The sequence below is a fragment of the Strix uralensis genome, chromosome 18 (assembly GCF_047716275.1).
Source record: "Strix uralensis isolate ZFMK-TIS-50842 chromosome 18, bStrUra1, whole genome shotgun sequence".
NCBI classification, from domain to species: Eukaryota; Metazoa; Chordata; class Aves; order Strigiformes; family Strigidae; genus Strix; species Strix uralensis.
In genome coordinates, this window is record NC_133989.1 from 9523600 (window position 1) to 9811155 (window position 287556).

Here is a 287556-nt window from a genome sequence, read left to right on the forward strand (position 1 = left end):
CGCGCTGCCCCGCGCGGGGGGGTCCTGCCCGCGGGGTCCCGCCCTGCGTCCTGCCCTGCGGGGACAGGCCGTCAGCCGCCATGGCCCAGCGCCTCCTTCCGCAGCCATTGCTGCCTGCTGGCCTGTCCCTCGGCCGTCATCACCCAGCCACTCCTTGTCCCTCAGCCATTGCTGCCTGCTGTCCTGTCCTTCAGCCACCATCACCCAGCCACTCCTTGTCCCTCAGCCATTGCTGCCTGGTGTCATGTCCCTCAGGGCTGCGATCACCCAGCGGCTCTTTGTCCCTCAGTCGCCATGGCCTTGCACCTTGTCCTTCAGTTGCCACTGTCTGGTGGCTCCTTCTGCTTCAGCTGCCATTGCCCAGCAGCTCCTTGTCCCACAGCTGCAGTCACCCAGTAGCTACTTGTCCCTCAGTCGTTACCTGGCAGCTCTTTCCCTGACACTATTGCCTGGCTCATTTTCCCTCAGCTGCCATCACCCAGCAGCTTCTCGTCCCTCAGCTGTCATTGCCTGGTGGCTCCTTGTCCCTCAGCTGCCATCAGTGAAGCTCAAAAGTAACCCCTTGTGCTTAAACAGAGACTGAGGTCATGGTGGCACAGGGTTATTGTTTCAAAGATTGTGCTGGAAACCTGTGTATAATGACTGCAAAAGTGTGCTGAAGCATCACATCAAAATATTCTGTGGTGCCTAAAAGCAGGAAATGGATCCTCAATTTTTAAATAAGATATGCTCAACCTGCAGCTCCCCTAACCCTTTGCGGCTGGCTGAGCAGAGCTGGGTAAGTTCACAGCTGATCCGCAGTCGGCTCCCACTGCTCAACCGCAGACTGAGAACCTAGCCTTGGAACAAAAAGAAAGCATCAAATCAGCATTTGTCCGGTTACCATCAAGCTGAATCAGAAAGCCATTGCCTCAAAACCAGTGTCAAAATGCTCTTGAATTAAAATATTGTCGAGCTGTCAGCCTTACCTGGTGTAAGTTTCAAATGCTCTCTGGCACAGGCTGCTGCTGTGACTTGGGTCTCTAAGCTCTCCTATGCATCAGTTCTTACCTGGAAAATGGGGCTAATTAGCACCTCCCAGTTTACAAAGCCAGTCATGGACATATATACATGAGCCTGTGAAAGTCTGAGATGCTGGGATGCTGAACACTATGGAAACAAATGGTATAACAGTATCACATGCATTTCTGTTCAGTTCTAGTTTGACTTCCTCAGGAAAAAAAAAGGGGTTGTGCAAACAGACATATTGGTTTGTATACCTCAGGTCATTCTGAAGGCCCTTTAGAATATCAGCTGTGCACTTTAATCAAAATGAAATTGTAGATTTATGGCCCAGACACACTGACGCTCATGTGATCTGTTTACATGAGAATGAAAGCCATTCAAATAGGTATGAACATGTGTGAGTTTTAAAAAACAGTGAGGTTTGGGCAGCAGCTGTTTTTGAGTCACAGGCAGGGCAGAGCTGAAGAACATCTGGTTTCCTGTAGTGAAACTGAACCCACACCTCCTTCTCTGCTCTCACCTTCTGATGTGGTTTTCTAGTGACCTACTTAGATAGTCTTACTACAGTTATAACCAAATTTTTTTTTTTTTCCACACTGGCTAATTTCTGACAATCTGCAGTTTGCTAATCCCCATCCGCTTCAACTCATTCTCTCCATCCCAGTAGTGTTTGGGACAGTTTCGAGTGCATGACTTCAGTTTAGGCACATGTGATGTAGCAGACTTAAAGCTCACTGGTGCCAGTGAAGAATGAGGATGGCACTTTGCAAGGTGATGCAAGCTGATTTCCAGAGGTGATGTGCACATCTTACTCCATTTGGAAACTGGGGGGACTGTGGTCCTCCAACACATCAGAAGCTCAGGTGCTTCTGCTGTTTGATCTCAGTTTTCATGATGCTCTGGAGTGGAGATTATGAACAACACTTCATCCATAAATAATGAAGCTTGATCCAGAATGCATTACACTTAAGCTGATGAAACAGGATATTTCCTTGTGAATGCTGTATTCCTTTTTTGTGCATAAATTAAAATTCAAAGTTTGCCAAGCCTTGGCCAGTTTCAGTATTAGTGAAGTTCTCCCAATGTGCTGTGTCAAAGCTCCAGAGGGGTATGGAGGGTCTCTCCAGTATGAACAGAAACTGGTGCAGGTCACTCTAGGTGACTGGAAGTAACTGGTCGCTAAAAGGGAGGTTGTCAGTGTTTCTGTAAAAAGAGATTGGTCTTCTGCAAATTTGCATGTTTTTAGCTCGTAATAACTTTGGGGGTTTTTCTTTTGCTTTTCTGGGAAGCCCAGTGAAAATGCAAGAAATCAAATTGAAAGGGATTGAGGGAGAACAAGTGGGAATGTGGCAGAGGAGGACAGTGGGAGCCACGTGCATTTCACCTCTGTGCAGTATGGCTCATGCTCTGGGTCACACAACAGGAAGAAGCGCCCCTGCTGTGCAGCCCAGTCCTCGTTGCCCAGTCCTTATCCTGTCCACCTAGAAATCAGAGAAAAAGTCCTTGAAAGGCACCTCTGGAGAGCTCTGGTCCAACCTCCTGCTCAAAGCAGGGCCAACTTCAAAGTTAGAGGAGGTTGCTCAGGGCCTTGTCCAGAGAAATTTTGAAAATCTCTAAGGATGGAGAGTCCCCAGCTGCTCTGGCAGACCTGTTCCTGTGCTGTACCACTATCAGGGTGAAGAACTTTTTCCCCATTGTGCAGCTGGAAGCCCCCTTTTTGCACTTCATAACTGGTGTCTCTTTTGTTGTGCAGCTCTGACAGGAGTCTGTTCCTCCTCCCTGTAGCCCCCTTCCTCCATATCTTATCACTGTGCCTATGCTGCTCTGAATTAAAAGGAGTAGCTGCATCCATCTGCAAGGACAAAGTTTCTTAAAAGCGAATCAGCAAATGGTAGAAGATGTAGAGCCATTGCAGCAGTGTTGGTCAGGAAAAAGGGCATGGCTAGAGCCCCGTGTAATCTTCACCTGTTGCAATGGGCTCTTGCAGTTGTCACCAGAGCGATGTTCAGTTCTGTACCACGCTGGTGAAGAATAAAGAAAATCTTGAAACTATCTTTTCTAGTCACTCAAGTTTTGCTTGGCATGAAGAGTAGGTCATCTGGCCTAAGAACGAAGCCCAGAAATTTTAGCTGTTTTGCTTTCTCTTTGCTTTTTTCTTTGCTTTTGTTTTGTTTTGGGGTTTTTTGGTTTTGGCCTTGGCCTCATTTTTTCGGTTGTTTTTGTTGCTTAAATCTTTCAACTGGCATGATCAGGAAACTCCACACTTGTTTTCTTTTACTGGCCTTGTAGCTGTCATGTGCTTTTAATCATGAGAGATTGATGTATAAAAGAGATAACTGCAGATGTAACTCCAGGATTTGAGCTGACCTTCTCCTCACTGTGCCTGCTGGCCCTAGCCAAAGGAGAACCACAGATGGGTATTGGGGGCCATGGGAAGGGTTCAGGAAGGGATGTGGAAGGAAGGAGGATTGAGCCAGGAAAGTAGAGGCCTGGGAACCTAGAGAAACAGAAACCCAGGACTGAACCTCACAAAAGCCAGGATCTGAAGGGGAAAAAAAAGAAAAAAGGGAAAAGGTAGAAGGAGGACAAGGATCCCGAGGACCCCGGTAGGAATGAGGAGCATCAGAGCAGCTGGAGGCATCAAGGGCTGCTGTGTCAAGTGACTGCATGAAGCCCCAGGTACCAGGAGGTGCAGTTGGTCAGCTACTGTGAATTGTCACATTTCCACTGAAATGAAGTGTGATCCCTCAGAGCAGTGTGCCATGGGTGAAGTAACCACAGGTGATATCAAATGATAATGTCTAAAATGTTCTGTATGAAGAGATGGTGATTTACATGCCTCATCTCTGACTCATCAGCAGGAAATGCCACTGCTTGCTTGTCTTGTTGTTGCCACTGACAAGGGTTAAGTTAGACTTCCTACCACTGAGGTAACTACTGAACCAAACACGGGTCTAGAGTTGCTGTACAGATGGTTTTCCAAGGACTTGGTTGCAACAGAAAGTAATCATTTTGGCAGGAGGCCTTTCAGCCTGCTTCTCACTTGTGGTTTTCTGATGCACAGCTACTGAGCATCTGTTGATTAATGTGTGCACTGAATGTTGCTTTTAATAGATCCCAGGAATTTCACAGTTGTTTAAGCTCATCTAAGATGATGTGGCTGTAGGTAACATAGTGTTTAGTTTTAATTCTTAAATTATACAGAGCAGTCTAAATAGATAGCTATGTGGAACACAGAGGGCAGGCACAGATGAGTAAGTGACCAGCTGTAACCTTGTGCTGGAAATGTAGGGGAAGGCACTAATTTACAGGCACAGGATTGTGTTCTCTCATCTAAGTGGAGGCTGTCGGCTCTAAAGAGCAAGGGCATGCCAGGTTTACTCTAGGGAGTTCGTTTAGCAGTTACAGCAGTCTTTGGCCTTGGAGAGATCTGGGTTAGCCTTTTACATTATCTACAAGCACGGTGATCTCAGGTGCATTGAGTCACCTTTGATTCAAGTCTTTCTGAAATAGAGAGCACTGAACTTCCTCCTGCAGCGCTGTGTAGACAGTGGGAGGAGGCTGCCAGGTAGTGTAGGGAAGGTGGAAGTGCTCCACCTAGATTTACTGTAGAACTGTCCTGCAAGTATTTAAGTACACCAATCACCTTCATAGCTTGGCTTTATAGTAAATATAAAATATTTCTTGGGGTTCAGCTCTAAGCTCACCTGAAGCCAGATTCTGATTCTGGCATGGAATATCGTATGGGCCAAACAACAAGATGAGCCCGGGATTTCAAAGACATAAGGCAAAATCAGCAATATCAACAATACAAAAATCAGCAGTGGCCTTAAAATGTCAGCATCTGTAGGCTGTGTGTGAGGAAATGCCTACGGCTACAGCACTGAAGTGACAACAGGACACTTACTGCTTACTAAAGACCTGCCTTTTGGGGGCTTCATCATCCCCAGGATCATCTCCATCACAGCTCCTGAAGATGTTGGCAGGCTGAGATGTGAATGCTGGGGAGCTGCATTGGCCTGAAAACAACCTCCCTGCAAAAGCATCGTCTCCTACTCTCTTCTCTCCATTTTCCTACACTTCATTATGAGACTGAGAAAGAGAGAACCGAGGGTACTTTAAAAGGAAGGATGAACAGTCTTTGTTCTCAAACTCAGGACATTTATTTATTATACAGGCAAAGGTTAAGCGTGCTGCTAAGAAGGTAAGGAGAGAGTCAGCCATGCAATTTGCTTGCTTTATTGCTTTTGGGCAGATGGGAAGGATTCTCTTAGGCTGACTGATGAAATGCTGAAAATTGTTTTAAACCCTTCACTATATAGATTTAGTTTTATATCTTCTTAATGTGTCTTAGTATATATAGCGTTTTATTCTCTTGTTCTCTAGATATATGCAGTAGGCACGTGCCTGTGTGCATACATACACACACTTATATGTATAAATATAAACAAATATATATAGAGGCAAATTCCAGGCACGAGTTCTCAGCAGATAATGTCTCTCCTGTTGCTTTGGTATTTGTTGTTTGAAACTATTGGATGCTTGGTTTGTTTGTTTTCATTTCATATTTTGTCTGTTTTTGACATGCTAAATCTGGCATTTATCCGGGAGGAAGCAGTGACAGAGGGAAACACATCACATGGCCATAGTCAGTGCCCAGCGAGATGTGCTGCTGTAGCCAGTCACCAAAGGATGTGATCTATCTGAAATGCAAACAGATGGGATCAGCCTTTGGAAACTGGGACCCAAAGGGCACCGGAGGGGATGGTCCCAAGGACACTGACATGTCACCTGCTGGCACTGCTTGTCAAGTAGCTGAATACATGGGCTGAGGAGACTGAACTCCTCCCTTGCCACTGTCGCCGTGTAAGGAATACCTTGTTGAGAAGTGACAGCTGACTTCTCCAGCCCTGTTTGCCCTTAAGGGAAATTCAGCCCTTCTGACCTCATTTCCTCATTTTTGGCACCAGATCCTTGTTCATGCTGGCTTGTGCCCTGCCACACACCAACAACCACTTTGCTGGGTAGACAGACAGAGGACAGTCCCCATCCACAGAGCTTGCCAGCTTCCCAACAGACAGGCTCTGCTGGGTGAGTGGTTCAAACACTGTCATGTGGGGCCAGGAGGGGCTACACCAGATACAGGACATAGAGGAATTGTCCTCTCTCGGTTTTGCTTTTAAACAGTGAATTTTTTTTGACTGAGAACTCATGTGTTTCAGAGCTGGTGCTATGCTTGTGCGCTGTGACTCATCCGAGTCTGCTCTCACAGCAGTGTGTGATGGGCCTTCTGTCTCAAGACGTGACTCTCCCAGCGTGAATGGGTTATGCTTAGTGACAGGCTTCGGCAGGAGGCAGTTGCTATTTCACAGATGCCTAAACTGAGGCACATGGAGGCTGGAGAAATGGCCCTGAAATGGACAGCAAGTCAACAGATAAGCTGGAAGCACATCTCACAGGGTTCTCTGCCACCTGCTCTCTGACCAACACTTTATCTTGAGACCCACAAAGACTAGCGAAATCTGCTCCCACTTTTTCACCCTAATCTCCCAGTAAACAGGTTTCTGTTTGTTTACTGGCACAGGCAGCTTTCACTTACACCACTTATCTGACCTTTCCGACCACTCCAAGCAATGAGCTGACCACACCACAGGCTGGAGCCCAGCATGATGCAGCTCCATGGTCGTGTCTTCTGCCAGGCCCAGGGATGCAGCCACGCTGCATCAGGCCAGCAGGTCCTGCAGGCCCGGGGTCTTCTTCCCAGCAGTGGCCTCTGAATGCTTCTGCATGCTCAGAAAATGAGGTGAAAAGGCAGTGATGACAAAGTACTGCCCTTTTCCATTTCTTCCTGAATGTTTTCCTCAAGTCAATCTAGTTTCTACTTTAAAGGGCTGTTTGATGCTTAGTTTCAAACAAGCATTCCAAGTTCAAGCCTCCTGCACCCTGCCATGGGTGTGATTTCTGGAGTATATCTATATATTTGGTGCTTGCATATCCATTCCAGAATTTGATGGCACTTGCGTGTGTGTGTGTGTAGAGGGAATGACAGGGAAAGAAGATGCCAGCAGTAGAAACCATCATTTGTAAATTAAGAAAAACAAACAAAATAACCAAGAATGGAAAAATCAATTATGGTCAGGCTAGAATTAGAATTTTAAAAACCAACATATCCCCCCCCACCCCCCCCCCCCTTACAAAAAGCCAGCAGAGGCCATAAGCAGATGCCTCAAGAGACAAAGAGCAGGGCAAGCAGATGCAGTCTTGCTCCTGACAGCCTCTCCAGATACTCTTCAGTATATTTGAAATCATGGAAACTTACAGTATCTGCACCTTTCTCAGGTAGCCAGTCCCCTGTTTGCATTGGGCTGTGAGCACAGCCACCTTCTTTTCTGTTCTGGACCTGTCACCAGCTTCCTTGGATGCAGGTCCATGCGCTGGGGGGGACCATGAGTGTTGTGTCCACCTTCGCCCTCGGTGGCCAGGAGGCAGCTGCTTCCCGGACAGAAGCCATTCATCACCAGGGAGGTGAAACCCAAATACCAGCTGCAGGAAGCTTGGCCTTGCCTGTCCCCTGCATTCCTCCCTCCCGCAGGAGTCCTTCACTGCCTGCCCCTCTGCCGGGGCTTGTTTTTAATGCTGAATACCTTTTTGTTGAGGGCAGTGTTAAGGTATTCTCTGGATTACATTCTTGTTGGTATATAAATTAAAAGTTCTTCCTCCTTCCTTATTACAGATTATCCTGGAAGCCCTTCTGTCAGTGGGAATTAACAAATCCTTGTGACAACTCTGATAAACAGGGTGTTTTGTTAGCTGGATTAGTTACTGGTACCAGCCCCAAATGAGTGCAAGTATCCGTTGTACTGGTGAGAAGCATCTGCTGTGACATGTCTGCAAACAAATGGCAATGGGAAAAGAGAACAACTGTACAAACAACTGCATTTCTCGCTCACGGCAGTAGCCTGGAGCTGCTGGGCACTCCCAGGACTTGTCACCTCACGCTCACATGAGCAGCCTGCTCTCGAGCTGGCTCCAAAACCTGCCAGCCCTTGCAGGAGCAGGGCCCTTCCAAGAAGGATGCCAGTCTTCTCTGCCTTTTGCCGGTAATGGGATGGCACAGCAAAGGCAGTTGGGACACAGGAAAGCACCTGGGGTGGGCACGCCACAGTGTGACTTAATGACAGTGTGCACACAGATTTCCCACCAGCTGGGTCTTTGTAGCCTCCAGCCAGCTTCTGTCAGTAGCCCTGATGATGCAGCCAGAGAGAGATCTCTGCCCAGTGCTGTTTAGCAGATCATTGGGAATCCAAGTAGTAGGACCTATTTTTTTTGGTTGGCTCCATTACCCTGCCCATGGTGCCTCTGCTGGGAGAGAGAAGTTTCACAGCTGAAATGATGCAGGCATCCAGTTCAGTATCCAGCAAAGTGATAACAAAGAGAAAAATAATAATCTGCATGTGCTGACTCCTGCTCTGGGCAGTAGGCCACACCTTCTCTCACGTCCCCTTTCCATCAAAGGCGGTGGTTTTTATAGGCATTCCTCTGAAGTGTCTTCCTAGAAGAAAGTTCTGTTTCTCCCGTTATCTCTGTAATCCCTCATCAGGACAGCAATTGCTTTGTTGATAAAACACAGCTCCTGTTCACACCTACTCCACAAATCACTTGTGACACACAACGTGCAGGCACCATATTATAGAGAGGGGCATCCCTTCCCATAGCCCTGTGCCCTGGATAGAGCAACATTGCTCCTGCAGCCTGGAGCAGAGATAAAGCGAGAAGTACAAACTTAAGAGAGGTAAAGTGAAAAAGCAACAGTAGCAAAGATTTAACGCTGGCAAGAACGGTAACTATCTCATAGGAAAGAAGAGATATATAACAAAAGAAACAGAAAGGATGAATGGAAGGAAGCTGATCTAGCTGTGGTGGGCTGGTAGGCACCCACCCAGTTGCTTGCTCCCCTCCAGTGAGATGGGGGAGAGAATTGGAAGGGCAAAAGTGAGAAAAAACGAGTGAGTTGAGATAAAGAGAGTTTAATAAGTGAAGCAAAACTGCACAAGGAAGAAAAGCAAAATAAGGAATTCATTCACTGCTTCCCATTAGCAGGCAGGTGTTCAGCTGTTCCTAGAGAAGCACATAGGGGTTATGTGAGAAGACAAACGCCATAACCTCAAGCATCCCCCTTTCCTCCTTCTGTCCTTGAGCTTTTATTGCTGAGCATGACATCCTATAGCCTGGAATGTCCTTTTGGTCACTGCGGGTCCGCTGTTCTGGCTGTGTGTCCACCCCCACCAGCTTCTCACCCCTCCAGCCTCCTCGCTGTGGGGGCAGAGTGGGAAAAAGAAAAGGCCTTGATGCTGTGCCAGCCCTGCTCAGCAGTAGGTAAAACACTGGGGTGTTATCAACACTGGTTTAGTCACAAATCCAAAACACAGCACCCGACCAGCAACTCTGAAGAAACTCCACTCTGCCCCAGCCAGACCCAGTCCAGCAGCTTTGGATGAGGAGAGCCTGGTGAAAAAAGATCAAGAGCCAAGGGCAAGGGAATTATTTATTTCCTTGGCAAGGCCATTCTCCTTGGATTCTCCTCTCTTTTCAGGAAGACAACAGCTTTGGCAGCCTCCTTTCACCCCTGCAATGACTCTTCTGATAGATCCAGCTGCTCTTTCTCTCTGCCACATTCAGCCAGCTGTGACACACAGATTGAGGTGGGTGCCTTGCCCACTGCCATAGTGCTGCTCCCCATGTCGCTCCCCAGCTGTGGGGCAAGATGAAGCTGCAACCCAGCAGCTCTCCCTGCTCAGAAAGCCAAGGGAAAGTCCAAGAGTCAGACCTTCGGCTGATACTCACTCCAGTTAATTTCAGGGACACTGCCAGCAAAATGGTTGCATGGTCTCAGAGTTTTGACTGGGATGTATAACATCTCATCCCTCCGTTGCAGCGAAGCGGTACTGGCTCAGTGCTATTCTAAACCTAGAAATCTGCAACGCTAGTGAAAATGTTAACAAAAAGCTGTTTGTTTAGTTTAAAATACCGTTACAAACTAAACAGCTTAAATCCAGGTTGTGTACAATGAACTGCATGCTGTAATTTTTTTTTTTTTTCTTGGTTTATCTGAGAAAAATATGCCCATGGCAAAGCCAAGCCTGGTTTGTTGTTGTAACTAGGCACCATTCTTAGCAAACTCTCCTGCTAGCTGCAGTCAGCTGTTGTGAATGATTAATGGAGGTTGCATAAGATGAGAAACTCTGTGAACCTGGCTGAAACCAGCTGTCATGCTGGTAATGCAAGGAGTACCTCTCTTCCCTGTGAATCATGAGGTGGTGATTTTTTGGGGACACAGAGCAGTTAGGGCCAGCAGACCCATTAGGCCATCGTGGCTGGCCACCTCTGTTTCACAGGCCATGTAGTATCATCTGTAAAACCCTGTAATGAACCCCATAGCTTGTGTTTCAGGAAAGCAGGATGTGTGGCTGACAAATTCCACAGAATTACACTGCTTTAACTGGGTGACATCAAGAAATAAAGAAACTATCACTTCTACTTTTCCTCTTACAAAATTAAGCCTGACTTTTAATTGGAGTATTTCTGGCTGCAGTTATGTGATGTAGTCGCTCAAGTTATTCATAACAAGCAAATATGGGCCCTGGTGTCTTGATTAAATTCCAGTTTAGATTATTGTATTCTGCTTTGCTACGTTTCTGTACTAGCTAGTGATGCTCTGCCTTTCCTGCCCTGCCCTGTGTTCCAGGGTCCTTCTGCACTGTCAGCTACAGACCCTGGCGTGGGCTTGGGCTGAGATCTTGAGCTCCCCGGAGGAAATATCAGAGCAGGCTCAGCCTGATTGTGGATCACAGCCCTTGTTCCTGTTGTTCAGATGGATACACAGCACACACACAGAGCCACATGTGCAAAACCAAACCCAAATTTGGCTGGCAGCAAAAATGGTGCCATGTCGCAGTATCCAGGTTGGCACAAACAACCCCATCACACCAGAAACGTGGTGTCCATCAGGAAATGCTCTGCCTCTTTTAAGGTCCACTCTGAGACAACTGACATCTTTCCCTGTGGGTGAACAGGACTGCTGCTGTCCTGTGTGTGGGACCAGGGCTGGTGCCTGTCTTTGTGACTTTCCTGGGCAGATGGTTTGTACACGGTCAGCAAATCCATCGCGCTCAAAAGGTGCTGATCCATCACACACACGTATGCAGCTGCACAGCACCTCCACAACAAATCTGATGCTTCCAGAAGGTGTTGGTCTTGCAGCGTATTCACTGTGTGATGGACAGAAAAACGCTGTACTTCTTCCTGATTTTTGCTGTGCGTGGCAGCACAGCTGGGGCTGCCATACAGTGCTGCCAACCAGCCTGCAAATCCCAGACTGCTGTAAATAGCTCTTCTCTCCAGGTACAATGTCTAGGCTGAAAAAGAGCATGTATCTAGGGAAATGCAGGCAGGCAGCAAGCTCGCCTAGGGATGGCTGCAGTTCCGAAATAAGTCACTTCCAGGTGCCTTAGGATCCCTTGCACTGAGGGCATTAAATCAATACCTATTTCACTCCTATAGGCAGGGTCCTGCTTATGTCAACAGCTGGTGCTTCAAAGCATTAAATAAGAACAAAAATGAACTGCCCTGTAGAGTGAGATATGCGGTGGAGTAAAGATCTATTTAGACCCGATTGTTGTGACTGATGATGTGTAAACCTCTGAGTCCCCTTGAGAGATACTTTGCCCTTGAATTCTGTGAAGAAAGAAGGACAAGAGATTTGTGCCTCGCACCTCCTGGTGGAGGTCATCAGAGGGATGACTGGTGAGCGTTTTCCAGAACCAGTACTGCGAAGATGGCGTGTGAGCGGTGGTGTGGGTGCTGCATTGTGCAGGTGTGTGACCTGCCCTTGGTGGCAGTTCAGCTCTTTGACACTGGCCCTGTACTGTTGAAATTGCTCATTTACTTTCTTTTGCTCAGCAAGTCAAGCCAATAACCTGGGAACAGACAGTGCCGAGCCCTCGCCCTTGCTTCATCCTGGACTTCTGCTAGCAGCGTTGGTCGTAGAGCCCTGAATGCCGACAGCCTGGGGCAGTCTATGTTTATAGTTTGCAACCCCACATTCAGAGTCCTGCTCTTTTAGCTGTTACGTATAATCCTCCATTCAAGCCAACTGGCCTTGAGTTTCACTTTCTGCTCCATGCTGGGGAATTTTTGGTTGTTAATTTTTCAGAGGCACCCAGTGAAGCTGAGTAATGTGGGGAAGCAACTTCAGACTGCCTGAGTATAGAGGAAGTTACACATTTGGCATTCGAGAAAATGTATGCAAATAGCTTTTCCAAGGCGTTCTCATCACCATCCACGTTGAAAGCAATTAAACCTCCCTCAGAGTGACACTTCCATGCAAAAAACATTATACAGCACGTCGCCAAACTTCAACACAGCCAAATAAATCATTGGAGGCAATGATTCTGGGCTCTGAACTGTTGTTCTCCAGATGAGGTATAAATCAGTTGCAGCAGAGGAGCAGCAGCTGGTTTTAGAGCTGGCTCTTTAGCTTGACTTCACCTTTCTGCTCTCAGTTGTGCTGGCTCCTGCAAAGATTTCAGTCACATATTTATAGAACGACAGCACGAGTCCCACTGCAAACAGGAACAAAATCAAGCATGAAAGGAAATCATTAGGATTTCCTCAGAATAAAATAAATATAGCGAAGGTGCAAATGCTCCTTCAGGGAAAAATAAAAGCATATGGCACAAATGGTGCCAGTGCCAAAAGCAGGTGGTAATTAAGCCTAGAGGAGAGGGAACCCAAAAGGGCGGTGTTGATGGTTCTAGCAGATCGCTCTCATGGGCTGAGCTGCTTCCTAAGCCTTGATTCAGCACATGACTAAGCCCTGCTGAAGTCGGTGACTTTTAAGCAAGTATTTGAGTGCTCTGTTGAACTGCAAGTTACCGGGCGGGTAAAAGGAGCATGGCTGAAACGGACACCCCTCTCATCCGGCGCCATCACCAGCATGCAGCCCGACAGGCAGTGTGTCGATGTTATCTGGCTTATGTCAGCACCACTTCAGTGCTCTACACAGGAGGAAAACATCCAGCATATGGTCCTGCCTGGTACCCACCCCGCCGCAGCTGGCAGCTCCCACAGAGCTGTGCAGTGGCCGTGACCAGGAGCTCTTCTGCGGCTGCATTACAGCTCATCACAGCAAACATCTAGCCAGGCAGTCACTGCTTGGGGATCGCTGCAGGAGCCAGCAGCACGTGGGCAAGCGTGGGACAGCAGGACCAGCTTTCCAGCCCTGTGGTTTTCATGGGGACATGAGTGACATGGGGACCTGGAAAACAAATGCCCAAGCTCCTGTTGGCTGTGGAGGGCAAAGCAAGCCTCCCCTCCACTCACCAGAGCAAGATGAGCAGGAGTCACTTTGTGCAATGTTCACCCTGCTGCTTCTGAGCGACAAACCTCAAAACAGAGCCCAACCTTGCTATGATTTTAAGAGAAATGAAAGGCTGCACATGTTTTAAGAAAGTCCTACAAGCCCTTTCCTTGTACATCAAAGGGGCAATGCCTGGGTGGTCAAGAGGTTCAGGTCTTTGCCTTTCTAATTAAATATTTATTCCAGTTAATCAAAATCCAAGATGGGAAGAAGGTTAAGATGTCTGAAAGCCTTTATACTTTACTCCAGCAAAATATCCAAATATATTCACAGAATTAATTAGGATTCAGCTGTGTGGCTGGCAGTGCAAGGCGGTGTCCAGAATGGAGCTGTTTCGTAGGGTCATCTGGGTAGTTTGGCACTGGTCAGTGATGGAGTGGAAATGGTTAAAATCCTCTTGGTTGTAGCTGTTGAAGCTAAATGGGCATGTTTTGCTGCACAGCAGGAAAATTTATATTCTGTATTTGAAACACCATATTTAATGTAGCTGTGGAAGGTTCTTATTCACCACACAACTGTCTTCCCCACTTGGGAATCCAATTAAGCTGTTGGCCTTTGTGAATTAATTTTGCATTATGTAATTATGAGTTAATAGAAAGCAATTTCCTCGGAAATGTTCTTTTCTTCCTGGTTGTCCGTGTCCCCAGATTTCTGGAAAGCAGTCACATTTCTACATGGTGTGAAGTCCTGAAGTCTTTGTTACAGGTGGCTTCAATAGAGGCAGAATTTCATCCCACTTTTTTGCCTCCGCTGTTAGTTCTGAAATCCAGCTGCGTGTCTGAATAGTCCAGATGTTTCTTTTCCATCCCTGTCACCTGGCAGGAGTTAGGCAGGGTTTCACTTCTGCCTGCACTGCCCTTTCATCTGGTTTTGCCCGAAGTCCTTGCAATCCCTCGCAGACCAGGGGGGAGCAGCACTCTTCCACACCATCCACGAACAAGGCTGGGCCCAATGGAGAATTTCCTGGCATCCCCATCTTGACCTCCTGGTGTGCTGAAAACGGCCTGTTTATTTTCTGACTCTCAGACAGTTTGGGCCGTTTGGCAGTGTTTTAGCCCAGCCATCGTCATAGCTTTTTAAGAGGGACTTTGTTAAGTGATATTTTAAAATCTGGATGAATTACTTACAGTAAATGACACAATAATTTTGTCTCTTGTCTGCTGAAGTTTCCTTCCTTGGGAAATTTTGGAAAGTACAGCCTGATGTATTCCCTTGACAGAATATTTAGATCTCAAAGGCATTTTATGAGTCTCTGCGCAAGTCCACTTTGACTGGGATAGATCATCAGCCTTCAGAAGTGGGCTGACGCAAACAGAGGCAGTGAAATCAATTGAATCTTTGCAAAATGCCGTGACAAGCTTAATATTTTAGCCTATTTTTCTGGTGACAGCCACCTTCCCAGTGAACATGGAGCTCTGCAAAACCATTTCTGTCGTTATTGCCTTCTTCTGGGAGCTATGACACATGTGTTGACTGTGGTAGAATGAGCCATCCCTATGGTTAGGCACGTGTATGGGTGCTATTAAGATCAGAGCCCTAACAGCCTTGTTAGAAAGCATAGTGGGTGGCATAATCTGGGAACTGGTCTACAGCAATCCTGCTTGCAAAGAGCACCTTGCAGCAGTCAGTGGAGTTTTTCCGTCTTAATAAACAAATATCTGCCTTTGGTTTCCTTTCTGTTGCTGCCAACACATCAATGTGAGAGAAAATAGCAGTGCCCGTGGGTGGCAGTGGTCTAATACCCAGCTGAAAATGCCAGGGCCACTTAGGTGTGCTCTTATTGCCAAATTAAGTACACACCCTGTTGTGTCTTTCTGAAAACCTGCTGCATCAATAATTATGTCTATGATCTGGCACACAGCAAACGATACGCTGAGTGAGTATTTATTGCATACGCTGTGGGTGTACATGTAGAAAATATTTACATTCTTACATGCATGCATCCTCTGTGTCCTGCTCCTGCTCAAAGCCGGTGATGACACTCTGTTGGCTTTAAATGGAGCTGGAGCAAGCCCCATGTTGCAAAGAGACTTTTAGTAAAAAAGGGAGCATGTTGCTTTTGCAAAGCTGAGAGCTGGTCAGCATCCAGTCCACCCCAAGTCTCCATCTCTCTCTGAGTGACACAGCTCAGGTTCCCATTTTGCTCACAAACCATCTGGCAGCAGAAACTCCAGGGAAGATCCAAAGCAAACAGCACTGCTGAGCAGCTGGAGGGCTGACATAGTGCGATTGCTGACTGTCCTCACCTTTATAAATGGAGGCATTTTCCTAATCACAGGATGGAGTCTATTCTGGAAAGTCTCTACCATTGGGGCTGAAGGTGCCAGAAGCTCCAGAGACCGTGACAAAGACTGCAAAACACTAGTGAGGACTGTGACATCCTTGCTACAATCTGTCCTTCGCTGAAGTGGCAGAACATTATCCTCCCAGATTAGGTAGTCCATGTCAAGCCTCTGCGTAAAGTGACAATAGGAGATGTGCAGTCAGAGCAGAGCAGTCCTTTAATGACCATTTCAAACCCCAAAACTGAGGATTATGTTCCCCACAGCGGCCCTTTTACCTGGCTGCCTGCTCCAGGGTCAGCTCCTGCATTAGGCTCTGTTGCTAACCCTGCCGGGCAGCACTCCCCGGCCCTGCCAGCTCCCCGCTGGCCCTTGGGGGCACGTGGCACTGCCCGTCCAAGGTCCGAAACCTCAGGGCACCTCCTGGGCAGGTGGATTTGCTCCTTGCAGGGTGTGAGGCAGCCCCTGGCCGTCCTCTCCTGCGGCAGCTCCAACACTTTCACAGCTGGGTGCAGGATCTGGCCTGCCAGATGTCTGCCCAGCCTGGCCGTGCCAGTGTTCATCAGGATTGAGCAATGATAGCTGCCAGGTTGGTCTCCCACACACAGCACTTGAGCAACTGTGTTGGTGCCACTGTGAAGACGCAGCTCCAACCTCTCCAGACTGCACGTGGGGCAATAGTGTCCGTTCCCTCCCTCCAAGTGCCGTGCTCATGCTGGGGCACCCCTGAGCCATCAAAACAGAGCTCTCCCTCCAGTGTTGCAGAATGCCTTTTATGTGGAGACATGCTCTAAGGGTGCAGCTACATCTTTTCGTGAGTGTAGGTGCACTGGCAGGACCTGTCCCTCCATTCCTGCTCATGGCCACGCACCAACAGACCTTACCTTCCCTTTCAGGCTGCTGGCAAAGCTGTTCACACAAGCCCTCCTTAAAGTCTCTCAGGCACCATCAGTATTTTAAACTCTGCAGAAAGTGCGCCTTTGCTTATCCACCCCAGGCCAGGAGGGCTGGAGTAGCTGGTGCAGGCTGGAGCACAGCAGGTGGAGGAAGGTGACCTGGCAGAGCCAGGACTCCCCGGGCATGAGCCACCCATGTGCTCCCTGCAACAGCCCTGCTTGGAAGTGCTCCCACCCTTATGTCCTAACCTGGCCCTATGGAATGATCCCAGACTTTTAAACCTCTCTTCCTGTTTCATTTTGTTTTATTTTATTGGAAGAGGGCGAAGGGAGGGAGAATGGCTTTGGCTGGTGTTTCTAATCCCTTAGCTGGGCTGCAGCAGAGAGGCGGGGCAGGGAAAAGAGGGAAAGACAGCAAGCAAAAAAAAAAAAAGGGGGAAAGTGAAGTGGGTTGACTGGGGCTGAGCTGAGCCCTGGGAGAGAGGGAGAGGAGAGGTGAGTCAGAGCCAGGGCAGCAGGGCAGGCATGCCCCGGCGTGGCTCCAGGGCTTCCCTGACTTCACTCTGTGACAGTCCCCATTGTGGCAGCCCGGGCCTGGGAGCAAGTTTCTGGGTGGCTCCTCCAGCAATGTCACTGCTAATTAAATATGTTCAAAAGGTTAGATTACTGCTTGCGACGATGTCTCACCTTTGACCATGTCTGCATCAAACAAATCATAAACCAAGCAAGAAATCTTCTTGGGTTTCCTTGCCCAAGGCATCCTTTCGGGAGTTGGATAAAAGCTATTTTGCAAACAGCAAATCCAGCCACCACTCGGCCATGCAGTTCTGCTGGAGTATTGTGGGCTCCCAGAAATTAATAGGGCTCAGGATTTAATTTATTTCAATGAAGGTGGCGGTGGAGTGGCGATCCTGGAAAATGAGTATCAGTTTCCTTGTTCCTGAAGTTAATGCAGCTCATGCAGCCCCTCCAGGGAAATCCCTGCTTTCCTCCTCAGCCTCCTGGCTCTTGAGTATTCTCTGTCCTTGAGATTTTTCTGCACCTTGGCACATTAAGAAAATTAATGCCTTACCTTTTAAAGAGAGATTTCTACTTTTCTGCTAATCCCTCTCTTTTTTACTTTATCTTCATTTTTATCTCCTCCCTCCCCTGAGAATCTGTGTGTCTATCAGGAGTGTGTTTGTCTCCCCTTTGTTGAACGTGGGAACTGTTTTCTTTATTTGCCCTTACTGCGTCCAGGCTGGAAGCGGGGCTAATCCTTCCCGGGATTACTGTGATACACAGCTGTACCTGGAGAATCCTTTATCCCAGTGTCTGGCCCTGGGCTGATGTGGGGCCAGCACTGGGCTTCCCAAAGCCCACAGCCAGGCAGTCACCATCTGGCTGGGTCAGAAGTTAGGATTGAGCAATGCCTTGTTCCCTGCCAGGAAGAGGCTCACCCCTGGGGTGCGGAGCACATCCTGGCAGATGGTCTGTCCCCATATCCCACCCCATGGCCCATTGTTCCTGGAGGTGCTGCTGCCTTTGCTGCCCACCCTTAGGTGAAGGCAGTCGGCCCCTGCCTGGTCCACAGCCCAGCTGCCCACTGAGCCTGGAGCCCACACTTGGTTTTCTCAGCTCTATCTGTTGGCAAAATAAGGAATTACCTCTCCCTCCAGCCTCCCTCGAGGCTGGGTTGCACAGATCTTGCAATCATAAATGAGGCAAAAAACACAGCTCCATGGGCTGGACTGGGCCCCATCTGCTCTGCAGCTACTTCTCCTGGCTCCCCTGATGGGGATGGCGTTTCTCCCATTTTTTAATTTCCAGGCATCTCCATATCTCCTTCCAACTCCTCCCACACACAACGGAGGACCTGCCCACCAACATGTGCAAAACTACTTAATTACTCTTTAACTGACTGGGCTGCTGATTGCTGTTAGTGATGATTATTGCATTGACCGTGATGACTTCGCCCCCTCTTTGCTTCCGCCCATCTGTGCCCATCACCTCCTCCCAGGCTGCGCCTCCTCCTGTGCAGTATCTGGGGGGCACCCAGCACTCATCCACACAGGCCCCTGCTGCCCCCGGGGGCAGGGGGGGTCAGCCCTTGCTCTCCTGGTGCTGGGTGTCCCAGGTTCATTACCAGGTGTCCCCGGGCCATGGCCAGGTGCCCTGAGCCATTGCTGGGCGTCCCTGGGCTATTGCTGGGTGTCCCAGGACCATCAGTGGTCCCCCAGGACCATGGCCGGGTGTCCTAATGTCACTGTTGCGTGTCCCAGGACCATTGCTGGTGGTCTCAGGACCATTGGAGGGTGTCCCAGGACCATGGCTCAGTGTCCCGGGGCCACTGCCCAGTGTCTCGGGGCCACGAGGGGTGCCCAGGTCCACGGCCGAGCGTCCCGGGGCCACTGCCCGATGTCCCGGGGCCACCAGCGGTGCCCAGGTCCACCAGCCGGGCCGCGGGGCCGCGGGAACGGGGCGGTCTCCGCCGAGGATCCCTGGGTGCTGCGGCGGCCGGAGTTTGCCGCCGGTCCCCGCCCGCGCGCCCGCCCCGCGCCTCCCGCCCCGCCCCGCCCCGCCGCGGCTCATTCATGCGGCGGCGCTGGGCGCGGGCGGCGGCTCGGAGCGGCCCCGGCGCGGCGCCTTCCGCCGGGCCTCGGCGCATGTGAGCGGCGGCAGCGGCGGCGGCAGCAGCGGCAGGGCGGCGGCGGATCGGCCATGCGGTGGCCCCGCGGCCCCCGCGGCGCCTGGCGGCTGCTGCCCCGGCGGTCGCTGCTGGCCGCGCTTTTCCTCTTCTCGCTCTCCTCCTCCTTCCTCTACTTCGTCTATGTGGCGCCGGGCATCGGTAAGCGGCGGGCCGAGGCCCGGGGCGGGGGCACGTCGTCTCCCGCTGGAAACGCTGAGTAATCCGGGCCCGGGGTGGCGGGGGGGGCCGCGGCATCCCCGGTGGCCGCTGCCCGGAGAGGGGGGCGGCCCGGGCCCGGCGCGCCCGGCTGCCGGGGCCCGGCGCTGGGCAGCCTCCCGCGGAGCTGGGGAGAGCCGCTGCGGGGGGGGGCTTCCCCCGGGTGGAGGGGGGTGCTCGGTGCCCACTCGCGCCCCTCAGGGCGGGCACACGCGGGGGTGCCGGTCCCCGCTGCGTGGAGGGGCCGCGGGAGGTGCCGGCCGCGCTCCCCGTGGGGCTTCCCCGGGCTGGCGGGGCCGAGCGGAGCCGCGTCCAGAGGCGAGCAGGGGGGCAGCGAGCCTGGTTCCTGCCTGCCGGAGAGTTTGTTTTGAAGAAGTGGAGTGTTGTCCAAGTGTTCGTGGTCTAAACTCGCTCTCTGGCGGAAATCCTACTCCTTTTGTCAAGTGGGAAGATGAGAAGTGTGTATTTTAGAAGGAGAGCGTACTCGTGCCTGTCTTCTTTTCCATAGTGTGCTTCACGGGGGACTGGAGTAGCCGTGTGCCAGCTTGGCTAGCACCTAGCGCTGGTGCCAGTGGGGCTGTGCGCCCATCTCCCGTGAGATACGGGAAGACTTGTGCCTCGGAAAGCAGCTGTTGTCTTCATACGGTGTATCTCATTTCTGCAAGGAGCCAAGTCTGGCGGTTTGGCCTTCAACCGAACTTTGGCAACAATTTATTTCTATAAAAACAACCCTTTCAAAGGAAATCTTGCAAATGGGAGTTTCTCCTTGAAATGTCATTGTTGTTGCTCATGCCATTCCTAGCTTGGACATCGCAAGGAGACCTTTGTGTGGTTTTCAGGGTGACTTCTGCAGGTTTTTATTTACAGATGATGTCCCTTGGCTGCCAGTGGGCTTCAGGAGCCTTTCCTGGGGCAAGCAGGGGTTGCTTGGTGTGTGAAGCCCTGCTCGTGGGGCTCGTGTCCTGAGCACAGCCCGAGTAAGGCTGAGCACCCTGGGCGTCCCTGTGGTGGCCCAGGGCTTTGCTGTCCCCATGGGCAGGCCACCAAGCTCCTGGTTGCTGTCCTGCAGGCTGGCCTCGGAGCTGCCGAGCCGCTCTCTTGTGTCCGTTGGAGGACAGTTTCACACTGGTGCTAATGGGTAGCGCAGCCGCCGTCTGCTCCCTCTACAAACACAGCCTGACTCGTCCTGTTTATGTGCTGCCGTGGGGCTGGGAAGTTGTGTTATCAGATGCATCCTGTAGCCCTTTGCAGGGCAGGCGCAGGAGATGTCCTCTTCAGGAGCTGCAGTTTGACCATGGACAGGCTTCCCTGGGCCCAGGGGGCATAGCTGTACAGTTACAGAAGGATGCTTCTCTTATATATAAGGATGGTTTTGTTTCTTTTTTAGAATTGTCTAATTCATTCTGTGCTGCTACTGTGTGGTCACCAGTCCTAGAGGTGCTGGAGATGCTGTAGGGTATAAAATGCTGTTTAAAACCAGCTCTGTGCCCAGAGGCCTTTCCCTGCGTGGACCTTGGATAACACGGTCACATCCTGCCCTGTGTTCTTGCTGTCTGTGATGCTGGAAGAGGCAGAGAGATGGAGGTGAAGGTGGTCCCTGTTCCTACCCGCCCGTGGATGTCAGTGACGTTCTGAGTCATCTCCCCATCAGGTGACAGAAGATCTGCTTCCTTTTTTTTTTTTTTTTTTTCCTCTCCCTCTTTCAGCCAAAAATGTTCTGTCATGAAAACCCAGCCCAGTATTCCTGGGGTGGCTGGGCTTATCCTCCCGGCACTTGGAGGGAGTTTGTTTTTAGGCCAGAGTGGTAAGGAGAAGCTTGGAAGAAAAGTGAGATAAGACACGAGCAGAGCTGGGGATTTTAATAAATCAACTACGTGGTGTGTGATGGAGAGATGCTGGCAGTGGGGTGTGCTGGGTGCCTTTGGCCAGGCCACCGCTGCCTTGTGGGGTAGGCCTGGGCTGGTTTTCTCTGGTCACTGAAGGGACTGAAGAAGCCTCTGCCCTAAAACTGTCCCTTGCAGGATGTGTTGGGGAAGTGGCTGAAGAAGGACTTGCAGCTCATCAGCTAAACCGTGGGCAGAGGAATGATTAATCCATTCCTTGATCGTACCTCAATTAAAAAGAAAAAATCCAAATAAACGGGACCTGAAGCTACAAGCGAGCTTGAACCAGCTGAAGCCTGTGCCTGGAAGGGCTTTCGTCTGCTCCGTGCCACAGGCTGCTGGGAAGGGTCTGCTGCAGCAAATCTCTGCTCGTGGGGGTCAGCGACCGGCGGTGCCAGGGCTGGAGCCAGCCTGCCCTGCCTGGGCAGTGTCAGCCCCTCTGGGCGGGAACGGCCCTGCGATGGGATGGCAGTGAGGATCCGGGCATCCCTGTGGCAGGGTGTGCTGTCACCGTGGCAGAGGGTAGAGCTGGGCCGAGCCTGTCCCTGAGCCCCTTGGTTTGACGGGGGGGGAATGAAATTCATTGGCGTTGCTGAGGCTTGTTGTGTTTGAGCAGTTGTACGCCAGTGCCAGGAGAAAACTGGGACAGTTGCACTTCTGGGTGCTGTCTCAGCGCATTGGCGTGGAGCTGGCACGCTTGCTGGCTCCCTTGCTGGCTGGAAAAGCTGGAAAACTGCTCCTGGTGCCCTTTGGGGATGGGGAAGGGGAGCCCAGCTTGGGCTGTGGGTTGCCTACCCAGGGTTGCTTGTTGCCCAGCTGGCAGTTGCGTTTGGCTCCTTGCAAACCAGGTAATGCCATAATGCCAGCGTGCCCTTGGTCTGCTCGAGACGGAAATGCAGGAAGAAATTAATGTTTACTGTCAGCAAATCGCCACGCTTGGTACCCACAGGGAGCCCAGAGCTTTTGGGACTTATGTTTGCATTGTGCCTTGGTTTATGTGATGCCTGGGGTAGCTCCATATTTCTGTCCGTCACCAAGGTTTCCTCCTATGGAACTGAAATTTTCTTGTGGCCTCAAATTTGTGCAGAGTGATCCAATGTAAACAGCCAGTGCCGCCTCCTTCCCAGCGGTCGCATCCAATACCCATGTGTCCTCCCCACACACCACCTTAACAATTTACATCCCTGGGCTCCCACAGCCACCTTGGAAAGTAAATTACCAGGGACCCAGCTGATGGCACAAATACAGCAGCCTCCCCTTTTATTCCATGCTGTTCCCTGGCGCTCGCTCGCTTTTGTCCCTGCCTGGCTGGGGTGATTATGTGGGTCTGTCTCATCGTGGCCATTGTGCGCTGGATGAGGCGGCCGATTGTTCTGCTCTGCGGTGAGCTGGGGCCGAGGCACGGCGGGGCTGGTGGAGATGCAGCGGCTGGAGGCTCCAGGAGATGCTCTTGTATCTGCACAGGTCCCTGCTGCCTGCCAGGGAGGCCCTGCAAGGCAGCAGGTACGAGGTGATGCTTGTACGGGTGGGGAGGTCGCTTTTGCTCACTGCCTTGCTCGGAGCTCTTGTGAGCAGCGGCAGCAGGGTAAAGGGCTGCGAGACAGACTGCTTTAATTATGTGCTGTCGCACTGGCCTCATCTTTGGAATAAGCAGATTGGCATGGGGTGAACTGTTTTGTCTTGCTCTGGAATCCAGCGTGCACCTTGACAGGTTTTTTTTGCAAGGCACATTTCTGGCACTGAGGCTCTTGCCCTTCCGGGACAACCACCCTGCATGCCTTTTCCAGAGAGAATGTGCAGAAATGGGCTTGCCAGAGTTACTCTGTCCATGTCTGGATCCTGGTGTTGGAGCATGGGTCCTCCAAGGAGCTAAGCTATAGTCCCTGAAAAGGTCTTGTCTTGCTGGTTTTGTGCTCTTTTAACAGGGCCTGGGAAATCAAGGGAATTCCTTCCTGCAACTGAAAACAGTAATGCTTTTACAAGCTGCTTGCGCTGCAAGTTGCTGTTTCATCTTGATAACTCCAGCTACAGCAGTAGGAATTTCTCAGACCTTGGACTTGGTCCTTGTGCAGAGGGTGGTTGCTGCATGGCTGGTAGGAGGAAGGTCAGGGGCCTTCCCTGGTGCTTGGGTAGTGGCTCTTGGCTTTTTCCCTTGTTGTGTCTCTAGATGTTGGAGACGTTTATTTTATTTTTTTAAACTTTACTTTGCACAGGAGTCTTGTTTGGATCAGGTGTAGGAAAATAATGCAGAGAATTTAAATTATTGGGTGAGAGATTGTTACCTTTGTGAGACAGCTGTAATTCGCTTTGGCTTTACTTCCTCAAAACTTATCAGGAATTGTTCCCGACTGGTCGTACAGGGTATGAGGTAGCAGCATTAGCCCTGAATTACATTTATGGTGCGAGATCTTTGATTTTGATAGGCAGGAGTGCTTTGAAACGCTGTTCCTTCATGCTGCGTTCTGGTGGACAGCAGAGCAGTACTGTGGAGACCAGCAGCTTCCTCTGTACAGCTCGTTTGCTGCTTTGGTCCTTTGCAAGAATATTATATGGCTGAATGTGGCTTATCCAGCATGGTTATTTAATGCACCAGCCTGGCAAATATTAGCACAGAGGATTTCCATGGGTGAAAATGGCAAAATATTTCACTACCACTGGCTTGCCCCAGATTGAGGGGACCATGGTACTATGGGAAGTGGTTGAGTTGCCCTTGGTGGTGAGGATCAGAGGAAAAGTGGTGGCTCTGGTCCTGTGAAGGGGGATGGCACTATGGGGACACGGAGCTGGGGCTGGTGAGTCCAGGTGAGGCAAGTGGGGGAGTGGGTAGCTGCTGCTTTTGTCTTCTGTGTAATTCTCAGGGGGATGTCAGCAGGAGGAGCCTGGTTAGACTCAGCAGCTGGCAGAGAGGAAGGCTGAAGGGGGATTGACAGCGCAGAGTCCGGAGCGAGGGGCAGGGGACGCCGGCTGTGGCAGGGTGCTGGTGCCCAGCTCATCCGAGCAGCATGCTGGTGGGCCGCAGTGGCCTTGGCTCGGCCAGGCAGAGGCTGGGTTCAGGTGCCCTTTTGAGTTTGCTGGTGGCTTGCTGGGTGACTGGGCGCTGCCTGAGCAGGGACAGAAGGTGAAGGTACAGCTTGGAATAATGAAATGAGAATTGTGCTGTTGTAGCCCTGGCTTCCATCTTCTAGGCCTTCCCTCTGCGGTGTAAGGGAGTGTGGTATCTTACTGTGAAACAGAGGCCACGCTGCCCTTCTTCACCCTCCTCTCCCTGAAAGATCAGTATTTCACAACCTAAGGAAGGAACAGCCCGGTTTCACAGCATATCCCACTGAGGTTTTTGCAGTCATTGGATCTGACAGTGACTGGGGGTAGTAAGAAATCCTTGAGTGCTCCTTGATACGAGAACTTGAGCTTAGGATCTCCTGTGCTGCGTGTGGAAGGAGTCTGGTGGCAGCTGTGGGAAGTAGCTCCTTTGGTAGCATCGCTTTCTTCCAGCACTGAGTTGCCTAAAAGGCACATGCAGGCAGGAGAGCGGCTGCAGTCCAGCTTGCCGAGAGCTGCTCCTGTGCCAATGCATCCAAGGCACTGGTGGTGCAGAGCATTGGTTGGAGACCACCTTTTGGTCAAGGCTAACAAATGACAAGGTTTCTTTGAGGGCAGGTGAATTACTAGGTTTTTCTTTGCCTGTAAGCACCCGTGTTGTCTGTCAGGCACATCTGGTTTGGGTTATTTTGCTGGTGGCTCGCTGGGTGTTGCAACTGCAGAGAGTATGTGAAGAGTTCATGCTTCATCCATCTATCTCTGGAGGTCTGGCTTGTGGAAGCTGATCAGCAGCCACAAAAGCTTCCATGTACTGGCTCATTCCTGCAAATTAAATGCTTCAAAACTTCAGTGATCTGCAGCAGACCAAACCTTAAAGCAAAACTATTAGTGCTGTCAGCCTAGACTTCCAGGAGACCTGATCTTCATGGGATTGGGAAGCTGTGGAAGGCCAGGGCTTCACCAGGCGCTTGGTCACTTCAGGTGGTTGCTGGCTCTGCTGAAGATAAGGGCTCTGACACTGCTGCTCTGTTTCCTAAGCTGATTGTCTGCCTCTTTTCCAGGTGGACTCATTAATTGCATTAACTCAGGCAGCATCTGCTCTGCAGGGTACGATGAACACCCTGGGGACCACTGCAGGGAATGGAGATGAGCAATGTGGAGAGCTGTATGTTTGCACTTGTTCCTATTTGAATGCTGTTAACTGTTGGTGGATTTTAATATCCAAGCAGTGCATGGAGTCTTTAAATGCTTAATTTTATTGAAAATTCTGGGGAACCTCACAAGGGTGGCACGGGTGACCCTCAGCCAGTGGTGCTGGCTGGGGCTGATGTGCTGTCGGCTGTGTAAGGCTCTGCAGGGCCCTGTGCTCTGCCTGTGACAGCACTAAGGGATAAATTGTCTGGAAGAGAAACTAATACACAGCTATACAGAGTAAGAAAATCTTTCCTGAACAGCTTTATTTTTAAAGCATCATTGTTACAATAAAAGGTGTGTTTACTTTGACAAAACCTTTGCTGGGTTATTTTAGTAAAGTTTATTTTCATGTTGGCTTTTCCTTCTCCTTTGCACTTGGACTGTTCTGACCATGGTTTTATCTGACAGCATTTTGAACACTTGGTGTGTTAGGATGGTTAACGTGCGTTTGAAGGTTTTCTAACACCTGCTCTAAATACTGTGGGTATTAGTCCTATTTTGAGAGATGGAGCAGAAAATGTGTAGTGGACTGTGCTGCTGAAATGCAAAAAAACCCCAAATCAAAAATTTTTGAGAGGTATTTGCGGGTGTGTTTTTTGGAGAACATGAAACTGAGACCATTAAAACACCAGGGCTTTTAGCATTACTCCAGAGCTGCTATTTTGAAAGGAAAGGTAGATCAAAAAGCTGATGTCAGTACCTGGCAGGAAAACTGCTCCTGGCCATTCTCATCTGCTACTTGGAAGGGTCCCAGGGGTGATGAAGGGACAGCATGTGTAACCCCCGTCCTGGTGGGAAGTGTCCTCGTGGGTGCAGCTATGGTGTGGAGTGTGACAGGTAGGGCAGTGATGCCCTTTTTCCATTACAAAAGGAATTTTGTGAGCTGGCTGGTCTTGCTCAAACTGAAAGTGAAGGAGCAGGCTGTTGTGCCCAGGAGGCAGGCAGGTTTGGGGGATCCGTTGTGCTCTGTAGTGACTGTATTTTGTATAAAGCCACAAGCTTTAGTTCACCTTACTTGACACCTTATTTTTCCAAGGCATGTAAATATTTCTTCAGGGGTGCAAGAAGCTCAGTTTGATCTCCTACCTCACTCCTGGCTACACGAGGGAGGCGAAGGGGGGTTAGTGCTTGCTTGGACTAGGCTTTAGCTGAAAGCACGTGGCCACATTGCGTATAACTTCGTCAAGCTCATTTTTCTAGGTTTTTGGTTTTGAGGTGTGAAACCAATGCGCCCTTCCCTTTGCAAGCTTGTGGTTGTGTGTGGCATCCCCAGGCTGGCACAAGCCCCTCCAGAGCCCTTGCCCCACATGTGGGTCTCGTCCCGGGGCCCCTCTGAAGAGCTGTCAGGGTGCTGGCCAGCCTCCCTTGCAGCAGAGGGGACCCCAGCCAGGGTATCCATCCCTGTCCCCCTGTCTCTTGCTGTAGGGAAGAGGCTGCTTCCAGCGGATGTGGGTTCAAATAGCACCATGGGCTTTTTCCCTGGGTTGTACCTCAGTTTCCCTGCTTGGTGGGAGCTTGCTGTGTTAGAAAACAGCTCTTTTCCTGCCCTGATGAGCGGGCGCGTGTCTGTGCGATGCTTTCTTGGGCTGCATGCTCCAAGCCTGCTGCGTGTGGGATGGTGCCTGCAAAGCTGTTCCCTCCCTGTGCCTTTCTAATCTGAAAGGTAAAGGTTGGGAAATATTTCTGTATGGAGGATGCTGCTGCACACGTAATGGAAGAAAGCAAATACAGGCAACAAGCCCTGTCGCACAGCTGCAGGTTGCACTATGGTATAAGCAGTCTTCAGCTAGTGTTTGTTTGCATATCTAGGGAGTTTTATGGCAAAATAATTGATTGGTTTTACTTGAATGCTATCGCCATACAAACAATCAGAGGAACCTCTTGAATCCTGGCACTGTGTTAGCCACCTCCTCTGCTTTGGAGAGGCTGGGGACCAAGCTGGGCTGAAACTTTAAATATGCTGATACGCTGCCAAAAGGCTCCTGTGCAGGAATCAGAGGGTTACCCTGCAATGAGGAGGACAAGCTGGCGGAGGTCTGTGTGATGCCTGTGATAGGGGAGCATGTGCTCTTAATTTATGGTGTCTCCCCTCAGCAGCAGGTTGGGAGAGGCTGTCTTGAGCAAGGATTTTGGATGGAAAGTGGTGAAGAGGCTACGTGAATGCTAATGTTTATAAAGTGCCTCTAAAAAAAAAAATATGTACAAAGCAAAAAGAGTAAAAGAGGAAAGCAAACACTGCAGTGCACCAGTCAAGTGCGAACTGATTTTTTTTTTTTTTTTTTTTTTCCCCCTCACCTACCTGGCAGGAGAAGGAAAGCATTTCAGTCCCTCTTGTACCCTCTGCGTCAGTGGGCACGCTGGCAGGAGGCTGCAGGCTGTGGTGCAGGAACCTTGGGTGCGTTGTGCAACGGCTGCTCTTGCTAAAATACCCAGGAGCGTGGCCAGGGCTCTGCTGGGGCAGGGCTGGGGGGCTGCGTGGGCTGGGAAGCAAAGGGGAAGCTGCTGGCAGTCGGCAAGTGATGCACAGACCACAGGTAAGCAGACTGGCTGAAATGGCTGTATTCCACGGCAGGAATGCCCAGAGCTGTGGTAGCTTGAAACTTGGGCCACGCCCAAGGCCTCTGGTGTTTTCTGCACTAGGGCTGCAGCGATCTGCTTCGAGGGAGAAAATAGTGGATATTAAGTTCCTATCAGCAAACATGGGATTCTCTTGGAGCTGGGGACCCCACGGAGGGGCACAGGGTGGCCCCTGGCCGCAGCAGCCCTGCGAGCACAGCAGCTCCCCAGGAGTGTGACATGCTTCCACACATGCAGCTTGCTCTTACTCTGCAGTCATATTTTTTTTCCCTTCAGTGTTTTTCCAACTCATGTCTTGCTGCCAGAGTCCATATTAATAATGCATGACTTTTTTTTTTTTTTATGGTGCTTCCTTCCCAGCGTCCCTTTCAGCTGCTGAGTCAGAGAAGATTGTTATAGCAGCAACCTCTGAAGCGGTGAAATGCCCCTGCAATGCTCAACTGCTGTCATTGATCATCCCGGCTCCTCTGCGGGCAGCCCTTTCCCTTGCCCGGCTCTGGGTGAGGATACCAGTGCCAAAAGGCTGATTCCTGCTATGCCAGCTGGTGACTGGTGAGATCTGCTCTGCTGAGCCTTCCTGGCTAGTATTTGATTAAAGCAGATATCACCTCTGTTGGCTGCTTTTTTTGGTTTTGAAATCCTGTGAAGTTTTTTTTTCCTCATCTGCCTGAGACTGTGCTTTGGGATTGTGCCAAGACCTTTTTTTTTTTCTCCTTACTAATTCTTAAATCAATTTTTTTCATCCTCCCTTCACTCCCAACCCCCCCCCTCGATCTGTGCCTGGGCTTTTTAAGGTAATTGAGATTACAGAAGCCACATAATGTGTTAACATGGTTAAATTAACTTAAAATCCTTCCAGTGACTGTTGAAACGTGCCTGGCTGCTGCAGGAAGTCTTGAAGCTGCTAATTCAGCACGAAGCAGAGATTTGCAGGGCTCCTGCCTCTGGGCTGGGATCAGCTCCCAGGGGGGGTCACCTTCCTGCAGAGCTGGTCCCCACCTGCAGGGTCCAAAACCCAGAGGGAAATGGGGACCAGTAGTGCTTTTCAGGGAATTTGTCTTCTAGTGACTCAAATACTAAATATACTGTAATCTCGGGAGCGGATCTCTCCTGTCCCACATCCTAGTGTGATTTTCTGTTTGGGTGGAAACGGCTGCAGGGGGGATTGCTGGTGGGGAGTGGGGTCATGCTGACTTCTGCCCCAGGCTGGGAAAGAGCATCCTCGGGGCTGGGAAACAGCATCCTCATAGTCTTCCCCAACTCAGTATTCTGCCTCTGCACTTTGAAAGACTCACCTTATAGAGTTATCCCAGAGCCAAGCAGAAGAGAAGCGGGGCTTGCCTGGGAAGGAGGGTTTCTTTTTGCCAGACTTCCCAAACGGCCCTGTTCTGCTGTGTCCCACTGTTGGGGATGGCACCAGCATGTGTGCACCCACACTGGCGTCTGTGCTGGGAGGTGCAGAGGAGTGGAGCATGGCAGCCTGGGACCCGGAGGGAAGTGGTGCAGTTCTTCCTTGTCACAGCCGGCGAGAGCTGACCAGAGCAGCCAGACAGCGATGCCGCCCTTGGGAGCGGGGTGTGCGTGCGAGGGACCCTGGCTGCACACCTCCATCTTGCCCCAAGCCAGGCTCTTGCCTGTCCAGCAGCAGGGACAGTTGCCCTTGTCGTGGCGTGCTTCCCACTTGGCACCCAGGCCTTCCTGCCAAGGCTCTACAAATGCTGTGCTACTGATTCATTCCTGCCGAGGAAGGGGAAACACGACCGATGTGGTATGAAATGCCCACAAAGCTGCAGCACATCCTTTTTCTGTGCCGCAGCCTGGCTCCCTCGCTCAGGGTCAATGATTTCTCTTGCTGTGCGTTTTTTGAGGGCTTTGCTGGCTGTCAGGTGCCCGCTGCCCTGGCTGCAGGGCAAGCCTGGAGGGACCATCCCTGTGCCCTCCAACAGGGAGGGGGCAAGCTCTTTCTGTGGGTGGCTTTTGCATGTTACAGGGGGAAGCTTTGCAGAAGGATCCCACGAACTTGTGTACCTTGAATCTGTATGGGCTTGCTGTGGTGGTGGTGGCCAGTGGTGTGCCTTCTTGCTGCCCCAGTGCTTCTGCCTGCCTGAGCCAAGCCCTTGAGGGGCACCTTCACGTAGCAGGCAGCCCTGCTTGCCTGGCAGCGAAATGCAATGCCACCCACAACTAGTGAGACGAGTGACTTGCTTCTCAGCTAACAAGATTTAGGTGGATTATGCTATGTATTTAATCAAGGGCTAAGCTCATTGCCTTATTTGAAATGGATCAAAGCCCTTGAAAATGCCAGCCTGGAGTCCAGCTACTGAATGAGAATATTCAACTGTGTTTCTGTGCGGCAAGACTTGCTTTCGAAGAAGCTGGGTAGTTCAGCAGGCAGGTTTCAGACCGTAGCAGTGCCCAAATGCAAAACCAGTCTGAAGCGATGGGGAGGTAGGAGCATGCAAATGTTGTTAGTCATTCAGCATCCCAGAGGATTTGGGGGGAAAAAGGCTTCCTTTTCTAGCTTTCTCTTTGAAACCATGTTTTCAGATATATAAAGCTCTGTGCTGGCTGGTAAGGGAGATGCTCTGGTATTTGGCAGTCAGGCTTCCACCTTCTAGAAAAGCAGCTGTGACTTTTGTGTGAGCTTGTGTGGCTCTGCAGATTCTCCAGTCCTTTCACAGGGAGCCCTGCACACCCCTGCAGTAGCCACCAGCTGCGTTGGAGCTCGCAAGGGTCTCCTCTCCGCTTGTCTTGGTCCCCACAGCAGCGTTGCCCAGGGACCCTGTGGGACTTCGGCTGTGGCAGCAGAGGTGCTCGTGCTGGTTGCAGAGAGATAAAGCAGACGATGCTCCTTGCCGCTCTTTTAGCATAGAGGCACTTGCTCCTTGTGCTGTGTGGTGGGAGCCCGCGTCTTGCACCAGGAGCAGCTCTCCCCATTTCCCAGGGTAGCAGGTTGCTGGCCATGGGGCTCCCACTCAGCTTGGCATGGGCAGGAGCTGCCCTGCCTGCAGCTTGTCCCGGCACAGAGCAAAGGGGTGCCTGGCCCCTGCCTGCACCCCGGCCTGGCCCAAGGAGTGGTGCACGGGGCGGGAGGGGGCCGGGTGGTGGTAGAGGCAGCAGCAGACCTGTGTGCAAGTTTGCTTCTGCGTGTGTGCTGAGGTGGGCAGAAGGAAGTGTTGCTATAAGCAGATATTGAGGCCAGTTTAAAATGACCTTCCAGTGAAGAGCGGTTGGACTTGCCAGGGTGTGCCTGGAGTGGAAGGGCAGGGGCATCCAAGGTGCATGGCTAGCTCTTTCTTGCAAGATAAGGGTTTTTTGCCATGAGAGGTGTGTTGGTGCTTGCAGGTGCCCTGTCCCCATGCCCATGGTCAGCATGCTGCGAGCACACCCTGTGCCGCTTCACCTGCATGCCGTGAGCTGTCCCAACTTAGCTGAGCAAGCTGTTGAAAACACGCCAGCGGTTCAAATCACCTTTCCTCTTTCTTAAAAAGAGAAGTTTATTCCAGTAACCACCTTCCATCTCGCTGCCATTTGACATAAGGAGGGCAGCTGCAGCTCGCAGCTCTTCCGCTCCGTGAATGTGATTGTCGGCATTGCCTGCAGAACAGAAAATACCCCAACCAAATGGCTTGTCTGGAGGAGTCTGTGCTGGAGGTGACTTCTGCTTTGAGGTGAACCAACCTGTGCAGTTCTCACGCAGCAGCAGGTGCCGGTGCTCCCCACAGTGTCGCTGCTCCTTCCCCCTTGCTTAAAGCAGAGTTGGGGCTCTGTAAACTTCTCTCCCCTCTGATTCTTGGACCTCCTCGTGTTTTTGCCTCGCTGTATGATGCAGCAAAGATAATGTTGGAGTAAATACAGGGAGATAAATTCAGCTGTGTCCCACCTGTGCCACAGGCATGGAGTCGCCAGCTGTCCCATCTCTCCTGGACATTGGCCTGAGCCTTTGTGTGAGGCTGGCGAGCTTCTCGTGTGGCTGACAGGTGGGTGCAGAGTGTTCCTGTGTTTCATTTATTACTAATCAAACCTGCAGACGAGGCTTTGCCTCAGTTCTCCTCCAGCCCAAACCCATTGTGCATCTTCCTGCCCTAACTTGCATTTGTAATTACAGGAAAGGATTGGTCAAGCATCCTTCTGTGTTTCAGAGGCCTTAGCAGGCTTGCTGGCTTGCAGTCATCCTGTCAGCGCTGGCTTCCTGGTGTCTTGTGTTGTATCAAAGGGTCTTGAGGTTTCTAGGCTGCAGCGGTGGGGTGTCTGCTGGTACCTGGCCCTGTTCAGCAGCTCCAGGGCTGTTTGTTCTGTGCAGAGTTGGGAAGAGCCATAGGGTGGGAGCAGATGAAGGGAGCTTGCTGGGAAGGCCGCCCAGCTTCAGGGTGCTCTAGTTTAACCCTGCTTTCACCTAATTAAAAAAGAAAAAACGCCAGTCAACATAGTAATTGTCTCATTTGCTGCTGCGCTGCAGAAAGCTGATAGCGAAGCGGGGCTCGCAGTGGGTGCTGACACCAACCCTTTCCCCCCATGCTGCCCTCCCCCAGCTGCCGTCCCCTGCTCAGCCTCGGGCTGCAGCTGTGATGTCCCTGGGCTCTGCCGAGGACACAGGAGATTCCTGGTTGCGGCCAGGGCTCTCGGTGTCACTTACGTTTGATGGGTACCAAAACCCCATGGGTGGAAGTTTCCACGTGAGGCTTGTGTCCTTCTATCCTGGTGTATCAGTGGGCTTCTGGAGTTGGGGTTGGGGGGGTGTGTCCCCTGCCAGCTCGGTTCCCAAGCCTGCAAAAGCGCTAAAAACCAGCTTTGATGGAAGAGGACTCTGCTACAGTCAGGGAAAGGCTGTACTTGCAGAATAGCAACCTCTATTAAATTTCTCTGCTGTCTCCCACCTTTGTATGTGGGGCACTGCATCTGCACCTATCTCAGGAGTGGGTCAAAAATCCCCAAATTGCAGGGTGCTGCTGAAGAGCACTGCCAAGGGCTTGGCTGTGTGGAGGATGGGGGGAGCAGAGGAGGATGGTGTTTAGCAGTAATTCCTTGGAGAAGCAAACGGGACATGGACAAATGGTGTATCTAGAGTGGATAAACTGGTGTAATATAAAATCTCATTATCCATGTGAAGGGGAAGGCTGGTGCCTTGGTGAGGAGGAGGGTGGGCTGGTGCTATGCTTGGTGGGTTGGAGGGGCCGGTGTGGGCAGAGTCTGTGGGATGCCAGCCATGATCAGCTCCTTCCCTGTGGCCTCAGGGCTGCCTTGGCCTGGAGGAGTCCTGACCAGCTGCTTCACTGTGCCCTCCCAAACCTGGGAGTGTCTGCAGTAGTCAACCCTGCCTGTCTGAGGTGAGAGGATATTTGCAGAGGGAGAGAAGAAGGTTGTTAAGCCCTTGATGAAGCTGCCTTTGCTTCCAGCTGTCCTGTGTGGAGTCTGCCTGTGCCTGCCAAGGTGATGCCTGTGCCTGGCCCCGAGACAGCTATGGAGCTGTTCTGGTGCATCTTTGAGATGCACATTGAGATACGTTGTGTTTTGGTACGTTTTTTTAGGATGCAAAGGAAACATCCCATCCCCAAGACTTCAGAGCACACTTGATGCACTTGCAAGTTTAACTTCCCAGTAGTGACTTAGTAGCCAGCGGGAGTGAGGGCCAGGAAGACTCTTAAATGGGAGCTGGGTGCGAGAGGGAACAGAAATTGGAAGCTGGTACCTCTGGGCTCTGTGTATGGTCACAGGGAGTTGCTTGGGTAAGGGGCAGGGCAGGAAAGCCCATGACAGGATCACCACAGCTTCAGGTGAGTGCAGGGGCTTCCCCCTCAGTGTCTGAGACTGAAAGCCCAGGGCAGGCAGATGCCATAGGGACTGGCACTGCCTCAGTGCAGGGGGTGGCCAGGGTTTGCATTTAGTTGTCATATTTCTGAGCCATCCCACCCTCCCTCCCCATTTGCAGGCTGAGCATCCCCTTCAGCTGTGGTGTCTCTCCACTGGGATTTGGTCATGCAGGAGGGTGCCAGCATGCTCCCAGCTTTTCCGGAGCCCACCCTTGTGCTGCAGTGACAAAGCACCAAGCTGCTCCCCAGCTCTCGCTCTGTCTTGCTCTTGCCCACCTGAGTCCTGTGTGCAGGCTGTGGTAGGGGCTGGAGCAGCCTCTGGGTGCTGTGTGCCCACTCCAGCCCCTGTGGATGGGCTATCGGAGCCACTGCGTCCAAACCCAGCTCCTGAACCGAAACCGAGGGACATGCCCACCTCTTAGAAATTAATTCACCTCCTCGTTGGCCAAGTGCCACCTCCTTATCCCAAGGAGTTTGTGCAGTCGGCAAGCTGGGGCAGTGCAGCCGAGCAGGGGAGACGTGTCCCACGCGGGGCTGGGGAGGGCTGTTCAACCCAGGGAGTGCTGGCCTCCCATTCCCAGCGTGTTTATCTTTTCCAAGGTAGCCGGATGTCTGACTCCTGTTTGCAGAGCTTGACTCTTGGGCACAGGCAGGCTGGAATTGATTAGGCTTTTTTTTTTTTTCTACCCCCTGCCCTGTTGCTCATATCATTGAGCGAGTGGTCAGATCCTTTGGTAAACACACAACTCTCTTTAAGAAACTTCAGCTGCTGCTGTGTGTGAGGAGCTAAAGGTGTTTCTGTGTGGGAGTGGGATGAAGGGAGGGGGTGTTTGCTGTTCCCTGGTATGCCCCCACATGTGCTTGTCCCTCTTCACAGCTGCAAGGAGGGGTGATATGGAAGAACTTTGGCTTGGAAGTCTCCAAGGAATTGCAGAGCCACCATGTAGATGAGGGCTGGTGGCTCGGGGCAGGAGAAGGCAGCAACAGCTGCCTTCTGCCTGCACTGGGACAGGCAGGGCACCACGTGCCCCGTGCTGCTGGGAGGCTGTGAGTAGCCAGGCTTGGTGCCTGGAGCCCTGCAACCTGCTCACAGGCAACCGGTATTGCTGAACTTGTGTTGAGTTTTTCCCCTGTTTGTATAAACCCAACAAAACCTGGTGGGATGGGAGTCTGGAGGCCACCAACTTCCTGTCACTTGCAGTCAGCGATGTCCCCATCACCCCATGGTGGATCCTGAACCCTGGTTACAGCTTCAGCCTGCGGACGCTCTTATCCCTGAGCCTGAGCTCGCTCACTTAATAGCCTTGTTTCTGCTTATCTAGGATTAATATGTAACTTAATGGTAGTGCATTAGGCACAATTCTGCAAGTGGGGTGCTTGTGGTAAAGGGCGGTGTGAATCTGGTTTCTGATGCCAGGGCACTTTATTCCCCCCTTCCTATGATAAGGTTTAGGGTTTTCTTATGCCTGGCGCCAGGACGGCAGCACTGTTAGTAAATGTTTGCCATGGCTGGGCAGGAGGGACGAGTCAGCAGAGGGAGGGAGAGGAGGGTGATCCTGGGGGGAAGCCACAGGGCATGGCACATCCCTGTCCTGCTCTCCTGGGAGAGGGGGCTGGCATGTGCCGAGCCCCGGCGTCTGGTCCCAAGGTGCATGGCAGAGGTCTGCGGTGTGGAGTGATGGAGTGACGGGTTTTTCCATTTTCCCCTCTTCAAGGCATCCCAAACAGGCTCTCGTGCCATTGCTTTCCTGCTGACGCACAGGAAGGCATCATGCAGGCTGTGATTTGATGTGTAGTCTCTTAGTTAAGTGCTAAATAAGTTCATAGATAGAGGGATGAATTATTTCCAATGAAGTCATTCCCTACTCTGATAATGGAATTGGTTAATGTATTTACAGCAGCTGTATTACGAGTTTGCTTGTCAGGCGGAAGAAAACCATATAAAAAAATGTTAAGTATTTCAAGGCTACATAGCTAATAAATATCTTAGGACGTCAGAGTTCTTACAAAATCCCATAGGTAATGGTCTGTGTGTTGGAACTTCAAAGTTGCATCCTCTCTCTGATAGCTTTTTTTTTTTGTTCTGTAAAAACACAGCAGCTGTACTGACTGTTTGCAGTACAGTCTTTAATTATTGCAGACAAGAACAACTGTGTAATCTTACTGTGGAGGCCAAGCTGCTGTGGATCGTAATGGCACTGTATGGTGAAAGTAGCCTTGGCAGAGAGCTCCAGGCTGCTGCCTTTTAAAATCTCTGACAACAATAATCCCACGTGATTGAAGAATTTCAGCTTGGAGAATTTTTTTAGGAGTTGAAAGGGCTGACGGGCTCTTCAGCGGACGAGCCAGGCTGATGCATAGTGTGGAGGTGGGGCTGTGGCAGTGCTCCTTCCCTGGCTGCTGAAAGGGCTGGTTTCCCAGGACCTGGCAAAGTATGGAAAAGAGACCACAACAGGGACAGTCTTGGGGTATTGCTACAGAAGGATCGCTCCTTAGATGCAGGCTCCACAGTGCAAATCATGCTTGCTGCAAAGCAGCCTTTATACTTTCAGGGCTGAAGCAATTGCAGCATACTTTATTTTCACTAGCAGGTACTGACCACAATATTACGGTGTGAGCTCCTGGCTCTAGGCTTTTTAGCCCCAGCAAGGAGTTGAAACACCCATTGTCCAGTAAGATGGAAGCCTGTGGCTTTCGGTGGTGGACAGTGCCGGCTGATGAGAGCAGTCATCGTGGTGCTTGGGTGTCGCTACGGTTGGTGCCTTAGTATGGGCTGAGGGTTGCGCTCACTCTGCGACCTGCCTTGCACCTCCCATGGGGTGGCTTGTGGTGTGTCCCCACCGGCGCACCCTGCCCTGCCGAGGTCGGGGACACGAAGCAGCCAGCGGCTTGGCCTAGGCAAGTGCACGGCTGGGACAAAAATTTCTACCTTGGGTTTTGCGATTCCGATGGCAAGAAGCGGGTCCGCTGGGACGCGTGCGTCATGGGCAAACAAGACAGGGAGCAGGACTTTCCTCGTGGTAATCTTTTTTTTTTGAGAGACAAAGATGATGTAAATAGGAACTGGACTATGCTTTAGCCATAAATGGCAGTGGACATTGTGCTGTGGGTCTTGCTGAATGGAGCGAAGAACGAATGCTGTAACCACAAATCCTGTGCCTGCATTTAAGCATGACAGCTGGAAGGGCATATTGTTTCATGTGTGTTAACTGGGATGGTCTAGCCTGGTCTAAGAGGCAAACCGCTGACCAGAAACAACATCTCAGACCCCCGGCTTTGGAACAGCTCAGTTGCAGCAAACATGAGGCTGTACATGTGATAACCCTTTTTGTTCAGCCATGCTGAACTTGTAAAACATGCTTGAAAAATCAGGTCTCTGTCTGGTTTTGGGGAATATCCTAAACAACAATCCCATTCTCTTTTCCTCTATCAAAGTCAGGGTGTTAAAACTTCAGACTGTGCAGTTTGTACTGTGTGAACTGAGTCAGTAAATCCGTAACTCCGTTAAGTTGTTTTTATCTTGACAATTTTATGCTCTCCGATGGGTATAGTAAATCTCCTAATTTGGAAGACTAACAAGTCAGTGATTTCAAAATCTATTTAAATGGTGTGTGATGTATATGGAAATTTTACATCCAAATACAGCCTGTCGTCTATTCTCTGCCGTGGTCTGGCTGTATTCTAGATTGCTTCAAGTGGTGAAGGACAGCCCTATGAAAGCTCCCTATTGAATGTATTTCCTGAACAGAACCATCCTACTTCCCCTTTTTCCTGCATGTCCTAAGGCTGAGGATTTCCTTTCTATCTTGTGATTCCCATGACCTGGGAGATGAGGAGTTGTCCTGAGCCACCTATATCCTTTTCTGGCCTCCTGCTTCAGGGGCAGCTCTGGGAAGCATCTGCCTGCTCTTCCTTTGCCTTGCTTGCCCAAGTGTTCACTTAATTCTTTTTTTTTTTTTTTTTTTTTTTTTTTTTTTTACCCAAAGCTCTCCCTCCGTTTCCTCATCTTGATCCTACGTGAGCATCGGGCTCAGGCGTCAGGATTCCTGCTGTATCGAGATGGTGTCCAGGACGCAGGAATTTCCACCACTTTGTCTCCTAATGAACCTAAGGAACAAATGCTGAACTGTAAATGTTTGCTGTCGGTAGCCAGCAGCAGCCTGCCAGTGCTGCCAGCCCGAGAGGTTAGCAACCATTTCACTCTGCCTGCTGAAGAGCCTTTTATTGCGCATTTAACTGTGCGGTGCCCACAAGTGCCCAGTGAGTGCTGTGCTTTTATGCTCTGTGTGCGGAGAAATCTGCTGGCAGCTGATGCTCTCTTTCTCCTTGGAATTGTTTGCTCTGACCCTGGCGAAGGGAGGCAAGATGGGGAGGACAGGCTGGCTGTAGATGGGGAGCGTTGCCCATCGCCGCAGAGGAGGGATGGAAAATAAACAGGAGATGCAGTCATGTGCAATTGCATCTCCTGAACCGCAATTAAAGTAGGAGAGTCCGAATCTCGCTAGGAAGGGTAATATTTAACTTGGGCAAATGCTTGTTATGCTCTGTGCTCTCGCCTGCACATGTCGCTACGCCCTTCTTCGCAAAGAGGGATTGCAGTGGAGCCCGGGAGTTGAGCTGCCTTGGGATTTGCAAAGCCCTGTGTGATCTTACAGCCGTCCTCAACATTACTGCCCTGGCGCACGGGTAAACTGTGTCCTCTGGTTTCTCCACCCGCAGCATCGCCTGCCTGGAGCCGGGTACGGTGCATGATGGTGCTGGGGAGCTGGGTACCATGCACGGCGGTGCTGGGCTGCCCTGGGGCTGGGACTGTGCCTGGGTGACCTGGAGCTCAGTCCCACCGCCAGCCCTGGCTGCTGCCGAGGTGCAGGGCTCCTTCCATGGGTGGTTTGGTGCTGCAAATGCTTCATGAGTTCCCTTGACCTTCTGAGTTTTCCCGTGTGTGCAGAGTATGTCGTGCTCCTCTTGCTGTCCTAAGATCTGTGTGATGTTCTTCCAAGTGAGTTGCACAAACACCAGCTCAGCCAGCTGTGGGATTGCAACTGAAAGTTGCCATCCTAAATGTGTATATTAAAAAATTTAGGGACTATCAGAATAATCTCAATTTTCTTACCCCTTGCCTCCCCAGGGTCATTTTTCTCTAAGACAGTTCAGATGCAAATTCCCCATATTCAGGTTTTGGTCGCGCATCGCTGCAGTCCTCTGTCTTCCCCACTTGCTTCATGCACGTGCAGGCTGCAAACTTGCCAATTTTGGGGATGGTGGTTTGTAATTACCAGCTCAGTGCTGCTGCTGCTGCACTGTTAATTCTTAGACCACTTAACATATCAAATTATTCCTTCCTGTGCTATTTATAGGCGAAGGGCTAAGTAACAGTCATGGCATTAATATTAAATTCCCTAAAACTAATAGGAATCTCTTATTTAATTGTTCTGGCACTCTGTACGTCTGGGGAATACGGTGCCACTGGAAGGCTAATAGACACAGAGATCTCATGGTGTATTAGCAATGGGATGCTGCTAAATTTCCTAGTTAGGTGGTTCATGAGTTAAGACTATTGTAACTGTCTATCTCTTCCTTGGAGGCTTAGTTTGATTAAACCCCTTTGTATTGCTAATGCTAATGGAGCTGAATTGATGCTGGGGATCTGCTGGGAGAGCTTAACAAAAGACTTAAGGTAGACATGACTCTGCTGGTTTCTCTGGGCCCGCAGGAGGTGTTTGCGGTGGGCAGGATCTCCCAGCTCTGGCAGAGTGCTGGGGTGACCTGAGCACCCATCCCTGCTGCCTGCAGGACCATCACCCCTGGCAGAGTCTCTGTCACGCCTCCCACGCGCAGGTGTCCCGCAAGCTCTGCTGGGTGCTTCATACCTGCTCCGAATGTCTGGCAAAGCGATTTGTTCGGTGGGAGTTTCCCTGGTTGTACATGGATTTGTGACTGTTGGTTGAGATGTGTGTTCCCAGGGCAGGGGCTCGCGGTGGCTGCCCTTGCCAAGATGGGGTCCAGCTGTTCCAGAGCCCCGAGTGCTGGTAGGAGAAAGCTGCATGTTGCAGTGAGACCATGATAAACTCACAAACAGCCTCTCTGCACTTCTGTAGTGCTGATGACTAATGAACAGGGAAAAATGCTGAATGTGACAGTAAAACCCTAAATCTCAAAGCAGAGGAAGACCCACTCCTTCCTCAGGAAAGCCTGACCGCTGTGCTGGGTGCTGATACTGCTGCGGGCATGCAGGGCTGCTGTGAACTGCCTGGCCCCTCTGCCTGACCACGGCTCCTGCAGCTGTCTCTCCTGGCAGGGGGAGTGGGGTACCATGCTGTCCTCTGTGCCGGGGGATGCTGGAGGAAGGTCCTTTCCACAGGCGGCGGAAGCATGTTGGGGTCAGGAGCAAGATGTGTCAGGTCTGTCCCCTTCCTGTGTTGGTAGCTGGCGTGGATCACGCTCAGACCTTTTCTGAATCAACTCCCAAGCTGCAAATTACCCTGCTGCCTCTTCTAATACATATCATCACGATGAAATTAATTTTCCATGAGAGAGTCAGCTGTTTCTTGATTAGAAGTGCTCTGAAAATACCAACAGAAAAATGATTACAGGAAGCCTTCAGTGCTCATTTATATAATTGGACTTTACCTCCCTGGTTGAAGTCATTGCATCCACTCCTGGCTTGGACAAGCACTTGTCCTCCCTCTTGCTTGTGAGCAGGGATGTTGGGGCGCAGCTTCCCAAGGGATGCACTGGCCCTGGGGTGCAGCCATGTGCCTTTGCTTCAGCTGGTGGCAAGCTGTAGGTCTGATATCATGGTTTCCACGTGTTTAAATCCAAGCAGGGTTGACTTGTCCTTTAATGAAGTGACAAGAATAATCTTAAGGCAGTCATTTGGGTAAATGGATTCTTAAATTTTGCTCATTTTCTGTGTGGGTAGTGAGGGTCTGTTGAAAATTTGTAGGAAAAGGGGCATCTTCTCACCCCCCCCCCTCCCCCAACAGTAGCGAAAATCCCCCTCCAGTTCTTGTCCTGCTGCTCAGTGGCTGTAGCTGGGCTGTTATCACTCTGTGTATGTGGTCTGAAGTGCTGCGTGCTCAAATGGAATAAAGGCAGAAGGCCAATGTAATTTTCAAGATCATCCTATGTGATTAGATTAACAATATCTTGCAACACCGAGAATTGCTTTCTGGCTGAACCCTGTTTCAGGCTGAGCATGCCGTGAGCGTGCCTGTGTGCTCATTCCTCCCCTGGCAGAGGGCAGCGGTGGGGATGCTCAGCATCTCCTTCCTCCGCTGGTGCTGGCTCTGGCACTATGGCTCCGGGAAATGCTGCCTCTTGGGTACAGTGGCCCTGGGCACTGTGGGGTCAGCCAGGTCAGGCTTAATAAATTTAAAACATGGCCAATTTCTCATCAGAAGCTAAGGAAACCGAGGAGCGAGGCTTGAGTTTGGGGCAGTGATGCCCAAATTTAGATCTGGACCCCAGTGACCCCATGCGCTGCATGGGTATGGGGACTGAAATATTTTAAATAACATGTTTTAAATCTGGTTTTCTGACCTGCATGAATTGAATGTTCTGGGTAACCATGGGGTTTAAGAAGTGCGTAGTGGCAGAGCTTATCTCGTGGTTGTGTGTTGTTTTGGGAACAGGAGAAGGGGCTCTCGTCCCTGGGCTAAGGTCAGTATGGTCATGGGGGGTTCTTGGTATTGAGTGTGTGATGCCCTGCTAGCACAGCTGATTCTTGGCCAGGTATCTCCTTAATCGCTTGAGTAAAGGGGTTAATATGTGAAAAGGCAGCTACTGCCTTAAACAAAGCTGGTGTTGTTTGTGCTCGCGCTCCCCTGGGATGGCGGCTGCCGTGACAGTCTGTTCAGGATTCCCACTGCAGCTCGGTGCGAGTCCGACCCAGCAAGCCGTGTCATGTGGCTGTGGCGAGGCCCTGCTCCGTCTGCCCGCCGAGGGAGCAGGGAACAAACGGTGCTTTCACTGTGCCCGGCAAACCTCCCTCTTCCTTAAATTAAGCAGGGGTTGGATGCTGATTTGTCTCCTCTTCTTTCATGCTTCACCAAACCTGGTTCTGCTTTATCCAGCAAGTAGAAGGCATAATGAAGTAGAAAGCTAAATTACTTGTTCAGCATCAGCGAGTTATGCCTCGCCACTGACTCAGACTCCATGCAAGCTGGAAGGTACAAGCTTGCTGCCCCCCCTTCCCTTATCAACAGCCTGGTCCTGATAAACTTCAACTCGAGTGGCTTCAGCTACCCTTTGCTCTGTGCAGAGGCAAGGAGCTGTGCCCTGGCTCTTGATTAGCCTTTTGGGTTTTTGGAAAGGGAGCTGGACAGTCTCTAACCCTCACTATTTGCTGATGGCCAAGGTGAGACTGTGCAGTGCCGCTCTGCTGTGCTTGCTTGCCTTTGGAGGATGCTGTTCCTGTCGCTGGATGCGTTGGTTTGTGCTGCCTCCTGGTAGAGCCTCGCAGTGTTTCTGCCTGCAGCTTGGGGTGGGTGCTGTCACTGGGGCAAGATGTTATAAATGTGCCCCAAGCCTCAACCCTTAATATGTTGCTTTTGCAACCAAGACAGAGCTGGGATGTGGGCTGAAGGAGAAGTTGCCAACTTCCACATCTTGTGGTCATCTGGGAGACCTGCCCTGTGCCTGGCTGGGCAAGGTTGGTCCAGAGCTGCCCTGTGCATCTTGCCCTAGGCCCCAAGGCCATGCCAGCCTGATTGCATTTCTCACTTATTCACCGCTAACCCCTAAGTAGCCCACAATAACCCTGAACAGCCCATTTCCGCTAACACTTTTTTTCCCCCCAGGAACTCCCATGTCCCTAAGTCCTTGTTGGCAGCTGCCTGGCGAAGCTGGGGCTGTGATGGGGAGGGATGCTGGGGCTGGACTGCTGGTGCCTGCAGGTGATGTGGTTTCATGCTGAGCTCCAAGCAGGGGATGAGTCCAAGTGCAAGCATATGAAGGTTTTGGGCTGAGTGTGAGGTTTTGCATGGGGAATTTCAGCTACGTTTGTTTCTGGCCTGTGGTGCCACATCAAAATGCCAGCTTTTCCTTGAGCTATATCCCCTGGGGATCTACTAGAGCAAATTCCCTGTCTTTCTGAGCAGAAGCAGCCCTTGTTGCCTCTCACTGTCATTGCAATAGGAGTATCTTGCCAAGAAACTGCCCCAGAACACACGAATATTTTGTAGCTGTCACTAACCTCCCTGGCTGTTACTCTGGGTTGCAGAGCTGGCCCCAGAAGAGGTGGGTGAGCAAAGAGGGTTTGGGTGCAGCTTTGGCTGAGGCAGCTCCTGCTTGTTGCTGGTATAACTGCTGGCTTAAGGTGCCATCGCTGGTTCCAATGTGAAGGGTATGTGCATGGGAAGGGAAGGGATGGAAATGGGCATTTAAAATTGCATTTCAAGCCATTTAGTTGCCAAGCGCTTAATGCATCCGACCCCCTTCTTGCTGAAAATCTGGCAATTCCACAGCTCGGAGACAGAGTGGGCACAGGCAGCACCTGGGCATGATGTGGGGGCTCTGCCCATGGTGTGGGGCTTCATCACCCTGGGGGGCAGTGTTTGGGGGGGCCCTTGCCCTCTGATAGCAGTGCTGCCTCCGGGGTCCCCTATCTAGTCTGTGCTCCCGGTGACTGCAGCGATGACTGTATCTTCCTGGCACTGGCAGCCGCTGGTTTCAGGTTATTACAGCTTGTGATATGCTGCTGTAGAAACAACCTGCCTGTGGGATGTTTCCTGGTGACATTTCATTAGTTACTGCCCTCCTCTATGCAGGGTCTCTGTTGTTTCCTTGGCCTAGTGCCCTCTTCTTTCCTTCTGGAGTGTCTTTTGACCTGTTTTTTTTAATTACTAGTGCAGAACTGACCTTCTAGATCTCCCTTCCTCTCTGTTTTCAAATTAAGATTTTTTTTTTTTTCCCATTTATTCTTAAGCCTAAAACTTCACTGCAGCAGGGCCGTGGCTGGCACTGCGATGCAGAGGGGTGCTGTGGTGTGCATGGTGGTCATCCTGCCATCCCCGCTGGTGGCTGTCCTGCTGTCCCTGCAGGCGCTTTTGGTGACCAGGGCTGTGCCTGCTGCTGTTTGCTTTGGGGCCTGTTCCTGCCAGTGCCGGGTGTCAGCTTAAACTGAAACCTAAGCAGGCTCAGCCTGAGCGGTGCCAGGGCACGGGGTCAGCGGGAAAGGAGCAGGGGAGAGAAACCTGGCTGGGGGGGCTGGCCCCATGGACCCAGGGGACTTGTGCTGCAAAATGCTGCCTGCTCTGGGATGTGTGGATTGCCGGTGGGCTCAGAGACTGGCAGTGGGATGTTTTTTGCTGTGCCCATTGAGGTGCTTCTGCCAAACAAGTGTCAGCCCTTGGTGCTGCAGTCTAGGAACGAATACCTTTCTCCAGGCATGCAGCTTAGTTTCCTGTTATAATGGTATTTCCTAATTAAACCTGCCTACTTAGGCAGCAAAAGGTACTCTTGTTTAAGCTGCAATGCTGCATTACAGTCTGCATTGTCAGGTCTAGCTGGGTACGTTCCCCTTATTAACCAGCCGGTTTCCAAACATGTCTTACGCCTCCGCTTCCCAACTCTGTGCCCTTCCCAGCTCCTGTCGGGCAACTGAGGCACGTGCGACCGGGGCATCCTCCTGGCAGGAGGGAGCTGAAACCAAGCAGAAGGCTGGGAATGGTTCCAAAAGACTCCTGTTTCTCTTTCCTACAAAAGCTGGTGCTTATGGAAATAATCTTTTTTTTTTTTTTCTTTCTCCCTTGCAGTGAACACCTACCTCTTCATGATGCAAGCCCAAGGCATCATGATTCGTGAAAACATGCGAACAATAGGAGCTCAGGTGTACGAGCAGGTGGTCCGCAGTGCCTATGCCAAGAGGAACAGCAGTGTGAATGACTCAGGTATTTCTTGAATAATTGTCATTTTGATCAAAGGTTCCATTTCCATTGGAAATCAAGTTAACCTGAACCAGTCTCGCTTGAAGGAATTAATTTATGCTGGTAAATGCAGGGTGGGAACTTTGATTAATTTGCTTCTGGTTTTATTTTTGTGTATACATAAAAATACATACTATATATAACATAAAAATACATAGTATATATAGAATTACTGTATACACTATGTAAAAATTATACTCATTTATATATATATGTAAAAAAACCCCAAATGCTGTAACTTGCATAAGGGGTGAAAATCTTGACACGTCTCAAATGATGGGATGTTGAGACAAAAACCTCTTTGCTTTCCAGGAATTCAACTTGTTAGCTTCAACCAGTCTGAGAGTAAACATTTTCAAATTCAGTGCAAGGATCAGGTTTCATCTTTAAAAAAACTTCCCAGGCACACGGCTGCGCAGAGCCCTGGTTCTGTGCACGTGGAGGAGCCTGTGCTCATAAGCTTCACTCTTCCCATGCAAGGGTGAACTGAGATGACTTGGCTGGAGATCTGCCACAAATAATATATTGAACTTTGGGTGGAATGCAAGGAGTGGAGTTGCAGGCTTCCACTCCCAGGCTGTTCATCATCCATAATATAAAGCTGATAACAGGGTTACAAGTTTTGGTGTAAATATGGTACAGCAAAGCATAAACGCACATGGCTGTGTATAAGCCAGGGCGAGGCGTTGCCTTTGGGCCGGTGTGACACCGAGCGTGTACCTTCCCTGCTGACACATCGCCGGTGCCTCACACTGGTGCAGTTGGCGTCAGGCTGCGCGGGGGAGCTCAGCTCAGCTCCTCCGCTGCAAGGGTTCATCAGCAGGGGCTGATAGAGTTTTACAAAGCAAGCTTATTTCCTTATTAATAAAAAATACAAGCCATGTCCTTGCTGCCCGGCCTGCTGAGGAGTAGGTGGTGCGGCCACCAGTTCAGCTGTACTCTGACCGGGGATGGGCACGGGAGGGGAATTACCAGCTTGCGCAAGAGATCCATACCCTGGGTCACGTCCTCTCCATGCCAAAGATGTCCAGGGCTGCCAGCCCAGGCTATTTTTAAGGCTGGAAACATCAAGTAAGGCAGACACAGGGTGAGGAAGTAGCGGATCCCCCAAGGAGAGGAGGGTTAGACGTTCCACCACTGCTGCTTCTGGTGATGAGAGCCTCTGTCCTGCTGCGTCCTGGCCCTTGCGTTCTGAGCCCTGTAAAAATCTGCTGTGTGCTCCTGCTGTCTGCAGCGTATAGGGAGATGGCTACCACACTAGTGTCACTGGTAATGGTATTTCAACAACTGAAATAGCGGGCTTTGCTCAGGCCTCTTGTCCATCCCCACTCTGCAGGCATGGGCTGATACCCCTCCTGCGCCAAGAGCCCCAGCCCCAAGGAGAGTTTTAACATATACAAGCAACATGCACCATCCTTGGGCGAACTTCCCCCCAAAGCAGACGCATGACAGGTGGCAGTGACATCTGGAAGGCATGTGGCACTGTGGCCACAAGGATTATGTTAACACCAGGATTGGTATCTTCCCTCCCCAACTTGGTTTTCAGGTGCCTCAGTGGGATCTGAGTGGGTCATGCTGCCTGGTTAAGTGCATCCTCCCCATGCTGCTGCGGGTAGTGTGATGGCTGGGAGAGCAAACCCGCCTGGTCTGGCTGCAGGGAGGGACCCAGCAAAGGCCTTGGCCATCCGTGTCACGACTCAGAGCTGCTGGGAGCAGCTCCCGGGCTCTCCTGCCCCCATCCTACTGCGCAGGCAGCAGTGGGTGTCACATCCCTGCATCCTCATCCTGGGAGAGGCATGCGGAGCAGAGGCAGGGATGCTGCTGTGAGGGGTGAGCTGGCACAAATCACAAACGAATTTGGGCAGTAGAAGACCCGGTGGCCCCTCTTCGGTGGTCCCTGCTCCAGCCGTGTGGAAGCACTGGGAAGTAGGAGGCTGCTGATGCCTTCTGAGCTGCAACCTCTCCTGCACACCATGCGGGTCCCAGCAAGGGGCTGGTGGGAAGCAGCTCTTTGTGCAGTGCTGTCTTGTGTGTGTGTCCTCCTGGGACCTGGACCTTTAATTTCTGAGTAGCTTCATTAAGAATGCAATATCCCACCCTGAATGACAAGGTGACCAAGCACAGGATGGTCTGCTGCAAGCACAGTGTGACTGCCCCCATTCATCTGCACTTACTCTTTGCCCTTACCTTTTTTTCCTCTTGTATTAAAATGAGGAAGTAATTTATACCTATTTCAGCATTTGCTAATAGATGCAATAATAGGTTTCCTGTTCGGTGAGCTGAGAGAGGTCCCTTCTGTGATTCTGCAAGCAAAAAAGGCAACCCTTCATGCAAAAAAGGGGAGTTGAGCTTCACCGTGCATTGTCAGCTGGACTAAGTATTGAGAGTGTGTTCTGGTGATAGGAGTTTAACGGGAATTAGGTAATGAATATTTAGAGCAGTATCAAGCATCTGAAATAATATCTATCGTACTTAAAAAGCCCTTAGGTTCTGTTTACAAGTCCATCTTGAGTCTGAGATAGTTTGGGTACCACTTATTTGAGCGGATAAACAGTATTAATGACGTGATGGTAGATACTAGCACAATAAAGTAAGCTGAAACATCAGGCCAGCAATGACTTGTACGAGTTGATTTAAATGAAAGATTTTGACCTTGCAGGTAAATGCAACCTTCCCTGCTTTGCTTTAAAAGATTAAATTGTCACTAGATTATTTTTTCTTGATATATCATTAGTGTGGTTATTAGATGCAGCCTTTTTGCTCTGATGAATATACTGTGCTTATGTAATTACTTAAATGTCCCTATCCTTAGGGACATTCTTAACTCTTAATCTTAACCGATTCTTTCACTTCACTATGCTGTAATTCTGGGTTTATTAAATTACTCTCAGGATAAAATGCGTGAAACTTTTTTTACTATCAATATGTTCTTGAAACTAAATGTATGCTTAATTTGAAAGGTTATAGTGGCTGGTTTAAAAAAAATAAAATCTGAATTTCACACTGGGTTCAGTGAAATAACTTAAAAATCTGGCTACCTACTGTAAATCGACTGTTTGCTGATGGATCACTTGCAACCCTTGTGTCCAAGGCTTTGCAGAGCTGCTTGGACAGCTCTTGGGGGGTGATGGGCGGGACACCAGCCCTTCTTTTGTCTGTGGGTGCCTGAACACCAGCTGGTTTGTACTGTGCTCATGAGAAACCAGGGCTGCTCTTGCTTTGAGTCAGTAGGGTGAATGTCAGCCCTGTGTTGTGTTTCTGCAAGCTAGCTGCTGCAGGAATGCCTGTGCATGGTAAGGTGATTGGAGAGGATGAGACCTTCATGTCCTGGTAGGTCTGGAGGCTGCCTGTGACAGGACTGGGTGGCTCAGCCCTAAGCGGCCGCTTTCCAGGACCTCTGTGGGGTGTAAGGTTGGTGCTTGTGCCCTGGGTGCTGTGGGACCAAAAGGCCAACCCCTGACTAAGCATCTGGTGCTCAGAGGAAGTGGAGAGACAGCATCCTCCTGTAGCAGCTGATGCCTTTCTACAGACAGGGAACTTCTTCTAGTGCCTAAAATAAAGGTCATGCTTGGCTAAAGATGCCTTACGCAAATCTCTGGTGGCTTTACTGTAGAAAGCAGAAGTTCATGGTTATGTAAAAACCTCCTTAAAGCATCTGCAGGTGTAACAGGCTGGAGGGGTTTTGCCCAGGAGGTAAAAGGATGCAGGGGAATGGGGGGGGCTGGAGAAAGGGGCTGTGCTGGGCACTGCCATGACTGCTGGGGCATGGGGCTCCTCTGCTCTTGCATGATGCAATCCCGAGGAAAGGCTCTGTGTAATGTGATAGTCTTTATTGATCCTTTGAGGAGGATGCAAGGCAGGATTTCCCTGTGCAGGCTGCTGTGCTGACAGTCCTTGCTGGCATTGGGACCTTCCCCGGGGACTTCCCTCTCTGAGCCAGTTAGGAAAGGACGAAAGGACGTGCTGGAGGAGCACATCCCCTCTTGTGGTGCTGTGGTCCTTCAGGGACAAGGTGTTAAGTAGCTTTTCCTTCTGAGCGCCATGTGCTCCTTCCTTTCAGCTGTTTGTGATGCCTAAAGGTGACACTCAAAATTCTTCATCTGACCAGAAACTGTGAAGGTTTCTTTGGTGTGGTGTTGTCTAAGGTAGCTGGTGTTTCTGCAGCCTCCTGCCCCAGGATGGGGATGAGCACCCAGCTGGGTTGCAAGTCTAGAGCTCATGCTACATGGGACACCCCCATGCTATTGGGGACGTCCTCAGCCATGGATGGCTTTGGAGTCTGCTCACAGTGGCATGGGCAGGTGGCTGGAAAAAAAAAAGACCTGCAGCTCGAGTGTGAACTTTTTTCTTTTTTTTTTTCTCTGTTTCCCAGATTATCCTCTTGATCTGAACCACAATGACACCTTTCTGCAAGCCACAACGTTTCTTCCTGAAGACTTTACCTACTTCCCCAACCACACCTGTCCCGAGAGGCTCCCTTCTATGAGTGAGTAGCATCCTGATGGCCCCATGGCTTTGGAGGGCACATCGTGGTGCTCCCTGGCTTGCTGGTGTTGCACCTTTCACTGCCAGGCACCTGGGGATGAATGGGAGTGCTGTTTAGAGCCTGGTCCTCTCCCGTGTGAGTTGTTTACCCGCTCACACGAATTAATCCCTGCTACATCGGAGGCATGTCTCCCTGCTGAAGCAGGAGCCCATCATTTGGCAAATGCAAATAAAACAGGGATTGTGTGCTGGTAGCCAGTGAAGAGGCTCAGCCAGCCCTTTTCGAGGGGCAGCGGTGGCAGGGTGGCTCCCTTGCCCCTTGGTAGCGCTGCCAGTCCCAGCCTCAAGCTGTGCTGGGTACAGCTGGGCAGAGGGTGGGGTGGGAGACGGGCTGGACCCCTGCTAAGGGAGCCATAGCTGGGAGAACTGGGCTTCTGGGGTAAATGTTTCCTAGAAGGGGGAAACTGCTGTCTGCTGATGTGTGGGGTTTTGTGTCTGCTGAAAACTTGTATGGAGGAGTAGAGGGCTGCCCTGGCTGGTGTGTGTGTCTGATGGAGAGCGGCATCCAACAGTGGCCACAAAGGCTGAGCAGAGCCCAACTGCCGAGGAGGTGGAGGTGTTACAAGTCATGCCAGCAGCATTTCCTAATTGTTTTTGTTGGTGCTTGGGAAAAAGAAGAGGCTGCCTGCATTCAATGCTGGGGATAGAGAGCAGGAGTGCAGGAGAGTACTACCCTGAGCAGGCACTGAGCTGCCCCAGGACCACAGCGGTTCCTGACTCCCTCCTCTGCTTCTCCCTGCTGTCTCCCCAGAGGGCCCCATTGATGTAAATATGAGTGAGATCACGATGGAGGATATCCACCAGTTCTTCTCAAAAGACCCCTCCATCAAGCTGGGAGGCCACTGGAAGCCGAGCGACTGTCTGCCTCGCTGGAAGGTGACTGGGAAGTTGGGCAGCCCTGTGTCCCTGCTGAGCGCAGGGGGATGGACAGTCCTGGGTGGGTGGTGGGAAGTTGTTAACGGGAACGTCTCTGATGTGCTGCAGCTCCAGAGTAATGAATATAAGGATCTTTGAAGTGTGGGGTTCAGTACCTGGGGAATAAACTCTGAACTCAAGGGCTGCTTTAGTGATGCATGAGTCAGCTCTGAGTTTCTGCACAGACTGCTACAGAGTCAGGCAGTGAGCTTGCCTGCCTGCTTCCGCACTGCCGAGCCTCCTGCTCACCCTCTCTGCCCTATCTGGGGTAGGATTTGGCCCAGAGAGGCAAGGTGACAGTGTTGGGGACTCCTATCCCCACAGGGAGGTGGCTTAGGGCAGCGTGGAAGCAGTTCCTGGGCCCCGCTCCTGCTGTCCCCAGCACTGGGCAGGGGCAGTGAGGTGGGGGGTGGTGGGCTGCAGATCTCCCTTCCATTCAAGGTTACATTGAATTTCCCCAAAGCAACAATTCCCCAAAAAGTGAGTAAGAAATCCATGTTGTGGGGGTTGGAAGGGTTTTAGGCTGCTCAGCCCTACATGGGAGAACTGAGACACCATGTTTAGTGCTGCTCCTCCACCTGTAACACCATAGCAGCCAGTCCCGCTCCCCAGCCCGGGGGTTGATCGGCAGCAGGGGCCACTGGTGTTCCAGTAAGAGCCGTGTCCTCTCTCCCTCAGGTGGCGATTCTGATCCCATTTCGCAATCGATACGAGCATCTTCCCGTCCTCTTCAGACACCTTATTCCCATGCTGCAGCGGCAACGTTTACAGTTTGCCTTTTACGTTGTGGAACAAGTGAGTGAGCCCTGGAGTGGTCGGGGCAGCAGCTGCTGGGGCGCGGATGTGCTGTGCTTAAAAAAAAATGTGTCTGCCAAAGCTGCAAGTGTAGCTCTGTGCTGTGTCCCAAGTAGTTTACCTGCCAGATCACATCATTTAACCTTTGACAGGTTTAGAGTTCATGTTGCAATGTGTAAGTTGTCCCATTCTGCCTAAAAGTGGCACAGCTAAGAGGTATGCCCAAAAATGACTGGTTTGATCTAAGAAATAGAGATTCAGAGTTTTGGGGTTTTTTTAAAAATCCTGTATTGGAGGAGATTTTTTTTAAAAAAGACAACTTTGAACCAGGTGTTTGCCGTTTAAGTAACACTGTGCTATTTTTGCATATTCCTGTAGTAGTTTGAGGGAGCATCCCCTAGGCACAGGAATGGCCTGACCAGAGTTATGTGTTTCTTGTCCGGGCAGTATCTAGAAGACTTTTATGAATATAAAACATAAGACTGTCATTTGATGTGTATGTGAACCTGTCACTTAAGCTGCCTGGCTTCATCCACCCAGTAAATTTACTTCTATATTTAGCTCTATCTTAAAAAGATTAATCAAAATTGATTTTTTTCAAGTGTCTGAGTAATAAGACTTTAGCATCTTTATTTTTGCCTCCTGCACAGTAAATTGAATATTTAAATCTTGGTTGATCTCGCTCATCTGTCTGTTCCAATACATCATTTCCTTTTGCTGCACTGATGTGGGAGCTGGTTGCCCTCTGCAGTTTTCTAGATGAGACTGAGAACGCACATGTGGAGCACGAACTGCATGGGGCTCCCCTTGAGATGGCACTTTCTCCCTCCTAGGCTGGAAACCAACCCTTTAACCGTGCCATGCTCTTCAATGTTGGCTTTCGGGAAGCAATGAAGGACTTGGACTGGGACTGTCTCATCTTTCACGATGTGGACCACATACCAGAAAATGACCGTAACTATTATGGGTGTGGACAGATGCCGAGGCACTTTGCAGCCAAGCTGGATAAGTACATGTATCTGTAAGCACTGTTCTTCCTCCCCACTACCATAATAGCTAAGCAGCCAGTGTTAGATTTTACTTTTTTTAAAAAATTTATTTAAAAGGTGTCAGATGAATCTTGGTTTGCTTCTCAGGCTTTGTGCAAAGTGAACATGAGAGGGAAATAGAAGAAAGCATCCTCACAACTCAGGCTTTCCCCATTGCAGGCGGAGAGCTGCAGCACTGACAGGCTCTGCCTTAACCCCTTCTCTCCCACTTAGGCTCCCTTACAACGAGTTCTTTGGTGGGGTGAGTGGCCTGACTGTCCAGCAGTTTCAGAAGATCAATGGTTTCCCTAACGCCTTCTGGGGCTGGGGTGGTGAAGACGATGACCTCTGGAACAGGTACAGGCTCAGCTCAGCCTGCGTCCTTGAACTCTGCTTCTGATGGTGGTTCTGTGAGCCGAGCTTTGCACGTGCTGCGGGGGAGCGCTGGCACCGCTGCAGCCGGCACTGGGCTTGCTGTGCCCGCTGCACCCGGGCTGGGGGCTGGGGAAGAGCCAGCCTGGCTGCTGTGGCTTGGTGGGAACGGGGGCTGCTCCAGCCTGCTCAGGCAGTAGATGGGAAGCAAACAGAGAAGTGCTGTTTGGGAAATTGTTGGCTCTGTGTGCAGTATCTCATGCTGCTGAGCTCAAACTGATCTTGACTGAGCTGAAACCTTGAGATGCTGAGTGCTGTGTGACTTGCCCAGAGCCCAGGCTGGAGTGGAGAGGCTTGCAGAGCTTCTCTGCTGGGTGGAAAGGGAAAGCCTCAAATGCATTATCTGTGCTGTCCTGGCAAGCCCTGACAGCACAGCAAGTGCAACTGTTGATTTTTTTTTTATTTTTTTTTTTATTTCTCCCATTACTAATGCAGAGTGCAGTATGCAGGCTACTCAGTGACTCGACCAGAAGGAGACACAGGGAAATACAAATCAATTCCCCACCATCATCGGGGAGAAGTGCAGTTCCTAGGAAGGCAAGTAAATTTTTTTTAAGAATCCCAAAGCCCTTCACAAACAGTCTGTGCTGTGTACAAAGCTCCCTGCAGCTGTTTGAGGCCAGTAACAACCTTAATTCATGAAGGAAACTAACTGCAGGGAGATAGAGGCAGAGCACTGCCTGGATTCCTCCTTTCCTGTGTTTTATACCCTGCATCCCTATAGTGAAGGGTCCTTGCTTTGTGGCTGTAGCTGCTTGGATGCCATCTAAAAGATGGGGTTGTCAGCATAGCGGGCTGGTGGCCTGTCCTGTATCTCCAGGGGGATATTCCCAAAGGGGTGGCTAATGCCAGGTGTCAGAGAAGCTTCTATTTTTCTAGAAGAGTCTGGTGTCAGTGTCGAAGGAGGCATTGCTCAGGCTGCAGAAGGCAGAGAGCAGGGTCTCTCCTGGGATGTGGCTGCTAAAGCATCAGGTGTCCCTGGGAACACTAACAAAGTCCAGTAGCAACACCCTGGGTTTGCACTACAATGGCAGTTACTGGTGCAGAAGCAGTGTCCCCCTGCACTGGTGTTCTTCGGTAGTGGACAGCGTTCAGGGTTTCGAGTCAGAGGGTGGCACTCGCGCTGGTTTCACCCCATGATGGTGGGTGTGAACAGGGAGATGGCAGCAGCTCCAGCACACTTCCACTGCAGCGCTGAGATGGAGCAGCTCATCCCTCTCCATTCTTCTGTTCCTTCCTCTTGGCCGCAAGTTGGGATGGGTGTACAGAGCCCCTTAACTCAGGGTTTGCTCTCTTGTGAGACTTCAGACATCCGTCAGGAGCAGTAACTGTCTCCTGTACCGAAGGAGCACAAGTACTGCATGAACATTTTGTCTTTTTCTCAAAAAGCTAAATTCTCCCTGGAGCTCTCCAGGAGGGCTCTGACCCCTTTGTCCAGGAGCCAGGGTTGTTTCAGAGAGCACAACAGTTGGTTGAATTGACTGCTTTTGCCTGGGGATCTTGGTGGAATTTGAGTCTTCTGAAAACTGTGCAACAGAAAACCAGAGAAATACCTTTTTCACAAACTATTGCAGGAATTAACACTCTTAGGTGGTGAGCTGCTGGACAGCGCAAGCTCTGTTTTGCAGAGGGGCTCCTGCCTGCTGCTGGTAGAAGAGGCAGCAAGGAGGATTTATGTTGCAGATACCATTTGAGCTATCTGCTGGTCTCTTTTTACAGAAGACTCATTTTTGGGGGCAGTTTCCATTTGAGGTTATGTCACCTTTAGCCCAAGGTTTCATTTCTCTGTTGGACATAATGCAGCCAGTAAGAGATGCTTTTCTCATTTCACTCTTGAAAAAGAAGTTGATTTTGGCTTAAAAAGCCATTTTTAGTCAAACCCTTGAAGCGTGGAAGGCTAGCAGTGCAATGGCATTGGGCTCTTGTTCCCAACGCTTTCCTGGTCTCCTCTGGCCCCAGCCAGGAGCCCTAGTTCAATGTCAGCAGGAGCTGTGGGAGGGGGCATCTGTGGTGAGGGTGGGCAAGGCAGGGGTTTGCCCCGGTGAGGCTGATACCCGGGCTGCTGAGTGCTCCTGCCTCCACTGCTGCGTCTGGAGCCCAATCCCCAGCCTAGGTGAGGCTTAGCAATAGCTATCCTCTGTGCCCCGCCTCTGAAATCTCTGCTTCCCTCTGCTCTGCACTCACAGGCAAGTACTAACTGCTGCCATCTGAAAGCCCTGCTGCTTCTCCCACCCAGGCAGGGCGCAGGGGGACCTGACACTTCTCACTAAGTGTCCTGTCCATGTCCTGATGCTGTGACCTCTTTGAAACCAGCTTTGGCACTTCCCTCTTCACTCTCACCCAGCACCTTCATCTTCCTCCCAGCACATCCCTTCCGTGGTGCTTTCTCTGTCTGCAGGTCTCAGCCCAGCTCCTGCTGGCCCTGGTGCTGCCAGGCCCCCAGCACTGCAGTGCAGAAAGTCAGTGACCTGTCCTGCTGAGATGTTTCTTCTTATTTTATTTTTTCCTACCCACTCTTTGCCTTTACATCGCATCATGCTGCCCCTAAATCTGGTTGAGGCTGTTTTTGTGCACCAGCTGCAGTTTCCTTCCCCAAACCATCATTCTTCTAGTTTTACTTCCTCATCCCCCATCCCTGATTAAAACCATTTAGTTCTGTTCTTGGTTGTGGTCCAGTTTTTTATAAATGGAAAGGACCACATCACCCATCAGCTGTTTTTCTCTGGGATGTTTTGGCTGGTCAGGGCTCAGCAGGACCCCCCAGGCTTAGCGTCCATCCTGGGAATGGGACCCACAGGCTTCTGGCAGGAGTTACAGGTTGTTTTGACAGCTGAGTGCTCACTGGTGGCACAGAGAGCATTTTGTTCTTTATTAATTGATAGACTGTAGTTTTCTGAAGTTTGGGATATTTATTGATGTAGAAAATGTGACTGTTATCTTTAAAGGATCAAATCTGTTGCTCTGTAGCTGCTGCTGGGACTGGATGTTTTAAGGGTGTTTTAGTAGCATTGGGAGGACTTTTCAGGGCTTTGTGGGATACGTGGAAATGACTCTGGCCTCTGGTTCTTGTTGCACAGGTATGCCTTGCTGAGGAAGTCAAAAGAAAGGCAAGCCCTGGATGGCCTCAATAACTTGAACTACTTTCCAAACATCACGTATGACGCCTTGTATAAGAACATCACTGTTAACCTGACACCGGAGCTGGCTCTGGTGACCGAATATTAAGAGGAGAAAATAACTTTGCCCTGCCCTTCACCAAGAAAGCACCATGCTAGACTTTCTTTTCCAAGGGTTATTGAGGACAAGCAACACTTTGTCTAATGAAGGATCACAGTATTTTGGAGAATAAGGCTGAAAGTGCACGCACAAATTGCCCTAGCTGTATCAGTCCAGCCCGATACTTGTGCAGCGAGCTCAGCAATCTCTTTCTTTTTTCCGCCACTTGCTTTCTGGGTTTCGGGACAACGGTTTGACCTGCTGCTCTCGTCTCCACATTCCTCCTCCAGCAATTTCTGGCACTGGGACTCACCTCGGACATGCTTCCTCCTCGGGGAAGTGGCTCAGCTGAGGGACTCTGGCTTCTCGACAGTGAATGTCGGGAGCAATTCGGTCGGCAACTGCCCTGGTGGGAGATCCAACGACTTCTGATACCGTTCTTCTACGTCTGTGCGGTTTTTTAAATGACCTGCTTGAAGTATATACAACAGAATCGCTTCTTAAAGAAGTGTAAGTGTAAATATGCTGTGTAAATTGCCCCTTTTTATTTTTCTCCTGTGGCTCAAATCCAAGCTAGAGGTTTACATACGGTCACTCATTTTAGTCCTGAATTCTGTAAACACTTGTGTGTGCATCACTGTACTTGTGCAAGGTGTTCCCTTTTAAGCCAGTGAGACTGCTTGCATGATTTAAGCTGTGCATATGCAGAAATGTTTGTGGGACAGGGCCCTAAACTTTCCAGCGTAGCAGATGAGAAATACAGCCATGTCATCGCCCATTCCAGAAACCACAGGGGTGGTTTTTTCCAGGGAGAGTGAAGAAATGGGAACATTTATGAAAAAATTCCCCTTTCTGTCACTTTTGCAACGTGATGAGCAAATGTTTCCAAAAGCCATAGGGAATAAAATCCCTTGCCTGTCGCTCTCTATCCCACTGATGGCAAGTATGAGCTTGGCAGATTGCTCAGGAGCTCGCTTCCACGCTGCTGTGGGAAGTGCAGCCCCCGGCCCGGCGGCTCCTGCCCACGTGCCCTCCTTGGGATGGGGCAGCTGGTGTCACCACACCGAGCCCACCCTGCACTGGCAGCGCCCTCCTGTAACGTGACGGTATGGTTTGGGAGGTGGTTTTCATTTGTATTTATTGTGTAAATCTAGCAGCACACTGAAGTGCTGCCAGAGCCAGATTATCACCTTGGTTAGCACTTGGTTGTCACCGTTGGCACCTGGCAGCACTTGCACAGGCACAGCTGGTGGGGCAGGTTGTCGCAGGTTAGTGAGAGCGAGAGAAATGAAGGACACATGAATCAAGCTCATGAAAACATGAGGACCGGGAACCAGAGAGCTTGGTCCAACGCCCCATCCAACCATCCAAACTGGAGTGCCCCCTCCCTTCTCCCACCTGCCATCCCCTCCTCCTCGAGAGCTGTGGTGGGCAGGCTGGGCTCCAGGCTCTCCTTCCCACCGACCAGCACCAACACAGTCACTTTTACTGGACCTCTCTGACTTAAAAGTAAATACATTGGGGGTTGCTTTTTAATTTGTGTTTATACATAACAACAGTGGATACTTAACCTCTGAAGTACTTTAACTTACTTTTTATTGCGTTGTTTGCCTTCAGTTTCCTTAACTTCTCATGGTTTACATTGTTTTCTCGGTTCCGTGGACGTATGATCCCCATACGCATCTGTTGTGGGTGTGACTGCCCAGGGCATTCCTAACCTGTATCCAGAAAACGTTAGTTTAGAAAACACGAGTTCTTGTGTAGATCTTATCGGCCGGTATGAGAGGACAGCGAGCCTGCCCTTGAAAAGCGCTGATAAGTTTGTAACTTAGGTTTAGTCTTTGAACTTACATGTGCTTTAAACTCGCTTCCTGAGGGGATTCAACCTGGTTATTTATAGGCAGAGGTGAGGATTTGCTTTTTATGGCGCATATAGCAATAAAGACTTTTGCTTCTGAGTCTTGATCTCTAATTCACGTGGACCCTTTTCAGATGCTGAACCTGCGTTGCTCTGCTCCCTTCTCTTTCATCTTGAGACCTTGCTAGAAATCTGTTTAATGGTGCTTCAAACAAGGAATGTATTTCAACTAGTCCAAGTTCACTACCCCCGGAATCATGCATGTGTGTGTGAGTAGGTGTTAAACTACCTTAGTCAGGATCCTCAGCCTTCGATGTGTACCTGACACCTATTGCACCTTGTGTTGAACAAAAAGCCGTTACCTCTGCTCAGAAATGCACTCTACGGTTGGCACAAAAGGGTCCATCCCCCCCCAACAGCATCCCTCTTCATAGTTCCTTTGTTCTAATCACATGGAATTTTTTTTTCCCCTTTTTAAAATGTGGAATATCTGAAAATGTGCACTGTTAATCTTATCAGCTATGTCAAATACTGTATAGTAAATGTAACTGTTAAAAACATACTGTCAAGCGCATGTGCTGTTATGGTGTAAAAATTCTTGTATTAAGGAGAACTTGTACATATTCTGGCAGCTGAAATTCAACAAGGCCACTCATTCGCCCCTTCCATGTCAACACTGTCGGTCAGCCCCGCTGGAGGGCAGGTCCTGTTCGATGCTGATTTCTTTTTTTTTTTTAAATAAGCCATGTGGGTTTTATTTGCAAAACTATTTACTGACACTTAATTACCTGTAAAGCTCTGCTTCTCTAAGGGAGGTACCATCTGAGCAACAGCCACATACTTCAGGTCACTCACCATCAGAAGTGGCTTTAAACTCTAAAGTAGCTTTCCATCATCATGGCTTTTGAGCTTACTGTTATGTTTTTAAGAGGTGCCAGGGGGACATTTTTGCACTGAAGACTAGTGTTTTAAAACACACACACACTTCTCAGCAAAGCAATCCTTTGTGTCATTACATTTATTTACCCATGTGTTTGTACATTTTTGTATTTGTTAATTTATGAATGATTTTTTCAGTAAAAAATACATATTCAAGAACAAAAATTGCAGTGGTTGCTTTTTTAATAGGAGGTTGGGTTGTGCTTTTTTTTTTTCCCTAGGTGGTGCGATCTGTAAGCCCAGAGGGGTAAGTGCTTATGAGAGTTTTTGAGTGGAGGAGGGTTGAGATCTGGATGATAAAAGCTGGTTAGAAATTTCTCATTAGTGCTGGGCAGAAGTAAATGAAGTGCAGAATGGGGATGCTCCCCAAGCTCCTGCTACTCTGTATATGCTAAAGCTTTTTTTTCCAAGCATTTGCTTCAGTGTAGTACTGATAGAGGGGCTGACTGCTTTGGAGGAGGTGCATTTAGGAAGATAATTGGCTGAAGGTGATGCAGGGCTTGGAGATGTTGGTGGGGAGGGTTGGTAATTAGATTTTTGATCAACAAACCCAGGCAGACAGACAAGCTTCCTTGGAGCAGCTTTAAAACGTCTTTCTCCTGCTCTGCAGCGTACAGGCATGCTAGAATAAATAGCTGGCAGCCCCAGCTTGTTCCAGGCCTTGCCTTTATTTAGCTCACCGTCTTCTGGGAAGCTTCCTCCCACCCACGGCGCTCAGCTGGAGCCTGCCACCCGGCAGGCTCCTTCCAGCCCGTGCCACCCCTCGGGGATGAAGGCCTCGCCTCCCCCTGCACTTGCAGGAGCGAGGGTGGGAGCCTGCCTCGCTCCTGGCTGTGCACTGGTGGGAGTCCCTGATCCCGGTTTGGGGGGATCCCCGTGACCACGTCCTCCACAGGTACCCTGGCTGTGGGGATTTCACTGCCTGTGTCAGCCCTGCAGGGGCTGGAAAAGATAGATCTACATGTAGAAATTTGGGGTTGCCCCTATACAAGAAAAATGAGAAGAGTAAGGAAGCCCCCAGCCTGTGTCCCAGGTGTGTGCGTGGGACCCCCTCATTGAGGCCAGCTGCAAAAAGGAGCAAACCCTCTTTTGCGTGGGCTGTGCTGGGAGGGTGGCAATGAGAGGAGCCCTGCGAGGGTCCAACATGGCAGCACAGCTCCAGCACGGCCACCACTGCAAACCAGCAGCTACAGAGCGAGGCTTTCCTCTAGAGCAACCCACGCCTGCGAGGGAGAGCGCTCCCTGCTCAGGCTGGAAAATAGCTCAGCCTTCTGCGCTGCAAAATCCTTGAGCTTTTCTGCAGAGTGCATAAAAAATCCCCAAACACCAAAGCAGGATGTTTTCTCCCACTTCTTTCCCTGCCTTATCTTTGTGTGGCACAATAAACCTGCCTGGGATGGCAGCTGGAACCATGCACACCCTGGGGCATATGTGGCTGTGGGGCATCTCTGCCCACCTGGAGCAGCCCCGAGACCCTGCCCAGGGGAATGCCCTGCTCAGGAGCTGGTAGAAAAGCTGGGCAGGGGTTTCTGTCCTGTTCACATATATTTTTATGGCACTCCCCAGAGGTGTGAGCATGGGCACCTACATGGGCAGGTGGGCTGGTCCCTGCACTGCAATGACCACGAGGTGGAAGTGCAAGGCTAATGATGCTTTGCATCTACTTTTTTCCCTTTGGAGCACCTTCTCTAGAAATCAGGCTGATAAATACCACAAAAACTATAATGACTTTTTTGCCCAAAGGATTCATGCATCATAACTTTTTCCTGCCAGAAATGGCTCTTTAAAGGCACCAGACCAGGGGTGGCTGCACCCATGTAACTAAAGACAGGGCTATGAAAACGATGTGGCCCCTCTTGTCAGGCAGACGGAGATGAGTTACTCCAGCCGTACATGAACGGGGCTGGTGAGTGCTGGCAGGACAGGGCTGGGCTGTCTGCCCAGCGATGGGTGGCACAGCCTCGCTGCTGGCACGTGGCATCGGCGTGTCCCCCAGTTTTAGCTGGACTGCTGCATGAGGTGATACCCCTGCTGAAACCTCAGTACGGCTTTGGAGGCTCCTGCAGCACTAGGTAGCTGTTCTTAAAAGTTCCTAGTTGCAGCAATTTTCTTCCCCTTTAGGGTTACTAATTTCCACAGCACGGAGCTTCATGCTGATGTGCCGTGGCTCCTGGGTTGGCCTCTCCCCCCACAGAGGGAAAGGTGCTGCCCCCCCCTGCCACACATGGCCAGGGAGTCCCACTGGCCCCCTAAGCCTGCAGGTTTGCTGCTCCAGGCACGCTCCCCCTGAGAAGGACAAGGTGTCCCCGGATATTTATTCTTCCATTGGGCAAGCAGTGTGACAATATTGACTGTTATTTAAGAAGGGTTCTTGGTAGTCACAAGGTGAGGGGAGAAGCAAGCAGGAGCAGTGGGGTCATGGAGGATTAACTGCAGCTTTCAGGTAGCTGCCCTTGGTAAATCCTGCTGGGGAGGACTTCCCAAAAAACCTCTTTCTTCTGAAAGACTCTCCCAGGTACACAGCCAAGGGCTGCCAGCAGTCCCCACTCCTCTCTCATGATCAGTACCAATAGCTCAGCCCCACGGCAATGTCTGCTGCACTGCTGCCTGCCCTTAGCATCTCATCTCCCACTGCCCCGGGTGCCCCCTTCACCAACCAGCCACCCTGCCTGCGCCCACCCAGCACCCTGCTGTGCCCCCAGCAGTGCCCACCAGGGCAAGCAGCCTCGGTTGTGTCCCCACAGGGATTTTGGACACCCCCTGGGCTGTGCCAGCCACCTCCTGTGCTCCCTGGGAGAGAGAAGAGCCCCCAGCCCCAGGCGCTGCCCTCCTGTGTGGCAGCTTGGCTGCTGGAGGGAGTTAGGCCAGGCCTTGGTAACGTTTATCTGGGCTTTCAGGCTGTGCTGCCTGGGGAGTGGTGCATATCATAGCTCCCAGGCTCTCCAGCACTGCTGACAGTGCTGCGTGCCTGCTGAATTGCTTTTGGGCAAGAAAATAGCAAAAATGGGAAAAACCAATAACTCATCCAGTATCACATGGGTGAAGCAAGAGCAAACACTCCCCTGTGAGCAGGAGGGGTTTGGGTTGGTCCTTTACTCCCATTGACATGGTGGATGCCACCCACTCCAGCACTGACAGGGATGCAGGATGAATGGGTGGGTGGTTGGGCCACAGTGGCTGGGCCAAACAGGCAGAGCTGGTCAGCCAGGGAGAACTACGGGATGCCTGGACATCCAGTTGAGAAATCGACTCTTTAAGCACTGTCTCAAGCCGCAGGGGCAGCAGGCAGCAGGGCAGTTCCTGAAGGCCATGAATGTGGTGGCACGTTCGGGACTGTCTTGCACAACCACCTGCATCACCAGGACCGCCTGCTCACTGGTGCGGCGGGTTCCCAGCAAACAGGAATGCTTCCTCCGCCATAAAACTGCGAGTCACCTTGCAATAAGTGCCTCGCTTCAGGGCCAACGTGAGCTGCAGCAGTGCCCTGAGACCTGCCGGTGGGACCAGGCGGATCCTCCCTCCCCTGCTCTGCCCCAGGAGGTGTTGGGGACAGGCTGTGCCTCCCTGGGAGCATCAGAGTAAAGCCGATGGCCTCAGTGCAGTCCGTGCAGCCACGTATCGGCCCTGCGGCAGTTTACTTTCAGCCGCGGGACAGGCTGGGGACCTGGGATGGGGGGCTGATGCAGCCAACCTTGTGCTGCCCAGGAATCACTCCCAGGCACCCAGGCTGCTGCCTCCCCACTTTCATGGCAGCACTGCTCCCCCTCTGATTGCATTAAAGCAGCTGATCACATTATCAGGGCAATGGCCCGGGATCCGTCACAGGGTACATGTGTGCCAGGGACTTTGATATCAGTAACTGTCTCCAGCACATGGCTGAGACCCAATCCCTGAGTCAAGACCTTCGTTTGACAAAGCAAATTCATTCATAATTCAGAGCTGCTCTGTGGCTGGAAACTTTTCATAGGTGACTGAACAGCCTGGAGTTGCCACTGCCCCTGACAGCCAGCCCCAGGGCGGAGAGGGGACAGAATACACTAACAGAGTTTATTTCTGTTGGGGTTTAGAGCCCATGTAGAGGGGGGTCAAATAGGCCAGGGCCAGGGTTTACAGCAGCTCAATGGTCAGTAATTCTGCCTGACACTAGGCACCAGTAGAGCTCGGAGCTCTTTGCCTGCAGGAGTGGGGGGGGTTACCTGAACACAGATCAGCTTTTTGCCTGAGTGAGTCCCTGCCAAGCAGTGCTCTCTGCTTCACTGCCAAAAGTGTTTATTAAGAAAGCCACCACAAGCTCTGCACCCCCAGCTACAGAGTGTGCTCAGGGTAGCCAAAGCTGTGTTAGTGAGACATCTGGTACCCTGGGATGAGATAAAAAGGAAAAGCTGCAGAGATACAGCTCAGCCCCAAACCAGCCTGTGGGGAGGGGGAGGAGAGCAGACCCCCAGCCCCCTCGCCCAGCTGCAGCCCTTATTTCAACAGGTGCTTCGGTGCGACCCAAACCAGGCGCTGAGCTGTGATGTGAGAGGCTGGGGAGAGCAATTAGCGCTTCCACCTTAATGAGGAGCTGTGCCCACAGGCCCCATCCTGCAGAGGGGAGGTGGGCGATGGGGCAGAGCCCCACAGGAGCCTGACCTTGTTCCCCCGCCCCGGGCCAGCCGCTCTGGGGCCGGGGGCTGAGGGCGTCGGGGCGGGCAGGGCGGGGTGCAGGCGGGGGGCCAGGCCCGCGGCAAGGCCCAGAGGTGCTCAGAGGAGGGCTCAGGAGGTGCCCTCAAACGGCTGAACCCAGCGACCCGCTGTGGGGTTATCACGAGCCCACAGCTGGACTGCCAGGAGCGGGGCGGGCCCCGGGAGGAGAGGAGGGGAGAGCCCCAGCCCCAGCCCCTCGGCCTCCGAGGCGGGGGCCGCGACGTTGTGAGGGGCGGGGCCGTGCGCTGAGGGGGCGGAGCCAGACGGTGACGGGGCGTGTCCCAGGCCGTGAGGGGGCGGGGCCAGGCGGTGACGGGGCGTGTCCCGGGCGGGCGGCGGCGCAGCGCGGTCCCAAGGCCCCCCCTGGCGGCGGCCGGGAGCGAGCCCGGCCCCGGGGCTGGGGACACCCCAAACCCACGTCCCGCCCCCCCTCCTCAGGCACGCCGGCCTCCGGGGCACCCACGCGTGTTTGCTCAGCGACACCCGGGAGAAAGGCCAGCCGGCGGCCCGCCCTGTGCCCTGAAGCCGCGGGGGCAAGGCTGGCTGCAGCGTCCAGCCCGGTTTACCCCCAGCAGCCGCGCCAGGCCGTGTCCGGTGCCCTCCCCGCGGGGCTGGCTGTCACGGCGGGCTCGCAGCGAGGTTTTGCCAGTCCCGGTGGCACCGGGCTGGAGCTGCGAGGTGGGAAAGAGTGAGCTTGGAAGGAGGAAAGCAGAGAGAGCTCGTGGAGAAAGGCCTTCGGGGGTGTGAGGGGACGGGATGGGGCTGGGGGCAGCCTGGGGATGTGGGAATGAAGGGGAAGGAAGGTGCTGTGGGGTATTCCTCCATTCCCAGGAGCAAAAGTTTTCCTCCCGGCATCCCCGACGTTTGCTGATCAGGGAAATGACATGAGGTGGGCAAAATAGCTTGGGGAAAAACTGGGTCCAATTCCTGCAAGAGGGGGATAAATCCCATCTTTGTAGGGATATTGAAAAACGCAGAGTGAAAGCCAAGTATGAGTGTCAAAGTGCCCGAGGAAGTTGAGCTGCTGGTGGGTAAGCAGCTGTGGGCTTTTGCTTCCTAGGTGTGAGATAAAGTCTGGCCTTGAAGATGCTCCTGAACGTCCTGGTGACACTTTCCTGATTTCTCTGGGTGAGTTACTCTTGCACTTGTCACTTAGTAGCAAAAAGAAATCATTGTCACCATTTTTCAGTTGCTTAATTGCATTCTTGTGCAGGGTGCCTAACCACTGGAATGTACAGTAAGTATCTATCTTTCCCCTGCCCCTCTGCCGAGCAAAACTGATGGATCTGCTGTGGATTTTCTTGTCCCATGACCAAACCCAGGGAAAGTTTTGAGCTGAAGAGAAACATTTGTCCTCAAACTCAAATATGATGTTTCACATTCATGCTATTTTACCCTTTTGTTTAATCCTTCTCTCTATTAATATTTATCAACATAACATTTTTCTTCTCTTAATGTCAAAGCTTTGCTTTGAAGAAAAAACAAAAGTAAAATAAAATTTTTTAAAGCTTGGAAATTTTTCAACTCCCCCTTCCCTCCTTCCCTGCCTGTTTTGGCCCAAACAGCAGTCTGATTTTCCTCAGACATATTCTTCTGTAGAAAAATCAAATAAATGTGCCTAGCTCTAACACTGTCAGCCTTCTGAAATGACAAGCTGCAAGGTCTTCCTCAGTCCAGGAGATAGACAGAGGGAGGTGAAGCCACTTCTCCTTCCAAGGGATGGGCTTAGAAACCCAAGTGCTCTTGCAGTTGCTTTTGTGATGAGGCGCCTCTCCCAGCAGCCCTGCTCTCTCACTGGGGCTTAGCAGGGCTGGATTCCTCTGCCCTGCTCATCGCACCAACCTTTTGCAGCCACCTGCTTTTTGTACCTTCCTCTGCTGTTGGCATGGGAGTGCTCATTCCTCTGACTTTTGGAGACATGCAGCACCCTCCTGGGTGCCTCCAGGAATTGCCATGGCACTCCTGGCCCTCAGGCTCCCAGCAGAGATCTGGCCAAGCCTACAAGGGAGCCAAAGTTCCCCATGCTCTGATGCTTTGTTTGGATAAGCCATTTGGCTATCAGAGGGAGAGAGGGGGGAGCTGGGTCCCCTATGGACATACGGTCTCTGCGGAGGGTTGAGCCATGTTTGTGACAGTCCGGCTGTCTGTCTGCATAGGAGGAGGTTGGGATGTAAGTTGGGATAATTTGGGAAGGCATTTGGAAAAGCAGGCGGTGTTTTTGCGCATCCCATGAGTGTATCTTTAGAGTTTTTTCCCCCTGTGGGAAGTTCACAAGGAATAAAATATCTCTTGGAGAACCAAGGTATCTTAACTTGTGCATCCCTGCTCCCAAGCCCTGTGTGAGCCAGCAGCAGCGGCTGCTCCCCTGGACGCATCTCCTGCCCCAGCTCCAGGAGCACTGTGTCCCACAAGGGGCAGTTGAGGATGCAGTGAATTTTTAAACCCCGTGCTGGACTCCTTTCAAGTACTGTCTACTCTTGAGACACTGCAGTTCATGTTTTTCTTAAGTATACACGAATATCGCAAAGTCTGACAGTGGTTTATGTTGGCGGATTCCCGCTGCCCTCGTGTATCTATCTTGTGTAAGTTGGATGATGTGAATCAGTTCTTTGGTTTTTCATGTTCTTATTTGGTAAACTTAGGTTTATGTTTTGGGAAACTCACCCCAGCGCTCTAGCATGGTCTGTGGGTATAAATCTACTTTGAATTAATGCTCATTGCCAACATTTTTCAAACTAGATATTGAATGAGAGAGGTTGTTAGTTAATATAAATCAGAGTCAATTTATGATGACAAAATATTGCTAGATGTGTCAGGGAAAAGACAATCTGCTGAAATGTTTGGCTAAACTCAAGTTAAAAACTGGAATGTTGTTCTTTGTTTGGTGGATTTGCAAAGCCCCTCTGCAGCAGGGTGAGGAGGCTGCTCATCACCAGGCGCCTTTGCCAGCTCCTGGTTGTGTTTCAGGAGGCGGATGGAGACTGGCATTTCCAAACAGCCTTTGGCAGCGAGTGGTAGGTAGGGCCCTGCTGAAACTCAGCTGGTCTGTTTTGATGGTGCGTTTTTATTTTTGCTTTCTTCTTTACGATATCTTGAGTGCAAAATGCAGTTCTAGATATTTTGCTTGAGATGAATCTAAAGTGCAGAGCCCTAAGTGTGATGCTGTACTTAGATTAGCGACTTCCCACACTTTCCTGATGCAAACGCTGATGGCTGCAACTTGGACAGGCTGTGACAACTGACTAAAAGCGGTTTTCCTGGCTGCTTTCCAATGGTTCAAGGACAATGTTTTCTCCTGCCGGGACTTGATGGAGTTGGACTTGATGATCCTTATGGGTCCCTTCCAACATGAGATATTCTATGATTGCAGCACCCAGGCAGGAGCAGCTTCAGGGTCTGCAGCATCCGCCAACAAATGGCTTGCTTGCTGGAGGTGCTTAACCTTTGTGGTTAAATTCACTGGGAGGTTTTGCAGTCTGAGGGGCTGGAGACCCAGCTGCATGGCTCAGAAACAGCCAGGTCCAGACTTCTGCTCCACAGTGTCTGTCCGTGTCTTGTCACTGCATGGCTCAGCTGCTGAGCCTGGGAAGGCAGCTCATGCTCTGTGAAAATGTCTCCTAGTACTGACAACTTCTTCACACACAGATATTTGACTTCATTATATTTTCACTCCCAAATACTTTTGGCTAGAACAGGAACACAGGGAAATGCACCACGAAAGGTTTCCATGGTCCTCGCTCTTCTCACCCTTGCTCAAGGAGTTACTCTGCAAGAGCTGTGACAGCCTCGTTAGCTAACAGCACATGGTGTCTTCCTCTCCCTTTCCCTAGGGCAGAGAGAAGACAACATACCTGCCTGGTTTTCCTCCGTTCTCTGCATGAGGCAGTTGTGAGGCTGCGTGGGTATGGAGCAAGGAGAGATTTATTTGGCTGGGTAAAATATAACACGATATCAGCGTTATCAGTTGCCCTTCTTGATTGCTAAAGCAGTCTACAGCTAAAATCATGATGCTGATACTGGTGTGCCATGATTGCTGGCTGCAGGCAGGTCGCTCCTTTGTGCCCTCCCTCCCATTTCTGTGCCTTCTGCTGGGGCTGCCAGGGCTCTGTCCCACCACGGAGTCATCAGCCCTGATGCAGTGAGCTGAGTTCAGCATCAGCCTCTCGCAGGAGGCTCTGCTCCCTGCGGTATGTATAGGGATGGAGGGTCCAAGACCTGCTGAGAAATATTCTCAGGGATTAAACAGCAACATCTGTTCAGGCTGCTACAGCCGTAGCCATGTGCATGGTTTCAACAAAGGATATGAATGAAAAGGAGGAACCTCAAGCAATCAGGTGAAAACCATGGTTTTCTTGGGATAATAATTATAAATGTGTATCCAAATACTTTTTCAGAACTCTCAAGGCTTGCACTATGCTTTGCACATCAGAGCCAAATGAGAGTTCGCAATCTGAATCAGTGGTGGTCTGAGAGGATCAATAGCACTCGAGCAGATTCATGCTTCCTGGGCTTGAAATTGAATGGTTAAATCCCCTTCCCTGCAGTGCAGGTTTTCTTCCTTGCCTACCAGCTGTCAGATTTTGTATTATTGTCTGTATGGCATGCACTTACAAAATAAAGACATTAGTAAGCAACACAAACAATAACTTTTCCTTCTTTACAGTGACACTGCTCTGAACATGTAGCAGAGCTCCTCAGAAAGTCCTGTGTCTGGAGGAGGCTGTATGTGCTCTGAGCAGCAGCCCAGAGTTTCCAGTGTCAGGTTTCCATTCAGAACAATGTAACCCATTTCTTATCCAAACATACCCAGAAGAGTGATGGCAGAGCTGGACTTTTATATTATTTTATTTTTGTAGGGGAAGGTGTGCTCCCCCTCAGACCCTTATTCAGAGCAACCACTCCAGACTGAGGTCCAATCTTTGCAGCATGTCCCTGCTCAGTGTGGTTGCCTCTGCTGCTTTTAAGGGATTTCTGCAGTGTATTGAAAGATGATCAAATCATTGGCAGTTTCTGCTATAGTTTGGGTATTTGTGTGCTGAAACTCTGCACCAGACTGAAGATGAATCAGATAAGGCAGGCTGGCACTGGGGTGAGTTGAATTCTGTCTCTGGCACTGTGACCCTGGTTTCTGGCCAAGCCCCTCTGTGAGGTCCTGAGCCAGCTCTCTCTGAGGCCGGTGTGATGCACTATGATATGCTTGGACCATCCTGGGGAGAGAGGTCTGGAGCAAAGGTTGGGGATTAGCTGCCAAAGCACCAAAGCAGTAGTTGTTGTGTAGGTGTGGGCACAGCAGTGTCTCAGCTGTGCAGGCTGAGAGAAGGGCAGAAAGCTGGTATGGGGCTGCCAGGACTGTCTCTGGGTGGGCAGAGATTGCCCTTAAGGCTGTAACAGACAAAACTCAGCTAAGAGCAAGTTACAAACCTGAAAGGCCTGAGTTAGATGTTTGATTTTTTTATAATTTGTTTTTCCATCTTCCTCAGCCATGGAGGTGCCTTGCCAGCAGCTGAGCATGTGATGGCTTTGCATGTGGGACAGAGCCAGGTCCCTTCACCACGGGATGCTGTGGGGAGTGGGCACAGAGCAGACACCACTTACCCATCTGTGGGTTGTTGGAGTGCTTAGTCTGAGCACCATGGTGTACTGAGTTAGTTGGGCTAACCAGTGTGGTTTCATACAAAAGGCTTAGTGCTCTGGAAATCCCTTGGGTAAGCCCTGTGGCTCCATGCGCTAAAGGGGATGTAAAATTGCTCCCTTGGACACTACTGAGGTGGTATGAAAAGATCAGAGGACTGGGTCTGGTCATGCAAGTGGCGTGGGGCTGCCTTGTCAGCAGAAATGCCAATCTCTGTCTGGAAAAGGTGTGCTGTGCCAGCCAAATCTTTCAACAGAGCCACGGCCTTCACCACCCCAATTGCTATCAAGCCAAGCCTGCAACTGCCTCTCTTCCACCCAGAAGTCATTCCTCCTTGAAACTGAAACGTGGAAGTCATTCCCTTGTGGAAACTGAAACATGAATACCAGCAGTGCCATGTGCCAGTGATGCTTATCACTGCTTCTCTGTGGGAAGAGGAGAGATGTTTACTGGAAGTTTGGGGGATGTTTTCAGCGTGGTTTTTTTTCTTAACCAGGAGTCCAAAAATGAGAAGTGAGAGACAAGAAAGCCATTCAATATCAAAATGATGATGTATCAGATGAAGACATCCATAGAGTCAAGGCATCACACCCTGCATTTAAAACAACATATGTTTTCACTCTTCATCTGAAGCAGAGCTGAGTACCTGACGCTGTCTGGCACTGATGGAGAAAACTGCAGTAGTCCACCTTCTCGAGCTGGAGACCGGACACACCTATGAGGAGTTTGGGAAAGTGGAGCAGGTTTTGATGCCATGCCTGGTCCATGCTGAGCACAGGTCAGTGCCAGGGCTGGGGGGACCATGTAGCGGCTCTCCTGCTCTCCCCCTTGGGCTGGGGCTGCAGGCAAATGGCCCAGCGGGGTGCTGGAGATAACAACAACGGGAGATGTGCACCAGCAAGGTCAGAGCAGAGCTGTGGCCCAAGGAGGATGAGGGAACATCTGACCCCAGGCTCCGATGGGGAACAGAGATCTCAGGTATCACTGTCTGTGGGATTAGTGTGGTCTAACACATGCAGATAGTTTAAACATTATCAGTTTTTCTAAGGCAGAGCAGCGTGCAGGTGAACTGGGAAGTCGGAATTTGCCTTTTCCCTCTTCTCCCTCTCTCCCTGGATCTGGCCCTCTGTGAAGGAGCTGAGTGTGGCAATAGATGGCACTGCTGGGACAGGCTCGAGCCTCAGTCCTCTATGCCATGGCCCAGCGGGCACCGCTCTGCCAGGGGCTGCGCAGAGCTGGCGGCCAGCGCTGGCTGGGCCTGGTGTCCCACCTGCAGATACATAAGTTGGGGAAATCTGGTGCAAAGTGGGTGCTGCAAGACTTTGCATTCCTAGCCGAATTTCTGCTGCAGCAAGACTTTATGTTAGCACCTTAATTTCTGATTCTGTTTCCATGCAGTGGAGAAGGAGGCTGCCGGCATCAAAGAGCATCTCTGGAAACTTCTGTCCGTGAAAAGCCAGAGTAGCAAAGCAGATGGGAGCTGCCTGGAGGAGCTGGGAGCAGGAGGGAAGCTGCGGGGCAGAGCCGTACGTGCAGGTAGATCTGCTTGGCCGGGCAGAGATGAACATGAATCCTCTCTTGCTGCTCAGTGCCACCAGGTTCGGCTGCAGCCTCTCCCCAGGCAGCCACTGGCCATCAGCACAGAATCTGGGCTGCAAGCCTCTCCTTCGCTTTCACCTCCCGGCGGGCTGCAAATTCCCAGCAGAGCAGGTTATGGTCACCGGGCTGTTTTAACTGAAATATTTCTTTCTTCATTTTCTTTGAAATACTGTAACTTATATGCTTTGAGGCAGACTTAGATCACCTGGTGCATACAAAACCTGTGGAAGAGATCCTCGGCCGCTGCAAGCTGTTGAAGCGGGTTGGGGCAGAGCAGCCCAGGATCCGTGCACAGACCAGTGCCTCGCAGCAGGCCGTGCAGGTCAATGCTGGTTTCATGGTGCCAGGCTCTCAAGACTCAGCACCTTAGGGTAAAAATTCAAGGATTTCAAAATAATGAGGGTTGGGTGCTTTTGATTTACTTCCTGAGCAGTAGAGTTTTATTTTAGGCTGGAATCCATTTTGTGGAAGTTACTACTCAGAGCAGGGCTGAGGTTCCCACTGTGCTGCCCTCGCCTAGGCCAGACCCAGACCCCACAGCTGAGAAGCTCCCGTTGAGCCAGAGATCCGGGGAAGGAGGGAGAGGGCTGTTGCCTGCAGTATCATTAGGAAGAAAGCAATTAAACCCTTTGAAATCATCTGCACTCTGGTTATCTGCCTTCATAATATTCCTAATTGTCGGGGAGAACCTGCTTTAAGGCAGGCACTGAGACAGATTGATTCTGCATCGCGTTGGCTCTCCAGCACTTTGTTCTTTTTTTGGTTTGACCTCAGCAAATGCATCTTCCCAGATGACTTTGTGCTGCACGGGGGACCAAAATGCGCTCTCATGACAAGACAGGCTTCCTCAGCTCATTCACAGCCCTGGCAGTTTGCTGGGTGTAATGTACAGAAAGATGAAAGCTGCTTTATTCTTTCTAATGCATGACCAAGTCAGCTTGCTTCAAACATGAATGATTAAAGGCCCATGTGCATTTGTAAATGCCTACATTTTAATTAAAAAGCAAACCCCTCCTTGAAAATTTAGGCAGCTAAAGTTGCATTGTGCTTACCAAAAGAGAATGAATTATTTATATGATATGCTCTGCTCTTTAAATTACTTGGGTTTAATGTACTGCATAGGCACTCTGTATTGATAACAGTGCTATTTTGCTTCCACTTAATCATCACAATTTTATTTATTTATTTATTAACAAGAACAAAAATACCCAATGCTGGCTGATCTGATACCTCGCTGTACCACTGACTGGCTGTGTTTCCTCCCAGTCTTATGTTGCAATAATCATGTTTTTGCTGTAAAGAGGCTGTTTCATGGCCTGCTGGAGTACTTGGTGCAGTGTGTGAACAGGGATGGTGCCTTTTGTCACCACAGTGGTGCTGACACTGATTTGTGTTTTGCTCTCTGTGCTTTATGGGGGCTCGGTTGGTTCCAGTTCATCTACTCACTGTTTTAATAATTCTGACTCCTCGTGGGTGTTTATTTTTAGGGTGATGTAGGCCCTGTGGTTTTTTGGCTTCTCCTATTTCTCCTAAAGTATGCTGCAGCCATGGCAGCAGTTCAAGGTGAATTAGAAAAAATAACTAGAAGCAGAGGACGAGCTGCAAAGCTGATACATGGATGTAGTCAGGAGATGCTGGATGACACGGCTGTTCTGGGCTGGTACACTTCTTCTGCATATTTTGGTTACCAATAACTCCGAGCTTTACTTTCCTAGAATTGAATTTACCAGAAAAGAAAACTTTTGGACAACTTAGGAGACTGTGTTCAAGGGGACTGGGTGCCTCGAACAGAGGTGCTGCCCCATGTCTGTGGTTTGCAGCCATCACACAGTGCGCGTGGTCGTGTTGCTGCACATGGAGCTGATGTGGGGTTTGTACAACAGTTTTCAAGGGAAGAAGTTAGAGTTAAGAGACAACTGTGAGAACATCAGCTCCCTTTTTCCCCGCAGCAGCTGCAGAGGTCTCCCTTGGGTGCAGCTTGCCCCTTTCCTGGCTTATCCTGTGATAATTTAAATATATTTCATTTCAATTTTCATCCCCCCCTTTCATTTTCTCTCTGTTTCAACTACCAATTGTTAGTTTTTCTATATTTGCAATTCAAATCAGTTGGGATTCAAGCTGTCCTGTTGCTCAGCAGCCTCCCCATTGGGATCACTGTGTCAGTGTTAATGTGGTACCACACCCTGTTAGCAATTGCACACCGTTCAACACGGATGCAATATCCTGACTTCTTTTCCACAGTGTCTTACTAAGAAAAGGAGTTTTGACTTTGGTAAGATGAAATGAGCTGCTGCTAATTCCGAAAAGGCAAGACTTTAGCAGAAGCAGCTTAGAAAACCAGGAATTAATGGGCTGCAGGAAAGGTGTTAATGCATTACAACCGTTTCTAATCCTGGGTCCTGTTTGATAGATTAATAACAGGTTTTGCTGGTTTAAGGTAAAAGGACATCAGGTGGGAGGAAATAGAGCAGAGAGATCTGTGAATGCTGCTGCTGGGGACATTGAGCTTCCAGGCTGGTGTGGCCATAAAAAGGCAAGCTGAAAATTGCTGTGTGTGTGCAAAGTGAGGTGGTTCCAGGGGTGATGCTGAAAACCTTAGCTGCCTTCTGAAATACCAGACCTGATTCTGGTCACCACAGTCAGGAAAACTGATTGCTGTAAATGGCTACTGAGGTGTGAGGTGGGCTTTTAAAGATCACCATGTAATTGTAATGCACATATGAGGTTGTCATAGAAAAATCACAACTATGTGTGGCAAGAAGGGACACAAAGACCTACCCCAATCCATCCTCCTGTACCAAGCCAAGATCAATATGTCTAGACCATCCTCGACAGATGTTTAAGCACCTTTTTCTTGAAAGTCTTAGTGATGTCTCCACCCTCCAATCTCCTTGGGTGATCTACCCCAGGGCTTCATTGTACTTCTGCTTTGAAAGTTTTCCCCAACAGTCATCCTAATTCTCCCATCCTATTACTTTTTGTCTGCTTCCCAGCAAATATGGAAAGAAAGTCATTGCTCTCTTCTACAGGAACCTTTTATGAACCAAAAACTGTTACCCCATGTCCACTTTGCCTTTCATTTTTATGAGTTAATTGACCCATTTCCCTCTGTCTCTCCTTAGAGGTTGTTTTCTACATCTCTGATCACTCCTATTGCTGTCCTCTGGGCTCTCGCCAGTTGGGGCCTGTCTTTGTTGATGAACAGTGCCCAAACTTGGATGCAGGACTCCAGCTGAGGCTTTACTATGGGGAAGGGAAGGTTTACTTCATGTGTCTCACATACAGCTTTTGTGTTTATGAATTCCAGCATGATAGATGCAAAAAAAAGCAAACAATGTCCTGGTGGCCCTTGAGATTTGGGCATGATGGAGATGAGGACCATATAAGTACATAGATGGATGCATGGATGAAATGCAGACTTTCACCAGTCAGACAAAAGTAACGGAGCTTGGGGAAGGGGCACTGTGAGGGACAGACTGCTGCTAGTGTATGTGCGAACCGCAGGCCTGTCCTGGTGAGAACCAGCGGTGGGTGTGGAAGGAGGGGTTCATTCCCCTCCCACTGGGATGCACTCCGTAAGCACCTTGCCCACACCAGGACCCATGTGGTTGTCCCCCCTGCGGACACACTAGGTGGGTTTTGTCATGCTGGTGGCTCCCAGCCCCTGTGGGCTCCATAGGTTGAGAGGGTCTGAGCTTTCCTGCTACTAGACTTGGCTTTCAATGCTTGTATCTGTAGGCATATTTATTTAAGCTGTTCTTCTCATTTGCTTTTCACTTCTGGAGGAAAACGCTTTCTGTGAAAAGATGAATTGCACATTTTTTTTCCTCCCCTTCAGCCCAAGTGTTAGGCAGGAGGCTGGTGGGTGATGCAAAGTTGGGCTCTGCAGAGGATGGCAGGGAGGCGTTTGGAGGAGCCCGTGGTGGTGGCTGGAATTCCTGTTGCCATAACAACCGGATGCAGGCCTTAAAAATAGAACCAGTTTTACCCCATAGCCCCCCTCTGTCCTTTCTTCTGTAACACAGGAGCAAACGGGCTTTACTTCCTTCTTGCTGCAACCTGTTAAGAGTCCAAAAGGTCAGAAATGGGGCCAACTCTACGGCAACGTAAACCCTGGTAAATGTGGTCAAGAGATCCACTTAATAATGAGTTTGACGGTCCTGCTCCATTCAGAGCTTCGGTGTGTGGGTTTAGATCAGTGAAAATCTTTGGACAGATTGGCCTGAAAGAAAAAAATCCCCTAGCAAGAGCGGAAAACATTTACCTGCTGAAACAGGTTCTTCCCTGCTGCAGCTTTGCTGTGGTGGGTGGGAGGGGACCATCACCACTTTGGGGCTGGGCGAGGGGTAGAGCTGGGCAGGGACAGGGACAAACCATGACAGACCATCACTCTGTGCAGGGGCTTGTTGTCATTTTCCAAAGGAAAACTTCACTGAAGGAGCTGTCCTATTTTTGTGAGTTATCTTTTTTTTTTTTTTTTCCTTCACAAATGCTGTCCAAAGAACTGTCCCCTCCAGGGTGTTCCTTCCCGTGACCCCTGCCACTGTCCCATTCCTGTGAGTGTCAGGAGACTGCAAAGGATCAGTGGACATGCGCCGTGTGCTAAGGACAAGCTGGCTGCACCAGGGACAGATCAAATAGCTGGGATGTGGCATTATTATCTCCCAGGAACTTCAGTATAGCAGATTCCTCCATGCAGACAACACCAAGAAATATTTCTGGAAGGGAGGCTCAGCACTGCAGTGAGCCGTGAGGAGCAGGAGCGAGCAAGTGTGTTGGACAGCCCTGTGCAGTCAGCAGCATCAAGCAGTAAATGTGTGGCGAGTCTGCAGAGCGTGGCTCTCCTCCCCAGTGTGCTCCTGGTGATGGTGATGATAACAAATCCAGCTGAAGTCCCTTAGCTTGGGACAAAGATCATCATATAGAAAATTCACCGGATGCCTTTGGTATCTACAGTGTATGATTACACAGCAAAACCATCTGTTAAATTTATGTTTATTCCTCAGCAAACTATATAGATGCTTTTAGAAATTCATACTTATCTTTTTGATTAAATATTACATTTTATACCATAGATCAGGAAGAGTCCCAGACTGCGGGAATTATTTTCTGGTGCAATACAGTGGGAGAGTTCCCAGGATCCTGACTCCACTGTAGTGCTGGTTTCATTCTGTTAGTGTAGTTTGTTAGAGTGATACCTGGGTTGCACAATCAAGCAGCTGATTGATATGAACCGCTAAAATTGAGGTTTTCCTATAAAATCCTAATTCCTCTCCCTTGTTAATCTACAGAGAGGTGCAACCTGCAAACGTCACATGCATCCCTTACTTTTTTCTTTTCCAATCACAATCTCATCCCTGTTAATGTTCTGTAATTTTCCCCTGATCTGGTCATAGAAAATAGCTAATTTTCCTGAAATGGCCTTTGATTCCTACTAGAGACCAACAAATTATGTGGAAAATTCCAACCTGAGCAGTTTTAATTTGGCAAAGTTACTTGTAACTGAACACCGAGTAAGCTGGGTGGGTCAAGCAGGTATCTTCCAAATGCAGCAATAGAAGACAGCTCTTCTGAATTGACTGTTCTATCATTTTAGATGTATTTTCTTCCTGTTGACCTCTTCTGAACTGGAGTTGAAAGACATCAGGTCACAAATCCCAGGGTTTAACAAGGAAAGATACTGCTTTGGGATGTCGCAGCCAGAAAAGTACATCAGGGTTCAATATAAATTGAAAATTGAGTAAAACAGCAAGAGCTTGCCTTCTGTCAGCTGGTTATCTTCTTCCACTTCTCTGTATGTTTGTCGTGAATTGTTACTGTGCTGCTTTTTAATCAAACTAACGTATTGTCTACTCCATTGAGATGAAGAACTGGTAGAAAAAAATTGCACTCAAAAAATACCATTGCTGTACATGAGCTTTGTAGCTGTGAGACTGCAGCTTTGATGCTGAGTGTCTGAGGGTGCTTGGGGGGCTCCAGCATGCTGTGCAGTCATTTTGAGTAACTAAGCACTAGATACACTCAGAGAGAACCGCATCCTGGAGGCATATTTCAAGGGAAGACATAACTGTCAGAATCTATAGGATGTAACTTTCAATTAAGTTTGCACATTCATCCATTTTCTTGCAAATCCTTGGGTAGATGGGAACTAAATATAGCTAATGGACTCATGAACTCAAGTACAAACAATGCTGTGCTTTTATTTCTATAGTGAGCCCCAGGGTCTGGGCAAAGGGTTGATGTTCCTTGACGGCAACATAACAAGTAAGAACTGGAGGGAAGATGTTCTGAAGTGACTCAGCATCACAGCACACGTATAAAGTGCATTAGTGCAATATTTAGCCACTGGAAAAAAGTCCTGTTGGAGTTTAGGCTCCCAACCCAAGCAGTGGTGGCCCAGAACACCTGCGCACAGCACGGCTGGGCAGGAGATGCTCAGATGCGTGTTTAAAAATTTCTGCTGTGTTTGCATTGGTGTTCCCCAGGGGCTGGAGCTGCTGTGCGCAACCTGCCTGGTTCAGAGCTGCTGCAGTGCCTTCTCACAGCACCAGGGAGCTGCTGCCCTGTGCAGCTTTCCCCTGACAGGCCAGTTATGTTTAAAGCAGGGAAGAGGAGGAGGAGGCGGCGGCAGCTGGTTTTATAACCCTTTATTCCAAACCTGGGGAGACCTATTTCTTTCTGAGAGCCAAGCAAGACTTTCCAGTGTCTTTGATATAGCACAAAGGCACTGAAGGACTAGGCCTTGCTTAGCCTGTAATTACTGATGTTTATATGTGCTCTTCTGCAAGGCAATGGCCAGAAAGTACACCTCCTCCCAGGCCACAACTTTCCAGCTGCTCGGTGCTGAGACGGCCTCTTGCTCTTATTTGGGGGTGCTCTGTAGGGGTCTGGAAAGACTGCATTGGAACCTGAAAACTGTGAGCAGGCCAAAGGATTTGCTTGTATCTACAAAGTCACCTGCCCTAAAATGTGCTTTAGTCCTTATGAGAGCTGGAGCATCACATTTCTCCTGATCAAGCAAATGGTTGGGAGATTTGGTCTCAGATTGCACTGCAAAGACTTGCAAAGCAAACCATTGAAGTTCCTGGGATGGTTCCCCAGACATTGCTGCTTGTTTGTGCTTCTTCCTACCCTAATTAATCTTTTTCCACAGGGAAACCCTTGTTTTAGTCAATTTCTTGCAAACTTGAACTGGTCTTTCTTGGTTTACTAAATTAAAATCCTTGAAGATAGATTCTTTAAGAATAGAGACCTTGAGACCTGTTGTTCACATTGTTGATTCTGACTTTACAGCAAGACTGGTGCACATCATCTCTGCACACACATCACATCACACACACATCATGTAGAAGATGAAGCCAGGTTCTTCGGTAGGCAAGAAAGAGACACTGAGGGACAGTATTTCTAATGCCACGTGCTCAGTGGTCTGGGACTGCCAGGGTGAGTCGTACCTGCACAACATTACTTCACATCTTTGCATGGCTGCAGTGGGACACCCTCCTTAACTTTAAGAACCCACTGATGAGTCCTTCTACAAGGACCCATCAGAGGCTGGTGTCATCTCAGCAGCCTTGGAGAAGAGCTGCTAGCACCCAGTGCTGGGGAAGCAGAACAGCTGAGCTATCCTCAAGCTATTGTTACAGAAGCTTCAAGCAAATCTAATTTTTACTACAGAATAAAATACTTACATTTATTATCCAGAAGGAACTATGCAAGCTCAAAATGGTGCTTTTTACAATGCATCTTTGTTGAATTCCCTTGTTTGCAGTGTTCCTGGGGGCTATTAGCTGCTTTAACTGGAAAAGCAGCTGTTGGGACCCTGGGCATTTGCTCTCAGAGGTCTCCTGTTCCCTGTAGCTCCCAGCCCCTGGGATTCACTCAGCCCACATCAGCCTTCAAACTGCTGCCATCACATCTCCCTTCCTCCTTTCCTTTGAAAGTAGGGCTCAAGAGAGCAAAGACTAGGGCAGAAAGGGTTTGTGCAGCCACATGTGGCACCCCAAAAGTCAATTCACATTTTATCAGGACTTTTTCAGCAGAAAGGAGAAAAACACCCATGCAGGACAAATAGCTTTGGGCTAGGAATAAATTGTAGCTGCTTTATGGAGCTTAAGATCTATTGAAGTGATACTTGTGTTGCCCTTGGTAATAAGAAGAGCTGAACTGCTTCTTGGCTTCGCTAAGCCCCCCCTGCACAGCCTGTCCTGTATCAAAGGAATTGGTCTGGGCAAGGCAGGCAAAGATCACCTGCACACACGCTGGGCTGGAGGAGGAGGCTTTGATGTGTTGCTGTGCAGAGGTATTTAATTAACCTCCTCTATTGTTTTTGATGGAGAAACACCTTCACTTTTTATGTGCAAGAGAAAAAGAGACTGTCTGAAGAGCAGCCATCTGTAAGACGGCCAAACGAGTACTGGGATGGGCTCGGTTCAGTCACCTCTGGTTTTCCAGTGCAAGACTGTGGTTGACCTTTGTGAACATGCCAGAAAATAGAGACAGGGTGAGGGAGTTGAAGAAAACTGAAGAGAACATCTCCACATGCCTTATGTTCCCCCAGGGTGATACAGGAAGTGTGCGAGGGGTGGAGAAAAACCCCGCTTCTTCCAGCAAGCAAGCAATGGCCTCTGAGCAGAGACAGAACATGCAGAGGACCTGCTCTGGGTTGAGACTGAAGGAAAGAGGGAAGGCGGACATCCCCTAGCATCAGCAGCCAGGGCAGAGGATGTCAGTGTTTCCAGCTGTGTGACCAAGGCAGGGGGGTGGTGTGGGGGTCACCCCTCAACAGCCTCACACAGCCCCTAAGGGCCAGTGGCTGCCCGGGGCTATGGCTGGGTGCTCTGTCTTGTTCTGCGTTCCATCAGGAGTGAGGAGGTGGGTTGAAAATGCAGGCTAAGTTTGAACTTGAAAGGCCATCAAAGGACTTTGGAGAACAATTGTGAAATATTGAAATGGTGGGTGAGAAGTTTGGGAGTTTGCTGGGATTTCCTGATTTCCTGGGATGTAACTGTTTGAACTGAGGGCCTTTGAAATTTTGCATTACATTGGCTGGGTTAATATTTAACGTATGGAAAAAGACAAAGGTAGGTAGTTGACAACTCTCTTAAAATTAAAATCTCTATTATGATAATCTTGAGGAATCTTAGCTATTGTTATTACTTCAGTTACTGGAATGGCAGAACATAAGTGTTAGGAGCAGGGAGGGAAACTTTACTGTGCCAAGGACCATGTGAATGGGCTGGGGTCAGAAGCTTGCAGCCTGAAAGACAGGGAGGACATGGGGACAGGAGTTTCTCCCCAGTTAGTGAAGGCTGTGGCCATGTCAAGCGCTCACGTCCCATTACTGCCTTAAACCAGCCCTCCGTGGTGTGACTCACTGGGCTGAGGACTTACAGCCCTGGGCTGAGCTGGGCTGGGTGCTCCTGCCCCACGGGTGCAACATGCCCCACAGGGCACCTGTGGCTGCCATGCTGCTGCATGGAACAAGAAGGTTTCCCAGGTGTGGGATCATGCTGCTGCTTTTTAAGCTGGGGCCTTTTCTCCCCTTCCCTTTAGACCCCTGTCCTTCCCAGCCAGCAGAGATCTGATGAGCAGGCAGGTGGGAGCGCCCAGGACCGCTGCTCCCCAAAGGCATTCACCACCTGCAAAGCCACAGGAGCTTATCTAGACCATATCTTTTCATCTGCTTAAAACCGGGTGACAATAATTTCTGTCTTCCACCGTGGATCTGACTTCTGCTGAATCCCCCTCCAGAGCTGGCAGGAGCACAGGCAGGGATTTCAAAGGCCTCCCTGCCAGATCCTCTGCCCTTTGCGCAGAAGCTGCCTAGTGTGCTTTACAGAAAAGCTGCATTGCAACTGCTTTTTGCAGAAAATAAAACGTTCACCAGAACTCTTAATTCCGTGTTATCATGAGGAGTTTGGAGAGAAAAATGCTTTTTAGAGCACTCCAATGTTACGAGTTCAGAGATGATAGAGATTTCTAAGCCATTGACCTTTTTAGATGTTTAGTCACACAGGAAAATGAGTCTCAATGGGGCAGAGATGGTTGGTCAGATGTTGGTGTAAAGGTTTTGCTGCAAGGCTGTTGGGAATTTTAGTGCGTTAAATCTAAAGCAGTTGGGAGAGGTGGGTGGATTTGAGCCTCTTTGTGCTGAAGGACTTGAGCAGGAGTCTCTGCTCTCTGGACAAGTGCTCATTGCTGGGGTATTTGTAAAAAATTAAAAATCTGTTTTGCTCCCACCTTTTCCAGCTGCACCTTTGAAAAACAGTGACCTATAAGCAATGTACTGAAAGATGCAGCACGCAAAACTACCTTTAGGAGAGGGTCTCCAGCTGCAAATCCCAAAAGGAAGGAGAGATGTCCCTCGCACCCTCAGAGAGGGGCCATCCAAGCATCCAAAAAATGTGATCTTAAGAGGGCTCCATCCTCCAGTTCTCCTCCCAGTCAGTTCCAGATAATTCCTTGCTCCATTGCTGGCTCTTCCCAATCCTGCTCCACTGCTCTGCGCTCCCTGTGAGCTCTGTGCAGTAACCTGGTGTCAGAATCCGGACCTGCAGCACCCTCCAAGCTGGGCACTGCGGCAATACCTACTCTGCTCTCCGCATCCTCCACTCCTGCTGAGATCAAGGAAGCAGAGCTGCATTTTCGGCAGGTTATTGCAGTGTTTTCAGTTTGTATGATTACATCCAATTTGTTCTTTTTGGTTAGCTGGTGCTGGGTATTATTCCCCTGCAGAACTCATGCGTACAGCAAAAAGGGTATGTTTAGAAGAGCTCATTAAAATTCATGGGGAGTAGTGTTGTCCCATGTGAAGAAGTTTAATCCGAGACAGCCTTCAAGAATGGCTTATTGCAGCCTTCTGCATCACCCACAAACACTTTGGGGAAAAACAGGGAAGGAGAACAGGGTGTTAGATAAGCTGCTTTAAAATGATCTTCATAATCCTACAAATTAAAATGTATTTTATAAAAGACAAGTTACAGATGCAAAATAACCCAAGAAAGGCTGGATGTGACCCTTCCCAGAGACAACTTATGCTATTCCTTCAGCTGTGACTGGATGTCACTGAAATCAAAGCTCTCTCCCCTCCAAGGAGCCAGCCCCATCGGTGGCACAAGATGCCCAGCCTTTCCTCCAGGACCTGCCCCCAGGGGAACTAGGCCCCCCTTAGTACTAGAAATAACATTCAATAGTTGCTTGATATTAGATTTGACACCCACCCCATGTCACTTTGCAGCCACTGGCATGAGGCTTCCTGACCCCAAAGCAGCTCCAGCTTTTACTATTGTCAAATGGCACAAAGGAGGGCAGAAGGAAGAGTGCGTTTACTCAAGGCTTAGGGCAATTGAGATCAGTGAATGGCCAAGAAAGGTTGGGTTCAGGCAAGTTTTTAAAATCCTGCCTGTTTTCTACCAGTTCCCCTTAAAAGACGAGCAACAAAAACCTTAAACTGTTGGGTTCCACCATCAGCCTTATTCTCACTGAAGTGTGTGACTCTCATAAAAGCTTCTGCCACTGACGGCAGGAACCTCTGACAAACGTGCTCCCTTAGCTGCAATAACAGGGATAAGGCAAACAATCTTGGTAGGAAACACTAAAGGATATCTCCTAAGATTTAAAGTACATTTAGCTTCTCACTCATGCCCCATCCCATGCAGCTTTTGGCAGGTTGCTTTAATCCTTCTCTGTCTCAATTTCCCTCAGTCTGAAAAGGGATATTATGGTACTTTCCTGCCAGGAACCATCTGAAATTGCTCCCTGACTGCAGAGTCCTTTTAGGATCCGCATATGCAAGAGCAGAGCAATTCTTACTCTCATTATCCTGAGAAAACTCGCCATACTTCAGGATATTCAAGCAATGGCATTTTTCCAGCATTAGACCCCAAAGTAGATTTTATCTGTTGGCTGAGTTATGTGTTTGCTTTGCCTCTAAGGCTGAGCCCTCAGCCTGCGTTTGTTAAAGAGGAGCTGGACAAGAGAAACCAGGGATGGGAATTGGGTGGCTGTGGGGCAGGAGTGAATCTTGGCAGGAACATGTTCAGGTCACAGCTACCTGTTGCCACCTCCCCACATCAGGGCACAGTTTCCCCAAGCTCAGGTGGAAGCTGTTTAGGGAGAGGACCTGGCTTTTCCTCCTCTGCTGTGAGGACACTGTGAGCAGCTCCATCCTGGAGTGCCCTTCAGAGTCTCAGCTCCTTTGCAACATCACTTGTGTTTGCTTCAACTGTGTGGGGAAGATGCTGCCAGGGACTGGAACGGGGGAGCTCTTTGCAGACCCAACTGCTAGCTATACTGCTTGGAGTCTTGTTGCCAAACGCCTTTCCTGAAACAGTCGAGCTGGCATATTCTCTATTAGGGGAAGGTGGACTCGTCGTTCCCCCCGCTGCTCTTTCTCAGCACTCCTGCCCTCTGTAGCAGGCGAGGGCTCCCCACCACCTGTTGCGACATGCTTTGAGCAGGCTGGTTCTCCAAATGCTGGTTAAAGCAGTCAGGCTTCCTCCAACCCAGGGAGAGAAACAGCACCCACCGCCTCTGAATCAGAGAGACTGGTGTGTAATGCGCAAGGCTGGTAGCAAACGTGGCAAGGTCAATGATATTTATCTAGTTCCTGTTACATCCCTACTGATGTCTTCTGTTCAGAACTGGGGTTTCACCTCGCTGCCTGCAACAGCAGCTGCCCCACCACATCTGCAGCCCCTCGCCTGGCTCTGCAAGGGGTTTTCCCCACATGCAAGCTCCCCCCATGAATGGGATCCCTCTGGCAGCCTAGCTGACTCCCCCCTGCTGCCAGAGGGATCACAGCCATGGGGGGGGGCTTAGGGAGGGCAGGCAGAGCCTCCTGCCCCTGAATTCCTGGGAGTGATACTGCGTCTATGTCCTGGAACCTGCCTCTCCCAAATGACTGCCCAGTCTGCCTGCAGTCAGCATGGGGCTGGTGTGCCACAGACCCCAAAGGGTGAGAATGGCTGCAGGGCCCTTTGCAGTCCTCAGCAGCTGGGTGGAAAGCAGCCTGGATGGACAGGCACTTGGTCACCCCTGTGAGAGAGAGGTCACATCTCCGCTGCTGCAAAGAGTGGCTGAACCCTCTAGCTCTGCTGCCCTCCCTCCTGACTGATGGCGAGGTGACTGATGCGAGCCTCCAGCCCTTCAGGGGCTAATAAATCTGCGGTTGCTGAATAACACAGTGAGTCCAATTGCTTTACAGAGCTCGGTGCTTAAAGCTAATGTTAGATAACATATTATAAGCAGCTGTTTTTCCCTCAGTGCCAGCCCTGGCTAAACAGCACAAGCCGGGAGGATGAAATGTCCCCCCAGCTCCTCTGTGGGATGCAGGAGCTGGTGGAGTCCCACTGCCACTGCTCCCTCCTGGGCAGGACAGGGACCTGGGGTCCCAAAGATTTGGTCTATGGTGTTGATAGGTGGGAGAAAATTAATTTCTCAAGTAATTTTGCAAATTCCCTAGCAGGTGGGTGCCAGGGATAAACTGGCCCATTGGGGGCTTTTCATTCCTCAACCAGCAGAAAATTTTGTGTTTTTTCCTCCCTGAAGTAATTGTATTTAGTCTCAAACCTGATGTGAACAAGACAGACGCAGCCAGGAGGTGATGTTTCACACATGTGGTCACCTTAGGGAATAGGCTGGTGCTTCCACAGCTTTCAGACAGTCCCCCAGACTCATCCTCACCAAGATAAGAGGACAGGTGGGTCTGATGGAGCCATCTGTGGGAAGAGGAGCTGTGGGGTGTGTGCTTGTGGTCAGTGAGCGCAGAGAGACTTAATAGATGTGAGGGAGGAAATGCACAGCCTGGGAAAGGCAGAAAGCTGGAGCCAAGGGGGATGGCTCTGAATGCGCTTTGTGGGAACCTGAACTGGAAGCTTCTCTGATGACCAATTGGCACTGGCATGTTTCCTGTCCTCTTCCCAAAGGCCAAAGGAGCCCAAGGCTGACTAAACACCAAGAGCCATTTGCAGAGCTGTGCCAGGCAAGCGGTGATGCAGCTCTGGTCTGCCCCTCCTCGAGGCGGCAGGAGGGAGGGAAGCCTGCCTGCAAGGAGGGAACTTTGGGCACTCCTGGGACTTCAAAATGCATCTGAACATTTTAGATAAGCTGAAAACTTCAGCTCTTTACAGGACAGGATCCCTATGTGGCTACTGTCCTCCCAAACACAAGAGAGGGCTGCCCTCACCTGCCCTTTCTCTTCCATGGCTGAGACAGTCTTCAGAGACTTTGCCTCTGCCAAGGGACATTTACTCTCTTGTCCCTACTGAGACCTCTCTGCCCTTCCTCCCTCCATTTCCCACTTTTTCAGATATCCAGTCCAGCATCTCAGCCTTCCCAGATCCTTTGGTGATTCTCTGAGGACCCAGAGAGTGGCAGAGGTCAGGCCCTACTTTCTGGACCAACAAGCTGTTATGGACTAATAAATATACATAAACGTTTTGGGAAAGTTTTTCTTTTACCATGGTAAGAGGAGGAACTGATAGAGGGCAAGAGTGAATGGTGGAGCATGCTGGGGGGACAGGCCAGGGGCCAGGAAAGCCGTGGCTACCAAGGCTTCCCCCTTGCACACAGATCTCTCTCCCCGCAGCAGCGTAGGTTGGCAGTTATAGTTGGACTCCCCCGAAATGAGCTTTCAGCAAGGAAGAATGTGATGATGGAGCCCAGCTGCTGCTGACGTTGCCATCCAAACTCTGCCTGGGTTTTTTGAGGAGACCCTTGTCTCTTTAAGGTTCATTTTTGGATTTTATTTTGCTGTCTGCTTCCAGTATTTTCCCTGGTATTCCAGTATTTCCATGCTCATGGGCTCTCGGTAGCACAAGCCACTCCACACTGTATCTCAGTTCTTTTTGCACTTTTCAACACTTGTTACAGATCTCTGCCAAGAAACCTGATAATTTTTTTCCCCATTTAAGGGAAAGGATTTTGGACTATAAAAGAAAATCTTCATTGTATCTAAAGTGTTTCTAGGCTGGAAAGAAAATCCCTGGAAACTAAGGGAATCCTTAAAGGGACATAATAGGGAACAGTCTAACGGAGACAACTTTTTGTGTATGACTGTCTTTCCCACTCATGAGGACAAGTACAAGGCCCTTGGGCTGCAAGAACAATATGGGTTATTGTTACCTCTTATAGCTCATTTTAGAATGCAAAACCCAGCATCCCCTCAGCATCATGAATCAGCCAAAACTCATGGGCCACCAAAGCTGCTTCGCCCATCTCTGCTGGAAACCCATTGTTCCACATACCATTGCTGTGACGGGACTGAGCGCTTGTTTATGGGTGAGGAGCCTTCCTTTTCTCACAGCCCTTTGTTTTTCTGTGACCAGTAAAATGATGTAAATCATCCTCCCTCTTGCTTCGCAGGATGGACAGGAAGATGCCAGACTGTTGTATAGGCGTGGGTGTTTGTGAAGATGTGATACTTTTCCTTATGCAGGCAGAGGAGTCACTGCAGATCAGCAGAGGGATATTTCCACATTTAGGCTCAGCCTATTTCCCTGTCATGTTGTAGCACAGCAGACACTGTTTTACAGACCTTTTCTGCCCAGCAGGTGAGATCCAGATATGTATAGACCACTGACTGTGAGCCCAGGAGAACATATATTTGCCGTACTCTGCACATTTCCTCTGAAGTACTTGAGATTTTAGGTGTTTCATTGTCAATAACTCCTGTAATACCTGCAAAGGAACAGGGTTTGCCACGGACTGCATTCAAACAGTTGGCTGGTTTCATAGGCTGTGGAAATAACAAACCGTAGCTTAAGTTTGTAGAAGCTCAGGGTGCAAAAATATCAATTGAAAGGAATATCCAAACCAAGAGTGGGTTAGATAACCCTGAAGAAGAATGAACAGGCTGCACATTTCTGCATCCTCAGGCTTGCACTGCCCCTTGCTGACAAACTCTCCATCGTGGGACAAGAAATGCTGCAGGGAACAGACGTCCTGGGGGTGGAAACGTCCTCTCCTCTTCCCAGACTCCTGCATCACCCCAGGCACAGCCAGCTGGAGGGTCTGCCCTGGGCAGGGCTCCCTCTCGAAGCTTCTACCTGAGACTCTAGTATGACTCTTTCAGTGCTGAGAGGACGGTGTGGGTGGAAGGGTGAGCACGCAGCCGTGGAGGAGTCGGTGCTTCCACGCTGCCCCTTCACATGCCCCCCCTGCTCAGCTGGCTCTGAGGCCTCTTGGCAGAACATGTGAATGACATCGGCAGGGTAGCAGGAGTGATGCATAAGATACAAATGCCCTGCTAATAAACCCGAGCTGCCTCTCTCGCAGTGATTTAACTGCATTGAATCTGATACATCTCCCTGCGTTAGGCTACTTGTCATTTTCCCTCCCAGCATCCCCTTCCCGCAGAAGAGCGACCTGCATTTGTCACAAGGGGAGATGATGTGTCCTGGATGCCAGTGCTAACAAACAAATAACTTGCTCTCCTACAGCACCTGCCAGCTGGAAGTTTCAAAGCCCTTTGTAATCATTAACAGATTTAGCTTCCTAACCCTGGTCAGGGGTTTTCATCTCTGTAGTAAGAGGAGTAAAGTAGGTCCTGGAGGTAAAATGATGAGAAAGTAAGAGAACTGAAGTGCTCTGGATACTGCGGGGTAGGAGGAGCTACCTCAGTGGAAGGGCACTGAGCTGGGATTAAGCTGGTCAACAGGTTTTATTCCCAATTCTTCCTTCCACCTCCCCTCTGTGTGATCTTGCTTTTCTATATCTTAATTTCCTCATCTGCAAAAGGAAGGTAGTGACCCACTTCTCCTTGTAAGAAATTCTGAAATATACAGATGATATACAGTTTTGGGAGGTACTGGAGAAAAACAAACAGCATTTGGGATTTCAGAAAGCTATCTCTAAGGAAGATGTGGGCAGTCATACACCAAATATCATAACATTGACATTGTGTACACTGGTCAGTGGGATCAAGGTGGGGGCTAAGGAGAGAAGCACAGAAAGTGGTGAAAAGCAGCACTGAGAGTCTTTTTCCCTAGTTAATCACATCAAATCAGACACCTGGCTCCTATTTCAGAAACCTGGTAGTAGGAATTGCCACTAGAGCCCAAGAGCCATGGTCAATCAATGCAAGAGGAGAAAGGGCTAACAAGCAATCCTGTGTACCTCTGATACACCAGCCTAAGCAGGTGAACTGCATTAAGTGATGCTAATGTACCCACAGTGGTGCTAATAGAGCTCCAGACTCCTGGTGAGTTCCATTTCCCCTGTTGGGAGTGAAGGAGGAAGGTAAGAAGGATGGAGTGGCAGAGGGATACTTTTAATGCTGTGCCATTGCCTGGAAAGTCATCCTTTTTTCCATTTCTGCTGTGTTTTCAGATTAGTAAATGCTCCTTTTAATTAGATTTATATTCCTAATCATCAGCAGGGATCCACTACTTTTCCTCCCATCTGTATCTGCAAATATACACAACCTTCCTGAGAACAGGCTCTTCCCTTTGATGAGGGGCTGCCGAAGTGAGGGCCCAGTTCAATCCTGGCACAGGGAACGATGTGCAGCCTCACTGAGCTCAGCTGCTCCTGGCTCAGCAAGCAGGGCCTGGGAAGCGATAGGGGCCCTGCTGGGCTTATCAGCGCTCTCTCTGCTCATAATTTTTCTTCTGGCACCAGTCCTTGCTCCTACTTTCACGGGTGATACCACCGGGAGCTGGAGGATGGTGGGAATAGCCCCATCCCCCTAAGGAGGGATGCTGCGGCTCTCCCCCTCGGTGCTAGGTCTGTTCCAGGCGCCTCCCCCACTGTAAATCAGCCCCGGGCCGGCGGGGCCCGGCCAGGAAAGCGTTAACCTTCCCTGCAATGCTGCGTCCCATCTCACGGTGGAGCTGCCTTCCTCTCTTCCACCCCCAACTTCCAATTCACTCCAAACAACTCCGGGACAGAATTGCAGGGAAAAAGCTGGAGGTTCAGACTAGACTTGTTGATCTCCGTTCCGAGGCAGCAGAAGGAAGTACCGGAGCGTTCCTTTGTGTCTGCACGGAGAGAGGGCTGGCGCGGGGGGGGCGGGGGCAGATGCGGCTTCGGCGTTGACTGTAGGCAGGAGTGAGGAGCCGCAGCCGAGGGAAGGCCTTGGAAAGCTTCCTGCCGAGGGATCCGACTTACCTCGTTTCCCTTCCCCTCCCCCCGGACTCCGTGGACAGCCGGCAGCGCGGCCGCCATCCCTCCGCCTTGAGGCTGCCCGCGGGGGGATGCGAGCGGGGCCGCCCCTGCTGCCCGCCCCGCCGCAGGATGTAGCCGCCCTCGGCCCCGCACAGCCCCGCACCGCCTCGCTGGGAGCCCGCAGGAGGAGGTAGGTGCGGGCCGAGCGAGGGGAGCCTTTCCCCGTGTGCGGCGGTGGCCTGGAGGCACCGGCGGTATTTCGGTTTTGGGGCTGGAGGGGGGAACCTGGATCGGCGGGGAGCGGGGCCGAGCCCCGGAGCGGTGCCGGCTGGGCACGGAGGAGCCGTTCTGCTCTGCGCCGGGGTTTCTCTTCGTGCCATCTTGTGTAAGCAACAGTGCTCAGGGCTGTCATAAGCCAGCCGGCTTGGCAAGGAAGCCTCGGGGTTTTTCCTTGTTCCGATTTTCGTTGATTTCCCTGTCATGCAGAGGTCGGCGTGGGGGGCGTGGGGGGGCGTCCCTGGGCAGCCCGGAGAGGCAGAGTGCGTCGTTAGAGTGGCTGGAAATACCCCCTTTTCCCTTCCCCAGCTCCTTCCTCGGAGACATTTGCAAGGCTGGAGTTATAAAAAGCCTCCGCGTCTCCCCGCAGCCCACACGGCTGGATAGGGCGGGAGGCACCGCCGGCTCCGAGGAGCGGGGTTGCCCTGGCCGGGTCATGGGGCACCCGGGGTCCGGCGTCCGCGCTCGGGCAGGGCCCCTCTGCGGGAGGCGGCAGCGGCGGGGCCGGGTGCCCGGGGTACGGCGGCGGCGAGGCCGGTGCACTCCCGGCCGGCCGCTCCGGGATGCGGGGCGGGGGGGACACAACGTGCCTGCCCCCGGCTATCGGCCCGGCGCCTTTCGGGGCGCATCGCTGAGCGGTGCTGGGGGAGCGCTGTGCCCTCCCCTCCCAGCCAGCCCCTTGCTCCCCCGGACGGGCTGTGCGAGCGACCCTCCTGGGTAGAGGCGGGGGCCCCCCGGGGGAGTTGGGGGCGGGGGGGACGGACGGGAGACACACCCGGCCGCCGCCCGGGGGAGCTCGGCGGCAGCGCCCGGGTCGACACGTGGGAGCGGGCGGCCTTCAGCACCGCGGGCGCGGATAGCGCCCGCCCGCCGGCCGTGCGCGGAGCGCGGTTCAGCACCACCGGGGCGGACAGCGCCGCCGCCGCCCCCGCAGCAGATTAGCGGGGCCCGGCGCTCCCCCGCGCGCGGATAAGGCCGCGCCGAGGCGGCCGCGGGCGCGGAGGTCAGCGGGCGGGGACCCATGGTTGGCCTCTCTTGCAGCTCTGGGGCATGGAGGGGAAGGAGAGGTGAGGAGAGCCGGCCCCCGCGCGCCCTGCCCCACGCCGCACCTTGGAGCGTCCAGCCTGAGGGGGACCAGCGATGCCTCTGGGGATGAATAAGCATGGATCTCGCTCTACTACCTCTTTGCCTCCGGACCCCACGGAGATCGTCAGGAGCAAGGCCTGCTCCAGAAGGGTCAAGCTCAACGTGGGGGGGCTGGCCCACGAGGTTCTCTGGCGGACCTTGGACAGGTTGCCGCGGACCAGGCTGGGTAAGCTCAGAGACTGCAACACACACGACTCCCTTATGGAGATCTGTGATGACTACAACCTGGAGGAGAACGAGTACTTCTTCGACAGGCACCCCGGGGCATTCACCTCAATCTTGAACTTCTACCGTACTGGCAAGCTGCACATGATGGAGGAGATGTGCGCCTTGTCCTTCAGCCAGGAGTTGGACTACTGGGGGGTGGATGAGATCTACCTGGAGTCCTGCTGCCAGGCCCGCTACCACCAGAAGAAGGAGCAGATGAATGAGGAGCTGAAGAGAGAAGCCGAGACGCTGAGGGAAAGGGAAGGGGAGGAATTTGATAACACTTGCTGTGCTGACAAAAGGAAAAAGCTCTGGGACCTCCTGGAGAAGCCCAACTCTTCCGTAGCGGCCAAGGTAAGATCTCCACACTTCTTCTCAAGTCTTGTCTATAGTGGCTCATGGCTGGTGATGCTTACATGAGGTGTTGTCCTGCTACCCTTGCTTTAGTGTCTAGGCACTTGTGGCAGGATGGATGCTGTGAGTGAGGGGGAGAATGGCCTCTCAGATGCAAACAAGTTTAATGTATCTTTTTTGGGCAGTTTGGAAGGGATGTGGTTTGAGCTTCCCTGTGGCAGCCTAGGCTGCTCAGTGTGGGAGCAGCTCCGCTGACCTGTGGGTCAGCATACGCTGATTGCTGTGGCTGGAGGTTGCAGACTTGTTATCCAGTGGCCTGTCTTGGGGCATTTTGTAATAGAGATTTCTTTGGGCCTAAAACAGGTGTGTCTCCTACTGCTTAACCAAACTGGCTTTTAAGAAAAGCAAAACTACTTGAACTGTTAGACCCAGTCAGGAAATAATGCCTTCCCTTCCAGGTCTTAATTTAAATTTTGGTGGTGAAATACATCTCCTAGTTATTTGTATCATGCACTCCTAGGCTGCAGGTCTGCTAAAGGTAGTGTTTGAATTTCATCCTTTACCTGATGCCAGCCTATTTTAAGTTTCCCTGTGCAATGCTGCTGCAGCTCTGTCTCTGTCAATAGTTGAAGTGCTGCTTACTCTGAAGTTGGTGCCAGTGCAACAGATCTATTTGAAGGTGTTTGGAAGATAAGATCCATGTTAGGAGAAACCAATGTCAGAGTTGGCTCTGATAATTTAGCTGTCTCATGTTAGTCACATATTCTTTAGTGAGGAAAATCTCTGTGAACACAATGATTCAGTAACCATGGGGACAAAAGTGAAGGGGGAGAGGTTGAACACTCTGGGATGAATAACTGAAAAGCATGAGAGACTGAGCAGTAGGGACCAAAACTTGAATTTTGTATATACCCATGTCTTCACAGTATGGTGAAGAAGTAGAAAGAGGCCCCAGCTACCTCCTTAATGTCACCTCCCTGTTGTACGTACGCTTGCAAATGCAAACCTTGGCTCCATCCCATAGGAAGTCTGGCTTTGATGGACCACTTAGGAAAACAGACTACTTCTTTCCCTCTCTTTTATCTTATCAAAATGTTGCGCATCATGAACCAAGAGCATGTATGAAAGTTTGGGGAATGGATTTTGTGAAGTGTGGAGCTAAATGTCTCATTCTGACAGGGGAAAAGAGAGGCATGGTCGACTGCTGAACCGATTATCACTTTTTTTAATGGCAAACGAAGCCCCAGAATGTCTTTTTCTCTCCAGTGGTACAGATGACACTGTGCTGAATGCATTAATCATTTATAAGGCTCCTTTGGCACAGTCCTGGAATCCTGAAACACAGGCCCCGGGCTTCTCTGTCCATGGCAGTGACTCAAAATCCATTAGAGACTGTTGATGTTCATGATTTATTGTATATGAGCAGGGGTCATTCTTGCCAAATAAGTGTCTTTTGTGATTTACAAATGAAATACTCCGAGAATTTTCTCAGAAAATGAAGCTAGAGTGTAAGTGCATTCGGCATTGCAGGCTCTGGATTAATTGAGAATGAATGGTAATGCATTATTATCCTTCCCATTTAAAGCTACCATTCTGTGACTTTGTTACTGTAATGAAAATGGTGCTGTATGTTCTCAGACCTCAAATATTCCAGTGGTTCCCAAACACAGATTTCTGCTCATTTCAAGTAGCAAGGAAAATGGGCATGCTGAACAATTAGCTTACCAGGCAGGGACAGAAGAGCCGCTAAGCCTATTCTTTATCCGATTTTCTCCCTGCTGGTGGATAGCTTTTCTCTCATGCCAGAGTATGCCCTTTGCTTTGGTCACCTTCATGAGAATTCCTTTCACATATTGAACAGGCTGGACCCAGTCTTCAACTTCTGATGGAAGGACGTGGGGAGAGGCAATTGGCAGCCTGACCCATTATCTGACCTAACCAGCTGTGCCCAGGCTCTGTTTCAGGCTGCATTTTCTAAATCTGAGCCTCTGCCTGATAGCTCCTGGCCAGCTTTCCTCAGCTGTCTGCTCAGTGGAGCACTTTCCCTGAGGCCACCGGCCTCCAGGAACTTCTGTCACTTTTCCTAAAGCCACACTCCATCTGCTTTACCAGGTCTGGGAGCTCAGACTGTTCCTATAGAAAGGGAACAAAGTAAACTATTCTGAGGTACACGACTGTTGCTGAAGGAACTAAAATCACTGTTGGGAAATTCTGTACTACTCTTGCTTATTCTTTTTCTTCAGACTTGCGCCACTCAATGAAAAGGTTTTTCCAGTTAAATGTAACAAACACAGGCTACCTTCATGTTCTTTTTAAGAAGTCTAAAAAATGGCTACAAATGCAGGTTCTCCCCTGAACCTCACACAATCCCTCCATAAGCCATGCCCCACCATCTAACTGCCGCTCCAGCAAGGTGGGCTTTCTTGCTGGCTGTCAGCATTGTTTGTATTTTAACATTTTCTGCACAACACCTGACCTGACTCCTCCACAACAGCTTACTGCAGAAATTCTCATGGTTTTACTGGGACCCGTAAAATCCTGAGAGAGTGAGTTGCTTTCTATTTGTGGTTGGTTTTGGCTTTTTTTTTTTTTTAAAAAAGGAATTAATATGTGATGTACCTTGGGGTGGAAAATAGCATTCAAATAAGAGATGAAGAATCCCCCAGACCTTAATTTTTGTTGCTCTTTTACCCTCTGGGGATTTACCCATATCTTTTGACTAATCTGTCTGGCTTTTAAACTAGCCACCTCATGGCAAGCAGTGTCTTATTTATGTGTGATGCTTCACCCTGTACGTGACTGGAAAGAACGCTGTTAGATTTTATAATACCCACTCTTTGAGAGCCTCCAGATTTCTATGCTGAGACATTAGACAGCTGTTGAAGCCCCAGGCTTGTTGCTTTGCTACCCCCCAGCAGTAGCAGAGGGGTGTTTGCTCCTTTCCTATAATGCTGCAGTCCCTCGCAGCTGTAACTGAAGCTGCACCGTCCTTGTACGAGGTGCCGTAGAGCCGCAGGGCAGCACTCCAGCCCTTCCCCAGGGTCAGACTGTGCAACAGGCACCTGAACCATTTCACTCACCAGTCCATTTAACTTGGAAGCACTTGCTGTGCTGTAGTCCCCTATGCTCACCTTGCCCAGTGGGAAAACCTCTATACACAAAATTGAGCTCTGAGGAACTCTACCTCTAAAAATGAAAAAATATTTAACAGGCAGTTATTTAATAAAACTCTTCATTTCTCTTTCTCTAACCTTACAAGATATTTTAAAGGATCAGTTTCTCCTGCTTTCTGTGACTTTATTTGCCTGTATACCCCTGAGAAATACTCACTGCAGTCTTTGTGGATGCTTCCTCCTCTTCCTGCAATCACTGTTTTTGCATATTCCTGCTTATTTTTATCATTCTCCTAGTCTCCCTTAACAGTTTGGTGGTTGGTTTTTGTGGTGGTTGGGTGTTTTTTTTTTTTTTTTAAATAGCATTCCTCCTTGTACTTTGGTGTACTCACAACATCCATTTTTAACCATAGAGGACTCTCTGGTGCTTGCTTCTGTCTGGATTTACCTCAGATGAAGATAAAGTGCAGATATTTTCTGGAGTAGCTATTACATTTTGTTGTGTGGTAGTTTTCCTTTCCTCAGGAAAGAAAGTGGCTCTCCAGAATCCAAGCAGAACTGCTGTTTTTTCTTGGGACTCAGTGTCCATGTCAGGGCAGTAGTGGCTAGCAGTTTTCCATCACTCGGGTTTAGGCTTTTAACCATAATTGCTCTTTCCCTCAACAAGGCTAAGCCTGTGCAGCTGGTTTCTGTCACCCACAACCCAGTTTGCAGCCCTGGGTTTCCAAAGCAGAAGTCCTTCCTGTAGCTGTTGTTTTTTACAAACCAAGCTATTTAGGATCTGTGGGTATCTCGCTTGCCTGGTGAGACATTCGTGCCCCTTGCGAGAACCAGCCTAACTGTAAATCCAACTAGACTTCATGGCATCCCAAAAAAATCAGACTGAGGTTGTTCCATGCTTTCCAGTGTAACCAAAGAAAAAAATTAGACCAACTCGACATCTTAATTAACTTATATGGTCTTGGAAATCCTCTGATCACCTGGACCTTTCCAGCAACTCCTCAAGAACATTGCCCTTTTTGCCTCTTAGGAGGAAAATAAATGCTTTCTTCATTTAGTCCTTACAAATTATTTCTCTGATCAATATTTGAGCAATTAGTGTTGCACAGAGGGGGGGGGGGGGGGGAAAGTCTGCTCGTCTTACAGACTCCTCTGCATGTGCTGGTTTCATCTATTTTTCTCTTGCTGTCCTGAAGGCTGAGAAAAACACGATGACATCACCCACTTTGCAAAAAGCTTCTCTGCATATCTGCATGTCAAGTAGGATGTGCACTTCCTCTCCTCCTCGCTGCCTCCACTTCCCACTTGTCCCTGTCCTGTTGGGAGCTCAGCTGCAGCAATCCCTCCGTTCTGGCAGGCTTTTTCTTAGCCTTTCCCCTGTTCCTACTATGTCTTTGCCAGTGCAATAATATCACATTTATCCTTGAAAACATGCAACTCCAATTCAGTAATCTTATTATGCATGCCTCTACATTTGTTGAACAGCTTTTCTCGAGCTGCCCACTGCTCTCTGCGGCTAATCTCTGGATGCATTGCTCAGGGATTGGGGAGGTTGCTCTCTAAGCTCTTTTCTTATTATTGTTGATAGTAGTGACAAAATAAGAATGATAAAGACTCTTGGAGATGCATTTGCTACATCTAGAGCGTCCTTCCCCCACGTGGGCTTTCTATTCCTGGCCCTCCCTTATGGCATGCAGTTTTCATTCATCTCTAAACCTGCCTGAATTTAGCATTCAGGAGAGGAAACCCCTCTCCCTAATTGTAGGGGTCACATTTTAGCCATGTCTCATCTGTGTCTGAGACTTCCATCACCAGACAGGTGTTGATTTTGTCTGTTAAAGACAGATTGCACATATTTTGTTTGCATCTGTGACTTTCATTTTTCTGATGCAGCTACTGCCTTGGCTTTTCTGCTATATATAGGAGACTTTTTCCCTTCATCCAAAGTAAACTCCTGCCTTTGGAGATCCTCAAAAGCAGGACCTCATTCCAAAGCCTTTCCCCTGGGTTCAGGGATTTGCCACTTTGGTCTATAGCTTATCGCTGGGTTTCTAGCACAGCACTGTCCTGTGGACACACAAACAATTGCTGGTCTGTATCAATCTCTCTTTATCCTGCAGCTCCTTTCTGGGTGTGTGTTTTTCCAGTGAACTTCTTAAATCTTTTGTCAGGGGAGCCCTAATTACAACGTTCAGTTCCCTGCAATGTGTCCTCTACTTCTCTCTCACCGATGACCTTCCTGCAATGTATTGCTGTGCTGCCAGTCCCAGAACTTCTCTGCATTACAGCCTCCCTAAACTTCCAGTTTGGGGGTGGGGGTGGAAAACCCTAGTAATACTGCCAGCTTGGTAATTATGTCCTGTGATTCTTTCCTGGCTCTAAAAGATCTTGCTGGGAGGCCTTGTAACATAGGAGACACTCTGGCCATGACATCGGCTTGTTAGTCTCCCACATCCCTAACGCAACGTCCCATGTTATTTCCTGCATGGGATGCATCTGCCAACAACAAGCTTGTTCTAAACTCTCCAGGAGGGTTCCTCACCCTTCAAAGGTGATCCTTTCTGCAGACCTATTTACTGCAGCCCTGAGCACCCCTTGGTGCTGGCACTTCCTGCCTGAAAATGGTTTGGGTTCAGCAGTTTACAAGCCAAGCCTGCGGGTTTGCAGTATCTAAAGAGTTTTATAAAAGGAAAGTTAAAATTGTTATGCATAGTAGTTCTTTTGATGTACTTGCCCTACAGTTCATGAAGTATAGTGTGCATGGACATACATATGTAGGCATAACCCTGGGTTTTTACTAGGAAAGCCTGGAGGAAGTTTGTGGTCCTCCCTGAGCCTAAGCATCCACATCTGTGTGAGACTGCCTGCCTGCCTCAGGAGGGAAGCGGCAAGCTTATGTGCTTGGGCTGAATTCCTTAGAGGACGTGTGCTATAGAAGTATAGTTGATGCTATTTTTAAAGCACCAGCTCTCATTTGTACCTTTGAAAAATCTCTCTGAGAAATTAATTCCCCTCACTGCTCAGTGTTCTCCCATCCTGCTCAGCCTGCGAACAGACATGATTTAAGGTGCCAACATCACCAGTCAAAAATGCAGGAAATCTTGCAAAAATGGAAAATCCCTGTTTTGTTCAACTGTAACTGCAGAGGTTTAATAATAATGGGATTCAGAAGATGAGTGCTGGGCCTGATCCACCCAGGAAATGCTGGTGTGGTGTAATGCTTGCAAAGTGTGGGTGCAGCTATGGCTGGTACCTGTGCAAAGCACTTGCGTGCGCTGCTGAGTCAAGGATGCCGTGCCCGACGGGTGTGCACTGACTGCAGCAGTGATCAGAGCTAGCTGTGCAGAGGCACTCGAGCTGTGTAGAAAAATCAATTCTTTTCATTTTTTAAAACACTTTCTTCATTTAACTCTTCTTACACAGTGGGATAAATATCCTTGCCATCACGTTCCTACTTTTGCCTGTTCCTCTTGATCCTGAAGATCACAATTTCCTTCTGATTTCTCTTGATGTAAATGCCCCCATGGAGAAGAATAATCCAATGTTACTTTTACAACATGAGCGTTGCTATTTGTTATTGCTAATGGCAAAATATTTATGTCAAAGAAAGTTCACAGCTGATCACTTAGTTCTTATAATAAACACAGTCAATATGATTTACTCCATGGAGATGTCTGGCAGCAACAGAAGAGGCACAATGTGGCCAGTGAATATGAGCAAGACATTAATATTAGCCTTCTCTCAAGAAGCTATACATTGTCACTGCTTCTACTGCATCAAGGCAGACAAGGATCAGACCCCTGCTCTTATGAGAGTTGCCTAGTTTGTTTCCTAGATCTAGAGGCCCAGCTCCACCATGGGCTGGGTTGGCTTCCTGTGTGTTGCGCTAGGACTGGGAGCTCGGGGATCCCTGCTCCACACACTGTCACTTAAGTGTTGTGCTTGGGCACTCTATCCTTAAGATGACCTTGCCCTAAGTTTAGTCCCTGGGGCAATAACCACACATTCACCTCCTGGCTTTCTTAATTACTCAGTACAGCAAAAGTAAACCTTGTAGTAAGCTTCCCCTGCCCCAAGTTTGGCTGGTTTCTGGTTTCTCTCTGCTGTCCTACCTTTTCTTGGCCTCCCCCTTCTTTACAATCCGGCACTAGCTTAACATGTTTACCAGCAGCACTCAGGTCTCATTCTGATTTTTAATGAAAAAGTTCTACTCTTTATTCTAGAACGAGCCTGGAAGAGTGCTGCGCTTTTCTAGGCAAGCACTGTGCCTTTGTACCTGCCATAACCCCTCCCAAAATGCTGGCATGTAAATATCCAAAGCACGTTTATTTTCCAGGTCCCCCAATAACACCAGCAGCCCCAGCCCTGCTTCTGTGGAGCATAAAACTCCCATTGAATGTAATGGGAACAGATGAGATTATAATGTCTGTACTCATCAAGCAAAGCTCTCAAAGTGCTTTGAAAAGATGGATTAGTTAAGGCCAGGACAAACCTGTGATATATGTATAATCCCCATCTTAAAGTGAAGAGGTGATCATTGCCCAAGGTCAATGAGGAAGGCCAGGGCAGAGCGGCGGGGGGGGGACCCTGTCTTCCCCCTGTCCCATGTCACCAGTACATTTTCATGGTATAGATGAGCTTCCAGTGGCCCCTGCCTGTGGTGAGATATTACAGAGGGAAAGGTGATGGCAGCCCTCTGACAGTTTGTCCAAGGGGATGGAGTGAGAAATCAAACCTCTTCTTGTTTCAGTACAGGTATTGCTACTGAAATGAATCCAGCCTGCATGGGAAGGTCCTGGAAAACTTTGTCATGTTTGAGGAATGAGTGGTTACAGAAAAAAGACAAGATTTCCTCTGGTAGATCTAAAAGCAGGTCTGTACTGGGGCATTTTCAGTGCTCTCTGGTGCAGTTCTGGCTGTAGGGAGGAGATACTCTCTTGCTATTCAAAACAGTTTAACAGTATGTATGTTCGACTATACATATAAAAAGCTGCATTGTGAAATGATAAATCATAATATATATCCAGTACAGTATATATTGATATGTATGCACATATACTATACTAAAATTGCCCTTCCATATGGGAATTTCTTTTGTACCAAAATTAACCTGTATAAGGATTTATTTTCAATTAAGAACTAATCCTAGCAACCGGCTCCACTTTGAGCACAGCAAACGTAATGAACGACTCAAATATTACTCAACAGGAATAGTATCTCCTCAGACAAAGCAATTGCCACCTTCGCTAGTAACAGTATCTGTGTGAATGGGAGGGTCAGAGCATGGGCTTTTTGGTAGCTTGGGAGCTCTCTTCAGCCTGGCCTTGAAGATGTATTGACATTTTTAGGAATGTTCCCCCTTTCGCCATTCACAAGTCTCTTCCAGACCTGTCGCGATTCCTGTGAATGTTTTCGTTGAAGTTTGCAGCTATTCTGATCCAATAATGTGGACACTTGGTCCAACAGCTGTGGATGTTCTGTAACTTCGCTGGAGGTGCTGGCACCGCACTGTGGGGAAGGTGGCCTTAACTCACCACTCTGCTTCTTGGTCACATGTCTGAAACCTGGCTTTGGACAAGAGAAATCAATAACAAAGCAAAACTGAAGTACTTGTTGGTTGTCATATTGACAACATTCATCAGGTATCCATCTAATCTCATAAAAAACCTGTGCCATTAACAAAAGCTGGGTGAACAGTCAAAACAAATGGAAGGAACAATTTGTTTTAAAGTTCATTTTTTCTGTAGTACATAATTAGTTCCAGTTATTATGAGCCGAACTTATTCACTGCTGTTTGGACTAGGATTCATGCAGAGTCTCTAGCCAAAAGCACAGATTAGTTTTGTTTTATTTTATTTAAGTCCATTTGCTCTTGCTCATTTTTGAACAAAATGGAGCTGTAAATCTCATTTCCAGTACATAAACAGCATAAACACCAGAAATGCTCTCTCATTGGTACTGATGGACAAAATGTTTCTAAAACATGATTATACTTACAAAATTTTATTTTAGACTTAAGATTCCTTGTGGGTAATGAGCATAAAAAATGCTCATTTTGCTAAAAGAATAAATTGAAGATGTGAGCAAAGAGGTCTGTATCTGTCTCACTACTAAAAATCTTTTGTAGGGGGCAGGAATTGTAGTAAACACACTTTCCATGACACAAGAAATCTCTTCCATGTGCCAGGTATTCCTTGCTTGGCTAGTTTCAATGGTATCTGATGGTAGCGTAAACTGGGAATGGAAACATGTTGTGGAACAAAGCACCAGGAGCAGCTCCTTAGTTCCATGAGGACCCTTTTATACAACTATGTCCAGTCTTTTCTTAACCTTTTCTGCAGCAATTGGGTCTGCCAGTCCCTAACTTCCTCTACCTTGTCATCCGAGTGCATTGTAATGTTTGTCCACCCGGTTGCCTTGTAAAGGAGAGCAGCATGATTATCCAGGTTTACTTGGAGAGGGTACAGAGGGACTAACTGATTTCTCAGGGTCTGTGATGGAGCAAGGAATGGAGTCGTAATCCACCCCTAATCCCTGGACCACTTTTTTCTCCGGTGCAGCTGGATCCCAGTTGTAAGCATTCAAGAGGCAGCTGTAATACGTAAGAGTTTAATGCTTCCATGAAACTGCTTAGGAATCAGTCTCAGATTGGGTTTCTTAATTTTTCTGGGAATCTTGTTTGTATCTGGCACGTTCTCAGCTCTGAAAAACTTCTTTCTCATGGCTGTAACTTTTCTGTTTGTTTCAAAATGTCCATCTATTGCTCTCCACGCTTAATTTCTTTTGTATCACATGCTTTTATTAACCATAGTGATCACACATTAAACAAACTCTCTTTACTTCTCTTAACTGGTACATTTGACCTCTTCCACTATTAGAAATTACTGCAACATCTTTGTACTTCTCCATATCTGGCCATTCTCAAAAACTATGGGTTCATTAAGTGTCTGGATGGAGAAGGAGTGTAACTCACTTTCCGAGGCAATGTTTGCTGTCTGCTATCAGAAGAACCCAGCTTCTGTGGTGGAATAGGGAGCTTTCACTCCTTGTTTACTTATTTTTGACTTTTTGGTAAATCCGTCCTTTATAGCATAAAAGTTAAATCTTTTTAGAAAAGAAAAGAAAAGAAAAAAAAAGTGTTGTCTCCTCTCCTGTCAATGTGCCAGAAGTTTATTAATAATACATAATAATTATACATTGCATTTCTTAGCTCCTTTCATCTGAGGATCTTGCAGTGCTTCACAAACATTAATTAAGTAATCCTCATGACTGCCTGGTGCAGTAACTATTATTATCAATCTACACTTCAGTGTGACAACACAGAAGAAATAGTAAATAAGAAAATCTCCCAGATACAGGCAAGAGCAAATCTGGTCTAGAAAGGTAAAGCAAACTGTGGCAGATATAATAATTTTGTAGCTGTATTTTGTGTAAGTGAATCCACTAGTCTGCCTGTCGATGTATCTGTGCCATTGCATCTGAAGTTGACTGGTGCTGGACACAGGCTGAAGACAGGAGTTAGGAGGCTTTTTAGACCAACACAATATTATCTCTGCTGGCAAGAGAAAAGTTGTGATTGGTAGCCAAACTCATGTTCCTGGTTGAAAGCAGTGGAGCTGGTGGCAGGAGGTTTTCTCTGAAGCAGCCTCAGTGATGGGATTTACCAATCCTCACTCCAAGAGAGCCTTCATTTGTAATCCTTTGCAGAAGAGGTCCCTGAGATGCAGCCCATCAAGTGTATGTAGTGTCCTATGAAGGGTCTCTTTAACCCTCAGCAGGACCAGCTGACCACCAAGACTGTCAGAACGATGGAGCCTCCTCCAGTGCCCACACCAGATGGGTATGAGGGAGCCAAAGGGGTCACCATGCAGAGTGTGGGGACCTTCACACTTGAGCTTTTAATCTCTGACTACTTCCCTGCTCTCTTGCCTTCCACAGGGAACCACTGCAGAGTTGCTCCCAGTCTGACTCTGCTTTTGCAGGGGAAGGAGCTTTTGTGGTGTCCCCACATAAGGTAGCTCTCACCTTTCTGTGCACAAAGCTTTAGGAAGTCTTGCAGGGTGGACTGCAAATCTCACCTTAGTTCTTCACCCTCAGTCCTTGGACTAAGAGTTGCATGAGCATCTACATCTTACTACCTTGACTGGCATCACTTAGGAATGGGTTTGTTCTAAGAAAGAATAGCTTTTGTCAAGGTAGAACAGAGAGGAAAAATAAATACCAATGTTCTGGCAGCAAATGCCCCCTCACTTTACAACTGTACCACACGCTTATTGCCAGTGAGCTGAATTAAACCTAGGTTAGCCAACACAGTTATTCTTAGCCTCTAATCTTCCCCAGGTAAGAGTCTGATTGATCTCAGCAGGTTTTGCAGCATTTAGCTGAGAAAAGCCATGTCTTTTAAATGTGTTACCTGTTACTATGAGGAAGGCAGGCTCACACAACAGCAGTTTTGGTTTGCAGTGTTAAGTACCTGCCAGTTTTTGCAATGTATTAAGATAGATTATGTCAGTGTTGGGAGGGACTAGGAGAAGGTCCTTTGGTCCAGTTTCTCAGGAGTGTTGAAGACCCTCTGGTACCACAAGAGCTCTCAGATATGTCAACCTCTAGTTTTGCCTGCTGGAGGAGATGCCAAATGGCATGACTGGCATTTACTTTTGGTTTATTTTGACAAAGTTGTGGGCTTGGTAGCTGAATCCAGGTATATCGTGTCCTATTTATTGTTATTTTGATCATTCAAGGTAAATTTGAAGCAGATGAAGTCTAGTGTGTGAAGTCTGATTAATTCGTACTATCTGGGGCTTACTATCCCTGCCTTGACTGAAGCAGATCTTATCATAGGGAGCTTTTCAGGAATAAGAATCCTCCTTCAGGAACAAGAATATCCTTCAAGCCACCCAATGTACTGACAGACCCAACACTTGCTGTAGGTGTTTTAACCCTTTCCTGACTCCAAGTTCCTGTATGTGGCTCAGCATGACAGGACAGGGCACTTTTGGGCTGTCCTGGTAAGAAGATATTTCCACCAAACATAAGATGTGCTGCATTCTAGATCACGTCAGGTATCAGAGTTCACGTTGCTAATTGACGTGTTTGTGCTCTCTGTGTGTTTACTCACAATGTTATTCTATAGGAGTAACTTTAGACTTTCAGCAATCCCAGGGAATGGTCTCATTTAACACCTGCAGCCCTGGCTAAAGCCAGCTTTAGAATATGCAATCTACCTACTGAAATATGAGACTTTCACCATGCTAGGCAAATACATCTGTTCCCACTAGAGTGATATCTGGTCTCTCTTTCCTCTCCGCTGAACACTGGGGAAGGTATAATTCCATTATTTCTTGTATGTCCACTAAGCTAAAGAACAAATTTGCTAAAGTTTCTGGCTGTGAATGAATGGCCATGAATGAAACCCACTTGACTTAGTAGTTATTTTTAAAGACACTCTTAAGAGCTCCTTGTAAAGTGACTGTGAAATACTTCTTAGTTTGCACTATCCTCTGGAAAACTTGCTTCATGGTCCAGAAAACTTGGGCATGGTGATGCCACTTCCAGGAGTTATAGATGTAATTTATTTAATTCATAAACTCTTTGTAGGAAGTTCCATCTTTTTGTTCAGTGTTTATATAGCACTAAGTGCAACACTGTCCTGACTCACAGCTCATGTATGCTACCCCAAAACAAGTAATAAATAGGTTTTAGAGAGAAAACAGTAACTGTCGTAGAAAGATATGGGGTTAGTTTCCATAATTACTAATCCCATAACCAAACTGGCCTGTTTCTTGAGGAGGAGTGGCAGAAGGATGGCATGCCTCTGCCTGCTCTTCAACTGTGTTGCTCGCCTCACCACCACTTGCTCACTTAATGTGGCATCCCAGTTGCTGGTAGGACTCTGGGCTGCCTGTAGCAGCGAGGGATTAAAGGATGTGTTTTGTCATCCTCCTCACACAGAGGCAGTGATCTCCAAAACAGTGAATGGGGCAAATATGGAGAGAAAGTTATTGCTTTGGCTATCCCTGCTTAATTCACATAAGCTGGTTGCATTACAGGTTTTGTTGCTATAAAATAGTCCTAAAGCATCTGGGAAGCATTACCCCAGGCACTCTGTGCCAGTTCCAGTACATGAGTGTGTTACTGATACTTTCCACACAGACACAATCTGTGGTCTTGACCTGAGCGTACTTAGGCAGGCATGTGTGTGCAAAGGGAGGATGAACAGTGAGGTTGTACACATGGTTGCCGTGATTTAGCATGCAAATCAGGTAGCTGGAATACGCAAATGTATCATGCAGCTTATACAAGCAATTACTTAATCTGTGTGTGGAAAAACAGGATAATTGTGTGCAAATTAGACGTATCATTGCATACGGTGCAGTTGTGTGTTTAAATGGTCATCAAACCAGATCCTTTCTATCAGTAATAAATGACTTTATATCCTGAGGGAAACAGTACTAAGTGTCTTCCTAATTTTTTTTTTTTTTTCCTTTTTCACCAGGTCCTTAAACAGTTCAAATCTCTGCTGTCATTTCACCCCTTGTTTCCTACATTATCACTTACCTGCTGGAATATCTATTTTCCTTAGGATTTTTGGGGGGGGGATAAGCTATAAGACTGGTAATAGGCTCCCTCTTCCTGCCCACAGAACAATCTTTTGCATCAAAAGTACATTACAACCCCCTCTTTAAAAGCCTGTTTCTTTCAATAGGAGTCCTTCACCGTTGACCTCCTTTCCCAAAGTGTTTCTGGTGAGTCCAGTGAGTCAAAATTTATCTTGATGTTCTTGAATTCAGGCCCATGGTGTTGTACTGCTCTGGTTTGTCTTCCCTCCATGCAGGTGGGATGAAATCCCTAACTGAGATAATGGTCTGTTGGGCAGTGACATGGCTGATATTGGCAGATCATGCTGTGAGTTTTCTGCATAGACTCCAAAAGCTGATTTTTCTCTCTTGCGCCTCTGACCAACATCTGCAGAAGATGAAAAATCTCTCTTCAATTTTCCCATGCTTGTCTTGGTAGGATGTAAATCCTTTGAGCACCGCTTCTTTGCCCTGTGCTTGTACGTTGGAGCCCTAATTCAAGGGGCAAACAAACACAGTCTGTCTTTTTACTGCCCTGCTGGTACAGCATCATTTCTGCTTGTGTCCTTCAGAAGGAATACAGATAAAGCTTAGTTTGGCCAGCTGTCGCCTTTTTGATTTAGTATCTTAGGTGGTCAACAGCTAATGATTAGTCTTAAATGTCACCTCTCATCCTTTCAGACTGACTACGTAAACTGTTAGGATGTTTCAATACATTTTAAGTAAAGCAGTGGTGTCCTGTGCCAAAGAACAGAGAGCGAATATGGCAAAGCTCCAGCCTTTGCACCTGTTCTGGTTTGCTTTTTGTGTGAAGTGCTGTATAATTGTCTTCTTCATTAGCAGCCTGCTGAATTCTGGTGTGTGAGAGATTAAAAACTCTAATGAATATGGATTATTTCAAATATTTTCCTTTGGGACCCAGTACAGAATGGAGATTTTTGGAGCTATATGTTCATATAATAACAGGGAATATAAGATGCCTTCCCCTGTCCTTTTTCAAAGTTATCTCTTAAGAGTGAGTATCAAAACAGACAGCTGATCCTCCCGCTCTGCCTAGGGCATACATGATGCTTAGATCCAGCTGACCCTCTAGCTGGATCTGGCTAGAAGCAAAATGAAAACCTTGCTAAGAGTGGAAAACTTCAGCACACGCATAACTTTCAGCATGTGAGTAGTCTCCTTGAAGTCAACAAGACTTAAGCATCTGCTTAACATTAAGCATGTAGCAAAGAGGGAGTGAGTTATGGTGCAATTAAAGGACCCATTTCACTGAGGAGGCCAGGAGGGTGTGCTGGCTAAATTGCTGTGAAAATAAGGATATTTTCCTCCTCCAATTAAAATTCTTCAGTGCTTAAGGTTAATGTGTCATCTGCAACATCCAAGAGGCCTGGAGAGATTGTTTCTGTGGAACAGATGTTCAACAATCTGCATTTTATTTTTTTGTCAGTTTGGACACTTCTTGCTTCTGCTTGCAGAAATTGGATCCTTCATACCTACAGGGAAGGCTGTTCTCTGCCCTGGTCAGTCTCCATAGTGTCCTGAGGGGATCGCAGAGTGCTCTGCAGGAGTCTGCTTAAGCTCACGTTGCAGGCAGGAAAACTGAGGCACACTGAGACATTCGCAGCTTTCCCAACTCCCAGGTCAGGTTTGAGCCCCAGACAAGTGTTTCCCACACCAAGTGAGCCGTGGAGGCAGTGTCAAACCATCCAGCCAGGCTGGTGCCCATCAGATGTGCGCTGTGCCCCCTTGGCCGGGGCTCAGAGCAGGCACATTAGCCGTTACCTCCCCCAGCTGACATGCTAGGCTGGTAAGCCACAGTGAAGCACCTCATGAGCCTGAGCCCTAGCATCCTATGTCACCATTAAGGTCTCATCTACTTTTTGTGGCTATAATTGTGACTGCTGGGCCCAGGAGCTGTGAGATATGGCTCTAAGGGGAAGGGAATCTGTATTTTCTCTAATTCAGCCATCTGTCTCCCACTGCACATTCAAATCAAGTCCTTTCCCCGCCCTGTGAAAGCAACACTTGGATTCTCATTCCTGCCAGCATTGCAGAGCCAGTCTCACTGCAAGAGAGCAGGACAAAGTGGGGAGAATCTCTCTTTGACCTCATTTGGCAATATCCTCCCAAACTGCATAGCAAAAACCCTCTTAAAGCAGAAATCCATGTAACAGCAGCTCTCTGATGGGCCAGGTTCCTCAGCAGGATGAAGGAGCAGGGTGACCTTGCAGGAGCTCAGTTAGATCAATAGGCTGGTAGAGGTAGGGTGGCTTAAATCTTCCTGTTATTCTGAAGATTTTTTGCTGGGGAAAACAAAGGGATGAAACTTTTACAGGAATGTTTAACCAGCTGCTGAGTGGGGGTCCCATGGTAGAGGCAGCAGCCAAGCAGTTCCCCTAGGGAAAGCCCCCGGCCCTGGGAGCACTGCAGCCAGCCAGCAGCCAGCACATGCAGATGCTCTCCAGCCTGTGGAGAACACTGAGGTCTTTTTTGCCAGATAATAAATCTCAGTCCTTAACTGGCTGTGCAGGGATACTATTCCTCTCCAGGTGAAGAATCACATGGCCATAAAATTTTGTAATATAAACAAGGCAGACGTGGTCAGAATCCTATTTGGACAGATTTATAGCTTGGCTATGGAGCAGCAACCTTGCCTGGGCTTTATGCCACTGGTAATTAATATGCATCCTGGGCTCTGTTTTCCTTCTGGACAGTGTACTCTTGCATGCTTGTGTTTTAGACTGTAAGCATGAAAGTCTGCTGTCTTCTGAGAAAGAGACTTTCCTGGGGAGGCTGTGCTGGAAAGCTATTGTCCTACAGATTGTGTGAAAAAGAAAGATAGTGAATAGCCAAATTTGGGAGAGCAGCACTTCCCCAGCACGCTTAAAGCTTCCAGGTAGCTGGCACTGAGTCTTTGTGTAGTGATTATCATAAAGACAGTTGATATTTGCCATAGCTCCTGCCTACACTGAAATGAAGAGGTTGCTGGAGAAACCACATTTTGTCTGTTGACATTGGACAGTGATCTCCAGCTCTCTGCAGGATATTTATGGGAAACAATGGTAGGGTCTAGGTGCAAATACCTGCACCAAATCTTTGAACAAAATTTCTCTGCTGCTAATTTATTCCAGTCTAATTCAGCAAAGCATGTGAATGTAAGCTTCCCTTTCAGCATGTGCTTTCCTAATGTATGTACGTCCCACTAAAGCTGACTAAAGGTGTGCTCATGCTCTCCTGAAGTGGATCAGTGCCGTGGAAAGAGCCGGGTGTCTATTGAGTCAACCTGGAGCACTGTGGTGACACAGAGAGGAGAGGACATCAAGGAGAGACTTACCACCAGCAAACCTTCCTAGCAACAGCAGTGGCAGCAGGGTCCCATTTGGCCCATGAAGAGGCAGGAGACCAGATGAGGATAGATCATGTTGCCTCAGTATTTACCTCCTGTCCTCAAATGCTGGGTGAAGCCACCATTTTATTTTCTCCTCTCAATAGCTTTCCTTGGAGTGACATTGGTGTCCTTTGTTGTCCTTCTCTTCCAGGTGTTCACACCCAGAGGTGACCTCAGGAGTTACCACCCCTCTGAGCTGCCCAGATTTGCCATTTTTCATCATGCACCCTCAGGTCATCTCTTAGGCATTCCTTTGCAACTCTGCACTTCAAAAACTTTGAAAAATAGTAAAAGGATTAAAGAAAAAGGCAGAGAGGGGAGAGAAACTTATCCTGTGTTATTCCAGGGGACATGATCCCAGCACTGGATCTGGGCATAGATTTTCAACTTGGACAATCCCCCATGTATGAAATCCATGCTAAGCATCATCCAGCTCTGTAGGCAGAAACTACTCGCAATAATGCAATTTTCCTCCTTCTCACACAACAGCTGTTCCCTCTTCCCTATCCTTCCCATTTTCTGTAGGCATTCAGTCACAGTGCTTGTGTATAGAGGAGTTTTGGCATTGTGAGTCCCCTCCCTCCTCTGCTGGTAGGGGTACAGTATAAAAGATGTATCTAACTAATGACCAGTGAGCTAGTGCCATTCAAAGCTATCTGTTATAAAGTAGGAGAGAAGGTGCCAAGCACATTAAAATCTGTCACTTTTAGAATTTGGATTTGAAGCAAGCACTGTTGCATTGATGGGTTATTTGTTTTATTGTTAATGGGATTTCTCTGTACTTTTCTGTCTCTGTATGGTTTGGAAAACACATCTTGGTAGGTCAGCAATCCTAGAAACATAGGCCTTAACAACAAAATCAATATGGTTTCATTAAACTTAGTGTGTGGTGTGCAATTATGTTATTTTCTCAACAGCAAGTGGCTGTATCAGCTCAGGCAGGGAGAAGGGCTTAGCTGGGAGCTCGCTGAGGCTTGCCTGGGTGCAGACACTGGGCTGCTGGAAGCCAGGGCTTGGGTTTACCATACACCAGCTTTGCTCTAATTCCCAATGGTGATGTTTTAGTGTGCACTATGTGTAAGACAATTTACTCCTCAATTGCGTATTTGAAGCCATGGAGACTGTGGATGGCAAAGGCTACCTTGTGTTTGTGATTGAGTTAGTCACTGAGGGTTGAATAAAAGCATTCTGCAGCAAATGATTCCATCACAGGTGTTCTGTGACCCTACCGCACGTTATCCCAAAATAACTCAGTTATGTGGCAGTTTTACAGCATATGTATGGGCCAAATGACTTCTTTTTAAAGAAGCAGATTATGTAAAATGACCTGGTTTTCTGTTTAATGACTTAAGCTGTATTGATCAAATGACAACCAGTCTGATAGGCTGGTTGCCATGGGATTGTCTGATACCTCCGAAAAACCCAAAAGGGTTTCTTTGGGTTCAGAAGTCGATGGTATACCAGTATTAAAGCTAAGGCATGTGGTTTGGCCTTGTTTATACTTCCCCTGCAATTTACAGGGATCTCTGGTGGCGTGTGAGATTTCCTGTGAGACAGTAAGAGGCAAGTGTGCGTCGGGATGCTCCAGCGTGCTGGGCTGATGAATAACGTTTCATGTGCTGGCAAAGGCCTGAGGAAACTCTGTGCCTTCATATCTTCATGCCCACAGAGCCCCTTCCCAGCACTGCCAGCATTTCTGGCAGCGTTTGATCAAAGTCTTTACTTTGAGCTCTGTGTTGCAGGAAAAGCAATGAGAGCAAGCTCCCTCCTTCTACCTCCAGGAGAAGGTAAGAGCTGCTTCTGTCTGAGCTGAGTCCACAACTAGGTGTCCACAGCAGGATTTTCAAAGCAGTGGAAGTTCATTTTATGGTACCACACAGGCAATCAGACTTTATGTGTACTGCTAAGACCTTGGAAAGGTGCACAAAGTGTGGGTGGAATGGCAGGTTATTTGCTATTTGAGGTGAATAACACACACTACATTTAAAACGACCTAACTGGTCTAATTATAGAGCTGACAGCTGTGTTATAATTGAGATTTCCAAGTGAATGCTTCCCCCACTGCTGGGGGAAAAGTATAAAAGTGCATAAACTATCAAATTTTGTCCTTTAAAATTTGTTTAATGATACAAGAAGATTTGTATGGAGTAAGGTGTCTGTATTAGCGGCATTAAAAATACTGAAGGTCACAGGTAACCTGGAGATGTTACCTATGGGAACCATCTTTAATGTAGACCAGCAAACTTCTAAATCTCTTCCCACTGCCCTCATCTCCCTTTCCCATTATTATCATTCCGGGAAGCTCCAGGGAAAGGAGTATTCTTAAAAATTCATGCTCTTATATAGGTGCAAATCATTCCTGGGTCTTGCACCATTAAAGAGATATTTGCAGTCATCAAGATGATGGATGGTAAAGGCTTTTCTGAGGAGAGCTACTCATTGACTGAAGAATGAGAGGGTATGCAGAGGGATTGGCTCTCAATAAATCCATCATAGGAGTACCAAGATATTATCACTTGGGTTTGGAAAATCCCAAAATAGCTCAACACCCTGGCAATTTTGCATCATTGATATACTCTCAGCTGGGTAGTATGACTTTCTAGAAATGAATCTGATAAACTGAGCTGTTTTAAGAGGGTCTGTCTCTATTATTCATATATTTCTTAGCTTTGCATTCCAGTAGAGATAATAATTTTCCCCAGTGGCACCATCCATTCGTAGGTTCAAAACACAGCCCCAAATGCAAACACCAATAAAACTCAACATTTTCTTAATTAACGACCTCAGAAAGCACCACATCAGGCAGGTAAATACTATCACCACTTTAGAACAAAGTACACTTAGAACCAGGTGCAGCTATTTACCAAAAGCTTCCAGAAAGCCAGCAGTAAAAGTGTTTGTTTTTCCAGCATATGTCGTGTACTCACCGCTATTCCACTTGATGGAGGGAGCGATCTATGAGATGGTAAAAATATACAGCTTAGACCAACAGAGCTGTAAAATGATGCTAAATAAACAGTAACCCAAGGAAATCTTCCTAGTTTACAGCTCTATCTTCTGTGTGAGGCAGAAAAGGTTGTAGGGCTGGATCTTATCTGAGGGCTTGCATTGGGCAGTGTTGCACAGAGGTCTGGATGCATGTCAGCAGACAGGACAGCAGCTTGCAAGGCAGGTGGGAACACACCAAGAGAGCTCTCATTGCAAGCTCTTTGTTGTGGGATGGGAGCAATGAAATCTGTCTTTTGAGATGAACTCAGCTTTCATAGAAACCAGTGAAGAGATGCAACTTGTATTTTCCCTTCTGCAGTAATGCGCGGAGCAGAACAGAGAGCTGGAAATAGAGAGAGAGAGACGTTTGAACCCAGAAACAGCTCTTTACCTTGGTAGAGTGTTGGTGGCCGATGCCAACAGAAGGCAGGCAGAGAAAGCACTTGCCTGAAAGCGGGTGACTGGCAGGGGGGGAAGCAGGCAGAATTAGTTGTGTTGAGGGCAGGCTGCAGAGAGGCTCTGAGGCATAAACCATGTTGATTGTGGATCTGGGCAGCCATCTGGGCTGGATGGGGAAGGTCTCATGGGCTGTCATTTGCAGATTTTTAGATGTAATGGTGACACGGTCTGTTGTTATGTATAAAATTGCAACTCCAAAGTGGCTTTGAAGAAGTGGTATTCACTATTTCAGACCCAGGGACAATGGAAAAAAATCACTCTTCCTAAAATAATGGACATGTCAAAACTTAGATTTTATTTATTGACCTTTCCAAAACCCCATAAAAAATCCTTTTACAGAAGTACTCGCTGCCTCGTGCTTGGCTCTGGAGGCTTGGGAAGCGTGTGGGACCCAGCATGGCTGCTGCTGGTGTCACTGAGAATGGAACAGGAGATCTGGGCCCTTGAGTGTGTGCTCATACATAATTCATTGGCATGTTTTTTAAAAAGGTATTTGCTCTGTCTTGTGTCAGCTGCACACTTCTGACTCTGTTGAACTGCTTATTCTTTCACTTAAGCTCTGCCCTTGTTGTGACAAAGGGTTTCTAGTAGTTTATTTTTGATTACTTAACAGCCTGGTAGAAAGTTATAGATGCAGATGTTATTTTCTTGGTAATGCAGAATTCCACTGCAGTGGGGTATTTTTTCAGCCTGTCCATCAGATAGATAAACCAGGCTCCTTTTTTCTCCACTGTCAGTTTTTTCAAAGGCTTTTTCAAAGCAGGTGCATAAATCATAACAAAACTGAAGTCAGAGGAAAACTCTTAAGTCTGCACCCTACTGAGAAGGATTATGGGGAGTGGAAAGTATGAGTCATGACATGGCTACTTCTTTTAGACAGAATTAATACGGCTCCAGGCAGAGCAGGGGAGAGTCCTCTGGAGGGGCAGCCTGTTCTTGCCTCTTTAAAACACATTTCCACTCCTGCAAATCTGATTGGAGTTTCAAAAAAGAAAAACAAAAGCCAAAAAGGAAACAGGTTGTTGAGATGTGTTTATCCTTTGATCTTTCCCTAAAGTCCAGTTTCTTTGCTTGATTTCCAAGTATTTCAGTACTAAGAACATGGCAGTGTTAACTCTATTTTGGCAGTTCAGCCACTGTGCCCAGGGATTTATCTTGGCTGCTCTTTATCTCTGCAGGCACACTTGCACATGGAGCCTGAATTAAATGCCCAGGGCTAAAATTTTGCCTCTGATTATGTCATCTTCTGTGTTATATCAGGTGTCCCACTGCAGCTAGGGAGGTGGCCAGTACCTGGCCTGGAGTAAGATATGGTCTCCTGGACATCCCTACTCTGGACTTCCCGCTTAACATTCCTCCCCTTGTACAACACTGCACAGATACTGAGCTTTATAAATATTCATTGAGAGGCTAAAGGAGCTGTGAGGCTGGAAGTCAACTCCCGTAATACTGAAGTGCTGTATCTGGGGTTGCATTTGTCTCCCTCAGCCAAGGGAAGTGAATGGATATCTGACACACTGCGCACGGGCACGCGCACCCTGAAGAGTGCAGCTGTGATCATGAAGTCGGAAACATTCACTGTGAAATTGGCCTCTCTCTGTTCTTCCATGCAGTCTTGTTCTTCACTCTTTGTCAGTCAACAGGCTGTTTTCCCACTGGGAACTTGTGGCACCCTGGCATGCAAAGCCTTGGATTTCATAGCTCCTTGTCAGTGGGAAAAGAACATGACAGTGTTCCCTCAGAATGGAGGGCAGGGGGGTTTGCTCTCCTACCAGCTCAGGTTGAGTTTAAAATGGGTTCCTCGCTGTAGAGCAGATTTGTTTCCCTGTGTGCACTGACCAGAAGTGACCAAGGGACCCAGGATGAATTTGTGTTAGGAAACAGCTGATATGGACATTTTGGCAAAAGAGTTCACTTTGGTCTGTATCATTTTTGGATGCTTTAGTTAGAAATGAACGTAACTGTGGATAGGACAGCCTTGTTCAGCAAGAAGTTTGCAAGCTTGCTGGAGTTGGAAGCATGGAGTTTTGGTTTCAGAAGGACTGTCTATAGATTTTCACAGCATAGTAGTCTTCCTCATGTGCATTTTGGATTTCATCAGGCTTTTTCTTTAAGGCATAGATGGTGCATCAGTTGACACAGGTACATGCAGCATCAGAAAGATGCCAGCAGACTTGCTGAGTCCCAGAAGTCCTCTCAAAGTTGGAAGGAGGAACTTTAATCTCCATCCTTCAGCAACGGTATCAGAGTTGGTGTCGAGCTTGTATTGTCCTCATTAAAAAATTCAGGATCTGCAAACCAATAGCATTGGTCACTGCATGGTAAGTGAACTTCAGATCAAGGGGTACTTGTGGCACTACCAGCTTGCTGGCATCAGTCTGGACCCTTCATCCCTCCCAAGAGAGCTCTTTGAAAAGGCAGAGAATAAAAAATCCACAGTCCGTACTTCTGAAAATTGCTAAAGGAACAAGGTTAACTAGGGCTGTCTTCGTCTCAATTTTCATAAAGGCAGGTTACATGGAAATGAAAAAACAAGGCTTGTAGGTTTGTATTTTTTCCCCAGGCAAACACAGGAGATGGATTAAACCGAGGAATGCCTCATTCTTCAGTTTATTCTCAAAATTTAACACATATCCAGAGGGATATAATTTTTCTGTTAAGTTTCTGACACTATCTTTGTTAGATTCATTCCTGATGATTCACTTGTCACAATAAGAACCTCAGCCGAGAAACAAACTGCCGCGGCTCCTCTGCTGCTCTTCGCTCTGCCGCTACCTGGCACACTGGTGCTGGGCTGCCCAGCAGAAGTTTCTGTGATGATGAGTGCAACATCCAGCATAACCCAGGCAAATGCTCTTGGGGTGTGTGGTGAGTGGGTGCCTCGCCACCCGTGACCCCCCAGGGACTCTTCGCCATGAAGGCGATCCACTGTGGATCGCTGTTGAAGCGTGCTTGGATTCCAGCTCTGCAATGAGGAGTGAGACTGTCCAGCTTAACAGTTTTCTATCCCCTCTGCCACCTGATAGACTGTGTTGCCATTGATGGTGACGAGGGGGTAATTGCCCTTAGAAGAGAAACGCTGTCTGTGCAGCAACAGCTTCCTTGGCCTGGCACAAGTAGAAAATTTAAGTGCCAGGTACCCCAAACCCAAGGGGGTTTAAGATGCTAAATTATGTGATAGCATGTGATGACAGTTAAGGTGTCTCCCTTGTATTTGCACTGACAACTTCTCTGTCTGTACTCGCTCACGTTTATTTTCCCTTGACTCTCCTCTCCAACCTCCCACTCCTGTATCTCCTTTACTTCTGTCTGGCCAAGCCCAGGCCACTTTCCCATCCCCACAGCCAGGTGGTTTATGCCAGGCAGGGCTGCTCACTCCCTGCTCACACATCAGATCCTCTCACTTTACCACATTAAACCCTGTCTGGTCCCACCTCCTTTCAATACCACCCTCACAGGGCTGTTCAAAATGGTGTTGCTAAATTGTGCTGTGTTTCCCCCAATACATGCTCCTAGAACCCCATTTTCCTTTTATATAAATATCCTGTTACTGTGTATTTCTTTCCTTTCTTTGTTGCTATATAAATACAGGTAATGCAAATTTACATAGAGGTTCCCTACCCTCTTCCAGTTGTAGGTCCTCATAAGGGGGAGTCCTACTGCCTTGTGCTGAACTGCTTGGGGGTTTTGGGGATATTCTTTTTGGGACATAAATATAGCTGGATTGTGTTCAAGGTTGAGGTGGATCAGTATAAGGTGAGAAATATCTGAACAAAATCCTTTGTACTGTTCAGGCTGCAAAGCAAGAGTTTGTTCTTTTTCTTACTGTGAGTTGAGCTTTCTGTCCTGGTTTTAATTTCTCCCCATTTTTTGCTCCTTTCTCCTCAAAGTCTGAGATGCCCCATCACCAGTAGTGCTGATGCCAATGCTGCCCATCCCTGGGGTGCTGGAGGGGAGCACTGGGGTGAAGGAGCCCCAGAGCTGCCTGGCAGCCTCCAGGAATAACAAAACCTGAGCATGCAGGGTGTTGTTTTCTCTGGGAAGGACTGTCAGTAGGGATACATCTTCCTCTGGTTTTACAAGAGCAAAGAACCCAGTGAGATTTCAGTACTTTTGACTTAAAGTGTGCCAGAGACCAAGGGGTATTTCTGATGTTGACTAGGATCAAATGTTTTGGGGAAAGCCGCCCTGCAGACATTTACTCCATCCCAAAACCCAGCTGTCTAAACATGTGAGCAGAAGGGAGGGATGGCAGGGTCTGTGAAGAGGCAAGACCCTTACTTTTCAGATTTATGTCCCCTAGGAGATGCTCCTCAGACAGTGCTTGTCACCATATTTTCTGTCACTGTATTTTTTTTATTTTTAACCAAGCTCAGGTAGCTGCTGAGGTCATGATGGCAGAGCCTAGGCTTCAATGGAAGAAGGGTTTTGGGGAGAGCTGTGTACCTGGGCTGGCTGGCATGTGTACAGGGCAGGTGCTGCCTCAGGGCTGATGTTACCAGGACAGACCGACACAGCCTGACCAGAGGTCATGATACAAGTGAATGCAGTTGGGCAAGAGATTTGCAGAAAGCAGAGTGATACAGACACTGACAGGGAACTGGGGGGGCTGGTTTTTAAAATTTGATGTCACCTAGGCCAAAAAGCCTAGGCAAAACTTTCCCCAGCCCCTCACTTTCACTCAGGCTTTAATATAAAAATGCAGCACAGACCTGCCCCAAGATGATGGAGCAGGAAAAATTGGTGAGAGATGATACTTTTGAAGTAGAAAGAGGCTCACATGAGCAGATGTCATGCCTATCCAGACTGTCACCCTGTCCCTGGGGTGCTCCAACCCCCTCAGCACACCTCAGGCCGTTGCAGCATCTTCCGTCTGTGCAGCACCCACAGCCCAGGGACTGGTCCTGAGTGTGACAGCCCCCAAACCACCCAGAAGGTCAGGAGGATGGCCACACATCAGCAGAGCAGCACTCTCTCTAGGTTTAATTTTCCCTTTCTGTATATTTTTGCCTTACAAATATTTTACAGTTTTCAACCGGCCCACTAATGGGCCTTGCTGACAAATTCACAGACATTGGCATGATACACTTATAATTAATATTTTTATTGCCTTAGGGACAGCCTTAGAGAGAGGGATTGCAGGCAGCAATGCAGCAGCTCGCTAGGCACGCGGCTGTACGAGCAGAGGCTGGCCGGGGACATTGTTACACTCTGCACCCCGAATAACCCTGGCACTGCCGAGATGGGCAGGGGGAGCAGGTGAGGAGACCCCCACTTGCAGGCTCTGGCTCATCCACCAGCTCTGCTGCTGCCTGGGGGTCCCCGCATTGCTGGACACGTGGTGGAAGAGCCTCGGCTCCCTCAGCGCTTCCTCTGCCCAATTTGCTGTTTGTATCCCTATGACATGGTTCATCTTTTCTGAGCTGCTGCCATCACCCCGTTCCAACCCCTCCTGGAGAGAGCTGTGGTGCCCACGCAGGAGGAGCTCAGCTGCCATCCCGAGCTGGTATAAACCATCCCAACTCTCCTCAAGCCAGCTGGGCTGCACCGGCCACCAGTAACTGATTAGCTGGTGATCACTGTCTTTATGGGCTTATATTATAGCTATTAACAGCAATATGTAACATGCCATCCATAATTTTAATCCAAAACTGTAGGCTACTGCAAAAGAAAAGACTACTTTGTCACTTATTCTAATTCTGGTCTGCTAGGCATTAGAGATGTTAACACTTAATCCTTCTTTCCTTTTCATTATTTACCTGTTGTGCAGCTTCTCAGCTGGTGTTAGTGGTTCCAGCCCTGTTGTGTGCGGTGATTGATGATATGCTCAGGATCATCAATATGCTGATTGATGCCAGCTCGGGATCTGGTACGGCGTGATGACACTTAGGTAGCTGGAAAAAAAAATGTTCTTTGGTATCATTTTCAAAGAGAAGGTCAAACAGTTCAAGATTATGATGGAAATAATTTTCTGCCAACACTTAGATCAGTTATACTGAATTCACACGTCGGAGCGATTGCGATGATTTCCTTCGTGCTGACTAATACGATCATGAAGTCTGTGACTGTTTCCACCTCTTCAGGGCTTTACTCACCAGCTTTGTTCAGAGGATCAGTTGCCAAACTCAAAGTTAGACTTTATGAATCATATTTATTTATATTACAGTAGTGTTTGGGAGGTCTAGGCCCAGGCCAGGAGCCTGCTGCACTAGGTGCTGCACAGGCACCCTGGTCCAAAGGGTTTACTATTGCTTTTAAGAGAAAAGAGAAGGGAAGGCAGCAAAGGGAGGGGTCACGCCTTGAAGACTGGGGAACACCACTTGTCTTCTTGCCAAGTCTTCATGGGAGATGCTGGGAATGAAAAATTTTACTTTCCTAGACAGGGGAGGAGACCACACCACTGTGCTGCAGAGAAAATATTTCGTCTCCAGGCTGGTGCTAAAACCAGCTATCAGTATAGGATGGGCATAGGAGTTTGTTTTTTATTGGCTTAGAGCGAAACCTTCATAGCAAAACTTCTTTTTGAGGAAAAGATAAATGCTCCCAGCATTGGCAAATTAGTGCATTATCCCCTAGATTAATTACTGTAAAGTGAAATAGGGTGCTCATTATTTATTCAAAGCTTCACTAGAAATCCTTGGTGGATACTGAGCTCAGAGAGGCCTGACTTGATACAGAAGAAAGGACAAAGCCATCAAGGTGGCATGTAAATAACCACGCTTGTCTCTGCATTAGCAAGGAGCTGAAGGGAAAGGGAACCGAGCAGCTTCCCCACACAGAGAACAGGTCGGCTGTGGGACAGATCCACACCCGCAGCGTGGGAAGAGCTCGTTCTCGCAGGGAATCACCGCACTTTCCTCTGCTCCCACTGCTGACACTGTTTTTTACACATGTCATTTCAGTGGCATCTCCATAGAGTTCTCTGTGCTTGCAGGCAACTCCCTTTTTTTCCCCTTAGTAGTAGTGAAATCTCCTTACTTTTTAACCAGTTAACTGGCCATATCACCACTGACCTGGCAGCGTTACACCCACATGCTCCGATGCTGCCCAGCAGTGTGATGCTGGATAACCAACCTTTTCACGTGAAAAAGTATGTAGAATAGTCAAAACTCATCACATGTGTAAAGACTGAGTTCAGCAGTGCCACAGCAGGCATGAACTTGGCCTCAGGCAGTTATTTATGCAGCTCTCCCAGCCTTGTGCAAAAAAAAATCTGCTGGGTAATTGACAGGTTTGAGTGTCTGCTGCCACCTTGTTTGCTTTTGCCTTCCATGCCTGATCGTGGTTTTGAAATGCTAATTGCAAAGTTTATGCGGTCCGTCAAAGGGAGTTTGAGTTATTTTGATGTATTTTTGATGCGCTCTGGAGCTTCACAATCAAACTTTGAGGTTTACTTAGGAAGGTAAGAACCGCTCCCTGTCAAAGATGACAGCCAGAGGCAGAGCAAATTTGCAGTGAGGGCTGAAAGCTGAAGCGTCTGCACGTGGAGCTTCAGGGCTCACCAGGAGGTTCAGGCATCAGTGCGTGGAGGCTGGGAAGGTGTCACACCAGCAACTCTTCTCTGCTGGTGTTTGCGTGGGGGTACCTGGAGTTGGGGGTTGCACAGGGGGCGACTGGCTTTTACTCCTTCCCCTGTTGCTGCTGCATTAGGGCATTGTCCCTTTTGCCTCCATGTCCCTCCTGCACACTGGTCTATTTAAACCTCAGGCTGCTATGGGCAAAACTGGCCCTGTGCATGGTGGGGAGAACAGAGCCAGCCCTCGGGCTCTGGGGAATATTTTAGGCACTGGTGTAAGACAAATGAGAAGTGCCGTTCCTTCAGTGGGCTACAGAAACTGGGTTGTATTGAAAAGAAATGTTATATAAGGGGCTAAAATTAGCAGGATGGAAAAAGAAGTCTGCTAAATACTCCCGTCTCTCTGTTGACACAAGCAGACTTTCACCAGAAAGGGAGGGCTCCTTAATTATACTTTTCTGACGCATTTCGGAAATTAAGGATTGAGAGAGTCCATGAGCATGGGTTGCCCACCCCGGTGGGATGATGCAGGCAGCCCTGGCCCATAGCCCCTTCCCCACTTAGGGTCTGTCTTGCTGTGCCACAGCACAGTGGGGTGGGAACAGATCCTGCCCCATCCTCTGTGGGAAGGAAACCCTGCCACTGATACAGTCGGCATCAAACAGGCAAATGGAGTCGGCGTTGGTGGAGGTGGATTTTTGGAGGTAGCAGGGTGGGAGCTGTTAACTGTCCCCCCCCCCCCAGCAGGTTAATCATGGGTGAGCATCCCTGCGGGAGAAAACCGTGGCCCATTTCCCCCAGCTAGGTACCCAAGCAAACTGATTTTTTTTTTTTTTTAGGACCCTCCTGTTGAATTTGATCCTGTTGAGCAGTACGGCTGCGGTTTGTTCTCCCTGCTTTTGGCTCTGTCCACTCTGCCAACAGACTGGCTTATTTGCTTTTCATGATTTATCCCCTAAGCTGTAACCTTAGAGACCTTCCTTGCCCTGTAAATAACAGTTGTCCTTTGCTCTTTATCCAGAGAAATGGTATGGGGATACAGGGTGGGCCCAGGTGAGTGCCAGAGAGATGTTGCTATTTACACTGTGCTCCTCTGGGGCCAGGGAGCTGTGGGCAGTTATTGCTCTGCCCCTGCCAAAGAGCCTTGCAGGGCCAAGCGTGAATTTGGTTGTTTCATTGAGCTGTGAACACAGCTCCAGCATCTCTAGGGGAAGGAGGGGATTAGAGCAGTGAAAGGACAGTGGAAAGCAAATCCTCTCCCAAGGGATGCACCTATCCACACGACAGCACGGGCAGCTGCATCATCCACAGCTCGTGCCTGCCTTCCCAGTACTGCCACGCTGCGGGAAGCAGACGCTCACCCCAGTACTGTCATCCCTGACAGAAAACATCCATTTCACTGACACCCACACGCTCGGCATCACAGGAAATCGGAGGCTTTATATAGAGGTGGGAACCACACTCCCCAGCCGCCCCGGCACCGAGGGGTTGCCTCACACATGTGCTCACAGCACCTTCCAAGGGAGGAGGAGGAAGAACGTCGGGGTCCTTGCTCTGGCTCACGGAGAGCCTGGCCAACTGGCCCCTTTGCAGGGCTGTTTCCCGGAGCCTAAAGGAGAGCAGGACCTGCACACAGGAGCTTCCCCACATGGCAAAGGGGCCTTTTGCCTGTGGTTCTCTCCCACTGGCAGCAGAGCAGCTCATCAGCTATTCCAGCGCTGTCCTTTCCCAGGGCCTCTGGAAGCATTACTGTTATAGCTACAGCTGCTGGAAAAATTTCCAGCAAAGCCATTTTCTAACTGAAAACTATTTCAGCAAAATGAAAGGGTTTTTTTGCTGGGAGTGGGGAGGTTTGGGTTTTATTCCCTATAGACCATTTGGATTTTTTTGCCCAAAAAATGAAATTATTTTGCAGGGATTCATGGGAGTTGTAGTCCAGTGCCTCACATCCTTGTTCTTCCCTCTGCTCTGAGCTCCCAGGACAGAGTATACTTTCCATGAAGCACCACATAGGTTTATGAAGGGAGGAAATCATGTAGTAAATGAAATTTGTTCAGAAGATGTTGTCCAGAAATGATTACATTAAGAGGTATTCACACCAAACTCAGCAGTAGCTGGAGTTAGATGCCACAGCCTGAGAGACTAACAATCCAAGGGCTAAAGCTATAAGTTATTATAACTCAAACAAAAAATTGTTCATGTTTCTTGAGGCAGTCTCTGATAGAGTCTTGTTTGGTGCATGGGAGGTCTCACAGCGTTTGCAGTGTGTTGTCAGAGCAGAGTTGGATGTCATGTCAAGGTGTCTAAGTATTCACAAATGTAAGTTTTTACCAGTAGCCATTGACTTCGATTCCTCTTTCACCCATTGCTTTGCTGGGATACTGCTAAGAGCAAAATGGGAGATTCACTGATGAGAATGGACTTGAGCTATTTTTAGCAGACGGTCATAAATCACCCAATATCTAAAGTTTTTGTTTTGAAATTTAAATTCAGACAATGGAAAATAGGGCTTCCAGATCAAATAAACATTCTATTGATGGAAAAATAAACATGAGCTGCTTAAATATCTGTAGAGCATAATTTATTAATCACATGAGGATGAAAAACACAAGCCCACTGTGCTCTCGAGAAAAGTATGAGTCTCCGGAGTGCACGAAAGGCTGAGAGAGGTCAAGACTGTTAGAGCTGGAAAATGAAGCAATTGTGGTTTCCAGGCTAGGATGTGTCATGTACAAGTTTTTAATATCTCCAGACAGCACTGGATAGGACAGCGCAGGGATGCAAGCCACACCCGTGTCCTCTGCAAGATTTCCAAATTCCCATTCATGCACCAAAAAGGACGGTTGTAGCTGAGGCTCATTTTTTATATCATTGAGCTGTGCTGGCAGCCATGGAGGCAGGCTTGGTCAGAAGCTGCCTGGAGGTGGCAGGACAGGATCCTGGCACAGGCATACACTGTACGGCTGGCACCAGCCACGGTCCAGGACCCCAGCCTCCTCCAGAAAAGCTCACATGGGGATGAGCTGGGCTCCTGGGCCCATGGGTAGCATGCAGTGTGTGCTGAGCGTGTGTCAGGATGATTAAGATGCTCTGGCTCTCCAACGCCCTTGATGTTATACCTTCTCTTGGTCACACATGTGACAACAAAGGTCCTTCCCCACCAGACCCTGCCACCCTGGGACTCCAGGCTACAAAACATTGTGAATTCAGAAGAAAATGTTTGAACATTCCCTTTTGTGTAATTCTATCATTCCTAAAGTTCAATTAATTTGAATTTGGGTTGTCTTGGTCATCTTCTAAGAATTTTACAAAGGGGATTGTTTTGAGGTGGTTTTTTATGTAGGAACACAATACTGCATATATGTATATTTATTGAGTCTGCATATATATGATACCTGTATTTAGAGGCATCAAATACCTGCTGACCAACTCCTAGCATATGGGCTGTCTTCACCACCAGGTCTACCTGGTAGTTATAGACTGTTCCTACAGTGCATGCATATCATGTTTGGAGCTGCAAGTGCAGATTTATATGTACATGGGTATTTGGCCAGTCATAGGTAAAAGCTGAGTTCAAAATAGCAAAGGGTTTTTTTGGCAAGAGAATGCAGCATTATTTCCGGTTTGGAGTCATACAACTTTCTCCTGAAAGCATATGCAACACCTCTGAAAGACTGTATTGCTTCATAATTTTTATTTATCACTCCCAATCACCACCTAATGGCTGGGAACCTGTCACAGGATGGTTCTTTTCTGCCTCTGACTGGTGTGCTTGGAGTAACAGCCCTGCTCTGGGAGGACCGATCATGTCCTTCCCAATGAAAATCAACACAGGTTGTGCGATGGGAACTGCAGACCTGAAAAAGCAGAGCCAAAAAGTCTCAAAGCCAGTGCCATATTCCCAGAGGTGCATCTCTGGGCTCGGCAGGGTGCTGTGGGACCGGGAGGCACTGCGGGCAGCACATGCTGCCTGTGGATGGAGGTGTCCAAGGGGAGTTGGGAATCCCATCTGTTCACTGCATCAGGCTGCTTAGTTTATGAGAGTTTTCAAGACTTTTTCTCTCTACATCATGGAAAGGCTGAATTGAAAAGGTATTTTACCTGCAAAGAAGACTCTAAGAAGTGACTAAGTCATGAGTCTTTTGAGCACATGATCACAAGCATACAAATCCATGAAGGAAAAATGTAAGTTAACCCTTACAAACCTGACTTTTCCATTTCCCATGGTACGGATTTCAATCAATTTCTGTTGTGCTGGAGCACGTGGAAAAAAAATCATGAAATCCTTGAGAAAAAAAAAAGAAAAATTAAATTCCAAGTACTCTGCTTTTCTTCATCCCCAAAATCTCTGCAGAAAGAGAGCTTTCTTTTGACTTTGGAGAGAACAAATTTAGAAAATAGTTAGCAGGTGGTTTCTAGTAGCCATAAATCCAAAGAGTTTTGACAATTTTGTCTTTTCAATTACAACATGAGACTTTGCTTTGGTTGTGCTTACAATCAAGATCTGAATTTCAAAGCTCTCTCCAGCCACCTTCTCATTCCAATGCTTCAGGCAGAGTCTCTCCAAACAAAAAGGCTCAAACCTCCTTTCTGCCGCATGACTTCTCCAACATTTCTCCCTCCTGCCATGGAGATGCCAGCTTTGTAGATGTGGGACTTTTACAGACCTTCAAAAGCCTCTTGCATCAGACAGGATCTGGGACTTGGTTTAGAGCTGTCAGCATACATGACCCGGCAGAGCAGTGCCCGGTGCTAGCGGTCCAGCCAGGACAGGCAGGGATGGGGCTGCCAGCGAGGCCTCGGCAGGGATGGGAGGAACAGTCTGCATCTTCCAAAAGAGCATCAATTTGTGAAAGACTAGTGGAGCAGCTTGCACAAGGGATCCACCAGGGTAGTCATGTCCCAAATGCAAATGGGCAACACCTTTTTGTTTCAGTCCCGGTCTTCTTGAAATAGGTTGAGGTGGTTGTATTTTAACTTTTATCCAGCACTCAGATGCTAGTGACATGCCCATGACCCAGCCAGCCAAGTCTACTGATAGTGTGGCTCCTCAGAGACCCCACGTTCAAGTGCAGGGACTGGAGAAGATCACACCATGCAGGGACATGGTGGCTTTCCCCAGGTTTGGGTGAAACGTGAACTCACAAGACCGATGTGTCACTGGCTGCTCAGAAATTCTTCTGAGGAATGTACTGCATTCCTGGCTCACCCTGGCCATGCCACAACTCTGACAGCGATGGCAGTGCCCAGCTGCCTGCCATGGGAAGGAACCTGGGAAATACTCTGTGGCATTTAGGAAAATCCAGTATTTAAATACTCACTACTCAAAAGGTAGAGATTGTTTGGTTTTTTTTTTTCCAAAACTAGAAGAGACCGTGAAATCCTCTGGCTGCCTCTGAGGTTTGTTCTTGCTGGGAGGGAGGGCTGACCTTTCCTTGCTGCCCAAATCTGTACTCTTTCACAGAAAGCTTCTGCTTTTCTTCAGACTCCAGCATCTTCCCCAGCCCTCCTTTGCCCTCCCACTATCAGCAAGAGCCACATGCACATACCGTCCTGCTTCATCTTTTGAGCAACTTCAGATGCTGAATTCTGAACGAAAAAAAAATTAGTTCTCTCAAGCTGGACATCTCTGTGACCTTGAGTTAGTTTAAATAAACAATTGTCTTTTAAGGTCTTACCAACAGTGAAATCTTGTCTTTCCATCTGCCAATGCAATTCTTCTAACTTCTGGTTACGCTTCCAGAAGTTGACAAGCAGAAAAACAAGCTCCCTCCTCCCCTCCCTTTTTCCTCTCCGTAAGTTCAGGCAGCTGCAGCACGGCTGGATTCCCCCGGCAGCTGCTTCCAGGGCAAGGGGGGCAGAGGCAACCTGGGATGTTATTTGGAGACTCTGATTGTAGCGAGAGACACCAAGATCCTCAGAGGAGCAGGAATGGTCTGTGAATGGTCAGTGCAAGTTGCCCACCTGGACGATACCTGCTCTGACATAACTGGCTGCACACACTAAGTGGGTCATTTCTTTACAAAGATTTTGTTTTCCATCCAAACTGGAGCAAAATTTTCTTGAAGGCTTTGTCATGCCCTTATTTTTGAAACAGGAGAATGTAATTCAAAGGGAAGAAGTGACTTGCCCCAGACTGCACTAGTGGGAGCTGTGGGGTCTGTAGGAGCTCACCCTTTGGTTTTCTGCCTCTAAAATATGCTCCTTTCCTCCTGTACACATCTGCTCACTGTATCTGGAACAGCTTGAGGAAAGGACCTCCAGGCAGCTGTTTGATGAATTTTCATCAATCTGGGCAAGTTGGAGAAATAGAGTCAGGGAGGGGAAGAAATCAGGTGGGGCATTCTGGAGTGGTTATCCCAGAAAAGTTTAAAAAGAGCAGTTAAGGGGATTAAATCTTGGCTCGTGCATGCCTGGAGCTATAGGAAAGGAAACTGCACTCCTGTTTCTTTCCAGGGAACCAGGGCCGTTCATTCTGCATAAGTAAGTAGGATTTCATCAGAGAAATGCCTAAGTCCTTTGTCAATTTTTCCTATTAATTGGGCCATCTAGTGGGGCCCCAGACTTTGATCCAGATCAAACAGGGATAAGTCTGTTGTCAGAGGCAGAAGCTAGTTTCAAATGAATAAACTGTGAGCTGGTATTGCTGCTGAATCTGATGGGAGCAAATAACCAAACTGTTCACAGAGCCCAGGACCTCAGGCCAAAAGGCTTTAAATGAAGGCTTAAAACAAGAGGTGGAGATCTTGCAAAAGGAATTAAAGTAGATCTAAGGCAGCTAGAGACTTTGCAAAAGGAATTAAAATAAAATTACAGCAAATTGTAATAAAAAAATGTAGGCTTCAAAAAAAAGGAGTTAAAGGAGCATCTGGAAGTTTCACAGAGAGGCTGAAATATGTCTTGCAGGCAGAGATGAAGTTTGTGCTGGGGGCAGGAGCACAAATCATCCTGGTAGGCAGCTGAGCACAGATGCAGTTGTGCCAGCCCTCCCCCGGGACTGGAAGGTTTTCTGTGCAAGAGAGTAGTCAAGAGACCTTTGGCCATTGTAGAGCTAGCTAACCAGGAGGGGCTACAGCATGAAGTGAAGGAGATGAAAAAGCACCTACAAAAGAGAAAGAAAATAGGCAAATAGAAATCATTCTCTGGCTGAAACAGCCCAGAAGAGGTCTAACTCCAGACCAGGAATTTGTTGCAATTTTCTTTACTGCCAACACACAGAGGCCTTGAGGAGAGGTCAAACTAGCTCAATTCAAGCAGTCCTCGAGAGAAAAAAATTCCTGAGGGGACTTATTCGCTCAGTTCAAGATCACTGAGCACACAACTGGCTGGAAGGTAAACACTGAGGCCGTTTCCAGCCGCAAGCGATGGTGACCTGGCTCTGTGGTGCCGCAGAGCTGGCACGACATCTGATTTAACACAAGGGTTTGAAGGTTAGAAAGAGGGAGAAAAGTAAGCCCACCTGAATTCCTGACATTTCCAGGTGCCCACAGGGGCTTCCCAAATGACTTGGCACTTGATCAGCCTGGAGGGTGTTTGCTGGGTTTGGGCTGGAAGTCGAGAGGCCAAAGGGACCCAGGAGCACGTGGGATTTGCAGTGGAGCAGGGACCTCCTTCTCCTGACAGCAAGAGGAGCTGAGCCCTGAGCCAGCCTACAGTGCTTCAGTAGCGGTGGAGATGGGGAGGGAGGGTACTACTGCTTGCTCTCTGTTTTGCTTTAGTCCTGCATAGAAGAACCTGCCTGGGAAAGGATAGAAAGCTAAGGAAATGCATGAACGTGCTCTGCTCGAGAGATTGTCAAGAGCTTTTGGGTTGAGTGTTGGCTGTGGGAGGTGGGAGGGAAGATGCTGCTAATTACTTTTCTCAGGTACAGGATGGGATGTTTCCCCTTGTAGCTGAGCAGATTTCCTGGACATGCAGGCCGTGCCGTGATAATTAGGCAAAATGCCAGGGAGCGCTGGGCAAACCCGGGCACTAAGCCTTGATTATTCTGTATGTCAAGCATACTGTACTGTGTTTTGATAGAGATATTAGCAACTTCTTGATTTTTGCTGTAATTAGATGCCAATCTTATACAAGGTCTCTCTTTCTGTATAGTGAAATTTCATGTTGTTATCTTGCAACAAGGGATCATCTCTGATTGACAGCACAAGAGCTTTGCAGCAACAAAACCTGGTAGGAACTTGGCAATTAAAGCCTATAAATGGCATCTCCCTTGAATGCTAGATAATTTAAAGTGATTAAAGACAGATTAGCCAAGCACAACAAGTGAAAAAAGCTATGGACAGCAAGGGTGTACCCCAAGTTGATGCATTACTGCTGCAGGACCCTTTATTTTGATGGTCAGGAGTGAACTGCTGTTTGAACACCAGACTTAAGCCCTCTTGGTGTGATGGGATAAAGGTAAATGGAGGAGGCTGAGAGGCTTTGTGGCCCCATAATTAAATGCTGGAATCCAGATCGATCATCTATCCTCAAACAAATGAAATCTGGCCCTCCCCTCTCCCTCCCAGCCCCCTCAGCTTTGCCTGCAATGTAGTCTGGCAACACTCATGTTGTTTGGTCAAAATAATTTCTAGCTGGCTTGTGAAATCCTCCCTCCTCTCATCAACGAAGCAGGCAAGTCAAATGACCCGAATACCAAACAGAAGAAACCTGAAGCTAAGCTGTGCAGTGAATGACTTGTACAGTATTTTTGTAGCCATTACTCCTTCCCCACCTCTGTCCCTGTTTTGGCCATCTGGGCATGTCTTGGACGTGGCACACTGTCTGCTGGGAGAGTCCTATAGCTCTGGAGGTCTGATTCCCAGGGGCTGGTACTGTTCATTAATCTTCAAGCTGTCTGATAACTCTTGTCACAGGAATTGCATTTAGCTGCTTATCAGTCTGTCAAAATTTCCCTTGATGGCTGTTTCAGTTAACTTTCACAGATCTTATCTGTTGTTCTTCCTTCATGTCCCTGAAAAACTTATTAAAACAACAAATAAACTGGGAAATAAAGCAAACAAGTCAGAATGGTTGAGATGAGCATGGCCCATGAGGGTTGTGAGAGCATGGCCCTGACAGCAGGGACTCCATCAGGAGGCTCTTCCAGGACTCAAGGGAAGATTTGGGTGTTCAAATTTCTGGCTCCCTTTCCCACACCTCGAGGGAGCTTCTTTGTGTGCCTAGAGCAGGAGATGGGGAGCCAGGATGGCACCTCTGCTGTTGGCAGCCTCCTGTCAACCTGAGCCCCTGACCCTGGGCCAGATTCTGAAAGGCTTCTGGGTACCAAAAGATGTGCATTTGATGGCAGCATTACTTAGTGCCTCAGGTAGGTTAAGTATCTGCTGATTTTTCTTAAATAACATTTATGGGCCAGTAGATTTCAAGCTGCATCATTAACACCTAAATTTTCAGCAAGTCTGGGTAGCGTGTGGGGTTTCTGTTGCACTCGTGTTTCGGGATGCTCACCAAACTCTTTCAAGCCCACGCTGTCACCGGCACCAAAGAAGCTTTAGGCTTTGAGGGCTCCTTCCTCCCACTGCCTTGGTGCAGCTCAGCACTTTCTGAGCACAATCTCATGCCTCCATTTGCCCGTCAGCCTCATTCAGCTGAACGACTTGTGACTTATTGACAGTGCTTTGCGATGCCCTAATGAGAGAGAGATTTTGTGGGTGGGAGATGATTTGAATCGTGGTCTACCTGCAAGAGATGGAAATATTTCTTTTTTCCTTGCAAGTCTCATAGCGCCAGGAAATACCTTTGTGGCAGCAAATGTCATTGAAGGAAACTCATTAGCCCAGGACAAGACTGAAATATAGTGGCATATACCTGGATTTCTTTGAATTTTCGGCTTATGATCCTTTTATGCCCAGCCTCATTTGCAGTGAATTTTCTACACAACAGGTTTCCAAACCGTTTATCTTAACATTGCAGGCACACAAAGGATCCCGCAAGGGATAGCAGGGGTAATTTCAGAGTTGTGTGTCTTGGGGAGGGAACGCTCTTCAGCTGTGTGTTAGGCAGCCGCCGTTAGAAAAGGGCATTTGCAAGGTTTCCATGGCAGCTGATTCCCACTGCTGGAGCTGCAAGCTGCGACTGGGGACACTTTAAAAGCACAAGAAGGAAAATCCAGACACCCCGCTCATTTGGAGCCTGCAGAGCCTGCAGGGCAGTTAGTGGACCCTATTTTGTTCGTGGCTATCTGCCAGCTTCAGCTTTCTGAGCTGCCGGCAAGCAGGCGGCTGGGAAGGGCTGGGGACGCAGGCGTCATGCTGGGCCATGCAGGGCCATCGCTCCCTTTGGGGAGAGGCTGGGCTGGACCCCACGGACGGGGGGACCATCCCCCATGGAAGGGGGCTGTGAGCATTCCTCCTCCCCAGCATCTCTGGGTTATCTGCTATGTATTGCATAGGCAGCACGCACACCACGTGCTCTTTGCCCGGAAGGCAAAGCAGTTTGTCAGTGCCACTGGCACCCAGCGTGAAGAGAGATTACAGTGAAAAAAGGAAGCACCAGGCATGAAACAGATTTACTGGGGTTGCTGCAGTCTTTTTATCCCCTCATTATTCATTAAACTGGGCCCTCCCACAAATATTTTTCCACCCACAGTGAGTAAACCTGAGATTTTTCCCTCTTTGCAGCTTGATGGGCCCTTGACGGCTGGTTCAGGGAAGCTCATACCTCGGCAGGCGGAGGAGACCTGCAGCTTGGCACACGCTGCCAGGTGGGAGACAGAAAAACCCTCTCAAGTCCTTTTGCAGAGAATGGGCCACATTTTTATTACAGGAGCAACCTTTCAGGAGCTCCCACTTGTCAATAGCCACGGTGCTGTTGGACCAAACAAAATGAATCCTGCTTTTCCAGCACATCCATGTTCCCTCACAACGAGCCACACCACTGAGTGCTTGTGCAAGCCTTGTGGTGTGCAGGGCTGGTGGCTGGAGTGGATTGTATTTACAAGCTGGTGTGAGTAGCAGCAAGGGAATGTATTTAGTAGCATTGCATAAGCATGGTATTTGCAGACGCAGGCGAGTTCTTGTGCTGATGTCAAAGAGCAAAGCTCAGCTGGAGTCAATGCAAATCTCCACCTACTAAGGATCAGCCTGTGGTGCCAAAACTCTGGAGTGTTTTGTTTTCAGGGCACCAGAAGAATATTTCAGCTTTTTTCTTTTCTTTTTTTCTTGCAGTTGGAGAGATGAAATAAATACTGGCATAAAGCAGCTGTCTCAGTGCTAAGGACTCTGCTGGACAGGCTTTTTGTCAGCTAATGAAATCCTGGGGTGTTTCAAGGGGGCAGGTTATTTCTCAGTATGAGACATGGTCGCAGACCAGTTTTAAAGACCCTGTGCAGATATTCAGGTTGAGACCTTTCTGATACAAGACCAGGTCTAAATGCCACTGCAGGTTCCTGTAGGCTCTCTAATGGTGAGCACAGCCCTACTGGGCTGAGGAACCCTGGCAGTGAGGAGGGGACCTCCTGCCAAAGCTGCCCTCTGCCAAGGTTGCCAGGTCCCCATGTCCTCCCAGCTGCCTTGTATGTCATAAACACTTTCCTGAATGCTGCTCATACATCAGCAGTTTTACCCAGCCTGCAGTTTTCTACACTTTTAATGGATTGCCCTGCACATGGGCTTGCTTTGCAGGCATAGACAGGTAGATGTGGGGAACAAAGCTACCTTGACTCACCACAGGGATCTGTTTAGTTGGGAAGGAAATTGCAGTGGGCTTTGAGTTTTTCCATGCTTTCCTCTACCATAGGAGGTGCTTGTTTGGGATGGATGGCTGGTCACAGTCTGGACATGGAGCAGTTGCTGGTGGATTTGAAATGGGGTGGGGGGAAAGTGCACAGGACCTGGTGAGATGACTGTCTGCAAGAGGTTAGAGAAGTGAGTGAGCAGAGAGGGACAATCTGACCAAATTTAAGTGTCACCCTTAACTGAGCAAGGACCAGCACTGGTTCATTTTCTTGTCTGGTGATAGATCTTCACATCACCTCCCTCCTCATGCTGGTGACCTGTTGAACCAAGTGGGACTGTGTCCATTGATGATGAGAACAGGCATCCTGAAAGCACGTCTCCTGCTTGCTTTTTTCCTATTTTTGTGATTCCTCTGTGCAGCCTGGATGTGACTGGTCCTGGGTTAAGAATCAGCGCTATGTCATACACTGTTGCCTTCCATCTATGCGAGCAGCTGCTCTCATACCAAGCCAGTGTAGCCGGCAAGAGCAGAGGTGTCACCATGGATTTTGATAATAGACACAAAATGGGAATTTTTCAGAACAAGAATTTGTTTTGGGTTCCTGCTCTTGGACAAGGGCATGTAGATCCTGGTCAGAGCAAAGTCAGTCTGACTGAGACATGGTGAAGGAAGGCAGAGTCAGATGTATCACAATAAGCTGTCGCCCTAACAGTTACAAGTTATGAAGTGCAGTGCCAGTGTCTTGTTACCACCTTGTGCTGGTACTGTGCTGCTGAGTCAGGATGTTCTGGACTGAGAGCCCTGGGAGATGGGGTCTTCATCATGTGTTGGCATTTTCTGATGGTCATGGGGAGTTTGTAAGGGGCAAGGAGGACTAAGCACATATGTTTTGGAGCTGTTCTGGGGAGGGTATCAGAGCCTTGGAAAGGGAGAATGCGTCTTGCAGAAGCTCAGAGCCTGACAGCACTTTCGAATGTCACTCTGAGTCTCAGCCGTGTCATAATGTGTATGAGGAATGGTTATTTCCCTGATAAGTGGGTCTCTGCCTGTGATCTTCAGCATCTTGGCAGGCAGCTGCAGTGGAGAAGCCAAGGACCAAGTGGATGGCAGCATCCAGGTACATAACACATGTTGGATTGGGACAAGAGGAATTCACTCTGTAAGGGCACTTTTCCAGCACACAACCCCTTTGAGCAGCTGTGGTGAGATGTAGCAGCCTGGACAGAGCGCAGGAGACAGGCAAGCTGAGCAGCAGCTCCTGTCCTGCTCCGAAGGGTACTGTCTGCTCTGGACCACCCAGTCCATGCCTTCACCTGGCTTTCTGTAAGAAATTAACAGGTGTTTTACACAGACTATTGGCTCTCAGGAAAAGGCTGTGCAGAAGCAGCAACCTTGCTGCCCAGTGCCATGCTCTTGGTTGCTCCAGTGCCCAGCTGCCAGCACATGGTGAGCCCTGGCAGGACTGATCCTCCCTCTCAACTGCTGCCCCAGGGCCAACCATGGGGTATTTCAGGGTCTGGCAGCCTCCATTAAAAACTTCCCCCGCGTGAGCTACAGCAAGGTCCTGCCTCACCTCTTCCCCAAAGGGCAGGGGCACACGGGAGGAGGGCACAGCTACCCCAAAACCTGGGCTGGGAGCACTTCAGGACAGGGACCATCTGTGGTTTGATGCCTGCTGGATCAGCCTTTGCAGTGCTCCCGCAGTGCTCCTTGCAATAATTAATGTTAAAAATATGTCCCATCTCAGGGCTGCCACCAGATCTCTGGTTTCCTCTCCTTTGTCCTTGAAAGGGTGGATAGTGACAGCTTAGGAGAGACCCCCCTGCATTTGGGGGAGAGGAGAGCAGGGTGCTCTGTGTGCCCCACAGCCCGGGGATGCCTGTCAGCCTGTGCCCCTGCCCGCTGAGCACCGCACCGCTGGCAGGAGCCAGCGCTCTGTCCTCTTGACCAAATTCGAAAAAGGAATTATTTATGTCTCCTGCATATTTCTGGGCTTGACTGCCAAAAATGGCAAGCAGCACTGGGGCACACTGATAGCGCGGCAGCTGGAGGAGCAGCCCCGGCGGGGGACAGGCAAACAGACACCCACCAGCCAATTCCCCCCAGCGGGTCCCTGCTAAGAGTGGGAGGGGGCAGGCAAGGGGAAGGGGCTGGGGGGGTTGAGCGTTTGTGGGGGATGAGTTGCTCGGAAATTACTGAAGGATTCAGTGCAGAGTCTCTTTTTCCCTGAAGTACTTCTTAAAAAAAAATAAAAAAAATCTTTTTTTAGCTCTCTGTAATGGATAAAAATAACTAATATGTTATAAGAGAGACAGAGGCGTGCCTGCCCAAAGAATCACTGTCCTGGTTTGTGTCCTGCGATGTTTGATTGCAGCAGCTCTGTCAGATGTCTGCTGAGGGGAGGAAGAATTGGCTTTTAAAAGGAGGGTTTCAAAACACCAAAGTGATTAGCGGTGCTGGTCCCTTGAGAAGAGCGCCGAAAAGACTCTGGAGAGAAATTGAATAATGTTTGCTTAAAAATGGTGGTTTGCTACATGTTTTCAAGTAAGCAGAAGGCTGCAGGGCAGCAAAATGGGAGCAGGGACTGTGCTCCCACCGGCCGAGAGCAGCCTCAGGTTTCGGAGTCGTTCAGATCTTGTCCAGGGTTTTGTTAGGGTAGGACTGTGCCCCAGGAAAAATGGTTTTATTGTTGAAGCCACGTAACATAGCTAAAAACGTAGGTTTTGCTCAGAAATCTGCCAGCAGAACCACAGCATTTCAGTCATGTTCAAATTAAGATGCTTTGTGGGCCGTGTTAATTTTGTCTGAATTCCCCATTGGAACAGCCCAAATGAACTGATGGTCTTGTTTTGTTTAATTTTATGTTAAATACAGATATTATATTTAACTATAATTTTCTTATTATAGTTAATATTCATAGCATGCGCATCAATCTTGTTAAAGCACAGTGTTTCAGTGAGTCAACTTTTTCTTGAACTTCATTCCATAGGAAATTTCAAGTTTCAGGGCTTTTTTTTTCTTCCAAGGCAGAAGGATTTTGTTACCTAAACCTATAATAATCAGGATTTCCTGCGGCTGGCAATTCTGGTTCCTGCCCACATGGCTCCATCGGTCCCCAGCTGCAGCTGTGCCCCTGTTGCTTTGCTGGGGCTGTTTCAGTGCTGTGCTGGTGCTGCTGGTGCTCCTAATTGGGGCGGAGTGGGGTGGGCAGGACCTGGTTCTGTCATGCTCAGGGAGATGTACTCTACCACACACAGACACATACTTTTTTTGTGCAGTCAGAGGTATTATCTCTTGTGGCTCACTGGCTTTGCATCTAATCACACCAAGCTGCGTGTCAGCATGCTGTGTAGGTGCAGTTATTGCCAGCTATAGGTACATGTGTGGTTTGGTCGCTCACCTCTATACATCCACCCCCAAACTAGGGACGTACCTGTTGATAAAGTCATGCCATCAAATGCTCGTGAAACCTTGGTTCAAGGACCATGTGAAAAATGCATGGGTGAACACTTCCCTGCCCAGACCACAGGTTGCATTCGTGATCGTGAACTTTATCTTTTCCCTTTTGCGATAGATAAGAGTAGAAAATACCATCCCCTGAAATACTGCTGAGTGTCAGGATGCAGCACACAGTACAGCCCTACAAGTGGAATTACTAATAACCTCTTAATGAGGGAAAATGACATTAGACAGTCTTTGGCTGGTGCTTCCTTTGGATAATATAATCCAAGTGTGCAGGCTGTCAGCCTGCAGTCTAACCCCACTGCCACGAACAGAGAGGTTCATCAAATATATTGGCATTTATCTCATAATAAAATTTGTCAACATCCAGAGTTTCTAAGGGTTTGTGCTGCAGAGCCTCAGTGCTGAAACCTGCTGTGGGAGGAGCATTAAGCCTGCAGCAGGGGTGCAAGGCACGACACAGATCCTGCACCTGGGTGGGGATCAGTCCCGCCGGGGATGCTTGCTGGCTTTGCTCTGTTTCCGTTCAGTCAGAGATAAAATTCCCATTAATTTCCACAGCCCCAGAACATGGGCAAAAGCAAGTGTCTCTGAAGTGCCATCTTTGCTGGGTTGAAAATAATAATATTAATGAAGAAGTTATCCAAGGAGGGGAGAAAGCAAGCCCAGCCACAGGAGACCTTCAGCAGCAGGGGAAAGCAGGGCAAGGTGGCTTCTCCATCCGTGGTCCATGGCCATCAGCGTGGTTACTGCCTGCTGTCCATGATGGAACTAGTTTATCTGCAGAAATGGTGTTATTGCACTTCGGGGGGTGACTGGGCACCCAGTGACTGCTTTGCCCAGGCCACCCAAGGACTCCGCAATGCATGGAAGGGTGCCCTGGGTGCTGGGTCCTCCCCTGTGCTTCCTCAGGGATGGTAAAGGAGTAATTTTTAAAGGCAGAATAGCCTTCCATTCTGAAAGCACAGCTTTGTTGAATTTGTTTTAGTGAGACATCAGTTAAACTTATTTTTGCACTTCTCTTTTTTCTTCACATAAGGATGAACCCTTTCCACTGTGTTTTCAGAGGCGAGCAGTGTGAAGGTATAGCTTGCTTATTCCCTTGGCTGCTTCAACACAGTGAAACAAACTGCTTTGGCATTGCTTTAACAAAACCTTTCTGCATTTCTGTTCTGTGGTAAACTTCAAAAACATAGTTTTCTCCTTTCAATTTGGATCAGAAATTCTAGTTTTCCTAATCTGCCTTGTTGCTCTAATGGCTGACTGTACATCTAATTCCAGGAAGCCCATCAGCGTGGCACCTGGGCTGAGAGAGAAACCTGTCTTAGATAACAGCACACAAGTGTAATTATTCTCCTTGGCTGGCACGAACAACGGAATGTACTTGCAGTGCTTCAGGACTATTACAAGATCAAAATCTGAATATCAATAAACCCATTCCCGTCTGAAGGCAGCCTGGGGACATCAGTGGGGCACAGGGCTGAGTCTTCCACGCGTGAGATCTGAACAGCGGGTCTGGCCTCAAACCAGCCGTCTGTGTTCCCTGAGCTTTTTAGATGTGGAACAGAGAGATTTTCATCTCCAGAAGCAAAGGGAACATCCTATGAGCAGCCTCGTGGCATGGCAAAAATCTGTTCTGCTCTGAGCAGAGGAAAGAAAAGCAATCCCCATTGCATTACCGCTGTCCTCTCTGGGAAATGCAAGGCTGCTCCTAGCAAGGGCAGCACTGTCCCTCCTCCTGGGGACATGGCATGACACCTTCTGTTCAGTCCAGGACAGGGCCTGGGGCTCCCTTAAGAGGCTCTTTGCTACTGGAGGTGTGTGTGAGCATCCCTGGCAGATCCTTGGGGTATGGGTACTCTGAGGAAAGCAAAAAATCTCTAATCTATAAATACATGTGTGCACACCCGTGCTCTTGCACATCTGAACATGTCTGCACTCAGGCTTTCCTGCATGTGTGAGTGTAAGTATACAAGTCTACATATACAAACACAATCCTTCACTTAGAAACTCTTTTGTTAGTTTTGCAAGGCGATTTCTATGTTTAAGTCTTATTTTGATAGTAGTGATTTAGCTGATAATCAATTTTAGCTTGCAGTCTGTTACTTTGTATTGTGGATTTCTGCCACTTTCATTTATTGGGATTATGTCTCCTGTTAATGTGTTATTGCGAACCATCTTTCACTGTCAGGATTCAGTCCTGTAGCTGTTACCTTTAGAACAAAACTCTGCAGATTTATCCTTCCTCGCTAGAGTGACTGAAAAAAGCCCCATCTCTGTAAGTGACAGGGGAGTGGTAGAATTTATTTGGAAAGGGGATTTGTTTGTTTAATTCTGGGGAGCACATATTTAACCATTACTTGAACCATTCAATCTGGAACCTCTCCATCTGTGGCTCCTTTTGCTCTGTTCCCGGAGATGCATGCAGTTACACAGCTAGCATTCAGTAGAATGTGCTTGAATTCTTTCTTTCTCCCATAAGCTGTTCAGAATTGTTTTGGTTGAAAAATGACATATGAGTATACCAGTATTTGCTGCTCCCTGATGAGGAGGGAGATGCAGGATGGCGTTGATGGGATTCCTGCTCCTGCAGCCAGGTCAGGAGCAAGTGCCACCTGCTCAGGATGGGACCTTTTGCTCTTTGCTGGGGACTTCTGCTCAGAACTGCTGCTCTTCTGAGCAGCCCCAAAGAAGAACAGAGGGATCCTGCCTGACGTGCAAGGGAAAGCATGTCCAGAAGTCACTGCATGTCCCCAGCATGAGCTGGGCATAACCTGCTGGAGCTGTTCACCAGCCATTTGCTGGGATACCAGGGAGACAGGACTGGCTGAGCTGGGGCACAGCTGGTTTTCAGGCTATTTCCACATCAGCTGCAGCACACAGATACTATCAAATCAGCCTCACAGCTAGCAGGCAAGAAATAAATCCATTTTTTGTAGTCTTGTGGTCTGAAAGCTGAGGCATACCTTCCATGTCAGTAAGACATTTCCTCAGTCACTCCTTGATGTCCAAGACCAGCTTGGTTAGATATGTCTGTATGTGTCTTCTGCCTCTGTGGTGCCCAGGTGTCCACAGGTACCTGGGTAAAACAAACCAAGGGGTTTAGCATCCTTCTAGGAGATTCCCAAACTTGGCTGTGTCCAGCAATGCTTACTTTCCCATGCAGTTCTTTTGGCTTGGCCGATCCCTGCTCATTCCCTACCAGACCAGTGAAGACCAAAATATGGAAATGCTGAGCACCACCACACTCTTGGTGCTGCTCGTGGCCTAGTGAGAAGTTGGTCCTGGATCTCTGCTCAGATGGTTCCGCACATACCTTGTGGTGCCACTGCCTGAGGAGGCTCCATCCAGCAGCTCCTGAGACCTAAGCCCTTCCCAGCACACAGGCTCAGGAACTCAGCAAACAAGGAGACGATGTAAATAGGAAAGGCAGACAAAAATCCCATCAAAACATAACCATGACAGACAAGCTAGGAGCAGCAATGAGGCTTTATTTACATGCTAATCAAATCAATCCTGCTTTGTCAGCCACGTTATCTGGATTGAAAGAGGCTATAAATACACAGGAACAGAAAGAAGCTTCAGAGAGGAACACGTCTAATTCTGGTGTATTTTTGCTGTTAATAGAAGGATGCACACTCTATACAAGACCTGATGAAGAGTTTTTGCCCCTGCAATGCACAAATGGCTATGCCTCCAAACCTCAGTCTGGACATCTGTAAAGCGTCTTTTGTTGTTTCCTTACCCCAGTTGTTTGATATAGCACTCTTGTGACAACCTGTGTCATCTTATATCAGATACAGCAGCTTGCGTTGTGTTGCTGCTTCTTGTTGTGTGAGTTTATCGCTTGCTATAACATGGCGTGACTGCGCACAGCAGGCCTAGCACATGGGAGCACGTGGCTATGTGGAAATGGAAACACATTTCCCCGCTCTCCCTCCTTCCCCCTTTATTCATTTCTATCATTACTCAAAAGAAAAATTCAAAACTACAGTGCTTTAGTGGGAAAAGGGTTTTCTAGAAAACTTTCATTATGAAAAAAAATGCAAATAGAATTGGGGGCATGGGAGGTAACCAGCTGCAATCATAAAGCAGACAGGATTTTTTTTTTTTCAATGGACAATGTTTCAATAAAATTTTAACTTCTTGGAGAATTTCAGTATTTGAAAAAGGATATTTTCCATCAGGATATATTTTTGGTGGAAAATATCTCGACTCCTCTTCTACTGTATCTGCTTCTGTCACATTGGCAGACTAAGTACAAAGGATGTAATACCAGTCTTTGAAATGGGAATTTTGCCTTGACTTTAATGGGACTAAAACTACAACTTTGATTTTAAGGAAAGCCAAACTAAAAGGCAGCAGTGGATGCTGGTGCATAACAGGGCAATTTTAAGATATTTGACAAAAGTTTATTTAGATTCTATATTAGTTTGAGTAACCGGAGAAAGGCAGAAAATTGCTGCTTTCTTTGAGAACATATACTGTGATTCACTGTGTAGATGTCCTTTAGGGACAGAACAGTATGTGGTTGTTTAAGATCATAAAACCTAGAAACATGCATGGATGTCCCTGGCAGATAACTCTGGAACTCATTTCAGCTTGCTTTTCTCTGCATAATTTCAGCAGCAAGTAGATGGGTACTTTACAGCTAAGGAATAATCTATAGAACTATAGCAAAACAAACACATTACACTGTGTACACATGGACTGTGTACGCACTGTGTACACTGTGTACACACGGCTGTGTACACATGGACTAAGGACTTCAGTGCAAGTTGTCTGGTCTCTTGGTCATGCTCTCTTTAAAGCCTCCAGTGCCAAAACTGGGAGTACATAGTGATCACAGCTTCATTTAAAAGAAGAAAAGACAGTCTCAGGTCCTCATGAATTCATAAAAAAGCCTAAAGATACAAAATCTGAAGGTTAAAAAAGCTGAAGGCAGATAAAAACCTGAAACAACTGTATTCATGCCAGTCTCATGATCTGAATATTTAAAGTTAGCAGTGTGTCCCTCCGGCTCTGCTTCACCTAGATCTTGACATGTGTGCAGCTGCCTGTGACACCCGGCGCACATGATGTCCTCTCATCCACTGACCTCCACGGTGTGTACGGAGGGCGCTGGCACTGCTCATCCCCAGCTGGGGGAAACCGAGGCACTGGCTAGAGGGAGACCTGCACACCACCCCCAGGAAAGGAACTCTGAAGTCGGAGATAGGCAGCTCCCAGGCCGGGTTGCTGCCCCGGGTGCTCTCCTACACCCTGTGCGTAAGCCACCCCTGGGGAGTCCGGAGACTGGCACGGGTCACAGGCATCAAGTTGTGTGTTTGCTTCACCAACAGCTTTCTGCCTTGTTCAGACAACGAATTTCATCATGTTTCCGACAAGGGGCCAGACCCTTTAGGCAGTTTTTCATCCATGATTTATAGGATTTGAAGACCCATGAAATTGCCCTTTCCGTTATGGGTCCATGGACTGGAGAGCTGGCAACCACCCACTGAAATTTTACCAAATCAAAGCCATGGGTAGGAGGACAACCAAATTCTTCCATGCAAATTTTACTCAGGTACTTTTCATGCCCACGTTTGTGAAATTAGATCCTCAGGTACCCATCCTCTTCCTTCTGAGAGTGAAGGCTGTCTCCATCCTCGAGACACTGGCTGGTCATCCTTTTCCTTGTATCTCTTCTTCAACAGGTTCAGCTTCCTGTAGCTCTAGTACACATCTTCTGAGCCCCTCCTCCTCCTCCAGCTCATTTGCAGAGACTTCTTCTTGCTTGCTCTAAATAAAAATAGGTCAGTTGTAAGTAATTTATTATGCGATGATTTTACTATATTTTGCCAGACATAAAAATCATACAGTTGTAGCAAATTCTAGTTTTGGACAAGTAATGGTTCCACTCCAGTTGTTACAGCTCTTCATATAAGTTGCTCTTGAATATTTTTCAGAAATCTCAAATACCATTCTTCCTGCAATGAATGAGCAAGTCAATGAAGTGTCTCTTTTTCTTTAGAAGAACTGAAAAGACTGAGTATGATAAAAATATTAAGTGGTCGTAGAGTGTTACATCCTAAAACTGTCCTCCAACTAAAAACCAATCAAACTTCCAATTTCCATTTGGGTTAGGTAAATGTTAGGGCTACCTTGAATCTTAAGTTTTAAGAGCAGCAGGTTTGAGCTGTGTATGCCTTAAATACCAGATTTTCTAAGCACTTAGGGGTACAGCTGGTCACTGAATTGTGTATTGCTGTGGCCTGCATTCGGGCTCTCCATCCTCACCCTCCCCAGCTCCTCCAGCCAAAGACATTGGTCCTGCAGTGACAACCTGTGCTGTGGTGCTGGTTCAGGGATCAGACACTGCAAGAGGTAAAGCCTCCTCCACCTCCATGTGCATACGGACATCACAGCCTCTGGTCTCCAGGGCCCAGCGCCCCGAGCCAGACTGAAGGGTGAAGAGCTGCGATTACCCAGACTGTGAGAAGTCTGACTAAGCCTAGTTTTTGAGTGCGTGGGGAACCTAAGCAGTGCTCTTCTCCACCTTTTTCATATGCACAGAATACAAGTGGAAACAAAACGGATTGCTGTCAAATTATTTCTATCTATTTCCTCCTACTAGCCTCTAGATTTAAAAAAATGCAACTTGGAAAATTCCATAGAGTCCATTAGAAATAAGAATCTGAGTACAAATGCTTGCTCTTTTATCTGATGGTGTGATGTTGTAGGACATGTTAGGTGGAGTTTCTGCTGTACCCTTTCATAATAATTAGAAGCACTGTCACTCCCAGGTTCCATTCTCTGTTCTGAGTACAAGTCGTGCACTCTGTGAATAGGATCAGAGTTTCCTTTCTGGGCTGATTAATGAGCATAGGCAGATGAGAGAGACTCAAATTCAGCCCCAGGAACCAAAATGTGTCCATCTTTTCTCTCCTCATCTTTTGCTTCACTTGTATGAACCACCTCCGCACCCAGAAACATATTTGCAAAATCTATTTTCAGCCTCACAAGGCAACATGATACATATTGGCTCACATTTGTCAACTGAAAAGATGTTGATTGGTTAAAAATTACAGACCAAACCTTACTGGAAGTAAATTGTGAGAGCTTTATAGCCATTCATTTATACCATCTACAGAGCTGATACTATTTTTACCACTAAATATTAAGATGTTCTTTAATGCATAGACTATGCTAATGTTCATATGCAATTAGTGGGAATGCACAGGCAGAGGCTATTTTGTTCTGCAACTGCAGTAATTAAAGGCACATAAATTAGGTACATTTTTGTGAAACAGGAGTGTTTGAAATTAAATTTTTTCATCTCTTTATTAGTGAAAGCTCAGATGGCTTATTAGGACTGGACAGCATATGTGGGGGCCTTAGAGGGGAAAAAGAAGTTGGTTTTGGTTCTGCAAAATTCTGTTATCTTTCAGTGGTGCTGATCAATGTTATCCCTTAGAAACATGGTGAGGATCCCCTTACACCTGTTCTCCTGTCACCCCATGGTTGTTACATACATGAGGGATTGGCTTCCAATCTTTCAATTTTTCCAGTTCCACAATTCTTGTGGAAACAGTGTGGAGACTGAGCTCCCTGTGGGGCCCAAGGATGTCCCGGGTGGGAAGGGAGAGGAGGAAGAGGAGAGGAGCAGCACGCCTGGTGCGCCAGGGGCTTTCTCACCTGGGTAAGGACAGTGAGTGCGACTGTCCGCAGGTCTGCTGGCCTATGTGGCAGTCAGCAGCAGTGCAGAGCTGGTGTTTTGCAGAGAACACATCCCTTTTTACATGGAAAGTGAGTTTTCTGTCCCTTCAGACACTATACATTCAAGCAGCAGATTGTCAGATTGTTATATTTCATTGTCAGACTGGAATATCTCATTTATGTTGTTCAGTAAAGGTCACTGGCAAAAGAGGTTATAGTCTGTGTTGGTCCAGAAGTAAATTCTTTATTCTGTCTTAAACATTTTGTTGCCTGTGCCTCTCTCTGGAGGACTTGGGTACCTGCTGAATAGCTGTTTGCTTGCTGGAAAGCAAAATTGCTCTTTTCATACAGAGGCAATAATGCTTCAGGGTATAAATTATAGTCAATAAAAACATGGCTGTAAAATATGCATCATGCTTATCCAGAGTCTGAAGAGTGCTGGTGTGTGCTTTAATGTTTTGGACAAGATTGCTAAAATTACAGATGACTTTTTATCTCTTGCTTTTATCCTGTAACATACACTCTTGTAATATCATCTGATTTTAATGTAATGTATTATGGTCAGTTGTTGTAGCCAGTCCCACCAAGTTAAAATCTCTGGAGCACTAAAAATCATCTTTGGTTTATTTATAGTTTTAGATGTTATTTCTTACTTAGTATAACAAATGGAGTCCTGTGGACAGTATAGCAAATATATCTGCTGTCATTGAATAGGTCATGCCATATAAACCAACAGTCCATCTGCTCGCTCACATAAGACAGGCTGACCAGCTGTTTGGGGACACAGGCTGCCCATCTCTAGCGGAGAGATGTATCAGACACTATTTGGGTTTAATGGGAGGGTAATGGAGCAGGAGAAATTAAGGCTGCAGTGTCAAAGAGCCTTTACTTCAATGTGCTTCATGTCTGTATGTTTGTGTATGCTGATCAGGTTTATCCCGTCCAACACTGGCAACTGTGAAGTCAGAGGGAACTTATGTCTCTCCTCAGGGCCCTGCTGCTTTCATCTGTCTGCAGCTCTCGGTTCTCTTGTGCTCTTCTGGCAGTTGTCAGAAATGGAAATAACTCCTGACTGCCCTTGTTGTTGGGTTACCTGTCTGAATATATAGAGGCTTCCCGATGCATCTCACTTGGCTGAATTAGTCTTTCATCTTGCTCAAAGTTGAGTAAGCAAAGCTGTGGAGATACTGTGTGAGGAACAGGAAAAGTCAGGGAAGGAGATGTTGTCAGCCAAGGCATTGATCTAAGAGACTCAAGATCAAGGCTTGATTCAACAAACTTCTTATGTAATTCTGCACAAAAGTGGCTATACATTAAAAAAAAAAAAAAAAAAAAGGCCCTGTACATCAGTTCCCTCATCTGTAAAACTCAGATACTGGCACTGTTACTGCCTAACCTGAAAGATTCCCACTCACCCATATGGAGATTGGATCACATCCATAGATTATGCATGGCAAAAGGATGAGCAGAGAACTGGCCTGTTCCTCTGTGCTTGCCTTTCATTCCTCCCAGACCAGACCAAGGTATTTAAAGAAAAACAACCTTATAATATGCATGTTTTAAAAGGAAAAATCGAGCAATAAAGCTGTTCAGACACAACAAACTGTGCTCGGTACACATTGTATTTTGGAAAGGACAAGTGAACTGTGCTCAGGAAGGCTGTTGAGCTAGAAGTTCAGGAAACTTTGCTGCTATGAAACATTTTAGCTGTTCTTCTCATTTAAAATCCTGATAGGTGTGAATAGGCCCTTCCTCCCAGTTGTATAGGATTGAAAAGCATCACCACATCTTTCCAATGTGCCCTAGCAAGAGCCTGTGGCCCTGTGCCTACTCAGAAGGGAAGTTGCCCACAGAAATTCCTGTTTTTGTTTCCTCAAGGCAACACAGGCAAATGATAGGGGTAAATTTTTGGAGAGGCTCTTGGGCCACAGTTACTGTTAGAGGACTCTAAAGAAGAGACAATTCTGGAGAAACATAAAAGTGACGTTCACCTCCAAGAGATTTTGGGCTGCTAATCAGGTTCTCTCTGCCAGTGTCTGAATCATTATGATAATAATATAGTAATAATAGTAATAAACTGTGACCATCTGCAGGGGAACATTAACCATTTATCCACTATCTTTATTAGTTATTCTACAAATTCATCATCATGGCAAGAAAAGTCAAAAATATTCTCAGGTCATTAATTTCATGTTGAGATCATCATCCACCACTGTATTTTCTTTAAGGCCAGAGATTTTTGCACAATGTGGTCTTATGTGTGTGTTTTCCCATGAATTTTCAAAGTTGTTAATGCCCAAGGGATAAGGCAGTGATGTGGAAAATAGCCAGCCCCCATGTGATTTGTTCTCATGATGATGCCACAGGCTTTCTGATTCATTAAGGATAAAACAAAATTTAAGTCCAGTTTCAAAAAGCTCTAAGGTTTCTAATTCCTATGCAAGTGCCTAACAGCCCATATCTATTAGTCCAACTAGGAATTAAGTATCTAAATATTTTGTTGTTTCTTAGCATATGTATTTGACTGTGGCTCGCTGCAGGGCAGAGCAGAGTGGTGAGCAGGGACCAGGGCACCTTAATTCTGGGCAGAGACAGGAGCTCATGCATAACCTTTTCTTTCTATGGAAAACTTCATAATCCTCTGAAAGACTAAAACATACCAGGAAGGATCTAGCTGTCTGACCTCCAGTTATTTCAGCTGCTGCCTCTGAGGATTAACCCCTGTATTTCACTTTGTTCTGAAGCTGCTGTGAAAAGCTGAAGCCTGGCTGAAGTCAGGAGTCATTTGAAAAGAGGATAGTGCTGCTGAAACAGGGTACCCTGAATGCCCCTCAGTCACTGTGCTTTCCGTCTCCTCCCCCTAGCCTTTTTTCTTCTGCAAGAAAGGAATGAGGTTAGAAGGACCCTGGATATTTTCATTTTTCAGCGGGCGAAGAGGTCATTGCCTTTTCCATGCAAAGAAGGTTATGGGAGTTGCTGGCACAGAGTTATTTTATAAAGCTTTTCACTAGAAATAGAAAACTCAGATAGACCTGTTCTGACCCTGATCTTAGCATACACACAAAACCACTCAGGTTTCCATTTGCAGCCCAGAAGAAGATGATGGGCCTTTTCTTTTCATTTCTTTGTAAAAATGCCTCTAACTCAGACTTTAGCTAGAAACTGTGCAAAACAAAGTCACTGTTCAGAGGTCAAGAGATTTCTGTTTGAGTTTGGCCGAAGGATAGGTGCAAGAATTGTGTGTGTCTTCTGAGCAGGCGTTTCTGAACTCAAGTGAGGGAATGTGTAACTCCTTGGAATTAACAGATATTTTTTCCTTTGAGTGTGCTGTCATGGTCTTATTTTCAGTGTCACTGCTTAAAGAACACATAATGGCTCATAGAAGACATTCTTGTAACTGGGAAGATTTTGGAGAGAAATTTTAGGAATTAAGACCCAATCTGTTGTTGTTCTTTGTGCAACCTCACAGCAGCTGGCTCGTGGGGGCCCTGTGACACTGTGATTACATCACTTAGTGGCCATGATGCAGCTGTGGGTGGAGGGACGCAGCTCTCTCTGGTGCAGCCCAGAGATTCTGAATCTTCCAGAACAGACGGAAAGATAAAAGGCTTTGTTTAACACAAGACAGAAAAGGAAACTTCCAGTACATAATTGCTGTTCTATTTGTATTGTTTGCTTTAGACATTTAAAGCTTGTGAAACTCCTGGGAGAGGAATGTGATCAGTGACTTTGCCATCTTGTAACCTTTTGGCTGTCTCAAGAGTCACAAAAGAACTGAACTGCAAGCTAACAATCAGATCCCACCGCATTTCCAAGCGAGTCAATGCCCCCTTCTGCTGCCACGGCAGAGAGCACACCGAGCTTTGCGAACAGCACACTGGTATTTCGGTGGCTGCCTGGTTGGTCTGTGTTCCTCTGCCCATGGCCTGAGTCTTGAGAGCAAAAGCTTCCCTGTCCTGTAACTCCCAGGGCTCATAACCATGTATGGTATAGATCTACTCTAATTGCATATTTCTGTGGCAGCTTGTATATATGGTTTGTGGCATCTCATGAGCAAACTCAATTGTAGCTAGTCATGAAAGTGGCAGAGAGAAGAAGGAATTTATCTTATCACTCCTCAGGACATCTTTTGTGTTGAGGGATAAAAAATATGGGGCAATGGAGAAGGAAAATCTACTGCTTTCATTTTTAAAAGAGCAGGTTAGAGGGACCATATGAATTCCCTGGCTTACAAGCATGGAAGATATGAAGAGTGTTTTCCTCATGGAATTGGGGGTTCCAGACACAGACACTGCACTGCCCAGAGAGGAAGCTCAAGTCTGCCAGGGCACCATTTTTAAATGGGCAGAAATGTCAAAGTTTCCAGTTCTGGCTCTACTGGTGTTGGGCCCTGCCATCTTCAGTTCCCACCCTGGAGAACCTCCTGTGGAGCAGACACAAAGTAGCAAACAGGGCCAGCTAGGAAGTAACAGGTCTCCCAGCAGCACCAAGGCTGCTGCGCACTTGCTGGTCCTGCCCGTTGGTGAAGGCGAAGGCTTCCCAAGGAGGAAAGCGTTTGCCTGAGGAGTCTAGAAGTGGCTGCCCACAAAACTGTGCTGGAGAATCCTGCAGGCACTGAGCTGCTGCAATGACTCTATGCAGGGAGCAGCGTGGCTGTGCGGTGACATGTCTGGTTGTCCTGGAGGTGGCCATGACCTCTTGACTGCACTATCTTGCTCTGTGGTGGCTGGTGGATCCTGGAGCGCAGCATTCCCCAGGCTGCTTTTCTCTGTTCCTATGAAACAGAGCCCAGTGCTGAAACTCCTGGAAAGGGAGAAGGACTCCCACTGCTGAATGTGAGCTCAGGGCTAGATCACCACAGGAGGGAAGTGCTCATGGCATCAGTGGGGCTGTAGGTCCTCATGGAAATGCCAGTCTGCTTTTCCTTTAAGAAAAAAGGTATATGACCAAGAAAGTCTTTGGGATTGATAACTCCAAATCTCCTGTTTTAAGATCTGGAAACAATCTGATGCTGTAAAAATGCTGTTTGGGAACTTACTGGTGAAATATTTTTGTTAGAAGATGACTGTTGAAGCTGAAGCTGTGTACAAGAGTCAGTTTTCAGGGCTCCCTTCTTTGAAACAAGTTTAAAACAAGAGTTTAAGAGAAGCTTTGAAATGGGATTTTCTGACGTGTGATTCAAAACAGCTTTCATAATGAAACCAGATAAATGATGCTAAAATTAATATTAAAAATTAACAATTTTAAAAATTACAAAAAATATTTTGAAATTATAGACATAAATAATTTAGATTATCCTGCTTATATGAACTTAATTTTTATTTTATGTTCTAATTTGGACATAAATTTGCAGTCTCCAGTGCAAATTTAGTCTAGGAACTGGGCGAGAGTGGAGGAGGGGGTACCTACTTCCCACTGATGCAATTCCTTGGTGGCTGTCATCTCCTCCAAAGAGAAAGGGATCTGTTTTTTCTGATGCCCCTTCCTCACTGTGCTGCTTGTAATCTCTCACACATGCCCCATAACTCTTGATATGTAGGCAGTTTGGCACTGGGATTTGTGTTTGTTTTGTACTGGGAGCATCAGTAATTTCTACAGCTAAGGACGCAGGTAGAATCACCTTGTGTGTCTGCATGTCTGACGGGTAGACTTCAGAGATGCTAAAAGACTATCAAGGCCAAATGTAGAACATTTTCTCCTCCTGAATACATTGAAGCAAGTCTGAGGGTGTCCTTAGGGAAATGATTCACCCCTGCTTGCAAGCACTTTGTCATCCCAAATGCCAGCCCTGGAAATGCCACCGCTGGCCTTCAAGCACTGAGACCAAGGAGACAAAGTGTGACTTCATGTCTCTAAACGGTCTCATTGTGGGATATTGTGGGATAAAAAGTGTAGGAACTTGCTGAAGACTTGGGCATGTTTCCTCCTTCCCATCCCTTGTGGGAAAAGCAAGTAAAATCCCATGCCAGCCTCAGGCTACACCCTCCTGGGTACTGTCCCATCTGCTCCTGGGGCTCCTAATGGGATTCATTTCCTCAGGACCTGTGGAGGAGAAAGGGCATCCATATACCTTGATTAATAATCAACCAAAGCTCTCTGGACCGGTTTCCATGGGGACTGCAGCATGGGTTAGGCTTATCTTCAATGTAGTTAATGTGGATAATAAAAGCAATGAAGATACTGCAGAGCAGATTCCAACCTGTGCCTCCGTGGGTGGGTGCACTCTGTCGGGGCTGTTTCCCTCCCTGCTGCTCTTGCTTATGTGAAGGGCAAGTCTGGAGCTGGAGAGGGATCCCTTGGCAGCACGATCTGAGGCTGTATTTCCAAAACCACAGGAGGGCCAGCACAGTAACAAATGGTGGAAGGGTCATCATTTGAAGCATGCAATGAATAGGCAGCAATGGCAAAAGGTCCCCAGGGAGTGAAGTTATTCAGCTGCTGATGTTGTGCTGTGATTGCTTTCACAGCTAATCTGAACCAAGAGTGCTCCAGGCTCTGTTTTAGCACTCCAGATGCTTCTGAGATGCATTAGCCTAGGTGTTTCAGGGCTGAAATCGTTAGTCAGCTCATAAGAAATAATTTAGGAAAACAGGAAGATATTCACAAAGTCTCCCTTAAAACCTCTGCTAAGACCCTACTTAATGCCAGAAATTGTGTTCTCTGATGAAGAGCTCTGATATGGTTGAAAAGCCATCAAATGAGTGGAAGTACTGTTTAATGGAGGTGAGAAGGAATGAGCACAATTAGCAGCCAGTGCTACAAACACTCTTGCTTCTGGTGTTAGATCTGTGTATTCCAGGTGTGGTTTTGTATGTAGAATGAAAAATTCTGTTTGTCTATCATCTGTATGTTAACTTGCATTTGTTTCTAGGAACAATATAGGGTGTCACGTCCAGTTTATGATGTTACAGTACCTCTTCTAGTCGGAACACAGGCGAGCTGAGACAGTCAAGCATTAGTCTCCTTGTCCCATTCTCTGCCTGAAGACATGAGCTGGTGCTACAGAAAAAAAAATTCCTTTTCTAGTCTGACTGATCTTGTTGATCTTTTGAATGTCCAGCTGATGTAGTATGTGAACAGTGTTGTGTATGTGCCCAGGGGACTACCTCCAGGCATTTTGAAGTGAGACAAATAGTTGAGAAAGCAAAAATTCTTGCATTTCAGGCATATAAACAGCAATCTGTATGATGAAACACATGGAAAGTGCATTAAGCAGCAGGTGTGAGAGGATGTTCTGCAAGAGAGCATCACTGCAGTAGAGAAAGAGGCAGGCAGACTCAAAGGATGCCAGCAGTTCCTCTCTCTCTTTTGATAAATTTAATACCTCACCACTCAGTGCAAAAGCTGCTGGAGCTCTGCAAGTCTCCCAAACCAAATGTGCTCTGGATGTAGCGGGGGAACAGTGTTGTGTTCTGACCAGTCATGGAGTGCAGGCAAGTGCCTGCCTAGTCAGTCTGGCACACCTTGGCTGGGTTTGCTCAGGCAGTACACTCACCTTCCATCCCCATCCCAGCAGATCTTTTCATGCCACTTCAACAGGTCCACTCTTCACAACAGTCACAACTGATTGCCCTCACTGGTCCTGTTGCCCGTGTGACATGAACAGATGCCATGGTCACTTCTCAGAGAGACAGGCAGCATGGTGTTGCTGTCAGTGACAACCAGCCTGACTGTGTTCTGTCACCCAGAAGCAAGTTCATTGAGGTCCCTCAATAAAACTGAAAATGCCAACAATTAGATATAGACCCATTCAATAGGTCTCCAAAGCCTGGAGGAAACAAAGCCCCATCTCATATCTCCTCAGGGTGGAGGCACTCCAGGACTTCCCCTGCATTTCTCCAAAAGTTGTCTCTTCCTCCTACTCCAGCCTGTCTTCTGAGCTCAGAGGCTGTTTTCATGCAGCAAGGCTGAAGCTTAGCTCAGCTCAGCTCACGGCTTCCAGTTTCTAATCCTGTTATCCAGGACCCTGTTGTTTTGTGAACAGTTGTCATGTGTGAAGAGCAGGCGAAGTTTAGCAGATGAAAAAAACTTTATGGAAAGGAGTTTGCATTGTAGAATTCATGTGTTCTCCACTCTCCACGTGTTATTATTTCCACATCTCTTTTGCAAGGTGCACAAAACATTTAGCTGTTGTATACAACATATATTGCACTGAAGATCTTTGGGTAAAACCCAAATTTTCTTCTAAAGAGGTAAATCTCATTGTCTCAGCTTCTGTCTTGAGGGTGAATTGATCATGCCAGCAGCTAACAAGATAATAAAAAATATCCTATTTCAGACAGCCTGGCTCTTCATCATCTTTTCCAAGATCAAGTCATTCTTCAAGGTCTGAGTAGCATCATCCAATGTATTCATGCCCCCGGCTTCACAGGAGCGCCCACATAAGCAGAATAAATCAGAGAAAAAACAAAAAAAGGGTTGTTTTGAGTCAGGATGCTGCAAGGATTACATGTTGTACAGCTCCCAGCACAACTGGAGCACATATTTGGTTGAGGGGCTAGGGGAGTTATGGAAACAGAGACAACATGACAGCAATAAATTCCTTCTCACATGCCCCAAGCTTACATCTCTACAACTCCACTGGCTTCAGAAGAGCTATTCCTGCTTCCACCAATGAAAGGAGACCCAAAGCTGGAAGAAACAATGTGTTTCCTTTGAAAAGGGATGCTAAACAGCAGGAGCAGCTGGCTTTGGCAGTCAAGATAATAATAAGTTCGAGTGGTAGATTATTCACAGCATTTTGGCTCTGAAACAGTGATGAATATAATATGAACACTTAGGCTAGGCTTTGCTGAAGGACTGGCAATGACTGCTGCTTGTTAGGAGAGGAGCATACAATGTGCAACAAGTAAACAAGGAAAATCACTATACTGCATAGGATAAAATGTTCTCATCCTGCTCCAGGGATCCAAGCAGAATAAGTGTCTTTTTCTGCTTAGGATTAATGGCGTTATTTGGGCTAATTATTCTGGATATTTCCCTCTTCTTTTTTTAGCTTTCTCAAAGAAAGGAAAAGAATCTTTATCTGTGTAAAGTGTTTTCATTTGAATCTTGGCTTTTTTAGATATTCATTTTCTACTCCCACACCTCTATAGTTCATGTGTCATTAAATGAAATAATGAGGTCAGCATGGCTTGTTATCTAATGATGATTTAAGGGCTGACTCTGACCTCACTCTTACACCCATTTGCTCTCCCCTTTTTCTGTTGACTGCAGTACAGTTGGTCCCACTTGGTCTCATGGAAATGATAGGAGAATCACTTCAGACCTTATCCCAAGCTGTGAAGTGAATTTGCTTTCAGCTACCTTGAATGATTTGGAGACAAGACCTTAGTCAGTTCCAGCATCTAACAGTTCCTTTTAGAAAGTTGTCCGATAGATCAACACTTTTTTTGGTAAACTTGTCCAAAATGATCTCTTCCTATTGGAAATATGATTTTTCCCACAGGTTTCCAGTGTTTCTCTTTTTCAAACACGGTTCTGAAAAACTTTGAGAACATCAGATCTACAGGACAAAGAGGTTTAAAAAATAATGGTTGTCGTTGTTGTCCCACTCCCTCCCCCTTGAACTTTTTCCAAGCATCAGCACACTTTTGATTTAGTTAGAACAGAATGATTTATTGCCAAATTACTTGATCCATATTACTTAGACAGGTAATATGGGACAGTGCCAAAGGCCCTAGGGTTCAAGCTGTGAAAGCTGTTTTTTTTCCCTATCTCCTGATTACTGTGTAACTCCTGTGCTACAGGTGGATAAAAGTCTCTTTCTGTCAAACTGGGATTTTTTTAGTCCTCTTTCTTTCTGCAGTGTTTTGGGATTAGAAATGAGAAGTGTTAAATAAGTCATTAGTTGTTATAACTAGGAGCACTACGGCAGCTTGAACTTCTAATTCTGATGAATATGTTTTGGACCCAGGTACACCAAATCCCCGCAGTCTCGCAAATGCCCATTGTGAAGTCTAGTCACAAATGTGATGAGTTTCCTTGAGCTGTTCAGCTGAGGGGAACACAGGTATGCAGGAGGGCAGTCTGACCCCCCAGATGTAACTAGAGTAAGGGGGATTCAAAAGAGGGCATGGGGAAGAGGGGGACCATCTTCAGGTCTTTCCAAAGGCTGTCTCAGAGCCCAAAATAATGCTCAAAGGAGGGGATTAACTCCAGATGTATTTTATATTTGTAGGCTCTTTCTGTGAGTTTGTTTCCAGTTGTATAACTCAACACTTTGCTGTGAGTTTATCCCGCAAAATGTTTGAAGTAAAAACTCAAATGGATCTGTCAGGCACAAAATGCTCTGCTTTCTTCAAAGCAGTAAATCTAGATAAGGCTGAGTTGCAACCCATGGAGGTATTTGCAAACCAAGTCAAACCTGAGGATCTCACAGGCTGAGATGCATCTCTTGTTACAACCATTGTTAATATTTGATTTTGGTGGCAATAAAGAGGAATAAATAGCTATTGCTAAATAATGAGATTTGGGACCCCCTGGCAAAAATTTGGCAGTGAGGAAACAATCTGGACAAACATAACAATGAGTGCACAGGAGGTACTAAGCTGAAGGTTGTTCATTTGAGTCTGAATGCTGAATAGATCCATGTCATAAATGTTCGGTACCTTGGGTCAGATCTCCTTCCCACAGTCTATCAAATGGTGTTATATGGTGACTGTTGATGTATTTTTGTCTCTCACTCAACATTTTTAGTGAACTCAGATGAATGACGTGTCTCTGCAGAGAAGAATCTGTCTCTTACTCTTTGAACTTTGCTCTTGGTACATCCAGTTTAACAGGGGGTTGGTGGATGGGTTGTCTTTTCAGAAGGCTGATGACATGTGGGAGAGGCCAATGAGGTGCAGAAGTTTCACTTGTACTTAAGAAACTCAATGTGGGTGGTTCATCCTGTATCCCTCCAGCAGCTGAGCTTTTCCAAGCACTAATTGTTCTTCTGTCAGAAACCACAGCCCTACCTTTCAAAACTGCTTGTTTTCATAAAGGTCTTCTATTTTATTTTAAGGCATTGTTTTGTCATATGTTTTCATAACTTCAGGTTAGTGTCTATTACACTACTGTTAGCTATACAGATCATATTGTCTCATGTGTATCGTCAACAGTGTAGTAATATCGGTATGTCCTTGCCATGTCAAGGCAGTACTCTGAAAACTCATTTCTTTAGTGAACAGGTACTTATTTAACCTTATCATGGCTGCTTCTGAGATGTCCAAGGTTTCATTAGACCTCTTTGAAATTGCTGGAGAGGAAAACTGGGAAGCCTCCTCCCTGTCTCTTCTTCACATGTGCCCCATGAAGCCCATGACACATGAGCACAGGTCAGACCTATTTGCCTATTCACAACAGGAATTCATTTTCGTATGATACTTTTGAGTTTATTCCTGTCCGGGTGTAAAACCCCACCTCAGCACAAACATGCAGTTCTGATTCAGGGAGGGGGAGGCTCCTCCAGCCATCTGGAGTGAGGCACCCAGCATCCCTGGCCTCTCTGCATCGGGCCTAACCACCTTCACCCGCATCTTCCCTTCTCACACCATCACTGCTTCACTTCCTGTGCTGCTAGAGCTGCTATCCTTTGCTTCTGACCCTTGCTACGTAAACAAGATTTCTGGTCTAATAGTTAAGGCCCTGTGGTTTTAGCCTATTTAATTGCTGTAAGGTCAGCAAGAATGAGAACTCTGATAAACCTGGAAGCTGCCGGCCAAGTTCACAAAGGCTGCGCACTCAGCTGGGTGATGTCTCTGGCTCTGTCTGCTTCTATGTATGGAACAAGATACATTTTTAATGCTGCATCCTGTCCAGGAGAGGAGGGAGACAGGGAGCTCCTGTCATCTGCGAGGAGATTGGTGACCTCTGTTGCTCAGCCTTGCTATGCATCAAGCAGAAGGCAGGAACAGAAAATGGACCTTGGGCCCTGATGTTTCCGACTGGGATGGAGGGGTTGTCACAGCTGGTGTTGCGGTGTGCTCCATCACTACTGTTGTCCTCCAACACCTAAGCATGGCCACAGCTGGACCCTGGGGTGACTCCAGACCAGACGCCTTAGGCTGTGTTAAAGGATCGTGTTTACATGAATTTTCCTCTCCTCTCCTGCAGGTGAATTGGCTGGAAGGTACAAAGCAAATTACTTTTGGCTAGGCTGTTTCTTTAGCAGCCAGATAGAGAAGGAGCCCCAGAGCAAGAGGGAGATTGTCTCAGGTTGCAAAGGTAGAGAAACAGCTTAACTGAGTCACAGATGATGTCTGATTTGATATGTAAATAATTGGCTGGCTCAGACACTGCTCTGTAAACAGGTGGTAAACATGTGTTCCCTGAAGTCAAAACACAAAAATCAGGGTTTAAGATTTCTCCTCCCTAGAATATTAAAGGGCAGACCTAGAAATATATCAAGTGTTTTGGAATAAAATCACATACTAATTGACTTTTACAATTAACTCATCTTTTTATTCCACCAGTACTGGGAAAGCCATGTACTGAAACAATTTTAGTATTTTCCACTTTGGACTACATTATCTTGTTTTCTAGTTTTATTAAGATACTTCTCAGGTACTGAATGAATCAGATTGAATATGCAGTTCTTGTTTCCTTTCTTAAGTCTCTCATAAAAACTCCTGTAGAATTTTACAAAGGATAATGTTCTTTCTTAAACCAGAGTATAAGATAATATAGATGAAGTATAATTCTCAGTCGAATCATATAAGTAGCTGCATAAATTTCTCCATAAACTTTTTGCTAGTGCCTGCAGGTTCTTAAGATAATGCCTGTAGCAATGGAACTGATTTCTACCCACTTTGTCCCTACAAAGTATCCTCTTAGATACTTCTAAGAGACTTTTGTAGAGGGGGAGATGGGGCAGAGCATCAAAGGAACTGATTTACATGAAATGGGAAAGCACTGAGGCTCATACTCCTCTTGAGTGGCTGTTCATGCCAACTGAAAGAGTGTAGACGTGCACAGAGACATCCTGCTCCTCAGCGGAGCTTGTAAGCCTAATGCCAGTGGTATTTCAGGTCTGCGGGATTCCCTGCACAGTGCTGGCCACCCACCCTCCTCCTCTGAGGGGTCTGGGGGCATGAGGGAAGGCTTAGAGAGCTAAAGCACCTCTGGAGGAATGACAGAGAGCCCTACACGACCTTCAGAATTGGTCCTGGCTGGGAAACCTGAGCCATTTTGCATTGGCATAATGGTTTTCCAATGAGCCAGTGCAGAGCCGGCACCCGGGAAGGGAGCAGAGGCGGGAGCTGGTGCCGGAGGGACCAGGGACAGGGAGGCTCCGGCTGTGATGGCACAGGGCCTCCCCAAATCCTCCTTAAATCAGAAATGTTTCATGGAAGTGTGTCAGTACCGACTAAGTGTTTTACGGGAAATGTCAAATCATTTTGACTTTCTTGGTTAGTTTCAATAACATCAAATGTGTTTCATTTTGCTAAGGTAAAAATATTTCCCTTTGATTTGATCATTTCAATTTGTGTCATTTCAGCTTCTGAATTAGATGAATATACAAGCTTTAAAATGTGAATGTATAAGAGTATAAGGTACATATGCTGTTTGGTCTTTTACAGTGACTTTGCAGTTTTGGCATAAAACATCATAATTCATCAAACTGAAACAATTCAACATTATCAAAGCATGTTCTCTCATGTTCTCTTTTCTGTTGCTCCAAAGAAAACATAAAATAATGGATCTCCAGACTATCAGAAGTTTCCACAAAACAGATTTTTCTGATTAGCTTTGCTAAAGTAAAGATAAATACCTGTGGAGTTTGGGGAATTGAAAGCTCTCTGTTGTGCATAAAATCAGGGAATGCCAGAGTGGGAAATGTGCAGACTTTCCATTGCTGGTTGTCCCTCTTTCCCCCCATCAGAAGCGTCTTTGGGAGAGGTACTGGTAGGGCTTATCAGCATATACCTGGTTTTTGGGGGTTTTTTTCCTTTACTGTTTTTTTCCTTTACTGTGCATAGAAAAACTGAATGAACTTGAAAATGTATTTTCAATGCTGCCATTGGCTGGTTCTTGGCTCAAGTTGAACCAATATATGCTTTTATTTCCACTTCATATGCTCCACAGTTCTCTGCTAATAACTTTCCCCAGCTGCCACCTTCTCTGTACAGCTTCACTGCTGTTGTGCAGGTTCCCAGCTCCCAGCTGGGTTGCTTGGGGACAGCCCAGCTGGTGGGACGAAGGGCCACTCCCCCAGTGACTGCTCCATTATATCTGCAGTGAAAAGAGGATAACAAACCCAGCACTGCTTCAAAGCAGTTCATGTAACACATTAAAAGGCTGAGTGTACAGAGACCTTATAACCGTCTTGGCTATTAGAGAAAGAAACAAGCCAGAAAGCACTGTGATTTTGGAAGAGATTCCATGTCTGTTTGCAGCTGAGATGAGCATAGCACCTGCTATGCTGGGCTGACTTTGCTCTCATGGCTTTCTCCACCACCCCGCTGTCCTTGCAGACTCAGTCACATGTATCTTGGAGAGGGAACAGGGTTTTCTCCATCATGAAAGTACCATGTTGGAAAATGGCAGATGCTCCTGGGGACTCTTGCTGCTTCATCCCGGTAGGAGCTTTCAAATGAAAATCACCATAAGTAACAAAACTGGTGGCCAATTTTTGTCTTACGCTACCAGGGTGGGACTCTGCAGTGAGTTTCCCCCAGTTTGTGCCTCTCTGTGAGTGACAGGAGATCTCAAGGGATTCACCCACAAAAATGGGGATTTCTGAAGGTTCTTGGCACATACAAACTTGAAGCTGGGCCTGGGGGAAACTTTGAAGTCTGAGTGTAAATGGTGCTGAGGGGCTGTAGATCTTCATCTTTCAAACACACAGAGCATTGTTAACAAAGGCAGAATAAATTTACTTGTTCATATGAAAAACAATTAATAATTAAATATCCCTCCCAAATGCAGCTGTAATGTAATCATGATGTGTGTTTATCACTTGGTTTCAGCTCATTGCAAACTGATGATTCTCAGGTTAATTCTTCTGTGTGCCAACCTTATCTTCTCTCTGAAGTAAATTATTAATAAATTCTTGTCTATCTTGGGGAAGCCATTCCAGATTTGCATTTTTTTAGAGTGTATGTATTCTTTCATTCTCCCCTCAAGGCCTTTCAGTCTTATCTACACAAAACATCCCTGTTGTCATACCAACCATGTAAATTTGTGTTCACATATCTTTCCGGTTTTCTACTTACTTTGTTTGTAGCTCAACTCATATCGCTTCGGAACATAAATTCCTACAAAATAGGACAATGTTATCCTGCCACCTATCAAAATGATTCATTTCATGAGTTGGTTTTTGAGGAAATGGATAATTCTCTAGCTGCCAGACCTCGAGCAGTAGAAGGGTTTAGAAAAGTTGTGAGAGTTTTCGCTTTTGGTGACGGTGCGAACCAGGGAGAGGACCCCCAGGTTTGTATTCCTCCTCAGGCTCAGCCATTCTCAACTGGTCCATAGGAGAAACTGGTTGCAAAGAATGACTGCAAAAACCATTTTAAAAACCACACAAGCCCATGCTGCTGCATACACAGTCCAGGAAACAAATAAAATCAGAGGGATTAAAAAAAAGTGAGCATTTGGGATTTAGCCATGACTGTCTTTTGCAGCCAACAATGCAGACCACTAAGGCAACACAGTGAAAGGGTATTGTTAAGCTTTTCTGTTAAATTACATTACACTTACTCTGATGGAAGGCAGGGGGGACCTTGGAGCTTCACCAGGCAGCTGAGAATTGAGAACGTGAGGAACCTGCTCTCAGCCAAGGTGAAAATAAAGATTTCAGGGCACCTAGAAGGAAGCAGGCAGTCAAGAGTAATGGATTCTTTATTAATAGGACATTGATAAAGTCATTTAACCTCTGGAAGACACAATGTCATCAATAGAACTGAGGCAATGGTCAATTTATCTCTGCCACCAATGCCACTTGGTGATGAACAATGAAAGTGATGAAAGGTAAGACCTGGACATAGGGTATTAATAGGGTGGCAGCTTCCAGAGGAAAACTCACGTCTTGAAAATAGTGTTATCAGAATGGCATATTCAATTTGCTTATCTGAATAGGATGAAATCCAGTCTCCACTGTTTAGGGCTATGTATTCAGAAAAAGTATTTTTAACCTCCCCTCTGTGGCTTGCCTGCTTGCATGCTGCAGATTCACCAATGGCATGAATATGAAAAGAACACAGCACTGAAAATAGCATCGCAGGTCCCAATCCTGCACCGCAATGTGCTTTGCTGAGTCTCCTTAGAATCAATCAGATCTTATTTTATTGCTGGTATCAGCTGTACTAGCCAACCTTGTGGCAGACTGAGGCCTCAGAAAATATACATTTGTCTTTCCCTTGAAAAGTCTCTGATCATTCTACCCTATGCGGTAGAGATTGATTGATCTTATTCCTGTTATGCACGTGTATATTGCCAACAGTGTGATACCACCTCTGCAGAAAACGACTGCCACTTTGTGGGGAGGACAGTGAAGTTTTATTGCTCCGTATGAGTTTATGTGTCCAGACCTGCTTTATCCACCAAGATTTATTTTTGCTTCAAAGAAGTCTGTGAAATGGTTCTTGTCAGATGTGGGTAAGGAAAACATGTCCTTTTGGACATGACTGGCATTGCATGTTTGCAGGGTGCTAACTACAGGCAGTGCTTTGCAGAGCCTGTTAACTAGAGCAATTTCAGTGTATCTGGTGGTCATTAGCATAACCAAGTCCAGCTGACAGGCATAGTCCAGCTCAGGCTGCAATGGGCTTGCATAGAGAGAACATGGACAAAAACCAGGTAGAAATGAAATAGAGAAGGGTGGGACACTACTTTGTAAGCTAAACTTCTTGAATTAACTGGCAAAGGGAGTGACCAAGTTTTTATCTATAAAACATGGGCAACAGCAGAGAGATGCTGGTATGCAAGTGTTACTGGGAGGGGCAAGGGATGGGAACTGGCAGGCTGCAGCATCTGGGAGGAGAGGAGCACACAGCCCTGCCCAGCGGGAGGCATGCAGCATGTGGGAGGGAGCCTCTTTGCAGCCTGTCTAGAGGCTGCAGGTTCCTTGGCTGACACTTGGTACAGGAGGGTCCAGACATGTCAGCTTGGTCCCATATTGCTGTCCCTGGACAGCAAGGTATCGATGGGTCCAACGTGAGGTCTGTATTAAGGTAGAGGCTAAGATGGACAGGCAGTCACACCATGGTTTTCTAGGATGTGTCCTCATCATTCAATATGAAAGCACAAATCTCTTACCTGGACACATGTATGGACTGTGGGTCTTGGACACTCTGCTCTATCACCACTTGTCTTTGGTAGAGGAGACCTCTTGGATGGGCAATTTGGACCAGAATGGTCTTGTATGAAGGCAGGATGTTGAGAGCCGGCGTATCTGGGCTCTGGCCCTAGCACCTCCACATCAGTTTTACTACATCTAGACTATGTCATACACAGAAACCAGAAATCTTGGTTCTGCTGTTGTCCAAGCTGAGAGCATGGACAGAGCAGCCCGTAGCTCCCTTATGACCTGGGTGGTTGAGTTTCCATTCTTCTGAAACCAGAATATACCTGCATACGTGTATATAAATGCCTTTCAGCCTTCCTCAAACGTGAGCTTTTGCAACTACTCATATAATGCAGTAATACTAAATATTGCAGTCACGTGGCAGAGTCCGGCCCTGGATTTTACATATTAACAACCAAATAAGTATCACCCAGGTTAGCCTGAATATTTATATTCTCTCCCTTCTCTAGACAGATGCTGCTAGTCCAGGCACTGCTGAAAACTAACCAGGAGCCATTCAGTGGGTGAGGCAGGTAGTTGTGGGGATAGATGGATCTGCACCTCCAGTAAATCTCAGAATACCAGTTTCTGTCATTTCATGTACTTCAGTTACAACCAGCCTCTCTGTGGTACTGCGGGGTAATTAATCTTCTCTGTACTCGTGATGCAGCAGGAGTGTTAGTGACTGCCCATAGAAAGAGTTTCATAACTTTGAGTACCTGTACCCGTTCAGCCTTCCTGACCCAGCAGGCTCTATCACCTGTGCCAGGCTCAGCACCAGGACTTGTACATAACTTGCATGCTAGTCAGTGCCGAAGCACCTTGCAAAAAAATAAAAAGCTCAACTATTGATTTACAATTAAGGTTGATCCAGAAGAAAATTAGATTTTGCTCACATTTGTTCCCTGAGGCTGCACTGTCTGGTCCTGGCTGAGACCGAGGTAGCACTGCTGACAACGTGGATGGGCTCATGAGCTCTGGGGCTGTGCCAAGACACAATTCTTTTGGCTGGAAGTTAGTAGGAAGATTAATATGATAATGGATACATCCTTAAATTTACTTCCCTGAGCTGGGTTTTGTGGTTTTTTGGGCTATATCCCAGCATCCTGGAAGTTCTCCACATGGCAAAACAGGTTCTCCTGAGCAAAGCTTGTAGCCAACTGGCCCATGTCCACTGGGTGGAAGAGGAAGCGGCCTCCAGGACAGGGGCTGGGCATGGCAGTCAGGCTGACCTAGAGGTATGTGGGATGATGAAGTTTTGGAGAGGTGAAACATGGAGAAATGAATAAATATTTGGTTCTAATTTTTTAGAAGACTGAAAAATTTTAGATTGGCAGAAACCAACCTTTTTCTCTTCCTACCCCTCCCTTACCCAATTTTCTCCTTCTTTTCTTTTCTCTGCCATTTTTCATCCTTTCATCCTTTCCCCCTTTGTTTTGTCCTTATTTTTTATGGGGAAATATAAGGGATATGTTCAGTGAAATTAGAAAACATATCAAGAACTGCATGTGCTTTATAGTTGTTATCATAAAGACACTATCGTTGCGACAGAGTGCTGGAGAGATGAAAACAAGAGTGCCATTTCAGCATCTTCCATAGCATGAGTCATAGAGATTGATAGTTATACTCTTGCAATCAGAATTTTTATTAGCACTGCCGATGGCCCTTGGCGTGCTTTGAATGGATGCCATTTTCTTGGAGTGTTTAGTCTTTCATAATGCTTTAGAGAAAATAAAGATGGGCTGGAGTCAGTCACCGCATAATACTGAGGTTTTATGCTGCCTCAGGCTGGGTTTTCAAACTCCAAACACCAGGCATAAAACTGGTTAGGTATCCACACAGAACAAAGCTCAGCAGAGCTCACATGTCGCCAGAGCTGTGGAGCACCAGGAATGGGCTGAGGCTCGGAAACTGGGCTGAGCACTCCGGACAGACAGTCTGGCTCTGCTGCTCTCCCCATTCCTGAGCATTTCTGACCTGAATTCACAGAGAGGGCACCTCCAAAGCGGCCTGTTAGTGCCCAGTGATCTGCATCAAAACAGCCATTTAATTCCCTAAAGGAACTTGCCCTTCTTTACTTTTTCTTTCCTTGAGGCAGACACAGACCCCAGACTGACCTGATGAGTGTTAAACAAGACATGACACTCTTTTGCAGGATGCTATTTTTAAGCAACTTCATGAAAATCCTGCTATCATACAGAACAATTACACTTTTTCCCTTTCTATAAGATTCATATTACTGAACCAGGGAGAGTGTAACACCTGTGCTAGAGCCAAAGGGCAAACTGGAATATTTTTTCCTTTGGGATTTTACCCAACGCTTTATGGTCTTCAAGGTTCAGGTTCAACTCCTGAGTAATCCAAGAGACTGCTCTGTACAACTTCACATTTGTACTGGGAACTTCTGTGTCTTGCCCTGAGGTTTCTGGGAGACAGGGGCAGCATTTTACCATGAACCACCCTCCCAGAGCTCACACCATCCTGGGGAACATGACAGGGCATTCTCCAAACCTGCCAAAAAAAGCATCCTGAGGATCAAGCCCCTGTGGTGATGCAAGTCCTTCCTGTTCTCTTCCCAAATACCACAGACTCCGGAGCACCTGCTGGAAACAGGGCTCTGAGCACATCACAAGCATTTCAGCTGCTTTAAAATTACTGACAGGCAGAAATGTTGCATTTATAGTGGGATCTGCATTGCCTTCATCAGTGCCCTCGGGGTGGGCTTAGGATCTGTTTGCCTGCTTGGCTGCCTGTAGCCTTATGACGACGTGTCCGCAGTGCCTACGCCTCTTTTGAGAGTAGGAGGCAGACTGCTAAATCAAGAACTCACTGCTGAGCATCACACCCGGTTACGCGCCTGTGCCTGTTCCCGTGTGCCTCCACGGCTGGTGGCTGATGCAGGCCCCTGGGTCCAGCCCGTGGCCACTCAGCTGTGTCCGTGACAAGCGGGGCACTGCGGAGAAAGGAGCCCTCAGGTGTCTGCGCCCGCCCGGAGGTGACGGATGCTGCATGGAGATGATGAATTACCTCCCTGGGTAGTGACACCTGCTGAAGGTCTTGCAATATGCCAACCAAACAAGCCTAAGCTGAGCATGCAGACAAGCCACTTGTAATTCAAAACAGGCCTGATTTTTCCCTTAAAAACCCATAATATGCGGGTTTATTTTCTGCAACTCTTCCAGGCCGGTTACCCCAACTGTTGGCAAACTGTGAGGATGGGGTTGCCATGGATACGCTTCGCACTGATTCACATGAAATACATCATTGCATTATCCCCAGTGTGGTGAAAGCCTTTCACAGCTGATAATTTTTAAGAGAATGATTCATCGTTAAATATATCATGGCAGCTCTGCATTGTTTGCTCTTCCTTGGAAGCATAATCTGGAAATAGGCAGCTCTTGGGATGCTCCTGAAGTCAAGAGCAAGATTGTGAGCAAGATTCTTGCCGCAGAGCACAGTGGCACTCGGATTTTGTTCAGCCTGTGCTGAGAGTAGGAGAGGGTCCTGCGTGGCATGGCTGCCTGCTCGCTTAGGGCCAAGTTTTGAGGAAGAAACACCCCACTCTGCATCACATCCCACCGAAACCCACAGGAATTGCCTAGATGCTGGCTGGGATGGACGGGGGCATCACAGTCCAGCCACGTGGCTGCAAGGGCCCTGGGCTATAACAACTGTTATGATTTTTCACGTTCACCTCTTGAGAGACTATTCTGTACAGTTAGGGGAAAAGCACCATCTGCATTAGAGCCAGGTGCCTGAGAGGGGTCACCTCTCTCCCCCGGGTGTGAGGCTGCATTCAGTCCCCCTTACCACTTGGCTCTGCCTATGAAACCAGAGAGCTGTCCGTCAGAAACAGAGCCAGAATGAGTCTGTGGCTGTGCATACCATGGGGAGCTTCTCCCATTCTCTACCACCCCTCCTGGCTCCATATCCCCCATCCTCATCACACTGCACTGCTCCACAGCCACCCCAGCACCACTGCTGTGCTTGGCCCTCCCAGAGCCTGCCCTGCCAGGCAGCTGCAGGGAGCAAACAGGACCTCATCTCCTGCCACATTGCCCAAATTATCAATGAACACAACCAGCCAGACACGGTTTTGAGGCACCAGCTGTGCTTTGGGGTCCAAGTGGCTCCCTGTTCATGGCTGCAAGGGGAGGGAGGTTTAGAAGAGGCAAACCTTTTCCTCCAGGAAAAGCTAACATGAACCTAGAAGTCATCAAAACCCCCTTTTTATCACTGTGAGCAACAAAGAGGGACACCCAGACCTGGGACACATGGACAGACCTGGCATGAGTGATCTGGGACAGAGAATGAAGCGCTGAGCCCTTGGTTGTGTATTAGCCCTGCAAGAAGGGATAATGCCAGCCCTCTCTGAGGGAGAGACACATCTCCTTGATCCCCCCAGGAACTGCTGTGGCAGGGCAGGCACTGGCCTGGTCGAGGTCTTGCTGCCCTCCATGCTGGCTGGCACGGGCACAGGGGTGAGCACAGAGAGGGATTAGTGAGCTGTGGGTGGAAGAGGTGAGTGCCACAGGGGAAAAGAAAGAGAATAGGGAGGATGAGGGGAACATGGACATATCCATCTGAGCTGGGCATTGTGCAGATGGCCAAGGGGAGAGCTGGAGCATCCAGCATGGGCCTGGGAGAGCAGGAATTGGATGGGATGTCCAGGCATCGCCTGGGTGAAGGTGGAATCTGCAGCCATGTATTTAGCATTTTTCCTAGTAACTTCTGTTTATCTGAGAGCAGAGGAAGAGCTCCAATGTCTGCTTGCTGGGTGGTGGGTATCTTTGAGGCAGCAGCTCAGAGGTACATCTGATGTCCACTGGCTGGATCTGTGCAGAGGGCAAGGACAGATGTCAGCATCATCTGAATTTTAGCTGTGATCACAGGAAACTGCCAGGTCCCCAGACAACCTGCTCATCTGAGATCAAACAACAGATCTGCAAATATATGCAAATGCCATGGCAGACTGGCAGTCAGGGCTTGCAGGCCAGTGCAGAGGACATGCACATGGGCAGAAAATGAGAAGCAACATTCTTCTAAGATACTTATGTGATTTTCAGCCCTTTTTCAGGCTCCTTAGCCCACTGATTAAAAACTACTTAGATGCCTAGGAGTGTTGGAAGTTGGATTTTCAGATGTAGAGGAGTGGAACACAACTCAGAATGGGGTTACGTGTCCTCTAGAGTCACCTGAGATCTGCAAGGTGGCAGCCCTGGAGGTGGGGAAAAGGGCATTACACTGCCTTCTCTGGTTTTGAAATGGTGCATTGAGAGAATTTGCCGAGAACACAATAACTTTATTTTCTGTAGGAAATGGGCCCTCGTCAAACAGCTGCCTGCACTTAGAAAGTAACCCAAAACCAACTGAAATGAACAAAAACTGGGCTGTGTGTTCTTGACTCCAGGCCAAAATAATTCTCAGTTATTCCCAAGACAAAACTGTTTCCTGTCCCTAAAAGCCAAAGACGTACATTTCATGCATAATTAAAGTGAGATTTTAGTATACATCAGAGCCTAGGGTTGTGTGAGGCACAAATGGGGCTTTCCAAACAAGGCTTTTGATTACCAGTCATTTTAAGTGCAGGAAATAATGGCAATTCTGAGTTCTCCAAGCCCTCAGAGAGGAATTTCTGCCATGATGGACAGTTCACAGTATATTAGGGCTCCAGTCAGTATAGTACCTTCCCCCACATGGATGGAAACACCGGGGAAGACTGGAATCACCATTAGGCCCTGAGCCCAGGGGATGGAGACTCACTCTGTGCTCTGCCATTGCCCTAAGCCAACCGCTCTCACCTAGCCCGTGGCAAACCAACACGCACCATGAGTATTTTTGTAGCTCTAATACTGAGGGAGTTTTTTAATCCTTTAATCCCTGTTTCTATGCTTCTTTAAGAGCAGCCACTAGTGGGTGAGTAACAAGAATAACAGTGCCCATTTATGCCCCACCAACACTGCTGCTTAAACCTCTATTCTTTGGGTCAGACACGAAATGGCTTTTCCTGGGAGACTTTGAAAGAGCTAGCTCTGCTTTTGCTGAGGTCAGTAATAACTATCATTATTGCAGTGGTGGTAGGCAAAAATCTGACTTGGTTGTGCTGGGGACAAACCTCATTGCAATGTCTTCTCCTGACACCCCTGGTACAATGCATCCAGGGCTCAGGGATGTGTTTGGTCCAGCGTGGCTGGTACCCTGTGGGGTAGCCTGCAAATGTCCCATATCCCCACTCCCATCCATGCTGAGTTTGTAAGGAAAATACTTTGTCAATGGAGGTGTCTTCCAGGACTCCTGTATATCATGGAATCTCCTGTAGAGTAGAGTACACCATAGTGTCCTCTGACTTTACTTTCTTTAGAGAGTGGAGGGAGGCCTTCTTTTCATCAAAAAAAAGACCGAAATTTCACCTTTTCCCCAAAAATCTTGGAGCCACAAGAACTCAAAAGAAAAAGAGAACCAGCAGTGGTGAGAACTGAGTGTCCTGGTGAGGAGGAGGAAGGTGTCAGATGAGTGCTACTACATCATGTCTTTGGCTTTGGGGTTTGGGTTTATTTGAACCCCTGAACCCACTTGCCCAAGACAATATTTGTCATTATTAGCCAAGTAAATTATCCAACCTTTTCTACAAGGTTAAGAGACAGTGATTAGTTCTGTCTGTCCAGGCAGACACTGTCTGGCAGCAGCATCCTGGCATAACAGTGTGCATGTGTGTGTGCTCCTCTGGACTGGGGGCGATGGCCTGTGTCACCACTGCCTGGGGCCAGCTGAGCCCCCTGCTCCACACGGCTCGCCCCCTTCCCCAGCAGCCCACCGCCTGCCACCAGCTTTTCACCGTATCACAGGTAACCCTCCCTTTTATCCAGGCTCATCCCAATCCTTATTAAGGGTTTGTTTCAGATAAGAGCATTGAGAACACAAAATCTTCTTTCTCCTTTCCTGCTCCCTCTCAATGACACCGTCCCCTTCCTGGTGAGAATGGGCTGCCTGTAAATCCAAATCCACTGCCTGCACTGGGCTCTCCTGCACCAAACCCAGGCGCGGTGCTGACCCCACGCTACCTCTCCTTCCTCCCTGCCTAATCCTCTCTGACCTCCAGACTGCTCACCTCCCCTCCAGACCTCCAGCACCCCCAGCACCTGCAGCATCCTGGGGTGCAGTGAGGCCTGGGGAGCACCTCGTGGAGCCAGATATGGGAGGACTTTCACTGGAATGACGTGGAGGGGGCAAAGGGGAGCTGCTCCATAAATACAGGGGTTTCTTCCAGGCCAGATGAAGCTAAGTACCCCTGATTTCACGTAGGGCTGGAGGCTGAGCAGGCACCCCGGGAGCCAGCCCAGGGAGAGGAGAGCTGGGCGAGCCAGCAGTGCTTGCCCACTGCTGCAGGGCAAAGGCTGTCAGAGCTGTGGGTCCTGCCAGAGCTGCTCGCTGCAGAGGTGAACCTGGCCCCTGTTTCTCAGCCCATGGATGTCCAATGACCAATAGAAACAGGTCAGAAGAATTTGAGGCCAATGATGGTGTTTTAAGAGGCAGATGTGCAGAAGGGAGACATGCAGTGAGGGGGAGCTGCAGCCCCTTCACCTCCCTTGATCTCTTCTCATTAAGAACCAAAACCATGTGATTTTAGGTGGATCTCCACTTGACATATATCTGTATTATTAATGCTCCCACCTCTCTCTAATTCCCATCTCAACTTAATGAGGTTGCAAAGAGCCAGGATGTGTTAAGCCTAATCAGCCCTGTATTAATAATTGATTTATGGAAGGAGATGTTGACATACACAATGCTTAGAATAAAAGTTGTCCTTGGGGCAGGGGAGGGGTGGAAGAAGAAAAAAATAAGGGTTTCCTTCTCCTTTGTGGAGCCACTTAGCATCCTGGATTTCAAAGGCCTTTCAGAAACTTCCATAAGCTGGTAAGAAAAAAGTAGGTCACAATTAAGCTCTTGGTTTCAAAAGGAATCTGCTTGGAATGATACATGATGTGTTTAATTATACCGGAGATTGACTGAGCTGCAGAGCTATCCATCGGGAAAGACACTGAAGGTGGGATGTGTTTTGCAAAGGCTGTATCTGCAGCATTCACCCAGCTCCCCATGGCAGGGGCCAGGGCACCTTCCCTCACCCCTTCTCCAGCAGCACTTCCAGATCCTGCTGGCAGCAGCCAACAGGGGTGAGCAGGGAGTTCAGACTGTCTGATCCCCTTAGTCCTTGTTCTCTGGCAACATCTACTCCCTGCAAAAACTGCAGACTAATGGGAAATTATTAGAACAAATGGTAGTGTAGTAAGGGTTTGTGTGAAATGGGTTGCAAAGAAATCAGATGGAGACTTTCTCTTCATCTTGCAGAAAAACCCTATGCCATTTTCTTGGAGGCAAAAAATCCTGTAGGACATGACCACTTTGGAGGATCACCTAATCCATATCCCACAGGCAGAATCTGCTGGAGGACCCAGCTAAGGAGAGCTTTTCTCTGTAGGAATCTCAGCAGACAAAGTCAATAGGAAATCAATATCTTAATGGACAAATAAGACCTGGACTTGAGCTGCAGTTCTCTCTCAGGACAATAGTAAAGCTTTGGTCATCTGCAGCTCATGTCTCAAGAGGTGTTTTGTCTCCTGCTTGTCAGGAAAATGAAGCATCTTTGGAAAGGCAGCACTGTATCAGGCTGTGCTTCTGGGAGTTGAGGGAGAGCTGTCCCTCCCCTAATAACTAGCAGAACTAGCTCTAGTCTTAACGTGGATTTGCTTGGTTAATGGTTAATGAAACTGCATACTGGAAACCTTCAGCTCACTTTATTGCACACCAGAAAATTATATATAATTACATGGAGATATTGTATGGAGTGACCCTTAGTCATATTGTCTAAGCTGCTTATCGCAACAGAAATAAGATGTATATAGTAATCTTCTTATACTTACTGAGAAACCTAAACAAGGCCAGTACTGTGGTGGGGTCACTTATCTCTGGCTATAATAAGGTTACTATACAAGGAGATATTAATTTTGGAAAAAGCATGCTGGAGATTTCACATTTAAGTCAGTGTAATTATTTCTGTCTTAAATAGGTGAATGTAGAAGGTTTTCTTAGTGGTTCATGAGTGACTATTCACCCTCCAGAAAGGAAAAGGAATGAGTAGGACATCTCCATGGGATGTATAAGTCTGAGTGCCTTGTACAGCTGGGGTGATACTGTTCACTCTGTCTTCTCTAAACAAGTCTTGCAGAACCAATCATTCACTGTAGCATTAAAAGATCATGCTGTCTGGCAAAGAGGTGTGCGTGGAGTATGTTTCAGCATCATTGAAGGAACGGTAAGTGCTGATTTTCAGTAAAATTAAATGTGAAGATACAAGCTGGGAATCATTGATTGACATTACATCCGGATCCCACTTCCTCTCAAAAAGTGGCCAGAAACGTCATCAGAGGCCTCAGTATGCTCCTGTCTCCTCTGCGAGCTCCTCACAGAGGCTCCCTCCTGCATATCTCCCAGCCTCCACCGGCACCAAGCCTGCAGGCTGAGCAGGAGTCCAGCCCAGGCAGGGGAAAGGAAGGAGACACATCCACAACACGGCTCTCGAGGCACATACTGACAGCAGTTCTGAATCCGGGTATTTTTTAGCCAAGGGGTAACTTTCTTTCCGTGTCTGGGTTTTTAAGAGACAGTTGAAAAAATAAGAAAAGCCAAGGAAGAGTTAATGATTTAAATGAAAGATTTACACCTTGTATTTGAAACTTCAGTAGCAAAGCATTTTTCTGTAAGGAGAAAAATGTTTTAGCAAAAAAGCCTCTGTTTTTTCCCTGGGGAAAATATATCCTAGTTACACTAGTAATTCCCAAAGTGGGATCTACAGAGGGTCTGTGGAACATTCTTGGAGTTTTATCTTGGAGGGCAGAAGTGGTCAGTGAGGGAAATTTTCTCTTACAGTACTCTGCATGGAAAAATTGGAGTCATTAGTTCACATAAGAGGGGTCACTTTCAGGGCTCAGCTTACGTGTAGGCTCCCCTCCAGCAAAGGCTTTTTTGAGGCACAGCAGTGCCACTGAAGTGAGCGCAGGAAGGGGTTGGGGTAGATCTGGGGCAGAAATGACCTATTGGCCTCTCTCCTCCATCTGGCACCAGCAGATGTTTGCATTGGCACCAATGATCGTGCAGTGCAAAACGGTTTTTAAAAATAAATTTGGAAGCAGGCACTGGCCCAGTTCACCAGTGCTGGATGTGATGGTCATGGAAACAGTCACGGGAACACAGAGCAGGGGCACGAGGAAGGCATGTCACGGAGATCCCATTAATACAGAAATCATTTTCCAGAGACAAAGACCTGAGATTGAGCAATACATTTTGAGGATAAAACCAAAGCCATTAATCTTAGTTGTACTGAATACTTGCAGCTCCTATTCAAAAAGTGCTTTGGAGAAAAAGTCCCTGAAACAATGCTTAAAAGATGAGGGGGAGCCTCTGGTATGCTTTCGTCCTTGCTTGCTTGCATATTATGTATGAGAGAGATTTCTCCCAGGTTTTGGTTGATACCAAGCCTACTGCTGCCAACATGGAATAGGAGATCAGCTCTCCTGAAGTAATCACCTGGGACATTAGGCTTATTAGGCATGTGTCTGGAGACAGGGGCCGAGTAAGGCAGGCAAGGGAAACCTGACCCCAGAGGTGTTTGGGTGCTGAATTGTCACCTGAGCCAGCAGAGGACATCCATTTGCTGGAAATGCCTAATCCAAAATTGTTGCTTATTAGGCTTTAAAAGCGCAGGATCACCAAGGCAAAGAAAGCATCCAGACCCCAGGATTCAGCAAGGCTGTGCACCAGCCAGAGTGGGATTTCTGAGCTCTCCTGGTCTGGCTTAATTTTTGGAGGTTTAGGGTTTGATAAAGCACATGCATGTACCTAGCCACAGCATCCACCTTGCAATTCCTTTATCTCTTAAAGGTGAATATTCTGCAAAAGGCGAGTTCTACCACCACAAAGTGTCGGTGACCCCCTGTCTTCTCACAGCATTCCCTTTCTCTCCTTCCATGGGATCTTGAAAAGCAAGAGACAGCTAACTGCAAACAAAAGGGAGAAATTTAGAGCCCTCATCTGTTTTTGATTGCTCTAAGAAATGATGATGAATTAGACCACTGGGATGATCCATTGTGTAACCCATCCCTGCTGGCATGGGCCAAACCTGACCCGCCCCCCCCCTCCAACATCCGTGCTTACAGTTTGGCTCTCCCTGCAGTGGGTGAGTCACTGTTCACTGTTCATTCATGAAAGTCAAAAATGGCACTTGGGAAATGTGCCAAATCTTTTAGGAATATTAGCTCCTCGATTACTGACCAGTTTCACAGTAGATATGGGGACAGGACAGACATACGACACACACTGCAGTGAGCTGCAGGCAGTCAAAGAGCTGTGATGGATGACAGGGTGCTGCATCTGCTCTGTCACTGGTGTGTGCATCCTGCATGCTCTACAGCGGAGCCTACGCCTCAGAGGTTGGTTTCTTTCCAAAGGCACAGTGATGAAGTATCAATTGTGCTCAGAAATCTCTTTAAAAACAAAACCACATCTATCCAGCCCTTTGCCCTTTGGCAGATGACTTGAGCTCTTCTTCACCTGCTTAACCTGGGAGATTCATTTTGTGAGCAGGGTGTCAGTTCTCATTTACCTAAAAGCTTCCGATACTCTTAGTGCTTGCAGATACTGCTGCTGTCATGGCAACAAGGTTATTTATGCATAATAGATACCTACTTTTCTTTTTTTTTTCAATGTTGCTAAGTGGAGATAGGGTCAGAGGGGCCATAAAATGGAGTGGGAAACTCCCAGCCCCATACACTTGTTAATAAGCCCTCCAGACAACTTTCCTCTTCTCTGTCACCTGGCTGACCTGGTTCAAGTCCCTGTAACTGCCCTCAGTCCAGCCCTTTGTCTGGCAGGAACAAGTGACAGCAGAAGGGCATGTGGAGATACAACCAGATGATGTCAACATCCCTTTCAACGCAGGCTGAGACACACTGATCTCCACACAGAGCAGATACTGTCACGAAATAAAGTGTCATTTGCCAAGCTGCCTTCATTCACCTGACCCTTTACTTAACTTGATTTGTAATGTATGCTTTATCAATACCACTGTTCAATTATTTAATAGCCAGGCCACCACAGAAACAGGCTGATGAACAAGGTTTTAGGGCTACAATTTCAATTGAGTTAAGTTCTCCTTTAAATTCTTTCTGGGTTTCATCTGTCTATTTTCCATGGCAACCAGCAAGGACCAGAGGTCAGAGAGGGAAAGAGGGAGTCATTTTATTTAAATTAGATGAAGCTCTGTTAGCCACCAGAGCACTTCACATGTGAAGGGTTTTCTATGAAAAGGGCCCCTTGCTTGAGGAGAGACATTGCGTGTGTCCTGGCAAACCTCCCTCTGCAGAGCTTTGTTGTTTTCCTTCACTGAGGAGCTTCTTCTCAGGACCTAAATCAATTCTATTTACATATAATATTGAGTCCAAAGAGCGGAAAAACCCTCCACAGAAAGAAGAGAGTAAGCAGCTGCCCAGAATTAATTGTCAGATAATGATCCAATCTCGCAACAAATAAAAAACTTCTTCTCAGAGCTCTTGCACGTCACCTCACTTGGCCTCACAGATGCTTGCAGCTGCCTGCCTCCAACAAAGCCTTTGCTTTGCTGGGATTCAAACATCCCAGATGTTGTAAAGCTAAGAGTGATGCTGGGCAGTTGTGATGGTAGTCACAGCATCGCCTGCCTGCGAGCCTCCCTGAGCCCAGCATGCACATGTTTGCTGGGAGCTCTGATGCTGGGTATGTCTCTGGGGGATCCCTGAGACCCTACTAGGTGCTGGGTGCCTTTGCTGGTGCAGCTCTCGGTGCTGTTTGCAGCCCATCCACAGCACCAGGTCCTCGGCACATGGCTGAGCACTACAATCCTTGGCTGCCACTGCTCCCAGGGGCTGCGCAGCCCCTGTCCCTGCCCGGGTTTGGGAGTCAACACAACTCCCAAAGCTCAATTCATCATTTAAAACCAGCACTCAGAGTGTCTCAGCATCTGTTGTGTCGAGATGTCGGGGCAGGGAAGCACAGGGAATTTCCCCATCCTGGGCATCCCAGCAAGAGGGGGCAAAGGCAGGGGGAGAGCAGCACTCTGAAATCAAGTGAATCCTCCTTCCCATCAGCATCAGAGGCTGTTCCCACAGTGCAGATCCCCTTCCCGAGCCCCGCCAAGCAGGAGAAGTTAAAATAGCTGCCCACGTCTGCAGTCGCTGAGCAGGCGGGAGAAAGGAACACTGTCCCGGGGAAAAGGAGAGCACGTGAAGGAATAACAATACTTTCCTCTTATGTAACTCTTGCCTAAAATACTTCAAAGTGGGCTCATGGATAAATAATTGAAGATAATACAGAATTAGCTGTCATTTCGTATGTCAGAAAGTAAAATTCTCCATTGCTCCTGTGCCTCTTAGGTATTGAAATCACTCTGTTTGTGGGCTGAAATGAGGCCACGGGGCTGCGGAAGCTGACCAAGAGAGCACAGACTGTACTCACATACATTGCAGCTACGCAATGTTTAGGGCAAAAATTATTTACTGAGAAAAATTCACAAGTGATTCTGAATAATGAATAATTAAGAAATGTCTAATTTGCCCACAAACAGTTTGCAAGGGTGGGGAGGGGGGAGAGGGGAAGCAACATTTGTCAGGTAAATTATTTGTGAATTAATCACTCTGATGGCCTCTGAAGTCAATGGGTACTTGCATAAATAAGACTATTCATGGGGAAGACCAAGTCTTTAATGGTACTCTGAGAATGGTAAATTCATTAGCTGAAAGTACTGATTATGAATCAAAGGGATAGGGAGGGGAGAAAATCAAGTCATAATTAGTCACTTAAATTATATCAAGTAGCAAGCAACTGATTTTAAACAAGTCCAAACAAAGGGGAAATGATTCGTTCTGATTAAGTCAGTCTCTCTTGCCCTTTTAAAGATTTATGAAGTAATGTCAATAAATTACGGCTCTTGGGACTCAACCTATAAAAACTGCATAGAAACGCAATATAATACATCAGACAAGTGGGTTAGACACAGTGGAACAGAAATAAAATGCATATTTATTAAGGAGGTATATAATGAGTCTCATGTCACCCAAATATTGACCAACTGTCTCTAGCCTAAACTCTTCACTCCTGTTGTTATGGATTCTCTCTCTGACTGCACTTCTGATGCTGAAGTTGGACCCAATTTGATCACCGATAAGCTTAATTACACTGCTGAAGGACTTCTTGTATATCTAAGTGATCTGGATTAATTATGGTGCTGGTGAATTATGTAGCATACACATAAAGACCCATTTGTAGTTTCCCCACTGTCCCACTGCAGCATGTGATCTGGATTTCCTAGAATACAATTTTCAACTGTTGTCAAAATGATGCAGCAGGACAGGGCAGGTCTGTGATTTAGCAGTCTCTTTCTCCAAGGCAATGTGTTGAAATGACAGTATAGGAGAACCAAACAGTATTTGCTATAAATTGGTAAATTCAAGCATACCAGTGCTGGTGCCAGTGTGGTAGTAGTGGTATTATTGTTAGTATTGTTATTATCGTTATTGCTATTAAGAAGCATCAGTAACGAACTCAGTGCTCTCTCTAACAGACACTTTTATCCAGATTATATCATGGTGGACTCCTAGCTGGGACAGAAAGAAGACACAGTGCTAGACTTAGGGAAGTGCAGACCATATTTAAACTAGAAAGTACGGAACCTCTTCTGTGTTTGATCCAGAGCTAGCAGAGCTAATAGTGCCTCACAGTAAGACCGACTTCTACCCAGGATTTCCCAGCATTTTGCATTAAGGAATAAATGTTCTCGTGTATGTCTGGGTACTGGGAGTGGCTAAGCTCAATTCAGCAAAGCACTTGAACAGATGCTTCAGCTTGGGTCCACACAAGTCCCACTGAAATCTGTGAGACTTAAACACATGCTTGAGCTATTTGTCAGAGACTGATGGGTCTGTTCAACATGCAGCATGTGCGCCAGGTTTTCCTTCAGCTGGCAACTCCACCGCTGGAAACTATACATTAAAACTGGGAAAGGTTTACGAGCAGTCAGCGGTGTTGTGGTGCAAGCAAACCAGGGAGCAGCCCTTCTGCAGAGACCTGGCTGCCGGGTCAGTTGAGCTTGTGATTGTGTCTGTTAGGAACTGCACTGAGATTTGCCAGCTCGTTTTTCCTCCACCCATCAGACACCGTGGTAGTGGGTCAAAGGACCGACAGGCTGGATCGGGTCCTGCCTTCCGGATGCAGAAAGCTCTGCTTCACTGAACTTCTCCAGTTGCCCAGTCCTGCCCTGCTCTATTTTTGGTACCAATAAATCTCCTGTAGACATCCCCTTTGTCACAGCCCATTCCCCAGCCCCTAACTTTGTAGGCTCTTCTCTGTTCCAAATGTAATTGTTCTTCATCCTTTTTTTTCCCTTTTTTCTTGCTGTCTGGAACCATAGCTCATCATCCTACACTTCTCATTATCTTAATTAAACTAGGGCAAATCAAGGGCCTGTTTTATAACCTGACATTACCCTGCACAATTTTTTAACTCAAAAGATGTGAATTAGCACTGAGATATCTCCTCAGAGGAAACTGGCACCTTAGTTCCCTCGGCTTTCAGTATTTTGGTTGTCTGAGGAGGGCTGAATAAAAAACTGAGCTGAGTGCTCCTGTGTGCCCCATCGCACCAGGTAAAACCAGTCTTTTCCATAGCAGCCCAGTTCCTTCCCATTGTCTCTGGTACTCCTGTATGGCTGCTTTGGTAACTATATTGCAAACCATGAGATCCACCTATTCTATTCTATTCTATTCTATTCTATTCTATTCTATTCTATTCTATTCTATTCTATTCTATTCTATTCTATTCTATTCTATTCTATTCTATTCTATTCTATTCTATTCTATTCTATTCTATTCTATTCTATTCTATTCTACTCACTGCTCACTATCCTGGCTGATTCTTGTTTTGTTGGTTTTAGCTGCATTTCTACATCCCAAGCTGCTATCTGCCAAGGCAACTGCAGCAACCAGAAGTTAGGTGAGAAAGCTGAAAGCTGTCCCCAGCAAGTGGTGGTAGATGGAGCAGGCTGCTGGGACAGCTCACAGTGGCTTTTACTCCAAACTTCACAAGAACAGTGTTTGTGGGCAATGTACTGGGCGCAGCTCATGCCCTGCTCCAAGCCATGGGCACGGGGAGGTACAAACTGCCGAACTACAGCACAGGGAGGCTTCTCGGTCCCGCGGCAGGTCCCAAGCAACGTTCCTTGAACTGATTAATCCTCCTCCCAGATTCCCTCTGAGCAAAATACTATTTTATGTGATGTGGCCATTACAGGGAACAGGACTGGCACGTTCCTGGTCCACACAGTCTCATGTTTTCAGTACAAATTTGCTGTTGACCTGATAAAGTTATTTCTGCATAAAGGTGGTTTAGCTTTTCTGTACTAGAGCTAGATGTTTTCTCACACTAGTCCTTTTCAGAGTCTTGGTTCTAGGAGGATTAAAAGGAAAAAAAAAGGGAGAGAAAATCGTTTAAACCAACATATTTTTTTGGTGTTTAGAGGCCATGGCTCTCTTGTTCTTCTATACCACTAGGAGTAAAAGCATTTGCATCCCTTTACTCTGGTGTCTCATCTTGTCATGGTGGAGGTCCTTGGATAATGCTTCCAATTTCAGAACTAAGAAATGAAATGAATATGGCCAGGAGAGGGTTCTGGGAGCCAGGTACCATCCCCACCATCCCCAGGGACAGGCACCCATATTGGCACATGCAACCCGGTGTAAATATGGGCCAGTCATTACATCTCAGTTCTGCTTGTGTAAATGTTGATGATAATAATGCTATTCAGTTCTTTCAGGAGAATTATCTGCTGTTTAATTAAGCAATGTTTGTACAATATCTAGGAAAGGCTCTGTTGTAAACATATGGTGTGCAGCTCAGAGTGCATTGGTGGGGAAGCTGCCGTTTACTCGTACAGCAGTAACTGATCTTTACGCTGTGCTTCGCCTGTGCACGTCTCGAAATGAGCTACGGAAGAAGGGAGGTAGTACTGACAGCACATACATTTTTCAGAAAAATCATGGGATTTACCCAGCCCCAGAGAGCCCCTGAGGGCCACCTCAGGAAGGCAGCTTCTGTCTCCTGCTATCTCAACCCCTGGGTCATTTGTCTGCGTAATGAACAGTGACATTTTGTAGTACCAGGATGGCCAAGGGAACTACCTGGGCATTGAGATAATGGAGGCTTCAGAACAGATTACTCTGAGAGTTTACAGCTTTGCTCTCCTCATGTTGGTGGGGTTTGTGCTCCAGTTTCAGGTCTTATTTGGAGCTATCTGGCTGACCCGACCCAACAGCACAGCTCTGGCTCTGGTCGATGCAGGGTCTGTAGACTGAAAGCGGTGTCTACCCGGGAACTCCAGCCTGGGACAGGCATTGGGAATTGTACCCGAGGGCTTGGAGGAACATTAACATGGTATTAGACATGAGTCACCAAACACCTTTCCCTAATGAGCTTCAAAAGTGGAGCACCATCTGGCCTCACCTTCAGCACCTCGATTATGCGAACATCCTGCAACTGCGTGTTCAGGTGCACCGCGGAGGCTCCCTTGTGTAACAGGCTTAAACCTCCTCGGGTGTGGGGACTGCACTGTCCTTGGGGTCTGCTGCTTCGGTGAGAGCAACTGCAAGAGCAGGAGCATCAATATCTGCTGGGAGAAATCTGGGGGCCCAGTGGCAGCGAGGAAAGTGCTTACAGACAGGCTGCAGTTAAAATTCCTGTACCTGTGTCACAGCAAAGCTGGTGGGAAGCAAGAGGGGAACAAGTGCTGAACAAGACATTTTCTTGAAGTGAAACTACACCTTTAAAATCTCATGTAAAGGAGATGTAAGTTCCAGGAGCAAACAACTGACTGCTCTGATTTTACAGGGAAACAAGAGATTCAAATGGTATTAGACATTATTTCTTTTCAAAACACTGCCAGAATATTTTCCATTTTTATTCTGAAGTGAAAATACATTTTTAAAACATGCCTTCCCCCCTGCTGTCTGGCCACTGCAAGACATTCAGCAATATTAGCAAAGCTGATGGCTGCTAAATGGCCTTTCCAACAGTAATGAGCTGCATTTAATAATGAATTAAACATCATTAACCGGGGAAGTTTTTGGTGAATGCTTCTTTAATATCATTGTGCAGCAATTATCACTGGAGTGAATAGCTCAGCTCTGTCCAGCTGCACCATTTGTCATTGTTTGGAGGAGCAGTAAAATCACTCTGGTCCAGGAGGGCTAATAACATTAAGTGACACTGAGTAAAGTTTAACAAGTGTTTCTGTTCATCATGAAGACCAGAATAACTAAGATGTTCAATTCGTCTCCACCTTGCTTCTGTATCTGGATGACCCAGCTAGCCTGGCTGTGTTTCTGCAATCAATGAAAGCCCCTCTCAGTATGATCTAATTCATAGGCACATGAAGTTTCTTTATTAAAAATTGATACACACAATTAAACGATGATAAAAGATGATAATGGGTGTAATGAAGCTATTTGGTATTTGCAGTCTTTATTATACAGTGCCATTCTGTAGTAATGAGACCTTCCAGACTTATTTATCATGTCTAGTTATATGGTCACATTCATGAAAACATGTTTGGCATTTTTCCAAAAATTCTTCCCCTTAAAATAATGGACTCTGGGGGGGAAAAAAAAAAAAAAAGTCAAAATAAATATTTACCACTATTTCTTTGGCATTTCCTTACTGCCATAGCTGAGCGATATATTTTTTAGCAAATCATGTAGTTGCTGAAATATTCCTTTTCAGAAGGAGAAGGGGCATTGCACAGCTTGTGGCCATGGGGAATAGTTCAGTCTGCAGCAATGAGAAGTGTGATTCGGGGATGGGTAAACATTTTATTTGGGCCATAGTGAAAAGAAGTGACTTGTAATATTTTCTAAATGAAATGGTTCCTTTCTCTTTTTGAAATAGTGCTGAGATAAGTCTTCTTGTTTTTCTTTTGAGCAGAAAAAAATTATTTTGGGTAAAGTAAAAATTCTGGTTTTCAGTTTTTCAGCTTGGTCTCTCAGCTGAATGATCAGTTATTCGGCAGCACTGCTCATTGCATCCCCCTCTCCCTGCCAGAGCGAGGGCTTCTCTGCTCTACCCAAGACTTGCTGGAGTTGGAGAACACAGGCAGCAGACAAAAGACACAGCCCTTGCTCTGACCTAAAAAAGTAGAAATATCTGGTTTGGTTTTTTAACATTATGGAATGGTGGAAAAGCAGGGTCTGGAGTGCAGCAGCACCCCTGGGCTGTGTATGTGCCTGTGATTTACATCTCTTCACCACAGGAAAGCTTTCCATTGCAATTTACCCAGCTGCTCAGGAAAAGAGAGCACATTTGCAGTGGGTAGGCTTGCCCCAGACAATGACTTGTACTACTAATAACTGCAGAGTTGTTGCATCTGTTGCAGCTCAGGGCAGGCTACAGCCATGGCCTCAGGACTGCCACTGACACTGGTTGACACTGGTAGATCCTGCAGCTCCATTTCCCTAATTCCTGGGTCTTCCTGAACCTTGTGCTGGCCACAGCAGGAGCAGAACAAGCAGCTCACTGCACTTCAGCAGAAGGAGCTTTGGGGTGTTTCTCATGCCAGCAGCGACCAGCTCAGCTTCCCTGGCCGTCTTTTTGCTTTGGAAGGGTGAAATACAAGGAGGAAACTCTAATGTGGAGGTCCCTTACAAGGGTCTTTCTTCTCTTGAGTTCTGCAGTGTCATTGCTGTGGGACAAGTATAACCACAGAGTGGTAACACGTATTTCAAACAACAGCAGCTTCTTGTTTTTGTACCTCGGTGTATGATTTCGCAGGGATCACACTGCAACAAACAGCTCCAATAGTAAAGTAGCTATAGCAACAATATTGCATAGTAAACAGATGTAGGCACCAACATGTTTATGGACGTAAATGACTGGATGTGATTTAATTGATGTTTAGACATCCCAGACAACTGCAGCTCCAGGTTGGACACAGCCATGAGCAAACTGTGTATGTAAAACATCACAAGAGGGTCAAATTATTGCATGAATCACTTGCTAGACTTTGGCTGGTGTCCAGGAGGGAAGGTGACATGTTGCTGATCCTAATTGAGGGACCTGCTGTGGTGGGCCAGGTGACCTTCCCCAGGGCACCAGTTCTCCTCCGTTCCCAGGCTTTGCTGAGAGCTCAGTTTAGTGCAAACATCTGCAGGACTGATTGAACTGTTTCTCCAGAGTGTTCCCAGTTGCAATGCAGTTAAAACTCAGAAGGAATGTCTTCATCTCTCCCCCACGTGCCCATCAGCACATTCAGCAGCAGCACAATCTCCACAGCACGGCGTACCAGCCTGGGCAGAGGGTCGCAGGCGCGTTACTCACTGCCTTGGCTCCACCAGCCTGAAGATGCTCCTGCCAAGGCTGCAATTGCTGAGCCACTTGGGGCTCTGTGAAAACACCCATTTACTCCCCGCTGGTATCGGGCGTGAGCACAGGCTGATCAGCTCCTTCTTCTTCCTGTTCAATGATCAAAATATTTACGGCTCAGTGAGTGGGGCTGGCAGCAGCCCCAAAACTTTGCTCTTGATAGTAAATGTCACATTTAATATTGATGATGTGGACTACTCAAGTCACACTTGGATGAGTTATTAACCATTGGGAATGACATCTATAATAGGAAACTCCTGAAATGTGAGCTGCCTTATAAGTGCATGTAGCGTCTTTTTTATAAAAGATATAGAAATCTAAGCAATTCACTAAAAATATATGGATGCTTTTCATTGTTATATGGCCAGGAGAACCCATCTGCTGTCCAGGCTGGTTTATTACTCACCTTAGCAGTGCATAAAACTATGCCCTGCAGGGGAACAGAGCAGTTGTTTTATCACCCTCAGCAAACAGAGCACAGAGCAACACTGCACGCTGTCACCAGAGATGGGTCCCCTGCTGCTGCCAGCCTCCACCAGCTCTGCTGCCCCGCGTGGGGTTCCACGGCTCCATTTGGGGAGCTAGAGATGCCGGAGGCTGATGCCTCTCTGTTGCAACAGCATTAGGGCTCTTGGCTTTTCTTTGTATTGTGCACTGAAATTAAAGCAAGCAACTTTGCAGGGATCCAGGTCAGGACTAATATAGTATGAATGAGTTGGGATCTACATTTTCACACCACTAAGAAATAGTAGGGTAACTAGTACAGTGAATACGCCATTAGTGTTCTGCTGGGACTTACCATGAAAGAGGCTCTGTACATTACCAATATTATGGGAGACAAGAAGTGAATATAAAGTTACACAGAATGTCAACATTTATAGATTGTCGTAAAAGGATTTCTTATTATTGGGAGATAAATTCTTTTCTCAGGTATATTGGTGCACTGAGTATTCATAGAAATTCAGTAATTTGGTCAAACCATACTATCAACTTCATAAACTGCTGTGTTGATCAAGTCACTGAATTTTATATGAATATTCCCCATACCACTGTGTGATGCTCGTGTTACTGAGATGAACGGTTACTCTGGGCTGGAGTGCAATAAAAATGGTTGCTCATGCATCCCACAAATCCATTCTAGGTACTGGTTTTCCAAGCCTCTCAAAACCAGACAAGGAGTCTCTGTAGGGAGCTGTGTTGCTCGGACTGGAGAGGAGTGTTGCACATTGGGAATGACAGCTTCAGTAGAAAAGGGATGAAAACATGGTCAGACCCAAACTGCTGTATTTGATGGGTTTTTGCATCACCTTCAGCCAGTTAGCAATTTTCCACGGTGAATATATCTACTGTGCATTATAGCTAGGTTGAAAAAAACCTAAAGGAAGTGCAATATTTTGTTATTCTTTCTGCTTGGCTTCCAAAATAGCAGTATGGATTTCAAGCTGAAGGGTGGAAATGCAGGTAGTCATAGGGGAAGCTGCAGCTTCTTATTCACAGTGCAAGGAGTAGCTATTTCTCTCCCTGTGCTTCTAAAGATGTCAGGACTCAATTTGCTCCACTTCACATTGCTCCTCTGTAAAATGCAAACCCATAGCAGAGGTGACCGAAGCCCATCCAAACTCACCCCCCATGTGATCCAGAGACCCCTGGCACCTCCTCCTGCTCCTGGTGCAGGCAGCTCCTCTGGACAGCTTTGCACCATGGATACAGTTGTGGTTTACACCTACTTCAGGTAAAAGAAATACTAATTATCTGCACTTTTTACCTCGGTAGTGTCTCTTAGCATGTCACAGACTTGTGTGCCAAAGTCTGCCCTGACTCATACCTTCACCCAAGCCAAGAAAAGCCAACCTTTTTAGCAGTAGCTATTAATCTTCTTTTACAGATGGGGAAAGTGTGCACAAAGAGAATAAATTATTTACCCAAGGTCACAGAACAAATCCAAAATGCCATAATTAGGAAAGGGACCCAGATTGCCTAATTCCCCTTCCTGTGCTTTAACAGCTAGTGTTATTTTTCCTCCTCACTGTGACTTACTCTCCCTTGGGCACTCAGTCATCCACACTCCCCTCCCCTGACCCCTTTCTCATTTGGTATCTACCCTACTTCATTTCTGACTCAGCAGTATCACAATACACACCGAAGTAGTCAGTCTCAATGTAGCATCATGTCTAGCAAAGTAAGATCTGCCTTTGACTCTTTAGCAGTCTAAATGCAAATTACACGGTTGTGTTGAGGCACCAATTTATACTAATTTGTGCTCTGTTTTGCTTTGGTAAGAGCTACCTGAGAGAGTACAGCTTTTTTTAACCTTTAATAATGACAGGGTTTTAGAAGCTTGTTCTGTAAAGTAGTGGAACTGATTGCTTCATCAACCTAAGTTGTGGCTGAGGTAAGTTCAGTCTATGGACACACTAAAGTCTTTCAGTCTCACACACTTCCAGTCTCCTGGTCAATGTGGGGATAACTCTGATTATCCTGATGGCCTTGCAAAGGGCCCTTTTGCCTGTAATCAAGTTTGAGAGTGTCAAGAGCAGGTACTGCATCAACATGATCATCATCAGTATCTGAGTTAATTTTAACTCCTTGGTGCATTAACTGGATGAGGCTTGTCACAGGACAAAATGTACAGCATATTGCCAGAGTTTGCAGGTAAATGTATCACATTCCCTTGAAGCATTATCAATCAAGAAAGAAAATACATTAACAAACCACAAAAAACTCGCTAGCATTTTTTGCAGAAGCAAATCAGAAATTAATTTAATGTGCAAGAAAGGGAACATCCAGATTACAACCTGGATATCTTGAAGGTCTTATGAGAACCATAGAGGTCCATTCCTCATCAGATAAAGGAGCGACCACCAAGCTTAGCAGTTAATTTCCTGCAGAGGAAAACCAATGTGGATAAAAATATCAGAAAGACTGACAGTAAGGGGCGATCAGCATGAACCAGGTATGCTGTGAGATCTGGAAAGTCCCTGTCCAGGTTCAGCCTGAGGGCAAGGGGCTATATTTCTAGCATCACAGTTAATACCTTTTCTCAGAAATTCAAAAGCTTCAAGTGAGAAGCTTTAAAATGACTAAAATAATATTTTTAAAGGGTTCTTTCTCTCTATCTTTGCACCTTGCATTCAATGAGAGGAGCTTATTGACCCGCAGACCTCTCATGCTCCAAGGCACAGCAAAGTGGGAGGATTTTCCTTTAGCAAACACAACAGAGCGTGCAAGGCATGCTAAAACTCCCGGGAGGGTGCCGATGTGCCTGGCTGCCATTCCTTGGGCTCTGAGAGCCACCTCGAGATATGTTGGGAATGACAATGACATCCCAAGAGCTGCCAAAAAATCACAACAAACAGCTGGTAAAAATGCTCAAACCTCCCAGTGGCCTTAATATACTGTAAACAAATCTGCTTCATTTAAACCACACACAAGGTGGTTAGGAGGCTCGCTCCTAGATTTATGGGCTTTAATTGTTGTTATTGCCATTCCCAAACATAAGAAATGTAAAGCACTTTAGGAACAAAAACTGCTGTGAAGGAGGTCTCAGTCTTCTCAGGTTGTTGCTAATGTTTCAAAAAGACCTAGAGCTTTTCTGGAATCCTGTAAAGAAAAATGTGTCACAAAATGGCTTTTTTTTCTGTTTCTGGTCAATCAGAGCAACAAGACAGCAAGACAGCATTGTTACACACTGTAGCTGCTGCTCTAGTAGAGGAATGAAATATTCACACCTTTTGGCCAGGGTTTTTATTAACGTTTCAGGTACCTACCTTCTGCCATCCACTCCATTTAAGTAATGATGACCAAAGCCCAGCTCATTTATCAAAGATTAACAGCTTGCTGGGAATATTTAATTGTCTGGAAACAGAACTGAAGGATTCTGCAGCAAGTTCCTCACTCCCAGGGAAGCCCCTGAGGCCAGGATTGATGCCATCATTTACAGGATTAAAATCCCAGTGTGTCCCAGTGCAGAGGTGGCTGAATTCCAGTGGGCAGAAAGAGATTCAAAGCCAAGGACACATGGCCTTGACAGCAGGATGGAAACTGTCTGGCTTAAAGTTGCTGTGAAATCATCTTGAGTTATTATTATGGCATCCTAACATCTCGCAGTGAAGCAGCACTAAATTATTTTGCACTGCTGGTTTTTGTAAATTCGTAAGCACCTGTTGCAGGAGCATCAGGGACATGGGGGTCTCCGAGAAGGTCTAGCCCTTGGCTGGTGGTTTTGCTTGGGCATTGCAGCTCAGTGTGCAAGTGTGTGTGTGTGTGTGTAGATGTGTTAGGGCGGTGCCTTACTGCAGAGGGGGTAACATTCGCTTCTGTCAAAGACCCTTACACCCACTCTCCTGCTCATTATCTTTATGCAGATTTGATCTTGTGGTCAGGGCATTAAGCTTAGCAGCAGAAACCTCTTGTATCTGCATCCTTGTCCCTCACACCCTCACATTTCCATTCTCTAGTGCCTTAAGTGGTCACTTAAAAAAACCCAGGGACACAGGCTTTTTCTGAAGAGTCACCCAGCTGCTCGCAGCCTGCCGTGCCCCAGGACTAAAGCTCAGCAGCACCATCAGATGGTTCCCCTCGCTGCAAGGCTTACTCCAGCCCTGTGAAGCAGGGATTAGAGCTTGGACTGGCTCCCCTAGTCCCAGATACGTGCTTCAGCCCTCAGGGTATGGCAACATCTTCTCTTTCTACCTCTTTTCCTATGGGAAAGGACTGCCCTCGTGTAGGTGTCCATCTCCTGAAAGTTCCCTTCTGCCTTTTACGGTGATGTTTAGCTCTGCCCCAGCTCAGGATTTCTTTTGCTTCTTTAGGCTGATCTCTAGTCAGGTCTGTGATCCCATTCCTCAGGCATTTAACTCTTTACCTATATAATGCAGGAGATATACAGCCCATCGCTGAGGTTTCTGCAAGGTCAGCCAGGTAGAACACTGCTGAGCTCAGGGTCCCTGGGGCGTTTAGGTGGGATTTGGGAGCTGTTGACTTCAACAAGAGGTAGGTGCCAAAGCAGGCATTAGAGCCCAACTACCTTTGTGGAGCTGGCCTTGCTGCACCTCTTTAATTCAAATGGTGACTCACAACCTGGAACTATTAGGTAGATGGCATATGCAGTTAGTGAGTGGTATTTTTCAGTGCTCATTTTACTTATTATATTACATTTTGATTTATAATTATATATACAGTACATTCCTCTCCTGGGCTCCAGGCATCCCTGCCAAAATTAAAAAGTACAGTTAGCAAAACTAAAGCCAGCAGATGCTCAGAGCTCTCGGTCAAAAATAACCAGCCAGAGCAACTCTTTTTTTCCACCAGTTCTTCATATATTTTCTCCCTGAACTTTCCTTCCCATGGGTCTCAGAATGAGGGGAGCAGCCCCCCGATCAATCTCATGGCCTCACAACAGCAATGCAGAGAGCAACAAAACAGCCCTCAAATCAGGAGCAGCAAGTCCCAAGTCTTCCAAATTCATTTACTTAGTACTCCTGGGAGTTTTTAATGCTGGAAGAAGAGTCTGTGTAATCATTAGGTGTGATTTGCAAGTACCTGTGAGAGGAGATGCAGTGAAGGATCACCTCTCAGTTTCTGGAAGCCTTTCTTGTTCAAGTAAATTCAGTTTGCTGTGAAGAGGATCAGGGCGCCTAGAGTGGGATTTCTGGAAAGATGAGGAGAAGCAAATCATATACAAGGTGTCTTACACTGATGTATTTGTATAAACAACACAAGTTACACTAACTCCAGAATCACTGCTCTCTCCTTTCCCAGGGAAATGGCTGGGGTTGATACTACCATAAGAAATGAAGGTGGTAACTCAAAAGCTGTCTCTATAGCTGCCTCTTAAAGTCAGCTCAAAGGGTTTTGCTGGCAAGGGCTGTGCAGCCAACACCAAGAAATCATCCCCTAAAGAGTCCTCCGTGAGATTTTTAGACAAGGTAAGGTAATATTTACGGATTTGCCTCTACAAAGTATGACTGACAGCTGGCAGGATGGCGTCCAAAGAGCCAGTCAGAGGGTTGTTAAACCTGCAAGCAAAAAAAGCACAATTTCATAATTATGTCAGGCTTCCCTTGGAGATCAAAGAGCAAAGCTGATACAGGCCTGGTAGGGAATTGTCTAGATTTAGTGCAAGGCAAGAAGAGGCTAACGCTGCGATTACTGCTGGAAATGACTTATGGGGGAACACCTATGGAGCCAGCAGCTGATTAAGGGAAAAAAAACCTTGCCTTTTCCTATTACTGAAGTAAAACGGAGACACAGGCTGGCCACAACAGTGGGCTTTCATGAGAATGCTACAGCAGGGATGAATGCAGAGCTCTAGCATGAACCCAGCAGGTCTGTCGCAGTGTCACACATCTGGGTATAAGGTTGATGAGTTTGGTGGAGGAGATGCTAACTTGGGTGAAACTTGAAAATTTAATTAAAATTCCTGCCTTCCGCTGAAGACTGCTTGTAAAACTGTAACTTTTCATCAGCAAATACAGTAAGAAAACCTGATATGCACTGGGTGTCATTCCAGGAGCTGCATCTCTAGATATGTTCATGACTATGTCTTGTCCCTTCGCAAACGATATCAAACCACCCAAAGGCAGAGAAGGTCCAAGCAGGGAGTGGGGCAGATCACCTTAAGGCACAGGTGGTAGAGTGGGGAGGTGCAGGAAATAGTTTTCTTGTCTGAAATAATTTTTAGTACTTTGAAAATTTTCCCTCCACAAATTGTGCAACCATTTTTCCCCCAAACCCTATGTCTTGGGACTGAGTATTCAAGGTGTTTTATTTCAGTAATTTCAGACCAGAATTTCAAAAACATCCTTCATTTATTTAAAATTAATTAATCAAACTAGAGAAAGAAGGCATTTTGAGTTCAAAAGAGAGCTTTTCATTAAATTTTGCTGAAAGGGAACATTCTGAACATGCAAAAATATGCATATATATTTTTTAAACAGACCATAGGAACCCAACTCTTGTTCCCAGAATGTTTCTGTTTTGATAAATGATCATATTGTCACAAATGTTGCTATATTATTTCTGACCTGGCCAAGTTCAGAGCAATCATACTGATCGATCAGGCTAAAGGAACTGAGTTTTATATGGTGGGGAAGTAGGAATAGGAGTCTTTAAATTAGACTGGAGGTAAAGGTTGAACTGAAAATCACACAGGTTTAAGGGCATAATGTATTCTCAAGGTTAATCACACTTGATTGTATGCAAATAGCTGTTTTCCTCTACCATGAGTCTTGGTGCTCAGAGTCTCTAGGGACAAATTCCTGCCACTGGATGTGCACATTGGGGACTTCTAGGTTTGTGGAATGTCTGAGCAGGGATGACATGGCAGAGCAGGCACCATGTGGTTTGGACTGGGTGGTTTCCTAAGTGAAACGCAGGGTGCACTGTGTCGTCCTTGTACTGTCAGGCAGACACTGTTCCTAAAAACCAAATCACACATTGGGGTAAGTAGGCGACAAGATCTGACTGCCTCTGCCTCTTCTCTGCTCAACATAAGTAGACCAGTAGGGTCCCAAGGACTGGCAGTACCTCACTACGTTAAATGCACTCAGAGAAAGCCACTGTCTTCTGCTGGTTTTTGTAGCCTGGGAATATTTATATTGAAGCTGACTGCTTGAGGAATAAGGTCAGCACATGGGCCAGACAACACCCAGCAAAGCTGAGTGCAGTAGGGCTTGTCTATCTTACTCTAAAGTTTGTGCTTCAGCCACAATTTCTCTTCTCACCAGTGTCCTGTTGGTTACTGGAGGTCAGACTTGCCATTGGTCCAGGATAGCATTCATGTGCTCAGTCCTAGGGAGAGTTTTGCTTTCTCTGGGACACATTCAGGCTCTGGTTTAATAAGCACAATTATAGCTGCAGTTTTGGTGTGTTGATGAAGCTTCCAGATGGCTACTTGTGTTTCCTGAAGGCAAAGAGAAACTCAGCAGCCACTAGTATCAAAATCCAACAGAGAACAATGCCTCTGGCTATGGGACCACCTGATTCCTGAAGATCTGCTTTTACTATCTCACTTTAAAAAATAGATGTTGCCTTTGTTGTGATATAATGGCTTAAGAATTTATCCATATAACAACCGAGACAGGAATATAAGACGATTATAATAATTTCTCTGGCCCTTGTGGGAGGATGTCATTGCTGCTTTGGTTAGTTCACTGATAACTGGACTCTTCAGCAGGCAAGCAATTGCGTTCCTGGTGCATGTTGCTGGAACAGGCAGTGATCTGTCTGATCCGTGCAGTGAAATGATAAACCATCCAGCTATGACAGTTAAGGGAATTCAGGGAGATATTTGCTGCAATGTTGCACCGCCCTGGTAGCCCCCAAGATCTTTCCATCCCTTGCCTGAACCCAAGGCAAAGGCAGCTCCATTGGGCACCGGCAGAGCTTGCCCCAGCTCCTTGCCTGTCTGCAATGTCTATGCCCTGCAGGCACACTCAGAGTTTGCTCTGCTGTGTTATGCTGTATTAAAATGAGATTTAGGCATCCAGGGAATTAACTGTGTCATTGCCCAGCAAAGCTGGTTTGTAAAACTTTTGTAGTTTTCTTTGTTCAAGGTTTTTTTGAGCAGACTAGAAAAACAAATTGATACAATTTCTACTGATAAGAAAAAGCATTTCTAAGAATTCTGCTGATAAAAAGCACCCTGCCAGCAGTTACTTAAATACCATCTTGCTGAGATTTCTATTAATCAGAAATTTGCATTACCTCAGTTCCTATAATATTAAAACCCAACACTGACTTTGTTTACAGAATGGTTGGCTCTTGGTCATGGGGGATTTTGGAAATGGGGCAGAAAGTGGCAGGGACATGGCATCTGCTCGAGAAGGTAGTGGCCACCTACCAGGAATGAAACCACCAGGAGATGCACTAGCTGACAGTCCCACTTTCTCACAGCAGTAGGCTCTAAGGTGGAGACAAAGCCCTGGATCTTAAATCTATTCACAGAGATGTGATTGAGCACCTGCATGTTGGAGAGCTTCTGGCTGCAGATATCAGTGAAGAGAGGTGTAATTGACCCCCACGCTTTGTGGCATCTTCTAGACTTTGGCTAAAAATAATAATAATGGTATTCTACCCAAATGCTGTGTTCTTGGGTTCATGCCAGTCTGACTTCACTCACACCAGTCAGTCCCCCTCTGAACACTGACCCCGCAGCCCACCTCCCTCCCCTCCAGACAGGACCTGCAGGGTATTCTCAGATACACACTGACCATTGTGAGAGCCACAGGGACCTATGGAAAGAGGCACTACTTCATATGGCTAAAGCTTCCATAATTACTGAGCTGGAAAGTTAATTAATACCTTAATTATAGCGAAACAGTGATCAGAGTTTTTAAAAATTAACTTCTTCTACCTGATGTCTCAAATCCAGCCCCAGCCCTGGCACAGCCCTCCTGAAGCACAGTAAGATGATTGGGGAGGACCCGAGCTCACAGGGCAGGACACTAGTGGTGGTGGGTGCCTTAGGAGTTGCAGGCCAGTTTCTCCCTTCCCCACTACGGTCACACACCACAGCAGGAGCTTGGGCTCCTTAGTCCTGATGTGACAGCTGCATCACATGGGCAACCAGAGCCATGGACCAGCCATCAAGAAAAGGTTCAGCTTGAACCTTGATGGAGATCTGCCAGGTCCACATCGTGAAGCCACACAGATCTCCACTCAGAATACATGAAGTTAGCTTAGGAAGCATCAGAGTTTCCTTTTTAACAATCAGTATTGACTTCTATCCCTGTTGCTTAGCCATAAGGACACATGCATTTCATGTGTTTGCATCCAGCAGCAGCCAGAATGGTGCTGACAGCGCTCTCCTGAAGCAGGAATCTTTGGAAAATCAGGGTCCTTCCATCCTCTGTTATTTCAGCATTTACTCTGGTTTTGGGCAATACTGATGTACATTGTTAGGCTGTGTTGCCAGCCAAGTCTTTTGCTGGCCCATGTGAATTGGGATGAGTGCCCCCCTCACCCCACACTGATCAGACCATTCACTGGGCATTTGCCCCCCTTGGCCCTGTGCTTGCTGCAGGCCCTGCTTGGCCTCTTGGTCCTGAGGAGCAAGTCTTCCTTCATCTTGCTATTTTACTGCTAGTGTCAACATGAATAAACCATATTCCTTTTAATCTACCTACAACTTTTGACAGCTATAGTGGTGTAAATAAAGCAGCTAACGCAGATGCTAATATTAATTCGCATGACCCAGTTGTGCTTCACTAATAGTATCTGGGTTACCAGCCGGGCAAGACAAGAACACAAAATATTTAGCTGGTCTCAGTCTGTTACATCAAAAAAGCAAGCATTTGAAGATATTAATTACTAGAGCTAAATCTCAGAGGTGGCCTGCATTAGGAAAAGGCACAAGGAAGATCTGAAAAGGCCACAGGAATCTGTGTTTAGTGATGGTTAGCAGTTAAGCCATGCTGGCCACACACAGGGTAATACCAGCACCTCTTGCTATGCTGCAAATGTGCTGTGACATCCTCCGTCAGGCCTTGTCCTGTCCAGGACTGGGCATGCATTGCACAGACAGACTGCCATGGCAGTCAGAGATGTGCTGTTTGCAGGACTGTGAGCTGTGTTGTGATTTTAAAGCCATATTTAAGATACTAGTTAGCAATATTAGGATTTGGGGATAATCACCCATATAGCCCTTTTCAGCTGCAGCTTGTACATTCTTGCTCATCCCTTTGGTTTCTGCCCAGGAGTTTCAGTGACATTCAGCTTTTTCTGGAGCAATTCAAAGACTGTCAAGTGTGAATAGTGTAAAAAAGTGTTAAGGAAGAAACATGAATGTTGTCATCCAATCTTATGCAGCTGAAACAAAATGACTGGGCCATTCAGATCTGCCTTGACACCCATGGCACAGCCTGACACAGCTGTTCAGCTCTCCAGTCTGTGGGGGTGCTCTGAAGGTTCATGCTGATGTTCAGCAAAAATGATTCACAGAGGCGTTGGGGCTGCTGGAACTCAGCTGTTTTCCGCTAGCTGTAGGTGTAATATTGCTTCTTTAGAGACTTGTAAAGCCCCTCCAGAAAGGCCATGCTCAGGGCCTGGCTGATCAGTACTATTTTTATTTATCCTCACAGCTGTGCAATGAAAATGCAGACATGAATGAGCTACTGGCCTTCAGCCTTGGTACAGCTATTTGCAAGAGCAGTTATTGCCATATGTATGTGGTCATGGATTTGGGCTCTCGGTGATAAAGAATTAGTAGTACAACTCTTCCTACAAAGAACTTGCCTTGAATTTACTGAGAACAAGCTGAATGAAGACAGGGAATCAGCCTTGGGTGTGTGTATGGTACAGGTGTGCTGTTTGTGTTTTCTATGATAACACGACCGTGTGGCTGCAAAGAGGCAGAATTGTGCTGCTCGCAGCAGGCTTGGAAGCTTAATTAAGCTTCTAGTGTTCTGTAAAGTTCATTTCACTGTTCGGTGGAGGACAGTTTAGGATAAGCATAATAGGATTACTGCTGCTATATACAGCTGCGTAAGCCAGGAAGTCCTCATAATGGGCCTTTACCCAGTAGGAAAATCTTTTCAGAGGATGCTTTTTATAAACTGTGCAGTTACGCACGCTATGAGTGTTTGAGGAAAGGTATCCTTCCTTACGTAGGTTTGCCAGAACCAGCCCAGGTAACCACTTTGGAATATCACATGTTTCGCCCTGCCAGGCACACTGAGATTTGCCACTAACAGTGGGAGTCGTGTATTTGCTATCCTGTGGAATGGTCTTTCCTTGTAAGCGCTTCCCCTGATACTAACCCTGGGACTAAAGTCCAGGTGCCTTCAGCCAGGTAAGCCCCAGCGAACCTCACCTGCCCGGGCTCCTGCAGCACCGCTGAGCGCAGCTGCCCAGCGCCTGCGGGAGATGGATATCTGCCTTCCTGTGGGAATTACGAGATTCAGCAAGTCACAAGGCGAGAGCAGGGTTGTGTTCGTGTGTGAATGGCTAATTCATCAGCATGTCTTATTAAGAGCAGAGACAAGACTCCTGGGCTACTGCCGATGAGAGCCAGAGCCCTGCTGGTCCTTCGGGAGAGCAGCCAGACTGAGTCTGACGCTTTGTCACTAATCAGGAACAGCTACAAACCCTGGTAGTTATCCATGGCACATGGAAGAGCAAGCTGCACTGAAAACAAGATGGATTAATAAAAGCGCCCAGTCCTGACCTCTCATTCAGGCTGTTCCAATTGCTCTTAAAAGAAGTGTCACCTGGGAAACCCCCCTGCTCAGCCACACAGGCTTGGCAGCTCAGCGATCCCGGCAGCTGGGCGAGCTGTGGCACACGTGCAAGGTGGGCTCTGCACACCGAGAGGCTCCCATGGCTCTACAGCCCCATGTCACGGTCCAGCTGGCCATCCTGCTCAGGAGCTGCTGTGCCCATGGAGCCAATGCACCCAGAAAGGGCTCTTCCCCTGCACCCAAACACCCCGGCACCAAGTTGAAGGAGACGTGCCGGGAGGCACCCTTAGCTCTGGCTGTAAGCAAGAGGCCTCTTCCCACTGGCTCTGGTCACTACAGCATTTTAACACTGTGGGTTTCTTAATGCATTTTTTTAATGCAGAGGTGATCAGTACTTCAGTGAGTTTTCAGAGGAGGAGGCAGCTGGCAGAGATGTCAGGGACATGTTGGTTACCATGGGCCATCAGCTGACTGGACGACACCGGTGCGGCAGGGCAGGGAGCAAGGGTCTGGGGTGGCAGCAGGTCTGCGGGGCTGGCACAGGGGAGCTGGGAGCACCGCAGGAACACAGCCTGGCCCTGGGCACCTCCATGGGCACTGACCTGAGAGGCACAGCGCTGAGCACACAGAGAAAGGTGTCACGGCCAGCTGGTTTAGGGGTGGCAGGTATTTCTTGGGCTTCCCTGGCTCTGGAGAGCAGCACCCCTCTGCCATACTTTCACATCACCCCGAGAAGCAGAGGCAGAGCTCGGCTGTGAGCAAATAATCCCACTAATGCTGTTCCCAACAAGGCCAATTCAGGCTCATTTCCTTATCTTTGCCTTTTCTGCACAGCAGCAGGTAATTCATAGATAAAACAATGAGTGCTTATACACACACACAGACACTTAGGAGCTATTCTTAATCTTTCCAAATCCCTTAATATACCTTATGTATACAGTTTGGAACTTGTAGATTTAGCATGATAGATTGATTTCACACACTATCTCAATGGAAAATGACATTAATAACTGAATTCTTTTTTTTTTTTTAGCCCTGGCTAAGCTACTGCAGAACACTGAACTGTGTAAATCTGTCCAGGGCACAGCAGCAATGCAGTCAGACCAAGTTCTCTGACTGTGTCTGGTGTTATTGCCTGGAATATATAAAGCCCACGTTGTGGTACAGCCATAGGAGGATTTGGCCAAATAACTACAGTTTGAGCATATGTTATAACCAATCAGCTGGAATGATTGTATTTATTTTTCACAACTCCCCCAAAATGGAAAAAATGGATGAGAATTGAGTGGGTCATGCAGATTGACAGAGGAAGCTGCTATGACAGTTTGAAACAGATGACTCAGTTTTTTTGCTTCATGGTTTTCTGCATGTACCACCAGGAATTTCCAAGAGGTTTCTCCAGTAAGAGCAGGCAGGCAAAAATGCAGACTTTCCTTGTTAGCTGTCCCATAGTGAAACTGGGCACACGTGCTCATGTCCCCAAGCTGTCCTCTCCTCCCCAACACTCGTGCTCTCACCTTGAGCAGCTGGTGTTTTTAAGAAGTGTGTACAGTGCTCACACGTGGAGCACACCATATGTTTGGCAGCCCCAGGAGCTGTGTCACTTGGCTCTCTCGCCAAGCGGCGCCTGGCCTGGCTCGGGAAGCAGATGTCTCATCCCAGCCTCGGGACTGGCATGGTACCACCATGCCCGTAGGCATCACCAACCGCCTGCTTCTTCATGCTACCCAAACTCCACCATGGTGTGAACTGGGAGCTTGTCTGCACACAGATGTTACCCCGTGGCAGCCGGAGGTGTGAATTAGGGACACCCTTTGCTTTGCATGGATGGCACAGGGGGACTTTCAGTTTGCAGAGCAGCTGAGTTTGCTTTCGGAGCTACCTTACAAGTAGTGGCCAGCATGAGAAATGCATACTGGCTCCTGTGCACCAAGCCTGCTGCTTCGGTGACAGCACCCGCACTCCCCCACACTGAGATGTCTAACAAATTGTCTGGGCTCTCCTTTCCTTGTGAGGATAGCGATGCTGGCTTATCTCTCAGAGCTCTGGGAAACTTGTTGCATGAGCGCTCATCAGACAGCCTCACACCACAGCCACAGAGGCCGGGTGTGCTTGGGTACAGGCGTTTTTCATCTCCAGTCATGATGCTGTGACTGTACTACCAAGCATAGATCCTTCTATGCTTCTTGCCTTTGCCTTCAGAGGAAAAAATGTTTCCACTGCGTAAATCAAGCTATGGCCAACTCGGGCTATTGTTTTGTCTACATTTTTATGTCCCTTTCAATATACATGTCAGCTCTGCCACGTCCTGTCTGTGAGAAAATGCCTGGGTTTACACATTACCTCATTAGTCTTACTGTCTATCCAGCATTTTTTCCATCCTACAGGCTTCTCACTCCTTTTACATTACTGTGATTAAATCATTTGCTTAGGCCATTAGCAATGAGGCTTAGTGTTTTTATACTCCTAGCTCTGTAGGAGATGATGTGGGAGAGGGCTGAGGAGGGGGAATATGTTGACTTTTAAGTCGCAAGCTGGGGATGTCAGAATAGAGCAGCACAAGGAACGTATATTTTACGGTGCCGCTGTTGCAAAGCAACACAGCAGAGTGGTGGCTTTGTGTCAAGAAACACTGTGCAGAGCAGTTTCTGTGTTTATTTTTTGGAGCAGCCTCAACTACAAAAAGAAAAAGCCCAAAAACCTCCCCCAGCAAGCGGACGCACTTGGCTAGTCTGAAGCCACTTCCCTTGAAAACATGGTTCAGAGCTCACGACCTGTGCTGGTGGCACAGCTCCAAAGCAGGACGTGCGCAAGGCACGCAGGATTAACTCGTGGCCTTAAAGCACAGGTTTTCCAAGGCTTGATTGTACTGCTGCCATATCGCCCACTGGGGCTGCCATAATTAAGACTCTGTCAACTTCCAGCAGCCGCCTTTACACACTGTGATTTTCATGGGGGTATAATTTAACCCAAAGATCTTGCTTGGCAGCACGTTATTTTACAGGCTTACTTAAAAATATGTTTAAACCATTTAAAATTACAGACTGGCCCAAAAAATGCTTTCTCAAACTAGGGTCACCCTTTTAATTATAGGCATCAAAACTTGGCTGGTAAATTATCTGGGTACCTGTTGGGTGTGGGGTTTTCAGGGGGCAATTAAGGAGCACTCAGAGGCAAGAGCCTGTAACAGCACCAGTCTTTACTATAACAGTAGGCAACTAATAAACTCTTAAAAGAAAGCGATCAGGAGGGAGGAGATCTGCCTGGCTCCCTGTTGGGCTATTGCCAGGTGATCTTAAGAACAGCTTGTTGAAGCCAGGTTGGTTCATAGCCTGTGCTCGGGATAGTCACATCTGCTGCTGGGGTCTATTTACACCAAGCACATGAATGCACACAGAGCAGCAGTGCCTGGTGCGTGCAGAGGCAGGAGAAAGGCTCACTAACGCCGTGCACATGCACAGAGTGACCCTTATGGAGGATTTTAACTTTGGCAGTATAACTAGGGTTGGGGTTTTTTTCATGAAGTCCAGGTCTTGTGCTGCAGTCCCTCATGAAGGCAGGGATGGAGTAGACCAGGACCAGCTGGGATGTGCACACAAGGCGCCTGCTCATGTGCACCCCTTTCCCCTGGCCCCAGCATCACATCCAGGCTGCACAACCCATTTGGCAGGATTTGGCCACAGGACTGGAGCTCAGCTGAGGTGCTTAATGCGGGGATACACCCTGAGAGCCCATAAAACCCCTGTGCTGCAGGAGGGAAATCCCTGTGACATTGCACCTGACTGTAGCAGAAGAAGGGACTCGTGCATTGAGCCACTGTGCCACCTGGAGTCCATCCACTCAGTGCTCACACAGCCGTTTCTCTGCCAAAAAAAGAACACTAATAGACTTATTTTCTTCAGAATAATAAAACAGAGAAACAGCAACAAAGCCAAGAACATTGAGATGGTGACAGCAAGAGTCTGGCTTAAATTCCCCAAAATAACATCAGCTAGATTCTGATTTCAAAGCAGCAGACACTGTGCTGCAAATGCAGAGAGTTGGTGATTGTTATTTTTTTTCTTCAATAGAAATTTCTTTAAAAATAATACTTGACATTTTTCTTTGAGTAACTGTATAGTTCCCTCCAAATTTCCCGTTTCTTCTATGTTTTCCACCATCTTCATACAGAGGGAGATTGGCTACAATTGTTTTCTGCAAACAGTAACTTTGGAGGGGGAAAGATCCAGCCTGGATTCCTCTGAGCATCCAAGCCTGGAGGAAGAATTCTTGGAAGAGACGGGTGAGCCCTGCAAAAGGCACTCCAGACCCCTCCTTCCAGGCCGCCTTTCATAGGGACTGAGTATGGTCCCACGCTAGTTTCAAGCTCATTTCTTTGTGAATTTTTTTTTGGTGCAGGGAGAGGAGGTTTTGCAAAAGACAGAAGTAAGAGATGGAGGTCCGTTACATCATATATTACAATCTTTGAAAATCCTCTGTTTAAGGGAGTTTTGCTCAGGCTGCACCAGTAGCATGCTCAGTGTATAAGCAAGGCTGACGATCTCCCACCCACAGGAGTGTGACGGAACAGGGACGGGGGGGGGTCCCGCACCCTGCACCCGGGTGTGCACAGAGCAAAACCCTCCCGGTGTGGCCGTCAGACGCTGCTGCTAGCAGTGCGGGGAGACGCGGCCTCTGCTGTCACTTTGACAAAGTGACCCTGTTGCTATGTTGTTGTTTGTGTTAATAATATTTTAGCAATTTTCAAGAGTTGTTTTGTTTGAGAGATTTGAAAGGTAAACTGTCAGCATTTCAGGGCTCCCCCATGGAGCAGTGAAATAACCCAGGAGTAAGGCTTTGCTGCCTGATTTTCTTCCTTTATATCTTCATTATATCTCCCTGTGGTAACTGGGGTCTTTGCTAGCTTAGTGGTTTAACTGGATTTTGGAGCAAAATCTAGAGGTGTAGAAGGGGCTGGATTTGATTAAAACATCTTTAAATAGGAGCCATCCCTTTCCCTCCTCCCTGCTGACCAAGTATCTGCTATTTTTTATTTGGTTTCCAATAGTGTAATCTCTTACATGCAGTTTTAATACAGCCTGAGTAACTCTTCACATTTCAAGAGCAGGGTTTCAGCCAGAATGCTCCGTTTTTGTCTGGTTTGGCATCCGACTCGCCCAAAGCCAGAATTTAAATGGGAAGTTTTCAAGCCTCTCTTTGTGGGACTGCTGGCAAGAGCAGGGCAGCGGGGCACAGCTGGGTGGGCAGCAACCGCCCCACCAGGGTAGTAAGTGTTTTCATCCTTTTTGGTAAGAAAAAGACACTTTATCCCTCCACCCTGTATTGTATTTCGGCAAATAGCATAGAAAGGAAGACCCTTGGTGAAACAGTGCCCTACTGAAGTGAGGGATTTCTGCTGCTGACCTCAGTTGGGTCAGGAGCAGGATCCTGTAACTGCACCTCTCCTTCAGACACATCTCTGTATATAGAGATAAATAGATGATGAGTGGGGACTCACCACGTGAACGCTACAAAACACACAGAAGCTGCCTGCATTATAGAAGGGTGTGAAATGAAGCTACTTTTTCATTATTTTCATGTTTCCATTATATTTTCAATTCAAATGTTAATTATTTTTATCAAGACTTTTCATTTTGACCTCTTTCACCCTGAACTGTTATTTGTTTTTGCCTTAAATTGAATGTTCAGTAAGTGAAGAGTTTCAAATCTTCACAGAAAAAGTTCATAAATGAGAATGATTCTGAAGAAGTCAACCCTTCTTCAAAACACCATCTCACACTGGCTGTCCCTGGCTGTGTCAGCCTCTCTCCTTGCTTTAGTTCCTGCTCAGTCTTCTCCTAAACTGAGGAGGCTGATGTTTAAGTCCAGCTGTCCACGGAGTGCATACATCTCACCTATGTCTTCCGTAGGGCCACAGATATGGCCAGCACAAGTCTGGCTTGTCTGGGGCTCCTGTTAACAGCTTCTGGCTGGGAGCCTGTGCTGGCATCTTTGCAGCAGAACAGGATGAGACTGTCCAGAACAGAGCATCAGAGCATTGTTTATTGCTTCTGCAAAGGTACAAAGCCTTAGAGGAAATGAGTTAACCCATCGACAGACCCAAGTCACACATGTTCAGTCAAGCTTAGCAGCTCCATGTCCAACTTATTCACCCCAGAAATAAGGAGAACCCATGCCCGGCACCCTGCCTGCCCAGGGAAAGTGTCTGCTCCTTGCCCTGCTCATCTTATACTCCAAGTAAAGAAATCTCATGTCAAAGATTTGAATCTCATGAGACCTTGCTAGTAAAACTCTTCAGAGAACAAGCTAATTCTCTGGAATATTGCAGGGAGCAATATATAAGGTGTTAAATTAAGAAAATAATTGTTTTCTGTAAGGCATTTTTACCACTGCACCTTCTTCTCCATGGTTACCCATCTGGGCAGGATGAAGTTGAACAGCATGGTACAGAAGCTCAGGATTCACCATGTCATTTTTTTTCCCTTGTGCTTTCAGTGGCCACTCACTGAAAGTTATGATTTGGGAATTTCCGATCGAGGTGGAAATCCTTCAGGAACAGGCTGTAGTTTTCATGTAAATTATACAACTGCATCTTGCAATCCATGAATTCACTCATAGCAGAAGTTGGGACCAGAGCAGAGTTGCTGCTGGTTTACAGAACTGAAGCAAGTTTTTGGTATGGGCAGGGATGCCAGAGTGCTGCCACAGCCCCCCAGCTCTGCAGTGAGCAGGGACACCCACAGGCACTGGGATTGTTTAAACCTGTCTGGGAACCAGCTTATTTTTACCTACCACTGAAATAATGAAATCATCTCCTGCCATTGGATTTTTTTATTTTTTTTTAAAAGCATGTGTCTGAAATGATCAAAGGGGCTTTTCATGTGATGGGGTGAGCAAAGGAATCTCTCAAGGTCAAACCCAAAATGGCCTAATGACTCTGGGACTCGGATCTGACCTCCAGTAGCAGCAATGAGCCAGGAGAAGATGAGCAGTTCGGGAACCAAAAAATGAAGCTTCTGAAGCCAATAATACCCTCTGACAGTGAGCAATCAGAGAAATGAGAGGGAAAAAAAAAAAAGACAGGCCATTCAGTCAGGCTGCAGGAAGGGCAGTGCCATAAAGCAGGACTATCTCATAAATAGAGCAACACCTTTTCTCCTTCCTCTCTCTTTCCCAGGGAAGAGTGGCCGTGGGAGCAGACACACTTTGTGCCCTTTGAAGGGGATGCAGGAGAGAGCAGATTGACCCTACCTGCAGCAGGTTATTGGAACACACAGCTCCAGTATCGCTACCATTAGGGTGCTTTTTCCTCTCTAAGAAATAAAGGAAAACAATAAGCCAATATTAGCTCCTCTGATGAGCCTGGCTGTTTGGGACTGCCTTGGGAATTGCCAGCTTATTCCACGTAACACATGGAGAGGCCTCAGCTGCCAGGGACTCTCATTCACATCTGTGCCAGATTTCAACCATTGAAAGGTTATTCCTAGATCCCTTGGTAATACCTATAAACTTATTTCCCTGGCATGCTGAGGGTTTTTTTTTTTTTCCCCTTAGTATTTTGCCTTCTTTAAACGACTCCCAATTTACACTGGATTTGTTTTTCCCACTTGGCAGTGGGTTTTTTCCTGTGCCGGGCTTCCTCTGTGTCTTGTTTCCAAATGTGCTGAGCAACTTCTCACCAGACTAGGTCCAGCACTTCACATCGGGCAGCAGATGATTGTCACAAGTGTTGTTTGTCAATGAGAGATGCTGAGTATCGCGGGCATTAAAAAGCCATATTTTAATACCTAGAGACAATCTGGGATCTTTTGCAAATCTTGCTCTGTTGAGAATTTTTGGCATTTTGTGCTGCACTCATGATAATGCCAAATGGCAGCACAGAAATAGGTGCCCATTTCTGCAGACGTGCGGAGCACCAGGATATCCCGGGATTGCCTCTTCCAGCAGGGAGGCCATGGAGTAAATCCCCCAATTCAGCAACCACCATTTTGCAGTAGCGTGAGCAATTTGCGTGCCTTGTTCAGGACTCCGTTAATATCTGGGCTTCCCCGTGGGCAAGCAAGGGGTTAAGCACTACCCTCGGGAAGGTGGGTCTTACCAGTTTGTCTTGATGGAAGAGCAGAGAGCTGAAGCTTCTGACAGAGCTCGTTAGGGATTATGCAACCTGATGGGGGACAGAGCTTTATCCAGCAGCTAAAGGAACCCGCAGGGTGGCTTTCCTCTGACCTTGCACTGGATTGCATGGTCTCTCCCCAGGCCTCTGCAGACCCGCTCTCTCTTTCCAAAGAAAGTTATTGCAGATGGAGGCGACAGATGCCTCTGTTGCAGGGACCATGGCACTCAGGACTTAGACTTGCCACAGCCCACGTGTGTTTAGAGGGACAGGTTATATTCTGCTGGCCAAGCAGAGCCTTAATCAAAACATCCAAACAACGCTAGAGCTGCTTCCCTGCAGTGACTCAGGAACCACAGCAGATGAGTCAAGCAGAGCCACGCTCCAAGAGGAAAACAGTGGGCCCAGATGAGGACTGTTCGGCTGAACTGCAATGACATTTCAAAGCAGAAACACAAAAAAGAAGTGACCTGGCCCCAGTCCACATGCGGTATGTGTTTTGCAAACCCCAGAGTGTCGTGCTCACAGTCTGCTTGATGTGCGAGATAACGGGACCACGTGCCTGACAGAAAATCCCGAGTTTCCCAGGACATCAAAACTGTGCGTTTCCCTGGAATGACAAGTTCTATCTTTGGCAAACAAATCTCAGGCTCTTTAATATGCTTCTCCCCCAACCTGCCATGTTAGCGCGTGTTTGTTTAGCAAACAGTTACTAGGAGGCCTCAGTAGGATTAAAAAAAAGGTGATACTGGGTATTATTATTCATGGATGGAGGTGGGGAGGAGAAAGAAAAACAGTGCTAATGTCGCCAACAAGTTCAAGTAAGGTTCAACTTTGCTATTCCAAAATCTGCTGCTATGATAATGAGACAGTCAAATCAGCTCAAATTAAGAGCTCAGGAAGGCTCAGCCTTTCAAAGAAGTACATTCGTGACAAGATTAATTTCTGCCAGCCAGTATGTAGCGTGGTATCATCCTATATTAACACAGAAACCCCAAATAAAAAAAAAGGCGACTGAAAAATGCACTAAAACCCAGTGAAGTGTATAATTTCCCTTATCTTCAGTGCTGGTCTTTGCTATTCTGCATGTGGATTAAAATATGATGTACCACCTGGCACTGTTCAGCTGCCATTTACAGGAAACCTTGCCTCCTCCCCTCCTCTGTCTTCAATAAACATTGACTAAAAGGCAGCACACCTGCATTTTCCAAACAGTTTCAGGTGACTTTTATTAGGATAATGGGCAAAAAAATCAGTAAAACAGCCACTAAAAAAAACAAGCAACCAAAAAACCCCAAGGCACAGTACAAAAACCAGCCCTGCTCCCTATTGAAAGGACCAGAGTGTTGGGTTGTGGGTTTTTTTCCCTTTTCTCCTTCTTTTTGTTCAGTTCTGGTTTTCTGCAGTCCCCTGTGCATTGCAAAGGTGTGGTAAAGAAAAAGTAAGTTCTTGTTGCAAATGTACTTCTCAGGTACTGTGGTAGCATAAATGAGTCTTTGCTGCTTGTCATCACCCAGGGAAGGTGACAGTAGTGGGGTGATCTCAGAGGTATGTTGAGGAGAGGATGAGAGAAGGAAGGGGCTGCATTGTGTGATGCATATCTCGTTGCTGGTCTGCCTGTGCAGTGTATGTTGAGAGCATGATGTGATGTGGTAACATAGGAAAGGCTATCACGAGAGATTTCAAAGCTATCAAAAAGCCAAGGGCTATCTGGAGTGGGTGTTTATTTCTTGTGGTTTGGAAAGGCTTACAGTTGTGTCAATGTCCAGACATCAGTGAGCATGGGAATGAGTGTTCCCAGATTGCCAGCAACACTTCAAAGAGTTTGAGCTTTTTCTGAGCTCAATAGAGACTTTAAAAAATAAAAATAAATTCAAAAGATCTCCCAAACAACAAAGAACCAAGTATACATCCCCACGCTTCAGTTTCATCCTCTATATTTACAGCTAGAATGCATCAAAATTGTCTTACTGAGCTGAGATCAAGCTCTCTTGTGGAAATGCTGATGTATGGCTGCCTTTTCTTTTATGTTCTAACAGATTCTGTGTTTACTGTCTCTACTTACCACTTGCTAAGGCCTCATACTAATATGAATGATTAATGGCCAAGGATTAGCTTTTAGCTGCTTTTGTACACAGTTTGTATACAGTTGTTGCTATTTATTAAATATGTGATATCTAATCCAGTGTTTAGTGCTTACAAAGGGAAGAACCATCTGTGCTTGAGATTAAAATACTTCATTCACTTTGTGCCAAAGCCCTCACCAAGGCTCTGTGCTCTGCAGTAGTTAGAGAAAACCCTTGGGAAGGGTGGACCCATGTGTGGATGTGTCCCTGCATCAAAGCCCTTCTGTCTGATACAAGGCCTGCCTGCCACGAAGAGAAGTGTGGGCATGATGGAGAGCAGAGAAGCTGATCAAGAAAACAAGAGGTTTTAGCAGAATAAAGGACTAAGAACTAGGAAGGTGCTGAGAGGTTGGAGGGATCCTGTAGAGATTTCCCACCACCTGCGGGCTTCATATGTCTCTTTTGCAAAAAAAAAAAAAAAAAAAAAGGGGGGGGGGCGTGATAATATTCAGTTTCTTTGCAACTTGTAAGGAATAAACAATTAACAGCTGTAATCCCTTGTGTGAACCCAAGGCTTTGTCATCAGTACAAGATATGCCACCAAGCTCCTCTTACATCAGGCTGTAAGTGTATGGACAAACTCTGGGGCTGTGCAGCCCCGGCAATGGCTGCACCCATGGTACAGGAGGATTTGTCTCCCTAAAGCAGTACATCTCCCCCAGCTTGTGAGGCAGAAAAGTGCCTCAGCATAAATTTCGTGCCTTTGTTCTAAGTGTGAATGGAAAAAAAACCCTCAGAAACCCACTGGAGAAACATCCCATGACTTGCAGAAGGAGCCCAGGTGCAGCAGTCCTGATAAGTTAAAGTCAGCCCTTAGGAACAGCCTGCTGAAATGCTCAGACACTCAGGTAACAGGGCCATGCTAGCATCAGACATATGAAACAGGTAGAGGATATTGCCACTGCCTTTCTATCTATAGGGATTTACTGTTCCTGCAGGCTTCCCTCTCTCTTCATAATGTCATTAGTGTGCTGGTAACCGGATTTGCCACTTCTCCTAACACATTTCTGGAAAAAATGTTAAACAGGTCACCATTTTTGAAAACAAAACATCACTTGAGCTCTGTTCTAATTTCCTCGCTATGTGGCAACCCAGTATGGTATCAATGACTAAGTAAATCTCCCTGCAGCAAAACTAATTATACCTTTTGGTGAGAAAGCGGCAGTGGAACTGGTTTAGTCTTCCAAAAAATTCCACACTATAATATGCAAGACTAATGTGCCTCAGATTTGAAAAGAATTAATATCAATTATTTTCATGCATATTCATGAGAGGAAGACTGGTTTAGCAATCAAGCTAATAGTTTTTGCTTAATTACATTTAGTTGATTTCATGCTATCTTGCCACATTCCTGATTGAATTTAACCATTAAAAAAAAACCCTCCCACAACTACTCCAGCAAACACCAACACTTTAAGCTCAGCATCCCCTGTAAATAGTGTCTGAGGCTGAGCAGACTGCCTGGGACAGTGGGAGTCGATCATGGGCATTTTCTCTCCCTGATGCAGAGTAAAATCACAAAAGCATCTTGAAGAGCAGTTTCCAGGCGTTCACCAGTGCTGAGGGTTAAGGCATTCAATTTTTTTATTTTTTATTTTTCTGAATCCAAACCATTGTCTACTTGAATGCAAGATAGATAGCAGGAATGGGAGATGTAACTGAAAGGGGAGCACTGAGCTGGAGGGAAGGTTTCGTCTGGGTAGGTGGTCTGGAGCCTGGCCCTGATAACAGCTAATGACTTGCTGTGGTGCAGAGGGTTGAAGAGCAGGTGGGATGTTCTATGTGTTGGCAGGGGCTTTCACCATTTGGGTCTGTCTCTTTAGTTGTTTTCCAGGGAAAGACCAGCCTGTGCAATACCACACTGCCATTCCACTGTCTGTGCTCAAAGACCAGCATTTTGCATGGCACAAAGGGTGGGAAAATGCAAGCGAGATGAAGACATAGTGGGCCAGGCAAGAGGGCTGGGAAGGGTGATGGTAGGAGCGCTTGCAAGGGGGACCCCGGGTCAGGCTGGTGGGGAGCTGGGGAGAGCAGGCACTGGTGTGGCTGGAGCCTTCCTGGGGAGCATATTTCACCTTCTGACGTGCGAGGCCTGAGCAGGGCACGCTGCCATGGCTTGAGGGTGACAGTAGGGTTTGTCTGCATGGACGTGAAGGGAGGACATGCAAATAGTTTGGGTCGGTCTGGTGCTGTCAGGGCTGGATATCTTGCAGTAGTGCTGCTTGATGGTGTTGCAGTTTTCCTGGGCAGAAGGCAAGGCCAGGATAAAAATTGAAAACTTGACCTTCCATGTGCCATGCGTTTGCTTTCTTTTTTGATTTTCCCCATGCTAGCAGCAGCAGCAGAAATAGGACATCCTCTCTTGAACACTATCACTGCACTGATGTCTAAAGGCAGCGTATGCCTTTGAAGTTTGCCTTTTCAGTATTTTCATTCATTTATCATTTTTTTCTCCAGTGTACCATTTGCATCTGGGCTTTGCTTAGAAGGAAGACTGACAACATTTTTCATTTAATGGGGCTTGATAGCTCTCTGACAACAAAACATGTTCTTAACAGCATTAAAGAATTTACAGGCAGCCATGCCTGAAGGCTACTCTTCTGCCCGCTTTAGCTTAGTCAGCAGCAGTTGTAGCTGCAGCTCTCTGGGTGCCTGTAGGCAAACGAAGCATTGACATATAATCAGCAGAATTATTGTATCCCCTTTTAAACCAAATAGACTTAGTCTCTCAACAGATAAAATTATTACAGCTATAACTGAAATCAAATAATTAACCATTATTCACTCTGGGCTTTCCCAGACAATGTCAAAATTAAGATCTCATATATTTCCAAGGCAAAATATAAATGGTTTTATCTTGATTTCGGTTTTATGGATTTTATACTATGCAGTAATGCTTACAGAAGAGCACAGGAGTTTACATTCTCATAGACTATGGACACAGTCACTGGGGGCGCTACAGGGATGTGAGTGAGCTGGTGTGTGCAGGGCCCTACCCCTCCAGAGCACAGATCTCCTGGTGCAAACTGGTCTCAAGGATCCCCTTGGGGCAGGATACAGAAGTGGCACGGAAAGTGCCAGACCAGGGAAGACTCTTAAGCATGGGTTTATACTCCACAAGAATCAATGGGAATTAAGGGTTTTGGAGAATCAAGGTCTTACATTGCATCATAACATCCTTCCACATGAAAAAGCAGATTAAAGGTTCTCTGTATTTCCCTTGCAACACTATCCCCAAGTTTGGCCTCAACTTCTTGCCATGATCCAAGAAGCAAGTATAACTTTCATTATGGCCTCAACATTTTCTAGAAAAACATTCTGCAAGCCCAATGGTCAGAATCATGACATCAGAAGTGACCATGTTCTGCGAGCTCTTTCAGTTAATGAATAAATAGGCATTTTCTAGTGAAGAGGTGTTTCCTAAAACAAGTTCCTGTCAATAAATACCATAGACATGTATAGCTGCCATGAGCAGGAGACGTTATTCCCGTGCAGAACAAAGCGAGGAGGAGATTAAGGAACTCTCCATCTGTTTCTGCTCTGTGCAGCATGTGGGATATCGCTCAAAATACACCGTGCTCTCTGTTTCTCAGAGCCTAGGGAGACAGAGGCTGTCATAGGTATGGCAGGATGGAGCTGGACAGTCTGATTCTAAGTATATTGTTTGCCTGGGGAAGTAGGGGGGCTGCTGGAAAAATCCCTTAGTAAATGGAGCATATGAATGAAACCTGGTCCTGATGCCAAGTTTATTCTGCAGGCCTTGATGGAGCTAAAAAAGTGCATTAGACAAAACCATTATTGAACTTCTTGATTACATAACAATTTCCTCATCGTATTTCCAAGAATATTGAATCTATATTCAAACACCCTCCTACTCTCTCCCACACACCACCCCTTCTCCTTGCTATATCAGCTTCATTACAGAGTATGAAGACAGAAAAAGTATAGGGCATGTTGCCATGAGCAGATAGATCTCAGATGCTTACACTGAGATTTTAGAGCCATCTATGGGATTTGGACAGCCAATTCTCATTCATTTTAATGGCCTTGAAAGTCTCTGGTCTTATGCCTTAACCTTAGTTAGGGTCTTTAGCAGTGCAAAGAACATATAATCAAGCAATAAATATCACCAAACCTAAATGTTGGATTAGTCCCTGCTGCCTAAAACGTACCCACTCTGTGCTGTCTGGGGTGTGGCATGCACAGCTTTGCTGCCCACAAACTGCTGCTACCACAAGCTCAAGAGAGAGACAGGAAATTTCTGAACAGACTGGCTTCTTTGTGGAAGCCCTCTTCCCCCCAGGGATGAGCACAGACCTTGCCAACACAAAGGATGAATCGCTGGGGCCCCTCTCACCCAGTAATCAGGATCCTGCCCGCCGGTGGATATCTCCTGATCTCCTGATAGGGGTGTGGTAGATGTTGCCTGCCTAGTTTTGGGGGGGTTTGGGAGGAGGTGGGGATTAGTGGCTTGCAAGCACTGCACATCCATCCTGCCTCAGGAAACAGCAGTTGCACAGAAACTGGCTACACTAACTCACATAATCAGTTTGTTTGTCTCATTTGCATGTGTAATAACCAGCATGTATGTACAATCATGCTAATCACTTTGAGGCAACTGCTTTAAATTCATTCAAAATCTTGCCCTGCCTGTCCTTGGGTTATTTAGCTTTCACAAAGGAATTATAGCAGCAATCCAGAGATTCACTCAATAAAAATCTTTGTGAAACAGTCAATTTAGTGGAGGATAAGTTTTTTCTGGAATCCTGCCCATACATACTGACACTTGCACTAAAAGCCAGTACTGTCATTAGGAGCCTATCCAATACCCTCTGCAAGACACCTAGAAGAGTACCTGATGGGGAATTTCACAATTTATGGTGTGATACTACAGGTGAAATGCAAGAGTAAATACAGAAACAAAGAGGAAGGAAACTACATAGCTCTTCTTGTGCAATCTGTTGGCAGAAATGGTCTGAAAGTTGTAGAGGGAAAAATTAGTCTTAAACCCTGTCAGCTTTATGAGCGGTTTAAGGAGTGTCTGTGATGCTCTGTTGTGGATACCTGCCCAGTAGGACTTGGTCTGTCAGGGCTCCTGTCATTAGCTCTGACAGACCCCGTGTAAGGATAGTGGAGACAGCTCTCATGGGTGCGGCACCAGAAGTACCTGGATTCCCTCACCTGCCTCTGCCACGGATGTGGCCTGTCCTCAGGCCAGTCATTTCAGCCTTTTGTGCCACCAAATCTTTTTCCTATGCCTCCAAATTTTAGGTTGCCACCTTTTCCATTGTTTTAGCTACGCATTTTATAGGACCTACTGCAGATATGGGGCATCCAAGTCAGAAGCTCTGGATGTGCCTGCAGTGATATTGGAGGTGCCTTCCCCAGCCCCCATAACAAGTCAACATATGCCAGATAATCCAGCAGCAAGACCTAGGAGGGGGGTACAGCTGGCTCCATAAGTAGGAACATGCACATTTTAGCAGCTCACAAAATTGAACAGGCCCCCGATACTTAACTTTCTCACCCCTGTTCCTTCTGCAAGCCCAAGTCTGCACTCTAGGGACCTGTCTGTGCTTGAGCCCATTCAACCTCAGCTCTTTGATTGCCAGTCCAAAAGTTTTCACCAGCAGAAGGCCATGTTGTATGTTTTTTAAGGAATCATGAAAACTAATGCTACAGGAGAAGGCCCTCTCCTCATGCTTACTTCCATTTCAAGCAGCAGTTAGCAGCTGATGCAGCAGCAAGATTTTGGGTCAGTGCTCTGGAGCAGGGACAACAGGCACTTTTTTCCAGTGACTGCTTGCTCGCCTAAGCAGCTGGAGCTTCATGCACTGCAGAGGGATTGTTGCTGCTCAAGTCCAAACTTGTCCCAAGCCCCAAGCTTTTCTTGTTAACGAGAAGTGAACCTAGAAGAGAAAAGGAAGGAGAAAAGGCCAGGAATTGAATGAAAAGGCTGCCTGCTACACAGAGCATCTCTAGAGGTGTTCTTCATGGTTTAAATGTCTTTTCTTCAGCTTTCTGTCTCATTACTGACAGTGAAAAATACGAAATCTGCCAAGCTAGAGGTTTAATATGGCCAAGATAGGAAACCTTATTAGACAGACAGATGGTGAGTTCTATAATCTGAAATCCCAGACTGTAAATACATTGGGATAGAGCCCTGTGCCACTGAATGGAATGCTAATGCCTGACAGAAGCAGCTGGATCCAGTTTTCTGTGGATAACTGCTCCTTGGGTGGCTGTTGTTGGATGGTGGATGCTACCAGCATAAAGTATGCTTTAGAGAAGGAGAAGGATCCTCTAAACCCCACTGGACATATTTTATCTCTGGTTTTTGTACTTTGCAACTGAAAAGTGTTTTGAATACCAGAGAACAGTCAAATTACATTTAGAAGTTTTTCTTAGCCTGACAAGATTCCCAAAGATGTATGATTGCAGTAGATCAATAAGGGGAAAAATATGTATCTTAGGAGTACGGGTGACATCTTGCTGCAACTTGTGGGAGAAATGATAAATGTCTGTCTCTGTTTATTGCTTAGCTCCGTGGCTAAATCTGCTAAACCAAAAACAAACTTTACCCTCAGATCTCCTAGTTTTCAAATTTATGTTCATCTGGCATTGCCTTGATCTTCAAAGCAGGAAGGTATATCAAAGAAAACAGAAGTTTTGACGCCAATTACTGCTGCTGGATGCCATCCACTGAATAAATATAGAGTGTTAATATTTACACTGCAAGTGAAGGAGATAAAGCACACTAGGTACATCTAAGTCTACAAATAGGCCCTTCTGTGTATAGTGGGCAGAGATAAAACCAAGCAAAAAATTTAAAATTACCATTGAAAACATCTCAAACACCTTCAGAAATGTTGGGTTGTAAACAAAGAAATGACAGCAAAAATACTAAAAGAGCCTTCTAGGAAAGCAAATCAGGCTCCCTGCTTCTTGGGGCTATTACCTGGTATTCAGGAGGTGGTCTTCTGAAACAAACAACCATGCAGAAGTAGTTAACATCTAAATTTCTCCCCATTTCACCATGAGACACTTGACTTACATTTTATTCTCTTGAGTTTGAAGCCATCAGTTCAAGAACTTTTTCCCAGTGTCCCTCTGCTTCTCTTCATCCTGTGGTTCTTCCTAATTTTTTTGCACCCCCAAGTCTTTCCCACAGTTTCTTTGGCTCATTGACCTGAGAAATCTCCCAACAAGACAAACCCACCGTCGCACAAGTCGTGCGGTTGTTCGTATTTCAGCAGCAGATTTATGGAAGAGACAGGCACCAAGGAGAAGGTGAAAGGTTTGCTAGCACTGTGAGGGTGCACAGCTAACAATAAACATCCTTTTAGGCAACCTGTTTAAAAAGAAAAAGGAATCTTCCCAGCATTTTTCCTGGCAACAATTTAGTAACTGAAAATGAGGCTATTCTAAAATTCCCAGTACTAGACCATTGCATAGGAGGTCATTTGCATCATTCTCTTCTTACATTTAATCCAATTTAGATAATGAAACCAGAGTGTTTAATGGAGCTAATTTTTGTTTCTAGTCGAATTCCATTCTTCAGATTAAATTACTAGGTCTGTAGTGTCATGTACAAATCAAAGTTATGTAGTACATTTTAGTGGGAAGGTGAATTGTTTTATTACACTGATTTGGAAGAGATTTTCTTAACAAGTGGATTTTAAAACACTTGTTGAAATCAAAATTTCAAAATTGAAACTCTTGCCTTAAATTTGGATTTTTTTGAAGTTATATGGGCTTTTCTCCTAAAACCATAGTTTAAGCTTGCTATATGAATTTAATTCAAGTGAAGCCTCCAGCTTTTGTAGACCATTTCTGCCTTTCAGCTTTAGAGGTGAGGCTCTTCTTGAGAAGACCACAGTATTTCTGAACCATATTGGATCTGCATGTTTGTCTTACAGCAGCAAGGCTTCTTCCACTGTAGTGACTGTCCGTTCAAGGACAAATGTTCAGAAGTCTGACATTTCCTGATGGTTAGGATGTCTGTGCTGGGCTTGGTTGAAGAGAAATCCTGCAAGAATCTTTCTCCAGTGTCCCAGGTGGTAACTGTGGATATTTTGGTATTTTGAGGTTGGCTGAGAAAGGTCACTGTGAAGAAACCTAAAATCTAGTTATATGGGCAAGGAAGAACTGTGTCAGATTTGCAAGTCATGATCTCTTGTCATATGTTTTATATTTCATTGCATCTAGTCATCATGCACATACATTGCAATTGATTTCACGCTGCTTTTCTATCAAGCAGGAGAAAAGCAAGCATAAGGGACCAGCTTACGCTGAAATGAATACATAAAACATTAGTCACATATACGTGTGTTTTGAAATAATTGCTGTATTTTGGCAGTAACCTAAGAAACTAGATATAATCCCACCCAATTAACAAACGAGAGAAAGAAATCACTAGTAGAAAAAACTACTCCTCAACTTGTCTGTCAGCTCTAAAACCTCCCTAAAATGACTTTAAAAGAAGATGTAATTAGGGAAAACTGGAAAGTATAGCATTAATGTCTATATAAAACAAGTATGGAAGGACAGCTTGCCTACACCATCTGAAAGCAGCAAATATTCTAATCTTGCACTTCACGCTTTCCAGCTCTGCTTAGAGTCTGTGGCCCAGGATCTGATCTATGTGGTTTTTTAGAGAGGCTGCTCACTGCAGACCCTTCTCCTCTCCTTGCACTCTTTAGCCCAAGAGCCGGTTTCTGGTAATGGATGAACTCTCCAGTGGCTGGACCTGCCCTGCCTTGACTGTCTCACTGTGGTGCAGTTTGATTTGCCTGGATGAGTTTGCTCTTTTCCCTGGCTGCAGTGAGGAGCTGGGATGGCCAGTCAGTCACGTGCAGAGTAGCTCAGAGCTCAAAATGTTTTAGAAAGCTTGATAAAGTTTTCATGTATTACACAACCATCAAGTTTCAAACTAGAGATGAGCCATTAAAAAAGAGTTTATTACTTGTACGCTTATATGTAGTAGAATTGTACACACATCTGTCTGATTAGCTATAGGCTCCCAAAATTAGAGATGTAACCGTGCATTAAATGGAGATCACTCTGACTGAATCTTGCATTCACAATTGCATTCCTTCTTGCTTAGATTTCAGAGTCTGTTGTCCAGATGGGCTTTGTTGGGCACCTAATTAGTAGTTAATCAAAAGCTCCTGCTGTGAACTGCTTCACAGCCCTCCTGGCATCCTAGCTGCTTGGTACACATTCCTTGACTACACAGAGATAAAGGCAAAGGAGTTGAAGTAGATGCTTTATCTCCTTTATGCATCTGACATAACTAAAGCAACTTCCGAAGTAAAATCACCTCAGGATGCATTGGTTATCTGACTTCCATGTACTAAGAGCAAAATCATTTTTGAAATGTGTAAGTGGAAATACAGCCATGTGTTAATAGCAATGATAGACAGCGTAATATATTCTGAGTTGAACTCACTATTTTCTCTTTCCTTTCCAGATTTTGGCAATCATTTCCATCATGTTTATTGTACTATCTACAATTGCCTTGTCCCTTAACACACTTCCTGAACTACAAGGCATGGATGAATTTGGGCAGACCACAGATAATCCCCAACTTGCCCACGTGGAAGCGGTGTGCATTGCATGGTTTACAATGGAATACCTCTTGCGGTTCCTATCCTCGCCTAAGAAATGGAAGTTTTTCAAAGGCCCGCTGAATGCTATTGATTTGCTAGCTATCTTACCATACTATGTCACTATCTTCCTCACAGAATCCAATAAAAGTGTACTTCAGTTCCAAAATGTACGACGAGTGGTCCAAATATTTCGGATTATGAGGATACTCCGGATTCTAAAGCTCGCCCGGCACTCAACGGGTTTACAGTCCTTGGGGTTTACACTGAGGAGGAGTTACAATGAGCTTGGATTACTCATCTTGTTTTTGGCCATGGGCATTATGATCTTTTCCAGTTTAGTGTTTTTTGCAGAAAAGGATGAGGATGATACAAAATTCAAGAGCATCCCAGCTTCTTTCTGGTGGGCAACAATCACCATGACAACAGTAGGCTATGGAGACATCTACCCCAAAACACTTTTAGGTAAAATAGTAGGAGGACTGTGCTGCATTGCTGGAGTGCTGGTGATTGCTCTTCCCATCCCAATTATTGTCAATAACTTCTCTGAGTTCTACAAAGAGCAGAAGAGGCAGGAGAAAGCCATTAAGCGCAGGGAAGCTCTTGAAAGAGCAAAAAGGAATGGCAGTATTGTTTCCATGAACATGAAGGATGTGTTTGCCCGTAGTATAGAACTCATGGACATTGTGGTTGAAAAGAACGGAGAAAGCATAGCCAAAAAGGATAAAGTTCAGGACAATCATTTATCCCCCAGCAAATGGAAATGGACCAAGAGAACACTCTCTGAAACTAGCTCTAGTAAATCTTTTGAAACTAAGGAACAAGGATCTCCAGAAAAAGCCAGATCATCTTCAAGTCCCCAGCACCTGAATGTCCAACAGCTAGAGGACATGTACAACAAAATGGCAAAGACTCAGTCCCAGCCAAACCTTAATACTAAAGAATCAAGTCAATCTGGAAAGCAAAAGGAAGAGCTAGAAATGGAAACCCTTCCCGGCCCTATGGTGCCCTTGCTGACGACTCGCACTGATGGGATCATTGACATGAGGAGTATGTCCAGCATCGACAGCTTCATAAGCTGCGCGGCAGAGTTCCCTGACTCTGGGAGGTTTTCCCACAGCCCTCTCGCTACTCTTCCCTGCAAAGGTGGCATTAATGTGATTCAGGAGCAGAGCAGGCCAGAGGGGAGTGGTGCCAGATTTGTGGAAATGAATCCAAGCTCTGAAAGCAGCCACCATTCTGCTTTTTTCATAGAAAGTCCTAAAAGCTCCATAAAGGCCAGTAACCCTTTAAAACTAAGATCTCTGAAAGTCAACTTCATGGAAGAAGACACCAGCACATTAGTACCAGCATCAAATGTACTAAGAATATATCCAGACCCTCTCAAGAGCCGGGGAGCTGTTGCTGCTGCCACAGATACTTCCTTACTCTCTGAGAGATCTCTCATGAGCCCAGAAGCCTCGATCTACACAACCGCGAGTGCGAGAACACCCCCAAAGTCACCAGAGACGCAGACAGCCATAGCTTTCAACTTCCATGATGCTGGTATACACAAATATATAGATGCTGACACTGATGATGAAGGTCAGCTGCTTTACGATTCAAGTCCACCCGGAAATGTGAGTCCTAAGTACAATGTTACAAACAGTGGTTATCTAAAGCAAAAGGACAATGTTTATAGAACAGAGAAGAACCATCTAGAAGCTGCTGCTTTACCCACCTCCCCTAAGCTGATAGGGCAAAACTGCATTTACTCTATGGAAGGTATCACTGGAAGAACCCAGGGCAATCAGGAGACTGTCAGACTAGAAAATCACATTTCCCCAGAAGTCCATGTATTACCAGGCAGCGGAGGACATGCTAACACACATGATCAAAGCATCTGAGATGGGCTCCAAAAGAACTTACTGAAAGTTTAAAGGAATGTCTTTACAGTCAACACAAAAAAAAGAGCTTCTGCATGGCATGAACTTGGCTGAAACAAGCCACCTGTTTCTAAAAGTCGGGGGGAGGTCCAGTGTGGGTTTGTGAAAATGTCCTTCTCTGAAACAACTCTAAAGACTTTGCCCACATCAGTCAAAAATAAGGATTGCAAATCATGATCACACATTGATCTCTTTTCATGTTGTCCAGTGAAGCCAATGTGACCAAATATCCATCCATTCCCCTTGAACGCTAGAGCTCCTTTTGGAAATATTAACATCTGATTTGCATTAGTTCCATAAAGGATGCCAAGGCAGCCAGATTTGAACTCTGGAATAAATTGCTGGGGTTGGTATAAAGCTGTCAAAAACACAATGCTCACTGCTTCAGGGCAGCTGTTCCCCATCTACAGCTTTCTCTGATGGATATTATGTCTAAAGGTAACAGGGAACACTTGCATTATTGGAAAATCCAAATGAAAACCATTTAAAACAAGTAACAGTCTAGGGAAACCAATTATTAAAATGCTCTGTGTGTGTTTAACAATACGATATCCTGTAGGACCTGACGTTTTCTTTTGAAACATCAGCAGGGTGAGTTGCACCACTTGTATCTAATTCCAAACATCCCCTAGGACATAGTGAAACTTGCACTTACCCTCTGCTAAAAATCAATACCTGCCCCAGGGCCAGCGCGTGGCCCTCAGGGGACGCACAGCCCACGCTGGGAAGGTGTGAAGGAGCCATGCAGAAGCAGGACTCTCCAGAGGCATCGCAGCCAGAACCCCTTCCCGGTGCCGGGGAGCGTAGGGTTGGAAGGAGAGCTCAGCTCTCGCCCTACCCTTCCGTGGAAGGGAGATGCTCGCTGCCCTGCCCCGCGGGGACGGCCGAGCGCGGTGCTGATGCTGTGGCTGGCCCCTGCGGTAGGTGCTGGGGGTACCGGGATGGCTCCCTGGGCCTCCCCTTCCACCTGCACGCCGACTCCAGGCATCAGCCAAAGTCTCGCCCTTGGCGTAGGAGAGGAACCGGTCAGTCTGAAGCTTTTTGCGCCCGAGTGGCGCAGTGAAAGATATGCAAGCGTTACATAAATATGCAAAAAGAGGGATTCGTTAGCGACCCGCCCCGGGCCTGGCTGTGCTCTCTCTCGCGAAGAGGTCGGGCAGGAGCGGCTCCTGCAGAGTTGCAGTGCAAAGCAGCTGCGAGAGACAGGAGAATCAGGCCTGATGTTTTAATAACATCCAGTCATTTTTAAACGAAACAAGAAAAAAAAAGAAAAAAAAATCTGACCATTTTAAATGAACAGAACTAGCAGCCACCAGCCTAGGTTTTTAAAATATTATTGTTTCAATAAAGTTATGTCACATTGTGTAGGAAATAATTTGTCTTTGGTTTTTAATCTCGGGGGGGAAAAGCACTTTACGTTGACTTTTTGTTGTTGTTGTTGCGATGCTGGAGTAGGATAGCAGAGTGTAACAATCAAGCACTTTAACAAAGCACTATTTTAATTTGTGCCTCCTGTCGTGACCGTGATTTGTTACACGCCTGTAGCAAGTCACAACCTGTCCTGTGATAACTGTGATGGTAATCTTTTATGTTGTTCTCTGTTTCTACTGTAAAACTCAATTGTAAATAACTCTGTCAATGAGCGTTTCCTGACCTATTTCTGAGTACCTGCCAGGGCATGTAACAATCTGCATGCAGCAGGTCCAGGGACATGCTGAGACACGAGACGCGGGAGCAGAGGCGCACAGGCGGGAAGAAGACCCCGAGCCGCTCGAGTCTGCTGCATTTTGTTCCTTCCTATTGTAAAAAAAAAAGCCGTTGGTTAGTCCTGAATGTAAATGTCTGTCCGTCCAAGCTGTACAGTACTTCTGTCTGTAATCCGTAATAGTGAATGCAGCATGTACGGACAAAAGCAATAAGCACATATATGTTTTAGGAACTATTATGGATTACAATGATAGCTTTGTTAGGTCTCTCCTTGGCACAAAACTGTACACGTGTTGGAGTTAACTCTGCTCTGCTCAGCCGACCCCATCCCCGGGTGGTGGGACGCAGCCCGGGGTACCCGCTCAGAAGTTGCCCTTGCCTCCCAGCAAGGCAAGACCCTGGGGAAGGCGCGAGTAAGACCTGAGCCACCACCTCACGAATTAGCCCGCCGACAGCGACAGAGACCTCGTGCCATGCAAAGAGTGACGCGGGAGGTACGCAAAATAAGTTCAAGGCACTTATGTGTGCAAATGATACTCTGCAGAGTATTTACGCAGGGCCAATTCCTGAGGTTCATTAGCTTTTACTCTGCCTTCACTCAGCCAAAACCACCGTTCCTCTGAGTGGGGTCTTTGCCTGGTGAAGGACTTTAGGATTTGGCCATAGTAAATACAAGTGTACTTAGAGGAACCGATGTATTGCTGAGATACTAGTTAAGATTGAGTTGTCACGAAAAAGTAAAGTGACTTTCCAGCAGATAAGCTTTAAATACTGATTTATTCTGTGGCTTTCCGAGGCCATAGAGCGGCAACAAGAAATCTTAAAGAGAACAGTCTTAACGTAATCTCTATGTTTCAGTGATCATTCATGTCTGCCATCAGCACAAATGTAAAAAGAAGAAAAATCAGGGAAAATTTTTTTGATAAAGTAAGTAATAGTGATTTCCAAGTTAAATATTTTTAGAGCTGATGCTTTCATGTGGAAAAAAGTCATATTTTACATATCACAAAAGTGAACGTATTTAAATATAGCCATATAGTGTAGTATTTACCACACTCTCATCCAAATTGATGTATTTGGTTTATAGATGGCACTGACAAAAATGTATAGATCAACAATTCTATCATCTTTTTAACTGATAATCAACTGGTGCAACTCTCCTTGTAACCAAAGGCCCTCTGTCTGCCTTGTGTGATCATTCACGACACACACCTTATATCATCTATTTAGTCCTACCTTTAAAGTAGCATTTTATTGAGTCACTTTTGAAAGCCAAATTCAAAAGTATCATTAAAAATCTACCTTTTAAGTCTGAATAGCCAAAGTCCTATAGATTTCTTATAGAAAGCAAATAATTTAAAATTAAGCATATAATATGCTTGAAGAGCATTTCTTTCTTATTTGTGTATGAAGATGTAGCTCTCATTTTGTGCCCAGTTAAAAAGGAAGTATGTTTAATTTATTTTAATGAAATAAAGTCTGAATATGAAGTATGTATCTATATATGTGTGTGTGTGCATAATACACATATATATAATGTAAGCACTGGGAAATCTACTCTAACATAAAGCTATGGTAGACTAAATCTGTACTCATTACAAAAGGAAAGGCAGTGCTTTGAAAACATAATGCTCACCAAATCCTATAGACACTAGAAAGACGATTTCAGTTTATAGTTTGTTTGATACATGTTTCCCAAAGCTTGTAACAGTTGGGGAAAATATGCAATATCTCTTGCATCGAGCTAAAGCGTGCAGTTTAACCATTGATATTTGGCATTCAGGTCTGCGAATTTACTGTGCATCATGTATCAAGCAAGCTGACAGAGTTTCACTTGCTGCTGCAGAAGACATCATATCTGAAAGGACTATGTGTGTGTGATGTCTGCGCTTGCTTGTATCTTACGCCATCAACATCATTTTTAATACATATATATAAATACATATATAGAGAGAATATATATATGCGGAAGGAATGGGTGCAGTTTTCTTAACCAGGAGGCAAAGATCCTTTGAGTTTTAGCCTTGAACAGAGGAAAACAGCAGTCACATTGCAGTAGATTTCTCAGTGCCTTTTCTTAGAAACTTCACCTAAGCACACTTACGGAAAAAAAAAAATGAAACAAAACAGTCTCCTGTGAAATCCACATTTTTCTGAAAGGTTCAAGAGTCAATAAAGGTAGAAGAAGGAAAAAAAAAAAAAAAAAAAGAGGAAAAGAAAACCCGCGGAACGCACATTCCCTTCCTGAACATGCCGTGTGTCAAATGCCGGGGAATATCTGTCTGTGCAAGTCACGCAGAAACACATCTGAGGCGGTCGGTTTCTTTGGCAACTATGGCTGTGATAAACTGTAGCCTTTTCTTCCCTTGCAGCTAATAAGATACACATTTCTAAGGAAAACAGTATTCTCTTCTGTAAAATTGTAATGTATTGTTAATATTTGTACCTATTGTATATTTATGTCTTGACAGAATTATGACTGGTACAGTTTATAGTAAATAACAAGGGTATTTAAAACTCATCGCAAAGACAAGGTTTCTAAAGCCAAGTTCTCTCTCTGTCGGTAAGCTCCACATAACATGATCTCCAATAGTTTTTAACACCTCATTTTAAAGCAAATAGTAGAATTACTGAATAAAGTAGCCAAGTGATGGAGACCGTGTGGCACCAATGCCCTCCTGTGCAGCTCAGTCAGGAGCAAGATGGGGAGGTGGGCTTCCCCAGCGACTCCAAATTAGCTCCAACTTCTTCATGTTTGGTCAGTCACTTCTGCTTACAGTAATCAGACTGAACAACTGTTACTTTAGGTTGCTTTAGGATCACCCACTTGGGGAGAATATGGCTTTAAATAGTTCTTGAATAAAGTACAGATGTTCTAGTTACCTCTGTACCTCCTGTTTGCCATTGTGTTGGCTTTATAAGTATCTGATGTATGGAAAAGTCATGTGACTTTCATGCATTCCAGAGTAGTCTATTTTTCTGTTCAGATTTAAAAAAAAATTATATATATATAAAAATATAAATATATATCTGTATTTTTAGCAAATTTATAATAGGGCAATCAAGTCAGATTTCTTCTTTTTGTATTACAGAATAATATATTAGATGCTTTCTTGGTGTTCATTTACATAGCTGATCCCCTAACCTTTTTGTTGTCGTTATTTTCTTTTGTTCTGAAAGACACCCGCAACATCCCTCCTGGAAGTCCGTCTGCGAAAGGTCACTGAGTTTGTCTGATGTTGTCATGTTTTCATATTTTCCTGTTTGTGGTACTTAAAAATAACCAGGGACTGGCTACTGAAAATAAGATGTTCCTTCTGAGAAACACAGAGTGGGCCAGACTCTCGGTTATGGCAGTGTAAATGTCAGTGAATGCCACTGGCTTCAGTGTTAGCCACAGCCTGGACTTCAGTGTTTTTCCAGATTTACATCAATTAAGCTGATAGCATAAAGAAGAGATGGGATTTAAATCTGACTGTCCTAATAATGATGATGGACTTGGGATGAGCATCAAAATTCAGGCTTTTATTTTAAGGCAGGGGCCTGATGATTCTCAGGCAAAACTCCCACCTTTGGGGGAGCTTTTCCTGGGTTAAAACAGAAGGGTCGAGACTTTCATTTCCCACTGCATTTTGGAATTTCTATTTTCAGTTCCCAACAACATCGGGAAATGAGAAAAAAATATGAGGGAATGAAAAACCTAAATGTACTTATTCAGAAAGGGACTGGATTTGGATTTGGTTATGGTAAAGTCCGTCCATGTACCTGCTTACTTAGTGATCTTCCTTGCTCCTTTATAGATGTACCATCACATAAATTGAATAAAAAGCCATGAGATTAATGTGCATCCTGAGGCTATCTCATGGCCTCTTGAAGTTTAGCACGACAGAGAGCTTCAGACCAGCTCTGTAGCTCTGCACAAACATTTCCTTTTGAATCTGCCCAGCAGTCTGGTCAGTGACCATGTTTTTTCCAAAGATGGACCTTTGGTCTTGTTAACTTTTGTTTGCTTGTGTGATTTTCTTATATGCCCACCACACTAGCCAATAAATCCAAAACCGAATTAATTTGGGAAAATATGCATTTCAAAAAGTCCAGATACCACCCGAATGAATGGAATAACCAGCAGACAGTTTTGCATAGGTGGTTATGTATCAGCAAGACCCATTTACACATGAAGGTATTAAAACTGGGTGGGATGTTTCTTTTTTTTTTTTGAAAGCAATTAATGCAATAGCCTGCCATATCTATCATCAACAATCACATAAATCCCTTCAAAAGCACCTTCCATATCAGTAAGTTTGTTTGAGCATAGTCAACAAAACCATAGAAAGCTTGTAGCCAGACCAGTCTTAAATTCTCCCCTGCAGGTAGCCCTCCCACACCATGACAGCCCTTCAGAGAAGAGATATTTTCCAGCATGTGTTTTGCACCCCATGCTGATTAGATTTAGGCTCTTGCACTGAAACTTTGTCTTGGCCAGACAAAGGAAACCTTAGGAAAACTGAAAGTCTGCATTCAGGGTGTGTATCCCCTTTGTTGCTGGTGTTACCTAAGTCACAAATAAGTGTCCTTTGACACCAATGGTAGGGTGCCACAAGTGTTCATATCTGTAAATACTACTCAGAATTTTGCTTTGCTTTGATTCTGGCTTCATCGCACAAGACCTTTTCAGTCTAGAGGCTTAGAAGAGAAAGCTTCATTTTTCTTTTTAACTAGAAATAATACTATTGATATTCTGTAGGACCGAACAAGGATTAACCTTTGACATTTTTAAGGGGGTCTTTTCAAGACTGTAGTGACACTACCTTCAAAAAATAATAATCAGGCTGGGCTCAGTACAAAGACCCACGAAACTAGAGCCTTGTGGAAGCCAGGGAGCCAAATTTGCATGAAATGCCAAATTCTTTGCTGCTGTAAGTAAAAGCCCATTGAGGTCGGCGGAGCTGTGCCCCTTTAGCCCAATAAGGAATTTGGACCCATATCTCTAAAAGCTAATGGAAAACTAAAAGCTCTGTATGACCTCAGGGATGGAGGTGTCTGTCCACAACACCTATGAGGAAACCAGTGGGGTGAGGGAATGAGAAACAGCGACAGGTCAGTGAAAGCCTGGGAAAGGAGGCAATCCTTCAGGCAAGAGGATGATAATCATGTCATCCCAATCTTGACTGAGTATCCTTCCATGTCAGCTCACTCTTTGTGGGCTTCATGCCACAAGTGGCATCCCAAACTCACAGATGACTGTCCCTACAGCAGGACCACAAGCTCAGCCACACGGTTCAACACTCAGCCCTTGGTCCAGGGACTTACTGATGTTGGAGGACACTACCGACAGATGGGCCATCGGTTACTTTTGATTGTGTCACAACCTCTGGTCCTCTTGGTAATCTACATTTAAGACCATTTTAGGATTCATCAGTTCTTCTCTACTCTCTGTATTTCATTCAGGAGCTCTGCTCATTATGCCTCTTCTTCCTGTTATGTTTCACTGCCTCTAAGTACCATGAGCCACATGTCATGCAACCACTGGGATTCATTTTGTTTATATCTGTTTTGTTGGCTTGTGGCAAAGACAGAGAACATTTTTTTTCCCCATTCTTTCTGGCTTTTTGGTGGTGGGTGCAGAAAATTGCTTTCGCATTGAAACATTCCCCACTGGTATGTTTGGGGGGGAGGGTGGGAGGAGCAGCATCTCCATGCTACTTTGAAGCCATGATACTGCAATCAGAAAGACCAGCCACAGCTACCAACCAAACTCACTTTCCAACTAGGTTAGCATTAAAAAAATATACCCCAACTTACTGCAGCAGAATCCTGCTTTCTAATCAGGCCAGTGAAGCAGTTCCTGAATGGGGAGAAAACACTTAATGAGGCACTGTTGCAAGTGCTGGTTAATAGCAACTCCATGCCCACGGAAGGATGCCGGGGCGATCTGTCACTGTGCTGCACATCACGGCTGCTCAGCATTTCACAGGGCTGGGGACCAGCCTCAGGTCTTCCTTCTCCAAAGCACAGGATGGCTGCTGGACCTGCAGAGCTCTGCCAGCCACTGGACCTGTGTAGTGGCCCGAGAGCCCTGGGCAACGACTTCCCAGTGTCCTCTCCAAAGGGCAGAGGTGAGCATCCATAGTCATTGAAAGATAAGAAAGCTGTGGGGTTCCCTTTAAAAGAAAAATGTGATATTTACCAACCAATAAAAACTGGAAAAATATACGTTTCCCGTGGCTCTGCTAGTACATGTAGATTGAATTGATTTTGTATCTGGAAACTGAAACCAACTGTGACTCAGCTTGAGAAAGGGCAGAATATGACAGATTTCTCCATTGCCCTGCACTTCAGTTATTTTTTTTAACCTGCACAATGGGGAAGCAGTGGGGAATCCAGTTCAGTGTGTCTGTAATGAAGGGCAGTGCTTCGTGCCTCTGCCCAACAGCCCAGCAGATCCTGCACGTCTTGCACAATCTCTTCATTGGGTTATATTGGATCAACCCAAGGGGCAATGCGTCGGCAGATGTTTTCTCCCCTTTTAAGCAATGTTTCAATACCCTGGCATCATGGGGTGATTACAACATTAGCCATATACTAGTGTACTTAGAGTCTTACATTTTTTGTAACTTTGATTTAGTCATTCTTTGTTGAAGTTTATTGATCTCTCCAGTTGTTTCCGTAAACAAATTATTAAAAAAAAAAAATCAGTGTCTTTATATGCATGTACTAGTATGAAACTGTGATCAATGTGTGACATTCAGAAACTGTACTGTCTTGTAAAATATGTCCAAATGTCTAAGGATTTTAAAGCAATGGTCCCTTACTACAGACTACAGAAATAAATAAAAAGGTATGGTTAAAACCAAAGCCTTTATTTGCTCTGTTTCATGGTCATATATACTGGCCAAAAATATAACTACCATCAGCTGGCACTCAGTTTCTGCTTTAGCTCATTGCAGTTGACAGCAGGTTTAGACATATGTTATTTGCTCACGGGTAAGGCCATGATTCAGGAAAGCAGTGCCGAGCTTGACACCTCCTGCTTTAAGTCTGACGGATTCAGTGCATAAACCTGTGGGCTTCAGCCCCCACCCTACATGGACAAAATCTACCTGCATCTCCCATAGCCACGGCCAGGCTCAGGGACCAGGACATGTCCCAGCTTCTCTGTGCATGGACCAGGGATGTGCGGCACACGGGGAGAGCCCTGTCACACGCCCAGTGCCTGGAAACCCGCATCTTGATCGTGCACTTGTGCAGATGCAGAACCAGTCGCAGATGGGCGAACAGCCGAGGTTTGGAGACAAAGAGCTTTGGGTGTGAAAACTAGACAAACAGGCTGATTGTGCTGCAAGTTTTGAGGCAAAAACTTGGGCTTTCTGCTAGAGCCACTGTGATTTTCTTCGCCGTTACATTAAGTAGTGGGCTGGTTAAATTATGCAAGTCATCAGAGCAAAGGTAATTCGAACTGCTCAGGAATATTTACTTTGAGTTGATTACATCACAATCTTTCTATACTGGAATGCAGTTTCTGTAAGAGCCTTCAGAGCTCTAATCCGAACCCCCTGTTTATGGAGATGTTAATTTATGGCCATTTTAAAATGTGAAAAGAACAAATAAGCACACATTTTTACCTAGACCAACCGCTTGTTTGTGTGCACAGTTCTGCACTCCATGCCCCCTTACAGGTTCCTGCACATACAAATCAAACAAAAAAGACTAAGTGCACTGTTCTACATCTTATTTTATACAGCCACCGCATTTGCAAATGGAAACCAGAAAGTTAAATGCACAAGCGGCCAAATCTCACAGAAGTCCATGCATCGCATTTTAATGGCACGTTTCTGCATTTACTTGTGTGCATTTTCAATTTAGTAAGATCTTTTTAAGAAAAATCTAAATCATCAGTTGAGTGTTTCATAACAAGCAGTGACAATGACATCTAATAAGATTAAGGCACTGAACTTGAAGGGAAGTTTACAAATGAGGAACTAGAAAGTGGAGAAATTCTTATAACATATGTCTTCCTCTTCCACTTTCTGCTAATGAGTTTTCTTGTTATTTGCCTGCCAGCCTGAGCATGCAAGTTCCTGAGCTATAGTCCAGTATCTGTAATTATACTGTCCAAGGAGGTTTTCTCTATGAATTGACTTACTTTATCAAGTCAATTAAAATAATGTCTATCTCCTGAGGCGTTGTGGTTCATTATTGCGTGCCAAATCTATAGATAGGAAATATTTTTGCCCTAGTTAACATATACTACAGAAATTTTTCTTCGCTTTGCCTAGAACCTCCACCCCACATCCCCTCAGCCATGTTACCTGCATGTGCTTTATGCCAAGACAATGCACTGACTAGCAGGCTAAAGTAAACCACAAGGCAGAAGGCCCTTGTGGAAAGCAGGATCCCTCCAGCCCACATCACCCGTGGCAGCTCAGCAGCCGCAGGTTGGTCACTGCCGGCTTGGCACCAGCCTCAGCGTTACTTCAGGCACCCGCTGCCAAACATTACCGGGGCCAACATCAGTAGATTTACGTTTCCACCAACAGCATAAAGCATTTTCCAGACTTTATGCAGATTAATGAAATGCAGCAGTTTTTTCACTTTTCTAGTCTCCTGTCTCTCATATCCTCCAGCCCATGTCCATCAGCAATAACCTCACTACCTCTTCCTCCCCACCTGGATGGATTTTCCTGTGATTATTCTTATCTAGACTGGACTAAACTAGGCACCTTTTTCTTTCTTTCTTTGTTACAAACCATCCTCTAAACCACCTACAAAACCACTATACCTGTTTTCTGAACACCCAGAGCAAGCCGATGTCTGCCTCTCACCAAGCCAGGCAACAGCCAACAATCCCAAAGGTTAATGAAACAAAACCATCTGACGAGGGAGTGCACACCCCGAGTCAGGGCACAAGAGCTCCAGCGACACCCCCAAGCTCTGGTGGGGCTCGTCCAGCTCTTCCCCATCACCTCGCCGGAGCTGGGACACTCCTGCCTGCACCAGCACCATGCCTCCATGGCCTGACAGCACAGCACTGCGTGATGCTTTACATCATACAATTAAACACAGTTGTTAAATATGTACTAGGGAACAATCTGGCAAGTAAGTGCCCTGCTTTGTTTGGACATGGGCACTTTATTGTATTACTTTTAATTCTGTCTTAATAAACCCAGTGGAGTTTTTCCAGAGTTTAACTTGGCATACAGTGCTGGAAGTTGGGCTGCTGAAAGTACAAATGTTGCAGCAAAGCCCTCGCTCCTAGAGATGTCACTGCCTTCTCCAGGGACATTTCTGTTCGCATGTAATATCATACTGTGGCACCAAAACCAAGGAGGATGTTTAGACATTTCAGCACAGATGAACATGGGGAAAGGTTCAGCTTTTCAATATATTTTGATCATTTCAGAAGAGTCAGTAACAATTTAAATAATTTACAATGTTTTTTGTAGGAAAATCTCTGCTTATAAAATATGGATTAGATTCTTCCATACTGTCTTTTTCTACTTACTTACCTTCCTTCCTACTTTCCATAAGGAAATTGAGCTACTAAGAGATGCAACATCATTATTATTCAGCAAGCAAGAGCATTTAGAGGGAACTTTGTGCCAGAGTAACTTCTGCAACCATCCAGGCACAAGCTGAGACTAATGTGTCACAGCAATGAAAGTTTGCATTTTCTGGTTAGAAACACAAGTACTGAGCAGTAACCTTAGCTTTGGAAAATAAAAGCAAATTTGTGCAACGTTGCATCATACAATTTAATCCCTATATAATTAAACTATGAACCCACAGCTCTAATCTAAAGGTAGACTTAGGTATTGCTATACCCAGTGCCATGTTTATAATGTTGGCAGACATGTGGCTAACAATAATTGAAGCTAAAACAAGTTGGCCTATGTGCTGAACAGAAAAAATACGTAATGTAAAATGCCATTTTCATGTCTTGATGATAATTAGCTTTAAAATGAACTGTACAGTGATGCAGCTTCTAGCACTCTCCTGAATGGTGGAGAGGTGAACACTAGGGGACAGTGAGATGAAGATAGATCCAGGCATGAGAAAGTATAAATTTAAATTATTTAACAAAAATTAATTCCCATAGATGTTCATGGTCTAGTTTTACTCCTCTTTACAGGTGGATTTAATAGGCAGATGATACAATAAATTAGAGACATTATTTTCTGAATCATGAGAGACTGTCAAAGCCAAAAAAGCCTTAAAAAAATTAAGTCCCCAAAGTGCAGGAGTCTGAGACAGAGCTTATCAAATACCTACAATGCTACACAAGTGTGTGCTTACCTTCCAAGCCTCTTGTAATACTCAGTGCTTGTGTGGCTGTGCAGAAACAGCCGCCTTTCATTTCTGTGACCCCATCACAGCCAACACGGTGTGGATGACACCAGGCATCTGGCTGAGTCATAGAGGAAGGTAATCGCAGCCATCTCAAGGAGGAGAGCAGACTGCAGGGTTTACCACCCCACCTGGGAGTCCTGAGCCCCCGGACCCCCAGCACAGCGCCTCAAGCAACATTATGCAGGAAACAAACCCCAAGAGAGTGTCTCTCTCTCTCTCAAGGCTTAGTTAAAGCATGTGAAGATGACCTCTTCTCTAACCTTCATGGCTAACGTCCAATCTTGTACAACGGTAATGAGGGGCTGGGAAAGACATGCCACTCCTGCTGTGGTCAGGTCACTCATTTGCATCATTATGCAAATGTGCAATCTGCTTGTCATTAGGACCCAAGCACTACCCTGGGCCACCCACAGGGCCCCATTTCACCTCCAAGATGACAGTGGCTCTCCAGCCTCAGACCAGCTGTGCACTGCCCACCGCACTAATGGGAAAGTCTGGATGTCCCAGGAGCTCCAAAGAGTTTAAACACTATAAATGGCAGCTAAATGGAAAAGAAGAACACAGTACAAGACAAAGAATCAATAAATTAGCAGGTATATAAACCATTTGGCTAATGGTATAAAGCAAAAATGACCCATTCTCCTCCACAAATAGAGTAGCCCATAAGGTGTCCCACACAGATTTTCTTATACATCTTCCCCAAACAGTCAGTGCTGACCAGCCGGGCCAGGTAAGGGAAAGAACTCTTAGTCTGATACATTATAGCAACTACATCCAGCCTCCTAAATACAAGCTCCTGGCAAATAATGTGACCATAGCTCTAACTCTGTTTTGTTCTGTTTGTTTTTTATTTTTTATGATTAGTCATTAAAAGCCCTAAGGCTGTTGGAAGACAGCTATTAAGTGCTATCTAATAGTATACAAAAAAATGTGACCACTTTCTGAAGGTCTAATTGACCAGAAGAATCTGTGGGTTTCTCTATTTATTTGTTTTTCACATCAGCAACATTGGTTTCCACTAACGTTTTCTAGCAAACATATTTTTGAGGCATTTCAGTATGGAGTAGGATGGCTGGATGGAAAAAGCAGACCACCAGCTGCTCCACTGGGAATCCAGCAAAAAGGAACAGTTGATTTCCTATTAATATAAATGAGCTTGTTAGCAGGGTTGACTTCAGACTGAGTTCAGCAGTTCAGAGCCTCTATTCCAGGAAATACAGAATTTCTGTAACAAAAATTAAGAGAAAGTGAAGGAAAAATTTTTCAAGTGCCTGTTTCCTGACTAAATGCTTTTCGTATTCTGGTGTCAGGGTGGATGAACGGAAGCTAAGACAGCACACTCTGCTGACTGGACCGTATCCAGAGCTGTAGGATGTACAGCTACTGGGGTACTTAAAGAAGATTTCCAGGACACCAAGTGTCCCATAATGTGTTGCAGTTTTCTTAATATATGCCTATATCATGAACAGTTTGTGCAATTGATACTCTCATAGAGTTCCAGAATAAATTTGCTGAACAGCATTTCTTGGACTTTTTTATGTAAAGCAAAAAGCTTTAAGGATGGGCAGTCATTTCCACCAGCGCTGCTATGATGACTTCTGGGATGACTTGATGGCGTTAGCACAATGGTGAGGCCTGAGAATGCCTGAGCTCTGGTTCTATGTATAGCTCTGACCCTTTGTTCCTGAGCACCCTTTAATGGGGAGAAAACACATATCTATTTCATAAGTCACTTATTAACACTAGTTAGTGATCTGTGAACTATATAGTGTATTCACCAAGATAATTAAGAGTGTCAAACCAGGTAGGAATATAGTTTCATGGAAAAAAAAAAATGCTCATAGTGAGAAAGAATAGACAAAACTACGTTAGTTTTGCTATATGCCATGTTATTCAGGATTTTTTTTCCTGATTTTATTCTCTACCCCTTTTGTCAGGCAATAAAAACAGAAATATCTTGCTCTTTCTTGCTCAATTGCTCTTTCTCATCCTGCTCCCAGAACATGTACCCCATTTTTTAAACAGACACCTTGCCCTCCTATAAATAGTATGCTTCAGTACACACTGTGCAGTTCACCTGCAAAGCAACACCACTACCGACTGCAGAGCTGTATGGGCAGAGAAGATGGCTTTGACAGCAAATCAAGCATGTGAAAGTTAGAAAGCACCAGCACAGCAGTCGTGCCTTCGCCTGCCCTTCCGGCGGCTGTGCATGGCTCGGGGCAGGCTGTGGCAGTCATGCCCCAGCATAATGCATGAGCAAGGCGATGACAATGCAAGAATCGCACAGGAAAACACAGATCAGGTATTTTCTGAAATTCAAGGTTTGCATTTTACAAGTTAAAGAACCCCCAGATGCACCCATGGGTAGGGGTGGGGTGGGTTTTTTCCCCCACCTCTGGACACATAGAGCTGTCCATGAGCCCCTATTCAGAACAGTTTTCTTTCCACAGTCATTGTCCCAGCTGGTTTTGAGTCCAGCATCCCCCAGACACTTGCTGAGAGCATGAAATGTGCTTTCTTTAGTCTTTTCACTGGCTCTGGACTCTGAGAGACTGTGCATTTGCTTTGCCACCTCGCAGGAAGGAGCGTTACCCTGAGTGCTAGCAACACCGTGTGGTCTTCCCACCGGGGGAGCGAGTGGAGCCCTGCCACGCCACGCACGCTCGTCACCCCATGCTTGGCTCACCTCACCTCACCCCAGCCCACATCAGAGGCCATGAATCGCACCACAACCACCTCCTGGCATAGCCACCCCCCCGAGCTGGTGCCCGGTCCCTGTGCATGGCGAAAAGTTACAAACTCTGTTTCACAGATGAGGAATTTTACAGGCACTGACGCCAAGACTTCAGCTCATGCTAATGCCCACTGCTTCCAAAAATTAACTTCTGAATGGGCAAAACAGGGGTGTGAATGACCTCCAAAGAAACCAGGTGTGTATGCCAGGAGGGGCTGGGGGTATTCCCAGGGGTGGGATTACAGACTTACAACTCACAGGCTGCTGTCTTAAATATTAAGCATCATTCCTGGAGGGGGAACCAAAAACCCCTATATTGGAGTAATGAGCCCACATTCTGGATGTATTAAGTCCATCTCCCCTCCTGTATCTCCCTTATTCACTCTCCCTTCAGAGAATAATGTCTCAAAAGCTTTTCAAAAGCTTTTTTCAATATCATTCTCTGCCTGAAACAAGAATTTTCTCCACCATGAGTGAAAAAGCTGGGTGCCTCTCTTTTCCTGGCTGTTACTCAAGGTATAAGATCCATATCCCTACCACAAACCATGCTGGGACTTCTAATTGGGTTTTCCTCCCACTGTAACTCCCTCTACCATCTGTTTCTCCTTTCCTCTCAGATGACACATCCCTCAGTCACTGAGCAGTGCCACTGGGATGCCAACCCAACCCTGGAGACTCAGCCAGAGCAGCACCTTCCCTCTTCCCCATGCCCCCAGTAGCCACCAGCCTCAGCTCCAGGTGCGAGGTGGGACTTCAAATCACCACTTTCCCACGTGTGGACAGGGAGGGGATCAGACACCAGTGGATTGATGTATTCCAGTCCACCTTCCTGGCTGGGCTTTAACTCCAGCTGGACCATAGGGTTTCTTTGAAAAGGAGGCAGAAGCCCCAGTGTCTCTGAAGTCCAGAGCAAAGCTTGCATTGCTTTCAGCAGGGCTGGGGTCCCACCCTGTGTTTTTCAAGAGCAGCAGAGCTGTTTAACCTATCACACAACTGGTTTTTCTGCTTAGTTTGAAATCACCACTGTGCTTGCAGCAACCAGAAACTCCCCATGTCCCCAGTGCTAACGAAGGCTCTGGAGCCTCTCTGCTGAGATAACTTGTTGCCCCAGGCTTCAATAGGATGTGGTCACTGTTTTTCACTGCTGCATCTAAGGAGATTACTAAACTGTTGGAAACATGGTTACTTCTTCTGGCCTCTTTCCAGACCCCCAGTCATGTTAGAGTTGAGCTACTGCAAATGAAAATACATTAGAATTTTAAATCAGTACATAAGTGATGCTTGCTCATTGGGAAACTCGAAGTTAATGTTGCCTGCAGCTATTACTAGTGTTTTCAGAAATAATTCATTAGCTGCAAAAATCTTCTTTCATGTCTCAGGAGATGAAACAAAAAATTAGCTATTTTACTTTTCTTGTTAATTCCTTCTTTTCGGTCTCCTTCAGCACCCTCCCCTTTCCAGGCTGCAAAGTTGAGACGTGAAGCCTTAAAGATAGAGACCATGGAGACACGTTTCTGATGAGCTCTTGGCCAGGTACCATAAGATGATACCTTCCACTAGTTCCCCTAGTAATACTTTACTCACGTGTAGGCTTTTCCGAGCAGGGTTTCCTGAACTGTCAGTCCCCACCTAACAAAGGAGCAGTAGATAATTTTCAGTGATGGCCTCTGGCTGCCAGAGGCATGCTCACCATATCTCAGCAGCTGAATACAAAGACTGGGTGGATCAGCCAGTCTACTCTGCTAAAGCCAAAGTAGAGTCCCCTGACACATAGCCTAGCACCAAGGGGACCAAGGTAGAGGGAGTTTTACCTGCAGTAACTCTAACAACTCCATTTTTCATGGGGTGAGGAAGCCCAGGAGGATTATTTTCTCTCTGCACTTCAGCTCCTCTGATTTTGATTCTAGAAGAAAAGCAACACACATAAATGAACAATAGAGGGAGAGAGAAGAGTTTTGTAGATTTTCTTTCAAAGAAAATACACCAAGGGTTGAAGTAAAGTCCTATTGGTTATTCCACTGAAAATGTTTTGTTCAACCTCATAATGCCTGAGGAATGTGAAACTAAATTTCTTGCAGTTTCAGGGCTCTGAAGAATTGAAGGTCTTTATGAAAGTCTTGAAGAGCACCAAAGAGCTCTGTGCTGGACTAGCTCTGCACCTACTCAGGCTGCTCACTGCAAGCCTGAATGAACCTCCCTCTTTCTGTACAGAAGGGACACAGCTGTCTGAAGCCATCCCTGTCTGCGCAAGAGAGGGAAACAGCCACGCTGAGTGCAACAGAGGGCACATGTTTTCACCCAGCTGTCTCTCACATACACGTCTCACCTTTGCTGACAAATTCAAGGAACATCTTTTTTCCCAGGACATAGAGTTGCTTTAACATCTAAGCAAAACAAGACAAAGATGTGAGTGATTTGCTTATTGTCCTGGAGAACAGTTGGCTGAACTGCTCATCCCCAGCAAACATAATACACTCGATGCCATCTGCAGATGGCATCGTGTGCTGCTTTGTGTACCCATCATACCTCCATCTCAGGGCCAGGCAGCACTGGGGGGAACACATCTGGCAAAGACAACAGCCTCTGCTCTTCTTTTGTGGGCGCCCACCCACATGTTTGAGTGCTCCCACAATCAGGCTACCTGTCCCACCCCATCCTGTCCCAGTGCTGTGCACTGCTTCACACTCCCGTTTCTCCTTCCAGATGCAGCAGCTGTCTCAGGTGGCACTTTTTCTCCTTAGCTCATTTTTTCTCCTTAGCAGTTTGACACTGAAATTAGATTGGGTTCAATTGCTGGGACATTACCACCTGTGCTAATCGCCAAAATTGCTTTCAAAGATAGACCGCAGTGTTCTGAATTTGGAGAAAGATTGCTGTCCCTTTTAATTACATTTTCTGTCCATAATGAGACAATCAAGCATTTCAGTAGCTCCCAGTCACCAGCCTTCCACTGTATGAGAGCACAGGAGAAAAAGACAGCCTCACCTCCCCTCTTCTCTTTCCCCTCCCACCCACTAATTTCTTTGAGCAATTCACAAATGCGTCATGTATATTCATCTCCATTCTGGCACAGATCCTAACAGCACTTAGATTGTCCAAAGCATCCTCATGTAGCCATTGCACTACTCCAGCGGTTGCACTTGAGGACCAAACTTCCATTTCAGTGACATTCAGAGGACAGCACATGTAAAGAACAGCCACACCCCACCTGCTCACTCTTCTTTTTCACTTAAAGTACATATATTTACCAATCAGGAGTGTTGAAATCAAAGATTTCATTCATATGTGGAAAGAGAAAGAGAGAATACTGTCTCAGAAGTAAAATACTGCAGGAACACAGAAGATGCCACGCTATAGACCAACGCCGGGCTACCTGCTCCAATGGTCTTCTAACTAAGGTCAGTAGCTTCAGCTCTAGAAATGTTAGTGGAAAACGAACTGTTAGCTCAGGTTCATGCTATATGGTATCTGATCACTGGAGGGCTGATTCCTTCCAGCTAGAAATCCTTTCAGCTCTTGAAACCTGAGCCTTTTAATCTTAAGCAACATCAAATGTTATTGATATAAGATTGCATAACACTGAGAATAAATACTGCATTTAACATACCAATGTAATGAAGTACAAAGCTCTGGTCAAGAATGAAAGTTTATTTAAGGCAATATAAAAATATTGCCATTAATCGAGGGTTCTTGTACCCTACAAACCAGGATGCTGGAGAGTAGCCATTGTAGGCAGGATAAATTTAAAGGCCTCCACACACACAGGCTGCCATGATATCTCTGCAGAGTCACAGGGCATCTTAAGGGAACAATGAAGATATTCCCACTTCCCATGGGTCTGCCTTAAAGGTCCCAGTCAATCAGGGGAATGGGGTGGTGGTTTCCATAAGTATTCACGAAGCCTTTGCAGAAAGTTGGAGAAATTCAAAGGAGGAGGAGAGTTTCAGGTACAAATCTGTAATGAGAAGCATTATTAACCCAGAGAGACTTAAGAACCTTAAAGAGCAAGAGCTGATCAGGGTCTTCCCTGTGTCAGCCCCTTTCCTCAGCCCCAGGGTTTCCAAAGGCTGAACAAGCCCCTGAGGCATCTTAACATAACCCTGCCACATGCCCAGCCACCCCGAAGACCTTACAGCACCTCCCTGGCGGTGGGGTCAGCAGCCTAATTGTACAAAAGGGAAAATAAGTACTTGTTGACTGGATGCTACCAGCTGGTTTGGACCTGGAATATATTGAAATATTAAGGACTGCGGCTGTCTGGTTACAGCAGATTGAACAGCCCTGCATTGGGCACATGGAGAAAAAAAGGAACCCTTCTAGGAAAGCAGCTACAAGAGCAGTGGGACTGTCAAAGGAATGCAAGACTGGTCTATATGTGGGATACATAAATACATATGTACATATACCATGATATCTACAGCCACATGGGCTGAATCTAGGGGAGCACAGAGCAGGGAAATCAGGAGGAAAAGTGAGAATCAGACCAAGAATTAAGCTTGGGAATAGGAGCAAACAGCAAGTCAGAAGCTCCCAGGATGTTTGCACAGCCCTGGCCCCTCTTCCCGCAAAGCCCCTCTTGCCTCACCCACCGCAGGGGACCGCGTGGTTCATGTAGCCACAAATGTTACCCACACTCGGGCTTTCTCCACTGAGATCCCCTCGGTATTAGTGTACCTGGCTTTGTGATGCCGAGAGACTGGGGAACAAAGATCTGGGACTCTTGGAAACAGTGAATTTTCAGCCAAGCTGGAGGGCTCAACTGATCTTCAAACCAAAATCATCTCCTTTATGTTTCTTTTATTTGTACAGCTTCTAGAAAATAAGTCTGAAAAGATTTGCTAGAGTTCAGAGCTACCCGGCTACAGCTCTGACACAATGACAGAAACTGCATATTAAATAGTTTCCATCAAAAACCCCAAACAGTGGGGTCTAGACAGTTGTGCAAAACTCTTAACAACATCCTGTCCTTGGGGAAACTTCACCGTGAGCCAGCTAGATCTAGGACTTACCATCTACCCAGTTAAACATGAATCACTGTTGTCTGACTAAAGATAATCTTCCCAGTACTTTTCTGCCTCAACTGTGCTGTTTTGACATACTAGTTCAAGAGCTGTCACTTTAATTATAAGAATGAGTGGTGATGCAGAAAACCAGCAGTAGCAGCAACAAAAAAAAAAAAAAAAAAATTGCAAATCCCCAACTCATAAAAACAGAGCTTTAATGAGATTAGTGGAGACGGCTGGAGAAGATTGCACACTGTATATATACGCAGGAAGAAATAAGCATGCTGTCTGCATCCAGAGCATCTCGCTGAGGGACTCTGAGCCCTTCACAAAAATGGTAAAGTTTACAACCCCCCTTTGACAGCTGAGATGATGAAACAGGGAAAAGCTGCAGTCTCAGCGGTGTGTAGGAGGCCAGGAGCTGAACTGGGAATCAGGGTCCAGACCTCTCTGCTGTGCTGCAGCCAGCAGCACTTGTGAGACAGCAAAGTGCTGAGGCTGATACCAAATTATTGACATTTCCAGCTAAGGCAGCAGGTACCAATAATCAAGACTTGCTACTCATACTTTTTTGGGGAGGAGTTGTTCTTTTCAAAGGAAATGGCTTCTTACTAGAAATAAACTTTCAATCTCCATTCATCCTTCAAATTTCCTTCAAGCTGTTCATACTCTTATTTAAGAAAGTCTTCACAGACACCAAAACTACTCAGTTTGTGTAACGCCTTTCAAGTTGACCCAAGATGTGCATTCACGTTGGGGGGGGGAAGAAAGCCTTGGTTTTGAAACTTGCATTTATCAGGAAATGAAAAACATTCTTCTCATCAACCTTCCTCACTTAGAAAAACCTCCTCAACAACTTCTATCCAATCCTATATCCTAAAAAAGAGGTGAGAAACAGAAGTGCTCTGTCCCCCCCAGGAAGCTTTGGGTTTTCACAGCTCACCTCCCATTAGGCACCATGACTTGTTTTATGATTGCCTGATTCCTGCGACTGCAGGCAGAGAGCACCCAACCAGATCAGTGACCCTGAGACTCTAAAGCTAAACCTGTTACCTAAGTGAATAAGTGGGGGGGAACCAAACAGGGGCCCTCACAGCAATGAATTTGTGATGCCAGGGCTCAGTGACAGGGGTCTGAAACCTCCGCAACTTTGGGATACATTCTGAGACAATTTATAATCCAGAGCTCATATTCTCCCAATCCTATTTACTAAAGCAATAAAAAATTGCACTTCCCATGGCACCCTCGGCATATTACTATGCTATGTAATTTCCTTCTGCAAAAACCCAATTAACTGTACATGTCTGTACCCATTCTGCCAACTACATCATTTTATAATTTCGGAACAGCAGCGCAAACTGCTGGGGAGTTATCAGTAAGAACTGTTCTGCAATAATTAATAGATTCAAAGATTTTAAAAAGGAGAAAAATAGGCACACAAATTAACACAGTCAATTATAACGTAGCTATCTACAGACCCAGGCTCTTGTGTAAAATGAATTTCCTTATTAAGATTTACCACCTCCCTGCCTATGACAGGGGTCAAGGAGGAGATTGAACACGAGCTGATTTGAGAACTGGTTTTGATTTCCCTCTGTTTGTGCTGAAACGACATAGATCTGAGAGCAAGCAGGTGTGACTGTAGTTTGGGATCTTAAATCATCTCTGATCCCCCTTCCCTCTCACCTTTGATCAATGGGTGATGGAGTCACGCTGACAAAAACCTTTCATAACTGACGTTTCTCTCTTACCCCAGGCACCTAAAGCCTTTTGTGGATCTGGCTGTTTTACAGCCTTCCAGACCCCTAGTGAGTCCAGGGTGGACACTACTGGCCCCACCACGTAAGCATCTGCGACCCCCTTGGAGACCACTGACTTCCACTGATTCCTGCCTGCACAACGCTGGCTGCTCAGAGCATGGAAGGCAGTTAAATGTTCAGCTTTACCTGACTTGCCTCAGAGCCTTTGGAAAATCCACTCCCACTCAGTTCTGTGGAAAGCCTCTGGTCTAAGCAATTGAGATTATTCTGAGAATGGTGGGGTTTTGTGTAAGACGGGAACACAAAGCAGATTACAGACTATTAAAGAAGAAATTCTGCCCCACTCTAGAAACCTCTGCAACTAATAAGGAGTTTGAACATCTTCTTGTAACACTGATTCCACATAAGACCTTCCCCCCTCCCAATTTCAAGTAAAGTGCTGCTTCTCCTAATCACCTCAAGCTCCTCTCTGAGACCCCAAACACACTGAAGTGATAGGCTTTTTAATCAAATCCTGCACACAGTGAGAATACAGCCCAAGAGACAAAGGAGGGATCTCTTCATGTGCACTATCTTTCAGTTTGGCCCAAGACTGTGCATTTGTGGAGAGGGTTAAAGAATTTGGCTGGTTTTAAAGATACCTCAGCCTGCCACGCACTCTTGTTACATTCCAGACAAAAGAGAGAAAACTGCTTTTCCATATCCATGAACTAGAAGGAAAACTCTGTATTTATGCTACATGTACCCACTTCTTACCAAAGGTGCACAGGACTGAATAAGTCATTGCAGGCATACAGGATATATAAAAAAATGGATGATCATAATCCTGGAAAATGCATTTGCTTAATTGCATGGCTTCCACATTTCCCAATAAACAACTTCAATACAGTCATTAAGCCATTTTTACTGAAATGTACTACCATAAAGCAAACACATTTACCATTGCATTTGCACAATTACAGCTGTTTAATAAACCATTCCCAATAAGTATATGTAGCAACAATTCCAGTGTTGTTGCTTTGGAAGCCGTTTCTGGTGCTTGAAATGCCAGACCGAAGCACACTTGGAGATACATAACATTATAGAGCGCTTCTCTTGGGACCTATTAGCAGAGCGGCTCCTCTGCCTGCTCCTGCCCTTCCCTGCCTGCCTGTTCCAGCCAGGCGTCCTTCCTCCCCCTCACCCAGCAGGCAGAGGATGCTGCCCATCACTCCCTGTGACACTTATGACTTATTGAATGAATTTATTCCCATGACTACTTATGACTCAGTGCTGCTCAGGGAAGCTCAGGGCTCATATGGCAGTTGTGCAGTGAGGAACCCTTAAACATATTTGTTGTTTCAGGCTGTCCCAGGCACCAGGCAGGCAGCAATGTGCTGTCCAGCCTCACCCCCAGCTGTGCTCCCTTCTCCTTCAAGGATGCAGATGACACGCTGCGATTGCACCACTTTCTTCAAACTCCAACTCAGGACAGCTGTAATGCACCCTGACACATCAATGTCTTTACATTAGTCACAATTACTGACTCCAGTTAGGGTAAACACTCCCCTCTCTCTGACACCCACAATCACATCAGTGTTATTGTACTTTGTTTTTTAATTTTTATCTCCATTTCCAGGAAACCTCTGTTAACTACCATTAATATTGCAATTCTAAATGTAAAAAAAAAAAAAAAAAAAAAAAATCTTAATGGAGCTGAATGAATTCTCAAACCCAAAGCTCCCATCTGCCATCAGTCTGTGTTTTGACACAGAAATTAATCCATGCAGCTGGTATGCCAGAGAAATCTCCACACATGCCCTGTGAGCCTGCGCCCAAGGTTTGGTGGTTAGGTGTTCATGATTTGACACAGGTAGGGCCATCATTCATGAGGAACAGTATCAACCCTGGAGATCATTTGCATTTGAGGGAAAAAAGGAAGAAAAGCCCATCCACATTATAAATGAACCAAAATCACAGCTATTCCTGAAATGCTTATATCATGATAGGAGCCACAGGCGATAGAAATGCAACTGCACAGCCAGGCAGGGACAGACTTGGGGGATGCCCTACGCCACAGCCCATCGCCCAGGCTCACATACAGTCTTTCCTCTCCCACATTCAGCATCTCAAACAGCATGGTCTATCTCCTGGATCCTTCTGCTATCGAGTTTACTACTGACTTGCAGGTCAGCTGCTCCATACATGATCTGAGAAGTACACAGTAAATTCTGCCCAGTACTTTATGGATTAAGAGTAATATAAATTTTGAACTATTGCTGGCAAATAGAGACCACTTAAATACAAAATTGAACTAGCTCAGAGTAAATTACCTCTGGCCCACCGGGAAGGGCATCTGCCTCATCCTCTGAGCTGCCACCAGCCGGGGCTGTAAGCACAGGAGACGCTGTCAAAGACAGACCTGTGCTTCTGTTGATTCCTGACATATGGTTAACTTTATCAGTGTAGGCAGTCCTGTTAAAGGCAAGGAAACTGCTCTTAAGAACTGCTTTAGAAATCCCTGTTAGGTTCAAGGACTTAATCATTAAAATTGAGACCTTCAAAATCTAAAAACAGGTAAAGATCTATCGGATTATTAAATCAATTAATCTGGAGTAACAAAGCAGACGTGAACATCGCTTTACAGGACACAAAACTGATCTGCTTCTGTATTCTCTGAGTATATAGTTTTTTCAGAGAAAATGTTCATATAAGGAAGCAGCCTAAGTAGGTAATGAAGATGCAGTGACGTGCACAGGGGCACTGCTAGGGCTGGACGGACTAGCATATATGCTTCTCTGTTTTGACATTTGCTGTTTGATAGCAAAAACTTAGCCAGTTTTTGGAAGTTGAGATGTTTATGTTCACCAGGTCCTGCAGTTCACACTCCACTCTTCTGTGGCAGAAGATGACAATTTTGCAGATTCTTTTCCATGACTTTCTTTTTTTCCTGCCTTTTTCTTATCAAACCGTTTCTCTCACAGGGCAATAGCCTGCCAAGGAGGCTTCCTCTGGCCTGCCAATAACACCCTGCCCCTCTCAGGGCAGAGGGACGGTTTCACGTGTCTCTCCTAGCAGCCAGGGAGCTCTGAAGACAAGAAGAAGAAACTGTCTTACATCAGAAGTGTTAATATTTCATAGACCCGTGCTGGTAGCAGGCTTATGGATGTAAAGGGTCATTTTGTACAGAGAAGACTGCAACTCGTTTTGGCAACCTCCCAGCTGATGATAATTTCATTTTTAGGAGAACCTGTTCCTGCATAAAGCCCTGATATTCCCCTCACTGTCCAAAGAGCTCTCCCTTTCTCACAACACAGCTCCTTTCCTATTTGTTTAGTTGTTAGAGGCAAAAAGAGACAGCGTTACGCTGTGTTTATCTCCCCTGCATAAAAGCGTGCTGCCCTGGGCGGTGGCTGTGCTCCGGGGGCTCATGTGCTTATGTCTTTTGGGGTTGGCTGTCAGTCCTCAGCACATGCTGTAACTAAGACATTCCAGCCTAGCCAGCATAATAAACAGTGGTGCTTTTCTTGGAAATATTTAAGCTTTTCTCCTGCCTTAGAAAGATGAATGACTTACCACTTTGTTCCTAAATTGGGCAGATGACATTAATATTCAGAGTGCAGCACGCAGAGGAGCTCAGCACACGAACGCACGTACCTGTCAGGATTCACCCTAAACAGACAAACCGAGGGGGGAAAGCCAAGCAGAAGAGAAGCTCCAAGGCTGTGGGATTTCAAAACTAGACGTGATTGGCTCTTTCCCCCGGTGATTACAGGCTGCGTTCTCACACTGCTGTGCCCAAACAAGCACAGTCAATGCCCCCAGCAGGGAGCTCAGGGGGAGAGGTGGGTGAGGTAACTCACATTGTGCCTGAGCATCTTTTGTGAAACTGCTCACTCATTTATCCCCTTGAATTGAAATCAAGCCTTAAGCCACCCTCTTTGTTAAAGCATTTCAGGGATCTGCTTCCATATTGCATCCAGCTGCTAGACAGAGCTAAAACAGAGAGAGGCAAAATAACAGCATCCTGTTGTCATGCCAGAGAAACCCAGCTTCTCCAGTTAGTATCTTTCTAACACAGTCAATGACTGTGTCCTGGAGATGCTCTCCTACATCCCACCATTTGTCCCAGCAGTCAGGATGCTGAACTGGGTCGTGGGTGCTGCTTCAGGGGAGCCCACCACAGATACAGACACACTCACACTTGGAGGGGGAAAGTGTCCGTCTGCACTTCGTGCTTTCAAACAGGAGCTCTGAGTGTTCACAGATCAGCCTTAGCTTGTGGGTGAGCAGAAAGGCACAGGATTAGGCAAGCCAGAGCAGCATTGGCTTTCACCACCAGCAGAATGAGCTAAGAACTGCCTTTTTTCAGACAGCTTCTGCTCCACCTGTTAACAGCTGAAATATGGTGCAAGAAATAAATCAAAGATTGGTTAATTGGTCTGAGGATTGTTATGAAAGTGGAGGAAGGTGAAAACCCATTAGTGCTGGCATCACCCTACAACATCCTTCCAGTAATTCAAAAGCACACAATTAGTGGTATGGAAAGGCCGCAACAGAGCTCAAGTAAACCAAACACTGAGCACAGCAAGTAACAGCAAAAAAGCAATGCACAGAAACAGAGCGATGCTGACCTCTGCACAGGTCTCGGCATGGGATCAGCTCTTTGACCCTGAATGGTGATAAAAAGAAACCTTGCACCTCCTTTCCAGCATGAACCAGGGTGTGGGACTCATGGCTTTGGGAGAGCGTGGGGTCACACACTGTGCCTGAACTCACAAAAAAAGTGTAATATTGTGATATTTATCAGGAGACATGGACAAACTGCACCATGGTTCCACCTTTCTCCTTGACCAGTATCAGTTTAAGATGTTTACAAGATGCAGCCAAGCACATCCTGTCCTGAATACGTGTCTAGGTCCCACTAGTGTCACAGTGAGTTGTGAACATGTGTCACAGGACAAGAGCAACTGGGGGTACCACAGACCTGCAGCCTGGAGACCCTGCATATCCCTGTGGATTTAAAAAGGTGGTGATTTGCAGAATACATAGAACAGTCTTTATAAGTGATTGTATTTCACCCAGTTTGAGAATGGAAGAACCAAAGTGTTTAAAAAAGAAAAAAAAAAAAAACAAAGTATCTTGCTAATATTTGGGTTTGTAGTTTTAAGATGCAGGAGACATATTTACAGAACAGAAAAATCTCTGCTGGTTCAGACTCTCCTCTCCTTTCTCACCTCTACTCCTCCACTTGCAGTATCACGACTATCACCAAGCAACTAACGTTATAACTGGAAAGGACTTAAAAAAAACTTCCTCACAGAAAAATACCCCAAAAAATAGAAAAGAAAGGAGACTCAGTGATCTTAGTATTTAAAAGACTCAAAATACTCAAAATGAAGGATTAAAAAAAAAGGTTTGAAAAGCTAAAGATAACAGAATAGTCTCATCTATGGAGAAGCACTGCTAACTCCTACCATTCAGGCAGAATGTGCTCAACTCCTCTGGCCACTGAGCAAAAGAAAAGAATAGTTTGTCCTTAGAGCAACAAGGCTATTTAAGAAATTACATTTTTTTTGTTGTTCTTTTTCTTTACCTTTGGCTCCTGAGCTTTCTGGGCATATTTTATCTCTTTTTTCCAAATGCACAAGGGCTTTCTCCTTAAGAAAGGAAGTAGATCCTCATACATTCAGATGACTGCAATCCCACATCTCATGACACTCAGGGAGCTGACAGACCTAATGAAGATCCCATGGTAAAAAATGGTCTTTTATCACCTCCTGTTTCAAATGCAGAAGAAAACTGTTGAATTACAAGCTGGACACTACAGGGTTAGGGTGAAGAAAAGCAGAATTCTCCCAGGGCCTCCCTCTCTCTCCATCCCATGACGATGACAGTTTTCTCTACAACAGAGAAAAATCACATGGCTTCTTCAGCAATTTGTAAAATGGCCTGGATTTTTTGCTTGGCTTTTCATCATTAAAAATTGAGATCCTCAGCTGGAGAGCAGAGGCAAGTGTAGGAACATCAGTCGAGCTTAATTTTCCTTTTACATAAATCCAACTCACTGGTGCTTTGGCTTTATTTGCTCTTCCTTTCATCTGGAGCCAGGCTGGTGCCTAGAAGGTGGAGCTGCGTGTGCACAGCTGGCAGTTCCTCGTTATCGGTCCCCAACAGGATGATTTATGGAAGATGAGGACTAAGCTCCTGGTTTCATGTACTTGCCGTGGGAGATGTTCTCCTGTTGACACCCAATGGTGAAAGGTTTTTAGCGTTGTCATGGGAACAGCTGTCATCTTCAGTGAACTGCCTCTCCTCAGTGTGAGACTGTCTTGCTTGTTTATTGTACAAAGCCATTTTTGAGGAGTATTTTGCCTTGGATTTCCAAGCCTTAGCTTTCCCAAAAGTCAGGCAGTAGAAATCACGGAGATTATGACAGACAGTGATAAAGCCCCTAAAAGGAAACAGGCAGGACCCACTATGTGTCTACACCATGAGCTCATCTTCATTTGCAGGGAAAGTAACCTGACAGCTTAATTATCCTCTTCTACTTAAAAGGCTCACTCTTGCTCTGTCTCTCTCTCACATACACACTTGGATCTCTCCTTCCTACCCCCAGGAATTTACCGATGGGATTTGTTTGTACGGTCACCCAAGGTGTGGAGGTGAAGCCAGCACACTGCATGGTCCTTGTTGGGATGTGCCGATGCACAGAGACATTTGCAATATCTTGTTTCATCAAGTGACACAGTCTGTGTAGAAATACAGCTGCTATGAGGGTCCCTAGGGGCTAATTCTTTCATAAACCTGCATGCCCAGGCTACAGTGACAGAAGCAAAAGACTGGAAGTCCTACCATGTTACCATCAGCAGCTCTTGTTAAGACCTCATGTTATCAGCTCTCAGGGATGAGGTGGCAGCAAAGAAAACCCTGACCAACAAGTTATTGGCCATAGGAACAGACAGATTTAGTATCACGGCTGTGTCACAAGCAGGACCCAAAAGAGAGCACTACTGATAAATAAATCATTTTGGTCAATTCAAAATGAGGGGTTTTTTTCTCCAATATTTTCTTCAAAACAGAAACTTGAAAACAAGAGGAGTTTGAATAAAATATTTTGTTTGACTCAGATTGTTTCAATCTTGAAATAAAATTCCAAAATCAAAGATCAAAACACTTCATTTAGGAAGTATAAAAACATTTCACCACTTCTAAATCCCCCTCTTTCTATGAGGACTAATCATCAAATGTGGCATGAATTCACAAGCAGTTTTGGTCAACCTAAAATGCATTTAACAAACTTACTGTGAGCCTCCAAAAAATATAATCAAGCCCACACTCTGTAGTGATCTGACCCAGAATACTACTTCTGAGCAGCCTATTCTCAAACTTGTCAACTCTCCACAGCGACCTTCACTCACTTAAGAGAACAATTCTGCAAACTTCCTGCACATCAAATTATATTGAAACTGGCCAGAGTTTCCTAGAGTTTCTGCCAGAATAAAACAAACTACTATCAAAATAACCTCTTTTAAGGCTCACTTATTCTCAGATACTGAAACAGGAAGGTAGTCTTCTACCCTGAAAGGTTCAGAACCAAACAGATTAATGTCAGGACTAAATATTTGACAGCAAGTACTGTAACAATTTAATAAAAGTCTTACACACAAATATAATACAGCTAACACTTAAGTATTCAGTAAATTAAAGGGATTGCAATTAAGGTGCTTTAAGGTACTACATTGTTTCACTGATGACAATAAAAACTTTTCCCACCTGACACTATCATTTACAACTTTGCAATACAGCCTCTTCCTACTCAACTGGCTCTGACGTCATAGAAGGGCACTGGGGTGAATGCAACTTGTTGAAGACTAAGCTTTTTAAGCATTATTAAGCAAAAACCGCATCATTTATAGATTCAGTACTCAAGTCTGAAAGCATCTGATAAGAGCAGGGTTTCATGCTGTCAAAGTTTGGATAGATTTTTGAAAATGAAAGATGCTTCCAATAGCTGGCTCCATTCTGCTCCTGAAATGACCGGTCACCTCTTTACAGTCCTGTGGCCCAATACGGGGCTTCTGCAGGACAAAGAAAACCTTCCAACGACTAAATGCCAGTATGATTACATATCTCCACCAAGAAAATGAAACTGGCTTCCAGCCTGATAAAGATTCCTCACTGCAAAATCCCAAATTATGTACTTATTTACTCCCAAGTCATCTCTCTGAAGATTCCATCCCTCTGCTCACAAACCAGCAAGTCCTCCTGAGCAGGCCACAAGTTAGTTACAGATTATGTCAGGCAGTGAAGAACAAGCCTTTTTATTCTTAAAATCTTGCTACTCTGAGATAAGATCATCCCACTGTGAGTCATAAATCCACAGAGACAGCTTGTAATATATAATGAAAAGCAGAGCCTTGCTTTCAAATCCCTACTGTACTGGCCAAGAGGCATCGGGTGCTTTCAGACCTCTCATCGCCATACTGCACCCACCTCTAAGCATCTCAAGCACGTATACACAGTGCCCTTTAACGTTTCCGTGAAAGACCCTCAACATGGTCACTAGATAGATTTCATGATCCAAATCTAGACTAGTCAGACTTGAGCACTAAAATTCTCTTCTGGAGCCACCCTCAAGCACTCACCTGAGTTTTGACAAATTTAGTTACCTAGATGCTTACCACTGCAGTGCTCTGCCATGAAGCGCAAGTCCATTCCGTAATTTTGTTTAAGCAGATTCAGAAGTATGTGTATATTAAAAGAAATATCACATCCACTTCTGCACAGTGGTAGCTGGACTTCCACCTGTAAATCCTGAGTAGTTCTGGAACTGAACAGCAGCAACTTTTCCACCAGTCTTACCTGCTGGAGCAGAAGAGTCAGCAGCAAGATTGGCTGGAACAAATTAAGCAGGTTCAGGCACTAAAAAGATGGCACTATACAGATTAATCAAATAAATACACACTGGGAGAATGTCTCTAGTGTCCTTTATTTTCATTTATTGAAAAGTATGAATAGAAATCAGCAGATATAAAGAAAATATTTCAAATATTTTCCAGTCGAAAACACAAGGCTATAACTAGTCCTCCTGGTACAGCTGGGACGACTTCCTATTTAGAGCCCCAGGACTCCACGGCGTTCTGGGGCAACTCGGAGATGCTCCTTGAAACCTGAAGTCCAAGGGCCCATTTATCCCTGGTACCTTCTATTCTCACAGATTTGAACAGGCTCATTTCTAAGTTTTGCCATTATCTCAGCAGCACAAGATCAACCCTCTGTAAGACTGAGGATCAATATGAAATGATGAGACCAGGCAGGATGAAAACAAAAGGAAAAGATATATAAGCACAAGCAGGAAGCATCCACAAAGAAGTGCCACTGCAATGAAAAGAAGGCACTTGAGTTAGTTTATTTTGCTTTGTTGATTCTTCATTGAGACTTTAGGAAAATAATAATTAAACCTGGGTTCATATGGCCTTTTTTTGTCCAATTTCTTATTTGGTGAATTCTCATTCCTCTCAAGAAAGGGGGAATTTGCAAGATGTCATCAGGGTCAGACAGGCCTCTGTCAGGTGTGGATGGGCAGAAAAGAGATTGGCACTTCACAGCCAGCCTGATTTCTTTGAGAATCAAGGAGTATACACAGACAGAGAGGATTCAGGATGCCTCAGTACAGACAGCAACCTCTTGAAAGTAAGTGGCATGGCCTCTGACATGGAGAAGTCATGGTTGTGGCTCCTACTGCTGCTGCACGTTGGTGCCACACAAGCCGACACAGCACTCGCTTGCTGGGACTGTCAGCAGAAGTTAGATGAACAAGAAGCTGTGAACAGAAGGACAGGAGCAAGTGTCCAGCTGGCGAATTCTCTTCCAGGTTCCCTTGCACTGAGGATTTCCTACTGCCTGCCAGTGCAACAGCTGATTGCTGAAACACAATCATAAGAGGGAGAAAGTTAATGTGCTGCACCTCTGCTGCAGGGCAGCCACTTGTACAACAAGGGCTTAAATCACCCAGTAAATCCCATTAGTTTGCTAACATTCATTTTCCCTCCATGGAACCAATTCTGCCTTTCTGTTGTAAGGAAGCAACCACAGTGACCCTCCATAGGATTATAACAGTGTGAAGTAAAGCCACAATCAGTCATGAACACTGGGCTGGAAAAACCCAGACCAGCACATACTGTAGATGTTAAGTCCAAAAGGATTCACAGAAACATTCCTTTGAGGTGCCCAGCATTGCATGCAACAACTCACAAAGCACACCGACATCCCCATAACTCCTGTATTGAAACACCTGACAGGTTGTAAAGTGGGCAAAGCACCTCTTTCTCCATTTTTCTTTGTAACACCATGCTCCCTCTCAGCAGGCAGACCTCTGTTGCCACCCATAGCCACCGAGATACTGAATAAGCACCTATCACACAATACACAGCCCGTGTCTGCATGAGCAGGTGCAGGGACACGAGCATCTCCGGATAACCACGTTAGTGGAACACTTGCCTAAGCTTTTCCGCCTTGCTAAGAGCTACAGACTAACAACGGCTTCTGGATGGCAGCTGGCTGGAGGTACCAGACCCACAAGTGTTGGAACAAGGTTACTCACAGACCTCTTAAGTAGAGGGCAAAAAATCAACCAACCAACTCACCCACCCCTTTTCTCCCAGGCAGTCCATCAATACATTGACCAGAACTGAACAGAGAAATATCCTGTTAAAACAGCCAAGCAGATCCACAGGCCATTTTTCACAATCCGTGGCTGCCCAAGCAACGCTGGCCTAATGGCCACAGAAACTGAAATTTTGCTATAGCACTGTGCCCCTTCCCAGATTTTAGCATTTAGTGGTTTAAGGGAATTCCTCACATCAGTGTGTCCCAGCCCTGACCTTTGGAGAAGCACAAATACCACAACTGGATTAACTCTTGCCCTGTGCAGAGAGCTGCCCACAGAATAGCCCAAAAGACCCCTAACTTCTGCTTGTTTTATAGTTCTGTGGAAACTGGAATTATTGTTCTAGCTCCACAAGGATAAACCTGCCCTTGGTTTAATGAGATGTCATGCTCCAGAGCTGGGTTTTATGCATCACACATGGTTGGAAAAGGCTCATTGTATTTTTCTTTTGACTTGGGGTCATTTCAAAATACCAGAATCTGCACAGGGAGGATTAAGATCCCAGATAAAGCAGGCTGCACACAGAGCAGCCCCGTACCCTTCAAAACTCCGGGCTGCAGCTTTACCTTTAAAAGGCTTTACTCCTTAAACACATAAGCTAAACTTGCTTACTCTCATCTTGCTGCTGGGGAAGGCAAATACTGATATTGCTATAAATCAAGCCCATCCGTTCTCTCTCTCCCTCTACCCCATGAGCATGGGCATAAACTGCTGCAGTCTGGACATTTATGTTATGTGCTACAACCGTCTCATCTTGCTCCAGATGATGAAGAGCAGCTGATCCTCCTAGACACAGGCTGAGTAACAATTTCACAGATGTCAAGTCTGTGCTTTATTTGTAGATCTCTCAGAAGATGATCCAAAATTAACAGATCAATTTCCCAGCTCAATGCTCTGCCATGTTTGTATCATAACCTTCTAGAAGAAAGAAGCCAGTGCAAGCTAGATTACCCTAGCTATCCTCCCCTGATGGCCACAGATCTGGCCATAAATCAAGGACTTTGGGAAACCTCCAGAGCTTGCATAACAGGGGTTAAAATGAACTAGTATCTTCTACAGTGTGGGAGACAGGTGGAAGGCACAGATAACAAGCATCTCTCTTTAACTTGAAGCATTTATAAGCCAGACTCCACTTAGACACAAGAAGATAATTAGGAAACACTCATCAAAATATACCAGCATTGCTGAGTTTATTTTAAACTCTGTCAGATGTTTTCCTTCCTGAGAGTCACTCTTGGAACAATATCTCGGGGAACTAAACGTTGGCGCAAGCTGCCGAACTGCCAGGGCGAGAAGCAAAGCGCAGCACGGCGTGGGTGGGACAGGCGCAGCTGCGCACGCTTCCCCGCACAGCCTCCACCGGCAGCCCCCGAGCGCCAGGCCAGGCGGCATAACCACCGCTCTGAGGTCACCACAAACTGTCCATGTCTCCTGGCAGAGTTACACCAGCAAAAATTCAAAATGAGGGTGAACTGGGCATACAGCCAGAGACTTGTGAGCAGATCTAGGCAAACTCGACACAGGCTGCATCCTAGGCGCTGGCATCAGCTTTGGCCTCCCACCATCCTCTTTCTCGGGGCAACAGGTGCCTTCCCATCTTCTTCCACCTTTCTTTACAAGCATCATATTTATTCCCTTCACACCTGGCCAGCGAATCCCAGCCTGAGGAGCTCACCATGTGGCCCCCTCACAGCACTGCTCCCTTGCAAGACTGCACGCCCAGATACGGCCACTCATTCTAACAGAACGCAGAACCCTTCTCACAGCATTTCCCTCGGCCTGCTCAATGGCTGTCCCCACCAACAGTCCAATTTCTGCTCAGAGATCACAGAGGTCAGTTTTTTCCTCCATGCAACCTGCTAAAAAAGGTGTATTATTTCTGGAAACAAATTAGGCGATAGCTCTGTTCATACAAAGAATACCTATAGTAAATACTTGTACTTGAGATGTTGATATCAAGAAAATCAAGCAAGATACCCATTCCTGGACAACAATCTCCTTGACCCACCACTGTAAGGTCAAACAGTGATAGAGAACACCAGACCATGTCCTGAAGGTTACTTATCTAGGGGATACATGGGAGTTATCTAAAAGATTTGTATGAAACATCACACACACACGGGATGAGGAAGCTGCAGACCATCATTCATGTTCCTCCAGCCAGGCACACATTCATCTCTGACAAAGCTGCCCAGCACTGCTGGTTCAAGGAGGCTTAAAATACATCTCCATTACCTTTTGCAGGCAGGAGCTTTGTTCACTGCTCAGGCCAGCCCTTCCAGTCCTCCAAGCCTATGTTATTACCCTGGCAATGAACCCAATTGAACACACACAGTACCTCAGCTTGGCACATGCACAGAGAGCTCATACCTGCCTAGAAGATGCCACAGACATGACTTCATTTGACATGATAGACAGTAACACTGGAGGGGTAAAAGCTCACTGTGTTAAAAGTTGGCTTCCCTGCTGGCTCTCACATGCCTATAATGGAACAGACCCACCAGTTCATCTAACAGACCTCCAGCAAGACTCTGGGAACAATTTCTAGGCTCTGCTCAATTAGGATGGATTTAAACCATCTGCTGAGACATGGGCTGAGCCCTGACTTCAGTGAACCAGTCACCATTGACCCCAACTCCATTATCGCTGCCCCTCTCCAGTCTTCAGCCTGCCAACACCTGATGATCAGATCATCATTCCTGAAGGACACAGTCCCATTTTCTTTGAGCTTCCATTCCAAGTACAGTGCTGTTCACCAGATCAGGCAAATGAAAATGCCCTCCTCTTTTCACAGCCCAATGAGGAAATGAATTCCTGAATATATTTTTTTATTTCACTTAATCTGATGTTCCTGTCTGGCTCCAGGGTTTTAGTAAAATAACATTATTGTAAGCTTTCATAATCATTTACCTGTTGAATGCAGGTAAGAGCTACTCCTGGCCACAACAGTTAAAGATTTTTTTTCTTCTTTATCTAAAAGCTTTTGGAACCTTTGTACATAACAAGCTGAGGCAGGGAAGGAAAAGACTCTAATGTGACTTCCTCTTATTAGAAGTCTGAGAAAAACCCTGCCTAAAAAGGCCATTAGTGGCAGTCTTGGTAGTGCAATACATTGTGTGCTTGAGGCCAGACAATCCTACTTCAGAGTTTCTAATTCAAATGAGCTTATTCCAACATTTATCTAAGTTTTAAAAATACCCCTGGCCCAGCACTGACAGGCAATGACTTTTTAGGCAGGGCTGCTAACCAGTTTCAGAGAATGCTTTTAATAAACTAACCATGGGGTTAAGAGTATCAGGATAAAAGCAGTGCAGAACCTGTGCCTCCAGAGACCACAGCAGAGGCCTGGAAGCCAGGACTCTTCTGTTGCTGGCTCTGCCACAGATGTGTTTCACAGCTTCAAGCTATTCCCTTCATCTTTGCTGAAGTCTGCCCAATTTGTACAACCTGGGTGGTCCCCATCAATCACCCCAAAGCTTCTTCAGCTTTCCAGGAAAAGGATGTTGGAAGTGCAAAGATTTAACAGTACTTCCACACAACCTCAGGTGACAGCACATACCCCAAGTCCCTAAACCAGCTGCCACTTGCCAGAAATACTCATAAAGGGTCACTTGTAGAAACAAAATCCCCAGGGCTTAAAACTCAGAAACAGATTTGGTTTTATTTGATATCTGACAGGACTGTTAACCTTAGAAGCATGGCTGGAGTGTCTTTTAAACAAAAAAACTCCACGACTGTGCCACTTAAAAAGTCCATGAGATTTAGCAGACTAAGTACAGGTACTCCCACACTTCAGTCCTGGCTCTGCCACTGGTTTAATATGCAAGCTTCACCAGGTCATTTAATCTCTGCAAGAAACTCATGGTATGCAACAAAGACCAATTAATACATGTAAAGTGCTCCAGAGGGCTGCATGCAACGCATTATGAAACTGGGACAAGCAGATCAACAGAGAAGAATGAATAACTCAACATGAAAACAAACGATAAAACTCTTACTTTTTGCTTCCACTGCCATCCCCATAACAATGTAGACTTGTGGAGTCTAAAGCCGGGTGCTGACACTCCACACAGACGGTGTGGCCCTCCCTGAGATACTGCATCCAGTGAGTGTACGAGTGGTGGCTGTGCAAGCAGCCCGGCATGATGGCCACAAGCTGGAATTCAACACAGTACCTGCAACCAACATAACCAGGTAGGTTAGCTCAATAACCAGATCAGAGCCCTCCACGGGACTGGAAGAGCCAGACTAAATTGGGTGACCATAGATCACTAATTAAGAAAAACAAAAAACAAAACCCCCCCAAACATCCAAGGTCATAAAAACCAGAACACGTGGTGTATCTGCATTTTGACAAGGTTAAATGAGGAATAAAACTACTCTGCTGGTGTTTTCAACTGACATATCAAAAGCATCAGGTATTACTGGCATGTCTTTTTACAAATAGAGATACAGATTGGTCAAGCATTTGACTAAAGCCAAAAAAACCCAACATGTCCTCTGATACCAAGTCTGGTATCCATTTGCTGAACCACAGTTTCTCTGTCCTCTACTCTCAGTCACTTATAATGGGTTTTGTACAGCAACTTGCAGCAGGAGCTAAGATTCGGTCTGTAGAGGTTTTCCTTGTGATGATCTCCCTCCTAAGACACAGAGTGAGGTTGTCCTGTCTCAGTGGGAGGACTACCAGATTGACACAGCACTTCTGCCCTGGTCAGACTTTTCTGTGCTTCTGATTTTAACCAAACCTGAGAGAAAAGCACAAAAGAACTGGCCTTGTTTGGAGAGGAAAAGCAAGGAAGTTCAGTAATCGTCTACAAACACAGCAAAGAATTAGGTTCTAGTCTAGACTGGTTCTTTATCAGTCATCACACGGATTTCCAAACACCTTCAAGTAGCACACTGAACTATGCAAGCAGTTTGCTTCCTGGTCTTATCTGAAGGAAAGGGAGCAAGGTTAAATACGTGTGCAATAGAGCTGTGCTCACATTTTTGAATTTTACAGGGAGAAGGCTCAACTAATGAGGAGTCCAAGGAAGCTCAGGGTGAACAGATGCTCTTTCCTTCAGACACTTAAGTGAGGGGGATGGATGCACCCACGCACTATGGAAATACTTACATGTACAACAGCACGTGGGGAAACAAAGCAACAAGTGCATGGCTGCTTCATGCTGCAAGAGCAGCTCTGGGAAGCTCTACACAGTGTTTACAGGAATGGCAGCTCTCAATAAGAAAGAGGCAAACCACTAGAGCCCGCAATAAGAACCTCTGGGGAATAACTAGCTTGCAAAGCTGTGTACAAGGGTCACAGGGTGGAAGATAACCTTCCCATCGTCACTGTGTCGCTGCTAGCAATGACCCCAGCTGGAAAAGAGGACTGAGAAGGCTGATGCCAAGCTCCCCTGCGTTCAAGGCACCAGCCCAGAGGCAGAGCAGCACACGCAGAGATGGTTGTGTCTCAGAAGGTAAAAGGCATCAGAGCTTTCTGCACAATCCTGCCTGTACCTGTGCTGTGCAACAGTGCTGCAGGGGAAAACAGGCAGTGTTACAGCCAAGGGGGGCTGAAATGGGAGAAGGATGTGCTTCCCATGCAACATGACAGCAAACTCTGCCCCCTGAGAATTTACTCCATTTATGTAAAGAAGTGCACCAGATTCCACAATGGGAAGAGCTGAAGTGAATGGTCTTTGGCTTTTTGATCATACAACCTTTAACAGCAGCAATGCCATGAAGTGAGAGCTGAATTTCAGTCTTGTACTGGTCTTACATCAAGGCAAACCCACAACCTTCAGATACACTGCAGATATGACTGTCACTGGGGGGACAGCAGCACCCTGCTCTAGTGAAGTGCCACCCTTCTGCTGGGAAACACCAATTCTGATAAGCAAAAAGCTGGGCCCCAAACTGCAACCAGAGACATTGAAGGTGGAGTATGACTGAACTCCTGTCCTGAGCCTCCTACTTACCCTGCTCGTCCATTGCCATCAGCTGCAGCTCTTTTTTTCCTCGCTTTTCCAAACCCTCCTGTTGTTATTAATGCTGGGACTGTGTATAGCAAAGAGAAAGAGTACATAGTGTAAGTGGCAATAGTGCACTAAGGCTGTTTATGTCTGTAAAACAGTAAAGATGGGCCTTTAATGTCAGACAGTTTTATCTTCAGCAGGAGTCAAAAACAACTCTAACTCTGTATTTTCATATTATCCATGACCACCAACCATTTCACTGACAAAAGAATCTGTACTGTTGCCAGATTTTTGCCTGAGCAGAGTAAGCCTACTTATCAGGCACAACCAAAAGACAGAGCAGGGGGGCAATATTCACTTAATACCAACTCTCAACGTGTTTGAAGAAGTCAGTTGTAGCCAGCATCCAGACTGGACAGATTTTGACTCCAAAATACCAGCAAAAATGACAAGGAGTTCTTCTAAAAAATCAGTAAATGTATGTCATGAAAAGCTGATTTGAACAAACTGAAATCAGACTTTTTGTCCAGAAACTAGCTGGAGGTCTCTTGCATCTGCACTCTGCTCCAGTGCAGAGAAGTTCTATCTTGCCTTTGATGGGTATTGCTCCTTCATGACTTTTTGCAGATGACTCATCAAATAAAAAAATATATATACAAAAAAGGGGAAAAAAAGTGCTCAAAACCCACTTACAGAAGTTTTAAACAGGCATAAATCTACCAAATCTATCAAAATTGCCAGACACTTACACTTATATAAGTGAGATGACAACAGGCCTGTCATGTTTCCCTTCTGAACACAGCAGATCACAGCAAAGGGCAGGCACTGCTTTCGAACACTGTACCAGGATATCTCTAAGCCCCTGTGTGAGGAGCTCAGTTCTCAATTACACCAGACAGGCCTAGAGCAAACATGCTGGTGTCTGGAAACAACTCTTTTCAAATACAGTAAAGAAAGATCAGCTCTGCTGACCCAAACAAGAGTCCAACCCTGATTACCCAGACACTTACATTTTCAGTGGACTTACTCAGGGACTGTTTGCACTCTGTTCCTTGCCGAGTCCAGTACTCCACACAGCCAGCCCTCTCCTCCAGAGGAGGACACGCCTCTCCTCCGTTCCTGGGCTCCTGGATGACGTGCCTCCTCCGAACACGGTACGTTGTCTTGCAAGGCTCTGCACAGCCACTCCAGACACTCCACTGAGATACAACACAGGGGATAACTGGAGGAAGAGTAACAAACAGGGATGTGGAAGGTTATAAAAATGATGCCAGTGATGTGTCTTCTCCAGAAAAGACACTTTTTGGCATAGCTCAGTACAACCTTCCTTATTTCACACCTGTCCCACAGTTGGGTTGGGCAGATCCCAGGAAATTACCTGCCCAGAAGCTCCAGCCATCCAGGCTGGTCTACATGGGGCCAGTCACCTCCCTCTCCTACACCACTGCAAGCCTACCCTGCACACTGGGACCTGCACTGGATGAACTGAGAGAAGTTTTAAAATTAGATGAGGTCAAATTGAGTGGTAGGGATAGAGCAGGATAAAGAGCAGGAGGAAAGGCAGGGTGTTGTAGACCCTTCATGCAGATAAGGCCCAAAATCTTACTGACTTCTCTTGTGAGATGTCACACAGCAAATGATGACCAGCCATGGAGTCTGGAGCATCGCATGGCAGGCTGGAGTTGAACCGAAGAATCAAAATGAAATACGATGGCTTCTACTTTGTACGTGTTGGAACCAATCCCAAAAGATTCTGAGGATGTGACTCATGACTTTAAATTTTGGGAACCTGCACTAAGTAATGTTTCAAAAATCTTCACATCATTGAGCATCCCTACCTGCTCTCACACAGTATCCATGGTGCTAAACTCCTAAGCTTTGGCCTCCAAGCAACTAAAGAAATGTCTTCCTTCAGCATTCAACATCCCATCCATTCAGCCTGAAACACACTGGTACCATTCCCTGTGTTACATATCCCCTTTTGTGATCTCTTCCCCATGAGCATGCCCACAGCTGAGTTTCATAGGATTGAATTGTTGGAGAGAACTACCAATAACAGATTCCCTATCAAGGAATCACTTCAGCAGAAGTGCATTCACCTGCTGGTCTCTCTCAAAGGCAGCCTGGAACCGTAGCCCATGATATACTCGATCCGTCGTACTTAACCAACACAACCTAGCCATCAAGAACAGTATCTTTGGAGAAAAACACTTGCAGGTCAGCTTAGATTCATGTATTACTTTTTCCGCACTTATTCTCAGTTGGCTACAGTCCCTCTCCTTGCACTTCTGTATCTTGTGACTGAGCTGGGCCAGTGTATGACAATACACCATACTAGCACTCCTAAGTACATCAAACTTCAGTTGTAGCAATTAATAGGTGTCTTACCAGGTCTCCTACCTTGCTGGTTCAGCCACTGGGTGCCTCACACACACAGTGACCAGCTAAAGGCCAGCACACACCACCTTACATGCACTGAGAGAAGGGCTGCACTCGTAAACTACCTTCCACCAAAGTCCCTGTGAGTACTCAAGAGGCAAACTACCCAAGGACAGAAACATTTGACCCATGATGCTGAGCTCAGGCACAAGGAATTCCTCGGTTCTGAATCCAGTTCCACTCCTAATCTACCACTCAGTTTAAAGATGTGGATGAGCCCATTCAAATCCATTAAGAGCCACGATGCTCAGTACCTTAGAGTATTCGCACTCCAATTTACAAAGGCATTTTAAAGCCCAAGTCCCACTGATCCCACTGGGACATAAGCTGTTAAATGCTGTTGTGAATCCCAGCCTTTCTGAGCAGCTCAAGCTTGATACTTCAATTTATTCTTCCACAGAAAACAGATAACCCCTAATTACTGCGTTAACCTCGTTTGAAACTGTCCTTAACTTCAGAAACTTCAGGAAGATCTTTCAAACAGTATTGCTTTTCTTCTTCATCTAAAGTCACCACAAACAGTTTTTTAAACCTATTCAAAGATTAGGAATTAAATCAATTATCTAAGTAATTGAGACATTTCATAAACGCAGCAAGGCACCACAAAAGAAGCCTGTACATTGGATTGTAGGCTACTGAACATTATAATCCTTTTGTGCATCTGATTTATTCAGAATATTCTGTTCTCTTCAGTTTTGTTTGGTGCCAGATGAATGCCTTTGCCTTAATATTCTGCTTTACAAGTCAGTTTGATAAAGTAGCTCTTTAGTGGTGGAAGGAAGAAAACTACTGAAAAAAGGCCAGGCTACGAAAGCAATGCAAGCCAAAGTAGAACTGGTCCCCTACATCCAGCACAAATGAATCACAAGAATTAACGCAGAAGTACGCCATCCTGCACAGAACCAGCCGTAAGCAGGATGCTGTTATTCCTCCAGTGAGCCACAGGATGGCAGCGGGCTGGCAGCGAGGGCTGCGGCTGGGACACCGGTACGGCTGCAAAGGACAGAAAGGGAGCAGCGACTGCCCTTTGCTACCCCGTCACAACGCGCAACAAGGGCCTGCAAACGCATTTTTCTTATTACTCTTCTGTAATATGAAGAAGAGACACGAGGGGCTCCTATCCCTCCCAGTTACCCCTGATGACTGCGGAGAGCAGCGGGATTCAGACACGGGAGCACTGAGGGAGCACCCGACAGCCCGTCCGTGTTCAGACATCGGGGGCACTGTGTCACCCAGCACTAACGTGCCCCCCTTCCCCCCGCCAGCAGGCCGGCCAGGCTGCCCCCCCCCGCAGAGCTGGGGTGTCCTGCCTCGGGGCTGAGGTGAGGCAGCGCTGCGGGATCCCTGGGCAGCACATCGCTGCTCCCTGCTGCACTCGGGAGCTGGTGGGCTGCGGCCTCACCAGCCTGTCCTCATTCAGACATAGCTTGTTCAAATCACGTTGGAATGAACTTATTTCCCACCCAATTTCCACCTCTCTCTTGAAAGCAAAGAGGCAATTAAATCATGGGAATGTGTGCCCACCTACCTAGAGCAAAACTCTGCTAAGGCATAGCTATGCAGGCTTGAAAAAAAAGGGGGCGTTATGTGAGCAGGTGAGACTCCTTGAGGATGGTGTTTGTGGGAAGGGAATACGAGATCGCACCACTCACGAAAATAATTTATCTTAATTCACGTCCGCGCTTTAGCAAAAGAGTTTCCGGAGCGAGCGCTGCTGTGCTCCCCGGGACGCGGCACTCGGCTGCGCCGGCACCGGGGTCGAGGCTGTCCCAGCCCGAACGGCGGAGCTGCGGCCCCACACTCCGGTCAGGGGCTGACCGGAGCGGCGGATCTGATCCCACCCGCAGTCATTCGACCCGCAGCAGGGAAAGGGACTGCGGGATTCTGACTCTGCCAGGAGCGGCCCGTTTCACGTTCCTGTCCTGTACAAACACGCAGCATCCTGACGCGCCCAGCCAGCTCCTGCTGCGGGGGGACCCCGCACCTCCGAGCAGCACAACCCAGGCGGGAAGAGAAGCGCCTGCAGCATCCCCCGCTCCGGTCACCCGCTCCGGCTCTTCCCCCGAGCCAAGCGGAGCCCCGCGGGCGGCAGGTGCCCGTGTGCTCGGGGGGCAGCGGGGACGGCCGGACCCGGGAGCGGCCGCCGCCCCGCCGGGCCACTCACCTGGGCAGGCCTGGGCGTAGTCGTGGCAGCAGTCGAGGGTGCGGGCGCAGGCCTGGTCGCAGTAGCAGGGCCCGCGGGAGCCGTCGGGCCGCCGGCCGGCGCTGAGGCAGGCGGGGTCGCGGCCCGGGCAGCACAGCCCGCGGGAGGCGCAGCCGGCGGCGGCGCGGCGGGGCAGGGCCGGCAGCGCCAGCAGCGCCAGCACGGCGGCCCAGCCGGGGCCCCCCGCCATGGCGGCCCGGCGCCTCCGCCGACCTTCGCTCCCCGCGGCGCGGCCCGGGCGGCGGCCGGCAGCGGGCGCGGAGGGGGAAGGAGCCGGCCCGGCCCCGCCGCTGGACGCGGGAAGGCGGCGGGGCGGGCCGGGCCGGGCGGGGGCGCCGCCTCGTCCCGGGGCTGCTCGGCGGCCCCGCGGGGGCAGAGCCCGCTCCGCTGCGGGCGGTGCTGGCAGGGGAGGGGAGGCGGGGCGGGGCGGCCCTGCCCAGCGCCCCCGCCGCAGGGGCTCCTGGCGCGCAGGGCCGGGGCTGTTCTCCCCCCGCTCCCAGAGCGCTGCTCTGCCTTCACCTTCGCGGCAGCTGCGGATGCCCACGCACCCAAGAGTTCCATTTCTGCAGACTTTTAAAACGAAAGAGTGTCATTTCCTGACTGCTAGCACTTACCGGCCAAATTATCTTAAAGATTATCATCAAAAACAACGATAGAAGAGACCACTTTTTGGCCAGATTTGACTCCAGCAGACCTCAGGAGCCATTAAGAACCTGAAAGTACTTCATTCCCACTACAGCAGCTTGTTAAGAAACACGATCCAGCGGCTATACTGCCTCTCTACAGAATTACTCTGAATTTTCTGGTTACTTTCAAATGCAAGAAGCCCAAAGTGATTAGAGGCGCTCCTGTGAATTATTTAGCTATTCAGTAGGAAGCTAAAGGTTTTACTGTAACTTTTTATCAAACAGACTTGCTCTAAAATATTGATCACAACAGATGTTATACCTTGCTGAATACTGAACTGGGATTTATAAAACCCACCCACTGATTTTTGCAACCAATTATGCTGTTGTACTAACAGTATGGGCAGAGTGTTCCCACTTCAGGGAGACTGCAGCAAAGATGCTTCTAGAAAAACAGAAAATAATATTAGAGGACAGGCTAACACCTTCATCATGTGCAATGCTGGAGGCATGGAAGCAGAGGAGACCTGGCACTGCACCAGCTCAGGCATAACATGGGAAAATGTTCCAAAAAGATAAGAAATAAAAGGAACTTTAGCTTCTTTGTACGTCTGTAGCAAAGGACAGATGTCTCATTTTCTTGGCAGTGGTCAGATATTGTCACCTTGGAAATTGCACATGTAACAAATCCTACAGTGGGCAAGAGGCAAAAAGGTCCAGAGAGGAAAGAGAACAACACTAGAAATAAGAGGCTGTGGGTCTAGGAGGCAGGAGTTTATCAATAGCAGGTGTTAATTCCTGCCTCTGCCAGTGAGTCACCCACTATGTGACCACTGGTAAGTAATTTAATCAATGTATGTCTCATTCTTGATCTAGAACAGGAAGAACATTCAAAAGGAGATGGCATTACTCAGCTAATTAGTCAACACAAACCAGAGGCCTGCCCAGCTCTTGCGCAATTAACTGAGGGGCAGTAACGGAGAACACTTCCCAGTTTTTCCAGCACTGATGCTGCCATGCTCCAAGTTCCCCTGCCAACAGTTGCTGAGGTAGGAGAAACACCTTCACATTATTCTGAGACACAGAGAACTGGCTGAATGAAAATCAGCTTTAGAAAGCAGCACGTCCACGTCGAGACTGCCATTTTGACTGACCCTGTGCTGTTAGGAAAATTGGATCTGGGTCCAGACATCTCAGTAGGGTTTATATTCAATCCACCCCACCTAAAGTTCTTGGGAGCAAACTTTGTTGCTCATCTCACATTCCCAGTCTGAAAGCAGTTTTCCCTTGTTCTGGTTTGACATAGCACTAGGGGACTTTTTAGGGTTTGGGGTTTTTAGAGCCTGACAGGCTCTAAAGATGGTAATGTTAAAAAGGCCAAGGAAAATATGGCCCAAGCCATGCTGGACCACATCAGCCCAGCAACAGATTTCTTGCAAGACAGGTGCTGAGTCTTAAAGTGGGACTGTTGGCCCTATGAGGAATATTGGAGCCAAGCAAGTGTGCTTTACAGAAAGGAAATGTGGCTAGTCCATCTTACAAGGAGAGGTTTGGGAGCAGAACAGCTTGCAGGGCTGTCCTTGGCAGTGGAGACTGTGTCTTCCAACCTAGAGGGAACATCAAGAGGCAGCTCACTAAGGGAGGTAGAAATGCAGCTTCACCTGCTTGTTCAAACCCAGCTGCTTTTCTGGCTGGCCATGCAGGGTTCCTGCCCTCTTGCTCATTTTCTTTGCTTAATTAAGCTGCACTATGCTGGAGCTGCCACTGACCCAGTTCCCAGAGGCCCTCCTGCTCCCTTCCTCCGCTCTGAGGGGCAGGAGGATGTTGCAGATGGAAAGTCCCTTCCAAGGGACAAAGGGAAGCTTACTCTCACTTCCACTCTGGGTAGTTAATCAGTGTCCCTGCCTGCACCACAGGCTGATCCACCCAGCTGTGGAATGGGGAATACTGTCCAATACCAGCCCTTTCTTATTTTGCCATAAAGTTCTCCCCACCCCCCAAAAAAAAAGTAGCCTGGATAGGATTTACCAGGTTTTTAAATAGGATTTACTCTACTCCAAGTGTTCGTCCCTTTGCCTCTATGCCCCATCACCTGATAATTTATACATACATTTAAATGCGTTACGATAGCAGTATTTGTTCAGCCCCTTGCACTTTATGTCCCTTGTGTAGGACTGGGATTCCTGTGCATTCCAGCAATAAGGAAACTAGCAGAAGTATCAATATACAGGACCAAAAAAAAAATGGTTCTGGTTTATTCTAGTTTAGAGTGTCTGATTTTACTTTCCATTGTGACAGCCAAGTCTGTAAAAGCATAGAAGGAAGGTAGCCAACCAAGTGATCTGATTTCTTGGAGCTGATTTCTACAGATATGTGAAGGCCACAGAAGAGCTGGCTGCCACCTCGTTCAAACCCTTCTCCAAGGCTATCACAAGGGATGCTCTGCTCGTTCATTATATTTTAGCAAGAAGCACCACCAGTTCACACGAGCTTTCAGAACATGATGCAAATCAACAGCAATGGCAACAATACTGGTCCAAAAGAAGGCAAAGGTCAGTATTTCCACCTACACTTCTGCTGCTGTGAACAGGTACTAACTTGAAAAATCAATTTCTGCAGCAGAGACGGTTCTGTGTTCTGCTGTCTTTCCTATCTCATGCCCAGAGCATGCAGGGGCACACTTTTCCAGTGCTGGTGAGTGTTTTAGCACACATGGTCCTAAACAGACTATGTCCTGCTGGGCATAGGGGAGCACAGGAGGAGTTCTAGTTGCACATAGCAACTTTGTTCTCAGCTTTTAAATACCAGCAGAGAAAGCCTCAGAAACTTTAATGTTTTCAAAGAAAAGCTGGGGCAAATTATCAAGCTTTCTACAACTAACTAATCAGATAGAAGCAGCAAAACTCTAAAACTAGGAAACCCAGCAAGAGGCTGAGACCTTTTGGGATAGTTGATAATCAGGGACTTTGCTCAAACCACAGACAGCACTTGCACAAATCAATTGCTGCAGTGCAGAGAAGTTCTATCTTGCCTTTGATGGGTATTGCTCCTTCATGACTTTTTGCACAAATCAAAACTGAATGCCAACTCTCATCACCCCTCCACCCTTTGGAAGCTGAGCTCCTAACTTGTAATTAAGCAAAAACCTTCCATCCCTTTCTTCCTATCCCATCAGCCTGTTTCTGGGGATATCCCTCTTCACGAAATGATGCTTCAGCATCCTCTGAAACAGGCTGTTTCATTTTCAGCAGTATTTATATTCAGACACAAGCCCTACATTTCCTCTTGCTCCTCTCAGGCTGCTGCCCTGGCTGAGCAGCAGCATTTGCTCTTACGCCCTGCCTGCCTGAACCAGAGACAAAGTGGACCACCAACATGAATCCAAAGAGAGGCTGAACTGCCCCACGTTATTCTTAACTAACTCTCCCTTTCAAACTGTCCATTATGCTTGTGCCTGACTGATCAGGCAGAATAGGGCAAGCTGGCCTCATGCCAAGGCCAAAGCAACTGCTGTGGTTTTGTGTTCACAGCACTTATCTGATTCGGTAGTTTGCTGAATGTTTTCCCATTCCAGATCCTTCTCTCTGTGTGGCAGACAGGAAAAAAAGCCTCCAGCTCAGGAAAAGCAGGGAACACGTGCAAGAAACACCTGGCTGTCTCTGAGGACTGAAGTGCCTGGCTATTCCATTGAAGACAGTCACCTGAGGTTTTACTGTTTGCTTCATTCAAGTGTTTAACTCCCTTCCCCATGCCCTGGCAGTAGGAAATCTTTGAAGCACCTCAGCCCTTCATTCCATCCTAGACCCTGAGGGTGCTGCTGTCCTAGTCCTGCCAGCCGCAGCTCTCAACAAACAAGCTCAATGCCCCCAGCTCTTTCCTGAGACAGGCCAAAGGTGTCCTTTGCACAAATTAGTGCCAAGTGTCCTCTTACTCCTCAGAGCTGACCTAACTGTACCAGAGCAGAGAGCAGAAACTGGGATTTGAGCTCAGAATGCTCCTGATAAAAAGCTGAGTGTTTATTCATCCACTAGAAAAGCTGCATTGGGTCAAAACAAAGACCAATCTCCCCCAGTACTGGTCTTCAATAGTAGCTAATAGATGCCCAGGAGGGAATATAAGATAGGTTGAATGTATAGCAGTATTTCCCCAGAATGCTCTCACACTTCTGGTAATTTCACCTCCAGGATTTCCTAATAGGTGGTGCCTATGCCTCGGTCAGTGTCTTATACCAATTCTCTCCCATCTCATTTTGAGCCCATGTAAACTTTCAGCACCCACAGTCTCTCATGGCAGAATGCCAAGCTACACAGTTGTTTTGAACCTACCATCAGCTAATTTAATTTGAATCCCTAGTTCTTGTATTGGAAGAGAGAGGGAACAATCAATTCTCATTTACTTTCTCAAGGCCACTTGGGATTTTATAGATCTCTATTGAATTGTCCCTTAATCATCTCTCCTGCAGGCTGAAGAACCCACCTGCCAGGAGGGGCTGCCTGGCCGGCGGTTTGAGTCAGGAAGAGGTGCCACCATCACACACTCTGCTGCAGCAGCTCCTCTGTCTTTGCCACAGCTGCATTTCTAACATCCAGTTCCTCACCTGCTCACCTCGCAGGTCCTGCCTCTCTCAAGTCCTTCTTTAAGTTAGCTAACCTTTGACAACAAAAGAAATTGCTGCTGTGGATGTGGTCTTTCTTTCCCATGCACCCCACTCACAGTATGAATTCATGCACTTAAGGCCAAGATGAAAACAAGTTCACACAGGCAGATAACAAGCTCTTAGTGCTGAGAAAAAGTGTGTCACATGTGAAAATATCCTAATGCAAGAATTTTTTTCTTTCTTTTCACAAACTCAAAATAATAATAGTAAGAACTAGAAGAGCTGGCTGATTTACTTTCACACCTGCTCTTGCTTTCTTAAAATGCCTGTCTGCCTGCTTACCCCAGGCACCTTGCGCAGAAAGCCATAATTAAAAAAAGTATTGGGGGGTCAGGAAGGGGAGGAAGACTAAGCATTGAGTTTTAGAAAAGGCTTATTTAAGAAAAGATTCAGGTGGAATTTTCTTTTATCAAGACCAGTAAGCAAAGAATACATCTGCAGGGATCCTAAAGCTGCTTTATTTGGAGGACTTTCAAACTCTGCACCGCGATTCTCTCCTTCATGGTGTCCTTTGAGATCTTAGAATAGAAGTGAAAAGACCTTTAAACATCATTGCCCTTCTGTACACATCTGCTAGTTTTTAGCACACAGAGACATGGGAGAAGAGGTGATACCAAGCAAGACTCAGATTTTCCTGAAGAAAAATCATATTGCAAGCCCATGTATTTGAGATTCTTCTGTATTTTGCCAAAGTAGAGAACATCGGACCAAATAGTCCTAAACTCCATCTGCAAAAAGCTCACCCAGGAACAGTCCTGTACTCTGACAAAGGGACAGGATCTTATTAGGACTGGAGGAGGTTTTGGCCAGCACACCTGAACTGGGCTATTGACCCAGGGACCAAAAAAGCATCTCATCCAGAAAAAAATCCCTTCTTGTGAGACCTGGACTTTTCTGCATGTGCTCAGGCAGCCAGCAACTGCCACACACCTCTTCAGATGTGCCTTTGCACCCTTGTAAAACTCCCCTTCAGCTGGCTGCAAAGAAGAGAAGCACATCAGCTTCCCAAATGGAGTGCACAGAGGGCACTAGCAGAGAGCAGCAGTCTTCTCCAGAGCCCTACTGACCTACAGGATACCAGCTAGGTCCCAAAGCATCTGCTGGTTTTCAGCTCACTAGTTTTGTCCCCAAGACGCAGACTCTCAAGGTACTGCTGAGAGAATCCACACCACGACAGAGCAGTTATGGCTGAGCAAACATCTTCTTGGATTTAAACCCCAGAAGCATTCACCCTTGATAAAGGCTTCATCTCAACACGGCAATACTAGTGGTCTCCAACAGACTCCAACACATGGGAAGTGTGATTGCTTATTCTGCCTTCTCCCTCATATATAATGCTGCATTATAAGACCATGGGGAGAAGTCAGGCTAGAAGAGAAGTAGGGAAGTCCCACTCCTCTCATTCAGATGTGGCTGCAGGCACAGATAACAGGGGTGCTAGCCTTCTCTCTTCTGCCAAAAGCCACTACACAACCCCCTCACATACTGCCTCTCCATAGAGAGTGGGGCTATGACTCACCCCAGGGCATAAAGGAAACAAAGTTGTTGTCATTAAAAAGCTATTATCTTTAATGAAAGCTGGAGAAGGTTCAAAGTGGCCAGAAGTCTTATTTAGAAAATAGGAAAGATAAATACTTTAATAAAAAGCTTTTAGTGGTTTTCTCTCTGGGTCTTTTGCTTTCCCAAAGAAAAGGAAATGAAACTAGCCAACTTTTCTGAACCCAGTACTTTTGTTTTTTTCTTTTCCTAAGAGAAAATAAAGGAACAATTTGTGAGAGTCTGAGCCATGAGAGGGGACCATATCAACAAGGTAGGCTGTATTCCTTCCCCTAAGCAGAAGAAAAGCCTTGAACAGGTTTACATTCAAGTAAAACCTGGAATTTTCCCCTAGTCTGTGAAGACCCAAGGTGACACCTGACTCAACAAAGTATTACTGGGAATCTTTTAAATCCAGAATAACCCCATGACAAGACACACTCTCTAGCAGAAGGAACACAATGCCTAAAATCCTCTATCAATTCTGCAAGCTACATGACCCTTTCCCACATTAAATCAAAAGCAGTGCCTCACTTTTCAGATTCCTCCCAGACTAGCTCCATTCGCATGCTTTCACCTGCTGCCTCCACAGAAAACTGATGCCTCCTTCAGCCCTTGCTGAATCCTCCTCCAGCCATGCTTCTCCCACACTGTGAGATGGCTCCAGGAGCAGCAGGCAGCAGCAGCTCCCCTTCACCAACTCAGGCTGTGGCTTAGTGCCTCCTGATTCTATAACCCGTGGGATTTTGCTGCTGGTGTTTAAGGATGGAAGTGATCAACAGGGACAAGTATAATACAGCCAAGGACTTCTCCCAGCAGGTCTTTCCTCACTCCAAAGAACCTGTGGCTCAACTAGAAGATGAAACTTTTTGTCTTCTTTAGCACAATTTTATTCCCTTCCTATGGGGAATCTTGAGGTGTGCATGAGATGCTACAGAAGAAACAAGAAGTGCATACGTATCCCAGAAACAGCAGCCCAGTTCACCCCCCACAAGATCAGTCCTCCCAGTTATTATCAGATCGTCCTATCTCACATAAGCTGATCACTTTGGCTAATGTGTTCTTAACATAAGAGCCTGGGACTCTGGGCCACCATTTCTCCTTCTCTTTAGTCACAAGGCAACAGTTGCAACTTGGCATAGGCCAGAATTCAGGCCCCTTTATTTTTTCACAAGTAACAATTTATAAGATTAAGATGAAATAGCTAAAACATCTTCATTTTCTGTAACTGATAAATCTAAGAGAAGCAGCAATTTTTGTTTTACAATGGTTTTCCTAAAAGAGACAAAAAATAGATATTGTCCTTCCATGCAGCATAAGACTCAGGTTAAATGAATCCACCTACAGCTAAAGAAAAAAACATTTTTTTTATCTACTGAATTGTCAAGTCAGTTGAGTTGTTTTATGAGTCAGCAGTTGCAAATGGGTCATATGCAAGTTGCAGCATCAGGCTCCAGGGTGACATGGCACCACCCGTCCCCTGAGAGACTGTACAACACAGGAACAGTTGGGAATAGTTTTCAGTTTCTTCAATGCAGTTATCCAGGCCACACATTTTTCAGTCTGCTAAATCTCTCCCCAGATGTTAGGAAGAAAAGCAAAGCAAATGGAGAGCAAATCCTAAAGTGATATAGATACTGCTTAAACAGGACACCAAGGTGTCTCTCTAAATTCAAGAGCATGCTTAAATATGGTACTTGAAATATTACACTGCACACAGACATAACTGTTCTGATTAACCAGGCTCTGTAACGAGCTATACAAGCTGCAGAAGAAAGCAGATATACTTACTACAACTGGTCCTGGATTTAAGCTGCCAGTTGATTGCACATCCCAAGGAACCTTGGCTTTAAATAAATTGCTCCAATAAACTGAACATTAGTATTTGACTGAGATAGGTGAAAATTGAAAAACAATTGGTTTAGTACCAATATACATTTCAGAAATTTAAATTGGCCAGTTGGAAAACAGGTTCAGTATTGCCAACATTAGCCAAACCTTTAGCTGACACTGCTAACTACATTAACAGAAAAAGCAACTGATTTCTGATTACACTGTTTGAATCTCTGCAGTCCAGGTGCTGCCTGTATCACAGGGTTGCACTGCCTTTGTTTTACACATGTCAAATTGTCAAGAATCCAAAGAAGTCAGAGGACAGACCCCAGTTTTATCTCTGCTGTGCAGAGTTCCTGGGGTCCACAAAGGGGAAGACTCCTGGTCTGATCCACGCCTCTGCCTGGCAGAGATAATCTCAGTGCACTGCATCTCATGGACGCAATGAGTCAGACACATCTGGCGCAATTTGCCTACTGAGTGGCATGGAAATTACTGTTTCAATGTTGTAAGCAAAGCCTGATCCTGCTGGGTCCTACCTACCGATAGGCCTCATTTGTGCCAGCAGTTCCCTGTTATCACTGGGTCTTTTCACTTGACCAAGCATTTGTAGGACTAGACCCAGAACAAATGAGTCCTAGTTTCTGCAGCTTTGGAGCCACATTGCCTCTTGAAACGTACCCATTTCCCATTGTTTTAACAGGAAAAAGGTAACAACATTACAGCTAATCTACAAAGAAGCAGATATTTATTTGCAAGAGAGTACCACTTAGGTGATGAAACCAGAGGCTTTACCTACAATGAATGTATTTCCACAAGAGATTCAAGGCCACCCATCTGCACAAATTCAGTCTCTGCAGATGATAGCTAAACACTTCACAGAACATTAAGAAGCAGCACAGAAATATGATGCAAAATAGAGCTAAAAAACAAAGCATTGACCCAAGCTCACAGAAGTCAACTCTCAGCACAGAGGGTCCTTTTTGTGACTGGCATTTCTGAGTGCAACTAGGAAACAGCATGCAGTAACAGCAGGGATGAAAATAAACAGAATCTATAACACTACCTCACCTTTATTCAATTGATACAATTTACATGACAGAAATGGTCACATTTATTTTCTTAAATGAGAGCAGAAGCTGTGGCACAGGAAGGCATTGACCAGTCAAGCATTCCCATTCCCTGGGCAAAACCAAGTCACCAAGGCACAGGGTGCTCTGTACTTTGCAATTTAGTAAATGCAAAGAGAAAAAGATTTTACTTTATTTTACTTGGAATAAGGTGCACTGATTTTTTTTCCTCTCCTCTAGAAAGTAACTTTTTTACTATTTCAACGTTATTTCAGCTATACCCCAGTTTGAATTATAGAACTCTGGGAGAAACTTAATTTACCTCCTCAAAGCACATTCCTCTTCTCAATACCCAGGCTCCTACATATCCATGAAACATGATGCCATAGATGAAGAATAATCATCTAAGCAACAAGATAAAGAAATTAAGTGTGAGGAAAACAATTTTTTTCCCTTTGCTGTTAAAGTATGTTTTATATAAACAAGCTGTAAAACTCCACCAACGTATTTCCAATGGAATTTAGTTTTCATTGCTAAGAAACTTGCTGTATTTTTCTTACAGTAACTGTAGGAAGTAGCATATTAAAGACCCCCTAGTGGCTTCTGGAAAGATACAAGATAAAGTTTGATCTAAAACAATTCAGCAGATGGAGATGTTTCTAGACAGCATGGTTAGAAGACTGCAATGTGGGAGTCCTTTATTTCTTATCAGTAAGGATAATTGCATGAAAACAGGAGTTTCCTGTTATTCTTGTATCAGAAGGTGCATTCTTCTGTTGATGAAAATCACAATTAGTCACCAGGGAAGTTTTAACAGTGATATACAAGCAGATGATGCTAAGATTTGGGGAGAACTGGTTAACTGCACCTTATCCTCCTGTTTTTTCTGAACTGTTTTTGCCCTGGGACCTCACAACAAAAGTTTACACAGGCAGACTACCAAGTCCAACTCTCTGGGTCTTCTGGGAGGATGTGCCCTTTAGTCTAGTGCCTGCAGGATGTGGGCCACGAGTCCCTACATATTTTCTATGGTGGGGAGATCACTAGCAATTTTTGACAAGTTAGATTAATTGTGCTATAGATGGTAAAGGAATGCATTTTGCTGAATGACCAGAGCTGCCTAAGACCTCAAAACTATTATTCAGTAGCTGGACCAAGATTTTATCCTAACACATCAGAGAAGCAAGTTAAGAGCTTTTTTTGGTTTCTTTTCCCAAAACTGTATTTCCATAGACATATGTAACCCTGCCAAGTCACTTTAAAGATTAATAGAAGTGCTGTACATTTCTTGGATGTCAGTGCAACATCTTTTGCTGGCATTCAGGTTCCATTCACTCCCATACCAGTCAATGAATCTGGAATATATTTCTGGAGATGAATTGTGTTCTTTTGTTTCCCTATCTGTATCTCAGATCTCCATCAATATAGAAGGAACACCTTCAACAAGCGGGTCAATCACAGACACTCAGACACACATAGACCCACAGTTGACTTCAACTACTTCCTGGGCAACCTCAAAACCACCCTTACACATGCCCTTTCCTGGCAGGTCTTTCACTTGTGTGCTATGTGCTCACTGTTTAGGCAGAAATACGTGGACAATCAAATACCTAATTCACTTGAGCTATTACCAGTTTCCATGAGTATGTTTGTGTAAATAATTCGGTTGTCCACGCAACAGCAGACTGACAATGCATATTAGACATACAACAGATGACACCTTTCAGCAGGCAATATTCAGCCTACATGGTCAGCCTGTTAGAAGTTGTCTGAAGCCCAGTTTTGCTTCTTGCCTTATATATCATTTATAGGACTTGCCTCCACATTCCCTTTTCCAATGGACTCACTATCTTGAACACCAAAAATTGAAAAGAACTGAAAGCATGAGATGTTACAGTTCAGACAAAGAGCTACCGCTTATTTGTACCCTCAGTGAACTAGGATCAGACAGAAGAGACCACAACAGGATAGCCCCCAGGGATTCTATTTGCCCAGTAAAACATGTTATCAACATTTGGCATAAAACCAACCTCCTACCTACAACCACTGCCTTGATTTAGGTACAAAAAGCTCAGCTATGGGAAAACTGTGTAACTGCTGTTTATTTAACCACCACCTTGAAGGCAAAAACAAAGCAAAAGTTCACCCCATGAGATCTTTCCACCTCCACATGCTCAGTCCTCTGATAATAACAGGTCTCTGAATAAGATGACATGAAGATTATAAGGCTATTGCTAAGGGGCCAGATTCACTTTTGTAATAAAGAAAATTTTTCTTAGCCCTCCTCTAATCCAGAGGTTTACACAGCTGCTAAGCTTCCTGGAGAGATCCCCTCTTACAGAGTTTCCACTTAGGCTCTTACCATTATATCAGTATAAATCTGGACCATGTTAGCCTAAAAACACAGGAGCTGACCCAGGTAACATCTCTTAGCAGGACTACACAGTCCAGTTGTACAGTCTTTTGCAACATGGTCCAAAGGGACGAAAACCAATTTTTGTTTCTACACAAAAAATTAGACTGCCAACTGATCTGCTTTAGACAACTCACAAATAACTTTGACAGCAACTTGGATGAGTTACAGCTGCAGAAGCCAAGAGCTGGAGCACCATGCACACACACACAGATCTCACAGGACATGGGGACTGTTCCTAGCGTTCCAGCTCCTGAAGTCTTTTGCTCCCAGTGTGAGGGAAATGAAGACAAATAAACCCTGTAAGATCCTCCTAACACTTCCATCACTACAATTCTTTCTACAGGGCTACTAGCCCCACCATCTCTCAGGGATTCTAAAGAGGTTTAAGGGTCAGGCAAACCTACAGGAAACCACAACTCACCAAACCTCTCACCCGTGGCTGAACCCAGTGATGCATTCCTGAAGGCCTGAGAGATCCTGTCTTCTGTTAGCCTTGCAGACCTCCCATGCAGCTTTATATCTTCCTCCTCCCAGCTCTTGATCCACAGTGGGGGGAACAACAATGCTGTAATAGACAGACTCCTGTCATCAGACAGAGGGAATATCTGATAAGGGTGATCTTTCCTCTTCAGCATGAGGGAAAATCATTAGGCTCATCCATGGATAGGTGCCTTGTCAGATTCCCTGTCACAATTCAGACAGCTCATGAGACTGTGACCTTTCCATTTTGTTTAAAGGTGAAAAAAAAAAAAAAAAAAGAAAAATCAGCAGCAGGGAGAACCCACCAATGCCACTTCCAGCAGCCTGCAACAGCTGAGTGAGAGGCACCTACTTGCCACTTGTAAGGAAAAGGCTGCATCACATCTCTCAGGCAACAGGCTGTGACACCCTTTGTGCCTGCTGCATCCAGTCCATAGCACGGTGAACCCTGCACCCAGCAGTTGTGCCACAAGTCTGGCAGTCACACACAGCCCTCATTCTGCTTTGTCACTGAGGAAATCCATCTGTGCTTCCCCTGGCTCTGCTCTATTCCTGCAAGTACTTTTCTCCAGGGCAGGGGAAAAAAAGAAAAAGGCAGGAAAAGAAGAGCACAGAGCAGATTTGTATCTGCTTTATAAACTAATAAGATGATTAGAAGTTGACCCCTCCTCACCAAGCCTTCCACTTGCCAAAGGGCTATGTAACAGCAAGTCTACCTAGTCAGGTCTGATAGAAAAAAGCCAGGTTTGCATGCAAATACATTCACCAAGTCACTGTAACTCATTTTGAGACATGAGATCTCATCAGCATCCCTCTCACTCCCACTAATGTTGCTACTTACCTTCACAGCCAGAACCTCACTCACGAGGACTCCAACACCACTTTGGTACCCAGCATATCATCCAGGATCAGAGGAAAGACTCGCAGGGAGTACATGTTCAGAGGAGTGACAGAGAGTGTTTACGGAAGGAAATCATGATCAGCAGCGCAAAATATGTGTCACCCTCATGACACAACAGTAGCTGTTGTGAAGCATGTGCCCAACATACAGGCTGAGGTAAGCTAGGAACCAACAAGAGATGCACATTGCTGTTAGCACCTTTGGCAACCACCTTTTTCTCCAGGCAGTTTTCCGAGGCCCTATTAAGGCGTTTCCACAGCAACATAAACTGCTGACTAACAAAACTTCTCAGACACTTCCAGTCCTCCTCTGTAGATTTCCAAGAAAATTGCACCTATAAATATCCTGATGTAAAAAAGTGTCAGTGAATACTCAAAGTCTGCTTTGAACTGCTGGCATCAAGGGCCTGATCCACATCCACTGAAAAATGAATTCACTCTCAAGACAGACCTTCCCGCATGAGTGCTGTATCTCGGGGAAAATAATAAGTTTTTATCACCTCTTGGTAGACAAAATTCTTGCAAACATGAATGGAGACTAAGCCAGTATAATGTGTAACTATTACAGCAACTTTCTCATGAGCTTGCAGATGATTTACAGCCATTTGCATGAGATAGCAGCCATCTTTCTTCATCAGCAGGCCATTAAATTTTCCAGCTGGATTTGGGAAAATTGGTGGGGGTAAGGCAATGTCTGCCATTTCTGCAGTTGTGCAGGACAAAGAAAGTGCACATACTCCAAGCTGCTAAACAAGGGCAGAGGTAGAGCTTAGTATTTCTTCTCACTGAGAAATGGTATCCAGAAGTTAACTGCTGCCTACAGGCTTTATCCTGGACCAATGTGCTGTGGACAGTCCGTGGGAGGATCAAAAGCATAGGCCTCACCCTTTCACTTAAAGAGCAGCCCTGAACCAGCAGCAGCAGGCTGTTGAAGACATTGCGGCCACCCACAGCGGGAAATACAAGCATGTGTAGAACAGAAAGCGTGCGTGCTGCTCTGGGCCAGCCCCTGGGTGCTGACATCCCACCCCACCTTCAGAGAGCAGCTTCCATGGACAGACAGGCTTCAGAGCATCCACCCAGGCACGAAGCACCACGTGGGGCTGCATCTGCTTACCTACCACCCTCACCCACCAGCTGAGCTTCCTCAGCCCACTGGAAGGACCCTGTCAGAGATGGGAAACGTGCCTTGCTTCTTCACGCAGTCAATGCTTAGACCACATCTCCAAAAGTCTCTCTGGCCCCGGACATCCTTGCTGAGGAAGGTTACATGAACCCAAGGGAGTCTGTGCAAAGTAGAGAAATGAGGACAGCCCCTGGATTTAATATTTACTTTGAGAAAAGACTAAGGAAATCAAACTTATTCTCAGCACTAGAGGGAAGACTTCAAGGTGACCCAGCCACAGCATTCAAAACTGAACAGAGCAAGTGACAGGCACAGTAAAGTGCAAGACTATCCAGTAGACATTTTTCTAAATATAACACTGAAGAAATCAGGCAGATTCTCAGGTAACACAGACAGAAATGGTCCTGAACCTGTTTCCATGAATCTAAATCAATCTTAGGGAATATAATGGAATTGCTTCAATTTACACCATGGTCTAGCACAAACAATATTTTTACCCATCACCAAGACAACTCTGTTACTACCTGCAAGCCGTCAGGTGTTTCCCATCCACATTATAAAAGACTTGAGCCCATTGCATCACTGGAAGGCCTGTGGCAGGGGCTACACCCAGTCCTTGCTCATGTTGGCACTGAGCAGAGAAACAGGTGAGTATTTCTTCAGACCCCAGAGTACCTGTTTCTGTAAAGATGTAGAGAACGATCTCCAGCACAGAGTTTAATTTACTGCAGAACAATCTAGAGGGCTTTAGCACCAGTCTCTGGTAGCTATCACAGGGCAAAGGGGAGATTTTGGTAGTATGTGCTGGGAACCTCAGTGGAAAGCCAGAGCTCTCACTGTCCTCTCTCTGTTCACCCTGTTGAGAGAGCATCAGTCCTCCCTCTGCACAGTGAGCTGAACCTGAGCATCAGCCAGGTTGTCTGAGCAAGAAAAGTCACAGTAGGGAGCAGAGGGATATAAACTGCAGTTTTCTGCAAGATGGAGCTGCCAGAAGACAGCCTGTGCAGTGCCAAAGGGCCGCAGCCCTATCTGCACCGTGCCCAAGGCTTGGATGGGAACATGCCTGGGAACCTGAGGTGCTGTAACAAACCAGCAGTTCCCACAGTGACAAAACAGACTTGGGCTGAACCAAGACACTTGGCTTCACCCCACCACTGCAAGGAATCTGACAAAAAGGGTGGAAGAAGAAGAGAAGTCAATAGCTGCAGAACATCTCTAAAACACTGGATGCTGTAGGAGAAAGAAACTCTCTGCTTCAAAAAAAAGTCAGAGTGCCCTGAAATCTGGATCTTCCTAGGGTGATCACAAAACCAAGTTTTACTTCCTTGCTGTCCATGATAATGTCTAGCCTGTCAACACAGCTGATATATCAGATCACTTAATCTATCACTGAGCCGAGATGGAGGCAGAGGAAACAATGCAAATACAAGCAGCAATGAGTAAAGGGACTGTGCTATCCCATAAGCTAATGCAGCCACTTAACAGATGGGTCTAGAAAGAATATAATAATCACCATGCAGTCAAAAAGATGCCTGGGTCTTTGGGAATATAAATGTTAAACCTCTCACTGTGTATGAAAACATGTCTATTAAAAGCAACATCAGACAGAGAAATAATCTGTGCTATTTTCCCCTCAAATGCTCATGGCACCAACAGAGCGAGCTGTTTGAGAAAAGTAAACATTTGCTTAAACATAGCAGCCTAGTGAGTGACTCCAGATTTTGGGTTTAGAAAGTTACATAAGTACATACAGCATTGTCTGTTCCTGCTATCATTGACAGAACTGACAATTCTGCCTTAATCCTGACTGCCCTGTTCAGCCACTTCACAGCAGCACAATACGAGCTCTGGACATGCTGATTATCCCTTGCTGGCCTGTGAGATCTAGTAGGGAGCTCTCTGTGCAGAGAAAAAAAGCTGTAAATTAGCCTTTGTCCAAAACATACCTCCTGGCCTTCATCTACTCATTCAAAACATAGCAGATACACTCAGGAGTTGACCAGTGCCTGCAGAAGTCCAGCAAGCAATGGGGCAACAAATGCCAAGGACAGCTCTGAGGAGGAGAGCTGCAAATTGCTTTAAATTCAATGTCAAACCTTCCCCCCACCTTTTATCAGAGAGCTATATTAAGAGATTTTCAAATGGGATGATCTGACCTCCATGCTTGGTATAGACAACAGAGATCATTTCTCTATTAACTGCTGTAACGCAGTTGTACTAGGAAGTCCATTGCAGGTCAAGTTTTTGAATAGCTTACGGTTACCCACAGGAGAATTACCTGAGCTCATAACATACCACATTGCTGAGAACCCATAGCTGGCCACAGTCAAGTCCAGACAGCTCTCTATTACCAAAGGTGTTTGGAGAAGCATAAGGTAGGATATCCCGTATAACTGAAAAAAAGATGTTATGGTACTAAAGAACATGATGCCTAGCCTGTGTTTACCAGCTGCGCCTACGACTATCTTCATTTTCCTGAAACTGTCCAGACAGACTTTTGGTAAAGGTAGCCACGATCATGTTTTTGAGCATGTTATGTGGGAACTTGGAGTAAAGGTGGGGAAGGACTGCCAGGGGATGCTCTCTAGACCCAAACTAGTTCCAGAAAAAAAAAAATCAGACAGATGTAAAATGAAGCCATGTCTAAGATGCCCAGCTGTTTGCAGGCATATCAGAAACTCCAGCAGATGAAAGCTTTGAAGCAAAAGCCTATCAGTACAGGAGACCTCTCCTCCACCTCCACTCCTCTAAATAAAAGCCCCTGACAAGTTCAGATGTTACTTTTTGGGTTTGTCTCCACTTTGTCACACTTCTTGTTCTTACAGATAGGCTAATGACCACTGGTCTAGAGGTTTATTACTGCACACTGCTATAGTGACAAGGTGAAAGCATCCTGACTACATCACACAGAACAACACAAAACAGATGGACAGTTTGATGCAGAAACTCCATCTGGCCCTTACTCAGCTTTGGGCAAGGCATACACACAGCACCCCCTACAGCTGCCAGCTCAGAGATCTCCAGACTCAGCTTCCAGCTCCTGGGTCTAACTATCCCCTGCATCCAGACCAGACGGCATTCATGGGTTGCTACAGCTGATCAGTTATCTTCAGAGTTTTGTCTTCCATCCCTATGCATATGTGCAATAGCAGCAGTGCTTGAATCCTGACCTCAGCAACTTTTCTTGGAGGGGTAATAAAACATGTAAAAACCATGTTCCAGCTACATCTGTCCTTATGGCTCCCACTGGACAACCAGCACGCTCCACTCCCTAAGGTGTGCTTGCTGGTAGATATGCTCACTAGATTATGAAAGTGATTATATTAGCAGCAGTTCTGATCCCTCATCAATATGTTGTTTCAAGAGATTATGCTGCTTAATAGAGTAAAATCTCTACCCAGTTTAATGGAAGACTGCCTTGAATGCTGATTAATAGCTAATTTCCCCTCATTGCTGTTTCCTGCTAAACATACATAAACATAAAGGCCACCATCAGCTCAGATACCAAATCCCCTCTATAATCACTGAAACTGTTATATATATATGCCTTTAGTAGCAGAAATACCCTCTAAACTTGTAGTTGCTGTAAATAACTTCCAATCTATGAGTATTAATTAGGCTGTTGCTATCAGGCAGCAAAAATAACACAGCAATACTTCAATGCTGCAGGAAACATTCCTTAAACATTTCCTCAGCCTGTTATCCAGGCCTCACTTTTGCCCTTCAGGTACTTCAAGCTGACCTGTCACCGTCGGGCGAGCTAGCTTCCTGCATGGGCTAGCTAGCTCCCTGTGGCCCTGCATGTGCACCCAGCTGCTTCCAGGCAGCAGCCCCTCAGCATGCAAACCCATCAGCTACAGCCTTCCACAGGCCCAGACCCAGCACACAGAACCTTCAATAGCTGCCAGGTGGCCCTGCTCCTCCAGAACCTAATGATGCTGCAGGTGGGTGGTTTTTAACCCCATCCCTAACCTGCTGTGCTACTTCCCAACAGCAGCACGCAAAGAACAGCTACTTCCATCATTAGGCCTGCGGTTTGAATCTGAACCTGCTGCCCAAGACACTGCAGGTTAATATATATCCCACTTCTTCACACGGCTTCATCTGAAGGGGCTATTTATTTCATTTGCATTGCCAGCAGGGTGTACAAATGCTACCAGACCAGGACCTGTGTGAGACATCTGCCAAGGCCTGTCTGCGCATCACGCAGACACCACTCCCAACTGCCAGGCTAATGGGCACAGCAGATGGAGAATGTCCTCTCCCTCCCTGCAGGACACTTGCCACCGTTCAACCCCTCTGCATGTGCAGACATCACATGTGGGCAGCACAGATGTATTGACACAGATTTTTCACCCCTACTGAGGCCAGATGTATAGTCAAGTCATCTGGGGTATGGAAGTCAGAGGTACAGGAAGCAATGCATCTTAGGGTTCTTAACTACCTCTCTGGTATTAGGAAATTAGGTATTAGAAAAGCCTTTAGCTTCTTCTTGTTTAGTGGTTCCCTACTTCAGCACATATGTACAATTAGCATTTCATTCTCCTGCTCTGCAAACCTGGAAGTTTGCCAAACAGCATCCAGGGAAAGGCTGCAGGGTTTGGATGAACATCTGTCACTAAGTTTCTCTAGCCAGCAGCAGTCATTCCCGTGAGCTGAACACACTGCACAAGGGAAATGTCCAAATCCTCACAGAAGCTGACATCAGCTTCCCTTCCTTCCCAGACTGCTGTCACTTCTCACTTTTCTGTAGGACTCATGTATGAAAGAATGTGCAAAGCAGTGACTTACCTGGGAACAAGATAATCTACACCTTTTACCGGGCCAGCCAAAATCCCCACTGAATTATATTCTGCACCAGCTGCTCCCCACACAGGATATAAGGGAGAAGCTGAGGGAGAGCCTTTGTCCAAACAGAGGCAAAGTGCAGACTATGCCTCTCCCTTTGGTTCAGAAGACAGACCTGTTGTCAACCTTTAGCACCCAGCTGTTACCTACAGAGAACTGTGCCCTAGCGATGCTTCCTGCAGCACAGCAGCAGCCTCAAGTCTCAGCTAAAGAACTTTTACTTCAGGGTGTGTGAAGCTATACTGCCATGAGATCATGCCCCTTTCTCCTAGCTTGAGGTACAGGCAGCTCCACATAAGCAATCACTACACAGAAGCACTGTTACCATCCAAACTCCCAAAACTAGTTAGGAGATCCAGAAATTGGCTGTTAAAGGCATGTAAAGAGTTTCAGTCACCAGCCAAATTCACCCGGTACTCAGATTTTATTAAAAATAGGCTCTGAACAGTACAGAAACACAGACTGCGCTGCAGCATCCAAGATGCCCCCTCCCCACTTTACAGGCTGCCTGTGATACATCATTAAATTTTTCTGGATGACAGGAGAGCGCTGAGACTTGAATCCCCACTCTCCTTACACAGAAGGCCATCCTCCCATACTTGACAAGTGCTCTCTAAGGAGAGGCTTCCTTACTTTTAATGACTATGGTAGGGTAATATTAGCTATCAGGCGGTGAATGCAGCCCTTGCAGACAAAAGCATCCAATTACATTAAACATGCATCAAGTTCCAGAATCCATTACAGTAAACACCTCATACCAAGGGAAAAATACAACACCCTTCATCTGTAAGTTGGCAGGACACCAATTTATCCCTCCTGCTAGCTCTGAGAAAAGACCAGGGCTGTTGCAGGTTGATGTGAATGCTGTTGGACAAGGGATCACAGGCACCAGCATGGAGAGTGACATCATTAGCAGAAGACAGCTTTCTGCTAGTACACTGACATCACATCAGGTCCCCGGACAACGTCTGACAAATCGCAACCTGTCAAGAAAACAGCCAACATTTTGTCAGTCCACTCCAGCACAAATAGCAAATACATAGCTTTCAAATGCCCCCCCCAAAAGAACTGTTAAGACAGCAAAGGTTGCTCTGCAAACAGCAAAAACTTCTTCACTGCCAGGCACTCCAAAATAGGATGCACTCTTAAAACTGCACTGTGGGAGCTTTTAGAGTAGTACTTGATAAAAGCCTGGGGGAGCTGACTGAGCATAGAGTGCCAGAGTTAACATATTCGGTCAGCTCTACCAGCTTCGCCATCTGACACAGACCACTCACACCCCTTCTGAATTCAAGAGTACAATATAGAAAGGTCGCATTTGTGCTCTTCATAGATAGAGGTTACCAAGGAGACTTCAGCCTCCCTGTAGATACAACAGCTGCACAACAGGCACCTGAACAGCAACACAAGGCTGTAACTGAAGCCAGTGACAACAGCTGTTTACCCAATGAAGTAAAGTTGTTAAGAGTTTTCTAGAGCATTAGCGAAATCCTAGTCAAACAGCCAAGTTTTCAGATGTCACAAGAACACCAAAAGCAATCCCTCTATTGCAAATAGACACACTGCTAGAAGCTGACTTTCATCCACGCTTCTCCAAGGCATTGAGAACCTCCCATCAGGGGTGGGAAAAAGAATAAACATCAAAAACAAAAGCTCCCTGACTCTTTAAGAAGCACCTCATTTTAACACTGCTTAAATGGGGCAAAACAGAAAAGCTATGCTTATGCCCTTAAACTGCCAGAACTTCCTGTCATTTCCTTGAGCAAGAATTCTTTCACTTTTGATACTCAAGTCTTTCACGTATGTCAGATAGTGTTACACAATCAGTTACTGTCTGTGCAGACAGCACCCTCCAGTGCTGCCCGCCCTCAAAGCACGCAGTATACGTGTAGTTTCCCTGCAATAGAGGTGCAAGGACGCATAGCCTCAATATACAGCCACATGAGGAACTGAAGCCTCTTGCATCTGTGGAATCAGTCTGGCTAAAACAGAAGTTTGCAGCAGCATTGCCAATCTGGTGGGGGAAAAAAAAAAGTCCATACTCATGACAGATGCTCTTCAGCTGAACATTAAAAGGCAATCAATTACATTTGAAAAATCATGTCCGTAACAACTGACAAGGTAATAATCCCTGCAGGAAAAATGGTAAAAGGAAATGTGAGTATTTCAACAGGTGTTGGTACTCAGGTCCAACACTTAAAAGGGCCCCTGATGCAATGCTCAAATCTACACATCTGTCAAACCTCCAGGGACACTGACCTGGCAAAGCATGGTAGAAGCAACCCCCTCGCAGAAAGGTGTTTTTTGCCTTTTTTTTTTATTTATTTCAATGAACATAGGTGGATCAAAGACTTACCACTCTCCCCACCAGAGGGGCACGGATGGTGGAGCAAACCAGGCAACTGTCCCCATCACACAACTCATCACTGCCAGCCAGAGCCATCACATCAGGTCTCCCAGAGGCTCAACACCCCTGCTGCCTTTGCAGCAGCCTACAAGTAAAGCCAAAGAGAACAGTCAGCACCAGGCCCTGCCAGGGTATGGGACACAGCAGCACTTCCCCGCTGGTGCATCAGACATGATCTGGCTTGAACAGTGAGAAATCAACACTGTCGCTCTGATGGGGAAAAAATTCAGTCATCACGTACACCAGCAAGTCCCCAGGAGTTACGTGGCTGCACACCCCCAGTGCTGTGCGACACTGTCACCTCCCCCAGCAGATCCACAGGGACTGAGTGAAGTAATGGCAGAGAAAGCAGCGAAGCCATGTACACACATGGCCACCACCGAACACTGACATCTGCAGTCCCCTCACACTCCAAGTTGGCCAGCAAGGGGCAGAGCAGAAAGACTCAAGAGGACCTAAGAGACACACTTCAGCCAGGATAGTTCCTGTCCCTTACTGGGGCAGCTGCTCTGAGCAGCAGATCACCCATTGTCTCCATGCAGGGCGTCCTTAAGCTTTCAGATTCCTTGCCCTACTGTTTCCTGTTTACTAGCCACACCTGCCACTTTGGACATGCTGGAACAGGAGCAACATGAGGCACAGAGGACCTTGTTGCAATTCTTCTGCATGAGGGAAATCTCTGTGTTTTCACCTCTACAGTATCTACACTAATGTTCAAATTTACACATCAGTCAGTTCTCAGTGACAAAGACTTCTAGAAGCAACTCCCATGCAGAATGGTATTTCCTCCTTCCCCCCCTTCTTTTTTATTATTTTAAAGCAATGACCAACAGTTACTTTAAGGACTTACCATTCTGACTTGCTAGAGGCAAGCATGGTAGAGCAAACCAGGCAACTGTCCCCATCACACAACTCATCACTGCCAGCCAGAGCCATCACATCAGGTCTCCCAGAGGCTCAACACCCCTGCTGCCTTTGCAGCAGCCTACAAGTAAAGCCAAAGAACAGTTAGCACCAGGTCCTGCCAGGGTATGGGACACAGCAGCACTTCCCCGCTGGTGCATCAGACATGATCTGGCTTGAACAGCGAGAAATCAACACTGTCGCTCTGATGGGGAAAAAATTCAGTCATCACTTACACCAGCAAGTGAAACCGTAAGCTGGTCTGAAATAACTCTCTAAAACTCATTTTGGAGTTTTAGAAAGTAAGCATTCTTTATTGAGGTGCCAGACACACAGGAGATAGCTCCACCTAATGTGCACACTGGGGTATTTCAAGAGCACTAAATATATAGTTAAAAGTATATATATTCATCAGTTTCCCAAGAAATTATTAACATATTCATACAATTTCCTGGAACTCATTTAACATATGCAAATGTCCTTAGCACATGCATCCTCATATTCTTCAGTGGTCATCGACAATCTTCCTCACTGTGTCCAGTAGCTGAACTCAGCTTCTGCACATGCTCAATCCTACTCCCCACCTAGCTTACATACCTCTATCTACAAAACCAGTCTGCGCTAGTACTGTTATAAACGACCAGGATTCCAATCCAAGAAAATAACTGATGTATTATAAAAGACAATAAGCAAAGCAGCGCTGGGTGGGTAGGGAGTCTCCGCTCCGCCAATACGCACCCGGAGTTCTAAAAAGCAGCGTCTTTTATACTCTGGTACCATCGTCTTAGCCAATCTCTTTTCGTCAGATAGTTGTCCTGTTCTTCCATTGGGTCATTTGAGTTGCTGGGGTACGTCTCCTCCTCCTATTGAGTCTTTTGAAAGTCTCGAAGCCTTGGTCTCTTGGCGTGCTTTTCTTCTATTGGGTCTTTTGAAAGCCTCATGATTCCATCTTTCGGCGGGCTTTTTCAAACAGCAGTTATATCAGCTCTAGGTGGGGTTTCTAGGAAGCGATTGCATATCAGCTCTAGGAGGGGTTTCTGAGAAACGATTACATTGTTCCACGCGAATAGCACACTTTATATTTTACCCGTATATTCAAACATTCTTCATAATTATAATACAGGTTATAGTGATCACAAATCATTTCAGATCCTCACAGGGTACCATATTCTACTTTTACAATATTTCTGACAGCAAGATATTATGGTTTGACATTTACAAATCATTCAAGCGTAACGTACCCGCCTTGCTTAACTTAGCAAATTATTTACAATGGTTTATTACAGTCCCCCCTTTTTCTTTTTATACCTCAATTTGCTGGTTAAGCTTAAAAAGAGCTTCTTTAGCAGCCCCTAAAAAGGTGACATCTTCTAGTTCAGTCTCTAATTGGTGTTCTTGTTGAGTTAAGTCAGTATATTGTTGCCTTAATATCATGAGTTGGACAGTTTCAATTCTGTTCTTAACAAGGCTAATTAATTTGCTTAAGATACAATAATCAGGGGTCCCATTAAGGTTGCTATTAGAGTGGTCATCCAAGGGGATTGATTAAACCATGATTCAAACCAGCTTTGTTGAGCTTCCCTTTCCTTCTTTCTTTATATAATGCCCTCACGCAGCTTGGTCATGGATTCCCGAACCACCCCAGAGTGATCTGCATAAAAGCAGCACTCTTCTCCTAGAGCTACACAGAGCCCTTCTTGCTGTAAAAATAGTAAGTCCAACCCCCTTCTATTCTGCAAAACAACCTCCGAAAGAGAAGTAAGGGACTTTTCTAATGATATTGATTTTTCAGTTCTTTCTAAATCTTCATCAACTGCAGCCCTTAAGGATGATAATCCTTTATGTTGTTGAACTAGAGAAGTAATTCCAGTCTCTGCCCCTGCAGTTCCTAGACCTATGAGGGTCGCAATTGTCAGGGCAGTGAGTGGTTCTCCTTTCCTTATCCTGAGGTTGTTATTATTCCAATATTTAAAGACAGTCTCTTTTGAATGATATAAAATCCGAGGCATGACTGTTATTTGTATACAAAATTCTTTGTTCTCATTAAACATAGTCAGGGACAAACAGGGAGTTAGTCCTGTCTTTGAGCAAAGCCACCATCCCCCTTCTCTTGGTATAGCCCATTTATTTCCAACTTTGTTTAATCGTTGTATCTTATTTTCACACAAATTCTTTTGGTTTCTAGGTACTCTTCCTATACATGTCCCTTTCCCTCTAACTTGTTGCATAGTAAGCCCGATTTTCTTTTTATTCCATTTACATTGTTCTGGACTAGCTTCATTACTTAGGCTGTATGTAACATTAAGTCCTATTCCTTCATATAAAGGTGGTCTTACACCATAACACAACCAACATCCAAGAGTAGCGTTAGGATTGGTACTGTTAAGGGCTTGGTACGCAGTTTGTACCAATCGCCATAAGGGGTTAGATTCTATGCGTCCAATATTTTCTTGGATATTTCTTGTGCGTCTCAAAGCAGTAATATTTTCCTGGGTATTCGTGATGTTAGTTTCAAGGTTATCTGCTACTGTCTTGTTCTGGCCGATTTCATTTGTTATTACCTTATTCGGGCCTACGGGTTTAGGTTTAGGTGTCAGTGGGACAGGTCTTTTCTGGATCACGATTAATCCTCCCCTATCAGTTCCAGGTTCCCAATATCTAAGTCCCCATGTCCTACCAATTATCCATGCTGGATCCTCTGGCTGTAAGATATCAATTTTTAAATGCAGACAATTACTATGACTTATTGAACCTCCACTGAAGTCATGTCTGGGCGGATCACATCCTTCGGGGCCCCAACTTGTCTTTAAGAACTCATCTCTCGTTGGAGGAGACCAGGAAGAAGCGACTGTTTCGCAGCCCCAATAAGCACAATAATAATGACTAGGTTGATTACAATATTCTTTTCCAGGGTTGGAAGCAGGACACAAATAATAGCCTTTCAGATTTAAGCATGGCTGTATAGGCACTAGCTCACAGAGTGAAGCAGTAAAACTGGGAGGGCCTACTGTTGTGTTTCTTTTTATAACAACTGAGTCTTCCCATCGGGCCAAGATCCATTCAAAAGGTTGGTGTATCCAATCATTTGTTACACTTTTGATATAGATTAGGTATAACAACACTAGAATACTACTCATATTTTTAGGCATTGTCTTCAGTCATAGGCTGCTAGTGGATGTATTTTCCAGATTTTATCTCCACCGTTATACCCCTCTGTCTCCTTCGTCTACTCCTTTACTTGGAGCCACGAGGTATGAATTCTTCTCGACAGCAGTGGTATTCTTCAGGAGCTATTCTTTTCAGCCATAAACTTAATTACCTGAAGACACACAGTCTATTCTGAGTTTTATTCTAGGTTCATAATTGCCAATCGAATTTCAGAATCTGAATTTGTTGATATTTCCACCTATTTTGTTGTTGTGCCCGCTTCCAAGCAAATCTTGTGGCACACTGTCTTAAGACTTTGTGCCAATCTGCTTCATATACTTCCCAAGTTGTAGGTATCAGCAACTCCCATCCACAAAACAAGGTACAAATCTCTACTTGAGCAAATTGTTCTCTACTAACTATGATATTATCTCAGCATTGCATACAATGAAGTTGCCTTTTAAATGAAATACAAGACCGTTTTCTATTACAATCTGAACATTGACAAGTAACCCAACATGAGTGTCCAGAAGTAGGATGTTTTATGCATGGAATTTCCAATATATTTTCTGTTGCGGCCAGTTCAGGTGTATCAGTTTCTGTTTCGCAACAGAAAGGATGGACCTGTGGAGTTCCTGTTAACTTATATAACCCCGCTTCCCCAGTTTGGTAAGGTATCCTTTCTCTCCTCCAAGGTGCAAAATATACTTTTTGTAAAGTATCCCCAGAGGCTATCTGGAGCCACTGGTATAGACTATTTCTTACTTCCCTTCTAGAGTGGGTCATTCAGTCATCTTCTGGTCTTTCCTTATAGTCATTTGGAGACTTCCCGGTTTAGATACCACAGTCCATTCCGTTGAAGGCTGCTTCACTGGTCCTTTAGCTCGAGTGGCGTGAGTCCAACCCTTTTCAGCTGTCCGTACCGCAGTCTCTGTAGTTAGAAGAACAAGAAATGGTCCCTCCCATCAAGGGGATAAGCTATCTTCTTTCCAACTTTTAATTAATACCCAATCACCTAGTTGTATTTTATGTATTGAAAATTTGAGAGGGGTACTTTGAGCCACCAACCCCTTACTTCTTAGTTCTTGCATATGACAGTTCAAAATTGTTACATATTGTTGAATTGTAATATCATCCATTATGGGATGATCAAGGGGTAATCCGTGAGTATAGGGTATTCCATACAACATTTCAAAAGGTGAAATCCCAGTTACTGAGTTTGGCATGGTCCTAATGTTTAATAATGCCAAGGGCAAGCACTTTACCCATGACATCTTAGTTTCAATCATTAATTTTGATAATTGCTGTTTCAAGGTTTGATTAGCCCTTTCCACTCTTCCAGAGCTTTGGGGGTGCTATGGAGTATAGTAGTCCCACTTGATTCCTAAGGCTGTAGTGATATTTCTAAGAATTTTTGAAGTAAAATGTGACCCTTGATCTGAATCAATTACTCCTATCATGCCATATCTCGGGATGGTATTTTCTAATAATTGTTTTGCCACTATTTGTGCCGTAGCCCTGGTAGTAGGTATGGCCTCTACCCAATGGGTAAGTTGGTCTGTTATAACCAGCAGGTATTTATACTGTCCTGCCCTAGGTAATTCGGTATAATCTACCTGTATCCTTTCAAAAGGCCTATGGGCCAACGGTCTCCCTCCTTGGGGGGTTTGCCTCATGTGTTTTTTATTTATTCTTTGACAGTTTATACACCCTTGAGTTTCTTGTTTTGCTATTTCAAAAATCCCTATACATCCATAAAACTTTAAGAACTGGTCTACTAATGCTCTTATACCCCAATGAGTCTGTTGGTGTAATCTATGTATTATTTTTCTAGCAAATCCCTTAGGCAACATTTCGTGTCCATCAGGAAGTATCCATTTATTTCCTTTCAATCTCGCCCCTAATCTTTCATATTCCTTGATTTCAGTTTCAGGATATATTTTTTGGTTCTCAACAAATTCCCCCTTTTCCTCGGTTGTAAATTTATCAACAGTAATCGTTAGGAGTGCTGCTCTTTTTGCTTCTTCATCAGCCAAATTATTCCCTCTAATTTGAAACTGTAATCCCCTCTGATGTCCTTTAACATGGGTTATAGCTATAGCTTTTGGTTCCCTGATAGCTTGTAATACTTGCTTGATTAACTCTTCATGTATTAGCCCTTTTCCTTGTGTATTTATTAAACCTCTTTCTTCCCATATTTTTCCAAAGGTATGTATCACTCCAAAAGCATATTTTGAGTCGGTAAAGATCGTCCCTTGCTTACCTTTTAGTCTCCTTAATGCCTGTAATAGAGCACATAGCTCACAAGCTTGGGCAGACCAACTTGCGCTTAGGGGGCCCGATTCTAATACTTCCCACGTTTTCCCATTTATGATTGCGTACCCTGATTTCCTTTTCCCTTCTATAACCCGAAAGGATCCATCTACAAATAACTTCTCCCCTTCCTCTAGTTGTTGTTCTTCTAAATCTGGTCTTATTTTGGTTTGTAATTCTACCATATCAATACAATTATGGTTTTCTCTTTTCACTTCTTCCCAGTCTCCATATAGAAATTGTGCTGGGTTCTGAGCTGTTGTGGTTTTTAAATTTAATTCGGGTGAAGATAACAGGATTGCCTCGTATTTTAGTAGCCTATTATCTGTTAACCACTTTTCTGCCTTTTGTTGGAGCACTCCTCGAATGTCATGTGGAGTAGAAAGTATTAAAGATCCCCCAAAAGCTATTTTCCTGGCCTCCTCTACCAAAAGAGCCACTGCCACTATAGCCTGTAAACAGGTTGGCCATCCTCTGCTAACAGGATCTAGTAATTTGGAAAAACATCCTACGGGTTTTTTACTTCCCACCCAGTCTTGTGTCAAAACTCCATAAGCAGTATGATTACCAGTGTCTACAAACAACTGAAATGGTTTGTTCAAGTCCGGTAAATTCAGGACTGGAGTTCTGGTTAATATTTCTTCTAGATGTTTAAATTTTTCTTCATCTTCTACGGACCATTTTACTACTTCCGTGGTCAGCTTTTCGTAAAGAAATTTCACCTTTTCACTAAATCCTTCAATCCATTGTCTACAATATCCCAACAGACCTAATAACTGTCGAATTTCTCTTTTTGTTTTTGGGGCTGGTAAGGCTAAGATTGCCGCTATGCGGTCAGGGTCTAACTTCTTTGTCCCTTTGCTAAGCCAATGTCCCAAATATTTCACTTCAGATTCTACAAATTGTAGTTTGGATTTTGAGACTTTTAACCCCCTTTTCTCCCAAAAAGTTTAACAACTTAATAGTATTTTCCTTAACTTCTCCTTCAGACTTTCCTGTAACTAATAAGTCGTCTACATACTGTAAAAGTTTCACTTCTCCCTCACATTTAAACATTACCAATAGGTTCTCTAATGCTTGGCCAAACAGATTTGGTGATTCTGTAAAGCCTTGAGGCAGCACTGTCCACCTTAATTGTTGTTTTCTACCAGTTTCCAGATCTTCCCATTCAAATGCAAAATAGTCCCTACTATCTTTTGCTAAGGGACAAGCCCAAAATGCATCCTTTAAATCGATAACACTATACCAGATATAATCTGGCAGAATTTGATTTAATAATGTATATGGATTTGCTACCACTGGGAATTGGGTGACAGTCCTCTGATTGACTGCTCTTAAATCTTGTACTAATCGATAGCTACCATTTGGCTTCTTAACAGGTGAAATTGGGGTATTATGAGGTGATTTACAAGGTTCCAATGTTCCCCTCTTTATTAAGTCATCAATCATTGGTTTTAATCCCCTCCTTCCTTCAAGAGGAATGGGGTATTGTTTTCTTCTTATTGGTTCTTTGGGATTTACTATTTCTTAAATGGTTCAATGTCTATTTTGCCAATATCTCCATTATTATACCAAACTATCAGATTTATGCATTCCTCATCTTTTTCTGTTAACTGATATAATTTTACCATAATTTCCCCTTTTATTACTTCCATATTTATTCCCAGTTTAACAATTAAATCCCGTCCCAATAAATTGTTTTCTGCTTCTTCAACTAAAAGAAAATCCCCTATACAAAATTGACCTTCAGATTCAAGTTGCACATTTTTGATGATAGGAACCCTAAAAGGTTCTCACTTCGCTCCCACCACTAGTGCAGTGCTTTTGCTTACTTAACAGTGGATCTTTCTGCTCCCAGTATCTACCAAAAATGTAACTTCATTCCCCTGGGGACCCAATTTTAGGTTTATCAAGGGCTCAGATGGTGACTTTGTCCCCAGGATATATAGCCCCTGACACCCCTAGTCTTCAATCTTACACATATCTTCATCTTTCATTCTCTTCCGACAATGCCTTTTGATATGTCCCTTTTGCCCACAACAATAACATTCGGGTATTCCCCTGGAAGAATCTCTACTCCTCTCTTTTGCAGTCACTGACCGCCCTCTTGTGTCGGGAGCAGGAATTCTTCCCAGTTGCTCCTTTTGCCGAGTTTGCCGGACTGCTGCCACAAATATTTCTGCTTTCGCTTTTTGTTTCTCCTCATCCCTCCGTACATACACTTTCTGAGCCTCCCTCAATAAATCCTGTAACCCTCGATTCTGCCAATCATCCAATTTTTCCAGTTTCCTTCTTATATCCCCCCATGATCTGGCCACAAATTGGGTTTTTAGCAAAGCCTCTCCGACTGGAGAGGCTGGTCCACCCCAGAATACATTTGTAAGTTTTTCTGCAATCTCTCTAGCCAATCCATGGGGGACTCTTCCCTTCCCTGGTGTTCGCTGAAAGCCTTGTTAATATTATGCCCCCTTGGAACGGCTTCCCTAATTCTTTGTATGACCAATTCTCTTAAATCTGACATATTTTGTCTATCCTGAGCATTTTGATTATTCCAATTTGGATTCTGGTTAGGCCATTTCTGCTCTCCGGGGGGACCTTGTCTTCTCTCCCACATCCACATTCCCGCCTGTCTTATCATAGATCTTTCTTCGGCCGTGAATAATATTCCTAAAATAGACTGCATCTCCTCCCAGGTGTACGTATTCGGACCTAGGAACTGGTCTAATCATTCAGAAACCCCCAGGGGATCATCCAATAATCTACCCATTTCTTTCTTAAAATTTCTTACATCCCCCTGTGTTTAAAGGGACAATCACAAATCCAATTCCCCCTACATGCCCTCCCATCGGTACCTCTCAAAGAGGGGCTAAGAGGGTCACTGCTTCCTCTTTACGTGTTTCATTCCTCCCTCTCTGTATAGTTTTACTCCTGGTATTTTTAGAAGGAGGGGAGGGTGGTAGGCTAGGAGCCGAGGGAGTGGGATCCGATGGTAATTCTGGATATATTTGTTCAGGTTCCTGTTCCTCTTGCCTCTGATAAGGAGGGGGCAGTTTATCTAATGGTTCCCAGGATGGCTTCCCCAGCTCCTTGCCTTTCTTTTTCTCCTTCATAAGGAATAATGCGACCATGGAGGTTGCTCCCTTCCATACTGCTGCACAGTCACTTTCTTCCTGATTAAAAAGTTCCTTACTATCCACATATAGGTTCAAAGCTTGACATACCCAATCATCAAATGACCCAAA

At 46.6% G+C, this 287556-nt stretch overlaps 3 protein-coding genes and 2 non-coding genes across 6 annotated transcripts; 2 read left to right on the top strand and 3 right to left on the bottom strand.

The window, feature by feature from the left end:
* Positions 1 to 19247: 19247 nt before the first annotated feature.
* Positions 19248 to 58809, top strand: B4GALT5 (beta-1,4-galactosyltransferase 5). Of its 2 annotated transcripts, none has more exons than XM_074888359.1 (9): positions 19248 to 19428; positions 44746 to 44880; positions 49289 to 49402; positions 50213 to 50337; positions 51055 to 51171; positions 52005 to 52192; positions 52434 to 52556; positions 53067 to 53168; positions 55709 to 58809. In XM_074888359.1, the coding sequence occupies exons 1-9, from the start codon at positions 19302 to 19304 to the stop codon at positions 55854 to 55856; spliced, it is 1179 nt and encodes a 392-aa protein (XP_074744460.1). In that variant the 5' UTR covers positions 19248 to 19301; the 3' UTR covers positions 55857 to 58809. The 2 variants fall into 2 exon arrangements, with proteins under 2 accessions (XP_074744460.1, XP_074744461.1); XM_074888360.1 differs by lacking the exon at positions 19248 to 19428 and adding an exon at positions 22807 to 22871.
* A 29690-nt stretch (positions 58810 to 88499) lies between these two features.
* KCNB1 (potassium voltage-gated channel subfamily B member 1) lies at positions 88500 to 216444 on the top strand. The gene is made up of 3 exons (XM_074888006.1): positions 88500 to 88856; positions 89984 to 90649; positions 211182 to 216444. The coding sequence occupies exons 2-3, from the start codon at positions 90083 to 90085 to the stop codon at positions 213201 to 213203; spliced, it is 2589 nt and encodes an 862-aa protein (XP_074744107.1). The 5' UTR covers positions 88500 to 88856; positions 89984 to 90082; the 3' UTR covers positions 213204 to 216444.
* Positions 216445 to 243748: 27304 nt separating this feature from the next.
* Positions 243749 to 256242, bottom strand: LOC141951636 (somatomedin-B and thrombospondin type-1 domain-containing protein-like). The gene is made up of 5 exons (XM_074888150.1): positions 256014 to 256242; positions 252438 to 252632; positions 251414 to 251492; positions 249446 to 249622; positions 243749 to 244703 (listed from the first exon to the last, which is right to left on the bottom strand). Exons 1-5 carry the CDS (start codon positions 256240 to 256242, stop codon positions 244586 to 244588), a joined length of 798 nt encoding a protein of 265 aa, XP_074744251.1. The 3' UTR covers positions 243749 to 244585.
* A 21865-nt stretch (positions 256243 to 278107) lies between these two features.
* LOC141951917 (small nucleolar SNORD12/SNORD106) lies at positions 278108 to 278198 on the bottom strand. Its single transcript, XR_012631491.1, has one exon. It is a non-coding gene; the product is annotated as a small nucleolar SNORD12/SNORD106 (small nucleolar RNA).
* An 807-nt stretch (positions 278199 to 279005) lies between these two features.
* LOC141951918 (small nucleolar SNORD12/SNORD106) lies at positions 279006 to 279096 on the bottom strand. The gene has a single exon (XR_012631492.1). It is a non-coding gene; the product is annotated as a small nucleolar SNORD12/SNORD106 (small nucleolar RNA).
* Positions 279097 to 287556: the final 8460 nt, after the last annotated feature.

Bases quoted from the DNA above. Each gene is read 5' to 3' on its own strand.
- B4GALT5 (XM_074888359.1), top strand. From the start codon at position 19,302: ATGCGGTGGCCCCGCGGCCCCCGCGGCGCCTGGCGGCTGCTGCCCCGG. The intron at 19,429-44,745 runs GTAAGCGGCGGG...TCTCCCTTGCAG, and splicing joins CTATGTGGCGCCGGGCATCG to TGAACACCTACCTCTTCATG. The intron at 51,172-52,004 runs GTGAGTGAGCCC...TCTCCCTCCTAG, and splicing joins CCTTTTACGTTGTGGAACAA to GCTGGAAACCAACCCTTTAA.
- KCNB1 (XM_074888006.1), top strand. From the start codon at position 90,083: ATGCCTCTGGGGATGAATAAGCATGGATCTCGCTCTACTACCTCTTTG. The intron at 90,650-211,181 runs GTAAGATCTCCA...TTTCCTTTCCAG, and splicing joins ACTCTTCCGTAGCGGCCAAG to ATTTTGGCAATCATTTCCAT.
- LOC141951636 (XM_074888150.1), bottom strand. From the start codon at position 256,242: ATGGCGGGGGGCCCCGGCTGGGCCGCCGTGCTGGCGCTGCTGGCGCTG. The intron at 251,493-252,437 runs GTAAGTCCACTG...TGCTATACACAG, and splicing joins AGAGTGCAAACAGTCCCTGA to TCCCAGCATTAATAACAACA. The intron at 244,704-249,445 runs GTAAGAGTTTTA...ATTGTGTTTCAG, and splicing joins GATGGCAGTGGAAGCAAAAA to CAATCAGCTGTTGCACTGGC.